Here is a 288,358-nt window from a genome sequence, read left to right as displayed (position 1 = left end):
GGGGAAATTCAACTTTTTTCCAATGTCCCATACACTTGTTGTAGCAAAACTAATTACATACAATACTTAACTCAGTAAAAAAATATGATATGCATCTAAATCACCGTCTCAAAAAGCATTAATAATAGCTTTTAAAAAGTTCTTAAGTCCTGGCGGTAGAATTGTAAAGCCTAATGGCATTGGGGAGTATTGACCTCTTCATCCTGTCTGAGGAGCATTGCATCGATAGTAACCTGTCACTGAAACTGCTTCTCTGTCTCTGGATGGTGCTATGTAGAGGATGTTCAGAGTTATCCATAATTGACCGTAGCCTACTCAGCGCCCTTCGCTCAGCTACCGATGTTAAACTCTCCAGTACTTTGCCCACGACAGAGCCCGCCTTCCTTACCAGCTTATTAAGACATGAGGCGTTCCTCTTCTTAATGCTTCCTCCCCAACACGCCACCACAAAGAAGAGGGCGCTCTCCACAACTGACCTATAGAACATCTTCAGCATCTCACTACAGACATTGAATGACGCCAACCTTCTTAGGAAGTACATTCGACTCTGTGCCTTCCTGCACAAGGCATCTGTGTTGGCAGTCCAGTCAAGCTTCTCGTCTAACTGTACTCCCAGATACTTGTAGGTCTTAACCTGCTCCACACGTTCTCCATTAATGATCACTGGCTCCATATGGGGCCTAGATCTCCTAAAGTCCACCACCATCTCCTTGGTCTTGGTGATATTGAGACGCAGGTAGTTTGAGTTGCACCATATCACAAAGTCCTGTATCAGTTTCCTATACTCCTCCTCCTGTCCATTCCTGACACACCCCACTATGGCCGTGTCATCAGCGAACTTCTGCACATGGCAGGACTCTGAGTTATATTGGAAGTCTGATGTGTACAGGGTGAACAGGACCGGAGAGAGTACGGTTCCCTGCGGCGCCCCTGTGCTGCTGACCACCGTGTCAGACCTACAGTCTCCCAACCGCACATACTGAGGTCTATCTGTCAAGTAGTCCACTATCCAATCCACCATGTGAGAGTCTACTCCCATCTCCGTTAGTTTGTGCCTTAAGATCTTGGGCTGGATGGTGTTAAAGGCACTAGAGAAGTCAAGGAATGTAATCCTCACAGCACACCTGACCCCCTCTAGGTGAGAGAGTGATTTGTGCAGCAAATACGTGATAGCATCCTCCACTCCCACCTTCTCCTTATATGCAAACTGAAGAGGATCCTACAGAGAAACCATTACCTCAGCAGTGGAACATTACAGAGAAGCCATTACATTAGCAGTGAAATTTTACAGCGTGTTACACTCTCCCCCCCCCCCCCCAAATTTAGTCATCTCCTCGTGACATTGAGATAATTCGCCAACCCTTCCTGCAAAACACAAAGTTACAAGGCAGTGACATAAAGAGTAGGGGTCACACTCTGTTCCCCTGGTGCTATGCAGGCCAGCCTATCCAGTGGTCTCCTAATTCTCTGAGACCTCCGCACCCCCTTACCTAACTCTTCAGGTTCAGACACGACTGGGGATACTTACAAACTACCTGGTGAGTCCTCCCTTGACCTATCACTCATGCCCCCCCTGCAACTCAGACCCCTCTGTCCCGTGCCCAAGCCCCACTTCCTCCCCTGCAGAGTCCCACTGCAACGCAGGCTGTTCACAAGTAGCAACCCCCTGCAACTTCACCCGACACAGCAGTAGAAGGGCTGGGAATCTCTTCCTCAATCAATGGGGAGTTAGCGAAAGGCAGCATATACCACACATTCAGGTCCTCATCCTCCGAATCAGTATCCATCTCAAGGGTGGAGGCCATCCTAACCTCTCCTGCTGTGGGTCCTGCAGTCGCCCCATGTTTCCGAAGAGTCTGCTTACGAGGTGAAGGCTCCAGGTCAGTCTCTGGATCTACCTGAACCTCTTGTCCTGGGGCAGTAGGTGGTTCTGATGGAGAACCTTGACAAGCCCATTCCCATCCTCTGGTTTCACCTGGAAAACTGGTAGGTTTGGCATTTGACTCTCCACCACTTGGGGCGTAGCCGCCCAGTGATCAGCCAATTTATGCGTCCCAGGTAGTCCCGAATTCCTTATGAGGATTCGGTCTCCTAGCGGGAGTTGGGGAAACCTCACCTTTTGATCTTACCTCATCTTATTTCCTTGATTCTGCTTGGCAGCCGCGACCACAGCTATTTCATAAATCCTTTTCAGCTCTCTTCTCATGTCAGACACATAATTCAGATAGGTCTTTCGTGGCAAGTCACCCTCATCAGTCCCAAAACAAAGGTCAATGGGCAACCTTGCCTCGCACCCAAACATCAGATAATATGGCGAGTACCCAGTCGCTTAATTTCGTGTACAGTTGTAACTGTGGACCAGATGTCCAATATGTTGACTCCACTTACTCTTCTTGATGATCTCCAGAGTCCTGAGCATGTCTAGCAAGGCCTGATTAAACCTCTCTGGCTGGGGATCACCCTACGGGTGATAGGGCATAGTCCTCGACTTCTTGACTCCAAGCATGCCCTGTAACTCATAGGTGAGTCTGCTTTGGAATTCCCATCCCTGGTCACTATGTATCTGCCTGGGAAAGTCATAATAGATGAAATACCTCTCCCATAACACTTTTGCTACCATAGATGCCCTCTGGTCATTGGTAGGAAAAGCCTGAGCATATCCGGTGTAGTGGTCTGTGATGACTAAGACATTCGCCGTGTTGCTGGCATCGGGTTCTATTGACAGGAAATCCATACACACCAGGTCCAGAGGCCCCGCACTCTGCAAGTGGGACAAGAGAGCTGCCCGTGTAGGCAGCGTCTTCCACCGTATGCATTGAATGCACGATTTGCAGTATTCTTCGACCTCCAACTTTATCCCGGGCCAGTAAAACCAGTCTCTGAGAAATCCATTGGTCTTTTCCACCCCCAAATGTCCAGAATCATCATGCAGTGACTTCAAAGCAATCCTCCGATACTTCTCAGGCAGAACCAGCTGGCAACGCCAACGTCGGTCTGGGGGTGACGTGACCCCCATCTGGTTCCACATCTCCAACCTAGGTCATTCTCGCAGTAATGGAGACACTGAGGCATGTTTCGTCTTCTCCGTTTGGACCATGTCCCCCTTTTCCACTGCTGCCCAAATGGCACCAATGTCCGGATCGTCTCACTGAGCAGCAGCCACTTCCCCAAAACGCAATTCCGGCAGCTGATTTGTCTTCAGAGCAGACAGGTTACAGTAAACTTGGGGAATGGCATCATCAGAAGCTTTCAAATGATCCACTGCTTGCTCCTGCCCCTCCTTTCCCTCTGCCTTCACGATGATGGCAAACTGACACAGGGCCTTCACCCCCAGGGGCAGGAACACTCTCCCACTCCTCGTCCCGGACCAGTCCCTCATGCGCCAGTCGGGACAAAGCATCAACATCAACGTTCCTGCTTCCCAGCCAGTACTTCGGGCTGAAATCACAGGCAGACAACGTCACCAACTACCGATGGCCTGTGGCATCCAGTTTTGCCGAGGTCAGGATATAAGTTAGGGGGTTGTTGTCCTTCCTCACCTCAAACTTGGCCCCCAAGAGGTAGTTACTCAGCTTATCCACCACTGCCCATTTCAACACCAGAAATACCAACTTGTGCGTGGGATAGTTTTTCTCAGAGGGTGACAGACTGGCTGACAAACGCAATGGGTCTCAACCCTGTGCCCTGATCCTGATACAGGACATCCCCTAAACCCTCTCGGCTGGCATCCGTGTGCAGTACCTACGGCAATCGGAGTCTGCAAAAGCCAGCACCAGCGCCTGGGTCAGCAACTGAAAGGCCTCCTCACAGTTTGCATCCCACCTCGGTCCAAAGGGCTCCGACGGGCTAATACACTCTCCACCCTCCTGCCCTTTTCTCCCACTCCCTTTCTTCCCCAAGGAAGGCGAACTGCACAGAAGCTGATTCAACGGGTGACTCACTTTTGCATAGCCCTTCACGAACCTCCAATACTAACCACAGAACCCGAGGAACAAGAGCTGAGCGCTCACAGTCTGGGGTTTTGGCCAAGTGGTAACCGCCTCTATCTTAGCCAGATCTGTAGCTACTCCACCCCGTGAGACTATATGCCAAACTTTGCTAACAGGCGTTTGGGAAAAATGGCACTTGTCCAGGGAAAGTTTTAACCCTTCAGCTTTCAGGCGACCCAGCACCTTCAGCAGCCTCGCTTCATGTTCCTCCAAGGCGGAGTCAAATATTATGAGGTCATCCAGATATACCAATACCTAAAGCAAGTTTATATTTCCCATCGTCTTCTCCATGACCCGCTGGAAGGTTGCAGGAGCTCCCGAGATGCCCTTGGGCATCCTTTCGAACTGGAAAATCCCAGAGGACATATAAATGCCGTTTTCTCTTTGTCAGCCTCACTCATGGGGATCTGGTAATATCCACTCCTCAAGTCCAGCACACTGAACCACTTTGCACCACTCAGACAGGCCAGTGTGTCTTCAATCCTCGGGACAGTATACTGGTCAGGGATGGTGTGCCTGTTCAGAGTCCTATAGTCCACACACATCCGTACCTTCCCATTCATCTTTCGGGTCACTACTATTGGGGCCACATAGGGGCTTCGGGACTCGGTGATGATTCCAGCTTCCTTCAACTTACGCAAATGCTGCCGCACATCTTCCACTTCTGAAGGGGTCAGACGCCACGACCTTTCTCTGAATCAAGTGTCCTCGGTCACCCAGACAGTGTGGCAAGAGCTCTTGGAACAACCCACATCAAACTCGTCAGTGGAAAATACACCTTCTAGTTTCAACATCTTCTCTACCAACCCACTCTTCCAACCTGCAGGAACCGGGGAGTCCCCAAAGTTGAATGACTCAGTGGTCAACTTTCCCCCTTTTTCCAATAGTTTCTCCCCGGCTTGTCTCACAGGGACACTAGACATTACCGTCACCAGGGAACAAATGTGCCAGAGACATGCCCCGCTTGAAGGTGACTTCCCTCTTCGTAGTGTTCCTGATAATCACTGACATCCTGCTCGCCTGTACAACTGAGGGCTTCTGCAATTCGGGCCTCACCAGTACCCCAGCAGGAAATCCCAACTCCCCCTCGTGGTCTTCCAGAGAGAGTGTCCACTAAGAGGGCCTCACCCTCAAGCACTCCGGAAAATTTGGGGGTCCCTATCACTCTCGTTACTTCTCCGGGCTGTACCACCATTGGCTTCAACTGGGTGAACAACACAGTCCCTCGTCTAAGTTTGGTATCCGGCCTGATGCAGCCACACACTTCCTTAAAAGCAGCTCGAAACACCAGGTGCACGGACAATGTTCCCAGAAAGCTCTTGCCAACCTTCTCCTTGCAGGCCCCCATGAGCCTCCTCACAAGAGGGGTGTTGGTCCCCACCAGAACTGAAACACCGCCCTTCTCAACAGGGCCCGGACAAACCAGCACTGATGCATCTAGGACATCAGACACTCCCACATCGGCCTCTGAGAACTCCAGTTTCACTGACAAATAACAGTCGTATGGATAATCACCAGCACTAAGCCCCCAGATCTCCAGTGCCCTGAAAGGGGTTAAGGCTAAATGCTTCAGATACCAGTTGTAAAAAGAACAGTACAACAACCGTGACCCGTGACCTGGCATCAAGTATGGCTTTGGCATAAATACCCTCTATCCGTAGCGACACACTGGAGCATGGTCCCACTAAGCCTTCAGGAATTGGGAGTTTTGCCTTCGGGGGTTCCTTGGCACATTGCTGGGAACGTGTTCCCCCCGAGACAACAGGTCATTCCCTCACTGGGTCTCCTCTACGTTTTCCCAACGACTCTCCCCGCTGAGGGACCCGGGGGCTCACTCTCCTTCTGGCGTGACACTTGCTGCCAGCAGCCCTCCGCATTGTTCGTCCCCTTGGGGAATCTGCCCCCCCATCAGCTCCATCATATGGGGGGGGGGGTCACACCCACTGATAACAGTCGACATATCTCCTTTCTCAGCTCTGCCACAATCTCCTCTACCGCTCCCTGGGATAGGCTGTCTGAGGTCACTTCACTGCAGGGGACCACTACCGAGGACTGTACCCTGCTGATGGAGTCCTCCGATGCCTCCATCGCATTCTCCTCTTCCTGTACGTCTCTGATCAGCTCATCAAAAGATGGAGGGGGGGCACTTCTTACGAGACTGTTAGAGACCCCAAGCAATCAGGTCCTGGGACTGGGCACCCTTGGCTAACTGGTCCATTCTTAACTGATCCACCTCAGCCGCCTCAAAGACCCCTCTGCACAGTAAGCAATTTAGTTGCCTCTCTAACCGAAAAATAAAAGTGGAAAGCTTCTCCCCCTTCTCTTGACGCATGTTCTGAAACCCCACCATGAGCTCCATTGGGCTCCCAGTTGGGCCAAAAGAACCTGCCACTGCTCACAGGTAATCGCTCACGGTTGCTAAGAGATACTTCAACCTGATGGCTCTCACAATGTCAGCGGCCCGCCCATTCAAACTTTCAACCAATCTCTGTTGCTTTACGTCATCAGAGCACTGCCACTCATCTAATAACTAAGAGGTCCATTCCGCCCAAGTCTCATACTCCTCTTCCCCTTTAGGGGTGGATGTAATTCCAGAGAATAGGCAGAGCCTACCATAGCAGGGACTATGAACCCAATTTTTCCATTTATTCACCAGAGAGGTAAGGGCAGATACTAACTCAGAATTCTCACTCTTCACTGGAGGACAGGGACTAATTAGATATTCCAAATCCGACCACTCCTTCCCCTCACTCCCCAGAAACAATAGAACCCTCTCTTTGAAATCTCTGCCCCCAGCTACCGCTACCTCAGTGCTTGTCTGCATTAAAATGAGAGCTGCGCCTGCCATTTTATCAAACCTTTGCCCACAATCACATCTTTAACAGTACATAACAGGCGAATTAACAATTCACCCAGAGTACGGATATCCACACCACTCAGGATAATCACGCAGCATCCAATGGAATCAGTCCCAGACGTAGCCTCCACAATTGTAACTCTCACTTCAGCTAGCGGCTTAATATAGGGGATGATAGCCCCCAGCCCGGCCAAACTTAAGAAATCTCGTTTGGGTGGATGCTGTGTGATGTGTCCCCTGTTGCAAATCAATGAATTTGATACCTCAAAATAACGAACAGTACACAATATGCGATTCAACAATTGAGCTTTATAATTCTTAATTTGATTATGGTTAGCAAAGAAACAAAAAAAAGGGCCCATTCTCATGAAACAGTCTATTGCACAAGGTTGTAGCTCACTGATAAGGCTGTTCATCCACCATCGACCTCCTCCAATTGTCACTGACCTTCAGACTCTTGCACCAAGTCCACTCCATCCAGCGGTCTACCAACTCTCTCCATTTGTGTCTTCTCTCCTCATCTCTCCCTGGCAAAAGACCGCAAATTCCCAGCTCCCAGACCCACGCGAAAGAACAACATCCCGCTCATTGGCTAACATGCCCCCATTATCTCTAGTCATAACCCAAACATTGCTGCTACAGAGAAACCATTACCTCAGCAGTGGAACATTACAGAGAAGCCATTACATTGGCAGTGAAACCTTACAGCGTGTTACACAGCTAAAAGGGATTATTCATTATCTGTGCTCAGGATGTGGTATTGGTGTGTAGAACTATCATAATTCATCTGCAGTTTGGCGGGGTATCCAGGTTTCTGTATCTGAGTCAGTGCGGTCTACATGTTGGAGGTGATGTTTTTCCCATGACATTTCTATTCTTGTTCTCCTTGGTAAGGGAGGTGCTTTCGTGACCGGCTGAGTCGATTGATGTAGTGAATCTGTCCATGCAAAGCCACGGTTCACCAGTGGAGCTGGAAACAGAATTCGCTTTCTTTTTATCATTTGATACTTCGGTAAGAACTTCCACAACTCTAAATTCAGTATTATGTTCACCTGATCAGATTAGCCTGTCAAGACAGAAGGCATCGCCCTTGCTGAGTGAAATCCGGACGCCCTGGGGGGAGTCGAAGTTGCAACAGAAAGCTGGATGCCAGAGAGAGCTGCCAGTCAAGCCCGTCACGACTGATGGGAAGTTTGGCCCTTGTTATGCTCTCATAACCTCAGTGGAACAGCTCAAAGCCGTTGCCTTGCTGCCCGGCTTTGCATCAAAGATTCAGCGTTGTAGGAGGGAATGAGAAGGGCCGGCCTCGAGACTCATTCCCAGTCATCCGCTCCCACCGTGAGACTTCCCCCGACAAAAAAGATCCGGAGAGACAAGCTGAACGTAGGAACAAAACTCAGCTTCCTGGACTCCAGCTTGTACGTTGTCAGCAGCTCAACACACAGAACTGACAGAGGTGAAACAGAAGGCTGCGGTCTCGGCTCATCCAGTCTGTCAAACGGTTTCTGTCCCAAAGCAGGGCTGGTCTTGGGATTGCGCCAGCTGTCAGATATCACTGGGACACATGCCTGTCAGGTATCTGGCACAAGAACTCTCGATCTTGTCATTCCATACCTACCACTAAGCAGCTTTGTACTTACCTATCCAGCAAAATGTAGGTGCCCCGCTGTGGTGAACTACATATACCTGTCTGGACACGCCCCCTGCTGACTGCTCCTGTGGCTCTTCCCACAGACCCCGGTATAAAGGCGATTGAGGTCTGAGCCCGGCCTCTCTGTCTCCAGGATGTAGTATGGTGGTCAATCACTGCTTGTTCCTTCTTCCAGTCAATAAAAGCTGATACCTCGCCTTTACGTCTCAGAGAGAGTTATTGATGGTGCATCACCCACACTAAACTGTGCATTACCAAAGCAAACACCAAAAGATAGTACAAATTGCTCTTTTATAGGACCTTTGTGGTAATTAAACATCGCTTCTGATTATAAGGGTCAGCTTGAAAAACAGAAGGGAGGCATGATCGAAATACAGAGCTTAAAGACACAGGCATTTAAGGGCATCAGAACAATAAAAGCCCAGAAAACTGGAACTGGGTAACTACCGAGTCTGGGCAAACTTGTAGGAGTGGGAGAGGAAGCCGAGATGGTGGGTTGTGGGTTAGAAGAAGAGCAGGTCGTGTGGTTGGTGGAAACTGAGAAGAGAATTAAAGGTAGTGACAAGGCCAGAGACTGAGAGAGTCCAATACATGCAAGAGAGTTATAAAATCAAAGCTGCATAAAAATAGAAGACATCTATAGAGAGGAATAAACAGTCGACCCTTCGTCAGGACTAATGAGTCTATCCCTCCCCACGGATGCTGCCTGACCTGCAGGGTCCCTCCAGCAGTGTGTGTGTTACTCTGGACTTCCATGGATAGCTGGGTGGAGTTACGTCTCTACTAAAGGAGTTATAAGGCACTCCTTCCCTCTGCTAGCCTGCAGGTCACCCTTGGGCAAGGTGTAGCACCTGCTTACCCCCTGATCAGGGTCACGTGAAGCCATGAGAGCAGTGGTTGGTGTCTTACAAGCAGCTGGTGCACATCACAAGTCCTGGTCATGTCACCACTGATGCCAGGCAGACAATCTCTGAAGAGTATTGATCATGGCTGGGGTCACCCATCTTGTAAAGACACTGCCCAGAAGAAGGCAATGGCAAACCACTTCTGTAGAAAAACTTCCCAAGAAGAATCATGGTCAAAGACCATGATTGCCCATGTCGTATGACACAGCACATAACAAGGATGATGATTTTTCGTGACTTCCAATATCTGCAGAATCTCCTGTGTTTATAACAGCAGAGCAGATAGATAGATAGATAGATACTTTATTCATCCCCATGGGGAAATTCAACTTTTTTCCAATGTCCCATACACTTGTTGTAGCAAAACTAATAGGAGCAGGACTGGGATATGTACCCCCTCCAGGCACTCTGCCATTCAGTCAGATTGTGCTTTCTCTGCAGACACATGCTGCTGCACATACTGGAACCTGGAGAAGCAAACATCTCAAAGGAGGACTGCTGATGCAGGTTTTGACCCAAAATATCGAAAATCCTCTTCCTCACACACATGATGGTTTGTTTACTCTGAACTTGGCCTCATCTCCATTTCCCTATCTGTTCCTTATAACACCTACATCCACTGTGTGTCCAGTAGGACTTACAAAAGGTAACGGATACAGCCCAGTCCACCACAGGGAATCCCTCAACCCTATTGAGCACATCTACACAGATCGCTGTCACAGGAAAGCAGATCCATCATTCACAGACCCTCACCGCCCAGGCCATGCTCCCTTCTCACTGCTGCCATCAGGCAGAAGGTACAGGAGCCTCAGGACTCACACCACCAGGTTCAGGAACAGTTATTACCCCTCAACCACCAGGCTCTTGGACCAGAGGGGATAACTTCTCTTGCCCCATCACTGAAATGTTTGCACAACCAATGGACTCACTTTCAAGGATTTGTCATCTCATGTTCTTGATATTTATTGCTTATTCATTTTTTATTATTATTATTGTATTGTCCATTCTGTTAGGTGTGGACTTTAAATGATTCTGTTGTGTTTCTTGGATTTATTGATTATGCCCACAAAAAATGAATCTCAGTGTTACTGTATATGTATTTTGATAATAAATTTACTTTGAACTTTAATCCTTTAGCACAAAATGCCATCTATCTTGGCCTTGAGTTCAAAGACTCAGTTCATCGCCTCCCTGGTGTAGAGAGCTGCAGGGATTCACAACTCCCTGAGAGAAGACATACCTCCTCATAAGACCATAAGGCATAGGAGCAAAATTAAGCCATTCAGCCCATCGAGTCTGCTCCACCATTCTATCATAGCTGATCCCAGATCCTACTTAATCCCATACATCTGCCTTCTCACCATTTGCTTTGATGCCCTGACCAATCAGAAAATGATCAACTTCCACCTTATATATACCCACAGACTTGGCCTCCACTGCAGTCTGTGGCAGAGCATTCCACAGATTCACCACTTCTCTGGCTAAATAAATGCTCATTACCTCTGTTCTAAAGGGTCACCCCTCAACTTTAAGGCTGTGCCCTCTAGTTCTGGATACCACCCACCACAGGAAACATCCTCTCAACATCCACCCTGTCTAGTCCTTTTAACATTCGGTAGGTTTCAATGAGATCCCCCGCATTCTTCTAAATTCCAGTGAGTACAGGCCCAAAGCTGCCAAGTGCTCCTCGTATGTTAACCCCTTCTTTCCTGGAATCATCATTGTGAACCTCCTCTGAACTCTTTCCAATGACAACACATTCTTTTGTGATATGGGGCCAAAAACTATTGACAGTACTCCAAATGTGGCCTGACTAGTGTCTTATAAAGGTTTAGCAGTATCCCCTTGTTTTTACATTCTATTCCCCTTGAAATAAATGCCAACAATGCATTTGCCTTCTTTACCACAGACTCAACCTGTAAATTAACCTTCTGGGACTCTTGCATGAGGACTCCCAAGCCCCTCTGCAGCTCTGATGTTTGAACCTTCTCCCCATTTAGATAATAGCCAGCTCCATCTTAAATGGGACAGCCTTTTCATTCTGAAAGTAGCCCCTCCCACCCCGATACTAAATTCCTCGGGAAAGTGAGACATCCCATCCTCGTAACATCTAAAACCCTAGCGTTTTCAGGTGCCATCCATTTGTTCCCATCCAGTGAGAGGTAGTTAGGAGAGGGATGGAGGGGAGACGTCAAATACAGTAGGTCACTGTACAATGATAAGGAACAGAATAGTTGTTCCCCTCTGACACATTTCCTCATGAAATGACACGCAGCAGCTAGTGTATATTCCATCATGGGCACCAGCCTCCCCAGCATTGTATGTGTGTGTGTGTATGTGTGTGTGTGTGTGTGTGTGTGTGTGTGTGTGTGGAGTTGGCGGGGCGCCGTCATGACAAGCTTTTTGCCCCGATCTTTTTGGTGATTGATCACACAGTGTGTCTTGGGCATCTGAAACCTGGCAGAGCCCATCCCTCTCCGGGTTTTTTGGAGCCGGCTGGATTCGAACTCGGGAGCCTTTGCTTCAAAGACCGGCGCTGATGCCACTACGCCATCAGCCGGCCATCTTCAAAAGGTGATACCTGAAAAAGGTGGCATCCAACGTTAAGGTCCCCCGTCACCCAGGACATGCTCTCATCTCATTGCTACCATCAGAGAGGAGGTACAGGAATCTGAAGACACATACTCAATGTTTTAGGAGCAGTTTCTTCACCTCTGCCATCAGATTTTGGAATGGATGATGAAGCAACCGTGAACACAACCTCTCTATTTTTGCTCTTTTTTAGTACTACTTAGTTAATGTACTGAAATATGCAGTGGCTTCCAGTTAATTAAGCTATCAGTTAATTGGGGCAGCCACTTATTTGTGACAACTCATAAAGGACAAAAACTAATCAAGAAAATAGCCAGGATTCCTTTCATTTATTTGACATTCTATACCACTTAATAGGGGCAGGAGACTGTTGCTGAACATCTTCTAACTTGAGTCTCTCACGTGTATGCCTTGTGGCTGTTAGACACTACACCGCGCTTTAGCGAACAGTTTTTAAATAGTGCCTCTACATGTTTGAGTTTAAAAAGCAGTGATATTGTCACTGATAATTTGCTAGCAATAAACAGCAAAACAATTGTCTTTTTAACTATTTCCATGAAACTTTGGATAATTGGGTCAGCCACCTAATTGGGACAAAATGTATTGATCCTGATGTGTCTCAATTAACAGGAATCCACTGTGTATGTATTCCATCCTCTGAGCTCATCTGAAGGTTGCTAAGACCTTTTAATAAAAAATTATTGTTATTTTATTGATGTAATTTTCTCATGAAAAGGTGTAGAATCATGCTGGCTACCAGTCCCTTATCAGATTCTCAAATAGACCTCTCATACACTAAAAGATAAACACTTTATCTGCTAGTCTACCTTATTGAGACCATTGGACCTAATGCATGGCACTTCCACTTTAAGTGTAACAGTATATTATACATTCTGTTTTCCGATAGGTACCAAACAAGTACTGAAGACCTGTGCTGATCAACAGGCTGAAGTGTTCTCTGAGATCTTCGGCAGTCTGAGGCACCCACCTCATATAATAGACTTCAGTTATACCTACTGGTGCCAAAGAAGAATGCGGTAACCTGCCTCAGTGACTTTCGTCCAGCATCACTTGCATCCACAGTGATGAAGTGTTTTGAGAGGCTGGTGATGATGTGTATCAACTCCTGCCTCAGAAGCAACTTGGATCAGCTCCAATTTGCTTATTGGCATAACAGGTCCACAGAGGATGCCATTTCATTGGCTCTTCACTCAGCCCTGGAACATCTGGATAGCAACGATACATACATCAGGATGCTCTTTATCAAGTACAGCTCGGCATTTAAAAGTATCATTCCCTCAACACCAATCAATAAGCTTCAAGACTTTGGCCTCAATACCCTCTTGTGCAATTGGATTCTCGATTTCCTCACTTAAAGACCCCAGTCATTTTGGATTGGCAACAATATCTCCTCCACGATCTCCATCAGCACAGGTGCAAAATAGACTGTGTGTTTAGCCCCTGCTCAACTCACTTTACAATTATGATTGTGTGGCTAAGCACAGCTCGAATGCCATATTCAAGTTTGCTGACAACAGCAGTATTGTAGGCCAAGTCAAAGGTGGTGAAGAATCAGCATTTGGGGGGGGCGATTGAAAATCTGGCTAAGCGGTGCAACAACAAATTCTTGCTCAATGTCAGCAAGACCCAGGAGCTGATTGTTGACTTCAGGAGGAGGAATTGGAGGTCCATGAGCCAGTCCTCATCGGGGGATCAGAGGTGAAGAGGGTCAGCAACTTTAAATTCCTCACTGTTATTATTTCAGAGGATCTGTCCTGAGCCCAGAATGTAAGTGCAATTACGAAGAAAGCACAGCAGTGCCTCTACTTCCTTTGAAGTTTCGGCATGATATCTAAAACTTTGACAAACTATTATGGAAGTGTGGTAGAGAGTATTTTGGCTGGCTGCATCACAGCCTGGTATGGAAACACCCATGCCCTTGAATGAAAAAAAATCTTTCAAAAAGTGGTGAATCCAGACCAGTCCATCATGGGTAAAGCCCACCCAATCATTGAGCATATTGACACAGTGTAGTGTCACAGGAAAGCTGAATCCATCATCAGGGAACTCCACCACCAGGTCGTGCTCTCTTCCTTGCTACTATCATCAGGAAAAGGGTAGAGGAGCCTCAGGACTCACACCACCAGGTTCAGGAACAGTTATTACCTCTCAACCATCAGACTCTTGAACCACAGGGATAACTTCACTCGTCCCATCACTGAAATGTTCCCAAAACCTATGGACTCACTTTCAGTGACTGTTCATCTCATGTTCTCAATATTAATTACTTATTTATCTGATATTATTATAATTATAACTTTTTTTCTCTTTCTTTTTGTATTAGCATAGTCTGTTGTCTTTTGCACACTAGTTGTCTGCTATCTTTAATTGATTCTATTATGGTTATTGGATACATTGAGTATGCCTGTACGAAAATGAATCCCGGGATTGTATATGCTGAGATATTTTCGATAATGAATTTACTTCAAACTTCTGAACTTGAATAAACCTTTCATATGCTAAAAGATGAACTCTTGACCTCCCAGTCTACTTCACCATGGCCATTGTACCTAAACTGTCAACCCTCTCTGCACATCCTCCATAACTGTAACACTATATTAGGCATTCTGTTTTTCTTTCTGCTATGTACCTCTATATGCATTATCTGTCTTGATGAGCATGTAGAACAAAAGATTTTCAGTGTATTTTGGAACGTGTGACAAATAATAAACCAATATCAATACCTTTCTCAGTTGTCTCCCCAAGTCACTCTTCCTGTTGACCATGTGCGCACTGAGATGTCACTGTTGAAATGCAGTTGAAATCAGGGGAAACAGATGAAACATTGGGAAAAGAATCCCACCCAACTGTGCTGGCTGAAATCAGCTAACTCAGCAGATGGAATCGTAGAGTCATAGAGCACTATACCACAAGCACAGGCTCTTTGGCCCATCTAGTCCGTGCTGAACTATTGCTTTGCCTCGTCCCATCGACCTGCACCTGGACAATAGGCCTCCATACCTGTCTCATCCACGTATTTACCCAAACTTCTCTCAAATGTTGCAACTGAACCTGCATTCACCATTTCCACTGGCAATTTGTTCCACACTTGCACCACCCTCTGAGTGAAGAACTAGCCCAAAAGATTCCCCCTAATTATTTCACCTCTCACCCTTAAAGGTAGTCATAGCCGAAGGGTGGTAGTGGGGACGAGCTCCCACTGCTAAACAAATGTTCTTCATGGCGTGCATCTCAAACAGCCTCTGACAACCAAGTCCAACTCCCGGCCTTCACGTGTGGCATAGTTCTGATGCCCAGCGGAGCTGTTCTCACTGACAGGAGAAGGGGCAAAGGCGAGCCTCTGGCGCCTTAAAACCAGTTGCACTGGGCAGATGGGGCTCATTGACCATGGATCATCTAGGAGAAGGAAAACTCCGATTTCAAACCTCCACTGCCTTGCGGCTATACCCGCTCACGGGAAAGGCTTTGAGAGTAAACCCCAAGGAAAAATCCGGAGTCGGAGTCCTGAAGACGGTTGACTGTTGTACCCAGCACCGGCACGGCAACTCCTGCGATGCTGCTGGCACCAAACTGTATCGACTCCCGTCGTTCCTTTGGACCTGTCATCAGCATGGAGAGGGGGGTCCCACTGCATGGGCGACAGATGGATCTCATTATCAACTCTGCCCTGGCTTGCGCCCTGGAGAGGCCACTCCCAGTGACTACCAGAGGCGCAGTACCCATGGTTGACTACGACCGATGGAGGCCACACACACCCTTAACTCATGACCTCAAGTTCTAAATTCACCCAACCTCAGTGGAAAAAGCCTGCTTGTGTTTACCTAATCTACACCCTTTATAATTTTGTACTGTATTCATAGAACATAGAAACATAGAAAACCTACAGCAAAATCTGTGCCGAACATGTCCTTTCCTTAGAAATTACTTTGGGTTACCCATAACCCTCTATTTTTCTAAGCTCCATGTACTTATCCAGGAGTCTCTTAAAAGACTGCCTTTTTCACCTCCACCACTGTCGCCGGCAGCCCGTTCCACGCACTCACCACTCTCTTCGTAAAAAAACTTACCCCGACATCTCCTCTGTAGCTATTTCCAAGCACCTTAAAACTGTGCCCTCTCATGGTAGCCATTTCAGCCCTGGGAAAAAGCCTCTGACTAACCACACGATCAATGCCTCTCATTACTTTGTACACCTGTATCAAGTCATCTCTCATCCTCCGTCGCTCCAAGGAGAAAAGGCCAAGTTCACTCAACCTATTCTGATAAGGCATGCTCCCTAATCCAGGCAACATCCTTGTAAATCTCCTCTGCGCACTTTGTATTCCTCAATCAAATCTCCCCTCATTTTTCCTATGCACCAGGGAATAAAGTTCTAACATATTCAATCTTTCCCCAAAATTCAAGACCTCAAGTTCTGGTAACATCCTTGTAAATTTTCTCCGTTCTCTTTCAATCTGATTGATATCTGTCCTGTAGGTAGATGAGCAGAACTGCACACAATACTCCAAATGTGGCCTCACCAATGTTTTGCACAACTTTGACATAACATCCCAATTCCTGTGCACAAATGAATGCTGAAGGAACTCACTGCATTTTGTGTGTGTTGCTTGGACTTCCAGCATCTACAGATTTTCTCCTGTTTGTGATTCGACCTCAATTCCTGTACTCAATACTCTGATTTGTGAAGGCTAATGTGCCAAAAGTGCTCTTTATGACCCCATCTACCTGGGACACCACTGTCAAGCAATTATTAATCTGTATACACAGCTTCATTTGTTCTACTGCTCTCTTCAGTGTCTTAACCTGGTTTATCCACCCAAAGTGTAACGACTCACACTTATCTGCAATAAATTCCAGCTGCTATTTTCAGCCAGTTTTTGCAGCTGGTCCAGCACCTGCTGCAAGCCTTGATAGCCTTCCTCGCTGTCCACTACTACCCCCTCCCCCCAATCTTGGTGCCATCTACAAATTTGCTGATCCAGTTTACCACCTTTCCATCCAGATTGTTGATATCGATGATAAGTAACAATGGATTCCTGCAACACACCACTACTCACCAGACTCTCAGAGAGACAACCATCTACTACCACTCTCTGGTTCCTCCTGTGGTCAATGTCTAATCCAATTTACTACTTCATCCTGAATGCTAAGCAACTGAACCTTCTGGACCAGCTTCCCAGGTCAGCCCTTGCTGAAGTCCTTGTAGACAACATCCTTTCTTTCATCAACTTTCCTGGTAACCTCCTAAAAAAACTCTATAAGGTTGATTAGACCTGACCTACTCCAGAGAAAGCCATACTGACTATCCCTAACCAGGCCCTGTCTATTCAAATCCTGTCTCTAAGAATACCTTCCAATGAGTTACCCACCACTGATGTCAGTCTCACCAGCCTATAATTTTTTGGCTTATTGTTAGAGTCTTTCTTAAACATTAGCTATCCTCCTTGTTTATTCAAAGATTCAAAGTATTCAAAGTACATCTATTATCATATCATGTGTGCGGTATACATCTCTGAGATTCGTCTGCCCACTGACAGCCACGAAAGAAAGAAATACAATGGAACCTATTCAAGGAAAACATCACACCCCAATGCGAAAAAAAAAGCGAATTGTGCAAACGGCAAAAAAAGAGCAAAGAAACACAGAATATAAAACACAAAATGGAAGAAGTCCAGGCATATTCATTTCAACTCAGTCAATCAGTTCAATCTAGCACTGTGTCATTTGCTATCTGCGGGCCGCCCCAATCAAAACAGCAACAAAGAAAGGGGGAGACCAGAAGCCAGAAACATAATGTGAACTAGGGAGTCCAATCCATGTCGATTAAGCCTTGCCCAAAATCCAGGACTCTGGCACCATCCTCCGGCAGCACATGTGCTCAAGATCAATAAATAAGGAATTCAGCAGGTCAAGCAGCACCTATGGGAGGAGATGGTCCTTCTGTGGGGTTTAGACCTGACACATTAACGATTTCTCTCCTACAGATGCTGCTCGAACCACTAAGTTCCTCCAGCAGAATGCTAGTCCTCCAGGTTATGCAATCTCTTGTATCTCACTTGCAGGAACAACCCTTGTCCTCCAGTGGGAGGAAAGCAACTGTCTACATTTCAGATCGAACCCTTGCGTCAGGACTAAAGCCTCCCACATCTGCGGCCTAGTCTGCTGAATTCCTCCAGTAGATCATTCGTCGCTTTGGGCAGCCTCACTTCTTTACCAACTTACTTCAGTAGCCCCTCTTGCCTGTAAATTTCCCATCCCTGCCACAAGCACAGGATATTCTATAGTGACATAGGAGGCCATTTGGCCCATTAAGGCAACACCAGCTCTTTGAAAAATGCCATCAGCTCCATTTCAAACTTCTTTTAACCTATACTCTTTCACATGTCCTTCAACTCCCCGATTCCTTCTGCCACCCATTTCCACTGGGGGTAATTTACACCAGCCAATGAACCTGCAAGAAGGAGGAGGAAATCAGGGCACCCAAGAAAAAACCATGCAGCAGTGTGAAGAACATGCAGACAGTATGAATTCTTCCTTTTCTGACTTCCATTAGCAGCTGGCAGTCCAACTTAAAGGAGCATTACTGCCACCAACTGGACTGGAGTAAGGTGTAGAGAGTTGGGAAATAAAATCCCTACTAGTTCTTCATCAAATGAAAATTAAAATACCCCTAAAAGCCCTATAGATTGTAAATAATGAAAGACAATGTTGGGAATTAAATTTAAGTCACTTCCATAACTTGGTAAATTTTTCAAATGAAAACTGTCAACTCCCAAAGCTAGTAGTCCAGCCTGCATTTCCTTTCTTTCAACCTTATATGCTTCACATTGTAAAATAATGTGTTCAACTGTTTCAAAGTTAATACAAAATCTACACACCCCAGAGTGATGTTTTCAACAAGATATGAGGAATAATTAAGCATAGTATGCCCAATTTTAAGTCGAGTCAATAAAGAAAGAAGCTGCAGATGGTTGTAAATCTCTGCTAGATTATGCACTGCATTGAACTGCTGCTGCTAAATTCACAAATTTCCCGTCACATGCCGGTGATAATAAACCCAATTCTGATTCTGATCCAAGAGAGGACCGTTCATTTGGCTTATAACAGAAGGAAAAGAGCTGTCCTTGAGCCTGGGTGCACATAAATGACTGAGATAGGTGGGAATTTTTGATTATACTGTAATAACTTTGATTAAGCAATGCATGCCATCAGCATTAATTAGATTTGTCCCTACACGTTTAGTTCTGGATTGTGCTGTGGAAGGAGCTGAGCGAATGGGTCAGCTTACTGTGTGGCTCCTACAGTGATCAGATCGGTGGGCAGTGAAAGGAACAACAGAAGGACTGGGAAGCAAATGTAGACCAGAGTGAGTCCTCTGAATCTGCTGAGGTACTCCTACAGGCCGGGAGTCAGCTTGCTTCCACTACAGCTCTGAATCTGCTGAGGTACTCCTACAGGCCGGGAGTCAGCTTGCTTCCACTACAGCTCTGAATCTGCTGAGGTACTCCTACAGGCCGGGAGTCAGCTTGCTTCCACTACAGCTCTGAATCTGCTGAGATACTCCTACAGGCCGGGAGTCAGCTTGCTTCCACAACAGCTCTGAATCTGCTGAGGCACTCCTACAGGCCGGGAGTCAGCTTGCTTCCACTACAGCTCTGAATCTGCTGAGGCCCTCGGGAGTCAGCTTGCTTCCACTACAGCTCTGAATCTGCTGAGATACTCCTACAGGCCGGGAGTCAGCTTGCTTCCACTACAGCTCTGAATCTGCTGAGGCACTCCTACAGGCCGGGAGTCAGCTTGCCTCCAGTACAGCTCTGAATCTGCTGAGGCCCTCGGGAGTCAGCTTGCTTCCACTACAGCTCTGAATCTGCAGAGGTACTCCTACAGGCCGGGAGTCAGCTTGCTTCCACTACAGCTCTGAATCTGCTGAGGTACTCCTACAGGCCGGCAGTCAGCTTGCTTCCACTACAGCTCTGAATCTGCTGAGGTACTCCATCAGGCCGGGAGTCAGCTTGCTTCCACTACTGCTCTGAATCTGCTGAGATACTCCTACAGACCGGGAGTCAGCTTGCTTCCACTACAGCTCTGAATCTGCTGAGGCACTCCTACAGGCCGGGAGTCAGCTTGCTTCCACTACAGCTCTGAATCTGCTGAGGTACTCCTACAGGCCGGGAGTCAGCTTGCTTCCACTACAGCTCTGAATCTGCTGAGGTACTCCTACAGGCCGGGAGTCAGCTTGCTTCCACTACCGCTCTGAATCTGCTGAGGTACTCCTACAGGCCAGGAGTCAGCTTGCTTCCACTACCGCTCTGAATCTGCTGAGGTACTCCTACAGGCCAGGAGTCAGCTTGCTTCCACTACAGCTCTGAATCTGCTGAGGCCCTCGGGAGTCAGCTTGCTTCCACTACAGCTCTGAATCTGCTGAGGTACTCCTACAGGCCGGGAGTCAGCTTGCTTCCACTACAGCTCTGAATCTGCTGAGGCACTCCTACAGGCCGGGAGTCAGCTTGCTTCCACTACAGCTCTGAATCTGCTGAGGCACTCCTACAGGCTGGGAGTCAGCTTGCTTCCACTACAGCTCTGAATCTGCTGAGGCACTCCTACAGGCCAGGAGTCAGCTTGCTTCCACTACAGCTCTGAATCTGCTGAGATACTCCTACAGGCCGGGAGTCAGCTTGCTTCCACTACAGCTCTGAATCTGCTGAGGTACTCGGGAGTCAGCTTGCTTCCACTACAGCTCTGAATCTGCTGAGGCACTCCTACAGGCCAGGAGTCAGCTTGCTTCCACTACAGCTCTGAATCTGCTGAGATACTCCTACAGGCCGGGAGTCAGCTTGCTTCCACTACAGCTCTGAATCTGCTGAGGTACTCCTACAGGCCGGGAGTCAGCTTGCTTCCACTACAGCTCTGAATCTGCTGAGGCACTCCTACAGGCCGGGAGTCAGCTTGCTTCCACTGCAGCTCTGAATCTGCTGAGGTACTCCTACAGGCCGGGAGTCAGCTTGCTTCCACTACAGCTCTGAATCTGCTGAGGCACTCCTACAGGCCGGGAGTCAGCTTGCTTCCACTGCAGCTTTGAATCTGCTGAGGCACTCCTACAGGCCGGGAGTCAGCTTGCTTCCACTACAGCTCTGAATCTGCTGAGGTACTCCTACAGGCCAGGAGTCAGCTTGCTTCCACTACAGCTCTGAATCTGCTGAGGCACTCCATCAGGCCAGGAGTCAGCTTGCTACCACTACAGCTCTGAATCTGCTGAGGTACTCCTACAGGCCGGGAGTCAGCTTGATTCCACTACAGCTCTGAATCTGCTGAGGCCCTCGGGAGTCAGCTTGCTTCCACTACAGCTCTGAATCTGCTGAGGTACTCCTACAGGCCGGGAGTCAGCTTGCTTCCACTACAGCTCTGAATCTGCTGAGGTACTCCTACAGGCCGGGAGTCAGCTTGATTCCACTACAGCTCTGAATCTGCTGAGGCCCTCGGGAGTCAGCTTGCTTCCACTACAGCTCTGAATCTGCTGAGGTACTCCTACAGGCCGGGAGTCAGCTTGCTTCCACTACAGCTCTGAATCTGCTGAGGCACTCCTACAGGCCAGGAGTCAGCTTGCTTCCACTACAGCTCTGAATCTGCTGAGGCACTCCTACAGGCCGGGAGTCAGCTTGCTTCCACTACAGCTCTGAATCTGCTGAGGCCCTCGGGAGTCAGCTTGCTTCCACTACAGCTCTGAATCTGCTGAGGTACTCCTACAGGCCGGGAGTCAGCTTGCGTCCACTACATCTCTGAATCTGCTGAGGTACTCCTACAGGCCAGGAGTCAGCTTGCTTCCACTACAGCTCTGAATCTGCTGAGGCACTCCTACAGGCCGGGAGTCAGCTTGCTTCCACTACATCTCTGAATCTGCTGAGGTACTCCTACAGGCCGGTAGTCAGCTTGCTTCCACTACAGCTCTGAATCTGCTGAGGTACTCCTACAGGCCAGGAGTCAGCTTGCTTCCACTACAGCTCTGAATCTGCTGAGGCACTCCTACAGGCCGGGAGTCAGCTTGCTTCCACTACAGCTCTGAATCTGCTGAGGCCCTCGGGAGTCAGCTTGCTTCCACTACAGCTCTGAATCTGCTGAGATACTCCTACAGGCCGGGAGTCAGCTTGCTTCCACTACAGCTCTGAATCTGCTGAGGTACTCCTACAGGCCAGGAGTCAGCTTGCTTCCACTACAGCTCTGAATCTGCTGAGGTACTCCTACAGGCCGGGAGTCAGCTTGCTTCCACTACAGCTCTGAATCTGCTGAGGCACTCCTACAGGCCGGGAGTCAGCTTGCTTCCACTACAGCTCTGAATCTGCAGAGGTACTCCTACAGGCCAGGAGTCAGCTTGCTTCCACTACAGCTCTGAATCTGCTGAGGTACTCCTACAGGCCGGGAGTCAGCTTGCTTCCACTACAGCTCTGAATCTGCTGAGGCCCTCCATCAGGCCAGGAGTCAGCTTGCTTCCACTACAGCTCTGAATCTGCTGAGGCCCTCGGGAGTCAGCTTGCTTCCACTACCGCTCTGAATCTGCTGAGGCACTCCTAAAGGTAGGGAGTCAGCTTGCTTCCACTACAGCTCTGAATCTGCTGAGGCCCTCGCGAGTCAGCTTGCTTCCACTACAGCTCTGAATCTGCTGAGGCACTCCTACAGGCCGGGAGTCAGCTTGCTTCCACTACAGCTCTGAATCTGCTGAGGCCCTCGGGAGTCAGCTTGCTTCCACTACAGCTCTGAATCTGCTGAGGCCCTCGGGAGTCAGCTTGCTTCCACTACAGCTCTGAATCTGCTGAGGCACTCCTACAGGCCGGGAGTCAGCTTGCTTCCACTACAGCTCTGAATCTGCTGAGGTACTCCTACAGGCCGGGAGTCAGCTGGCTTCCACTACAGCTCTGAATCTGCTGAGGCACTCCTACAGGCCGGGAGTCAGCTTGCTTCCACTACAGCTCTGAATCTGCTGAGGCACTCCTACAGGCCGGGAGTCAGCTTGCTTCCACTACCGCTCTGAATCTGCTGAGGTACTCCTACAGGCCAGGAGTCAGCTTGCTTCCACTACAGCTCTGAATCTGCTGAGGCCCTCGGGAGTCAGTTTGCTTCCACTACAGCTCTGAATCTGCTGAGGTACTCCTACAGGCCGGGAGTCAGCTTGCTTCCACTACAGCTCTGAATCTGCTGAGGTACTCCTACAGGCCGGGAGTCAGCTTGCTTCCACTACAGCTCTGAATCTGCTGAGGTACTCCTACAGGCCGGGAGTCAGCTTGCTTCCACTACAGCTCTGAATCTGCTGAGGTACTCCTACAGGCCGGGAGTCAGCTTGCTTCCACTACAGCTCTGAATCTGCTGAGGCCCTCGGGAGTCAGCTTGCTTCCACTACAGATCTGAATCTGCTGAGGTACTCCTACAGGCCGGGAGTCAGCTTGCTTCCACTACAGCTCTGAATCTGCTGAGGTACTCCTACAGGCCGGGAGTCAGCTTGCTTCCACTACAGCTCTGAATCTGCTGAGGTACTCCTACAGGCCGGGAGTCAGCTTGCTTCCACTACAGCTCTGAATCTGCTGAGGTACTCCTACAGGCCGGGAGTCAGCTTGCTTCCACTACAGCTCTGAATCTGCTGAGGCCCTCGGGAGTCAGCTTGCTTCCACTACAGCTCTGAATCTGCTGAGGTACTCCTACAGGCCAGGAGTCAGCTTGCTTCCACTACAGCTCTGAATCTGCTGAGGTACTCCATCAGGCCGGGAGTCAGCTTGCTTCCACTACAGCTCTGAATCTGCTGAGGTACTCCTACAGGCCGGGAGTCAGCTTGCTTCCACTACAGCTCTGAATCTGCTGAGGTACTCCTACAGGCCGGGAGTTAGCTTGCTTCCACTACAGCTCTGAATCTGCTGAGGCACTCCTACAGGCCGGGAGTCAGCTTGCTTCCACTACAGCTCTGAATCTGCTGAGGTACTCCTACAGGCTGGGAGTCAGCTTGCTTCCACTACAGCTCTGAATCTGCTGAGGCACTCCTACAGGCCAGGAGTCAGCTTGCTTCCACTACAGCTCTGAATCTGCAGAGGTACTCCTACAGGCCGGGAGTCAGCTTGCTTCCAATACAGCTCTGAATCTGCTGAGGTACTCCTACAGGCCGGGAGTCAGTTTGCTTCCACTACAGCTCTGAATCTGCTGAGGTACTCCTACAGGCCGGGAGTCAGCTTGATTCCACCACAGCTCTGAATCTGCTGAGGTACTCCTACAGGCCGGGAGTCAGCTTGCTTCCACTACATCTCTGAATCTGCTGAGGCACTCCTACAGGCCGGGAGTCAGCTTGCTTCCACTACAGCTCTGAATCTGCTATGGCACTCCTACAGGCCGGGAGTCAGCTTGCTTCCACTACAGCTCTGAATCTGCTGAGGCACTCCTACAGGCCGGGAGTCAGCTTGCTTCCACTACAGCTCTGAATCTGCTGAGGCACTCCTACAGGCCAGGAGTCAGCTTGCTTCCACTACAGCTCTGAATCTGCTGAGATACTCCTACAGGCCGGGAGTCAGCTTGCTTCCACTACAGCTCTGAATCTGCTGAGGTACTCCTACAGGCCGGGAGTCAGCTTGCTTCCACTACAGCTCTGAATCTGCTGAGGCACTCCTACAGGCCGGGAGTCAGCTTGCTTCCACTGCAGCTCTGAATCTGCTGAGGTACTCCTACAGGCCGGGAGTCAGCTTGCTTCCACTACAGCTCTGAATCTGCTGAGGCACTCCTACAGGCCGGGAGTCAGCTTGCTTCCACTGCAGCTCTGAATCTGCTGAGGCACTCCTACAGGCCGGGAGTCAGCTTGCTTCCACTACAGCTCTGAATCTGCTGAGGTACTCCTACAGGCCAGGAGTCAGCTTGCTTCCACTACAGCTCTGAATCTGCTGAGGCACTCCATCAGGCCAGGAGTCAGCTTGCTACCACTACAGCTCTGAATCTGCTGAGGCGCTCCATCAGGCCGGGAGTCAGCTTGCTTCCACTACAGCTCTGAATCTGCTGAGGCACTCCATCAGGCCAGGAGTCAGCTTGCTTCCACTACAGCTCTGAATCTGCTGAGGCCCTCCATCAGGCCAGGAGTCAGCTTGCTTCCACTACAGCTCTGAATCTGCTGAGGCCCTCGGGAGTCAGCTTGCTTCCACTACCGCTCTGAATCTGCTGAGGCACTCCTAAAGGTAGGGAGTCAGCTTGCTTCCACTACAGCTCTGAATCTGCTGAGGCCCTCGCGAGTCAGCTTGCTTCCACTACAGCTCTGAATCTGCTGAGGCACTCCTACAGGCCGGGAGTCAGCTTGCTTCCACTACAGATCTGAATCTGCTGAGGCCCTCGGGAGTCAGCTTGCTTCCACTACAGCTCTGAATCTGCTGAGGCCCTCGGGAGTCAGCTTGCTTCCACTACAGCTCTGAATCTGCTGAGGCACTCCTACAGGCCGGGAGTCAGCTTGCTTCCACTACAGCTCTGAATCTGCTGAGGTACTCCTACAGGCCGGGAGTCAGCTTGCTTCCACTACAGCTCTGAATCTGCTGAGGTACTCCTACAGGCCGGGAGTCAGCTTGCTTCCACTACAGCTCTGAATCTGCTGAGGTACTCCTACAGGCCGGGAGTCAGCTTGCTTCCACTACAGCTCTGAATCTGCTGAGGTACTCCTACAGGCCGGGAGTCAGCTTGCTTCCACTACAGCTCTGAATCTGCTGAGGCCCTCGGGAGTCAGCTTGCTTCCACTACAGCTCTGAATCTGCAGAGGTACTCCTACAGGCCGGGAGTCAGCTTGCTTCCAATACAGCTCTGAATCTGCTGAGGTACTCCTACAGGCCGGGAGTCAGTTTGCTTCCACTACAGCTCTGAATCTGCTGAGGTACTCCTACAGGCCGGGAGTCAGCTTGATTCCACCACAGCTCTGAATCTGCTGAGGTACTCCTACAGGCCGGGAGTCAGCTTGCTTCCACTACATCTCTGAATCTGCTGAGGCACTCCTACAGGCCGGGAGTCAGCTTGCTTCCACTACAGCTCTGAATCTGCTATGGCACTCCTACAGGCCGGGAGTCAGCTTGCTTCCACTACAGCTCTGAATCTGCTGAGGCACTCCTACAGGCCGGGAGTCAGCTTGCTTCCACTACAGCTCTGAATCTGCTGAGGCACTCCTACAGGCCAGGAGTCAGCTTGCTTCCACTACAGCTCTGAATCTGCTGAGATACTCCTACAGGCCGGGAGTCAGCTTGCTTCCACTACAGCTCTGAATCTGCTGAGGTACTCCTACAGGCCGGGAGTCAGCTTGCTTCCACTACAGCTCTGAATCTGCTGAGGCACTCCTACAGGCCGGGAGTCAGCTTGCTTCCACTGCAGCTCTGAATCTGCTGAGGTACTCCTACAGGCCGGGAGTCAGCTTGCTTCCACTACAGCTCTGAATCTGCTGAGGCACTCCTACAGGCCGGGAGTCAGCTTGCTTCCACTGCAGCTCTGAATCTGCTGAGGCACTCCTACAGGCCGGGAGTCAGCTTGCTTCCACTACAGCTCTGAATCTGCTGAGGTACTCCTACAGGCCAGGAGTCAGCTTGCTTCCACTACAGCTCTGAATCTGCTGAGGCACTCCATCAGGCCAGGAGTCAGCTTGCTACCACTACAGCTCTGAATCTGCTGAGGCGCTCCATCAGGCCGGGAGTCAGCTTGCTTCCACTACAGCTCTGAATCTGCTGAGGCACTCCATCAGGCCAGGAGTCAGCTTGCTTCCACTACAGCTCTGAATCTGCTGAGGCCCTCCATCAGGCCAGGAGTCAGCTTGCTTCCACTACAGCTCTGAATCTGCTGAGGCCCTCGGGAGTCAGCTTGCTTCCACTACCGCTCTGAATCTGCTGAGGCACTCCTAAAGGTAGGGAGTCAGCTTGCTTCCACTACAGCTCTGAATCTGCTGAGGCCCTCGCGAGTCAGCTTGCTTCCACTACAGCTCTGAATCTGCTGAGGCACTCCTACAGGCCGGGAGTCAGCTTGCTTCCACTACAGATCTGAATCTGCTGAGGCCCTCGGGAGTCAGCTTGCTTCCACTACAGCTCTGAATCTGCTGAGGCCCTCGGGAGTCAGCTTGCTTCCACTACAGCTCTGAATCTGCTGAGGCACTCCTACAGGCCGGGAGTCAGCTTGCTTCCACTACAGCTCTGAATCTGCTGAGGTACTCCTACAGGCCGGGAGTCAGCTGGCTTCCACTACAGCTCTGAATCTGCTGAGGCACTCCTACAGGCCGGGAGTCAGCTTGCTTCCACTACAGCTCTGAATCTGCTGAGGCACTCCTACAGGCCGGGAGTCAGCTTGCTTCCACTACCGCTCTGAATCTGCTGAGGTACTCCTACAGGCCAGGAGTCAGCTTGCTTCCACTACAGCTCTGAATCTGCTGAGGCCCTCGGGAGTCAGCTTGCTTCCACTACAGCTCTGAATCTGCTGAGGTACTCCTACAGGCCGGGAGTCAGCTTGCTTCCACTACAGCTCTGAATCTGCTGAGGTACTCCTACAGGCCGGGAGTCAGCTTGCTTCCACTACAGCTCTGAATCTGCTGAGGTACTCCTACAGGCCGGGAGTCAGCTTGCTTCCACTACAGCTCTGAATCTGCTGAGGTACTCCTACAGGCCGGGAGTCAGCTTGCTTCCACTACAGCTCTGAATCTGCTGAGGCCCTCGGGAGTCAGCTTGCTTCCACTACAGATCTGAATCTGCTGAGGTACTCCTACAGGCCGGGAGTCAGCTTGCTTCCACTACAGCTCTGAATCTGCTGAGGTACTCCTACAGGCCGGGAGTCAGCTTGCTTCCACTACAGCTCTGAATCTGCTGAGGTACTCCTACAGGCCGGGAGTCAGCTTGCTTCCACTACAGCTCTGAATCTGCTGAGGTACTCCTACAGGCCGGGAGTCAGCTTGCTTCCACTACAGCTCTGAATCTGCTGAGGCCCTCGGGAGTCAGCTTGCTTCCACTACAGCTCTGAATCTGCTGAGGTACTCCTACAGGCCAGGAGTCAGCTTGCTTCCACTACAGCTCTGAATCTGCTGAGGTACTCCATCAGGCCGGGAGTCAGCTTGCTTCCACTACAGCTCTGAATCTGCTGAGGTACTCCTACAGGCCGGGAGTCAGCTTGCTTCCACTACAGCTCTGAATCTGCTGAGGTACTCCTACAGGCCGGGAGTTAGCTTGCTTCCACTACAGCTCTGAATCTGCTGAGGCACTCCTACAGGCCGGGAGTCAGCTTGCTTCCACTACAGCTCTGAATCTGCTGAGGTACTCCTACAGGCTGGGAGTCAGCTTGCTTCCACTACAGCTCTGAATCTGCTGAGGCACTCCTACAGGCCAGGAGTCAGCTTGCTTCCACTACAGCTCTGAATCTGCAGAGGTACTCCTACAGGCCGGGAGTCAGCTTGCTTCCAATACAGCTCTGAATCTGCTGAGGTACTCCTACAGGCCGGGAGTCAGTTTGCTTCCACTACAGCTCTGAATCTGCTGAGGTACTCCTACAGGCCGGGAGTCAGCTTGATTCCACCACAGCTCTGAATCTGCTGAGGTACTCCTACAGGCCGGGAGTCAGCTTGCTTCCACTACAGCTCTGAATCTGCTGAGGTACTCCTACAGGCCGGGAGTCAGCTTGCTTCCACTACAGCTCTGAATCTGCTGAGGCACTCCTACAGGCCGGGAGTCAGCTTGCTTCCACTACATCTCTGAATCTGCTGAGGCACTCCTACAGGCCGGGAGTCAGCTTGCTTCCACTACAGCTCTGAATCTGCTATGGCACTCCTACAGGCCGGGAGTCAGCTTGCTTCCACTACAGCTCTGAATCTGCTGAGGCACTCCTACAGGCCGGGAGTCAGCTTGCTTCCACTACAGCTCTGAATCTGCTGAGGCACTCCTACAGGCCAGGAGTCAGCTTGCTTCCACTACAGCTCTGAATCTGCTGAGATACTCCTACAGGCCGGGAGTCAGCTTGCTTCCACTACAGCTCTGAATCTGCTGAGGTACTCCTACAGGCCGGGAGTCAGCTTGCTTCCACTACAGCTCTGAATCTGCTGAGGCACTCCTACAGGCCGGGAGTCAGCTTGCTTCCACTGCAGCTCTGAATCTGCTGAGGTACTCCTACAGGCCGGGAGTCAGCTTGCTTCCACTACAGCTCTGAATCTGCTGAGGCACTCCTACAGGCCGGGAGTCAGCTTGCTTCCACTGCAGCTCTGAATCTGCTGAGGCACTCCTACAGGCCGGGAGTCAGCTTGCTTCCACTACAGCTCTGAATCTGCTGAGGTACTCCTACAGGCCAGGAGTCAGCTTGCTTCCACTACAGCTCTGAATCTGCTGAGGCACTCCATCAGGCCAGGAGTCTGCTTGCTACCACTACAGCTCTGAATCTGCTGAGGCGCTCCATCAGGCCGGGAGTCAGCTTGCTTCCACTACAGCTCTGAATCTGCTGAGGCACTCCATCAGGCCAGGAGTCAGCTTGCTTCCACTACAGCTCTGAATCTGCTGAGGTACTCCTACAGGCCAGGAGTCAGCTTGCTTCCACTACAGCTCTGAATCTGCTGAGGCACTCCTACAGGCCGGGAGTCAGCTTGCTACCACTACAGCTCTGAATCTGCTGAGGTACTCCTACAGGCCGGGAGTCAGCTTGATTCCACTACAGCTCTGAATCTGCTGAGGCCCTCGGGAGTCAGCTTGCTTCCACTACAGCTCTGAATCTGCTGAGGTACTCCTACAGGCCGGGAGTCAGCTTGCTTCCACTACAGCTCTGAATCTGCTGAGGTACTCCTACAGGCCGGGAGTCAGCTTGATTCCACTACAGCTCTGAATCTGCTGAGGCCCTCGGGAGTCAGCTTGCTTCCACTACAGCTCTGAATCTGCTGAGGTACTCCTACAGGCCGGGAGTCAGCTTGCTTCCACTACAGCTCTGAATCTGCTGAGGCACTCCTACAGGCCAGGAGTCAGCTTGCTTCCACTACAGCTCTGAATCTGCTGAGGCACTCCTACAGGCCGGGAGTCAGCTTGCTTCCACTACAGCTCTGAATCTGCTGAGGCCCTCGGGAGTCAGCTTGCTTCCACTACAGCTCTGAATCTGCTGAGGTACTCCTACAGGCCGGGAGTCAGCTTGCTTCCACTACATCTCTGAATCTGCTGAGGCACTCCTACAGGCCGGGAGTCAGCTTGCTTCCACTACAGCTCTGAATCTGCTGAGGCACTCCTACAGGCCGGGAGTCAGCTTGCTTCCACTACATCTCTGAATCTGCTGAGGTACTCCTACAGGCCGGTAGTCAGCTTGCTTCCACTACAGCTCTGAATCTGCTGAGGTACTCCTACAGGCCAGGAGTCAGCTTGCTTCCACTACAGCTCTGAATCTGCTGAGGCACTCCTACAGGCCGGGAGTCAGCTTGCTTCCACTACAGCTCTGAATCTGCTGAGGCCCTCGGGAGTCAGCTTGCTTCCACTACAGCTCTGAATCTGCTGAGATACTCCTACAGGCCGGGAGTCAGCTTGCTTCCACTACAGCTCTGAATCTGCTGAGGTACTCCTACAGGCCAGGAGTCAGCTTGCTTCCACTACAGCTCTGAATCTGCTGAGGTACTCCTACAGGCCGGGAGTCAGCTTGCTTCCACTACAGCTCTGAATCTGCTGAGGCACTCCTACAGGCCGGGAGTCAGCTTGCTTCCACTACAGCTCTGAATCTGCAGAGGTACTCCTACAGGCCAGGAGTCAGCTTGCTTCCACTACAGCTCTGAATCTGCTGAGGTACTCCTACAGGCCGGGAGTCAGCTTGCTTCCACTACAGCTCTGAATCTGCTGAGGCCCTCCATCAGGCCAGGAGTCAGCTTGCTTCCACTACAGCTCTGAATCTGCTGAGGCCCTCGGGAGTCAGCTTGCTTCCACTACCGCTCTGAATCTGCTGAGGCACTCCTACAGGTAGGGAGTCAGCTTGCTTCCACTACAGCTCTGAATCTGCTGAGGCACTCCTACAGGCCGGGAGTCAGCTTGCTTCCACTACAGCTCTGGATCTGCTGAGGCCCTCGGGAGTCAGCTTGCTTCCACTACAGCTCTGAATCTGCTGAGGCCCTCGGGAGTCAGCTTGCTTCCACTACAGCTCTGAATCTGCTGAGGCACTCCTACAGGCCGGGAGTCAGCTTGCTTCCACTACAGCTCTGAATCTGCTGAGGCCCTCGGGAGTCAGCTTGCTTCCACTACAGCTCTGAATCTGCTATGGCACTCCTACAGGCCGGGAGTCAGCTTGATTCCACTACAGCTCTGAATCTGCTGAGGCCCTCGGGAGTCAGCTTGCTTCCACTACCGCTCTGAATCTGCTGAGGCCCTCGGGAGTCAGCTTGCTTCCACTACAGCTCTGAATCTGCTATGGCACTCCTACAGGCCGGGAGTCAGCTTGCTTCCACTACAGCTCTGAATCTGCTGAGATACTCCTACAGGCCGGGAGTCAGCTTGCTTCCACTACAGCTCTGAATCTGCTGAGGCACTCCTACAGGCCGGGAGTCAGCTTGCTTCCACTACAGCTCTGAATCTGCTGAGGCCCTCGGGAGTCAGCTTGCTTCCACTACAGCTCTGAATCTGCTATGGCACTCCTACAGGCCGGGAGTCAGCTTGCTTCCACTACAGCTCTGAATCTGCTGAGGCCCTCGGGAGTCAGCTTGCTTCCACTACCGCTCTGAATCTGCTGAGGTACTCCATCAGGCCGGGAGTCAGCTTGCTTCCACTACAGCTCTGAATCTGCTGAGGCACTCCTACAGGCCGGGAGTCGGCTTGCTTCCACTACAGCTCTGAATCTGCTGAGATACTCCTACAGGCCGGGAGTCAGCTTGCTTCCACTACAGCTCTGAATCTGCTGAGGTACTCCTACAGGCCGGGAGTCAGCTTGCTTCCACTACAGCTCTGAATCTGCTGAGGCACTCCTACAGGCCAGGAGTCAGCTTGCTTCCACTACAGCTCTGAATCTGCTGAGATACTCCTACAGGCCAGGAGTCAGCTTGCTTCCACTACAGCTCTGAATCTGCTGAGGTACTCCATCAGGCCGGGAGTCAGCTTGCTTCCACAACAGCTCTGAATCTGCTGAGGCCCTCCTACAGGCCAGGAGTCAGCTTGCTTCCACTACAGCTCTGAATCTGCTGAGGCACTCCTACAGGCCGGGATTCAGCTTGCTTCCACTACCGCTCTGAATCTGCTGAGGTACTCCTACAGGCCAGGAGTCAGCTTGCTTCCACTACAGCTCTGAATCTGCTGAGGCCCTCGGGAGTCAGCTTGCTTCCACTACAGCTCTGAATCTGCTGAGGTACTCCTACAGGCCGGGAGTCAGCTTGCTTCCACTACAGCTCTGAATCTGCTGAGGTACTCCTACAGGCCGGGAGTCAGCTGGCTTCCACTACAGCTCTGAATCTGCTGAGGCACTCCTACAGGCCGGGAGTCAGCTTGCTTCCACTACAGCTCTGAATCTGCTGAGGCACTCCTACAGGCCGGGAGTCAGCTTGCTTCCACTACCGCTCTGAATCTGCTGAGGTACTCCTACAGGCCAGGAGTCAGCTTGCTTCCACTACAGCTCTGAATCTGCTGAGGCCCTCGGGAGTCAGCTTGCTTCCACTACAGCTCTGAATCTGCTGAGGTACTCCTACAGGCCGGGAGTCAGCTTGCTTCCACTACAGCTCTGAATCTGCTGAGGTACTCCTACAGGCCGGGAGTCAGCTTGCTTCCACTACAGCTCTGAATCTGCTGAGGTACTCCTACAGGCCGGGAGTCAGCTTGCTTCCACTACAGCTCTGAATCTGCTGAGGCCCTCGGGAGTCAGCTTGCTTCCACTACAGATCTGAATCTGCTGAGGTACTCCTACAGGCCGGGAGTCAGCTTGCTTCCACTACAGCTCTGAATCTGCTGAGGTACTCCTACAGGCCGGGAGTCAGCTTGCTTCCACTACAGCTCTGAATCTGCTGAGGTACTCCTACAGGCCGGGAGTCAGCTTGCTTCCACTACAGCTCTGAATCTGCTGAGGTACTCCTACAGGCCGGGAGTCAGCTTGCTTCCACTGCAGCTCTGAATCTGCTGAGGCACTCCTACAGGCCGGTAGTCAGCTTGTTTCCACTACAGCTCTGAATCTGCTGAGGTACTCCTACAGGCTGGGAGTCAGCTTGCTTCCACTACAGCTCTGAATCTGCTGAGGCACTCCTACAGGCCAGGAGTCAGCTTGCTTCCACTACAGCTCTGAATCTGCAGAGGTACTCCTACAGGCCGGGAGTCAGCTTGCTTCCACTACAGCTCTGAATCTGCTGAGGTACTCCTACAGGCCGGGAGTCAGTTTGCTTCCACTACAGCTCTGAATCTGCTGAGTTACTCCTACAGGCCGGGAGTCAGCTTGATTCCACCACAGCTCTGAATCTGCTGAGGTACTCCTACAGGCTGGGAGTCAGCTTGCTTCCACTACAGCTCTGAATCTGCTGAGGTACTCCTACAGGCCGGGAGTCAGCTTGCTTCCACTACAGCTCTGAATCTGCTGAGGCACTCCTACAGGCCGGGAGTCAGCTTGCTTCCACTACATCTCTGAATCTGCTGAGGCACTCCTACAGGCCGGGAGTCAGCTTGCTTCCACTACAGCTCTGAATCTGCTATGGCACTCCTACAGGCCGGGAGTCAGCTTGCTTCCACTACAGCTCTGAATCTGCTGAGGCACTCCTACAGGCCGGGAGTCAGCTTGCTTCCACTACAGCTCTGAATCTGCTGAGGCACTCCTACAGGCCAGGAGTCAGCTTGCTTCCACTACAGCTCTGAATCTGCTGAGATACTCCTACAGGCCGGGAGTCAGCTTGCTTCCACTACAGCTCTGAATTTGCTGAGGCACTCCTACAGGCCAGGAGTCAGCTTGCTTCCACTACAGCTCTGAATCTGCTGAGGCACTCCTACAGGCCGGGAGTCAGCTTGCTTCCACTACAGCTCTGAATCTGCTGAGATACTCCTACAGGCCGGGAGTCAGCTTGCTTCCACTACAGCTCTGAATTTGCTGAGGCACTCCTACAGGCCAGGAGTCAGCTTGCTTCCACTACAGCTCTGAATCTGCTGAGGCACTCCTACAGGCCGGGAGTCAGCTTGCTTCCACTACAGCTCTGAATCTGCTGAGGCACTCCTACAGGCCGGGAGTCAGCTTGCTTCCACTACAGCTCTGAATCTGCTGAGGTACTCCATCAGGCCGGGAGTCAGCTTGCTTCCACTACAGCTCTGAATCTGCTGAGGTACTCCATCAGGCCGGGAGTCAGCTTGCTTCCACTACAGCTCTGAATCTGCTGAGGCACTCCTACAGGCCGGGAGTCAGCTTGCTTCCACTACAGCTCTGAATCTGCTGAGATACTCCTACAGGCCGGGAGTCAGCTTGCTTCCACTACAGCTCTGAATCTGCTGAGGCACTCCTACAGGCCAGGAGTCAGCTTGCTTCCACTACAGCTCTGAATCTGCTGAGATACTCCTACAGGCCGGGAGTCAGCTTGCTTCCACTACAGCTCTGAATCTGCTGAGGCACTCCTACAGGCCGGGATTCAGCTTGCTTCCACTACCGCTCTGAATCTGCTGAGGTACTCCTACAGGCCAGGAGTCAGCTTGCTTCCACTACAGCTCTGAATCTGCTGAGGCCCTCGGGAGTCAGCTTGCTTCCACTACAGCTCTGAATCTGCTGAGGTACTCCTACAGGCCGGGAGTCAGCTTGCTTCCACTACAGCTCTGAATCTGCTGAGGTACTCCTACAGGCCGGGAGTCAGCTGGCTTCCACTACAGCTCTGAATCTGCTGAGGCACTCCTACAGGCCGGGAGTCAGCTTGCTTCCACTACAGCTCTGAATCTGCTGAGGCACTCCTACAGGCCGGGAGTCAGCTTGCTTCCACTACCGCTCTGAATCTGCTGAGGTACTCCTACAGGCCAGGAGTCAGCTTGCTTCCACTACAGCTCTGAATCTGCTGAGGCCCTCGGGAGTCAGCTTGCTTCCACTACAGCTCTGAATCTGCTGAGGTACTCCTACAGGCCGGGAGTCAGCTTGCTTCCACTACAGCTCTGAATCTGCTGAGGTACTCCTACAGGCCGGGAGTCAGCTTGCTTCCACTACAGCTCTGAATCTGCTGAGGTACTCCTACAGGCCGGGAGTCAGCTTGCTTCCACTACAGCTCTGAATCTGCTGAGGCCCTCGGGAGTCAGCTTGCTTCCACTACAGATCTGAATCTGCTGAGGTACTCCTACAGGCCGGGAGTCAGCTTGCTTCCACTACAGCTCTGAATCTGCTGAGGTACTCCTACAGGCCGGGAGTCAGCTTGCTTCCACTACAGCTCTGAATCTGCTGAGGTACTCCTACAGGCCGGGAGTCAGCTTGCTTCCACTACAGCTCTGAATCTGCTGAGGTACTCCTACAGGCCGGGAGTCAGCTTGCTTCCACTGCAGCTCTGAATCTGCTGAGGCACTCCTACAGGCCGGTAGTCAGCTTGTTTCCACTACAGCTCTGAATCTGCTGAGGTACTCCTACAGGCTGGGAGTCAGCTTGCTTCCACTACAGCTCTGAATCTGCTGAGGCACTCCTACAGGCCAGGAGTCAGCTTGCTTCCACTACAGCTCTGAATCTGCAGAGGTACTCCTACAGGCCGGGAGTCAGCTTGCTTCCACTACAGCTCTGAATCTGCTGAGGTACTCCTACAGGCCGGGAGTCAGTTTGCTTCCACTACAGCTCTGAATCTGCTGAGTTACTCCTACAGGCCGGGAGTCAGCTTGATTCCACCACAGCTCTGAATCTGCTGAGGTACTCCTACAGGCTGGGAGTCAGCTTGCTTCCACTACAGCTCTGAATCTGCTGAGGTACTCCTACAGGCCGGGAGTCAGCTTGCTTCCACTACAGCTCTGAATCTGCTGAGGCACTCCTACAGGCCGGGAGTCAGCTTGCTTCCACTACATCTCTGAATCTGCTGAGGCACTCCTACAGGCCGGGAGTCAGCTTGCTTCCACTACAGCTCTGAATCTGCTATGGCACTCCTACAGGCCGGGAGTCAGCTTGCTTCCACTACAGCTCTGAATCTGCTGAGGCACTCCTACAGGCCGGGAGTCAGCTTGCTTCCACTACAGCTCTGAATCTGCTGAGGCACTCCTACAGGCCAGGAGTCAGCTTGCTTCCACTACAGCTCTGAATCTGCTGAGATACTCCTACAGGCCGGGAGTCAGCTTGCTTCCACTACAGCTCTGAATTTGCTGAGGCACTCCTACAGGCCAGGAGTCAGCTTGCTTCCACTACAGCTCTGAATCTGCTGAGGCACTCCTACAGGCCGGGAGTCAGCTTGCTTCCACTACAGCTCTGAATCTGCTGAGATACTCCTACAGGCCGGGAGTCAGCTTGCTTCCACTACAGCTCTGAATTTGCTGAGGCACTCCTACAGGCCAGGAGTCAGCTTGCTTCCACTACAGCTCTGAATCTGCTGAGGCACTCCTACAGGCCGGGAGTCAGCTTGCTTCCACTACAGCTCTGAATCTGCTGAGGCACTCCTACAGGCCGGGAGTCAGCTTGCTTCCACTACAGCTCTGAATCTGCTGAGGTACTCCATCAGGCCGGGAGTCAGCTTGCTTCCACTACAGCTCTGAATCTGCTGAGGTACTCCATCAGGCCGGGAGTCAGCTTGCTTCCACTACAGCTCTGAATCTGCTGAGGCACTCCTACAGGCCGGGAGTCAGCTTGCTTCCACTACAGCTCTGAATCTGCTGAGATACTCCTACAGGCCGGGAGTCAGCTTGCTTCCACTACAGCTCTGAATCTGCTGAGGCACTCCTACAGGCCAGGAGTCAGCTTGCTTCCACTACAGCTCTGAATCTGCTGAGATACTCCTACAGGCCGGGAGTCAGCTTGCTTCCACTACAGCTCTGAATCTGCTGAGGTACTCCATCAGGCCGGGAGTCAGCTTGCTTCCACTACAGCTCTGAATCTGCTGAGGTACTCCTACAGGCCGGGAGTCAGCTTGCTTCCACTACAGCTCTGAATCTGCTGAGGCACTCCTACAGGCCGGGAGTCAGCTTGCTTCCACTACAGCTCTGAATCTGCTGAGGCACTCCTACAGGCCAGGAGTCAGCTTGATTCCACTACAGCTCTGAATCTGCTGAGGCACTCCTACAGGCCGGGAGTCAGCTTGCTTCCACTACAGCTCTGAATCTGCTGAGGCACTCCTACAGGCCGGGAGTCAGCTTGCTTCCACTACAGCTCTGAATCTGCTGAGGCACTCCTACAGGCCGGGAGTCAGCTTGCTTCCACTGCAGCTCTGAATCTGCTGAGGCACTCCTACAGGCCGGGAGTCAGCTTGCTTCCACTACAGCTCTGAATCTGCTGAGGTACTCCTACAGGCCAGGAGTCAGCTTGCTTCCACTACAGCTCTGAATCTGCTGAGGCACTCCATCAGGCCAGGAGTCAGCTTGCTACCACTACAGCTCTGAATCTGCTGAGGCACTCCATCAGGCCAGGAGTCAGCTTGCTTCCGCTACAGCTCTGAATCTGCTGAGGTACTCCTACAGGCCAGGAGTCAGCTTGCTTCCACTACAGCTCTGAATCTGCTGAGGCACTCCTACAGGCCGGGAGTCAGCTTGCTTCCACTACAGCTCTGAATCTGCTGAGGTACTCCTACAGGCCGGGAGTCAGCTTGATTCCACTACAGCTCTGAATCTGCTGAGGCCCTCGGGAGTCAGCTTGCTTCCACTACAGCTCTGAATCTGCTGAGGTACTCCTACAGGCCGGGAGTCAGCTTGCTTCCACTACAGCTCTGAATCTGCTGAGGTACTCCTACAGGCCGGGAGTCAGCTTGATTCCACTACAGCTCTGAATCTGCTGAGGCCCTCGGGAGTCAGCTTGCTTCCACTACAGCTCTGAATCTGCTGAGGTACTCCTACAGGCCGGGAGTCAGCTTGCTTCCACTACAGCTCTGAATCTGCTGAGGCACTCCTACAGGCCAGGAGTCAGCTTGCTTCCACTACAGCTCTGAATCTGCTGAGGCACTCCTACAGGCCGGGAGTCAGCTTGCTTCCACTACAGCTCTGAATCTGCTGAGGCCCTCGGGAGTCAGCTTGCTTCCAGTACAGCTCTGAATCTGCTGAGGTACTCCTACAGGCCGGGAGAAAGCTTGCTTCCACTACATCTCTGAATCTGCTGAGGTACTCCTACAGGCCAGGAGTCAGCTTGCTTCCACTACAGCTCTGAATCTGCTGAGGCACTCCTACAGGCCGGGAGTCAGCTTGCTTCCACTACATCTCTGAATCTGCTGAGGTACTCCTACAGGCCGGTAGTCAGCTTGCTTCCACTACAGCTCTGAATCTGCTGAGGTACTCCTACAGGCCAGGAGTCAGCTTGCTTCCACTACAGCTCTGAATCTGCTGAGGCACTCCTACAGGCCGGGAGTCAGCTTGCTTCCACTACAGCTCTGAATCTGCTGAGGCACTCCTACAGGCCGGGAGTCAGCTTGCTTCCACTACAGCTCTGAATCTGCTGAGGCCCTCGGGAGTCAGCTTGCTTCCACTACAGCTCTGAATCTGCTGAGATACTCCTACAGGCCGGGAGTCAGCTTGCTTCCACTACAGCTCTGAATCTGCTGAGGTACTCCTACAGGCCAGGAGTCAGCTTGCTTCCACTACAGCTCTGAATCTGCTGAGATACTCCTACAGGCCGGGAGTCAGCTTGCTTCCACTACAGCTCTGAATTTGCTGAGGCACTCCTACAGGCCAGGAGTCAGCTTGCTTCCACTACAGCTCTGAATCTGCTGAGGCACTCCTACAGGCCGGGAGTCAGCTTGCTTCCACTACAGCTCTGAATCTGCTGAGATACTCCTACAGGCCGGGAGTCAGCTTGCTTCCACTACAGCTCTGAATTTGCTGAGGCACTCCTACAGGCCAGGAGTCAGCTTGCTTCCACTACAGCTCTGAATCTGCTGAGGCACTCCTACAGGCCGGGAGTCAGCTTGCTTCCACTACAGCTCTGAATCTGCTGAGATACTCCTACAGGCCAGGAGTCAGCTTGCTTCCACTACAGCTCTGAATCTGCTGAGGCACTCCTACAGGCCGGGAGTCAGCTTGCTTCCACTACAGCTCTGAATCTGCTGAGGCACTCCTACAGGCCGGGAGTCAGCTTGCTTCCACTACAGCTCTGAATCTGCTGAGGCACTCCTACAGGCCGGGAGTCAGCTTGCTTCCACTACAGCTCTGAATCTGCTGAGGTACTCCATCAGGCCGGGAGTCAGCTTGCTTCCACTACAGCTCTGAATCTGCTGAGGTACTCCATCAGGCCGGGAGTCAGCTTGCTTCCACTACAGCTCTGAATCTGCTGAGGCACTCCTACAGGCCGGGAGTCGGCTTGCTTCCACTACAGCTCTGAATCTGCTGAGATACTCCTACAGGCCGGGAGTCAGCTTGCTTCCACTACAGCTCTGAATCTGCTGAGGTACTCCTACAGGCCGGGAGTCAGCTTGCTTCCACTACAGCTCTGAATCTGCTGAGGCACTCCTACAGGCCAGGAGTCAGCTTGCTTCCACTACAGCTCTGAATCTGCTGAGATACTCCTACAGGCCAGGAGTCAGCTTGCTTCCACTACAGCTCTGAATCTGCTGAGGTACTCCATCAGGCCGGGAGTCAGCTTGCTTCCACTACAGCTCTGAATCTGCTGAGGCCCTCCTACAGGCCAGGAGTCAGCTTGCTTCCACTACAGCTCTGAATCTGCTGAGGCACTCCTACAGGCCGGGAGTCAGCTTGCTTCCACTACCGCTCTGAATCTGCTGAGGTACTCCTACAGGCCAGGAGTCAGCTTGCTTCCACTACAGCTCTGAATCTGCTGAGGCCCTCGGGAGTCAGCTTGCTTCCACTACAGCTCTGAATCTGCTGAGGTACTCCTACAGGCCGGGAGTCAGCTTGCTTCCACTACAGCTCTGAATCTGCTGAGGTACTCCTACAGGCCGGGAGTCAGCTGGCTTCCACTACAGCTCTGAATCTGCTGAGGCACTCCTACAGGCCGGGAGTCAGCTTGCTTCCACTACAGCTCTGAATCTGCTGAGGCACTCCTACAGGCCGGGAGTCAGCTTGCTTCCACTACCGCTCTGAATCTGCTGAGGTACTCCTACAGGCCAGGAGTCAGCTTGCTTCCACTACAGCTCTGAATCTGCTGAGGCCCTCGGGAGTCAGCTTGCTTCCACTACAGCTCTGAATCTGCTGAGGTACTCCTACAGGCCGGGAGTCAGCTTGCTTCCTCTACAGCTCTGAATCTGCTGAGGTACTCCTACAGGCCGGGAGTCAGCTTGCTTCCACTACAGCTCTGAATCTGCTGAGGTACTCCTACAGGCCGGGAGTCAGCTTGCTTCCACTACAGCTCTGAATCTGCTGAGGTACTCCTACAGGCCGGGAGTCAGCTTGCTTCCACTACAGCTCTGAATCTGCTGAGGCCCTCGGGAGTCAGCTTGCTTCCACTACAGATCTGAATCTGCTGAGGTACTCCTACAGGCCGGGAGTCAGCTTGCTTCCACTACAGCTCTGAATCTGCTGAGGCCCTCGGGAGTCAGCTTGCTTCCACTACAGCTCTGAATCTGCTGAGGTACTCCTACAGGCCGGGAGTCAGCTTGCTTCCACTACAGCTCTGAATCTGCTGAGGCCCTCGGGAGTCAGCTTGCTTCCACTACAGCTCTGAATCTGCTGAGGTACTCCTACAGGCCGGGAGTCAGCTTGCTTCCACTACAGCTCTGAATCTGCTGAGGCCCTCGGGAGTCAGCTTGCTTCCACTACAGATCTGAATCTGCTGAGGTACTCCTACAGGCCGGGAGTCAGCTTGCTTCCACTACAGCTCTGAATCTGCTGAGGCCCTCGGGAGTCAGCTTGCTTCCACTACAGCTCTGAATCTGCTGAGGTACTCCATCAGGCCGGGAGTCAGCTTGCTTCCACTACAGCTCTGAATCTGCTGAGGTACTCCTACAGGCCGGGAGTCAGCTTGCTTCCACTACAGCTCTGAATCTGCTGAGGTACTCCTACAGGCCGGGAGTCAGCTTGCTTCCACTACAGCTCTGAATCTGCTGAGGCACTCCTACAGGCCGGGAGTCAGCTTGCTTCCACTACAGCTCTGAATCTGCTGAGGTACTCCTACAGGCTGGGAGTCAGCTTGCTTCCACTACAGCTCTGAATCTGCTGAGGCACTCCTACAGGCCAGGAGTCAGCTTGCTTCCACTACAGCTCTGAATCTGCAGAGGTACTCCTACAGGCCGGGAGTCAGCTTGCTTCCACTACAGCTCTGAATCTGCTGAGGTACTCCTACAGGCCGGGAGTCAGTTTGCTTCCACTACAGCTCTGAATCTGCTGAGGTACTCCTACAGGCCGGGAGTCAGCTTGATTCCACCACAGCTCTGAATCTGCTGAGGTACTCCTACAGGCCGGGAGTCAGCTTGCTTCCACTACAGCTCTGAATCTGCTGAGGTACTCCTACAGGCCGGGAGTCAGCTTGCTTCCACTACAGCTCTGAATCTGCTGAGGCACTCCTACAGGCCGGGAGTCAGCTTGCTTCCACTACATCTCTGAATCTGCTGAGGCACTCCTACAGGCCGGGAGTCAGCTTGCTTCCACTACAGCTCTGAATCTGCTATGGCACTCCTACAGGCCGGGAGTCAGCTTGCTTCCACTACAGCTCTGAATCTGCTGAGGCACTCCTACAGGCCGGGAGTCAGCTTGCTTCCACTACAGCTCTGAATCTGCTGAGGCACTCCTACAGGCCAGGAGTCAGCTTGCTTCCACTACAGCTCTGAATATGCTGAGATACTCCTACAGGCCGGGAGTCAGCTTGCTTCCACTACAGCTCTGAATTTGCTGAGGCACTCCTACAGGCCAGGAGTCAGCTTGCTTCCACTACAGCTCTGAATCTGCTGAGGCACTCCTACAGGCCGGGAGTCAGCTTGCTTCCACTACAGCTCTGAATCTGCTGAGATACTCCTACAGGCCGGGAGTCAGCTTGCTTCCACTACAGCTCTGAATTTGCTGAGGCACTCCTACAGGCCAGGAGTCAGCTTGCTTCCACTACAGCTCTGAATCTGCTGAGGCACTCCTACAGGCCGGGAGTCAGCTTGCTTCCACTACAGCTCTGAATCTGCTGAGGCACTCCTACAGGCCGGGAGTCAGCTTGCTTCCACTACAGCTCTGAATCTGCTGAGGTACTCCATCAGGCCGGGAGTCAGCTTGCTTCCACTACAGCTCTGAATCTGCTGAGGTACTCCAACAGGCCGGGAGTCAGCTTGCTTCCACTACAGCTCTGAATCTGCTGAGGCACTCCTACAGGCCGGGAGTCAGCTTGCTTCCACTACAGCTCTGAATCTGCTGAGATACTCCTACAGGCCGGGAGTCAGCTTGCTTCCACTACAGCTCTGAATCTGCTGAGGCACTCCTACAGGCCAGGAGTCAGCTTGCTTCCACTACAGCTCTGAATCTGCTGAGATACTCCTACAGGCCGGGAGTCAGCTTGCTTCCACTACAGCTCTGAATCTGCTGAGGTACTCCATCAGGCCGGGAGTCAGCTTGCTTCCACTACAGCTCTGAATCTGCTGAGGTACTCCTACAGGCCGGAGTCAGCTTGCTTCCACTACAGCTCTGAATCTGCTGAGGCACTCCTACAGGCCGGGAGTCAGCTTGCTTCCACTACAGCTCTGAATCTGCTGAGGCACTCCTACAGGCCAGGAGTCAGCTTGATTCCACTACAGCTCTGAATCTGCTGAGGCACTCCTACAGGCCGGGAGTCAGCTTGCTTCCACTACAGCTCTGAATCTGCTGAGGCACTCCTACAGGCCGGGAGTCAGCTTGCTTCCACTACAGCTCTGAATCTGCTGAGGCACTCCTACAGGCCGGGAGTCAGCTTGCTTCCACTGCAGCTCTGAATCTGCTGAGGCACTCCTACAGGCCGGGAGTCAGCTTGCTTCCACTACAGCTCTGAATCTGCTGAGGTACTCCTACAGGCCAGGAGTCAGCTTGCTTCCACTACAGCTCTGAATCTGCTGAGGCACTCCATCAGGCCAGGAGTCAGCTTGCTACCACTACAGCTCTGAATCTGCTGAGGCACTCCATCAGGCCAGGAGTCATCTTGCTTCCACTACAGCTCTGAATCTGCTGAGGCACTCCTACAGGCCGGGAGTCAGCTTGCTTCCACTACAGCTCTGAATCTGCTGAGGTACTCCTACAGGCCGGGAGTCAGCTTGATTCCACTACAGCTCTGAATCTGCTGAGGCCCTCGGGAGTCAGCTTGCTTCCACTACAGCTCTGAATCTGCTGAGGTACTCCTACAGGCCGGGAGTCAGCTTGCTTCCACTACAGCTCTGAATCTGCTGAGGTACTCCTACAGGCCGGGAGTCAGCTTGATTCCACTACAGCTCTGAATCTGCTGAGGCCCTCGGGAGTCAGCTTGCTTCCACTACAGCTCTGAATCTGCTGAGGTACTCCTACAGGCCGGGAGTCAGCTTGCTTCCACTACAGCTCTGAATCTGCTGAGGCACTCCTACAGGCCAGGAGTCAGCTTGCTTCCACTACAGCTCTGAATCTGCTGAGGCACTCCTACAGGCCGGGAGTCAGCTTGCTTCCACTACAGCTCTGAATCTGCTGAGGCCCTCGGGAGTCAGCTTGCTTCCACTACAGCTCTGAATCTGCTGAGGTACTCCTACAGGCCAGGAGTCAGCTTGCTTCCACTACAGCTCTGAATCTGCTGAGGCACTCCTACAGGCCGGGAGTCAGCTTGCTTCCACTACATCTCTGAATCTGCTGAGGTACTCCTACAGGCCGGTAGTCAGCTTGCTTCCACTACAGCTCTGAATCTGCTGAGGTACTCCTACAGGCCAGGAGTCAGCTTGCTTCCACTACAGCTCTGAATCTGCTGAGGCACTCCTACAGGCCGGGAGTCAGCTTGCTTCCACTACAGCTCTGAATCTGCTGAGGCACTCCTACAGGCCGGGAGTCAGCTTGCTTCCACTACAGCTCTGAATCTGCTGAGGCCCTCGGGAGTCAGCTTGCTTCCACTACAGCTCTGAATCTGCTGAGATACTCCTACAGGCCGGGAGTCAGCTTGCTTCCACTACAGCTCTGAATCTGCTGAGGTACTCCTACAGGCCAGGAGTCAGCTTGCTTCCACTACAGCTCTGAATCTGCTGAGGTACTCCTACAGGCCGGGAGTCAGCTTGCTTCCACTACAGCTCTGAATCTGCTGAGGCACTCCTACAGGCCGGGAGTCAGCTTGCTTCCACTACAGCTCTGAATCTGCAGAGGTACTCCTACAGGCCAGGAGTCAGCTTGCTTCCACTACAGCTCTGAATCTGCTGAGGTACTCCTACAGGCCGGGAGTCAGCTTGCTTCCACTACAGCTCTGAATCTGCTGAGGCCCTCCATCAGGCCAGGAGTCAGCTTGCTTCCACTACAGCTCTGAATCTGCTGAGGCCCTCGGGAGTCAGCTTGCTTCCACTACCGCTCTGAATCTGCTGAGGCACTCCTACAGGTCGGGAGTCAGCTTGCTTCCACTACAGCTCTGAATCTGCTGAGGCCCTCGGGAGTCAGCTTGCTTCCACTACAGCTCTGAATCTGCTGAGGCACTCCTACAGGCCGGGAGTCAGCTTGCTTCCACTACAGCTCTGAATCTGCTGAGGCCCTCGGGAGTCAGCTTGCTTCCACTACAGCTCTGAATCTGCTGAGGCCCTCGGGAGTCAGCTTGCTTCCACTACAGCTCTGAATCTGCTGAGGCACTCCTACAGGCCGGGAGTCAGCTTGCTTCCACTACAGCTCTGAATCTGCTGAGGCACTCCTACAGGCCGGGAGTCAGCTTGCTTCCACTACAGCTCTGAATCTGCTGAGGCCCTCGGGAGTCAGCTTGCTTCCACTACAGCTCTGAATCTGCTATGGCACTCCTACAGGCCGGGAGTCAGCTTGCTTCCACTACAGCTCTGAATCTGCTGAGGCCCTCGGGAGTCAGCTTGCTTCCACTACAGCTCTGAATCTGCTGAGGCCCTCGGGAGTCAGCTTGCTTCCACTACAGCTCTGAATCTGCTATGGCACTCCTACAGGCCGGGAGTCAGCTTGCTTCCACTACAGCTCTGAATCTGCTGAGGCACTCCTACGGGCCGGGAGTCAGCTTGCTTCCACTACAGCTCTGAATCTGCTGAGGCCCTCGGGAGTCAGCTTGCTTCCACTACAGCTCTGAATCTGCTATGGCACTCCTACAGGCCGGGAGTCAGCTTGCTTCCACTACAGCTCTGAATCTGCTGAGGCCCTCGGGAGTCAGCTTGCTTCCACTACCGCTCTGAATCTGCTGAGGCCCTCGGGAGTCAGCTTGCTTCCACTACAGCTCTGAATCTGCTATGGCACTCCTACAGGCCGGGAGTCAGCTTGCTTCCACTACAGCTCTGAATCTGCTGAGGCCCTCCATCAGGCCAGGAGTCAGCTTGCTTCCACTACAGCTCTGAATCTGCTGAGGCCCTCCTACAGGCCAGGAGTCAGCTTGCTTCCACTACAGCTCTGAATCTGCTGAGGCCCTCGGGAGTCAGCTTGCTTCCACTACAGCTCTGAATCTGCTGAGGTACTCCTACAGGCCGGGAGTCAGCTTGCTTCCACTACAGCTCTGAATCTGCTGAGGCCCTCGGGAGTCAGCTTGCTTCCACTACAGCTCTGAATCTGCTGAGGCCCTCCATCAGGCCAGGAGTCAGCTTGCTTCCACTACAGCTCTGAATCTGCTGAGGCCCTCCTACAGGCCAGGAGTCAGCTTGCTTCCACTACAGCTCTGAATCTGCTATGGCACTCCTACAGGCCGGGAGTCAGCTTGCTTCCACTACAGCTCTGAATCTGCTGAGGCCCTCGGGAGTCAGCTTGCTTCCACTACCGCTCTGAATCTGCTGAGGCCCTCGGGAGTCAGCTTGCTTCCACTACAGCTCTGAATCTGCTATGGCACTCCTACAGGCCGGGAGTCAGCTTGCTTCCACTACAGCTCTGAATCTGCTGAGGCCCTCCATCAGGCCAGGAGTCAGCTTGCTTCCACTACAGCTCTGAATCTGCTGAGGCCCTCCTACAGGCCAGGAGTCAGCTTGCTTCCACTACAGCTCTGAATCTGCTGAGGCCCTCGGGAGTCAGCTTGCTTCCACTACAGCTCTGAATCTGCTGAGGTACTCCTACAGGCCGGGAGTCAGCTTGCTTCCACTACAGCTCTGAATCTGCTGAGGCCCTCGGGAGTCAGCTTGCTTCCACTACAGCTCTGAATCTGCTGAGGCCCTCCATCAGGCCAGGAGTCAGCTTGCTTCCACTACAGCTCTGAATCTGCTGAGGCCCTCCTACAGGCCGGGAGTCAGCTTGCTTCCACTACAGCTCTGAATCTGCTGAGGTACTCCTACAGGCCGGGAGTCAGCTTGCTTCCACTACAGCTCTGAATCTGCTGAGGCACTCCTACAGGCCGGGAGTCAGCTTGCTTCCACTACAGCTCTGAATCTGCTGAGGCACTCCTACAGGCCGGGAGTCAGCTTGCTTCCACTGCAGCTCTGAATCTGCTGAGGCACTCCTACAGGCCGGGAGTCAGCTTGCTTCCACTACAGCTCTGAATCTGCTGAGGTACTCCTACAGGCCAGGAGTCAGCTTGCTTCCACTACAGCTCTGAATCTGCTGAGGCACTCCATCAGGCCAGGAGTCAGCTTGCTACCACTACAGCTCTGAATCTGCTGAGGCACTCCATCAGGCCGGGAGTCAGCTTGCTTCCACTACAGCTCTGAATCTGCTGAGGCACTCCATCAGGCCAGGAGTCAGCTTGCTTCCACTACAGCTCTGAATCTGCTGAGGTACTCCTACAGGCCAGGAGTCAGCTTGCTTCCACTACAGCTCTGAATCTGCTGAGGCACTCCTACAGGCCGGGAGTCAGCTTGCTTCCACTACAGCTCTGAATCTGCTGAGGTACTCCTACAGGCCGGGAGTCAGCTTGATTCCACTACAGCTCTGAATCTGCTGAGGCCCTCGGGAGTCAGCTTGCTTCCACTACAGCTCTGAATCTGCTGAGGTACTCCTACAGGCCGGGAGTCAGCTTGCTTCCACTACAGCTCTGAATCTGCTGAGGTACTCCTACAGGCCGGGAGTCAGCTTGATTCCACTACAGCTCTGAATCTGCTGAGGCCCTCGGGAGTCAGCTTGCTTCCACTACAGCTCTGAATCTGCTGAGGTACTCCTACAGGCCGGGAGTCAGCTTGCTTCCACTACAGCTCTGAATCTGCTGAGGCACTCCTACAGGCCAGGAGTCAGCTTGCTTCCACTACAGCTCTGAATCTGCTGAGGCACTCCTACAGGCCGGGAGTCAGCTTGCTTCCACTACAGCTCTGAATCTGCTGAGGCCCTCGGGAGTCAGCTTGCTTCCACTACAGCTCTGAATCTGCTGAGGTACTCCTACAGGCCGGGAGTCAGCTTGCTTCCACTACATCTCTGAATCTGCTGAGGTACTCCTACAGGCCAGGAGTCAGCTTGCTTCCACTACAGCTCTGAATCTGCTGAGGCACTCCTACAGGCCGGGAGTCAGCTTGCTTCCACTACATCTCTGAATCTGCTGAGGTACTCCTACAGGCCGGTAGTCAGCTTGCTTCCACTACAGCTCTGAATCTGCTGAGGTACTCCTACAGGCCAGGAGTCAGCTTGCTTCCACTACAGCTCTGAATCTGCTGAGGCACTCCTACAGGCCGGGAGTCAGCTTGCTTCCACTACAGCTCTGAATCTGCTGAGGCACTCCTACAGGCCGGGAGTCAGCTTGCTTCCACTACAGCTCTGAATCTGCTGAGGCCCTCGGGAGTCAGCTTGCTTCCACTACAGCTCTGAATCTGCTGAGATACTCCTACAGGCCGGGAGTCAGCTTGCTTCCACTACAGCTCTGAATCTGCTGAGGTACTCCTACAGGCCAGGAGTCAGCTTGCTTCCACTACAGCTCTGAATCTGCTGAGGTACTCCTACAGGCCGGGAGTCAGCTTGCTTCCACTACAGCTCTGAATCTGCTGAGGCACTCCTACAGGCCGGGAGTCAGCTTGCTTCCACTACAGCTCTGAATCTGCAGAGGTACTCCTACAGGCCAGGAGTCAGCTTGCTTCCACTACAGCTCTGAATCTGCTGAGGTACTCCTACAGGCCGGGAGTCAGCTTGCTTCCACTACAGCTCTGAATCTGCTGAGGCCCTCCATCAGGCCAGGAGTCAGCTTGCTTCCACTACAGCTCTGAATCTGCTGAGGCCCTCGGGAGTCAGCTTGCTTCCACTACCGCTCTGAATCTGCTGAGGCACTCCTACAGGCCGGGAGTCAGCTTGCTTCCACTACAGCTCTGAATCTGCTGAGGCCCTCGGGAGTCAGCTTGCTTCCACTACAGCTCTGAATCTGCTGAGGCACTCCTACAGGCCGGGAGTCAGCTTGCTTCCACTACAGCTCTGAATCTGCTGAGGCCCTCGGGAGTCAGCTTGCTTCCACTACAGCTCTGAATCTGCTGAGGCCCTCGGGAGTCAGCTTGCTTCCACTACAGCTCTGAATCTGCTGAGGCACTCCTACAGGCCGGGAGTCAGCTTGCTTCCACTACAGCTCTGAATCTGCTGAGGCACTCCTACAGGCCGGGAGTCAGCTTGCTTCCACTACAGCTCTGAATCTGCTGAGGCCCTCGGGAGTCAGCTTGCTTCCACTACAGCTCTGAATCTGCTATGGCACTCCTACAGGCCGGGAGTCAGCTTGCTTCCACTACAGCTCTGAATCTGCTGAGGCCCTCGGGAGTCAGCTTGCTTCCACTACCGCTCTGAATCTGCTGAGGCCCTCGGGAGTCAGCTTGCTTCCACTACAGCTCTGAATCTGCTATGGCACTCCTACAGGCCGGGAGTCAGCTTGCTTCCACTACAGCTCTGAATCTGCTGAGGCCCTCGGGAGTCAGCTTGCTTCCACTACCGCTCTGAATCTGCTGAGGCCCTCGGGAGTCAGCTTGCTTCCACTACAGCTCTGAATCTGCTGAGGCACTCCTACGGGCCGGGAGTCAGCTTGCTTCCACTACAGCTCTGAATCTGCTGAGGCCCTCGGGAGTCAGCTTGCTTCCACTACAGCTCTGAATCTGCTATGGCACTCCTACAGGCCGGGAGTCAGCTTGCTTCCACTACAGCTCTGAATCTGCTGAGGCCCTCGGGAGTCAGCTTGCTTCCACTACCGCTCTGAATCTGCTGAGGCCCTCGGGAGTCAGCTTGCTTCCACTACAGCTCTGAATCTGCTATGGCACTCCTACAGGCCGGGAGTCAGCTTGCTTCCACTACAGCTCTGAATCTGCTGAGGCCCTCCATCAGGCCAGGAGTCAGCTTGCTTCCACTACAGCTCTGAATCTGCTGACGTCCTCCTACAGGCCAGGAGTCAGCTTGCTTCCACTACAGCTCTGAATCTGCTGAGGCCCTCGGGAGTCAGCTTGCTTCCACTACAGCTCTGAATCTGCTGAGGTACTCCTACAGGCCGGGAGTCAGCTTGCTTCCACTACAGCTCTGAATCTGCTGAGGCCCTCGGGAGTCAGCTTGCTTCCACTACAGCTCTGAATCTGCTGAGGCCCTCCATCAGGCCAGGAGTCAGCTTGCTTCCACTACAGCTCTGAATCTGCTGAGGCCCTCCATCAGGCCAGTAGTCAGCTTGCTTCCACTACAGCTCTGAATCTGCTATGGCACTCCTACAGGCCGGGAGTCAGCTTGCTTCCACTACAGCTCTGAATCTGCTGAGGCCCTCGGGAGTCAGCTTGCTTCCACTACCGCTCTGAATCTGCTGAGGCCCTCGGGAGTCAGCTTGCTTCCACTACAGCTCTGAATCTGCTATGGCACTCCTACAGGCCGGGAGTCAGCTTGCTTCCACTACAGCTCTGAATCTGCTGAGGCCCTCCATCAGGCCAGGAGTCAGCTTGCTTCCACTACAGCTCTGAATCTGCTGAGGCCCTCCTACAGGCCAGGAGTCAGCTTGCTTCCACTACAGCTCTGAATCTGCTGAGGCCCTCGGGAGTCAGCTTGCTTCCACTACAGCTCTGAATCTGCTGAGGTACTCCTACAGGCCGGGAGTCAGCTTGCTTCCACTACAGCTCTGAATCTGCTGAGGCCCTCGGGAGTCAGCTTGCTTCCACTACAGCTCTGAATCTGCTGAGGCCCTCCATCAGGCCAGGAGTCAGCTTGCTTCCACTACAGCTCTGAATCTGCTGAGGCCCTCCTACAGGCCGGGAGTCAGCTTGCTTCCACTACAGCTCTGAATCTGCTGAGGTACTCCTACAGGCCGGGAGTCAGCTTGCTTCCACTACAGCTCTGAATCTGCTGAGGCACTCCTACAGGCCGGGAGTCAGCTTGCTTCCACTACAGCTCTGAATCTGCTGAGGCCCTCGGGAGTCAGCTTGCTTCCACTACAGCTCTGAATCTGCTGAGGCACTCCTACAGGCCGGGAGTCAGCTTGCTTCCACTACAGCTCTGAATCTGCTGAGGCCCTCGGGAGTCAGCTTGCTTCCACTACAGCTCTGAATCTGCTGAGGCACTCCTACAGGCCGGGAGTCAGCTTGCTTCCACTACAGCTCTGAATCTGCTGAGGTACTCCTACAGGCCAGGAGTCAGCTTGCTTCCACTACAGCTCTGAATCTGCTGAGGTACTCCTACAGGCCAGGAGTCAGCTTGCTTCCACTACAGCTCTGAATCTGCTGAGGTACTCCTACAGGCCGGGAGTCAGCTTGCTTCCACTACAGCTCTGAATCTGCTGAGGCCCTCCATCAGGCCAGGAGTCAGCTTGCTTCCACTACAGCTCTGAATCTGCTGAGGCCCTCGGGAGTCAGCTTGCTTCCACTACCGCTCTGAATCTGCTGAGGCACTCCTACAGGCCGGGAGTCAGCTTGCTTCCACTACAGCTCTGAATCTGCTGAGGTACTCCATCAGGCCGGGAGTCAGCTTGCTTCCACTACAGCTCTGAATCTGCTGAGGCACTCCTACAGGCCGGGAGTCAGCTTGCTTCCACTACAGCTCTGAATCTGCTGAGGTACTCCTACAGGCCAGGAGTCAGCTTGCTTCCACTACAGCTCTGTGGGCCATGTTGCTGATGGGCTAAGTACTTCTGGGGTTTTCTGTCCCCGTGTTCTTGATGTAGAGATTTGATCTGCTCGATTCCCCTCCAGTCTGAGTCCGCAGGGAACAAGAATTTTGATGGGCCAGTCAGGAGTCACTTTTCCAGGCAGTCTCCCTGCCCTGCTTATTAAGGAGGAAAGAGAAACCTTTGTCTAATGGATGTTTAGTGTGGACTCCATCCTCTAGTACTCTTCAGTGATGAATGGTAGCTGACTTTTTGAATGTACATACACACAAACACTGTCTGCTTGCTCTAATGACTGTGTCAGACTTATACAACACAAAAATAGGCCCTTCAGCCCAAGTAGTCCCTGCTGACTGAGGATCCATCCCAAGGGAGTCCTAGTTCTCTGCATTTGGCCCATAATATTTCCTACCCATGAACCAGTCCAAATGCCCTTACAAATTGTAATGGGATCCACCTCAACCACTTATACTGGCAGCTTGTTTCATGCACCCACCACCCTCAGTGTCCCCTCACCTTTCCCCTCACATTAAGCCATTGTCTTCTAAATCAGAATCAGGTTTAATATGTTGTGAAATTTGTTGTTACGTGGAAGCAGTGCATTGCAGTACACAATAATAAAACTGTAAATTACAGTAGTTATACAATATTTATATTAAGTGAGTAGTGTAAAAATATAAATAAAAAAGTAATGAGGTACTGGTCATGGGTTCAGCGTCCATTAAGAAATCCTGTTCCTCCTACCTGATGGTAGCAATGAGTAGAGAGCATGTCCTGGGTAAAAGAAGTCTTCAATGATGGATGCCACCTTTGTGAGGATTCTCTCCTTGAAGATGTCCTGGATGATGAGAAGGCTAGTGCCCATGATGAAGCTACTGAGTTCACAACTTGCTTCAGCTTGTACAGTTCAGTCTTGTACAGTAGTGCCCCCCCCCCACCCATATCTGATGGTGGTGCAGCCAGTTACAACGCTCTCCATGGTGCACCTGTAGAAATTTGCCAGTGTCCTTGGTAACAAACTAAATCTTCTCAAGCTCCAAATGAAATATAGCCACTGTCACGCCGCCTTTGTAACTGTAATGATGTGCTGGGCCCAGGATAGATCCTCAGAGATGTTGACATCTCACTCTTTCTGCTTCTGATCCCTCTCTGAGTACTGGTGTGTGTTCCCTCATCTTACCGTTACTGAAGTCCACGATCAATTCTTTGGTCTTACTGACATTGAGTGCGAGGTTGTTGCTGCGACACCACTCAACCAGCTGGTATATCTCACTCCTGTACACCATCTGAAATTCTGCCAACAATAGCTGTGTCATCAGCAAATTTATAGATGGCATTTGTGCTGCGCCTAGCCACACAGTCATGGGTGTAGAGAGAGTAGAGCACTGGGCTAAGCACATGTCCCTGGGGTGTACCAGTGTTGATTGTCAATGAGGTGGAGATGTTACTTTCCGTCCACACAGACTGTGGTCTTTCAGTGAGGAAGTGGAAGATAAAGTTGCAGAGGAAGGTAGAAAGACCTAGGTTTTTGAACTTTTCTGTCAGAACTGTAGGAATAATTGTGTTAAACGCTGAGCTGTAGTCAATAAAACAGCATCCTGACAGAGGTGTTTATATTGTCCAGGTGAACCCAGGCTGCATAAAGAGCCATTCAGATTGCATCCGCAATAGACATTTTGTGGCTTTAGGCAAATTGCAGTGGGTCCAGGTCTTTGCTGAGACAGGAGTTGATTCTAGCCATAACCAACCTCTCAAAGCACTTCATCACCATAGAAGTCAATGCTAATGGATGGTAGTTGATAAGGCAGCTCACCCTGCTCATGTGGGAACTTCTGACTGTAGCAATAAGAGATTGAAAATGTCTTTGAACACACCCACCAGTTGGTTGGCACAGGTTTTCAAAGCCCTACCAGGTACTCCATCGGGGCCCGTTGCCTTGCAAAGGTTCACCCTCTTGAAAGACAATCTGATGTCGGCCTCCAAGTCAGAGTTCACAGGGTCATCAGATGCTGCAGGGATCCTCATACCTGTGGTTTTATTTTCCATTTCAAAGTGTGCATAAAAGGCGTTGAGCTCGTCTGAGAGTGAAGTATCACAGACATGTTAGATTTCGCTTTACCCTTGGAAAATGACTGCAGGAAATCACCTTATCGATGCCCCTCATAATGTTATAAACTTTTGTGAGTTCAGACCTCAGCCTCCTTTCTTCCAGGTAAACAGCCCGAGCCTGTACAAGCACAAGAACCTCTGCAGATACTGGAAATTTTGAGCAACACACACAAAAAGCTGGCCCAAAACATCGACTGTTTATTCCCCTCCATAAGTACTTTATAATTGGGGCAAGACCTTTCTCCGGCATCTTGTATGTATTGCCCAGCCTGTAGAGTCTCTCATAACTCAATCCCACCCGTCTGCTTGTGCATCTTAACCACATCCTTCCTATCGGAATTGCACACAATACCCCATGAGCAATCTCACCCTTGTCCCATACAGCTGTAACATTATGTCCCAGCCTTTGTACTCAGTACCCCTTTCATCCCCCCTTCATCCCCCGCCCCACCTTCTGATGAAAGCCAGGCATGCCATATCCCTCCTTCAACACTTCAACCTGTGTCACCACTCTCAGGGAATTATGTCCCGAATTTAGGTGGTCGTGGTTCCAGAGGAGAGGCGATGAAGGTCGTTCAATTTCAATTTCCCTTTCATCCTGTAGATTAACCCGGTTCCACTGGGAAGCCTGCTGAAATGACGTGACTGTCAAATCAGGTGTCAAGGGGAAAATCAAAAGGGAATAAAAGGCAGGGTTGTGAAAGGGAAAATAAGGCCAGCTGCAAGCATTTAAAATCTCAGTGGCACTTAAAACTGAAGGAATAAGATCTACATTTCCCGCAGTTAATTGATACAGAGTTTCGACCCGAAACGTCAACAATTTCTTTCCTTCCAGATTGTTTGCTGCTGCAGATAACTTTCAGTGTGAGATATTATTTTGGCAATTAATAATATTCGCCATGTCATCTAAATAGCACAGAGTTGCAAAAGTAGGCCCTACCCTGTGGCAATGTGTTGACTTTGCACTTAAACACACAAACATTATGTCAGTTAATGCATTTCTGCACTGGGTCAATCAGCCAGATGCCTCTTTCACCAATGTAACAAATGTCAATAACAATTGCAAATGCCCTCTGGAGACATTGCACTGTTATAAACACACTGGTGAGCTCCGTTAGTCTTATCATCGTTCCCACTATTCATTGTCTAACTTGTTGCTATTTGTGGATCAACAAACTTACGTTTGTTTACTTGGCAAAAGATATTTTGTGTCAGTGTAATTAGTTCTGTAGTTCTATTTGAAGTGCGTTGGGAGGTTTCTAATAGGAGGCAGAGGCTTTTTTCAGGCAGGTAATTAAAGTCTAAAGCTTCAGCGTATGTTATAGTTGAATGGCAATGTATTTCTGGTGACTGAAAGTTCTATGGTGTTCTGTAAAAACTCTTCATAAACAGTATCAATAAATTGGAGTTTCAGTTTGAACGACCTGGACAAGTTGCCCTGTTTGATTATTGGTGACGGGAGCCGTTTGGTGAGTGGCTCACTGCAGAAATGCATTCACTGATGTGGTTTGTGTGTTTAATACACAGAAGACTCACCGCCAGAGAGTCAGATTTCCCTTTTTTAATTCGGTGCCCTCTGAATGATGTGGTGAACGTGAACCGCTGCCGGATACATCCTCTGATTTTGACAGCAGCAATCCCAGTCCCATTTTCTCCACACCTACCCCATGGGGAGAAGGAAGAATGATGGACTGAGCAGGGGTCCCCAGAGTGGGGTGTGTGGACTTTTCGGTTAATAGTAGGGGTCCAAGGCATAATAAAAGGTTGGGCACCCCTGGAATAGGGCAAGCAATATAGACAAGTTTTCACAAAACTCGCATTATTTCCCTGAAAAGCTAGTCTTAGTAAAGACATGATAGTATAACTCTAACAACTGGATAGTGAGTGGCTGTGCTTCCCTTAACCATACCACTTGCAATTTTCACTGCTTCCTTTAAACTCATCCAGTGCACTGCTAAACGTATTATACTACAGTGTAACAGCTGATAGACAGTGAGTTAAAAGTGTGCTGGGGTATGAATAGCAGGAATATCCTATGGTCCAGAAAGTGTCCAGTCCAGCTCCACCAAAGTCCCGAGGATGTCAGATTATTGTTGTTTTATTGCAGTCAGAGCCCATGTCTCACATGCTGATTTCTGCTGAATTATGGATCTCTGTTCTGAATATTAGTGAATTACGGCCCCTGTCCATTAGCATGGGTTAGAAAGAGGCAGAATATAAAAACAAGATGGTTAGGACGTGCTTGTTTAAATCATTAGATAATATCAGCTTCTGTGCACTATTCTTGGCACCAGACTTTAGAAAAAATGTCACAACCTTAAAAAATGGTGCAAACGTGATTACACAATTATTAGAATGGGGACCAGGTAATGGTTACAGAGTCAGAGAGACATAGAAAAGTACAGCACAGTAACAGGCCTTTCGGCCCACCTAGTCCATGCTGAGCCATTTAAACTGTCTAGTCCCATTGACCTGCAGCCAGACTATAGACCTCCTGATGCACCATCAATAAGTCTCACTGAGACGTAAAGGCGAGGTATCGGCTTTTATTAACTGGAAGAAGGAACAAGCAGTGGTTGACCACCATACTACATCCTGGAGACTGAGAGGCCGGGCTCAGACCTCAATCACCTTTATACCAGGGTCTGTGGGAGGAGCCACAGGAGCAGTCAGCAGGGGGCGTGTCCAGACAGGTATATGTAGTTCACCACACCTCCCTACCCTTCCCATACAGCAGAAGATGAGGAAAGATGTGATAGAGGGAGTGAGAAAATTCTTTTCTGGCAGAAAGATTGATATCAAAGCCTTTGAGCTAATTGCCCAAAGAACCAAGGAGGGATGAGAAAGTTTTAGCATTAGTTCTTATGATCCATTGTACACCATTGGAAAAATTGGCAAAAACAGGTAAGACTACAGAATGGAAAAGAAAATCATTGCAAGGCTCAGCAGAGATTTCTGTCAAAGAGTTAGGATATGTGCAATGGTCAGAATTGTGTCTTTGTGAGCTGTAAGTTCTACAGGGACTCCCTGGATTCAGTAATGAAAAAGCATCTGGATTTGAACTTTAACACAGTGAAAACTCAGCCAACCATACAGTTAACTGGCATTTTCTGTTTTCATGTCCGATTTGCAGTATCTCCAGTTTTGTTTTGTTTCCATCAACAGCTGGAAGCCACAGCTCTCAATTCAGTGAGCGTTCGTCAGTGCAGCCATGGTATTCAAAACATACGATAGCACAGTGGCAGAGTTAGTTTATAAAGTGAAGCCCAGCATCACTGGAAGGGAATTCAGCAATTTAACTCCGGGGCAGATATTAGATTGGTCACTCAGAGAGTGCTCAAGATTTGGAATAAAAGTGACAGAAGAGTTCTGAAAAGTTCTGATAGATTTGGAAAATTAATCAGAATATGCAGATGATCCAAAATTACAGGGGGTTTGCATTCCCAGAAACCGCCTTAAAACAGAAAGCTACATTGTTCACCAAGGAATGCAAGATTAAACCTAAATGAGAAATAAACATTGGAACACAATCTGCGAGACCAAGCTTTATTCTGTATCTCGCGTTTAGGGCAGTGCTATGTGAATTCCGTAAAGTTGAATTTCCACTATCCAAATGGCTGATATACTCTATTTGGTTATTACAGGAGTGGGTCATGTGGGACATTCAAGTGAAACGGAAGTAATAAAATTAACTAGTATGAGGCTGGTTGAATTCCTCTTTCATCTCCACCCTGTAACCTCACTGACCTTGTACAGTACTTATGAACTGAGTCAGACTGGTCAGTCAGCGTGCTGAAGATTTGGAATAAACTTCGGTCAATGAGGTGTCAGAAGGGAGTCTGAGGGCTGTTTTGTAAAATTTGGATAGATTGGGGAAATTAAGTGTCTTCACTTACTGCACTTTGGGTGATTGTTGCCATTGTTGACATTTGTCAAAAGGGACTGCAAAAACTGGTATGTTTCCTTCAGAGGGGAGAATGGAACAGAATCAATGGAGTGTTCTTTCCATTGTAAATTACTTCTTAAAGCTTAATGAGCATCAGTTTATTTTTCTTGAGTGGGCGAGGGGGGGAACTTGGTCTCTTATCAGTGGGGACTGGGTTCAGAAGTTGTTGGCCTCTTTACCACAGCTTTTCACATCACAGAGATCAGTAGTCCCTCTAGCCAACACGGAATTTCAGATAATTAGCACTAATGTCTGACTTCCTACATTCGGGCAATAATATATCCTGTTTGCGTTCCACCCTGAGATCAGTCAGAATTCTATCTGATGGACGGGATGAGTTATATTCCAGTTGTTTATGCCATTGCCCTGTTTAATTTGAACAGTGTCTCTAAGGTTTGAGTCACGCAGAACAACCGGTTTTCCAGTGTTGGTCCCTATCTAAAATCAATTGTTGAATGAGGAGTCAGAGCATCAAAACTGACATGCCTGGCTTTGGAATCTGCAATTGAGGGATTTCCAGAGCAAACACAAAGGGGCTAAAAACTGCTCTACTCACTTAACAGCAGTAAAATAGAAAATTTAGCAAAATCATTTCCCTCCTGTGATGTTGCCTGACTTGTTCCTCCAGCATTCTGTTTCTAGCTCCATCTCCAAGTTTCTTGTGTCTCTTCTGATTTCTGCACCTTGGCTTTAAAATGCTTATTCAAGCGCTTACTGAATACTGTGTGAGTACCGGCCTCTGTCGAACCCCATATTCCTCCTCAGGTGCCTCGATCTGCCCGCTCTCTGATCTTAAACTGTCGCCATCTGATTACAGACACCTCTGCTCAGGGGAAAAGGTTTATCACCATCTTTCTTATCTAAATCCTTCACAAACTTGAAGACTTTAATTCTTTAATTTAATTAAGACTCCTGATGAAGGGTTTGATGCACCATCAATAACTCACTCTGAGACGTAAGAAACGAGGTATCGGCTTTTATTGACTGGAAGAATGAACAACACTACATCCTGGGGAATGAGGCCGGGCATCAGGCCTCAATCGCCTTTATACAGGGGTCTGTGGGAGGAGCCACAGGAGCAGCCCAGACAGGTATATGTAGTTCACCACAGGGTTTCAGCCCGAAACGTTGTCACTACCTCCTCCCATAGATGCTGTCTGGCCTGCTGAGTTCTGCCAGCATTTTGTGTTTTTATTTATTTCCAGCATCTGCAGATTCACTCGTGTTGACTTTAATTTGGTCAGCTTCTGTGCAGCAACATGCAGGAGGAGGTGCCTGGTCTAGCTGGAGCTTAAAAATGGAACAATACAGCACTGGAAGAGACCTTTTGGCCTACAAAGTCTGCGCCAACCATGATGCTAAGTTAACTGAACATATCTGTCTGCATGTGATCGATATCCCTCCATTCCCTGCACGTTCACGGGCCTGCCTAAGTATCTCTGCTGTATCAGTTTCCACCAGCATTCCCGGCAGAATGTTCCAGTTACAAACCACCCTCTGTGTAAAAACCTTACCCTGCACGTCTCCTTTAAGCTGTTCCCTTTCATCTTAAAAAACTTTATCTCCCTCACTTCACCAGAAAACTTGTGGGACCACTTTATAAAATTCCCAGATGCACTTTCTGTACCATTTGGTTTATTGACTTATTTGGGTGGTGGGGTAGAGATACGTCTCTACCAAAAGAAGTGTAAGGTGCTCCTTCCCTCTGCTAGCCTGAAGCTCACCCTTGGGCAAGGTGTAGCACCTGCTTAGACCCACGATCAGGGTCACGTGAAGCCATGGGAGCAGGCGGTGAATGGCCGTATGAGTGGCTGGTGCAGATCACAAATCCTGGTTATGTGACCACTGATGCCAGGCAGACAATCTCTGAAGAGTATTGGTAATGGCTAGGGTCACCCGTCTTGTAAAGACACTGCCCAGATGAAGGCAATGGCAAACCACTTCCGCAGAAAAATTTGCTAAGAACAATCATGGTGATGTAAAGACCATAATCACCCACATCATACGAGAAGATACATAACAGTCATGATGAGTACAGACTTAAGATACAGAGCTCTTTTCGCTTTACATGGCCCTAATTAGGGGGCTAAGCAGGTGCTGCACCTTGCCCGAGGGTGAACTGCAGGCTAGCGGAGGTAAGGAGCACCTTACACCTCCTTTGGTAGTGATGCATCTCCACTCTACTGCCCAGATATATCTGCACCCCGCCACCCAGAATTTGAGCTACAGTCCACATTCAGTCAGTGTATCCTTTGAAGTAGTTGGTCACTGACTCACACACCAGTAGAGTGGGCCTCAGTCAAGACAGTGTAACAACTATCCTCCCACTGATGTTTTGAAATCTAATGGGAACAGAGATCAAACAAAGGCGCCATTCCCATAACCAGATTAGCTGACATATGCTGTTCAGTTGGAAGATGTGCAGTAAAGCAGCTGACAATGGCGCTTTGGTCTAAACAGCTTGACAACACTCAACTGGGGACTTCTTCAATTCACAACAATGTCAAATTACAGTCATTAATTTTCATTCATTACCTCAAGAAAGACATTAATCGTTGTTCAAGTCACTCCTTAATGACTAATTACAAGGCAAGTGCCATTTTTGTTCAGCATGAGTAATGATTGGCAAATGAACACAGCTCTGTGTGGGAAACTTTCTCACATTAATCACCAGTTTGTCACAGTGTTTTCTTAAATAAGCATTCTGACTGTCAACATTGCAATAAATTATCTCTAATTTAGTTTTCCAAGCTGTTAGTGTATTTTCAGTTTAAAAGATGGCAAAAGGCTAATTATAGCATAATTATTTCTCTTTATTAAAAGAAAATTGCAGATCAGATTTACTTCCTGCATTTTGAATGAAAGAATAACACGGTGTAACAAATCAATGTATGATGTGAACTTCAGTTATTTGCTTGTTTTTGTTATTTGCAAAATTTGGTTTTTTTCTCACATCAGGTCTTTTTTAATCAGTTCTATTGGGTTTCTTTGTTTTGTGGCTGCCTGTAAGGAGATGAATCTGAAGGTTCTACGTAATGTACATCCTTTGATAATAAATGTACTTTGATTTTGGCTTTGATTATTTGTTGGAAGCGGGCAGAACAGGAAGAAACCCAGTCTCATCCATTATGTACTTTACATAAATGGTCTTTCATCTACTTCTCTCAGCTTAGAGTGTTGATAACTGTGGTAAGCAGAAACACTCACTTCACTCAACCACAATAACTGTCTATCAGAATTTATCAGTTTCTGACCAAGGAAGAGGCACTGAACCTTGCTAGAAATTGAGAACATCATAATGCTGAAAATGAAACTATCAAGTTCGCACACAACCTACCTGCACAACAATCATGAGGAAATCTGCAGACTGTCCTGTCTCCGTTTCTGTTCACAGTGCACACATCAGACTTTCCGTACAAATCTGAGTCTTGTCACTTGCAGGCGTTCTTTGATTACTCAGCGATGGGCAGGAGTCAGAGTACAGAGGAGTGATGGACAAGTTTCTGGAGTGCAACAGGAGGACGCCCATCATAGTTCAATAGTCTCTGTTTTATTAGTACATTATTGCAAATTTTTGTACATTGATACATTATTATTGTGTATATTATTATGCTGTACTTTATTATTAGTTAAATCTGCACATGTTGCAGTAACAAAAGAAATTGCCATTTGAAATCAATAAAGTATTTTTTTATTATTAGATGCTAGAAATCCAAAGCAACAGGCACAAAATGCTAGAGGAACTTAGCAGGCCAGGCAGCATCTATTGCAAAGAGTAAACAGTCGATGTTTAGGACTGCGTCCTTTCTTCTCCTGGTCCCACCTTATTAGAGATAAGGGTCTGATGAAGTGTTTCAGTCTGAAGTCCACTGGACTGTAAGACCATAAGCAACAGGAACAGAGTTAGCCATCTGTTCCATTGCATCTGTTCTGCCAAATTGACTGTTTATTCCTCTCTACAGGTGCTGCCTGTCTTGCTGCAGAGTCCTCCAGCAGTCTTGTGTGTTAGTCAAGATCTGCAGAATCTCTTATGTTAGAGATCATTCCTCCCTCCCCACCCTCTCTACCATTTAAAGTAAATTGTCTTCTCCAATTCCCATTCTGAAAAACATCCCTTTTTCTCCTGACCTGTTGGGTGTTTCCAACATTTTCTGCTCTTATTAAACCATAATTCTGCATAGACTAGGTGAGGTAAGTAAGAAATTTATGGTAATAGTCTAAATTTTGATGGCACAATTCAACAGTGCGTGTACTTCTGCTAAACGTTATTGGTTATAACAAATTTATACATCATTGTGGGTGGCAGGATTTCTCTACCAAAGGAGGTATAAGGTCATCCTTGGGCAAGCTGTAGTACCTGATTAGTCACCTCCCCCCTACCTCCGATCAGGGTCACGTGAAGCCATGGGATGAGGTGGGGGATGGTCATATGAGCAGCTGGTGCATATCGCAAGTCCAGGTTATGTGACCAGTGACGTCAGGCAGACAATCACTGAAGAGTATTGATAATGGCTGGGGTCATTTGTCTTGTAAAGACACTGTCCAGAAGAAGGCAATGGCAAACAGCTTCTGTAGCAAAACTAGCTCAGAACAACTATGGTTAGGGAAAGACCGTGATCACCCACGTCATACGGCACAGCACATGTGAATAAATGATACATTCATAGTCAAGATAAAATATTCAGTCCAAAAATAAAGCTGGGTGAGAGGAGTTAACCTCTGAAATTATCTTTCATTCCTTAATAAAAACAGACAATGCTTGAAATACTCAGCAGGTCAGGCAGCATCCATGGACATGAACAAACAGATGTTGTTTTGGGCCGAGACCCTTCATCAGGACAGAGTCGATGGAGGGAGGCTGGTTTCATATTGGACAGAACTGGACCTAACACATGAACTCTGTTCTTCTCTCCACAAATGCTGCCTAACCTGCTGAGCATTTCAACCATTGTCTGTTTTTAGAGACACGAGAGACTCCAGAATCTGGAGCAACAAATTAGAAGCTGGAAGAACTCAGTAAGCACCTATGGAAGGAAATGAACAGCTGGTGTTTTGGGACAAGACCCTTCATCCGGACAGTTTATACTTCACATTTCGAACATCTGCTGCGTTTTCCATATGTTGGTGTCCCTTGCCTTCTCCACACCCCAAGGCTGCATTAAACTGGAACTATACACTCAGTGGTCAGTTTGGTCAGTTTATGAGGTACCTCCAGTCCATGGTCTCCTGCCACCGTATGCCATCCACTTCAAGGTTTCATCTGTTGTGCGTTCGGAGATGATCATCTGCACACCACTGTTGTAATGCATGGTATTTGAGTTGTTGTTGCCTTCCTGTCGGTTTGAATCAATCTGGCCATTCTCATTAACAAGACATTTTCACCCATAGAACTGCCGCTCACTGGATGTTTATTGTTCTTCACATCAATCTCAGTAAACTCCAGAGACTATTGTGCATGAAAATCCCAGGAGATCAGTAGTTTCTGAGATACTCAAACCACCCCGTCTGGCTTGTGGGGGGATCTCACTGAAACCTACCAAATGTCGAAAGGACTAGACAGGGTGGACGTAGACAGGATGTTTCCTCTGGTGGGGGTATCCAGAACTAGAGGGCACAGCCTCAAAATTGAAGGGTGACCTTTTAGAACAGAGGAAAGGAGGAATTTTTTTTGCGCCACACACTGGAGTAGAGGCCAAGTCCATGGGTATATTTAAAGCGGAAGTTGATAGTTTCCTGATCGGTCAGGAGGTTAAAGATATGGCAAGAAGGCAGGTGTATGGGATTGGGTGTGATCTGGAATCAGCCATGGTGGAATGGTGAAGCAGCCACTGGGTGTATCTGCCACACTGTAAATGGATCAAGGTGCTGGCTGTAAGGAATGAAGCAGAAATCCACACTAACTTCTGGAGGAACTCAGTAGGTCAGGCAGTATCCATGGAAATGAATGAGCAGTCGACGGCTCGGGCTGAGACCCTTCACCAGGTCTGGAAAGGAAGGAGGAAAGGAGCAGAAATCCATCCGGGAATTGCTAGAAGGAAGGACATCAATGAAGAAATGAAGGAGGAAGAGTCCGTCCGGCCTACAGGAGGCCCAGTGAGCAGTACTGACAGCTCCTATTGCCATTGTCACAGCAGTACTCATACCTCCGGAGGGCAAAGCAACATTTGAAGTGATTAGCTCCCTCTCCCTCACCTAAACCCTCGCACCCTGACAGCCTAACCCATCCACCCAGATGTTACAACCAGGGGCAGGAACAGACCAGTCTGACTCAGGACGGTAGTAGTTTTATAACTAGAGATTTCTGCTAATACTTTCCTAACCACACACCCCTCCACCCCCACCACCCTCTTTCCCTTCTCCCTGAGTGCTCACGTAACCTGAGAGAGCAGTGAAAGAAAACTATGAAAATGACATCCATCATTAAGGATCCACGTTACCCCGGACAAGCCCTCTCCTCATTGTTACCATCAGGAATGAGGTACAGGAGCCTGAAGGCACCTTCCCCACAGCTTCTTCTCCACTGCCATCCGATTTCTGAATGAACATCGAACCCCGCAGTAGTTTTTCTCTATTTGCACTATTTACTTAATTTAAATATATATACTTCTCACTGTAATTTACAGTTCATGTATTGCAATGTACTGCTACTACATAACAACAATTTTCATCACATATACCAACGATATTAAATCTGATTCAGATTCTAAATCTGACCCTGTGCTGAGGAGGATCAAAGGTTCCTCGCCAACTCCCTCGGTCGTCAGAACTAATCCAGGAGATTACATTTACTGCATGCACTTTAGCCATTAATCCATCGCCCTTGTACACTAAGTGATCACTGGTGCAGCCAAACACTGCGCCAGCTGCCCTTTGTAAGCAGGCAATGTGTCACCACCCACGTCCACACGGGCTGACTCACAGCTGCTACCAAAGCCCCACTATCCCCTGGAAGAAAACTCCCTATTATCTAAATTATTTCTAATCATGCATCGTCTAATTCCCTGGAACTCTTCCAGTCGGTTAACCTGAATTAACCCAAACCAGCAGGCAATTCAGTCCTACGAGTATCCTTCCTACTGTTTCTGATTACCTCCAAGTCCAGAGAACGTGGAGGAATAAGATACAATTAATAAGATGGATGTGGAAGTTTAGAGAGGGTACAGAGGAGATTTACTAGGATGCTACCTGCAATCGGGAGCATCTCTCATGAGGAAAGGTTGAATGAGCTAGGGCTTTTTCTCTTTGGAGTGAATGAAGATGAGAGGTGACTTGATAGAGACGTGCAGAATGATAAGAGGCATAGACCAAGTGAATAGCCAGAGACTTTTTCCCAGGGCGATAATCCAAGGGGCATAATTTTAAAGTGATTAGAGGAAAGTATAGAAGGGATGTCAGAGCTAAGGTTTTCACACAGAGAGTGGTGGTAAAGGCCGATACATTAGGGACATTTAAGAGATTCTTAGATGGGCACATGGGTGATAGAAAAATGGAGGGCTGAGTATGAGTTAAGGATTAGATTGATCTTAGAGTAGGTAAGACATGGCAGACATCATGGGTCGAAGGGCTCATACTGTGCCATAATGTTCTATGTTCATTTAAGAGAAATTTAGACAGAAAATTAAGTAGGTAAGGTATAGAAGGATACTGTGCCAATGTGGGCAAATGAGATGGGTTTAGATGGACAAGAAAATTGGAATGGTTCTGGAGATCAAAGTGCCTCTTTCGGAGCAATACTGCTCTATGACTTTATGATGTCATGACAATGCTGAAAGGCACCCAGAATCAATATGAAAGACAAAGATAATAATTCTTTGCTGAATTGTTGGATAGAGTAATGGCACAGATGTGACCTGCCAAAGGGAAAAGAGCAAAGATAAAAGGGGCGAGAGGATCAAGTGAGTCATCGAATCTTACAGCAGGGAAGCAGACCATTCAGCCTAGTGAGTCCACACTGACGAGCAAGCATCATTATTCCAACACAGGGCACCGAGCATAGGAGACAAGATAGGTAGAACAGTTCAAAGTTCCAAGTAAATTTATTATCAAAGTACATATATACAACCCTGAGATTCATTTTCTTGTGGGCATACTCAATAAATCCATCATAGAATTAGAACCATAATAGAATCAAAGGCAGACTGCACCAACCTGGACATTCAACCAGTGTGCAAAAGACAATAAACTGTGCAAATACAAAAAGAAATAAATAATGATCAATAAATAAGCAATAAGTATTGAGAACATGAGACTATGCATTGTGGGAATATTTCAATGCTGGGGCAAGTGAAGTTGAGTGAAGTTCTCCAATCCAATCCTGATGACTGAGGGATAATAACTGTTCCTGAAGCTAGAAGTGTGAGTACTAAGGCTCTTGTACCTTCTCCCAGCACAGAGAAGAACCCAAAAGAACCCTCTGATCCTCTGATGAGGACTGTCTCATGGACCTCTGGTCTCATCCTCCTGAAGTCAATAATCAGCTCCTCGGTCGTGCTGACATTGAGTGAGAGGTTGTCATGGCGCCAGGCAGTTCCTATATTGGGCACAGAGTACAGCAGTTATGATACAGTTGTACAAGACATTGATGAGGTTGTACTTGGAGTATTGTGTACAGTTTTGTTCAGCGTGTTTTAGGAAGGATTTACCTGGATGCTTTCTGGTCTTAGGGGGTCTGAGTTACAAAAAGGGGTTGTGTAGACTAATGTTTTATTCCTTGGAATGTAAAAGATTTAGGGGTGACATGATCGAGATATCTAACATCATGAAGCACATACACAGGCTGAAAGCACATAGTCTTTTTCCCAGGGAAGGGGTGCTAAAACAAAAGGGCAAGATTTAAAATCAGACATTGGGGAAAGCTTCCTCATGCCAAGTGGGGGACGGATTTGGAAAGAGCTGCCAGAAATAGTGGTCGAGGCACATTAGCAGAAACATTTAAAAGTCATCTAGATAAATACTTGAACAACACACACAAAATGCTGGTGGAACACAGCAGGCCAGGCAGCATCTATAAGGAGAAGCACTGTCGACGTTTCGGGCCGAGACCCTTCGTCCTGACCCTTGTTGGCAACTCGAGAATATCAGTAATTTGACATGTTTTACATGTGGATGCTTTAGATTTTCACGAGTAAAGAACTCGACGCTGGATAGCGTGGCTTGCAAAGTTCCTCACCGGCCAAGTAGGTCAGTCTTCCTGTAATTTATCTACCAGGCAATATCTTGTAAATGTTGTGCTGAAATGTACCTTTTGTCTAACTTTATTGTATCATGACTGATTGTGCACGTAACCGCGTAATGTGAATGTTCAGTCTCCGTTCGGGGGTTCAGCACGTGTGTACTAAAGAAGTAGTAGACATCTTAGATGAGATATATTCGCATTACATTTTTCGCTGCTATGTATAAGATACAGGGTTGGGGGGATTCTAATGTTGTTTGTATAGTGTTGCTTCAGAATTGCCACTACCGTATTAGTACTGTATTAGTTCTGTGCGGTTTTCTTTGTATTTTTATACTGCATACGCAATTGGTCGAGACACAAGTATTTGTATTTTCAGGAGTATCTGCAACAGCAAAATGTCTTGCCAATGTTGCAACAGCCACAATTCTTTCTGTTATATTTGTGGCAAGTTTGTGCTTAAATCTCAAAGACAGAGCATGACTCCTCTTAAAAAATGATCCAGTGCTTTCCTGGCGTATATGACAAATACATTTTTCTCAGGCTTCCAGCCAGGTACAGGTATCGATTTTAACCAACATTTCGATAACAAACTCTGCATCTTCATCAGGGATGATGCCTGCACACGTCTAGTCTGGCGGTATTTATGCACCTATTGTCATTCTCTCCTGATTGGTTTAGTCCTCAACCAATCAGGTTTCTGCTGTCCCACCTTTTTTACAATTGAATTCCAGTTCTTACTTAGAGCAAAACCTTTGTCTTTGATAAAAAAAATTTCCTCTAGTTTTATTTCAATATGAAGTCTTAAAAGAGTTTATTCATGACACCTTGTATAAAGAAAGATAATAAGTTCTAATTTGGGTGTTAAATTGGTGACCAAGACGAAGGCCTGGCTCCTCATATTTGTAGTGCAACATGCACTGTCGATCTTAGAGCTTGGCTCAGAGGTACTTGGAAGTCAATGCTGCTCACTGTCCCAATTATATGGCAAGTGATACGTGACAGGCTGTTACTTGCCATGATGCACGAGCCATAAATGGAAAATGACACTAATGCTGATATAGTTTTGACCCCTTTATGTTGAGTGAGCCTCATCTGATAACTCACTCTGAATTAACTGACCTGGTCAGAGACTTGGATTTGCCAAAGGCAAAAACAGAATTATTGGGTTCGAGACAGCAAGGATGGAATCTGCTGTCACCAGCCACAAACATTGCCATGAGGAATTTCAATATTCTATGAAAGATGTTTCCCAGAATAACTGATGCCAAGGTCAAGGAAGGCATTTTTGTTGGTCCACAAATCAATCAGGTCATCAATACCAGGCAATTTGAAGAACTTCTAGTGGGACTGAAGAAAATCGCATGGAAGGTATTCAAGGATGTTGAAAATTTTACAGAACACCAAACCACGTGCAGCTGGTTGACAACATGCTTCAAGCATACAAAACCATGAAGTGTAACGTGTCACTTCGGCATCTTCTGCATTCCCATTTAGACTTCCTGGTGCTGTCAGTGAGGAGCATGGTGAAAGGTTTCACCAGGACATTGCAGTCGAGGAGGAATGGTGCCAGGGCAACAGGATTCTATCAATGCTGGCTGATTATTGTTGGACATTTAAGCGAGAAGCCTCTGACACTGAGTACAAATGAAAATCATCAACAAAACATTTTTAGCACTGTTGAATGCTTAGATGCAAAGCATCATTATGCAATTAAACACATTATATGCAATAAAAGTTACCTTATTGTTTCTCCAAATTCCTACATGATACAGGTAATCTGAAATTATATTTGTGTCCAGCTTCAAGTGGTCTATCATTAACAAAAAAAATTCTGAGGAAGCAACTTTTAACGTGGAACAAGCTTCCAGTAGAAGTGGTAGAGGCAGGTTCGATTTTGTCATTTAAAGTAAAATTGGATAGGTATATGGACAGGAAAGGAATGGAGGGTTATGGGCTGAGTACGGGCCAGTGGGACTAGGTGAGAGTAAGCGTTCGGCACAGACTAGAAGGGCCGCGATGGCCTGTTTCCGTGCTGTAGTTGTTATATGGTTATACGGTCTTTAAGAGACTTTCGGATAGGTACATGGAGCTTAGAAAAAAATAGAGGGCTATGGGTAACCCTAGTAATTTCTAAGGTAGGGCCATGTTCAGCACAACTTTGTGGGCTGAAGGGCCTGTATTGTGCTGTAGGTTTTCTATGTTTCTATGTAACACTTTCGAACAAAATTGTTGTCCAGTGTTATTAGACACTTGGCAGGGGCCAATAAAAGGAAACGATATGTAAGTGGAGTGGTCATTGTGTGACTGGACAGTGTTAGATTGGTGAGGCTTTCATTTAACAGGCTTAGGTGAGAACAGGTGGAGGTGTAAATATTTAGTAAGTTTTTTTTCTGTTAGCACATAGTTAGTGTGCTGACAATGGGTCCAGAGTTAGTGGTGTGCTCCTTGTGTAAGATGTGGGGACTGTGAGAGGCCTACAGTCTCCCTGGTAACTACACCTGTATGCAGTGTACTGAGCTCCTTAGAGACCATGTTAAAGAACTAAAGTTGCAACTCAATAACCTTTGGCTCATATGGAAAAATCAGGAGGTGAAAGGTCAGAGCCACAGGGAGGTAGTCATCCCTAAGTAGCAAAAGGCAGCTAGTTACCTGGGTGACTGTCCGGACAGGGAAAGGGAATAGACAGCCAGCGCAGAGTACCCCGAGGCCATTTATACGAGTCGACTATACTTCCTTAGAAGGTTGGCGTCATTCAATGTCTGTAGTGAGATGCTGAAGATGTTCTATAGGTCAGTTGTGGAGAGCGCCCTCTTCTTTGTGGTGGCGTGTTGGGGAGGAAGCATTAAGAAGAGGGACGCCTCACGTCTTAATAAGCTGGTAAGGAGGGCGGGCTCTGTCGTGGGCAAAGTGCTGGAGAGTTTAACATCGGTAGCTGAGCGAAGGGCGCTGAGTAGGCTACGGTCAATTATGGAAAACTCTGAACATCCTCTACATAGCACCATCCAGAGACAGAGAAGCAGTTTCAGCGACAGGTTACTATCGATGCAATGCTCCTCAGACAGGATGAAGAGGTCAATACTCCCCAATGCCATTAGGCTTTACAATTCAACCGCCAGGACTTAAGAACTTTTTAAAAGCTATTATTAATGCTTTTTGAGATAGTGATTGCGATGCATATCATATTTTTACTGAGTTAAGTATTGTATGTAATTAGTTTTGCTACAACAAGTGTATGGGACATTGGAAAAAAAGTTGAATTTCCCTATGGGGATGAATAAAGTATCTATCTATCTATCTATCTATCTATTTTCCTTGATAGTAAGTATACCACTTTGGAGACGGTTGGGTGGGTGCGGGGGTCAACCTACCAGGGAAGTCTCCAGCACTGAGTGTGTGGCGCAGAAGGGAAGAGGCATGGAGAAGATGAGTGCAATAGTGATAGGGGTTTCATAATTAGAGGAGCAGACAGCTGATTCTGTAGATGTGAAAGAGACGTCCAGATGGTATGTTGGCTCCCAGGTGTCAGGATCAAGGTTGTCTCAGATCAGATCAACACCATTCTAAAGGATGAAAGCTGGAAGTCATAGTATCTACAGTGTTGATACTGTTACGTATCCCGTAACTGGATCACTTACCAGCAAAGATAGAGAGGTCTGCTGAAGTCTGATGGTACCATTTTCAAACGTTTTTATTTATAAAGGGGCACAAACGTAAGGTTAATACAAACATTCAGATAACATACGTCGTCAATACTCAATCTAAAGCGCAGGGGTAGTACTACTCAATAAGAACTAAGCTCTATCGTTGTCTAGGGAGTAAACGATTTGTCCAATTGAAATATAAAAGTCTCACCAGTTCATGGAGGCTTTTTGCCGCTTGAGGGACCGCTGGGTGTTCACGGGTTGGAGAGAGAAAATAAACTTGCCAGCCTTCTGGACTCAAAGCTTGAGATCGAGAACAGGAGTTCCTCGTTGTCAGTCCAAAATCCTTTTCGGGGTTATTAGCCACTCGATTCCCTAGCTAGGGGATCCAAGTCACACGTGGCTTCCGAGCAGCTTCCCGTTATTACGAGAGGAATGAGCGATGGTGTCCGTCTAGTGCGTCGCTGGAGTACCGCCTCCAGCAGTCTCCTTTTTATCATGGCTGGCAGATTTGTAAATGTCAATCAAGGTAGGGTGAGGCCATCCCCACACCACATTGCCCGAGGGTGTCCATGTCCCTGATAGCTGGCACGTCCTATAGAGTTGCAATTCACACAGGTGCCTCTAAGAACAATGGTCAACTCCGTTGCATTGTCTCTCATTTCCTGGGTCCAAGACCCGAATTAATAGCGATCTTGCGATTCTCCGGAAGGAGGGGGCTGGTCCCGCACCCTTCAGCCCCTCAGAGCTGTGGTACTTTCATAACACCCCCTTTCTTCAGAGCGTTTTCACCAGTGGTGGAAACAAAGTGATACAGAGTCCTACTGGATTTTTGGAAGCTAACACAATACACAAGCTTTTCATTTCACTACAGAGCTACTCAGTTATACATTCAAGTCAGTACCTAAACAGTTAACGATTACAGTGTCCCTTTCTTTAATATCTTAACATCGCGTACCGTACTGAAAATCTTGTAGCATCAGACTTCAATTAACCGTCGCCTCTTTTCCGGGGAGTCCCCCCGTGGGGAACTTGAGTAATTTGGCGTGGTGAACTCCCGCCTGTCTCGTTCATCGGGGTCATCTTATCAACACCACTTAGACCATTTCCACCCAATTCTGTAATGTTACCCAGGCGGCTAGCCCTTTTGTCAGGACCATGCAGGCTGATGGGTTTCCGTTCGAACCTTTCCCTCAGGCCGCATTTAAATTTCGGCTCTTTCACAGCGCGCTCTTGAATAACAACAGCGTGTGGGGCACCTTTATATTCCAAATTAGCCTGTAACCGATGCGCAGGCATCGCGTTCTCAAGCCCTCATTTCTGTAGCTTGGTTGCTTCTTCTGACACCAATCTAACCTTTAAATTTTCTTCATTCGATTTGGGAACTACAAACTTCCCGTTTCCTTCAATAATAATGTTTATTCCCCCATGGTTGAGTTCCACTTTAAGGTTCACCACCCCTTCGTGTACCAACACCTGGGAACCCTCCCTTCCCCCAATTACCAGGGTTAACCCTGTCTTCACTAAACCCAGTCCATCTGACCCACAGGGACTGCATTCCTTTTCAACTGAATCAAATACCTCAGACTTGTTCTGAGCTCCATTACTAGGTTCAGTACCACGTGCATCCACATCTTGGACACACTCAAACGGGACATCTGCCTCTCCCAGGCTTTCAATACCCGTACCCTTTTCAGATTCTAAATTCCCCTGATCCTCCCAGTTTCTCTCTGGGCAACTCCCTTCCGGAGTAAACTCAACCCCACGGGCTGAAACAACCTCGTCTGCCAACCCAGCGGACCTCTCCAGGGTAATGGCATCCTTTTCATCTAGGACTGACTTCATCTCATTATCGGGAACACCTTGATAACTCTCAACTTCTTCAAACAGGGCTGCCACCCCCGACAGATCATCCATGTCCAACTCTGGACCTTTTAACAGCTGTTTCCATTTCTCCTCTTTATTTCCTACCTCTAGGACCTTTCTCTTCGCTAAGGGAAGATCTCGCTCCTCTCCCTTAACCCCTTTCACTTTACTACTCTTTGGTTTACCACCCTCAGAACCCCCGTGGTACAGGGTCGTTAGGACCGTCTCGGCCAAATCAATATTGGCCAGATTTAAACTGCTCGCTTTCTCAGCTGCCTTTCTCGACAGGCTGTGAATGCTCGCGCCTGTGGTACAGACTGGAGATGCGAGGGGCGGGGCTGCAATCCTCACAGGCTGTTTGAGCCGCTTCCAGACTTGCCCCCCGGCTAAATCATTTCCGAGGAGGACGTCCGCGTCAGTTCTCGGGAATTCTGCTGGCACCTCTATTTCGACTGGTCCAGATACCAGCTCACAATCCATAATTACCTGATGTAGGGGCACCATTTCTATTCTTGTACCTATCCCCTTCACGGCGACCATTCCCCTTCTCCGACCGAAATCTAGTATCTCACGGTGGATCAACGACAGCTCCGCCCCGGTGTCTCGCCAGATTCGGACTGGAATCGGTGGGTCTCCCCCCTTCACGGACACGGTTCCGGGTGACAGCCAGGACTCTGACCCTTCTCGTACTCTACCCGGGGCTCTCTCGTCGATTGACTGATTACCACGGCACACCCGATAGGGACCGTTGCTCTCCCTGTTTCTGGCTCCTTTCTCGGAGCAAAGCACCTAGAGGCAATATGTCCTCCCTTCCCACAATTGAAACAGGTCAAGCCCGGAAATCTCGAGCCGCCTGGCCTTTCCCCCTCGACCTTACCACTAGCTCCCGGCGGGACCTCTGCCTCAGCCGGCGGACTTTCCCTACCGTTCCGACGGTCTCTCGGGTAATTTTTTGGCGAGGAAAACTTTATCCTGTGGGTTAGGGCATATTCATCTGCGAACCTAGCAATTTCTGAGATGGACTTATTCGCCTTCTCATTCAAATACATCCGGATCTCCTCCGGAACACACCCTTTTAATTCCTCGATCAGAAATAACTCCCTGATACGCCCATAATCCCCGTCCACCTGTTCCGCAGTGCACCAACGGTCCAAGAGCACACCCTTTTCATAGGCTAGCTCGGTATACGTTTGATTCCACCCTTTCCGTAAATTTCTGAACCTTTGTCTATACGCTTCAGGTAGTAGCTCGTAACTCCAGAGAATGGCCTCTTTTACTTTGGCATAATTCTCCGCTTCCCCTTCCTCGACGGCCAAGGCCGCATATGCTCGTTGTGCCTTCCCCTTTAACACACTTTGTAACAATGCCACCCACTGCTCTTTGGGCCACTTTTGATTTACTGCCACCTTTTCAAAAAGCAAGAAATAACTATCAACATCCGACTCTTCGAATGGAGGTACTACCCTCAACTCACGACTAACATTAAACCTTTCCTCTCGATCTAACCTGAGATCTCTTCACTCTTTCTTTAACTTCTCCATCTCCAAGTCATTTTCCCTCTGTTCTCGTCTCTCCTCATACTCTCTTTGCTTTTTGGCTCGCTCTCTCTCGTTCTCGGCTCGTTCCCTCTCGTTCTCGGCTCGTTCCCTCTCGTTCTCGGCTACTTCTAGCTCTTTTAGCTGAATTTCATGCTGTCTTTGCTTTTCAGCTTGGTCCCGCTCTTTTTCCACCTCTAACGCCTTTATGTGGAACGCCTGCTCCCTTTCTTTCTCCTTCTCAGCCGCTTCCAGCTGCTTCATTTTAAATTCATGTTCCAACCTTAATCTCTCCAACACTAGCTGATCCATTCCACTCGCTGGTACTTTTTCAGGGATATTTTCCAAGACCCCAGCTTCGAACACTTTCTTCCCAATGTAATACCGAATTATGGCCCCTCACACCTCCCGCTTTTTCATGGACGACCTCACTTCTGTGAGGTCCAATCCCTTCGCCAAATTTAACAAGTCTGATTTGGTGGACAGTCGGGTTTTTCATAAATTCATCCACGTCCATCTTTGCTGGTTTCCCGTCTGACTACCCGCGTACCAGATCCAAATTTTTAAAAAAAAATTTTTTTTGACTTACAAACCCAATTCACTGCCTTCCCAATTTTGGTTTCAAATCTCGAGACCCCACGTTGTTACGTATCCCGTAACTGGATCACATACCAGCAAAGATAGAGAGGTCCGCTGAAGTCTGATGGTACCATTTTCAAACGTTTTTATTTATAAAGGGGCACAAACGTAAGGTTAATACAAACATTCAGATAACATACGTCGTCAATACTCAATCTAAAGCGCAGGGGTAGTACTACTCAATAAGAACTAAGCTCTATCGTTGTCTAGGGAGTAAACGATTTGTCCAATTGAAATGTAAAAGTCTCGCCAGTTCATGGAGGCTTTTTGCTGCTTGAGGGACCGCTGGGTGTTCACGGGTTGGAGAGAGAAAATAAACTTGCCAGCCTTCTGGATTCAAAGCGTGAGATCAAGAACCGGAGTTCCTCGTTGTCAGTCCGAAATCCTTTTCGGGGTTATTAGCCACTCGATTCCCTAGCTAGGGGATCCAAATCACACGAGGCTTCCGAGCAGCTTCCCGTTATTACGAGAGCAATGAGCGATGGTGTCCGTCTAGTGCGTCGCTGGAGTACTGCCTCCAGCAGTCTCCTTTTTATCCTGGCTGGCAGATTTGTAAATGTCAATCAAGGTAGGGTGAGGCCATCCCCACACCACATTGCCCGAGGGTGTCCATGTCCCTGATAGCTGGCACGTACTATAGAGTTGCAATTCACACAGGTGCCTCTAAGAACAATGGTCAACTCCGTGGCATTGTCTCTCATTTCCTGGGTCCAAGACCCGAATTAATAGCGATCTTGCGATTCTCTTGAAGGAGGGGGCTGGTCCCGCACCCTTCAGCCCCTCAGAGCTGTGGTACTTTCATAACAATATACCAACAACGCAGGTAGAAAAAGGGAGGAGGTTCTGAAGAGAAAAGATAGAGAGTCAGATAGAAAGCTGAAAAGCAGGAGCTCCAGGGAAGTGATCTCTGGGTTGTTGCCTGTGCCATGCGCCACAGAGGGCAAGAATAGGGTGATTTAGCAGATGAATGTGTGGCTGAGGAATTGGTACAGGGGGGCAGGTCTTCAGATTTCTTCAGATGCGGAAGGTGTGACCTGTACAAAAAGGACGTGTTACACCTGAACCCAACGGGGACCAATATCTTTGTGGGCCAAAAGAAGCTGCAGAAGGCTGTAAATCTAGTCAGCTCCATCCTGGGCACTAGCCTACAAAGTACCCAGGACGTCTTCAGGGAGCGGTGTCTCAGAAAGGCAGCGTCCATTATTAAAGACTTCCAGAACCCAGGGTATACCCTTTTCTCACTGCTACCATCAGGTAGTAGATAAAGAAGCCTGAAGGCACATACTCAGTGATTCAGGAACAGCTTCTTCCCCTCTGCTATCCGATTCCTAAATGGACATTGAAGCTTTGGACACTACCTCACTTTTTTAAATATACAGTATTTCTGTTTTTGCACATTTTTAAATAATCTATTAAATATACTTAATTGATTTACTTGTTTATTTATTATTATATTATATTTTATTTATTATTATTATTACTTTTCTGTCTCTCTCTGCTAGATTATGTATTGCTTGAATTGCTGCTGCTAAGTTAACAAATTTCACGTCACATGCCGGGGATGAGAACCGGAGTGATAGGGTTGAGGATGGGGACCGGAGTGATAGGGCAGAGGATGTGTCCGGAGTGATAGGGTTGAGGATGTGTCCGGAGTGATAGGGTTGAGGATGGGGACCGGAGTGATAGGGCAGAGGATGTGTCCGGAGTGATAGGGCAGAGGATGTGTCCGGAGTGATAGGGTTGAGGATAGGGACTGGAGTGATAGGGTTGAGGATGTGTCCGGAGTGATAGGGCAGAGGATGTGTCCGGAGTGATAGGGCAGAGGATGTGTCCGGAGTGATAGGGTTGAGGATGGGGGAGTGATAGGGCAGAGGATGTGTCCGGAGTGATAGGGTTGAGGATGGGGACCGAGTGATAGGGTTGAGGATGTGTCCGGAGTGATAGGGTTGAGGATGGGCAGTTGGTGTATAACTGGATGCCATGTGTAGTGAGACTGTGAGGAAGGACAGGCAGATGATAGGGCAAAATTTCAGTCAGTGGGATGAGTTAAAGTGTAACGGAGGTGGGGAATCAAAAGGGTGATCAATACAGGACTGAAAGTGTTACGTTTGAGTGCATGCAGTTTACGGAATAAGGTAGATGATCCTGTTGCGCAGTTACTGATTGGCAAGGTATGATGTTGTGGGCTTCGCTGAATTGTGGCCGAAAGAAGATCACAGTTGGGAGCGTAACATCCAAGGATACACACTGTAATGAAAGGACAGGCAGGTAGGCAGAGGAGGTGGGGTGCTCTACTGGAAAAAAATGAAATCAAATCCTTAGAAAGAGGTGACATGGGATTGGAAGATGTAGGTTGAGGTAAGACACTGCAAGGTTGTGGGTTGAGGTAAGAGACTGCAAGTGTAAGAAGACTTATATGTAGGCCTCTGAATAGTAGCCAGGATGTGGGTTAGAAATTACAATGGGAGATAGAAAAGGCAAGTCAAAAGAGCAATGTTGTTGATAATCATGGGGGATTTCAATATGCAGTTAGATTGGGCCTACTTTTTGTGCTGAGTATGACCCTGTGAATCTCGCAAGGACATCAGAACCAGGCTGTGAATTGTCATGTGTTTAATAGTTCTGACTCAAAGAGACCAGATATCTGCAAGCACCCACAACCTTCCACCTCACCACAATGAGATACCGGAAGCTGTGCAAGAAGGTTAATTGCATCATTTACACCTATTCAGATGCAAATTCATGATTCATATTAAAGAAGGTCGTTGAAATATTTAGCATTTCAATAGCTGTGGTTTACATCCCCCATTCCAGTCCATGGAAAATATTTCTATGGGTGTTAATGTTTGTTGAGCTTTTTTTCCTCATACAGCAATAGTGATCTTCCACTGACGTTAATGCCAAATTGAAGAAATATCAATCTGTGCTTAAACAGATCGAAGACAGCACAGAACAGACCATATTGTTATCGTTAACGCAGGAGATGTTGGTGATCTTGAGTAACGCATGCAATGTGCTGGAAAAATTCAGCAGGTCAGGCAGTGTCTAAGGGGAGGAATAAACAGTCAAAATTTTGCCAGGTTGGAGACCACCCAGACAGAATAAGATCTCTTTTTCCATGAGTACTCTGGAACTTGACTGCATGAACATCGATTTCTCCCACGTCTCTGGCAATCTCCCCCTCCTTTTGGTTCTCTCCTTTTCCATTCCACATTCTGCACCTCTCATGATTTTATATACCTCAACCATAGCCTGTTCTTCTCTTCTTTATGTCCAGGGAAATCAGACCCGTGATTTCCAATCTCTCCTCATTACTGAAACACCAGGCAAAATCCTGATGAATCTTCACTGTACCCTCTCCAGCGTTGCCCGGTCCTTCCTGAAGGAAGCATTGACCAGAACAGCAGACCCATAACCATTCAGAGTGGAGAAGAAGATAGATAGATAAATACTTTATTGATCCCAAAGAGAAATTACAGTGTCACAGTAACATTACAAGTTCACAGATATAAATATTAGATGAGAAGTAAGAAGAATAAACAAAAAATAAGTTATCTTAACCAGTCTAACAGCTATAGGTTGACTCATTATAGAGCCTAATGCCCGAGTGTAAGAGTGACCTCATGTAGCACTCTTCAGAGCAGCGCAGTCTATTACTGAAGGTAGCTGTGATGATCGTAGACCTTGAGGTCATGTGTTGGGGGCACACAGACGCAACAGAAGAAACGAAACACATCACAAACCAGCCAACCAACTGTCCCATTAAGGACCTCCTGCTCCAACTGTGGAAGAGTCATCACTTTCATTAGAACCCCCAAAACAGGAGAGGAAATAAAATAGAAAAACAAGGGAAACAGCAGATGCAGACTGCATCCTCAATTCTGAGGGACTTCCTATGAAGTAAATGCAGTAGCTGATTTCCCCACGGCGAGTTCCGAGAAACAGTAATGAAATAATGACCAGTCTATTTCAATGGTACTGGCCAGGATAATAGCTGAAGTCTTTGGGCTGTACTGGACTGCCAGTCTACATTTTGTGCTTCAATCTTTGGAGTGTGCCTTGAGCTCCTGGATCAGATGTGAATTTTTTATTACCTACAAAGTGCGGCATAATAAACCAGCTATCTCGTGAAATAGGTGGATCGGGTTCTATTAAAATTAATTGTAAGCTTTTCCAATGCGCATAAGTTTAGGATTCAAGAAAATTTACTATCAAAGTACATGCAGGTCACCACATACTACCCCCAGATTCATCTTCTTGCAGGCATTCACAGTAAGTACAAAGAAACACAATAGAATTAATGAAAAACCACATTCAACGACAGACTAACAACCAGTGTGCAAAAACAACAAAGTGAAAATGCAAAAAGAAAAAGCAAAGTAATAACAAAATAAGCAATAAATATTGAGAATATGAAATGAATAGGCCTTGAGAGTGAGTCCATAGGTTGTGGAATCAGTTCAGTCTTGGGGTGAGTGAAGTTATCCATGCTGGTTCAGGAGCTTGATGGTTGAGGGATAATAACTGTACCTGAACCTGGTGGTGTGGGACCTGAGGTTCCTATATCTCCTTCCTGATGGTAGCAGCGAGAAGCGAGCATGGCCTGAATGGGGGGTCCCTGATGATGGATGCTGCCTTCCTGCAGCCACACTGGATGATGTGCTCAATGGTGGGGAAGCTTTACCCGTGATGGACTGGGCTGTTTCCATGTTCAAGGGCATTGGTATTTCCATACCAGACTGTGATTCAACCAGTCTCCGCTGCGCATCTACAGAAGTTTGTCAAAGTTCTATGTGACATGCCAAACCTTCACTAACAGCTGAGAAAGTAGAGGTGTGGCTGTAGCACTTTGCAATGGCAGTTGTGTGCTGGACCCAGAATAGATCCCCCTGAAATGATAATGCTGAGGATTTTTAAGTTGCTTCTCTATTCCACCTCTGAACCCCCGATGAGGACTGGCTCACGGACTTCTGGTTTCCTCCACCTGTAGTCAACAAGCAGCTCCTTAATCTTGCTGACGCTGAGTAAGAGGCTGTTGTGGCACCACTCAGCCAGATTTTTAATCTCCCTCCTATATGCTGATTCATCACCACCTTTGATTCTGTTAGCAACAGTGCTGTCATCTGCAAACTTAAATACGGCATTGGAACTGTACATAGCCTGACAGTCGTAAGTGTAAAGTGAGCAGAGCAGGGGGCCAAGCACACAGCCCTGTGGTGCACCCGTGCTGACGGAGATCATGGAGGAGACATTGTTGCCATTCTGAGCTGACTGGAGTCTGCAAATGAGGAAATTGACCATCCAAAAGCAGGTACTGAGGCCTAGATCTTAGATAGATAGATAGATAGATACTTTATTCATCCCCATGGGGATCTTGGAGCTTATCGATCAGTTTCGAGGTTACGATAGTGCTGAATGCCGAGCTGTAGTCATTGAAGAGCATCCTGATGTGTGCATCTTCACTATCCAGGTGTTCCAGGGCTGAGCGAAGAGCCAATAAAATGGCATCTGCTGTCGACCTGTTGGGACAGTAGGCAAATTGGAGTGGATCTAAGTTGGTCCTTAGGTAGGCGTTGATATGCTTCATGACCAACCTCTCAGAACTTACATCATCGCTGATGTAAGTGCTGCTGGATGATAGTCATTGAGGCAGGTTACCACGTTGTTTTGGGGCACCGGTACAATTGAAGCCTGCTTGAAGCAGGTGGATACCTCAGGCTACCACAGCGAGGGGTTAAAGACATCAATAAACACTCCAGCAGTCGATTAGCACAGGTCTTCAATATTCGGCAGGTACCCCGTCTGGGCCAGATGCTCTCCGTGGGTTCACCATCCTAAAAGATGCTCTCATGTCAGCCACAGAGACTGCAATCATAGGGTCGCTGGGGGTTGGGCTGTCGGAGTTTGTGAAGGCGCCTCCGTGTTTTGATGGTTAAGCAAGCATAAAAGGTATTGAGCTGAAACCAGGTTGTCACAATGTCACTTGGTATCACTGTAGGAGATATTAGATTTTAAACTCTGCCACAGCTTTGGTGATTCAAGCTTGATCCGGAATTGCCACTTCATATGTGAGATGGCTTTCTGGCGATCGTACCTGGACCTCTCGTATTTTACTTGGTTGCCAGAGCTGGACACCACTGATCTGGCCCTCTTTCTTCATCCAGGGCTTCTCGTTGAGGAACACTGAATGATATAAAGTCCGTAACATCATGGCGTACTCGTTCAGATCTTCTGACAAGTCCCTGAACATGTCCTTGACCGACTCAAAGCAATCCCGTGGCCACTCCTCGGTTCACATAACTTAAGACACAGAAGCAGGAGTAATTCATCTGGCCCTACAAACCTGCTTTGCTATTTAGCAAGATGGGGGCTGATCTCTGTCAATATCACACTCCCTTGCAATGAAATCCATAAGTGCTGGAAACACTCAGCACGACAGTGTTCATCTGTGGAAGAGAAACAGAGTCAATGGATGCTTCCGGTTGAAAAGCCTCCACCAGCACTTCAGATAGATAGATAGATAGATAGATAGATAGATAGATAGATAGATACTTTATTCATCCCCATGGGGAAATTCAACTTTTTTCCAATGTCCCATACACTTGTTGTAGCAAAACTAATTACATACAATACTTAACTCAGTAAAAAAATATGATATTGTGGCGACCCAATTACTAGCACACTCGAACCGGCTGACAATTAGCCAGAGCCAGAGACAAAGATACATAGCCTCAGGGAGTTTCAGTTACGTGCCTCTCCAAGTTTCGAGTGGGGGGAGACAGGCTTTTAAGCAAGACTGTGTTTGTGAAATAAACTTTTTCCGTGGTTGCAGTTTACCGACTCCGTGTCGTAATTTCAGCGCTGCGCGTAGCACACCGCTACATTGGTGACCCCGACGGTCCAACCGTTTTTTTGGACCGGAGATGGCAGACGCTGCGTTTGTTAACGCGGTTTCCTTGAAGCTGCCAAGCTTCTGGACGCTACAACCTCACCTATGGTTTCAGCAAGCAGAAGCCCAATTCCATGTTCGGCAAATAACCTCAGAGGACACCCGTTACTACTACGTGGTGAGCTCCCTCGACCAGGACACAGCGGCCCAGGTCGCAGAGTTTGTACAGTCTCCCCCGGCAGACGGCAAGTACACGGAATTCAAAGCCCTGCTCATAAGGACTTTCGGGCTCTCCCGCCGCGAGCGAGCTGCCCGCTTACTGCACCTGGATGGCTTGGGAGACAGGCCTCCATCAGCTTTGATGAATGAGATGTTGTCTCTGGCCGACGGACACACGCCCTGCCTCATGTTTGAGCAGGCATTCCTGGAGCAGCTGCCCAAGGACATACGCCTGCTGCTGTCCGACGCGGATTTCAGCGACCCCCGGAAGGTGGCAGCCCGGGCGGACGCGCTGTGGAACGCCAAGAAGGTGAGTGGGATGTCCATCGCACAGATCACCAGGCCATCCCAGCAGCAAACCAGTCCAGGCCCGGCCGCAGAGCCCGTTAAACCCAGAGGCCGGGTTGTGGAGCCCAATGAACACTGGTGTTTCTACCACCAGCGGTGGGGCGCAGATGCCCGCCGCTGTCGCCCGCCCTGCCAATTCCACGGGAAACGCCAGGGCCAGCCGTCGCTGATGGCTACGGCGGCTGGCCATCGGGATAGCCTCCTGTATGTGTGGGACAGCAGGTCAGGACGTCAGTTTTTGGTCGACACCGGTGCCGAGATCAGCGTCTTACCTCCGACAAGTTACGACACCCGCAGCAGGGCGCCGGGTCCCCCCCTACGGGCCGCGAACGGCAGCACAATAAGGACTTATGGCACCCGTCCGGTGCAGCTACGGCTCGACTCCAGCAAGTTTACGTGGGACTTCACACTGGCCGCCGTAGCCCAACCGCTTCTGGGTGCGGATTTCTTGCGGGCTCACAGCCTACTGGTCGACCTGCCCAGGAAGAGACTGGTTCACGCCGAGACCTTTCAGACATTCCCCCTGGGTGCAGCCCAGTTGCCAGCCCCTCACCTCGGCTCCATCACGCTGTCCGGCAACGACTTCACCAGGGTCCTGGCGGATTTCCCATCGGTTCTGGCACCACAGTTCACGGCAGCCATGCCCCGACACGGTGTACAGCACCACATCCTGACCCAGGGACCACCCCTCCATGCCCGTGCTCGGCGGCTTCCCCCGGACAAGCTCCGACTGGCGAAGGAGGAGTTTACACGGATGGAGGAATTGGGGATCATACGGCGGTCTGACAGCCCATGGGCCTCTCCCCTGCACATGGTGCCCAAGGCGACAGGGGGCTGGAGACCGTGCGGCGACTACCGCAGGCTGAACGAGGCTACAACACCGGACCGCTACCCTGTGCCGCACATTCAGGACTTTGCAGCCAACCTGCACGGCGCGCGGATCTTCTCCAAGGTAGACCTAATCCGCGGATACCATCAAATCCCGATGCATCCAGACGACATCCCCAAAACGGCTCTCATCACCCCGTTCGGCCTTTTCGAGTTCCTCCGCATGCCGTTCGGCCTGAAGAATGCCGCACAGACGTTCCAGCGGTTGATGGACGCGGTGGGACGCGACCTGGACTTCGCATTCATCTATTTGGACGACATCCTCATAGCCAGCAGCAGTCGTCAGGAGCATCTGTCCCACCTCCGACAGCTCTTTGCCCGGCTGAGTGACTACGGTCTAACGATCAACCTGGCCAAATGCCAGTTCGGGCTCGACACCATTGACTTCCTGGGCCACAGGATTACTAAAGACGGGGCAACCCCTCTGCCCGCTAAGGTGGATGCGGTCCGTCATTTCCCCCGGCCCACCACGGTCAAAGGCCTGCAGGAATTCGTAGGTATGGTCAATTTCTACCACCGCTTCCTCCCTTCAGCTGCCCGGATCATGCGACCCTGTTCGCCTTGCTGTCCGGTCCGGGCAAGGACATCACCTGGGACGAGGTGTCCGCCGCCGCTTTCATTCAAACGAAGGATGCCTTGGCGAATGCCACGATGCTAGTGCACCCCAGAATGGACGTCCCTACCGCCCTCACGGTGGACGCCTCTAACACGGCAGTCGGTGGGGTACTGGAGCAGCTCATCGCGGGCCGCTGGCAACCCCTGGCGTTTTTCAGCAAACACCTGCGGCCACCCGAGCTCAAGTACAGTGCTTTCGACCGGGAGCTGTTGGCGCTATACCTGGCAATCCGGCATTTCAGGTACTTCTTAGAAGGTAGGCCCTTCACCGCGTTCACGGACCACAAACCGCTTACCTTTACATTCACAAAGGTGTCCGATCCCTGGTCGTCCCGCCAGCAGCGCCATCTGTCCTACATCTCTGAATACACGACGGACGTCCGGCACGTCTCGGGTAAGGACAATGTCGTGGCGGATGCGCTCTCTCGTCCTAACATTCACGCCCTTTCCCAAGGGGTAGACTTTGAGGCGCTGGCAGAGGCACAGCTGGCAGATGAGGAGATCCCGAGTTACCGGACCGCAGTCTCCGGTTTGCAGCTCCAGGACCTCCCCGTAGGCCCAGGTGAGAGGACCCTACTCTGTGACGTCGCCACCGGCCAGCCCCGTCCCGTCGTCCCGGCACCTTGGCGACGACGCGTGTTCGACTCCATTCATAACTTGGCCCACCCCTCCATCCGCACTACCGTCCGGATGGTCTCCAGCAGGTTCGTTTGGCACGGACTCCGCAAGCAGGTCCGTGACTGGGCCAGAACGTGCCTGCACTGCCAGACGGCCAAGGTGCAGCGACACACCAAGGCCCCGCCGCAGCAGTTCCACCCCACCCACCGGCGTTTCGACCACATTCATGTGGATATCGTGGGCCCCCTGCCTGTGTCACGCGGGGCGCGGCACCTCCTGACTATCGTGGACAGGTTCACAAGATGGCCAGAGGCGGTCCCGCTCACCGACACCACCTCCGAATCTTGCGCCCGGGCGCTGATCGCCACCTGGGTGTCCCGCTTTGGTGTCCCGGCCCACATTACCTCCGACAGAGGCGCCCAGTTCACCTCCAGCCTCTGGTCAGCGATGGCCAACCTGTTGGGGACTCAGCTGCACCACACCACTGCCTACCACCCACAGTCGAACGGACTGGTGGAGCGTTTCCACCGCCACCTGAAGTCGGCTCTCATGGCCCGCCTGCGAGGAGCTAACTGGGCGGACGAGCTTCCCTGGGTCCTGCTCGGCGTCCGCACGGCGCCCAAAGACGATCTGCACGCTTCGTCGGCCGAGTTGGTGTACGGCGCGCCCCTGGTCGTTCCTGGGGAGTTCATACCAACCCCAAGGGGGTGAGAGGAAGAACCCGCAGCGGTCCTGGGCAGACTACGCGAGAGACTCGGTGCCCTGGCCCCCATGCCCACTTCGCAGCATGGGCAGCACCCGACCTGCGTACCCAAAGATCTGCAGAACTGTAAGTTTGTGTTTGTACGCCGGGGCGGGCATCGGCCACCGCTGCAACGGCCCTACGAGGGGCCGTTTACGGTGATCAGAAACGACGGGTCCACGTTCGTGCTGGACGTTGGGGGGAGAGAGGAGGTTTTCACGGTGGACCGACTCAAACCGGCCCACGTGGACTTGGCGCAACCGGTCGAGTTTCCGGCACCGCGGCGCAGAGGCCGACCTCCCAAACAGGGCCCGGCCCAGACTGTGGACATTGGGGGGTGTACCGCCGGTTCTGGGGGGGGTTATGTGGCGACCCAATTACTAGCACACTCGAACCGGCTGACAATTAGCCAGAGCCAGAGACAAAGATACATAGCCTCAGGGAGTTTCAGTTACGTGCCTCTCCAAGTTTCGAGTGGGGGGAGACAGGCTTTTAAGCAAGACTGTGTTTGTAAAATAAACTTTTTCCGTGGTTGCAGTTTACCGACTCCGTGTCGTAATTTCAGCGCTGCGCGTAGCACACCGCTACAATATGCATCTAAATCACTATCTCAAAAAGCATTAATAATAGCTTTTTAAAAGTTCTTAAGTCCTGGCGGTAGAATTGTAAAGCCTAATGGCATTGGGGAGTATTCATGCATGTTCTGTTTGTTTTTTGATATTCAACGTCTCCATTTTTAATTTTGATTTTTACCATTTTTGTTGTTCTCCACACATCCGTTCAGCGGAATGGCGCTGGAGCCTGGTGACTCGTTGCAGGATGCTCTCGCCAGATCTACTCCTTCTTTCTATAATAATTCCAATTTCTGGTTCCCCTAATTTCCAGAAGCTTATCGAACTGTAGAACTGATACAACAAGTGAGCTCATGGAGGCTTCCAAAGATTCACCACCTTCAACATGAAGAAATTGCTCATGTCAGTCCTGAAGAGCTCTACCCCTTATTCTCCTTGGTCCCAGGCCCCTAAATCAGGCTCACATCTATCCCGAGAAGGCATCTTTAATCTTCCTACAGTGTGGGCGAATGGTTCAGCATAGAAAGGGTTAATGAATGCAATTAGATTGTCCACCTCATTTTACTGATAAAGCACAGTCAGAGTACTTAATGGGTTAAGGCCGTTTATTCCTGTTTAGGCTGCAGAAGGAAGTGCTCTCAATCTGTAATTTCTGCTAATTACTCTCGCGGGCCAACCCACTACTGTCACTGGATTGTATGCGTGCAATTGGCTTTGAGCCAGCAAACCAACCTCAGCCCCAGTCGCAGACACAACAGGCATTTAGTTCAGATAGTTCTCTCTTCGCTAAATGTCAGCTCCATAGGAGCCACATTGCTGCACAGAGCAGGGAGAGCTGAGGCGATAGTGGTCGCTCTTAAATGAATGAGGAGGCTGCTCATGACTGCAGCCTAGGATTCTCTCTGCTGCATCAAGGGTACATGGTAGCAGTCAGTGTGGAACAGTTCTGCCACGCTGCAGTCACACAGAGAAGGACCTTCAAGTGGAGCCCTGTCAGTTCACTGGCTGGATAGCCTAACACAGTGAAGAGGACTCTCCTGGGACTCCCAGCACGCCGGGTAAGTACAGACAGCATGTCATTCTAACAAATCTGTTCTTGCTAAAAAACATCCCATTGATTTACAAGGTTCGGGCCGAATGGGATTTCAGACTCCCGACTGGAAAGGCACTTATCATTGTACATCTGAAAATATTGCCAATATTTGGATCACTGCAAAATGTTTAAGATTTAATTTTCTTGTAAAGTGCTTAACAAGGTTGTAAAGGAGCTGTTGGAGTTGCAGCGACATGTATGATAAACATGAGAAATTCTGCAGATGCTGCAAACCCGAAGTTAACACACAGATAAAGCTGGAGGAACTCAGGTCAGATAGCATCTATGCAAATGAAAAAATAGTCAACTTTTCAGGACTGGGAGAAGGTCTCGGCCTGAAGTGTCAACTGTTTATTCATTTTCATAGATACCGCCTGACCTATTGAGTTCCTCCAGTATTTTACGTGTGACACGTGATCTTGCTGACTGGACTGTCGACGTGAACTGCAACAAGAACACGGTGAGACACAAGCTGAACGCAACGTAGGTTTAATGGGAAGCACAGGCTGAGTGAGAAGTGGGAGGAGGCAGAGTGAATGCTGCACATAGTCGGGAGGTAGAGGAGCACAGACTGAATCACACACTGCTCCATTGGGATGCAGGGTGAAGAATGGTTCACCTCAAACAGAGGAAAAGGGGTTGGTGCTTGTGGGATTGTCTATTTAAGAATAAAGTGAATATCAGATGATTGGTTTAAGTGGGAAGGTCCATCTGAACTTTATTTATGTGCCCTCCTTAACAAACAATAAAGGGGAAAACCAAATGAAGCAATTTCTCTGCCTTTAGGCTGTGGGCATAGGGGTATCTCTCTATTCTGTGTGTGTGTTTACACAGGAGTAACTCTCTGTTCTGTGTGTGTTTACACAGGGGACTCACTGTATGTGTGTGTTTACACAGGGGTATCTCTGTATTGTGTGTGTTTAAACAGGGGTATCTCTCTGTTCTGTGTGTGTTTACACAGGGGTCTCTCACTGTTCTGTGTGTGTTTACACAGGGGTATCTCTGTACTGTGTGTGTATACACAGGGGTATCTCTGTACTGTGTGTGTTTACACAGGGGTATCTCACTACTGTGCGTGTATACACAGGGGTCTCTCACTGTACTGTGTGTGTTTACACAGGGGTATCTCTCTGTTCTGTGTGTGTTTACACAGGGGTCTCTCACTGTAGTGTGTGTGTTTACACAGGGGTATCTCACTACTGTGCGTGTATACACAGGGGTCTCTCACTGTACTGTGTGTGTTTACACAGGGGTATCTCTCTGTTCTGTGTGTGTTTACACAGGGGTCTCTCACTGTAGTGTGTGTGTTTACACAGGGGTATCTCTCTGTTCTGTGTGTGTTTACACAGGGGTCTCTCTGTACTGTGTGTGTTTACACAGGGGTACTCACTACTGTGTGTATACACAGGGGTCTCTCACTGTACTGTGTGTGTATACACAGGGGTCTCTGTTCTGTGTGTGTTTACACAGGGGTCTCTCACTGTACTGTGTGTGTTTACATAGGGGTATCTCACTGTACTGTGTGTGTTTACACAGGGGTATCTCTCTGTTCTGTGTGTGTATACACAGGGGTATCTCACTGTACTGTGTGTGTATACACAGGGGTCTCTGTTCTGTGTGTGTTTACACAGGGGTCTCTCACTGTACTGTGTGTGTTTACACAGGGGTCTCTCACTGTACTGTGTGTGTTTACACAGGGGTATCTCTCTGTTCTGTGTGTGTATACACAGGGGTATCTCACTGTACTGTGTGTGTTTACACAGGGGTATCTCTCTGTACTGTGTGTGTTTACACAGGGGTCTCTCTCTGTACTGTGTGTGTTTACACAGGGTTCTCTCACTGTACTGTGAGTGTTTACACAGGGATATCTCTCTGTTCTGTGTGTGTTTACACAGGGGTATCTCACTGTACTGTGAGTGTTTACACAGGGGTATCTCTCTGTACTGTGTGTGTTTACACAGGGGTATCTCTCTGTTCTGTGTGTGTATACACAGGGGTATCTCTGTACTGTGTGTGTTTACACAGGGGTCTCTCTCTGTTCTGTGTGTGTTTACACAGGGGTATCTCACTGTACAGTGTGTGTTTACACAGGGGTCTCTCTGTTCTGTGTGTTTACACAGTGGTCTCTCACTGTTCTGTGTGTGTTTACACAGGGGTCTCTCACTGTACTGTGTGTGTTTACACAGGGATATCTCTCTTTACTGTGTGTGTTTACACAGGGGTATCTCTCTGTACTGTGTGTGTTTACACAGGGTTCTCTCACTGTATTGTGAGTGTTTACACAGGGTTCTCTCACTGTACTGTGTGTGTTTACACAGGGGTATCTCTGTACTATGTGTGTTTACACAGGGGTATCTCTCTGTTCTGTGTGTGTTTACACAGGGGTCTCTCACTGTACTGTGCGTGTTTACACAGGGGTCTCTCTCTGTACTGTGTGTGTTTACACAGGGGTATCTCTTTGTACTGTGTGTGTATACACAGGGGTATCTCTCTACTGTGTGTGTTTACACAGGGGTATCTCTGTTCTGTGTGTGTTTACACAGAGGTCTCTCACTGTACTGTGTGTGCTTACACAGGGGTATCTCACTGTACAGTGTGTGTTTACACAGGGGTCTCTGTTCTGTGTGTTTACACAGGGGTCTCTCTCTGTTCTGTGTGTTTACACAGTGGTCTCTCACTGTACTGTGTGTGTTTACACAGGGGTCTCTCACTGTACTGTGTGTGTTTACATAGGGATCTCTCACTGTACTGTGTGTGTTTACACAGGGGTATCTCTCTGTTCTGTATTTGTTTACACAGTGGTCTCTCACTGTTCTGTGTGTGTTTACACAGGGGTCTCTCACTGTACTGTGTGTGTTTACATAGGGATCTCTCACTGTACTGTGTGTGTTTACACAGGGGTATCTCTCTGTTCTGTATTTGTTTACACAGTGGTCTCTCACTGTTCTGTGTGTGTTTACACAGGGGTCTCTCTCTGTACTGTGTGTGTTTACACAGGGTTCTCTCACTGTACTGTGTGTGTTTACACAGGAGGATCTCTCTGTACTGTGTGTGTTTACACAGGGATCTCTCACTGTACTGTGTGTGTTTACACAGGGGTATCTCTCTGTTCTGTATTTGTTTACACAGTGGTCTCTCACTGTTCTGTGTGTGTTTACACAGGGGTCTCTCTCTGTACTGTGTGTGTTTACACAGGGTTCTCTCACTACTGTGTGTGTTTACACAGGGGTATCTCACTGTACTGTGTGTGTTTACACAGGGGTCTCTCACAGTACTGTGTGTGTTTACACAGGGGTATCTCTCTGTACTGTGTGTGTTTACACAGGGGTACCTCTCTGTATTGTGTGGGTTTATGTCAAGTTTGCCTCCGCCCTCTATTTTAATTCAGTTTTGGGGATCAGGATATTACCCTGTGGCTCAAGATATATTGTCCATCTGTAAATCCTGTACAGAAGCTGGCAGTGAGCCATATTCCTGAAATGTTGCATTTCTTCTGCAGTGTTGATGTGTAGAAAATCTCGGGATTTAGTCACAGCCATAAGAATGGTAATTTTACCCTGAGACAGTGAATTTTCCTGGAAAAATTGCCTATATCTGTTGGAAGAAGTGTCACAGTAGGCTTCAAGGCTGAAACAATGAAGGTCATCTAAATCCAGAGGAGGGAGTTAAAATTTAGTTACATGAGGAAGCATAATGGAGGTTGGGCCTGGTTGTCTGAAAATAATGGATTGGCTACTCAGACTGAGATGAGGAGAAATTTCTTTACCCAGAGGATAGTCAATCTCTTCCCAAGGGGAATGTGAAGGCTCAGAGATTGAGTTCATCCAGAGGAAAGGTTGATTGGCTTTTTCTTTCAGATATTGAGGGAAAGGAAAGATTCGAGGTTACTGCAGGGAAGTGGTGCGGAGGTCAGAGACCAGCCGTGAATGTCGGACAGGAATAAGGGAGTGAGCAGCTTCCTTTGCTTTGCTTACGTTCTGATAAAACCAGTCAATATCGTGTTTGGGTCAGCCCCTCTTTGCTCTCCAAAGAGCCTTTCAGGAGAGATGGGCTCACATTTCCAGGTTTACACACCAGCCATGCCTGCTTGTCATCATTTGCAGTGTCCTCCAACTGGATTTCTTGCCGCTTTCCAAATCACATCTCACTCTGCTGGGAGGTCCTCCCTGAAGCAGCTCATCCTGTACTGTAGCTTAACCAATGGTGGGGTCAGATTAAAGTTTAAGCCCTTCAGACCATGACCATCTGCTCCAGATGAACTTGGAGCCAGGGAGAAGATACCCATATTTGATTGGGCCGAAGGAAGGGACGTTTGGAGGGAATGAAATGTCCTTGGGGTCAGACAGCTCCAGAAAACAATTATTTGTTCCCAGCCAATATACTGTTCCTGCCGAAATGACACAACAATCAAATGAAAATGATGCAAACTTTGTATATGTGAAATAAAAACAGAAAGTGCTAGAAACACTTAGCATGCTAGGCAGTATCTGTTAATGTTTCGCGTCAAGGACACTTAATTAAACAAATCTAAAGTTGAATGGCCAGCAGACATTGCAGTAAAGGTCAGACAGGTGAAGGACCAGGAATCGTGGCAGAACATCTTTCTCCTTATTGACTGCTGTGTTTGGCGAGAAATGGCCGCACTTTGAGTACAAAACAAACGCGGCTTCAGGAACTTGAGCGAGCACACAGGATTATGCCCTGAATTTGTGGGGAGTGGCAGAGGCAGGGCTACTCTTTGAACAGAGATCTTTTCACTCCCGTGAGGCAGCTCTGAACCGTTGCCCATGTGCTGAATGACCGGGGTAAGGGAGGACATTTGGGGTGGTAGAAGTGTTAGCTTGAGGGTGGGATCAAAGGGAGATAAGTCATGAGGAACCAAGCCTAACTCTTGATAGAAAAGTAAGGGAGGGGGGAATCATGGTTGGGGGGAAAAGGGGAAAGGAGAGGGGAGGGAGTGGGAAGTACCAGAGAGACATTCTGTAATGATCAATAAACCAATTGTTTGGAATCAAATGACCTTGCCTGACAACTCAGGGCTGGATGTGTCTGCACCCACATCAATTTCTGCCCCTGGCAGTCCTTCTTTGCCACCTGTCCCAAATCCACCCCACCCTCCCACAGTGCTCCACCCTCACCATTCCCAACATTCAAATTTACATACTTGCTCTGCACCCTATGTTGACAAATACAGTACTTTGCAAAGGTCTTAGTTATATGTGTGTGCTTAAGTCTTTTTGCACAGTACCGTGTTAGTGATCTACCAGTCAGAGCTACAAGCAGGCGAAACTCAGAAATAAGCCTTTTGGTATACTGTCTCCAATGAAGAGTTTCACAGGACATTGGGAAGAGGGTCAAAGTGATTGTTAGTTCACAGGCCAGGTCCATATTTACCCTAACTGCTTCCCCCATCCGCTAATTAATGTCATTAATTTGGCAAACTCAAACATATTATGTTGCCTGTAAAAAAAGGAGTCAACATCTCACAGCTGTTCCAGTAAGTGATCACAGGCTTGTTTCTCCGGAAATACCCACCCTGTACAATTAATGAACAATTTGTCTTCTCCGCTCAACAAAATTCAGGCTCTGTAGCGTTTAGAAAGATAAAGATTACAGAGGAACCTCATACGCAAGGTTCTCATATTGATGAGGTTCTCATTCTGAGAACCTCAGAATATCCCAAGTTTATTACAACTAATGTGAAGTCTTAGAAAAGTTGTAATGTAAGAAATTCACCATATTCACATGCAGGATTAGCCAGTGAGTGGTGAGTCTGTGGAGTACGTTGTCACTGGCAGCTGCAGGGGCCAAGTCATTGGGTATATTTAAGGTCGAGGTAGGTTATTGATTATTCAGGACATGAAGGGATACGGGGAGAAGGCAGGAGAGCGGGGCATGATGAAATGACGGAGCAGACTCGATGGGCCAGATGGACCAATTCTGCTCCTATATCTTTTGGACTTATGGTTAAATGGCAGATGTTGTGTTCCTTGTAAAGAATTGTAGGCTATGCGTACTTTTAGTGATTTTTCCTATTGAAACCTATTAATTTCAGTAGCAGGTGAAAAGTGGTGGAACTTTGAAGACTATTGATAAGTCTGCAATCTTTCTTTTGAGCTCTCAGTTTATCTAATGTGAATAGAGATGGTGGAGCAGTGATGTGAACAATGGCTTCCCACCAGCAAGTAATCCACACCTAGCCATCTTGCCTGGGATCTCCATCCCCACGGGTCATCCACCCCTTTGCAGACTGTGGACGCGGAGACAGGTGTGAGGGCCCTTGTCTCAGTTTACCTCCAGCAGCTGCATAATAAAAGACTGATTTACGGGCTGCTTCAAGGGACACACACCAAGGCAGACATCGAATGTTGCTGGAAGGTCGTTCGCTCGATGAAAGACGCCCGTTGGTCTGCCTGAAACTTTCTGGTCTTCAAGCACAGTGACATGTCCTGAAGGAAATTCGGCCGACTAACACAGTCTCGGCTGCAGGAGTGCGTGCTGAGGGACACACTGAAGCTAAAGCTCTGTAGGAAAGGACCACAGTGTCAGCTCCTCTGTTTCCACACAGGGAGGGGTTGAGTCAGATGGGAATGCCACTCAAACTTTGAAATGTTTTGTCATTCCAGTGGGCCGCATGAGTGCCTATGGTACTATGGTTTCAAAAGAAAATAAGTGTGTTATGCTTTGTAGATTCAAAACATTAAACTAATTCAAAGGAAATCAAGAGAGCTGGGAATGTGAGTCTTCACTTTAAATGAGGTGCGTGTGTATCACATGGTAGTGTGATGACATATGAAATTCGCATACTTATACATATAAGGTGTAATGAGTTACTTAAATGAACAAGAATGCTGACTCAAACAATATATTTACAATATCACTCAGATACTACTAAAATATTGAACATGCAACAAAGTAAACAGTACTGAATACATCGACTGGGAATGCAAAGGTTTTCACTGTTTCGTTTTTTGTATATATATTTTTTATTCTGAATAGTTTGATTTTTGATAAACAAAATTTCATTCACACATGTTGGAGCACAAGTGCAAAAAGACCTTCAGAGTGTGTGTGAGGCTGTTTTCTGAGGACACGACGGGACCCTGCCTGACAAGGATCTAGCTCACTTCTGGGGGCTTGTTTAACCTTCCTTTAATTTCTACACCCCTACCCACACGCCCGGTGCCAGCCCTTATCACACCCTGGAAATGCAAAACCATTCCTTGACCCTTTAAGTACCACCCACTTTCCAATGGTCCATCCCCTAAATTTTGGGCAGCACAGCAGAGTACTTGTTAGCACAACACTTTACAGTACCAGCGACCCTGGTTCAATTCCCCCCACTGCCTGTAAAGAGCTTGTACGTCCTGCCCGTGACTAAGTGGGTTTCCTCTGGGTGCTCCAGTTTCCTCCCACAGTCCAAAGGTTGGTAGGTTAATTGATCATTGTAAATTGTCCTATTCTGCACTGTATCCAATAAAATACATAAATAAAGGTATCTCCATCCTCAGAGAGCAGCACCTACCTACCTGCCCAGCCTCCCAAAAATTGCCGGGTACACCTTTGACTTATGTGTGGACCTATTCAGTAATACTTTTCTCACATTACATAACTACATAACTTCCCTTTGATATTAAGAGTCTATTCAGCCCATCAAGTCTGTGCCAGCCCCCAGGAGAACTCCCATTCATACTATAGCCTGCTATCTCCCTGTAACCTATTCTCTTCTCACTTGTCCTTAGCTCTCCACCCACCTACGATGGAAACCTAGAGTGGGCAGTTAACTTTCTAATGCGCAGGTTTTTGGGAAGGTCATGGGAACCCCACCCAGTTACAGGAAGAGTGAGCAATCTCTACACAGACAGGACACAAGGTCAGGATAAGATCGCCAAGGCAACGAGGCAGCCACAATTAGAGCTGTGCCTCTGTGACACAACTCTCCCCTCTCCCCCGCAGTCCATGCGTACTATACACCCTTGATAACAACATTTAAAGGAATATTTTGTCTTGTATGTTTTACCCTCTATGTAGCATGATTATCTCTAAGTGTCCTTCATATGATAATAGCTATCGGAGTTAAACATGTTGAGCCCAGTGTGTTATCAACATTCTCCTGGGTTGTTAGAAAGCATCAAAACAGACAGGTTGAACAGATTTTGACATAGCATTCATTTTCCCCTAATAAATTCCATGAGTCATGTAGAAGTGTAAATTTATTCCTTAATCATTACTTTTTTTTGCTGACTTTACTCAGTCATGCCCTGTAGTTTTTACAATTGCTTCAGAAATTACCATACAACTTTTGCATCAAAATGTCATCACTAAAGACTTGCAAATAATTATCAAGCAAGAGAAAACCTGCAGGTGCTGGAATCCAAGCAACACAAAATGTTGGAGGAACTCAGCAGGCCAGGCAGCGTTTATGGAAAAGGGTGAACAGTCAAGGTTTTTGGCCGAAGCCCTTCATCAGGACAGATTATGATAACTTTAATCTCCTGCTGTGAATTGGGCAATTGAATTCTTGAGGCCCCTGATAAGGGCCTCCTCAAGGTTTTTGGTAATTTATCCCCTTCCTCTCCAGCCCTTTATCTTTTTTACCCTCACCTTCTAGCTATTCACCTTCCTCCTCCTCCCACCTCTTTATTCTGGCATCTTCTGCTTCCTTTTCCAGTCCTGTTAAGGGGTCTCGGCTCAAAACATTGACTGTGTTCATTTCAACACATGCTGCCTGATCTGCTGACTTTATGTGTGTGTGTTGCTCTGGATTTCTTGCAGACTAGCAGACTTTCTAGTGTTTAAGATAAAATCATTCCATTTAATGATCATCACCAATCGTTTGCGGAATGTGATTGGCATTTCAATTAATTTGCTTTTCACTAAATTGCTTTGACTACCTGGACCAATCAACATTGTAATAAAAATAGAAGCTAGGGGAATCGTTCAGCAGATCAGGCAACACCAGGGCAAAGTGAAACATGGATAATGCAGACGTAGGGGCTTTGAGCCGATCATTAACGGGTTGATCGTAGATCTTGTTCCTGCACTATGTTAGGTCTCTGGCTTTATGACGCTGAGTGTGTCCTGAAATTCCTGTTCTATCTACACTTCTCATTGCCTCAATAAAACAGTCAGTATAATCAAAGACCCCACCCACCCCCAGATATTCTCTCTTCTCCCTTCTTCCACGGGGCAGGAGATACACTGGACCGAAAACACACATCACCAGGATCAACCCTGCCATTATAAGAATTTAAAATTGATAAGATGAAATCTTAATTTCACAAGATACCTCGATTTGATCTTGCATCATATTGTTTACCTGCACTGCCCTCTCTCTTTAGCTGTATTTTGCATTCCATACATTTTTACATTGTTATGCCTCAATGGGGTGGATATACATCTCTACCAAAGTGGGTGTAAGGTGCTCCTTCCCTCTGTAGCCTGCAGATCACCCTTGGGCAAGGTGTAGCACCTGCTTATCCCCCTGATCAGGGTCACATGAAGCCATGGGACCAGATGGTGGATGGTCATATGAGTAGCTGGTGCAGATCACAAGTTCTGGTTATGTGACCACTGATGCCAGGCGGACAATCTCTGAAGCGTATTGACTACGGGGCTGGGGTCACCCATCTTGTAAAGACACTGCCCAGAAGAAGGCAATGGCAAACCACTTCTGCAGAAAAATTTGCCAACAACAATTATGGTGAAAGACCATAATTGCTTACATCATATGACAGCTTGCCTTTCCTCCATGTGCTCCAGATACCCCCACCTTCCAAAAATCTATGGTTAGGTGAGTGAGTTGTGGGTAAGCTATGTTGGCAACAGAAGTGTAGTGACATTTGCAGGCTGCCCAGCACAATCCTCACTGATTTGACTTGATGCAAAGCAATGCATTTCACTCTGTTTCAATATACAGGTGATCTTTAAAGACCTTTTAATCTTTTTTCAGTAGCTAGCATTGTACTGCTTTTAGCACAAGAGATTCTGCAGATGCTGGAAATCCAAAGCAAAACACACAAAATGCTGGAGGAACTTGTCAGGCCAGGCAACACCTATGGAAGAGAGTAAACAGTTGGCGTTTCAGGCTGAGAACCTTCTTCAGGACTGAAAAGGAAGGGCGAAGATTCCAGAATGAAAAGGTGGGGAGAGAGGAAGGATGATAGCTAGAAGATGATAGGTGGAGCCAGGAGAAGAAAGGTAAAGGGATGAAGAAGAAATCTGATAGGAGTGGACCATGGGAGAAAGGGAAGGAGGAGGGGCACCAGGGGGAGGTGAAGAGGTAGGAGGCCAGAGTGGAGAATAGAACAAGAAGGAAGGGGAAGGGTTTTTTTTAACCAGAAGGAGAATTTAAGGTTCATGCCATCATTATACTGCTTCTTAAACAGATCCTCAGTTCTGGTCCCCAGCAAGTTATGGGAGGAGAGAGACAACAGGGATGGATAAATGAGCCACAGGGAGTTGGAAACATGTTCTTTTTGTCCATCAAGGCCATACAGACCATCAACACTGATCCTACACTCATCCCATATTTTATTCTCCCCAGAATATACTGGAGGATATCTTCAGCCAATTAACTTACCAACTTGAGCATCTTTCGAAAAAGTGTGAAAACGGAACCCAAGGAAACCTGTGTGGTGAAAGGGTCACCCAGAATATTAACCTGCAGGTTACCTAGAGCAAGCTTTGCATACAGAATGCTGGAGGGACTCAGCAGGTCAGGCTACATCTATGGAAATGAATAAACAGTCAATATTTTGGACTAGAGAGTCTCAGCCCAAAACGTTGACTGTTTATTCATTTCCATTGATGCTGCCTGACCTGCTGAGTTCCTCCAGCATTGTGTTGCTTTGTATTTCCAGCACTTACAGAATTTCTCATTTTTAGAATGAGTAAATGCAGCTCTAGACCATTAAAACAATAATTGTTTATGTCTGAAGGAAGTGCTTTACTCCAGGAGTGATTTTACACATGGCAACTGAAGATCGTCGGCGAAGTCAAAAAGCCTGCAATTGATTATCTGTAGCAATGGAAGGTCAACAGGGTCAGTTCTGAATGGATCAATTAAGACGTGTTGATTGACCTTCCTCACCTTATCAGTAGTTCTAATCTGTCTTGTGGTTTTAACATTACAACAGCCCATACAGTTCACATTGCAAGTGAACTGTCCAAATGCAAATTCACCCTTGATGAAATGCAGACCCCAGGAACTCCGATGACAATGAAACCCTACATTGCACAGGAGATCAAGTCCTTTAATCTGATCGCACCTCAAGTATGCCTGCACTGCTTGCTTTGGATTGCAGGCTGCTGATAATCTTTACAACTGCTATGTATGTGCCCTTTAAAGTTTAAAAACTCAGCTCACCATGACTCTTGAGCCATTAGAAAATGCAATGGTCCATATATTCTGCCCTGTGGAGGTGTGTGTGAGTGGCGTGGGGGAGGTGGTGGTGTTCAGGAGAGCAGCAGCTGGCCATTAGCTGGAATCAGAGGCCCTGTTCACATGGTGGAAGGGGAGGGCAGAGAGGAAACCTGGTCCCGTTTCAGAAACCGTTCCACAGTTCACATGCGGTGAACACCTGCCTGTCGGTACTTGCAGGCTGGCCCGTCATTTTAACATGCAGCAGACACACAGAAATACAACTCAGGACGGACTGAGGGAGAATGTTCTCCCAGGTGCTACAGCACAATCTCACCAAGGCCATCACATCTGACGGGCAGAGTCTGTACCCAATATTGAACCTTAGATTTGTACTGTCTACTAAAGGGAGAGTGTGTTGTGCTGGCAGAGGTCGCCATTCATTTGCATTCCAAATTTTTCTTCAAAGGTAATAAAGCTTCCACAATCCTTCCATATGATACATTCCAGATTATAATACCTCTCGGAGTAATTTCAATAATCGTTCTCTGGTCACTCATCCTCTTACTACTGAAACTAGTTTCTCCTCAGATATTCTTTCACAGGCTTTTCTTGACATACACTACAAAAGGATTAAGTTGAACACTGCATCCAGTTTTCTCACCATCGTCACGTGCTGTGCCGTCTGACGTGGACGATCATGGCCCCATGGCCATGATTGTTCTTGGCAAATTTTTCTACAGAAGTGGTTTGCCATTGCCTTCTTCTGGGCAGTGTCTTTACAAGATGGGTGACCTCCAGCCATTAGCAATACTCTTCAGAGATTGTCAACCAGGACTTGTGATATGCACCAGCTGCTCATATGACCATCCACCACCAGCTTCCATGGTTTCATAATGACCCTGATCGGGGGATAAGCAGGTGCTACACTTTGCCCAAGGGTGACCTGCAGGCTAGTGGAGGGAAGGAGTGCCTTACACCTCCTTTGGTGGAGACGTAACTCCACCCCACCACCCAGTTTTCTAGTCAAAGTCAAAAGCTGAGTTTATTGTCATGTATGCACAGGGGCTGTGGTACAGCCTGCCTCACTCTACCTCACACACCTCTGACATCAAACAAATGAGTTAACTTCAGCTGTGTGTGGCCTCTGTCAGTCGTGGTCGACCATGGGTACAGCGGCTCTGGTAGTCACTGGTTTGTCGAGGAGCGTCGACTGTGGCTATTGCGGCCGATCCTGGAACGGCAGGCTCTGCCACAGTTGCTGCATGTGTAGGGCGTCGTGGAATTGTTGTCCACTGTCCGCTGTGCTCTCCGTTTAGCTCTCCGCTCCTCAGACTGACTCAGGATCACTCTTTCGCCTTGCTCTAGGTGTTGCTGAAGAGTACCACGCCATTTGTTGTAGTCATCTGCTGTATCCTCCCAGCACTCTGTGTTGATTTTTAAGGCTTTCATGTCGCGCTTGCAGAAGTCCTTGAAGCGAAGCTGGGGTCTATCAACGTTCCTCTTGCCTGTTGCTAGTTCTCCGTAGAGGATGTCCTTTGGCAGTCTACCATCCTTCATACGACGGACTTGGCCCAGCCGGCGCAGTCTGCATTGTCTTAAAGGCGTGAGCATTGTGGAAAGTCCAGCGCAGGACAGGACCTCAGAGTTTGGAACTTTGTCTCTCCAGGTGATGCTGAGGATGTGACAAAGTTTGCGCAGGTGAAAACTGTAGAGCTTCCTCTCCTGCTTGGAGTAGATGGTCCAAGTCTCACTACCATACAGGAGGGTGCAGATAACACATGCATTGTACACAGCATGTACTTGGTCTTCGTAGCGAGTTTCAGATTCTCCCAGACCCGCAAGGAGAGTCAAACAAGGATTGATGTTGCTTTGCCGAAACACCTATTGACTTCAGCATTGAGGGAGAGAGTGTCGCTAATGGTCGACCCCAAGTACGTGAACTTGTGGACCACTTGTAGATCGTAATTGTCGATGGTAATGATTGGTGTCTCCACTACGTTTTGGGCAAGGACATTTGTTTTCTTTAGGCTGATGGTAAGCCCAAAGTCCTTGCATGCCTTAGAGAAGCGGTCCATGAGAGTTTGTAGATGTTGTTTGGTGTGCAAGGTTATAGCAGTGTCATCGGCAAACAGCATGTCACGTATTAAGATCTTTCACACCTTTGTTCTTGCTCTCAGGCGCGCAGGGTTGAAAAGCCGCCCATCAGACCTGGTGTGCACGTAGATGCCTTCAGTCGATGTCCCAAACACGTGCTTCAACAGCAGAGAGAAGAACATGCCGAATAATGTTGGGACCAACACGCATCCTTGTTTGACGCCACTACGAATAGCGAAGGGTTCTGATGAGCTGCCATCTTACTGAACAGTAGCCCTCATGTCGTCATAGAATGACTTGATGATACTTTGGAGTTTCGGGGGACAGCCGATCTTGAGGAGAATCTGAAAGAGCCCATCCCTGCTGACAAGGTCGAATGCCTTGGTCAAGTCAATGAAAGCGACGTAGAGGGGTTTCTGTTGTTCCCTGCACTTCTCCTGGAGTTGACGGAGTGAGAAAATCATGTCGACAGTTGACCTCCTTGTGCGAAAACCATATTGGGACTCAGGGTAGACTCGTTCTGCCAGAGTTTGTAGACAGGCCGGAGTTACACGAGCAAAGACTTTGCCAACAATACTCAGGAGGGAGATACCCCTGTAGTTGGTGCAGTTGCTCCTATCACCCTTGCTCTTGAACAAAGTGATGACTTCCTTCCAGCACTGACAGAGGACCTTGTGTAAAGTTTGGAGGAGTGAGCTGTTGTATTGTTTGATCAGGTCTGGAGGAATCCCATCATTGCCAGGTGCTTTCCCTGGGTCCAGACTGTCAATTGCCTTGCTGAGGTCCTCAGTGTTTGGTACAGAGTCAATTTCATCCATGACTGGTAGACAATCGATGGCATCAATGGCTGAGCTAACAACAACATTTTCCCTCGAGTAGAGCTCAGAGAAGTGTTCTACCCAGCGTTCCGTCTGCTTGCTTTTATCAGTGATTATTTCACCACTGGATGACTTCAGGGGTGCTGTCTTTCTCTGCGATGGGCCAAGGGCCTTTTTGATACCATCATACATCAATCTGATGTTGCCTGTCACAGCTGCTGTCTGAATGTATTCACTGAGCTGGAGCTAGTACTCATTTGTGCACTGCCTTGCAGTCTGCTGCACTTTGCTTCTAGCAGCTCAAAGTACCTAGCGTGTTTGGTCGGATGGTGAGCGCTTGTACTCTGAGAGCTGCACACTTGGCTTTGATGACAGGAGTCCTGATATTGGACTTTGCCTCAAACCAGTCACTGCTCTTTGTGGTCTTCCTTCCAAAGATAGAGAGTGCTGATTTGCTGATGATGTCGTGAGGGTATGGCCATTGTTCTGTTGCAGTATCTCCTTGTGAGGAGGTAGTCATAGCACCCTGTAGTGACTTGGCAAACTGATCAACCTCTTATTACTGTTTCATCTCTGTTGTGTTGATGTGAAGTTTTCCAGTTTGTTTGGAGTGGTGGATTTTCTTCGGACGTAGTTTAATCTTGCAGCATACTAAAGCATGATCCGTATAGCAGTCTGCACTGTGGTATGAGTGAGTGATTAGTACAGAGTTGATGAAAGAGCATCTGGTGATGATGACATCTAGCTGGTGCCAGTGTTTAGACTGTGGGTGTCACCATGAGACCTTGTACTGCGACTTCGTCTGAAAGTAGGAGTTAGTTACACACAGGCCATGATAGGAGCAGAACTCCAGGAGACGTTGTCCATTGTCATTTATTTTGCCAATTCCAAAGTGGCCAAGACAAGACGACCAGGAATTGTTATTGGCTCCCACTCTGGCTTTGAAGTCACCAAGGAGAACGAGGTGCTCATCATTGGGAATATTCCTGACAACAGCTTCTAATTTGTCGTAGAACATGTCTTTTGCCTCAGAGGTGGAGTTCAAGGTAGGGGCATACACACTGATGAGAGATACTGGGCCATGACTGGTGTGTAGGTGGAGAATCATAAGTCATTCTGATCCATTTTCTGGTGGTTCCACCATTTGCTACAAGGAATTCCTAACGGCAAAACCCACTCCATGCTCACAGGGCTCGACTTGGTTCTTTCCCTGCCAGAAAAATGTGTAGTCTCTTTCCTTCAGTGTACCTGAATCTGCCAAACGTGTTTCTTGTAGGGTAGCTATATCTACCTTGAGCCTTAGTAGCTCATTGTTAATGACCGCTGTTTCTTATACATCTTCGATATCCTTGAGGTTTTGGTCAAGTCCAGTCATCATTGTGCGGATGACTTGAGGGGTGTTGTCTTATTCGATTTGTTTTCTTTCTTGTCTGGTGCAGTAGTTGCAGTCAGCTCTTTGTGGAATAATCCATTATCCCTATGCACCCAATGAGGAAGACTGACTGTAGTGGGACAGCACCTTATTGGCTGGGGGCTGCCCAGCTTGAGGCGGGCAGTAGCTGTCCAGTGAAACACGATGGTCTCTCCCACCGTCGGAAGCAACCTCTGGCACCATGTTCTACGCCAATCAAGCATCATGACTTATAACCGGTAACTGCTGCTTCCCGTGTTTGTCCGACGCTATAAAGCGAAGCTGGAGTGGCCTCTCCAGGGGGGCGCAAGCTAGGGCGGAATTGATAAGGAGATCCGTCTGTTGCCCATGCAGTGGGACCCCCCCCTCTCCATGCTGATGACAGGTCCAAAGGAACGACGGGAGTCGATACAGTTTGGTGCCAGCAGCGTCGCAGGAGTTGCCGTGCCGGTGCTGGGTACAGCAGTCAGCCACCTTCGGGACTCCGACTCCGGATCTTTCCTCGGGGTTTACTCCCAAAGCCTTTCCTGTGAGCGGGTATAGCCGCAAGGCAGCGATGGTTTGAAATCGGAGTTTTCCTTCTCCTAGATGAGCTACCATCCGTGGTTAACAAACCCCATCTGCCCGGAGCAACTGGTTTTAAGGTGTCAGTGGTCCGCCTTTGCCCCTTCTCCTGTCAGTGAGAACAGCTCCACCGGGCATCAGAACTATGCCACACGTGAAGGCCAGGAGTTGGACTTGGCTGTCAGAGGCTGTTTGAGATTCACACCATGAAGAGCATTTGTTTAGCAGTGGGAGCTCGTCCTTTGGCTATGACTACCTTTGGAACGTAACTTCAGCTACCAATGCAAATATCCTTTGCTGTCCATATCCTGTCTCACAAGTCACAATCAGAGTCCTTTATCTCATACTGCATTGGCTTTCTGTTCAGAAAAACTTCAGGTCTAAAATTCGTGGACATGCACTCCCTAATTCAGAATCCTCCTCTTATGGGCGCTGGGCTTTGAGATTCCCTCCTCTATCTCTCTTTCCTTCTGGAAGGCCCATCTATAGCCCAATTGTTCATCAATTTCCCTAATCTTTCCAAAAATAGCTCAATGGCAACTTGTATTTGAATCACTCCCCAGGTCTATTTTACCATAGTAAGTGAATTTGTATAACCACGAGGTGTTGTATGGATTTTAACACGCAGATTCATTCCAGCAGCTTTTCCTTCCGGTTTGTCTGACACTGTTTAGTTATTTTCACATGCAGACTTGACAAACCATCAAATAGAACATAGAACAGCAGTTCCCAACCTTTTGTTATGCCATGGACCTCTACCATTAACCAAGGGGGTCCATGAACCCCAGGGGGGGAACCCCTGACACAGAACAGTACAGCACAGGAGCAGGACTTTGACCCACAACGTTGTGCCATCAGTTAAATTAGTAATCAAATGGCTAACTAATCTTTTTTGTGCACACTATTGCCTTATCCCTCCATTGGCCTCACATTCATATGCCTCTCTACACGTCTCTTAAAGGTCCCTCATGTATCTGCTAATCCAGGCAGCATCCTGGTAAACCTCTTCTGCACCCACTCCAAAGCCTTGGCACCCTTCCTATAATGGGGTGACCAGAACTGCATGTAATACTCCAGATGCAGGCAAACTAGAGTTCTATAAAGCTGCAACATAACTTCCTGACTTTTGAACTAATAAACTAATAATAAATTAACTCAACTAATAAAGGCAAGCATGTCATCTGCCTTCTTAACCAGCCTATAACCTGTGTAGCTACTTTCAGGGAGCTATAAACTTGGATCCCAAGATCTCTCTGCTCAGCAACTTTGCTAAGAGGCTTGCCCTTAACAATGTACCACCTCTTTAAAGAACTCTTTCTGCAATTTCTCTGCCCATATCTGCAACCGATCAATATCCTGTTGTATTCTTTGCCAATCTTCTCTGCTATCCAGAACACACCAATAGTTGTATCATCTGCAAACTTATTAACCAACCCACCTATAATTTCATCCAGATCATTCATAGAAATCACTAAGAGCAGAGGTTCTAGTTCAGATACCCGAGGGACGCCATTAATTGCATACTTCCAGCTAGAATAAGTCCCTTCAACCACCACCCCCTGTCTTCTGTGGACAAGCTAATTCTGAATCCAAACAGCCAATTCATTATTGATCCCATGCATCTTAATTTTCTGGACGAGCCTCCCAAGAGGGACTTTGTCAGATGTCTTACTAAAATCCATGTAAGCATCATCCGCAGCTTTACCTTCATCAATCACCCTTGTCATCTTATCAAAAAAACTCAGGTCAAGTTCGTAAGACACAACCTATCTGCACAAAGCCATGCTGGCTCTCCTATCCAATTCCTAAGAATTATTTCCAGTAACTTCCCGACCACTGACTTGAGACTCACCAGTCTATAGTTTCCACAATTCACCTTAATCCCATTTGCCAAGGACTTTTCATGGCCCCTCCTGGCTTTTCTAATTCTCTTTCATTTTTTTCTGGGTTTTTTACAATCATCAAGAGTTTTGTTCGGTTCTAACTTCCCAAGTTTTATACAGTTTTCCTTTTTCTTGACTAAATCCATCACCTCCCTTGAAATCCAAGGTTCTCTTACTTGGCCATCTTTGTCTTTACTTCTGACTGGAGCATGCCTGTTATGTTGGTCTTAAAGAAATGTTGGACTTAAAGACCAGTTGGTCTTAAACACCCTCTGCATGTCAGATGTGGACTTGCTCAAAAACAGCTACTCCCAATTAACTCCCTCTAGTTCCTGATAATACTCTTTTAATTTGCCCTGCTCTCCTGCAAGGTCCATCCTTAGCCTTATCTATATCTATCTTAAAACTTAAGGAGATGTGGTCACTGTTCACTCACTGAAAGGTCAGTCACTTGGCCAGACTCAATACCCAACACCAAGTCCAGTACAGCCCCTCCTCTCATTGAACCATCCACAGAATGATTTAATAAACCTTCCTGGATACATGGAGCAATTTTTTCCCCATCTAAACCCCTTACAATAAGAAGGTCTCAATCTAGAAACATAGAACATAGAAACATAGAAAGCCTACAGCACAATGCAGGCCCTTCGGCCCACAATGCTGTGCCGAACATGTCCTTACCTGAGAAATTACCTAGGGTTACCAATAGCCCTCTATTTTTCTGAGCTCCATGTACCTGTCTAGGAGTCTCTTAAAAGACCCTATCATATCTGCCTCCACCACCATTGCTGGCAGCCCATTCCACGCATTCACCACTCCCTGCATAAAAAAAACTTACTCCTGACATCTCCTCTGTACCTACTTCCAAGCACCTTAGAACTGTGCCCTCTCATGCTAGCCATTTCAGCCCTGGGGAAAAAGCCTCTGACTATCCACATGATCAAAGCCTCTCACCATCTTATACACCTCTATCAGGTCACCTCTCATCCTCCGTCGCTCCAAGGAGAAAAGTCCAAGTTCACTCAACCTATTCTCATAAGGCATTCTCCCCAATCCAGGCAACATCCTCTGCACCCTTTCTGAAGTCGCCCATGTCAATAACCCTAGTATTTTTACATATTTTCTTACCCTGCTTGCATATTTGTTCCTCGATGTCCTGGTGCCTTTTGGGCGTCTGTAGTACAACCCAATCAGAGTGATTGCCGTCTTCCGCTTTTTGAGTTCTACCCTTAAAGACTCAGTGAACAAGCCCTCTATTATGTCCCCTCTGAGAGAAGCTGATTAGTAATTGTCCCTGATTAGTAACTCAACCTCACTCTTCTTTTACCTCCCTCTCTTTTATCCCCCTAAAATATTGAAACCCTGAAACATTAGGCAGCCATTCCTGACCCTCTCTCAACCAAGTCTCTGTAATGGCCGCAATATCGCAATTCCATGTACTGATCCATGCTCAAAGTTCGTCACCTTTACCCATAATCCTCCTAGCATTAAAATACACACACTTCGAACGACTGTATCTTAAGATCCTTTATTTTGCTCCCGCCTGTTTTTACTGGCCCTAACATCTACCTTCCTCTCCATCTCTCCCCTTTCTGAATGGGTTATCTGGTTCCCATTCCCCTGCCAAACTAGTTTAAACCCTCCCGAGTAACACCAGCCAACCTCCTGGCCAGGGTATTGGTTCCCCTCCAGTTTAGGTGCAACCCATTCTTTTTGTACAGGTCATCCCTGCCCTAGAAGAGGTTCCAGTGATCCACAAATCTGAAATCCTGCCCCCTTCACCAGTTCCGCAGTCGCCCATTCATCTGCACCGGGAGTCATCCAGGGATTACTACACTGGAGGTCTTGCTCTTCAGTGTCTTTCCTGAGCTCCTAGAGTCCCTGCACAGGACCTCTTCATGTTTCTCATCTAGCTCATCAGTGCCAATCCGCACCATGACCGTTGGCTGATCACCCTTCCCAGGCGTCACTTACTTGGCCATAGAATCTCCCATCTGTCCCCTATCACTACCACACTGCCTGTCTTTGCACTTCCCTGCTAAGTCTAAGAGCTGGACACAGTGTCACTGGTCTGGCTGCAGCTGCTGTGCCCTGATGTCATTCCCCCCAGCGTATCCAAAGGGGTATATCTGTTGCTGAGGGGAATGGCTACAGGGGAACCCTACTCTGACTGCTTACTCCCCTTAGATCTCCTAGTGGTCGCCCATCTACTATCTGAAGCCTGTACTCTGAGTGTGACCACCTCAGTAAAAGCTTCACCCATGAGGTCTTCAGCCTCCCAGACGGTTCTGAATACATCTATCTCCAGTTCCTTGACCCTGAAGTTGGGTGCACTTCCTGCAGATGCAGTCATCGGGAAGACTGTCAGATACCTTGAAGTCCCACATCTTACAGGAAGAGCATTCCACTGCTTTAACCATCCTGCCTACACTGAACTAAGGACTAAGGATTTACAGACAATTAAAAAAAGCTTGCCTTTAGCATTTTGTGTGTGTTGCATTGGATTTCCAGGATCTGCGGACTTTCTCATGTTTATAAAAGTTTACCTGTTCCTTTTGTCTCAAACCTTTGTACTCTGCCAAAATTTTTTGTCATTTTATCAGATGCTCCCCATTAATTGTCCTTTTCTCTTTAAATTTCACCTATATTTCACTCTTCACTTTCAGTGTACCTGATCTTACTGCCTCAGGCATTTAGCTACAATCCATCTGAGATTGTCTAGGACAGGGCGTCCCAACCTTTTTATGCTATGGACCCCTGCCATTAACTGAGGGGTCTGTGGACCCCAGGTTGGGCACCCCTGCTCTAGGAACATGGCAGGTCCCTTTTAAGTAACTCAGAAACAAACCTCACAAGTATTGTTAATCTGTTCCTGCAGCATGTTTGAAATAATAGCTCAGAAGGGCTTTGGGCCTTCCAGCTTCTTAAAGCCTGGAGATAGATGAGAGAAAATCTTTACAAACCAAATGGTCAGTTTAAGTTAGTCTTACTACAGCACAATAAGTGGCCTTGCAGCCCATCAGGTCCATGCTAGCTCCCATGGGATCCATCCCAGTACTGCCATTCCCCCCTCTTCATTATCTTGTTCCCCCGGTTGCACGTGGCCCTCAACTCCCCTATTGCTTCTTTTGCTGTGAACTTACGCTATGTAGCAAGTAACCCTCCAGCACCTTTTTAGGATGTGTGAGGAAACCGGAGCAATCAGCAAAAACCACTGTATTCATAGGGAGAACACGCAAGCTCCACACAGTCAGTACCCACATGCACGATTGGACCGGGGTTACTGGAACGGAGAGTCCACAGCTAGACGAGGCATTACCGTGTGAGGTGTAGTATTTACAGTACCCTGTTAACAAGGGGGTGGGGGAAGGGAGAGAGCCGGTAATTATTCAACGTATTTCAAATGAGTCATGGTAAGCATGGTGTACAATGTGTGTATATTTTACCGATCTCCAAAAGCAGGCACTTCTAATTAATTTCCTGCACATGCTCAGAATGCAGGCTCCTGCCAAATACTGTCTAGTTAGTTACCAGTTAATGGACACGAGGACACCATGGTAACACCGACCACTTTCTCAGTGTTCACTTGTAAGGGAGTGATCCAGATTAAAAACCAGGATGAAGCCAAAAACAAGACTAATAAACAGATGCAAGGTCTCAACAGTCCGTTTCACTCCACAGATGCTGCCCAACCCTGTGAGTTCTTCCAGCAGTTTGTTTTTGGTTCAGATTCTAGCATTTTCAGTCTTTTGTGTCTCCATAGCAAACAGTTTAGTAAGTTTCAATCCACACTGGGGTTTGAGGGCCTGCTAAATTGATTGGGGCTTTCAATTAGGAGGTGCTGGACATTTGATAAGAGGGCATACCTAATTTTTAAAATCAAAATATATTTTATTCATAACAAAATTATATATGCAAAAAGAAGAAAAAATCATTTATATTTGTGGCTGGTACGTTCAGCCGTGTAAAGTTTGAAAAGATTTTAATAATCACAAATTGATACAGCACCATTGCCCTTCACAGGGCTTCCTGAGGTGATTACCCTTCCAATGCTGGAGGGATTTCTCCCACCCTACTCTGCCCCTCCATGTGTGATGGTGGAAGGAGCCCAGACTGAGGTCTTCCCCCACAGAATTCAGTGTGGAATTCGTTGATTGCAGTGTTGGAGCCACCATCTCCCACTGTGTGAGGCTGACTCGTCTTTCTCCTAGGTATTCATCCGACTCCGCTCACACCGTTTCACGCTGACTGTCTCTCTCCCATTACAATGAGAGAAAATCCTGGGGACGCTCAGTTCTCCAGAAAGGTCATCTCAGTGGATGCCATTGTCATCTTAACAATTTCCTCGCACTGAGCCCGCTGCTGATATATAAGCCTCTGTGTGCCCATTGGGCGATAAGCAGTATGTCAAATTGAACAAAAGGCTTTGAACATTCTGAATCAATGCCTCAGCATCCATTAGCTCGGGAAATTCAGTGTAATCTATTCCTCTGAGGGATATTATAAAGGATCTTCCCAAAGAGCAGTATCACTCACACAGAACAAGGGGACATCAGAGCATAACTTGACTTTAATAGTGTGGCTGGGACTCCACAGGGAATGTCCATATTTTGGAAACTTTGCAGAGAAGGCCAAGAAATGCTGGTTCAGACCTTTAAACCAAATATTGTATCTCTTGCCTCTGTTGTTGCCGGCAATATATTACACATCTTCCTGTAAAAAATCACAGTACATTCAGTGTTGCAGTTTATTAAACAGTTGCTTTGATATGTACATCCTCTTGCTGCCATTTCAGTGCCAGGATAATGATGTCTTCTGAAGGCACTGATTTATACCAATGATTCCCAAAAGATATCACAGCTGAATCACTTGTGAAGTACCTGCTCATTAAACTGGAAATTCCTAAAACCCTTTGGAGAAAGAACGGATTTCCTAAAGTTCAAACGGTCTTTCTTTATCACTGTGCTCGGGTCAGACTGGCGTACTGTAGTATCTCGGCCCCTGTTCATTCTGGTATGTGTCACCTTTTAAATTCATGAGCTTCTGCGTCAGTCCACATGGGAAACTTTCAGACCTGTTCAACAATAAGATACCAATCTGTATAGGGTTTTGTAAGAGAGTAAAACATAGTAGGCATGGTTGTTGCAAGAATCTTCCCTAGCTACCTCCTCCCAGTGTCCAAAGAGCTGAGGATTCTGTCCAGACAGTTGAGTGAGAGGTATAATTTATTTTCACTATGTGTCAAATCCAAGGAAAATGTAGAGGACAGAAAGGACCACGGTACATGCTTTCTATGACCTGACAAAAATCTTCAACTCTACTATTCATTCTCAAATTTGGCTGCCTTAGAAATCGGCTTGGACTCCTCCATTGCCTCAATTCTCCATCTAATACTCTTCCCCATCCCTCAATATCGATATTCATTACTCTCTCCCATCAGGTCCGTCTACCCGTCAACCACACATCTATTTGCCTATGTTTCTTATCCCTTTGCCTGCCTACATCTGCCCATTATCCTTCGTTTATCTGGTTCCACGTTTGTTTCTGCCTCCAGCCTTTGCCTCCACCTGCTCCCCTCTCCCTAACCTCCCCCACCTCATTGTCCTCCACCTCATTTGGTTCGGTTTCTCACCTACCAGCCCCTGCTTCACTCCGCCCTCTCATCTCTTTATACTGCCTATCCTCATCTATCAGCAGGGAGCCCCAGCACCCAGGACATGCTCTCTTCTTGCTGCTGCCATCAGAAAGAAGGTGCAGAAGCCTCAGGACTCACACCACCAGGAGCAGTTATTATCCCTCAGCCATCAGGCTCTTGAACCAGAGGGGATAACTTTGCTTGCCCCATCATTGAAATGTTCCCACAACCTTTGGACTCAGTTTCAAGGACTTTTCGCCTCATGTTCTCAATAGTTATTGCTTATTTATTTACTGTTATTTATTTCTTTTCTTTTTTGCACAGCTTGTTGTCTTTTGCACACTGGTTGAATGCCCAGGTTGGGGCAGTCTTTCATTTAATTCTATTATGGTTATTGGATTTACTGAGTATGCCCAAAAGAAAATGAATCTCAGGGTTGTATACTGTGACAGAAATGTACGTTGATAATAAATTTCCTTTGGCTTTAAAGCTCTACAGTTGATTTTGTGTACACTCCATGAATTCTTTCTTCATAATATTACCTAGAATTTATGTAAATTAAAGTCTTTCTTCCTTTATCTTAATCGGAGCTACTGCACCTTGTTTTCTATTCTACTGGTCTGCTCTAAAGCTTAAGTATTCTGGAACATATAATTCCCAACTGTGGTTTCTCTGCAACTACATTGCTGTAACAGCTGTTAGATTGTACCATTTATTTCAAATTATGTTATTAATTTACCTATCTTGTTCAGAAAACTATACACATCTAGATAAAGAACCATCAGTCTTATCATTTCACTACTTTCTGTTCTGTGTTTGTTTGGAGATGCTCCCTTATGCATTCTCGATCATTTCCTGTTCTGAGTCTGGTTGGAGATGTTCCCTTATATCATATATGTCAAACTCAAGGCCCGCGGGCCAAATCCGGCCCATGGTGGAATTATCTTTGGCCCGCGAGATAATATCTAATTACTATTAAAGCTGGCCCCAGTAATCGAAGCGCCTATGGCGTATGATGTGGCTAATGCTGAGTTTATTCAGGTACCAGGTTTTCAGGGTTTTTAGTGTTTATTCGGCAGTCTTCTTCATAAGAAACAGAATTTGTAAAGTGAAACACTTTGTAGTTATAGCAGAGACTGAGACACATGAGAGCAGGCTGAAAAAACGGAGGCAACGAAAGCTGCGTTCGCACGCGTCCGACTGATCCGGCCCGCATGAAGCTGCATTTTGCTCAATCCGGCCCGTGACCTAAAATGAGTTTGACACCCCTGCCTTATATTGTTCCATCACTTCCTGACAGATTCTGATTAATAGTACCTACTGTATTTCCCATCCCTGCTCTGTGGCCTCCACCTTTCACTTTAATGTGGGACTGTAGCGATGTGCTACACACAGCGCTGAAATAACGACACGCAGTCGGTAAGTCGTTTCGAGACTAGTTTATTCAAACTTCGCGGCGCTGGCATTTAATCCCTAGCGTCCGCCCTCTCCGGGCGGAAATGACGTCAGAGGTGCATTACCAAAGTCTCCCCCAGTGCGCTAGCTATTTGTGAGCTGGTTTGCCCACGCAGAAAGTGAGTCGCCACATAACGCCCCCCCCCCCAACAGAACCGGCAATACACCCCCCAATGTCCACAGTCTGGATCAGCCTCTGTTTGGGAGGTCTGCCTCTGCGCCGCGGTGCCTGAACCTCGACCGGCTACGCCAAGTCCACATGGGCTGGTTTGAGTCGGTCCACCGTGAAAACCTCCTCTTTCCCCCCAACGTTCAGAACGTATGTGGACCTGTTGTTGTTGATCACCTTGAACGGCCCCTCATACGGCCGCTGTAGCGGTGCCCGGTGTCCGCCCCTTCGTACAAACACAAACTTACAGTTCTGCAGGTTTTTGGGTATGTGGGTCGGGGTCTGTCCGTGCTGTGAAGTTGGTCCGGGGGCCAGGTTGCCGAGCCTCTCTGTCCGAGCATAGTCTGTCCAGGACTGCTGCGGGTTCTTCCTCTTGCCCTCTTGGGGCTGGTATGAACTCTCCCGGGACGGCCAGGGGTGCGCCGTACACCAACTCGGCCGACGAGGCGTGCAGATCCTCTTTGGGCGCCGTGCGGATGCCGAGTAGGACCCAGGGAAGCTCGTCCACCCAGTTAGATCCTTTCAGGCGGGCCATGAGAGCCGACTTCAAGTGACGGTGGAAGCGTTCCACTAGTCCCTTCGACTATGGGTAGTAGGCAGTTGTGTGGTGTAGCTGCGTTCCCAACAGGCTGGCCACAGCCGACCACAGGCTGGAGGTGAACTGGGCGCCTCTGTCGGAGGTAATGTGGGCCGGTACCCCGAAGCGTGCTACCCAGGTTGCGATCTGTGCTCGGGCGCAGGAATCGGCAGATGTGTCGGTGAGCAGGACCGCCTCTGGCCACCTCGTGAACCGGTCTACCATAGTTAGAAGGTACCGCGCTCCTCGGGACACTGGTAGGGGACCCACGATATCCACATGAATGTGGTCGAACCTCCGGTGGGTGGGTTCGAACTGCTGCGATGGGGCTTTAGTGTGCCGCTGCACCTTGGCTGTTTGGCACTGCGCGCATGTTCTGGCCCATTCACTGACCTGCTTGCGAAGACCGTGCCACGCGAATTTGTTGGAGACCAGCCGGATGGTTGTCCTGATAGATGGGTGCGCCAAACCGTGTATGGAGTCAAAAACTTGCCACCTCCAGGCTGCCGGGACGATGGGGCGAGGTTGGCCGGTAGCCACGTCGCACAGGAGGGTCCTCTCACCTGAGCCTACGAGAAAGTCCTACAGCTGCAAACCCGAGACTGCAGTCCTGTAGCTGGGCATCTCGTCGTCTGCCTGCTGCGTCTCAGCCAGTGCTGCGTAGTCCACCCCCAGGGACAGGGCCTGGACAGCTGGTCTGGAGAGTGCGTCCGCCATGACATTGTCCTTTCCCGAGACATGCTGGATGTCCGTCGTGTACTCGGAGATGTAGGACAGATGTTGCTGCTGGCGAGCCGACCAGGGATCGGACACCTTCGTGAACGCGAAGGTCAACGGTTTGTGGTCTGTGAACGTGGTGAACGGCCTGCCTTCTAAGAAGTACCTGAAATGCCGGATTGCCAGATACGGTGCCAACAGCTCCCGGTCGAAAACACCATACTTGAGTTCGGGTGGTCGTAGGTGCTTGCTGAAGAATGCCAGGGGTTGCCAGCGCCCCTCGATGAGTTGCTCCAGCACCCCACCGACTGCTGTGTCGGATGCGTCCACCGTGAGGGCGGTCGAAACGTCCGTTCTGGGGTGCACCAGCATCGCGGCATCTGCCAAGGCTTCCTTGGCTTTAACAAAAGCGGCCGCAGCCTCCTCGTCTCAAGTAATGTCCTTGCCTTTACCCGACATCAGGGTTTACAAAGGGCGCATGATACGGGCTGCTGAGGGGAGGAAACGGTGGTAGAAGTTCACCATACCAACGAACTCCTTTAGGCCTTTGACCGTGTTGGGCCGGGCAAAGTGGCGGATCGCGTCTACCTTGGCGGGCAGAGGTGTTGCCTCGTCTTTGGTAATCCTGTGGCCCAGGAAGTCGATGGTATCGAGACCGAACTGGCATTTGGCCGGGTTGATCGTGAGGCCGAAATCACTCAGGCGGGAGTAGAGCTGGCGGAGGTGGGACAGATGCTCCTGACGACTACTGCTGGCTATAAGGATGTCGTCCAAATAGATGAACGCAAAGTCCAGGTCGCGTCCCACCGCATCCATTAGCCGCTGGAACGCCTGTGCGGCATTCTTCAGGCCGAACGGCATCCAGAGGAACTCGAACAGGCCAAACGGGGTGATGAGTGCCGTTTTGGGGATGACTTCAGGGTGCACCGGGATTTGATGATATCCCCGGACGAGGTCTACTTTGGAAAATATTCTTGCCCCGTGCAGGTTTGCTGCAAAGTCCTGTATGTGCAGCACGGGGGTAGCAGTCTGGAGTGGTAGCCTCGTTCAGTCTGTGGTAGTCGCCGCATGGTCTCCAACCCCCGGCTGCTTTGGGCACCATGTGCAGGGGGGAGGCCCATGGGCTGTCGGACCTCCGTACGATCCCCAATTCCTCCATCCTCTTGAACTCCTCCTTCGCCAGGCGGAGCTTTTCCGGGGGGAGCCTTCGTGCGTGGGCGTGGAGGGGTGGTCCCTTGGTCGGGATGTGGTGCTGAACCCCGTGTCTGGGCATGGCTGCCGTGAACTGCGGTGTCAGAATCGATGGAAAGTCCGCCAGGATTCTGGTGAATTCGTTGTCCGACAGTGTGATGGAGTCCAGGTGTGGGACCAGCAACTTGGCTTCACCCAGGGAGAATGTCTGGAAAGTCTTGGCATGTACCAGTCTTTTCCCTTGCAAGTCGACCAGCAGGCTGTGAGATCGCTAGAAGTCCGCCCCCAGGAGTGGTTGGGCCACGGCGGCCAGTGTGAAGTCCCACGTGAACCGGCTGGCGCCGAACTGCAGCTGCACTGTGCGGGTGCCGTAGGTCCGTATCGTGCTGCCGTTTGTGGCCCTCAGGGTGGGTCCTGGCTTCCTGTTGCGGGTGTCGTACCCTGTTGGGGGCAAGACGCTGATTTCTGCTCCGGTGTTAATCAAGAAGCGGCGTCCCGACTGTTTGTCCCAGATGTACAAGAGGCTGTCCTGGTGGCCAGCCGCCATAGTCATTAGCGGCAGCTGGCCCTGGCCCTGGCCCTTGCAGGGCGGGCGACAACGGCGGGCTTCTGTGCCCCACCGCTGGTGGTAGAAACACCACTGTTCACTGGCCTCCTCACTCCTACCTCTGTGTTGTGTGTGCCCCCCTGCCGGGCCTGGTCTGGTCCGCTGTTGGGCGCGTGGCCTGGTAATCTGACCGACGGATGCCACGCTCTCCCTCTTGGCTTTCCACAGCACGTCTGCCCGGGCCACCACCTTCCGGGGGTCGCTGAAATCTGCGTCGGCAGCAGCAGATGTATGTCCTCGGGCAGTCGCTCTAGGAACGCTTGCTCGAACATGAGGCAGGGCTTGTGTCCGTCAGCCAGGGCCAGCATCTCGTTCATCAATGCTGATGGCAGTCTGTCTTCCAAACTGTCCAGGTGAAGCAGGCGGGCACCCCGCTCACGCTGTGAGAGGCCAAAGGTCCCAATGAGCAGCGCTTTGAATGCTTCATATTTGCCTTCTTCTGGGGGTGACTGTATGAAATCTGCAACCTGGGTGGCCGTCTCCTGGTCAAGAGCACTCACCACGTGGTAGTAACGCGTGGAATCAGAAGTTATCTGCTGAATCTGGAACTGGGCTTCTGCTTGGCTAAACCACACGCGTAGTCGCAGCGTCCAGAAAGTCGGCAGTTTTAGCAAAACTGCGTGAACAGTTGAAGAGTCTTTGGTCCAAATCCCGTTTGGACCGTCGGGGTCACCAATGTAGCGATGTGCTACACACAGCGCTGAAATAACGACACGCAGTGGGTAAGTCGTTTCGAGACTAGTTTATTCAAACTTCGCGGCGCTGGCGTTTAATCCCTAGCGCCCACCCTCTCCGGGCAGAAATGACGTCAGAGGTGCATTACCAAAGTCTCCCCCCCCCGCGCACTGGTTATTTGTGAGCCAGTTCACCTGCGCAGAAAGTGGGTCGCCACAGGACCTCATTTGGCTTTGTGTGATAGTTTTCAAGGCAGCTTATAGTTCAGAAATTAGAAGAGGCAGAGGACAGTCTTCTAGATGGTCACCAGTGATAACTGTGAAGGAAAGGGAAGGGATTCCCTAGCTATGCTGAACAGTTAGTATGGACACAGGGATATGACAGTCCCTCTTAGCTAGCCAATGGAGGAGCATCATTGAGTTCAATCTCAAAGACCACCGACAGTTGAGAGAAGTGAAAAGAATGTCCTGTTTGACACTCTCCACCATTTTATGTTCAGCCAGTTTGTTCCAGTTTATATCACACTCTTCACATGGTCTGTCCCAGTTTACATCACACTCTTCACCCGGTCTATTCCAGTTTATAATGGCACCCCTCACCCAATCTGTCCTACTTCATATTGGCACACTTCACTGGTCTGTTGCAGTTTATATTGGTACTGATTACCCGGTCTGTCCCAGTTTATATTGGTACTGATTACCCGGTCTGTTCCAGTTTATATTGGTACTGATTACCCAGTCTGTTCCAGTTTATGTTGGTATTCTTTACCCAGTCTGTCCCAGTTTATATTGGTACTGATTACCCGGTCTGTCCCAGTTTATATTGGTACTGATTACCCAGTCTGTTCCAGTTTATATTGGTACTGATTACCCGGTCTGTTCCAGTTTATATTGGTACTGATTACCCAGTCTGTTCCAGTTTATATTGGTACTGATTACCCAGTCTGTTCCAGTTTATATTGGTACTCTTTGTACCTTTGCTGAGCTTATACCAGAACTTCATCTTGTTTCTCGAGCTGCTTAGTTCTTTGCTGACATTCTACTCTCATTTCTTTTGTCCTTTCAGCCACATACTGATTTCTTGAATCTATCATGATACTCCAGCAAACTGTCAATCCTGCCGAAATAGCAGGATGGAGCAGCGAAGGCTCCAGATACTCATATCTAAATGAAAACTCTATGGGTAAAATTTCCACGGTCTGCATTCTTTGTGTGTGTGTGTGTGTGTGTGTGTGTGTGTGTGTGTGTGTGTGTGTGTGTGTGTGTGTGTGTGTGTGTGTGTGTGTGTGTGTGTGTGTGTGTGTGTGTGTGTGTGTGTGTGTGTGTGTGTGTGTGTGTGTGTGTGTGTGTGTGTAGTTTACCCCAGAGTTTGGATAAAACAATGGATGATTCCAGTCTCTGGTCCTGCAGCCTGTTTAAAATTTTAAAGCCTTTGGATAACCATTGTATTACCTTTGTAGTTTTTCTTTCACACTTGTAATCCCAGCTATTTACAATTTATACCACAAAGAGACAGAGAGCTTTGAGAGTCAAAGGTCAGTCAGCAGAAAACAAATCTGCTTTTTCTTTGTTAATCTCTTGACAGCTGGGTTTAAAAAAAGATTTAAATCCTGGATGGTTTTGTCTCCGAGACTGGGCAGTGAAAAAAGGGTTTAAATATTGGAGAGTCCCAGAATCCACAATTGGACAAGCCTCAATTAGACAATGCATGCCTGTGACAAGTTAAGCCCCGGCTTTGATACAAACCCAGTCAAAAGCTAAGGATGCATTTGTATTATTCCATTGCTCTCACTGTGACATCCTGTCCAACTGATGCTTTCATTATTTTGTACAATACAAGGTGGATCCAAGGGCTCTAAAAGGCTGCAAATGCTGGGACCCATTGACATTGTCATGAGTTCTTGAGACCTGATTCCAAACTAAGCAAACTGAAGGAAATGGGTCAGGGGCTGATACAAAACATTGGATAGATTAGCAATGATCTGATCGGTGGAACAGACTCTGAATCAGGTTTAATATCACGGGCATATGCCGTGAAGCTTGTCGTTATGCCGCAGCAGCACAGTGCATGACACAATAATAGAAACCTGTATATTACAGTGAAAAGTATTATATTTTAAAAAAGTTAAATGAATTAAGCAGTGCAAAAAGAGAAAACAAAAGTAATGAGGTACTGTTCAGTGTCCATTTAGAAATCGGATGGCAGAGGGGAAGAAGCTCTTCCTGAATCACTGAGTGTGTGCCTTCAGGCTCCCGATAGTAGCAATGAGAAAGGGCATGTCCTGGTGATAGTGGTCCTTAGTGATAGATGTCAAGCGGCTGAATGGCCTCTCCCCCTTCTATGATTTCTTGATCATACATCAGTTCTGATCTACTGGTGTAATCAGCTTTTCTATTTAAGCTCTCGTAGGCGAGTGATGTGCATCTCCAAAAGCGGATCTGCATGGCTGATGAAATTTCAGATTAGAGAGAGGGCACCTTTTTGTAATTAATGAGATGTCTGCCCAGGGAATGTGGGGGAGGCAGACTGTGTTGTATGGACCTCCACCTCATTAATTCCCCGACGAGGGAGGAAAGCTGATGCAGAGTTGAAGAATAATGACTTTCTTTGGAGATAGGCAGTAACCTCAAGGTCTGTTCAGTCCTCTGGACAGCTCTGCAGGGGTCTGCCACCTGACACCATGCTGAAGTTAACTCACATTCTACAGAACAAACCTGAACCGTACTGTTACTTCATGAGTAATTCTTGCTTTGCTGAATAATTAACTATTCTGCAACTACAGAGGGAATAAGCACATTTTTCCCTCACTGACTCAAACAGAAAATTTGCACAGCAAAACTCATGCACATTCAGAAATCCCAGTGGTTTGGCAGCCAGCTCCCCAGCTTTGGATTCAACGTTCTCTCTTACATTTCACTGGGATCTATGGTTCACATTTCTGCTCACAAACTCAGCTCCCACACTCCCTTTAAACTCACCTGGGTCTGTTTCCCATGAAAACTACCCAGCTCTTAATTCCCACGCTCTCTTCAAATTTACTGGTTAACTGGACAATTTATTATTCCAGCAGGGAACATATGAAAGAGAGAAAAGAAAGAAAGGTGTGTTGGATAATTAACAGGAAATAACATCCAATAGCTTGTAAAATCTACTAGACTACCAGATTAATAGAGCTTTACTGTACTCCGTATATTGAGTAAAAAGAAGATCAGCTTTATTTTTCACATATACATTAAAACTAGCAGTCAAGTGAGTCATTTGGTGTCAAATTAAATCAGTGAGGATTGTGCTGGGGGAGCCCGCAAGTGTACCCATGCTTCAGGTGCCAGTGTAACATTCTCACAACTTACTAACTTGCTTAGCCCACTGCTCTACTCCCTCTGCACCGCTCAAATGCCGTCTATGAATTTGCTGACTATACACCCATTGTTGGCAGAATCTCAGATGGTGACGAGAGGACGTACAGGAGTGAGGTATACCAGCTAATTGAGTTGTGTCGCAGCAACAACCTTGAACTCAATGTCAAGACCAAAGAGCTGAATGCGGACTTGAGAAAGGGGAAGATGAGGGAATACACAGCAGTCCTCGTAGAGGGATCAGAGGTGGAGAAGGTGAACAATTTCAAGTTCCTAGGTGTCAATATCTCTGAGGATCTAACCTGGTCCCAACATATTGATGCAGCTACGGAGAAGGCACAACAGTGGCTATATTTCATTAGGAGTTTGAGGAGATTTGGCAGGTCACTAAAAACACTCAAGTTTCAACATGGACAGTATTCTAACTGGCTGCATCGCTGTTTGGTATGGGGGGGGCGGGGGTTTTTGTACTGCACAGGACTGAAGTAAGCTGCAGAGTTGTAAATTAGTCAGCTGCAGCATGGGCACTTGCTTCCATCACATCCAGGGCATCTTCAAGGAGCGATGTTTCAAAAAGGCGGCATCCATCACCCAGGACATGCCCTCTTCTCAATGCTACTATCAGGAAGGAGGTGCAGGAGCCTGAAGACACTCACTCAATGATTCAGGAATAGCTTCTTCCCCTTTGCCATCAGATTTCTGAATGGACATTAAACCCATGAACACTACCCCATTACTTTTTTGTTTCTATTTTTTGCACTACTTATTTAATTGAACTAGTTAATATATACATATTGTATTTACTGTAATTCAGTTTTGTCTCTAATATGTATTGCATTGTACTGCTATTGCAAAGTTAACAAATTTCATGACATATGCCAGTGATGTTAAATTTGATTCTGACAACTCAAACCGTACATTTTTGGACTGTGGGAGGAAACTGGAGCACCTGTAAGTAACCCACGTGGTCACAGGCATTCAAATTCCTTACAGACAGTGAGCAACAGGAATTCAACCTCAATCTTACAGCCAGTGCTGTGAAGTGTTGCACTAATTGCTACCCTACCATGCCACCCATTAATAATTGGTCTTCTGAGTAAACAGCTAGCTAACAATAATGAGGAAAGTCGGTACAGTTGCAATGAATAGTTGTGTAGAATTAATAGCTCTTCAGCAGTAAGTATTATTGAGCATGGAAACAGAACCTTGTGCCCAACTCATCCTTATCATCCCAATTGTCTTCATAAGCTAGTCTTACTTGCAAGAGTAAGTCTGTGGATGCTGGAACACAGACAAATAAACCCAGCAGGTCAGGCAGCGTCAATGGAAATGAATAAACAGTCGTCATTTTGGGCCACGACCCTTCTTCAGGACTGAGAAGGAAGGGGGAGGAAGTCAGAATAAAAAGGAGGAGGGAGGGGAAGGAGAATCATTAGAAGGTGATAGGTGAAGTCAGGTGAAGGGTTAAGGGCTGGAGAGGAAGGAATCTGAGAGTGGACCATAGAGAAAGGGAAGGAGGTCCATTTTGCCTGTTTGGCCCATATCCCTCTCAACATTTTCTATCCACGTACTTGATTCAATACCTTTCAAACATTGTAATTGTACCTCAGAATCAGAATCAGGTTTATTATCAGGTATGTGACGTGAAATTTGTTACCTTAGCAGCAGCAGTTCAATGCAATACATAATATAGAAGAGAAAAATATAACAAAAATAATAATAAATAAATAAATCAGTTACAGTATATGTATATTGAATAGATTAAAATACGTTAAATATGTTATCACCAATCCGCACAGATTGTGGTCTTCCAGTTAGGAAGTCAAGGATCCAATTGTAGACGGAGGTACAGAGGCCCAGGTTATATAACTTCTCAATCAGGATTGTGGGAATGATGGTATTAAATGCTGAGCTATAGTCAAAGAACATAAGTGTTTGTGTTGTCCAGGTGGTCTAAAGTCATGTAGAGAGCCATTGAGATTGTGTCTGCCATTGACCTATTGTGGCGATAGGCAAATTGCAATGGGTCCAGGTCCTTGCTGAGGCAGGAGTTCAGTCTAGTCATGACCAACCACTCAAAACATTTCATCACTGTAGATGTGAGTGCTACCAGGCGATAGTCCTTAAGGCAGCTCATATTATTCTTCTTAGGCACTGGTATAATTGTTGCCTTTTTGAAGCAAGTGAGAACTTCCGCCCATAGCAGTGAGAGGTTGAAAATGTCCTTGAATACTCCTGCTAGTTGGTTGACACAGGTTTCCAGAGCCTTACCAGATATTCCATCAGGACCTTCTGCCTGTGAGGGTTCACTCTCTTTAACGACAGCCTAACATTGGCCTCAAGAATGTCCCCTGGAAGCTTGCTCCATATATGTCCCTTTTAAATCCTTCCCCCACTCTCTTTAAATCCATGTTCTTCATTATGGAAGCAACACACACAAAATGCTGGAGGAACTCAGCAGGCCAGGCAGTATCTATGGAAAAAAAATACAGTCAAAGTTTCAGGCTGAGACCCTTTGGCAGAACTGGAGAAAAAAAGATGAGTAGATTTAGAAGGTGGGGGGAGGGGACAGACAGACAGACAGGCATACTTTATTGATCCCGAGGGAAATTGAGTTTCGTTACAGTCGCACCAACCAAGAATAGTGTAGAAATATAGCAATATAAAACCATAAATAATTAAATAATAATGTAAATTATTCCAAGTGGAAATAAGTCCAGGACCAGCCTATTGGCTCAGGGTGTCTGACACTCCGAGGGAGGAGTTGTAAAGTTTGATTGCCACAGGCAGGAATGACTTCCTATGATGCCCAGTGTTGCATCTCGGTGGAATGAGTCTCTGGCTGAATGTATTCCTGTGCTTAACCAGTACATTATGGAGTGGATGGAAGTCATTGTCCAAGATGGCATGCAACTTGGACAGCATCCTCTTTTCAGACACCACCGTCAGAGAGTCCAGTTCAACCCACAACATCACTGGCCTTGCGAATGAGTTTGCTGATTATGTTGGTGTCTGCTACCCTCAGCCTGCTGCCCCAGCACACAACAGCAAACATGATAGCACTGGCCACCACAGCCTCGTAGAACATCCTCAGCATTGTCCGACAGATGTTAAAGGACCTCAGTCTCCTCAGGAAGTAGAGACGGCTCTGACCCTTCTTGTAGACAGCCTCAGTGTTCTTTGACCAGTCCAGTTTATTGTCAATTCGTATCCCCAGGTATTTGTAATCCACCATGTCCACACTGACCCCTTGGATGGAAACAGGGGTCACCGGTGCCTTAGCCCTCCTCAGGTCCACCACCAGCTCCTTAGTCTTTTTCACATTAAGCTGCAGATGATTCTGCTCCACCATGTGACAAAGTTTCCTACCGTAGCCCTGTACTCCACCTCATCTCCCTTGCTGATGCATCCAACTATGGCAGAGTCATCAGAAAACTTCTGAAGATGGCAAGACTCTGTGTTGTAGTTGAAGTCTGAGGTGTAGATGGTGAAGAGAAAGGGAGACAGGACAGTCCCCTGTGGAGCCCCAGTGCTGCTGACCACTCTGTCTGACACACAGTGTTGCAAGCGCACGTACTGTGGTCTGCCAGTCAGGTAATCAATAATCCATGACACCAGGGAAGCATCCACCTGCATCACTGTCAGCTTCTCACCCGGCAGAGCAGGGCGGATGGTGTTGAACGCACTGGAGAAGTCAAAAAACATGACCATCACAGTGCTTGCCGGCTTGTCCAGGTGGGTGTAGACACGGTTCAGCAGGTAGACGATGGCATCCTCAACTTCTAGTCGGGTCTGGTAGGCGAACTGGAGGGGGTCTAAGTGTGGCCTAACCATAGGCCGGAGCTGCTCTAGAACAAGTCTCTCCATGATGTGGGAGGTCAATGTCACCAGTCTGTAGTCATTGGAGCCACTGGGGCTTTGGTACAGGAATGAGGCAGGACATCTTCCACAGCACAGAAACCCTCTGGAGACTCAGGCTCAGGTTGAAGACATGGTGAAGTACTCCACATAGCTGGGGGCACAGGCTTTGAGCACCCTGGGGCTGACACCATCCAGGCCTGCAGCCTTGCTTGGGTGGAGACGTTTCAGCTGTCTTCTCACCTGTTCAGCTGTGAAGCCCACCGTGGTGGTTTCAGGTGGGGAAGGGGTGTAGTCATGAGAGCAGGGTGGGGGGCTGTGAGGAGGAGTAGGAGGGGAGAGTGGAGTATGTGTTGGTTGGGGGCCGACAACAGATGAATCATGTGGGGGATGGGCAGGGACCACAGTGTCAAATCTGTGACGGAAGGTATCAGTTTACTGAGTCAGGAGGGCTCCCAGTTTTGTTTTCTGCTTGTAAAACAGATGGTTCTTCACTAGTAACACAGACAAAATGCTGGAGTAACTCAGCAAGTCAGGCAGCTTCTATGGAAATGAATAGAGTCATTGTTTCGGGCTGAGACCCTTCATCGTGAGTCCTGATGAAGGGTCTCAGCTCAAAGCACTGACTCTTTATTCATTTCCACAGATGCTGCCTGACTTGCTGAGTTCCTCCAGCATTTTGTCTGTGTTGCTCTGGATGTGCAGCACCTGCACAATCTCTTGTGTTCACGTTGTTCACTGGAAGGTGATTGGACTCCTTCACAGAATAAGGATGGGCTTGTGTTGATGGGACAACAGATAATTGCTAGTCAACAATATCATTATGTGCTGTGTTGTATGATGTTGGCAATCATGGTCTCCATTACCATGATTGTTCTTGGCAATTTTTGCTACAGAAGCGGTTTCTTCTGGGCAGTGTCTTTACAAGATGGATGAACCCAGCCATTATCAATAGTCTTCAGAGGCTGTCTGCCTGGTAACAGTGGTCACATAACCAGGACTTGTGATCTGCACCAGCTGCTCATCCAACCATCCACTGCCTGCTCCCATGGCTTCATGTCACTCTGATTGTGGTGGGGGGCAAGCCGGTGCTACACTTTGCATAAGGGTGACCTGTAGGCTGACGGAGGACAATTAAAAGCTTGGACCAGGATGATGATCTGATTTAACATGAAAACAACCCCATCTTCGTTCTTCTGCAAACCCAGCATCACCAAATGTCATCAGTGATACCTGTTGACAGGGGTGAGGTGTTATCCTCAAGCATGAGACCTTAGTGGTCAGATTATACATACATAGCTATGGTGGCAGAGGAGGTGGTGAAATCAAACTTTGCAATGTATTTAGACAGACATTTTAACAAGCATGGAATAGAATGATATGGTCTTTGGGCCAATGGGATTAGTGTACATGGGTAAAAAGGTTGTCATGTATGTGGTGGGCTGAGGGGCCCATTTCTGTATTGTATGACTGTGTGTATGAAGATCACTTCTTTGGAGGGTGAAGAGCTCAGAGTAGTCAGTCCATGCAACAAGAACATTTCTCTCTGGATTCAGCTCGAAAGAAATGGCCTTCACTTATTTGAGACGTGTTTCTAATTTACTCCAACACTTGCCAATTTGATGAGGGGGCCTAGTAGGACAGTGGACTATCTCATTCAAAACGTTTGTTTTAACATGAAGTATTGGTGTGGGCAAATGTAAGCAATTTGTTGAAGCAGTTACTAAGGCAATGAGAATGTGTTAAAATGATTAACATGGGTCTGGTGCACAAACTATGGTTAATCTCCTGGATACTGCTCAGAAAAATTAGTGAGGCATTTAAAAAATATTATTCTGAAAGTTATAAAGCACTTTTGTAGAACTGTACTGCTCAGGAGTAGGCAGTTCGGCCCACAATATGTGTGTTGAACATGAATTAAACTGAAGCAACACACACAAAACACTGGAGGAATGCAGCATCTATGGAATGAATGAACAGTCGACGTTTTGGGCCGAGACCCTTCATCAGGACTGGACAGAAGGGGGAAGATGCTGGAGTAATAAAAGTGGGGAGAGGAGGAGGAGGATAGCTGGAGGCTGATAGGTGGGAAAGGTAAAGGGCTGGGAAGGAAGGAATCCGATAGGAGAGGAGAGTGGACCACAATTCCCGGATTTACAAAGTTATTACAGGAGACCACAGCTGGTGCAGTCTGAAAAACAAACTGCTGGAGGAACTCAGCCGGTCAAGCAGCATCTGTCAGGGAAAGAACTTTGGTGGAAAGCCTTTCATTAGGACTGAAAGTGGAGAGGGAGATGACCAGTACAAAGAGGAGATGGGGGTGGTGAGACAGGAGCCTGGTGTGGAGGAGTGATGGACAAGTTACAATGGGTGGGGGACAGGGGGGAGGGGGGAGGCACGGAGCTGAGAGAGAGAAGCAGATCAGTGATGGGTGGAGCTGACAAAAAAAAAAGAAATAGAGGCAAATTGAAAACACAGCAATCTGTAACTTCAGAAAATGCCCAGAGAGAACTAATTCCTTCCAGTTCTCCATGGGAATCTTTGCTTCAGGTAACCCCACCAGAACTGGGTAACCAGAGACAATTCCCTGAGTTTGGCACGGGAGATGTGCTAGTAATTATAAGTTACCCCTCATTACAATGCACCTGGGAAAGTCTGAGGAAGTTGGTGGGCAATTTGAGAGAGAATGGGTGACAGAGTGATGTGGGAGAATGGGAAACAAGGCCATGCTCTGAGAGCTAGCTTAGGCTTGAAAAGCTGAACCTTTCCTTCCATATGAACTGAAAGAATACGAGTGTCACAGCCATTCTCATTCACCAGCCGCCAGTAGATCCTGGCTCGTTATTTTTCTTAACAGCTTGGTTTTTATTTTGCCATCAGCCCTGACCACTGAAGAGGCAGGATAGCAAGAACCAAGAACCAGATAGTTTACCTGTGGTCGGCGCTGTAGTCCACATCAGTGGGTGGGACGTTGTGTTCATTCGGGGGTGGAAAGCTGCTGGTGGTAGTGGAACTGGTTCTCAACGTGATTGAGGTCATGAGAAGAAGTGGAGAAAAACTCTTTAAGAATTGGAGGGTAGGAGTGCTTTGGAAATCGACCCCTAACCAGCACAATAGGGCCAGCAGTTGGATATCCTGCCTCTTCAGTCTATTACTCTAATCCATGGTTGGGTGGTATCTCAGTCCTTCCCGCCTCTACACTAAACACTTTGTTATGTTCATCGAACTGCAGTACATTGATCGCAGAAAATGTTGGTTGTCACAGACTTTTGGGGCAGAATGTCTGGTGACCCAGCAGACCACAGACTAGACACTGGTGCTATATTATGGAAAATCAGCTTCTCCCAGAGTGCAGCAAGTTTGTGCCCAGCAGATAATTTGCCCCCTGACTTTCCAATGGGATTTATGTTTCCACATGTAGAATTCCCTCTAATGACGTCAACAGTGACACAAAGTTTAACGCTAGAGAGATTTTCAACCACGGTGACCTGGTCTGATAGGTGACCAATGTATATCTGCAGAACCATCACATTTTACCTGCCCCTTCTGCTATGGGCCAACAAGATTTTTATCCGCATTGTTTGATTGCGAAATGTGGTAAAAAAACAATCTGTCCCATCTCTATCAATTCAAACTTTAACCTCACATTTCTTCTCTTTTCCCAGGTTCAGTCTTCACACAACAAGAGTGACCTCAACATCCGGACTGATGATCTTCATGAAGGCCTGACATCGGATCTTCCCTTCCTCCCTCCCCGCTCCCCACTGCTGGTGGGAGCTTCAGATCATGGAATTGAAGGTGTGGGTGGACGGGGTTCAGCGAGTGGTCTGTGGCGTCAGTGAGAAGACAACATGCCAGGAGGTGGTCATTGCTTTGGCTCAGGCCATGGGTAAGGACAAGGCCTTTCCAGCCGGTTGTGAAAAATTTCTGGAAGGAGCCAACATAATCATGAGTACCAAATGTACAGGTTCACCCTCTCAAAAGGCATGTGGAGTGGGGGGCTTTTTGTACCTCAGAAAAGAATGTTGCACTGGATTGCTGTGGATTTTATTCCAGCCTGCAAAGAGTTTTGTCAGGGGTGGGATAGGGTGGAGAGAGTGTGAATTTCAAGCTGAGTGGGCACCAACACATAATCATCCATTTACACTATCAATTCCATTTTAAGATTCCCAAGTTCCCGTAACTCTCCCTCCCCACCCCCCACCATTTTCTACCTTTTTTGAGAAATTTACCATGGCCAATTAACTTATGGGCCTCCACCCACATGGTCACAAGAAACAGCCAAGGTCAGGATTGAACTAGGATAATCAGATCCCCGAAGCAGCTGCCTCTCTCCATTACCTGTAACTTGGAACCCCTTTGGAAAGACAGCCGAAGAAACAAAAATCAGTCACGTGGCACAGGAGAGGCCATTTAGCCCACTCTAGCTAGTTAATTATTTCAAAGTTCCTTCCAGTTTATCCCATTTCCTTACTATCCCCACAGTAACTCAAGCATAATAACCAGCCTGAACTGCAGTGCCTTAGCTTGAACTCAATTTGCTAAGTGAAGCGCAGAGCGTTTACGAGTCTGGTGACAAGCTAAGGAGCGAGTGGAGAATGGGATTAGACTAGATGGGTATTGAAAGGGAAGAAAATGAGGACAAAGTGAAATTAAACAAGACAGGGCTGCAGTCAAACTGGGAATATCTCCATAGAGAGTGAAGTGCAAGAAAAATGCTCGTAGAAGTGACAGAGCAGCCTGAATGAAGGTATACTCTCACTGTTTGGTCCAAATGCCCATCAGATGATGTGTAGGGCTATAGGGAGACAGAGAGATAGCTGACTCCCTATCCTCACACAGAATCCAAACCAGCTTCATTACTACTGACATGGGTCGTGAAATTCATTGTTTTGTGGCAGCAATACATTAAAATATTACTGTAAGCTACAATAAAAATAAACAAAATCAGTAAATAGTGAGAAGATGAATGGAGAGGTGATGTACATGGGTTCACAGCCCACTCAGAAATCTGATGGCAGAGGGGAAGAAGCTGTTCCTAAAATATTGAGTTTGGGTCTTCAGGCTCCTGTACCTTCTTCCCCTCTGATGGTAGCAATGAGAAGAGATCATGTCCTAGATGGTGGGGGTCTTTAACGATGGATGCTGCCTTTTTTGGGGCACCACCTTTTGAAGCTGTCCTTAATTACAGGGCATGATAATGACCTTTCTACACGTACTCCCTCATGAATAAGTCCGGGGATTTTATTACAGTTTGCAGCCTCACTGTGCCATGGCAAGAGGCCTAAATTGTGGTCTTTCTCCTTAAAGCCTGTGTAATGGCAGCAACAAGCCGCAGTGTATCCCTCAGCACCTAGGCCTGGTGCGTGCCAATAACAATCAGTCCAGTGAGCTTCAGACAAACCACAGTGGCTCCATCGTGTAGTACTGATGTTTGTTCAGTGTGGGTCCCTAGGAAGAGCTTACAGAACAGACTCCTGTGTCACACAGCTCCACGGGATGAACCTCGATGAGACCGCCGTGTGTCTCTCACCCAAAGTTTTGGCAAATGCATATTCCAGTAAAAGAAGATTGATAGTCCTCGGTGCTGACAACCAGACTGAGGCTTGTAGTGATACCGAGAAGATGGCTGTGCATAAACATACTAATGGGGGAGGGCCTTCCTCACAACCGGTAGGTATGTCAAGGTCGAGAGAAGATAAAATCGTTAATTATCACGATCGGTTGCTACTACAGGCACCACAGAGAAACAGTAGTGAGATCATGGACCATGTATGATTACAGAGCATGAGCTGTGTGCTATTAGGGTGGATAAAGCACAGGGGCCTGACAAAGTGTTCCACTGGACCCTGTGGGCGGTTAGTGCAGAAGTTGCAGGGGCCCGAGCTGAGATAGTTAAAATGTCCTTAGCCACAAGTGAGGTGCTGGAGGATTGGAGGGCAGCTGATGTTGATCCGTTGTTTAAGAAAGGCTCTGGTATAAGTCAAGAAACTACAGACGGCTGAGCCTGATATCAGTAGTAGTAAAGCTATTGGAAGATATTCTAAGGGACTGGATTTGGACTAACAGGGCTTTGATTAGGGATCATCAACCTGGCCTTGTGGTTGATTAGGTCACATCCAACCAATTTTATAAGTTTTTTTGAAGAGGTTACCAGGAAAGTTGATGAAGGAAAGGCAGTGGATGTTGTCTACATGGACTTACTCCTTCCTCTCCCCATACCTTTTTGTTCTGGCTTCTTCCCACTTCCTTTCCAGCCCTGAGGACAGGTCTCAGTCTGAAAGGTCAACTGTCTCCTCAGGCCCCTGTGCCCCCTCCCTGATGGATGAAATGAGAAGAGGACATGTCCCAGAAGGTGATGTATGCCGTCTTGCTGAGAGGCCAACTTTGGAAAATATCCTCAAAGGTGGGGAGACGTGCCCATGATGGAGGGGGATGAGTCCACAACCTTCTGCAGACTCTTTCAACCAGTAGGGATAGACCATATCTGTGAAGGTCTAGTTCCAGACTGGCACAATGACTCTGGGATAATACTCAGCAAGGGAAGTTAGAGTGGGGACAGAGGCAACATTGTGGTCAGGTGATTCATCATTGAGCCAACCTCAACCCTCACTCAGATGACTCTTTAATAAGTACCCCACCTGGTTTGATTCACATCAATACCAGACACAAGGACCATGCCTTGCATGGTGTAACCATCGGAAGGGTGGACACTAAGAGATCTGTGCAATTCTGGACCACAATGTAATCAGCAAAATGCTTTTGATGGTGTAACCACTAAAATGCTGGCCATGATGTAACCATTACAATGCAGGACATCAAACATAGAAGAGTACAGCCCAGAAACAGGTCCTTCAGGCCAGCATGTCTGCCCCACCTGGATGCCCATTTAAACTAACCCCATCATGGTTAATGTCCATCCAATCCCTGTTTTTCCTTGTGCCGCACTTAAATGCCTCTTAAGTTTAGTATCTGTTTCCCCCACTTCCCCTAGCGGTGCAGTCTAGGCACCTGGCACTCTCCGTGTAAATCTCCTTAAAATCCCCCTCCCTCTCGCGTTAAACCTATGCCCTCGAATATTTGACGTTTCCACTCTGGACAAAAGACCAGGCTAACTTCGAAGATTCAAAATATATTTATTATCGAAGTATGTACGCAGCTTACAAATCTGAGATTTGTCCTCCCACAGGCAGCCACAAAACAAAGAAACACCACGTAACCTGTCAAGAAAACATCAATCACCCAACGCGCCAAAAAACAAACAATTGCGCAAACAGCAAGAAGGGAGTGGAAAACCAGGGGTGCAGTAGTGTTCAGTTCAGCACAACCAGCCCGCTGCGGGCTGCAGAGCAAAGCATTTTTCGCTGAAACCCCCCCCAGACTGCATCGATCCCCCTGATCAAACCACTCAAAAACAGCTAATAACGGAGTAACTAGAACCCAGGAACACATGCACCATGAACCACAAAGATCCCCAAAACGGGTCAGAGCCTTTCCGATCAATCCATGTGTCATGGATTGCCAGACTCCTACACTTCCCTCCGACAGCAGCTAGTGAGAGGGAGAGGGAGACCGATCGAATGCAGGCAGCCTGCTCGTTGTCGACTTCAACCTCGCTTGCCGCCTCAATCGGAGAAAAGCAATGGAGTCAATCATTTTGAACCCAGAATAGAGGCAGTTCATTCCAAGTACACATCACACAACTGGTGATGCATATTTAGAATAAGCTGCCAGAAGCAGTGGATAGGAACGGCTTGGAGGCCTGCGGGCCATATGTGGGTAGATGGGACTAGTTCACTGGACAAGATATGGCTGGTGAACCAAAGGGCCTTGTTCCATTCTGTATGACCCCATGACTCTGTCAAGTACCTGTGGATCCCATGTGGCCTAATATTCTAGGTTAGCCTACTATGAGGGACCTTGTCAGATGCTTTACTGAAATCCTTGTACACCACAGTCACTGTTGTGCAATCATCAATGACCTTTGTCTCCTCTTAAAAAGACCCAGTCAATTTCAACCTCCCCTGCACAAAGCCATGCTGATGGCAGATTTTCCTCAGGTTAGAGTAGGGTTCCTTCCAATCCTGACAAGAACGGCAAATTGAAATTTGCCATTCTTAATGACAAAGCTGACGTTGACAAATTTAGGCAAAAGCTATGTTCATTAATAATGATATTTCTTAAAAAATGTTTTCATTGTAGATAAGGTTTTAACTACTATTGATGGTCTTAAATAAACACAGCTGCTGCAGGATTCACAAAACTAGAATTAACTAGAGTGTGAGTGTGATTTGGCAAAATTCTAGCTGGTGAAAGGTTACAGTGAGAAGGCCGGAGAATAGGGTTTGAGAGGGATAGTAAATCAGTCTTGATCAAATGGCAGAGAAGACTAGATGGGCTGAATGGCTTAATTCTGCTCTTATGCCTATGGTCAATGGATAAGAACAATTGTCTGCAGCTGGTAAATCCATTTTGCCAGTCTCCCAAGCACTTGTTCATCTGTGCGGACAGTTCCTAAGGTAGGGAGAACCTGTATCGCTGCTGTAACCAGCTCATTGGTGGACACTGTTTAACCAGTAATACATTGGACACAGTGTACCAATTGCAGTTTGTTCATTCATTTGTTATCTGTCATGTCGTATGACATGGGTGATCATGGTCTTTCTGTGACCACGGTTATTCTTGGCAAATTTTTCTATGCAAGTGGCCTTCTTCTGGGCAGTGTCTTTACAAGACAGGTGATCCCAGCCATTACCAATACTCTTCAGAGATTGTCTGCTTGATGTCAGTAGTCACATAACCGGGACTTGTGATTTGCACCAGCTACTCATACCACCGTCCACCACCTGCTCCCAAGCCTCCAGGTTACCCCGATCGGGTGGGGGCTAAGCAGGTACTACACCTTGCCCAAGGGTGACGTATCTCCACACTGCCACCCAAATTGCAGTAGTGAATGCTATGAAACCAGGTCAATGCTGGACACGGATTGTTCAATGCGATCGTATACACAGTTCAATGCTGGACACGGATTGTTCAATGCGATCGTATACACAGGTCAATGCTGGACACGGATTGTTTAATGCGATCGTATACACAGGTCAATGCTGGACACGGATTGTTCAATGCGATCGTATACACAGGTCAATGCTGGACACGGATTGTTCAATGCGATCGTATACACAGGTCAATGCTGGACACGGATTGTTCAATGCGATCGTATACACAGGTCAATGCTGGACACGGATTGTTCAATGCGATCGTATACACAGGTCAATGCTGGACACGGATTGTTCAATGCGATCGTATACACAGGTCAATGCTGGACACGGATTGTACAATGCAATCATATACACAGGGCTCAGAGTAACCAAAACCTTCCAACCTCTTCCTTCTACAGGAACCTGATTTCTAGCAGCAGCACCAGGTCCCTCACCCTCATGCACAGTAAATGTCTGTTCCCCTCTTGCCAAGTTACACACAACTTTTAGACCGTTTGAATGGCAAAGTACTTTAAATGGCCATTCACCTCAGCTTCTTATTTGGGGTCTGCTAGATCCTTTTTAGTGAAGCCTCTAGGGCCCTGTGCGCCCAAGCACACTCAGGCCAGGTCATCTCTGAAATTGCACATACCCCACAATGTACTTACTTGTCCACTCATCTCAGAAACAAAATAAACAAGAAAAAGCTAGAATCTCTCAGGTGGACATGCAGCATCTGTGCTGAAAAAGCAGAGGTAACATTTCAAATTGAGGAAAGTGCTGACAAAGGGTCTTCTGTATGAAGTATTATCTCCGTTTCTCGTCTCACAGACGCTGCCTAAACTGGGGTATTGGCAGCAATTTCTGTTTTTGTTTCAGATTTCCAACATCTGCATTTGTTTTGGGTTTGATCTGGGCAGATATGTGGCTGCAGGGTTTGTTCATAGGGAAGGAACCTTAATGCAGAACTTCAATACGGAGCATCTAGGCCATTAATGAGGGACATCTAACATTTAAATACTTCCTTCTGGAGGACTGTCTAATCTACTTCTGACTACCTCCCTGAAACTAGGCATTTCTTTTCTTATTCTTCAGATTCAGATTCAGCTTATTGTCATTTAGAAACTACAAATGCAATGCAGTTAAAAAATGAGACAACGTTCCTCCAGAATGATATCACAAAAGCACATGACAAAACAGACTACACCAGAAAATCCACATAACATTTGGCAAGCCCCAATCCAGAGACCGGAGAGGCTGCTGCATATTAATATCACGCTACCGTCTTAGCACGTTCCCCGGAAAGGAGCTCCAAATCCACCAGACAAAACAAGACCAAAAACTAAAGCTACAAGACCTGCACAAAACCACATAGTTACAACAGTGCAAACAATAGCATAATTGATAAAAAACAGACCATGGGCACAGTAAAAATAGTCCAAAGATGTTAAAGGACTATAAGTTCAAAAGAAATCACCACAGTTTCCACAAGTCCCCAGGGCCCTGACAGACTCGCCATCCCACGCCAGCGGCAGAAGGGAGTACCCCCGCTATGGACTTCCACGGCGCCGCTCGACTCAGCCTTGCAGACGCAGCACACACTGAAAGCTCCGTCGAACCCAGCCTCGCAGTCGCAGCACACATTGAAAGGGACCTGACCACAGCGGACTCTGAGTCCGTCGAACCTCCGAGCCGACGACCATCCCCTCCGGCATAGCTTCTCCGAGCACCATCCCCTGCCGTATTAAGACGGCCCCGCCAACGGCCATCGGCAACGCGACCCCGAGGACTGGGGGCCTGTTCTTCCCAGCAAAGTCCCGGACCTCACAGCAGCAGCAGCAACGAAGAAGGTCTTCCTGGAGATTTCCCGATTTTCCTCCGTGCTCCCACGTCCATTTTCAATCGATTATGATTGCGCACAGCACCCCACTTCACAAATAACAGATAATCAGCTCCGGAGAGTGGCCACTGCAAGCACTCTGACAACTGGGCTACAGTCACTCACAAAGCAACCCAGTTCTGTTATGTTAAGGAAGTATCCGATGAGAAAAGTACCTCTGTTGTCACAGCGGGGGGGGGGGGGGTGGAAAACGATGAATAAAAGAGTTCTGTAATGTCCCTGCCTCCCAAGTCGCACAAATGAATCTAACCTCATATTTCATACTGTCTGTGTGTTTGGAATGGAATTGGACTTGGCTTATCATTGTCACACGTAACAAGATAGAGTGAAAAGCTTGTCATGTTCACACAGATCAATCATTATACAGTACATTGAGGCAGAACAAAGTAAAATGATAACTGAATGCAGAATAAAGTGTAACAGAAAGTGCAGAGCAGGTAAACAAGGTGCAAGATCATAATGAGGTAGACCGAGAGGTCAACAATCCATCTTTTTGTACTAGGGAACTATCTAATATTTTGATAACAATTGGGTAAGAGCTGTCTGGTGGTACGTGCTGTCAGGACTTCTGCCCAATGGAAGGGAAAATGTCCGGGGTGGGTGGGACCAGTAAACATGCTGGCTCTTTTACTGAGGCAGTGAGAAGCATAGACAGAAATCGCGGAAGGTAGGCTGGTCTCGATGGTGTTCTGAGCTGAGTCCTCAACTCTCTACAATTTATTACAGTCACAAGCAGAGCAGTTCCCAGACCAAACTGTACTGCACCCAGATAGGATGCCTTCTATGGTGCATCTATAAAAAATGGGTTGTTGGGGATTTGCTAGGTTCCTTGAGCTTCCTGAGGAAGCTGGTGTAAAGTGTAGATCTATTTTTTTAGAGCAATGACCCCCCCCACAAACCTTATTCCTGTGCAGGCGCATTGTTCTTTCCTTAATCTCTCTCTCTCTCCTCTCTCCCCCCTCCTCTCTCCCCTCTCCCCCTCCCCCCCCTCTCTCCCCTCCTCTCTCCCCTCCTCTCTCCCCTCCTCTCTTCCCCTCTCTCCCCCTCCCCCTCTTCTCTCCCCTCCTCTCGCCCCCTCCTCTCTCCCCTCTCCCCCTCTCCCCCTCCTCTCTCCCCTCTCCCCCTCTCCTCTCTCCCCCCTCTATGTGAATACACCAGTTAAAGCCATCTCCTGAGTGCATGCTTTTATTTAATCAATACAACAAATTGGCAACGAGTACGAACCTAAATGTCAGAAAATATCATGAACCGCACTGACAGTTGATGAATTTGATTTGATAGTGCCTATGAAGGCTGGGAGTCATATATCAAGAGTGTTATAACGTAAACAATGTGGAGGAACAAAAGAAAGCCCCTACATTTCTCGGTTTAATGGGTGCAAGAACGTACAGTCTCTTATGCAACCTAATAATCCATGAAAAGCGAGCAAGCAAGATGTTCGATGAAATTGTTACAATTTTACAAAATCACTTGAGCCTTAAACCACTGGTAATAGCTGAGAGATTTAAATTTTACAAAAGGAACCAGTTGAAAGATGAAAGCATTTCTGAATACATTGCAGAACTGCGCAAACTTTCCCAGTACTGTGACTTTAGAGATGGACTTTCTGATGCATTAAGGGACAGGCTTGTATGTAGCATGCAAAGTCAGAGCACTCAAACGAGGCTACTGGCAGAAAGAGACCTAACCTTAGAAAGGGCATTACAATATCGTTAGAGACTGCAGCAAAGGATGCAGCAGAACTACAGAAAAGGAAGTTGGAATGTGAAATGCACAAAATGTCCCTGAACGGTGCAAAAAGTGAAAGATGTTATCGATGTAACAAACTCCCCATGATGCAACTGACTGCAGAAAGTGTCACAGACAAGGTCATATAGAGAGAGTATGCAAGGCAGACAAAAAGCACAACTGAGTGAAAAGTCTCAAACACAAAACTAAGCAAATGCATAAAGTTACTGAATGTAAAACAGAATCGGACAACATAGAGGTGAACTGTCATGCCCAGAACTACATAGTATAACTGAAGCAGATCACAAAATCATCTGGCTCACAATAAATATATCCGGTGTAAAACTGAAAATGGAGCGGGATACAGGTCAGCTTTGTCTATAATTTCAGAGGCTGACTACAACAGACTGTTTTCTAAGATACCATTAGAGAAGACCTCAGTAATGCTAAAAATTTACACAGACAAGAAAAAGTCTCCCAAAGGCAAACTGAAAGTAAATATGACATATGGAGGCCAAACACAACAGTTAAAGGTTTATGTATTGGATTTTTTTGGACATGAATGGTTGAGAAAAATCCAACTAGACTGGCACTCAATCAAAGCTCTCAGTGTGGCATCAACAGGCAACTGCAGCCCAAATGGTAGCACTAACCAGAGACTGGCACAGCTGCTTAATGCTATTCCGAAGGTATTTTAGAAGGCAATAGATAAACAGATCGAAGACTTGGCCAAAAACTGTTCGGGATGCCAAAAAGGTCAAAATGCACCCCCACAGGCAGTGTTACACCCATGGGAGTGGCCGTCTTCACCATGGCAAAGAGTACATATTGATTTTGCAGGGCCATTCATAGACTCCATGTTTCTGATCGCTGTGGATGCTCATTCAAAGTGGCTGGAGTCTATACCAATGAAGTCAACCACCTCAGCAAAGACTGTCTTTGAGGACTTTCTTTGCCAGAAATGGCTTACCGGAACAAATTGTGAGTGACAACGGACTACAATACATGTCAGAAGAACTCCGACTATGCATGAAGAAAAATTGCATCAGTCATCTCAAGTCAGCCCCAAATGGAACAACAAATTGGGTGGCTGAAAAGCATATCCAAACCTTCAAGGAGTCCATTAAAGCGATGGACAAGGAGGGCATTTCTCTACAGTATAAGATGGACAACTTCCATTTTGTGTATCAGAGCTCTGTTTTGGGCACAACAAATCAAACACCTGCAACGCTGATCATGAGCAGGAATCTGAGATCTTGCATAGACCTCCTGAAACAAGATCTGCAGAGGGAAGTGCAGAATAAACAGTTCAGCCAATTGCCAAGTGAAGCAACAAGGAGTTTCAAGTTTGGAGAGGAACTCCCAAGTGTGTGATTACCGAGCAGACAAGTGGACACCTGGTAAGATGTCTACAAGAACTGGGCAAATGAAGTATACAGTGGATGTTGGAGATCAGACATTGAGACAGATACTGGATGCTCAACCGAAGAACACACCTGAGTCGATTGAATCTAACAAGACAGACACGTTAAAGTCTGGACTCACCTCTCAGTCAGGAAACCAAGAACATTGTCTTAGACCGGACACCTACCAAACCTGATGCCACTCCACAGGTCCAGAGGCGCTATCCTAAAAGAAACAGACAGACAGACGTACTTTATTGATCCCGAGGGAAATTGGGGTTCGTTACAGTCGCACCAACCAAGAATAGTGTAGAAATATAGCAATATAAAACCATAAATAATTAAATAATAATAAGTAAAATTATGCCAAGTGGAAATTAGTCCAGGACCAGCCTATTGGTTCAGGGTGTCTGATACTCCGAGGGAGGAGTTGTAAAGCTTGATGGCCACAGGCAGGAATGACTTCCTATGACGCTCAGAGTTATATCTCGGTGGAATGAGTCTCTGGCTGAATGTATTCCTGTGCCTAACCAGTACATTATGGAGTGGATGGGAGACATTGTTGGGAAACAGAGCGTCACCCAAAAGACTAAACCTTTAGAACTGTGAAGATAATTATGGACTGCCATTGTGCAAGTGTGTTTAATTGGAATATGCATTTATGAAAGGGAAATTGAATGTTTTGCACATATACAGTTTAATGTTGCATTAATATGAAGGGAAGGAAGTGTAATGCATGGGTCTATTTCTCTTAGAGCAATGAACCCCCCCCCCCCTTAGCATTACATTTCATTACATTTTGATCTGTTGTCTGTACATGCACATTATTTTCTTCTCTCTCTCTCTCTCTCTCTCTCTCTGCAATGTGAATACACCAGCTAAAGCCATCTTCCACATGTTTGCTTTTATGTAATTGATATGTAGTTGTGCACAGACACAACAGTTGCCATGACGTAAGTATGGTTGGACCAGGTCAGGCTGTTGGTGATGTTCGGCAAAGGACTGTCCATACTGGGTGGTGTCCCGCTGCTTCACTACTCCAGGGAGGGGCACTGGCTCAATCTAGACCAGTGTGGAATTTACACATTCTCATTGGCTCTTCCTTTTCATAGAGATATAAAGTTAAAAAAATTATTATCAATATACGTAAACAGTACGGCACCATATACTACCCTGAGATTCATTTACCTGCAGACATTCATGGTAGAATGAAGAAGTACAATAGAATCAATGAAAAACTGGACACAAAGACTGACAAACAGCCAAGGTACAACAGAAGATAAACTGCAAATACAAAAAACTAATTAATAGCAATAAATAAATAATATTGAGAACATAAGCTGTAGAGTCCTTGAAAGTGAGTCCACAGGTTGCGAAATCATTTCAGTGCTGAGGTGAGTGAAGTAATCCTGATGGCTGAAGGGTAATAACTGTTCCTGAACCTGGTGGTGTGCGTCCTGAGGCTCCTGTACCTCCTTCCCAATGGCAGCAGAAGGAAAAGAGCATAGCTTAGGGGAGGGGAGGGTACTTGATGATGGTGATGGATGCTGCTCTCTTGTGGAAGTAGATGTGTTCAATGGTGGAGAGAGCTTTTCCTGTGATGGACTGGGCTTTGCCCACCACTTGTTATAACAAGTGGCTTTTTCATTCTTGGGCATTGGTGTTTCCATAGTAGGCTGTGATGTCATTAGTCAGCAGCTAACCCAAGCTGTTTCCTGGCGAGTTAAGTTAAAATGACCCTCTTGAAACCTCAAGCCTCATAAAGGAGCCTCTGTCCCCTGTTGTAGAGGTGGAATGGTGAGCAACAGTACGGTAACGGGAACTCAAGGCAGTGGTGATGGGCAAGGTGGCATGTGCTCCCTCTGCTGGAACCAAGAGTTACTGCAAGTTCCATCACCCAGGAGAAAGTGGACAGGAACTAGGTAGGGAAGAATTGTTGATAACTATGGGCTGGAATCACCAGCAGTGTTAATAGCCAAGAGGACATATAACATTCATTTAACCATCATTCTACTGCTAGTATTGAGACATTTATTTTGAATGCATCTGTACATCAGCTGAATTTAAGGACAATCCATTGCCAAGAGTTACTCCTGAAATATTGTGTGGCAGAGCTGTAAATTCATAAAGAAAAAGTTTGTTCGTAGTAATCAGAATAACAATCAAATCGATTACTCCCCAAAGTCTCTGTACTCGCATAATGACAGAGCTAGAAAAGGCAGGGAAATTCACCCATTCAGACCACATCACCTGTTGTGAAGCAACTGCTGAATATGAATACTTGGTAGTGTCATGGAGTCATAGAGTAATCTAGCACTGAAACCCAGTGCTTCAGCCCAGCTTCATCTTTGCTTGTCCCCGTTGCCTGTGTTCACATTAATAATAGACTGGATTTTCTTTCTAATTTAATTAAACTAGGATAGCTTTACCTGTGTTTTCTTTGAGACGTAAAAGATCCCATGCTATGTACATGAAGTGCTCCAAAAGTCACAAGCAACCTTTTTATTAAACTGGCTAACCTGGACACTTATTTCACTTCCCGTTTCATGAGATCACGTAGGGACACATTTGTACAAGATTTTATGCATGGGGTGTGGGGACTGTGAACAATTAAAACCATGTAGTGCCCAACAAATTGTCACATCACCCCAATATCAGAAGGTTTTGGCTAAGGGCTTGTGCGAAAGAGGGATATTATCTTCCCAGTGGGTTCAGTGATGGTGCAGGTTGAAAATGAGTCAGTCGTTACTCTTTAAGTGTAAAGGTTGTAAAGTGTAAAGAAATAAAAACATAAAGCCATAAGACATAGGAGCAGAATTAGGCCATTCAGTCCATTGAGTTTGCTCTGCCATTCCATCATGGCTGATCCTGGATCCCACTCAACCCCATACACCTGCCTCACCATATCTTTTGATGCCCTGACCAATCAGGAATCTATCAAGTTCCGCTTTAAATATACCCATGGACTTGGCCTCCACCGCAGTCTGTGGCAGAGCATTCCACAGATTCACCACTCTCTGGAGAAAAAAAGGCCCTCCTTACTTCTATTCTAAAAGATCGTACTTAGTTTTGGGACTGTAGCCTCTGGTTCCAGATACCCCTACAACTATTTAGTCCTTCCAACATTTGATAGGTATTAGTGAGATCCCCCCACCCCCTCATTCTTCTAAATTCCAGTGAGTACAGGCCCAAAGCTTCCAAATGCTCCTCATTTGTTAACCCCTTCATTCCAGGAGTCTCCTCGTGAACTTCCTCTGGACTCTCTCCAGTGACAACACATTCTTTCTGAGATATGTGGCCCAAAACTATGGACAGTACTCTAAGTGCAGTCTGACTAGTGTCTTATAAAACCTCAGCATTATCTCCTTGCTTTTATATTCTATTCCCCTTAAAATAAATGCCAACATTGCATTTGCCTTCTTTACCACAGACTCAACCTGTAAATTAACCTTCTGGGAGTTTTGTACAAGGATTCCCAAGTCCTTCTGCACCTCCAATGTTTGAATTTCTCCCCATTCAGATAGTAATTAACCCTATTGTTCCTTTTACAAATATGCATTATCATACATTTCCCAATACTGTATTCCATCTACCTTGCCCTTTCTCCTATTTGTCTAAGTCCTGCTGCAAATACATTGCTTCCTCAGCACTACCTCCCCTCCACCTATCTTCGTATCATCCATACTTTGCCACAAAGCCATCAATTCCATTATCCAAATCATTGCCAAACAATGGGAAAAGTAACGGTCCTGATACTGACCCTGAGGAACACCACTAGTCACTGACAGCCAACCAGAAAAGGGCCTCTTTATTCCCACTTGCTGCCTCCTGCCTGTCACCAGTATCTTTCCTGTAATGCCATGGGATGTTATATTGTTAAGCAGCCTCATGTGTGGCACCTTAGCAAATGCCTCTCAAAAATCCAAGTAAATGACATCGACTACCTCTCCTTTGTCCACCCTGCTGGTTACTTCCTCAAAGGACTCTAACAGATTTGTCAGGAAAGATTTCCATTTACAAGAACCATGCTGACTTTGACTTATTTTATTATTAATGTCCAAGTACCCCAAAACCTTGTCCTTAATAATCGACTCCAACACTTTCCCAACCACTGAGGTTAGGTTAACTGGCCTATAATTTTCTTTCTTTTGCCTTCTTCCCTTTTTAAAGAGTGGAGTGACATTTGCAATCTTCTAGTCCTGTGGAACAATACCAGAATCAAGTGATTTTTGAAAGATCATGACCAATGCATCCATTATCTCTTCAGCAGTCTCTCTCAGGACTCTGGGATGCAGTTCATCTGGTTCAGGTGACTTACCCATCTTAAGACCTTTGTGTTTGCCTAGCACTTTTTCCTTTGTAATAACAATGGCAATCACTCTGCTCCCTGACACTCACAGACCTCTGGATCACTGCTAGCGCCTTCCACAGTGAAGCCTGATGCAAAGTACCCATTAAGTTCATCTGCCATTTCTTTGGCCCCTATTACTACCTCACCAGTATCATTTTCCAGTGGTCAAAAATCAACCCTCACCTCTCTTTTACTCTTTATATAACTGAAAAACTTTTAGTATCCAGCTTTATATTATCAGCTAGTTTGCCCTCATATTTCATTGTTTCCCTTCTTATAGCTTTTTTAGTTGCATTTTGTTGGATTTTAAAAGCTTCCCAATCATCCAACTTCCCACTCACTTTTGCTACCTTATATGCCCTTTCCTTGGCCTTTATGCAGTCCTTAACTTCCCTTGTCAGCCACAGTTCACTACCCCTGACATTTGAGAACTTCTTCCTCTGTGGGACATATCTATCCTACGCCTTGTGAACTACCGTAGATTTCGCACTACAGAGCGCACCTGATTAAAAGCCGCTGGCTCTAATTTTAGAAATAAAATCAATTTTGTACTTGTACAAGCCGCACCGGATTTTCGGCCGCAGGTGTCCCACGTTGTAATATGAGATATTTACACAGAAAGATATTACACGTCAGGATTTTTTAACTTTTAATTAAATCCATATGGTAACATAAACAAATACATATTGCAAATGCTTTTTTTCGAACCGTGCCTGTAACGCGGCTACTTTTAAATATACGTTGCGTATACTTTTTTACTGAACAACATTCCAATATCTCCTAACGACTGGTAAAAAATATATATACTGCAGCCTACCAGGAAAAGTTATTGATCGCCTTTAACTTAAAAGCAGCGTTTTGGCTCCGCCGCTCCGCCGCTCGCCCCCCACCTTCCCGTTTATCGCAAACCGATATTTCCCACAAGATGCGGCGAAACCGGGTGTGACGTCATAGCATCCCGGGATGTAGTACAGAAAACAAATATACTTAAAACACTTCTAACTTTAACTAACAAATGAATTACTAAGCGAAAATATTATAAACTAAATAACTGCCATAAAGGCAGCACAATGCTTTTCTTTGAGTGTTTTCCATGTTGATGAGGGTGAGTACAAATGACTGATTTACAATAATTTAATTGTGAAAGTGCGCTTGATTTATCGTACAATTTCATTGGACCTCTGTGAACTACTCATCAATTTTATTGGTCTACTGTTACGAGGCAAAATGTTTTTGGCGGCATGAAAAAAAATCATGCATTAGCCGCACCGTAGTAAAGGCCGCAGTGTTCAAAGCTGTTCAAAATGTGGGAAAAAAGTAGCGGCTTATAATCCGACATCTACGGTAGTTCCAGAAACTTCAGCCTCCTCTGCTCTGCCGTCATCCTCACCGGTCACTCCCCCCAATCCACCTGGGCAAGCTCTCATGTGCCTCTGTATTTCCCTTTATTCCATTACGACACTGATACATATGACTTAAGCTTCTCCCTCTTAAATTGTAAATACTAGAAATATAAAATAAAATTGGAAAATGCTGGAAACACTCAGCAGGTCAGGCACATTGTTCGGAAGAGAAACAGAATTAATGCTTTAGGGCAAAGACACTTCTTCATCAGAACAGTTCAAAGTAAATGTATTATCAAATTACATGTATATGTCACCAAATACAACCCTAAGATTTGTTTTCTTGTGGGCATACGCAGTAAATCCATTGAATAAAAACTATAACAAAATCAATGAAAGACCACACCAACTTGGACATTCAACCAGTGTGCAAAAGACAATAAACTGTGTAAATACAAAAATAAAGAAATAATCAATCAATCAATCAATCAATTAATTAATAAGCAATAGATACCGAGAACATGAGATGAAGAGTCCTTGAAAATGAGTCCATAGGCTGTGGCAACATTTCAAGGATGGGGCAAGTGAAGTTATCCCTTTTAGTTCAGGAGCCTGAAGGCTGAAGGTTAATAACTGCTCCTGAACCTGGTGGTGTGAGTCCTGAGACTCCTGTACCTTCTTATTGATGGAAACAGCAAGAAGACAGCATGTTCTGGGTGATGGGAGCTCGATGATGGTTGCTGCTTTCCCATGACAGTGGTCCATGTGCTCAATGGAGGGTTGGGGCGGGTATTGACCCATGATGGACTATTCTGCCTGATGAGAACGTTGAATTCTGCTGAAGAATCTTTGACCTGAAACATTAGCTCTGTTTGTGTTCTTACAGGTGTGGCCTGACCTGCTCAGCGTTTCCGGTTTTCCCTGTATTTATTCACCTCAGAGACCTGATAGATGCTGACGGTTGCAGTAGAGTACTGACGAAAAGCTGTACTCTGAAATTTGAACAAGATCCCAGCCACCTTTAATCACTCCCATGGCATCTTTCTGAGGAAGGGCAGCATAGGTTTCTATTTCATCTTGGTCAACGTTCACCCCCCGCCCCCCGCCAAAATCATATCAACAGATGAATGGACATTTATCGCATCGCAGTTTCTGTGGCCTTGCATTACAAGAAAATGTAATGTTAAAAGTAAAGCATACTTGAAAAATACTTCCCTTTCCATAAACCACATTGGGTCATCACAAAAGATGCAGTAAAATTCCAAAAATTCACAATTCAATTGTTCAAAAATTCTGATAATTCAGCGACTGGCTTACTGGGGTTCAGTTCCCGCTCTCTCCTGAAAATCACCTGGATATGTTCACTGCGCTCTACTGACACTTCCCAGATTTGCCGGAAAAATTATTATTCTACTATTTAACACCTAAAAAAAGTAAGGTGGGTTGGAATGTGAATTGGAATTACACCCAACAGCTCAAAAAAATCCGTTAGACCAGCACAATCAGAGTCCTGAGTGTGCGGATTAATGAAGTTTTTGTGTGTGTAACAGTGCACTTCCCTTCTTCTCTTTTGGAAGGGTCAGCCTTTGGGAGGGACATGCCACCAGTCTCAGGAGAGGGTCATCCCGCCATCCTTTTGTGGGGGACATTTCACCATCCATTGCTGAGGGGGCATCCCACCGTCCTCAGTTGAGGGACATCCCAATGTACCCTTGTGGGGGCAATCCCACTGCCTTCTGCTGGGTGACATCCCTCTATCCTGGTGAAGACATCTTGCATGGCAAAACATCTCACTGACCTTTGGTAGGGATAACCAGCTGGCTTCTAGGGGTGTCCCACTATGATCTGATAGAGATATCCCACTATCGTCTTGTAGCAACACTTTCCCACTCTTCTTTTCAGGTCGCACTGGGCGCTACATATTGAAGGAGAAGTGGAAAGATGTTGAAAGGCATTTGACCCCGGATGAAAAGCTCTTGCTGTCCCTGAGCAAGTGGGGCCAGCAAGCCAAGGATGTCCAGCTGATTCTCAACCGCACTGGCCCCTCCCTTGGCCTCCAGCCTGATCCAGAGAAGATCCAACGGCCTGAGAGGAACGTCCGTCGCCAGAGTCTCCCACCACTGGCAAAGCTGAGGAATAAAGGTGACCGAAGCAGCCACTTGAAAGAGGCCAAGAGGAAGTCCCTGAACTTTGCCGAAGGAGCTCGAGAGTGGCTGGAGTCCTTTGGAAAGAGCAAGGAAGCCAAAGCCAAGGTCAAAGAGACAGACACTGAGAAAGGAGCCTCCGGTATCACTCAGTCCGCGGGAGAAGACTTGAATGATCTGCTCCACCATCAAGAGGAGAAGCTGCAGAGCCTCCAAGCTGACCTTGAGGCTACTGAGATGGAGATCAGACATCTGGTGGAGGACAGCCAGCCCGAGGTCAGCAAGGAGATTCACAGGCTCCAGGAAGTGGTAGAGCAGAGGAGTGCAGAGGCTGAGGAGGTGGAGTACTGGGAGAATGAACTGAAAGCTGAGGAGCTTCATGGGGAAGAGCTGAAGGAGCAGCTGGAGGAAATGAAGAAGAAGCTGGCAGAGTGTGAGGAGAAACTCAGGGACTTCCTGCTGAAAGCCCAGAGCCTGGAGGCCAGTGCTGAGGTGGCCCAGCGCCAGAGGGAACAGCAGCGGGCTAAATCCTGCCCTGACCTCAGGGACAAGGTTCAGAAACTGAAAGAGGAGATAACCGCAAAGTCCCATGAGGCTGAACAGCTGGAGGAGGACATGAGGCTGGTGGAGACGGCCATTGGGAAGGTGGAAGATGAAATTCAGGTCAGTCTGTGGAAGGCTGTGGGGCAGTGCCAGTGACTTTCTGTGTTTGTAGCAAAACACTAAAGAGCTCTGTCAGGGATTTCTTCTGGTTGGACTTTCATATCAGTGTTGTATCCAGGCAGTGTTCTCCCTATAATGCTGCACACTGTCGTATGCTAAAAGTGCCTGTATCTCCTAAAGATGTGTACACGCTCATAGTTGTCAAGTCCTTGTTATCTCTAAGGCATGGAATTCCTGCAGATAATAAACATTACCAATATGGTCCTCTCCTTTGCACACAGTATCATCCCTAAGTCAGCAGAAATATGCCCTACAATATTCTAATGTTTTTAGCAATCAGTAATAAACACAATAAAAAGTTTAAGAATGAAAAGATAATTATGTTAGTTACCAAACTACGTTCACCGAATGTATTGAAACTGACAAGCAGTTGGCTCTGGAAACACAAGGTGAAGATGTGTAGATATCAGCTGACCTCTATTGGAACAGCACAGAGCAAGGAGACACTTGACACAAGTGGTTTGGAAACTGATCATGATATTTATGCAGTCAGTGACTGGATCGTCATGTACCGAGATACAACTGTCAGGGAAATTTGGGATGGGTCAGTCTTGTGAAGGCTTGGATCCACGGGTTTCCTTCGGTTAGAGACATAGAGTACAGCACAAGAGCAGGTCCCTTGGCCCACCTCGTCCATGCCGATCCATCTAAACTGCAAGGTCCCAGTTTAACTGTACCTGGATCATAGCCTCACAGACCCATCCTCATCCATGTACCTATCTGAACTTCCCTTAAACGTTGAAATCAAAATTACATCCGTCACTTGCACTGGCAGCTCGTTTCACACTCTCACCACCTTAAGGGTAATATGAAAAGTTTCCTCTCATGTTCCCCTTAAATATTTCACCTTTCATCCTTAACGCATGACCTCTGATTGTAGTCCAATCCAACCTCAGTGGAAAAAGCCTGCTTGCATTTACCTTGTCTATACCCCTCATAATTTTGTATTCCTCTATCAAATCTCTTCTCAACCTTCTACATTCTAGGAATAAAGTTCCAACCTTATTCAATCTTTCCTTAAAACTCATGTCCTCCAGTCCCAGCAACATCATTGTAAATTTTCTCTGCACTCTTTCAATCTTACATCTTTCCTGTAGGTAGGAGACCAAAACTACACACAATACTTGAACATCTTATAAAACTTCAACATAACATCACAGCTCCTGTACTCAATACTTACATCTAGGAAGGCCAATGTGCCAAAAGCTTTCTTTATAACCCTGTCTACCTGTGACACTACTGTCAATGAATTATGGACTTGTATTCCGTGATTCCTTTGTTCCACTACACTCCTACATGCACTACTGCTCACTGTGTAAGACTTACCCTGGTTGGTCCTCCCAAAGTGCAAAAAACCTCGCAACTATCTGCATTAAATTCAATCTGCCATTTTTCCATCTGGTCCAGATCCCGCTGCAAGCTCTGATAGTCTTCCTCGCTGTCCACTATACCCCCAATCTTGCTGTCAACTGCAAATTTGCCGATCCAGTTAACCATGTTATCACCCAGATTGTTGATAGAGATAACAAACAACAATGGACCCAGCACCGATCTCTGCAGCACTCTGTTGGGTGCTCCAGTTCCCTCCCAGATCCTAAGATGTTCAGGTTGATAGACTGCCACTGCAAATTGCCCCTAGTTTGTAAGTGAGGGGCAGAATCTGGGGCGAAGATGGGAATGTGGGGAGAATAAAATGGGATTAGTGTAGACTTGGTCAAAATGAGAATGGACTTTGTGGGCCAAAGGCCTGTTTCCATGGTGTATGACTTTAAAACCCTCAGGACCCGTGATTGTGCAGCAAATTCAAACCAATTCAGTCCTGATGCCTACAAGTGTTTTTGGGACGGAACCAGTTATTGTTTGATTCCCATCCACTCCTCCTTGGCCCAGGAATGGCCACAACTCTCCCCCAGTTTAGAACAAACAACACAGGGTTATTGGCGACTGAGGCTACAGCCATGCTGCTCCTTCTGGGCAATTAGACCTTGCTACACTTCTACAGGCAAAGTCCAATGAGAATAGGCTCCACAGTTATCCTTCTGTAGTCTAACTATCTAATGCAATAACAGACAGATGATTTTGATAGCATTGTTAGCATCTTGCAAATAAGTTTGATTGTTCTGGATACGTTCCCTCAATGAATGAATAGCCCAGACTTGAGCATTGTAATGAACTTTCTTCTGAGCTCTGGATAAGGTGCTTTGGAAGTTGTAGGTTGGTTGAGGGTTAAATGTAAGCACTGGGCCTTTTCATTTCATACCCTAGACACAATAATTAATGCCCATTCGGGTGGGGGGTGGTTCACAGCTGAATCTATGTACTTCAGATCGATGCACAATTATTCCATAGTAATTATGAGTTTGTATAATGTCAACCAATGATTTTTCAGCAGTCTGTATTGCTTTTAAAGTTTGTTTATGACAACAGTTTTGTAAAGTTCCCTTTATGTGCTAATAAAGCAGTGTTTCTTTATTTTTTAAGTCATCAAATCATCAGTTCTTTTCCATTCACAATTTAAAAGTTCATGAAACTTTTTTGCTTAGATTGGATCCTCCAGCGATGTAAGAAAAATTGGGAGGTGGGTTCTGTACACAGGTGATCTAAAGGTGGTGCCACCATCCCCACAGCCTTCACTGCTGTTATGGAAACTGCTCCAGTCTAGGCATGTGCAGGCCATTCCACAGGTTGCTTGTTCTTTCTGTAGCAGTCTCCTGATTGTGTATGGTGGGGTAGTGACACCAAGCACTGAACACACCTTGCATCTTACAAGATCATTTCCCAAAGTGGAAGCCTTTACATAGAAACATAGAAAATAGGTGCAGGAGTAGGCCATTCGGCCCTTCGAGGCTGCACCGCCATTCAGTATGATCATGCCTGATCATCCAACTCCGAACCCTGTACCTGCTTTCTCTCTATACCCCCTGATCCCTTTAGCTACAAGGGCCATATCTAACTTCCTCTTAAATATAGCCAATGAACTGGCCTCAACTGTTTCCTGTGGCAGAGAATTCCACAGATTCACCACTCTCTGTGTGAAGAAGTTTTTCCTCATCTCGGTCCTAAAAGGCTTCCCCTTTATCCTTAAACTGTGACCCCTCGTTCTGGGCTTCCCCAACATTGGAAACAATCTTCCTACATCTAGCCTGTCCAATCCCTTTAGAATTTTATACATTTCAATAAGATCCCTCCTCAGTCTTCTAAATTCCAGTGAGTATAAGCCTAGTCGATCCAGTCTTTCTTCATATGAAAGTCCTGCCATCCCAAGAATCAATCTGGTGAACCTTCTTTGTACTTCCTCTATGGCAAGAATGTCTTTCCTCAGATTAGGGACCAAAACTGCACACAAGACTCTAGGTGCCGTCTCACCAAGGCCTTGTACAACTGCAGTAGAACCTCCCTGCTCCTGTACTCAAATCCTTTTGCTATGAATGCCGACATACCATTTGCCTTTTTCACCGCCTGCTGTACCTGCATGCCCACCTTCAATGACTGGTGTACAATGACACCCAGGTCTCATTGCACCTCCCCTTTTCCTAATCGGCTACCGTTCAGATAATAATCTGTTTTCCTGTTCTTGCAACCAAAGTGGATAACCTCATATTTATCCACATTAAATTGCATCTGCCATGAATTTGCCCACTCACCTAACCTATCCAAGTCACCCTGCATCCTCTTAGCATCCTCCTCACAGTTAACACCACCTCCCAGCTTCGTGTCATCCGCAAACTTGGAGATGCTGCATTTAATTCCCTCGTCTAAATCATTAATATATATTGTAAACAACTGGGGTCCCAGCACTGAGCCTTGCGGTACCCCACTTGTCACTGCCTGCCATTCTGAAAAGGTCCCGTTTACTCCCACTCTTTGCTTCCTGTCTGCCAACCAATTCTCCATCCACATCAATACCATACCCCCAATACCGCATGCTTTAAGTTTGCACATTAATCTCCTGTGTGGGACCTTGTCAAAAGCCTTTTGAAAATCTAAATATATCACATCCACTGGCTCTCCCCTATCCACTCTAGTTACATCTTCAAAAAATTCTATAAGATTCGTCAGACATGATTTTCCTTTCACAAATTCATGCTGACTTTGTCCGATGATTTCACCTCTTTCCAAAAGTGCTGTTATCACATCTTTGATAACCGACTCGAGCATTTTCCCCACCACCGATGTCAGACTAACCTGTCTATAATTCCCCGGTTTTTCTCTCCATCCTTTTTTAAAAAGTGGGGTTACATTAGTCACCCTCCAATCCTCAGGAACTAATCCAGAATCTGAGGAGTTTTGAAAAATTATCACTAATGCATCCACTATTTCTTGGGCTACTTCCTTAAGCACTCTGGGATGCAGACCATCTGTCCCTGGGGATTTATCTGCCTTTAATCCCTTCAATTTACCTAACACCACTTCCCTACTAACATGTATTTCCCTCAGTTCCTCCATCTCACTAGACCCTCGGTCCCCTACTATTTCAAGAAGATTATTTATGTCCTCCTTAGTGAAGACAGAACCAAAGTAGTTATTCAATTGGTCTGCCATGTCTTTGTTCCCTATGATCAATTCACCTGTTTCTGACTGTAAAGGACCTACATTTGTCTTGACCAATCTTTTTCTTTTCACGTATCTATAAAAGCTTTTACAGTCAGTTTTTATGTTCCCTGCTAGCTTTCTCTCATAATCTTTTTTCCCTTTCCTAATTAAGCCCTTTCTCCTCCTCTGCTGGTCTCTGAATTTCTCCCAGTCCTCAGGTGTGCCGCTTTTTTTTTGCTAATTTATATGTTTCTTCTTTGGACTTGATACTATCCCTAATTTCCCTTGTCAGCCACGGGTGCACTACCTTCCCTGATTTACCTTCTCCCTTTCTGCCTTCCTCTCTTTCACGCCTTCGATGCAAATGACACATTTCACAGTATGTTTTGATGTACTTGTGACAAATGAAGTTAATCTTTAAAATCTTTAAAGCAAGATTTCATTTCTCAACTGGGCTATCGGGGGAGATGGGAATGCAGAAATGAAATTATAATCAGATAGGCCGATTATCTTTTTAAATAGTGGGAGTCAGTTTGCGAGAACATAGCTAATTTTTGTCCCTTTGTATACCATGTACCTAAAACACATTGAATTTAGTTTATGGAAATGTCTGCCATATTATTACTATATTGGATACTTTATCATAAAGCAGAAGAATCAGAAATATCACTAGTTCTGTTATTTATGGAGATCAGATTTGGTTATTTAACCCGTTGACACTTGCCTGCACCAATCTTATATCCCCTGATTCCCCCAATATTTTAATCATCAGAGCATAAGTGAGCCTACCTGGTTTCCAGGAGTGATGTCCTGAGTTTGCTGAGCCAAGCCAGCGTGCTAGAAGTGACCTTGGCTCAGGGAAAAGAATGTTGGCTGGTATTCCCACTCAAGTGGGAATGATCTGTGTGGATGTTGGAGGAGACGGGATGGGCAAATATACCGCGACACACTGGTGCCAAGCTTTTCCGTCCCTGCACTCAAATATGTGTGCATCCAGATTCCTGGACCTCATTTTCTTGAATGGAACATTATCCCAAGGCCACATCTGCCATTTCAGGAGATTCCAATGACAATTCTCTTTCCTGAAAGGCACGATATTCTCCCATTGTCACAGGCAGCATCCATTGTTCAGTTGGCCACTGTAAGCTGCCCCTGGTATGTGGATGAGTGATAGATTCGGGGTGGGGGGGGGCGGTGTAGAGAAGTGCTGAACCATGGAGTGGGACAGTTCACTCAGTGAAGAGTGTTTGAAGACTGGGGATAGCTCAACACCACAAGTAGCTGAAGATCTACAATCTGGCTGGAAAATATTTATGGATGAGGGTTAGTGAGAAGATGGGGTGATGGGGTGAAAATAGTAACTGAGAGGGGCTACACTTGGGGACAAAGATGGGTGAAAAATTAGTGGTGTCTTGCATTCCTCTAATGTGAAGTTAAATGAATATCCAGGTAAGTATATTTCAAAATGTAAATCAAAATTGCTATAAAATCTCAGCAAGCCACGAAAGAAAACAAACTGTAAGACTGTCAGAATAAAGATCCTTCATCAGAATTGGGGAAAATGAGTTTTAAAAAAGAGTATCCTTAAGTAGATATGAATGGTAGTTTTAAGTCCATAATTTAAAATGTACTAAAACTTTTAGTTACACCTGGCAACGGCCTTCAAAATCGGCTTGGCTTTCCACCAATTGCATTGATTAGCCTTAACGGTTTCTCAGCCGTCTACAGCTACTGTGTGGGCCTGTTTTGCAGATTTGTATTCGTCATTTGCCTTCATAGTGGGCAACATAACACTGACATTTACCCTCAGAAAATGCAGCCAAGCTTCTAGGCCTCTGCCACTAAGCTTGTTTCACAGTACTACACAGGACAGACATCCTGAAACACCCAGGAGTCTTGGAGCAGGATGAAAAAAACCCACTTCTTTTCACCGCAGAAGTGAAACTGAGCTAAGTTGACACTTAAGCAATGTCCAGGGAATGTCAGCCCCTGCCATTTAACACAGTCCAGTTCTTGTGCTTTAGTAATACTTAACTGATTTAAAACTCTCCTGAAAATCTAAACATTGTTTTGGTTTAAAGCAGGGGTTCCCAACCTTTTTTGTCCAATGGACCAATACCTTTAAGCAAGGGATCTGTAAGCCAGGGGTTGGGAGCATCTGGCTTAAAGTGATGCTTTCATATAATATGGCACATACATCAATTTCCCATAATGCCCACTTTAACACGGATTGTAAAAACAGAACCTGGTTTACTTGCTAAAAATACAATAGACCCATCTTATTCAGCACCAATATGTTCTATGATCTTTTGTCATCATCGTGTTGTGTCTTCATTGATTACTTGCCAAGATCCTCATGTTTCTTACAATGTTGTAGGAAGACAATTGTTCCATCGAGTTTATGCCAAAGCTTGACCAACCTCGTTGCACAGGGTCATAGGAAAGTTATGAGTGGTGGGTGGAGATACGTCTCTACCAGAGGAGGTGTAAGGTACTTCTTCCTTCCGCTAGCCTGCAGGTCACCCTTGGGCAAGGTGTAACACCTGCTTAGCCCCCTGATCAGGGTCATGTGAAGCTATGGGAGCAGGTGGTGGATGGTCGTATGAGCAGCTGGTGTTTCTCAGAAGTCCTGGTTATGCAACCATTGACGTCAGGCAGACAGTTTCTGAAGAGTATTGATAATGACTGGGGTCACCCATCTTGTAAAGACACTGCCCAGAAGAAGGGAATGGCAAACCACTTCCATAGAAAAGTTTGCCCAGAACAATCATAGTCATGATTGCATGATTGCAAACATCATATGACACAGCATATAATGATGATGATGAATAGGAAAGATAAAAGAAAGGGCCTCAAGCAATCTCAGAAGATTGTGCCACTAAGAAACTACTAGATTGCTATCATTGCTACATTGTAAGAAATCTGATAGTCAATGTTTGCACAGCAAATTCTCATCAATGGCATTAAAGCAATGACTTGATCACCTGCTTTCAGTGATTTTGAACTAGGAAGAGCCATTACCACTTTTCATCAGCATGTGTTATTTTTACTCAACTTACTAACGGCGTTGAGAAAAAATGGGGCCCTTGATTAATTTTCTCTCAGTGCTGCCTTTCTGGAATAAGTGCATGTGGGCCACAGATGGAACCACAATCTGTCCTGTCAGAAAGCTGTAAGTTAGCGATTATCTTACTGACTACCATTTAGATGATGGTACTCCACTGCAGCACCAAGGGGAATTGCAATATACGTGATCCCCTTGTTATAGCTGTCTGGATTACAAAAATCACTACCAAAAGTTTGTGATACAGGATAAAATTCACTTTGTGTATTCATGTGTAGAGAAATGTAAATAAATAATCACAGTCTCATTTTAATTCATGCTTTTTGAAGAATGCACAGTTGATGTGGCTTTGCATTACAGAAAGTCATATTAAAGACTGTTTTCTAGAAAGACCATCTCTCTGTAACACAAGGGTATGGTCAGACAGCCTTGTTCCAAAGAAATGTGCACAGTTGTCCATCTGTTTATTGAGGCGAATTAAAAATCTAAATTTGGCTTCTCTGAGCAGGAGCTGAGAGAATAGTGTGGAGCTGTGTCCAAACTTCTTTCAAAAACAAATTAACCAGTCACTTTCATAGTCGGTGACCTGCTGTGTGCAAACTGGTTGCGCTTGCTAATGTTAGGACAGATTCTACTCCTCAAGTGTGAATCGTTGGCTGTGAGCTTTGTGATGTCTTGTTATCCTCAGAGGAGAGTACACAAACATATAATTACTTCTTTTCAAGAGTAACACACACAAAATACTGAAGAAACGCAGCAGGTCAGGCGGCCTCCAAGGAAAGGAATAAAGAGTTGATGTTTTGGACCGAGACTCTTCATCAGGACTCTAATTCAGTGGAAACAAATGTGATAAACAATCTCACTCAGCTTTCTCAGTGTCTCCAGCCAGTTCTGCCGACACACAGCCATTCCGAAATCTTGGTCTGCCTTCCCCATCTGGGGATTAAATGGACTCACTATCCAGTAGATCCCAGTACCCTTTTCCCTTCTGCAATAATGTCAATTATCTGCCACTCCAAGACAGAATAAATCAAACAGCAGCACTGGTCGCTCACTGCACACTGCCTTTCAGATTAAAGGGTGCCATTGAAAGGTTTCTCCCATTTTATGAGGAGCCCTGTAACAGGCCCGTGATTACCCCATGATATCAGATGCTTTAGTACGATGTATTTATATATTGTAATGGGTAGAAGTTTTAAATCCAATGTGCGATTTTAAAAGGCGATTAAAGTACTCAGCTGATTAGGTCTGAGATGTTGTGCTTAGGTTCTCATTAGGCTAATGGCCCTATTCACAGATGTGAAGATTGCATTCAGGGCCATTTTCACAGTCAGTTAAATGATAATGTAATCAGACCCTTATTATATACATAATGAACAATTTCTGTGCAACACTCAGGCTGCGTCCACACTACACCGGATAAATCCGTAACCAAAGCCTTTTCTCTTCGTTTTTACCCTCTGTCCACACTAAAACAGTGTTTCTGTCCCCCGAAACTGGATTTTTTCAGAAACGCTCTCCAAAGTGTGTAATTTTGAAAACGCTGGATTGGCCGGATCAGTATGGATGGGGTAACTGGGGAAATCTGAAAACGCTGTCAGACGGCAGCGCACCATTTCATTGTTTTCTTGAACGCAACCTAACAATTTCAGAACAGATGGCAACGAGACTGATGCCAGAAGAGTTAGAAATGTACTCACCAAATACTTTGACTCATAACTTACGGAATAAATAAGTATACTCACTTTGCCCTGTTTTCTGTCCTTGCTCGTATGAAGGTGGTTTACCTATTTATGCAAGTACTTCTCTGACAATAGATGTGTAACAGCCTAATGTAACATTGTATGGAAATACAAGATAACACTGATGCAGACATGTTCTATACATTTAACAAGGCACTTTATTAATGCAACAGTTAGTCAGTTTTTCAATGTTCGTCGTCAGCCGGGTCAATCTGTCCATGAACTCCCTGTCGGTTGCTTCCATACACTCCAATATTTGTGTTTTTTTAACTTTTAAGTTCTCCTGCATGAGAGCCAACAATTGTCCGTCGTTTAAAGTTTTTCTAGTCTGTAACTACACAAATACACACTTTCACAGTGAGATTCAACACCAAACATGTCGCTTGTTTTCGGTAGATGTGTCCTGCGCATGCTCAGTAGGAGGAGATTCGCCGAACTCTCTGTTTCAATGTGGACAGAGGTATTTTTAAAAGCGCAGTGTGGACACCTATTGTTTTTACGCGAAACCCGTGTTTTCAAAATTATCCGGTCTAAGGCTACATCCACACTAGACCGGATAATTTTGAAAACGCCAGTTTCGCGTAAAAATGATAGGCGTCCACACCAAGTGTTTTTGAAAATACCTCCATCCACATTAAAACGGGTATTTGGGTGAAGCTCCTCCTACTGGGCATGCAGAGGACACATCTACAGAAAACAAGCGACATGTTTGGTGTCCAATCTCGCTGTGAAAGTGCGCGTTTGTGCAGTTACAGACCAGAGAAACTTAAAAGGAAATTGCCAAACGATGGACAGCTGTTGACTCTCATGCAGGAGGACTTAAAACTAAAATAAATAAATACTGGAGCGTGTGGAGGCAACCGACTGGGAGTTCACGGCCAGATTGACCCGGCTGACGACAAGCATTGAAAAACTGACTAACTCTGTTGCATAAATAAAGCCCCTTGTTAAATGTATAAAACATGTCTGCATCAGTGTTATCTTGTATTTCCAAACAATGTTACATTAGGCTGTTACACATCTATTGTCAGAGAAGTACTTGCATAAATAGGTAAACCACCTTCATACGAGCAAGGGCAGAAAACGGCAAAGTGAGTATACTTATTTATTTGGTAAGTTAAGGGTCAAAGTATTTGGCGAGTACTTTTCTAACTCTTCTGGCTTCAGTCTCATTGCTGTCTGTTCTGAAATTGTTAGGTTGCGTTCAAGAAAACAATGAAATAGCGCGCTGCCGTCTGACAGCGTTTTCAGATTTCCCCAGTTACCCCGTCCACACTGATCCGGTTTCAAAATTACACACTTTGGAGAGCGTTTCTGTAAAGTTCCAGTTTCAGGGGATGAAAAGGCCATTTTAGTGTGGACGGAGGGTAAAAACGATGAGAAAAAGCTTTGGTTACGGATTTATCCAGTATAGTGTGGACTTAGCCTAAGATTAAATGCAATCATTCCGAATTCAGATAAGGTCCGTGTACATTTTCTAGTCCCTCTCTGTTCTACCATCAGTACTCCTCTAAACTCTCTTATTTTGACACTCTAGATTGTCTGCTCCATTGAAGTGACTGTATTGGCTACTGCAATGACTGTTAGCCCAGAATGATTACAGATGGCCAAACAAGTGGCCACTAAAGTCTTCCTGTGGCATCAAGGGGGCTCCCAACAGCAAGTAAGCCTTCAATGGCACTTCTTCATAGGCTGCCCCAAGGTGCCCTGAAAACCTCTGACAGCTTACATGAAAGTAAAGTAAGACGGGATAAAATTATTTTCACCCAGAGTGCAGAGAACCAGGTAGGAATTTGTGGCATTACTGTCCATAAACCAGCCCTGGTGGTTTCTGACACTGAATAGCACAACGACATACTTAGCCTCAGAGATCCAGCAGTCCATCCTCAACCCTGACCAGCACAGTCTTCTGGTGCTCCCTCTGATAATGTGAGTTTCCTCCAGGGCCTCCAATTTTCCGACACATCCCAAAGGTGTACGGGTTAACTGTCTCGTACAACTCGTGTGTAAGTGAATAGTGATGAGAATATAGGGAGAATAAAATGGGGTTAGTGCAGGATTGGAGGTAGTTAGAGTCTGTCAAACTCAACGAGCTGAAGAGCCATTTCCTACACTATACAACTCTGACTCAATGAATTGTAGCTTGTGTCCCTCCTCAGAGTGCCTTTGCTCTGCTGCTGAGCTCAGCAGTAAGTCCAGCACCAGTGGGCAGTGCCGAAACCCTGTGCATCTCAGACACTTCCATCTGCCTGGGAGGAGGTGGAAAGCGAAGATGAGCTGCATTGAATACCTCCCACTATTGCTGAGGTCAGACCTGCACCATGGTCTTGCTTCTCTCTGCATCCTCACTGTGTTCAAATAATACAGACAATTGCCGTTTAATATAACTCATTTAATACTGTAGGATAACTAGAAAAGGAGCCTCAGTCCTTGAGACACTTCCACCATTCAGTGAATAAATGCAGCTGCTTTCTTGTCTGATCTCCGTTACCCATTATCCCTGAGGCGCTTCACATGACGATAATCAGAAGTTGACCAATCAAGTCAAGGAAGGGGATATTAAGCCAGAGAACAAAGTCTGAGGAACGGTGGTTTTAAAAAGTGCCTGAAAAGAATAACATGAGATAGATCAGAAAGAGAATTCGGGGAGAGGATGCTTAAGCTGATGATGGTATGACTGAGTCATCGTAATATGAGGCTAGGCCCAAGAAAGTCGACTACTCTAAGATCAATCCAATCCTCCCTTCCTGCATTGCCCTTCATTTTTCTATCATCCACGTGCCTAAAAATCACCCCTAATGTAGCTGTATCTACCACCAACCCCAGCAGGGTGTTCCTTGCACCCACCACTCTCCGTGTAAAAAAAAGACTTCTGACACCACCACCCCCCACCTGCTTGTTTACAGGGTCCAAGACATCACCTCTTCAGGAATGAGGATCGATCTCCTAGATACTGCTAACTGCAACTCAAAAAATAAAACTCAAGTGGACAAATTATTTTTCAAAGTTTATATGTTTGGATCCTTTTGCTTTATATTTGTGAAAATATTGAAACTGGGAGAACTGTCATTTGACTGAGAGTAGCTGGAGGCAGAAGGTCATTGCAATGACGACCCATTGGAGGATTCTATCATTGAGTCTGAATTATAGTACTGTGCAATAATCTTAGGCATGTGTTTATACAGCTAGAGTGCCTAAGATTTTTTGCACAGTACTACATATAATGCCAACTCAGTAAAACAAATATGCCAATACTAAATAAATTACTACCTTTAAAAGCTCTGTGGTGACATCATCACCCATGTGCTAATGATTATAAATATTTCACAGTATGAGTTCAGCCAGTTGTATGTGCTGTGGTGGTGCTGCTCAACGTCAAAAGGCTAGGCACCTGGCTGGTGTTATACAACTCAGAGAATGCTTGAATAATAGAATGCCAGTTCACAATTCTCCCATAGTAGCTGACAGCCACTAGACCAGGGGCTCCCAATCCTTTTTATGCCACAGACCCCTACCATTCACTGGAGGGTCTGTGGACGCAAGGTTGGGAACCCCTACCCCAGAGTAAACTCTCCAGACTCACTTGAAGTGCCCTTTTAGGGAGACAGGATTCTGATACCTATGGGAAAGAAAATCATCTAGTGTGAAGTAACCTATTGTTTGGTTTAGTCTGCTGGAAAAGCTGACTGTATTCCCACCGACTTTGGAAATACTTGGCAAATCATGATTGACTCCAGGGGCTTTCAGCATAAGAAAGATTCCAAAGCCAGTGAAAAGTCTGAATTTTGTTGTAAAATCTAATCCAGTGAGGCCAGTATTGACATAGGGACTGGAGTTTACCATTCAGCCTCTTGAGCAGATTCCATCATTGAAAGAGATTCCATTTGATCTTACACAATTTACCCTCTCTGTTCTATACCTCTTGAGGTTATCATTCTTTTTCAGTCTGAAATTTCCAAGTTTCCCTTCCATTCACAGCCCCATGGAGAGAGTCCCACATTTCCATGACCCTCAGTGGGAGCACTGTCATTCCTGTCACAACCTTGTCAATACAAACCCCACCATGAGACAAGAAATGAAGTGTTGCCCTCCTGAGGGTGTAAAAAGAAAGTCTGTGTTCTAAATTAGATTCAGCATCACTATTATATGCCGCGTCATATGACATATGACATAGGCGATCGCGGTCTTTCCATCACCATGATAGTTTTCAGCATTTTTTGCCATTGCCTTCTTCTGGGCAGTATCTTTACAAGATGGGTGACCCCAGCCATTGTCTGCGCAGTGTGGTGGTCACATAACCAAGACTGTGATATGCACCAGCTGCTCATTTGACCATCCACCATCAAGAAGGTAGCTCATCACTACCTTCTCAAGGGCAACTAGGGATGGGCAGTAAATGCTGGCTTAGCTGGCGACGTCCACATCCCATAAGTGATGAAATAAGAAAAACAAAAAAAAATCTCCCATGGCCTCACATGGCCCTCAATGGGGCTAAACAGATGCTGCACCTTGCCCAAGGGTGACCTGCAGGCTACTGGAGGGAAGGAACACCTTACACCTCCTTTTAGTAGAAATGTATCTCCGCCCCTCCACTTTGATCAGGGGTCCAAGGACCTCTTGGTTAATAGTAGTGGGCCATGCTGTTAAAAAGGTTGGGAACTCCTGACCTAGATTAAGGCAACCAATCCTATGTATCTCCAGGAAGAGCAGGGAATGTGGTTGCTATGCTGATCAACATTTATACTTTGTTAATCATTTGTGAGAGCTTGCTGTGTGCTAACCGAATGCTTTGTTCCTTATGTTACCGAAATACATATATTTTGGCTATTACACATTTTGCGAAAGCCCAGAGGTTGTGTCATAGCAATTCCCATAAACGGAACAATTTCCCCACATCTGCTCCTAGTGAATCCTTCTAAAACTTACACACTTCAATAACAATTCTCTTAAATTTCTAAATTTCTAACTGTCTGCTCCTTTAGTAGTCCTTTATTTTATTTATTTAGAGATACAGTACGTTAACAGGTCCTCCTGGCCCAGTGAGCCTACACTGCCCAATTATACCCATGTGGCTGTTTAATCTATCAACCCATACCTCTTTGGAAGGTGGGAAGAAACCAGAGCAGCCCGAGGAAACCTATGTGGCATTGGGAGCCTTGAACTTAAGTCATTGAGGCTGTAAACAATGTTGCACTAACTGCCAGGCTACCATCCTGCACCAATCATCTAGAATATTTCTGATGCAACATTTTACCTACCCCACCTGCTATCCTGCTTTCATTCTGGTGATGAGAGGCTTTGCCCACCCCAGCAGATGATACCACCTTAGCAGGCTGCATCTCAAATAACAAAGAGTTGGGGTACAGGAAGAAGATAGGCAGCTTAGTGACATGGTGTCATGACAACAACCTTTCCCTCAATGTCAACCAAACAAACAAGCTGATCATTGACTTCAGAAAGGGAGGGCATTGCCCAGGCTCCCGTTTACATCATCAGTGCTGGGGTTGAGAGTTGAGAGCTTTAAGAGATGTGAACTTAGTCAAAAACCTGTCCTGGTCCCATCACATTGATGTCACACCCAAGAAAGCTCGCCAGTTTCTTCAGGAGGCTAAACAAATTGGCATATTCTCATCAAACCTTACCAATTCTCATTGATGCATCATAGAAACACTTCTGTCTTTGTGCATGGCTGCTTGGTATGGCAACTGCTCTGCACAAGAAACTGCAGAAGGTTATTGATGCAGTTCTGTACATCACAGCAATCAGCCTCCCCTCTGTGAAGCAACACTCACAAAATGCTGGAGGATCTCACCAGATCAGGCAGCAACATGGATAAACAGTCAACATTTTGACCAAGACGCTTCATCAGAACTGGAAAGGAAGAGGGGAAGAAACCAGAATACAAATCTTAAGGGTCTTGGCCCGAAATGCTGACTATTTATTCATTTCCGTAGATGCTGCCTGACCTGTTCTTCCAGCATTTTGTGTGTGTTGCTCTGGATTTCCAGCATCTGCAGAATCTCTTGTGTTCCCCTGTATGGAATCTGTCTATACAAATCAGTGCCTCAGTAAAGCAGCTAACGTAATTGAAGACCCCACCCATCGGAGTCTCTCCCTTTTCCCATCGGGTAGAAGATACAGAAACCTGAAATGCACACCAGCAAGCTGAAGACCAGCTTCTATCCCATTGATATCAGACAGTTGAATGGACCTGTTACACGATAAGGTGGAACCTTGACTTCTCAGCCTACCTCGTCATGATCTTGCACTTTATCAAGTACCTGCACTATACTTTACCAGTAGCTTTTACTCTTTATTCTACATTGCTATTATTTTACCTTATTCGAGGCCTGGCACCGAACCACTGTGTGATTTGAGATCAAGGTACTGTTGTAATGATCTGATCTGTATGAACAGTAAGCGAGACAAGCTTTTCACTGTATCTCAGTACACGTGACAATAACAAACCAACACCAAATACTCTCTTTCCCTCCTGCAGAGGAAACAATGTGAAGTGGAAGATCTGACCAAGGAGCTGCGTCAGGCAAACCTCCTCCAGTTCATTCAAAGGACTGGCAGTAAGGTCAGCATCGTCCCTGCGCAGGAGTGCTCAGCTGAGGTCACAGGTGAGTGAGAAGTATCCCTTCCACGTCTTAGTGCTTGCTCTACTATTTTATATTGCTAGATAAAACTCTCCACACTAGTTTTATACCCCTCAATTTCTGAGTGTCTGAAATCTAACATCTCAGTCTTCAGCTGAACATCCATCGTCCTGGGCATACAGAATTCCACAGATTTACAAACATCTTCACAGAGAAATTTCTCCTCATCTAAGTGCTAAGTGCCAGGTTTTTTGAATTATTCTGCCCCCCACCCCTGTTCTGAATTCCTCAGCTGGAGGGGACAACATTCATTATCTACCCTGACAGTCACTCTCAGAAGCTCATAAACCTCAGTATGACATGAGTTTACTGCAATGTCTTTGTAACCTGGGCTCAGGCCAGGCACCGAACCACTGTGTACACCAACACTGAGGTCAGTACATCCCTTCACAGGAATGGAGATCTAAATTGCACACGGTTCTCCAGTAGAAGTGCTGTCCAATCATTGAAATCGAAATGCTGTACAATCCCAGCAGGACTTTCCCACTAAATATCTGAAACCCCCTTGCAATAAAAGCCTTTCTCTCCCAACCAGTTTCATGTTGCCTTCTCAACTACTTGCTGACTCTGCAAGTCCATATCCTGTAAACCAGACCACCAAGATCCCCCTGCAGGACGGCATTAATCAGTTTCTCACAACTTAAGAAATATTTTCCTGTTTATTCTTAACAGAGTACTTTCTGTTTCTCACGCTGTGCCTGATCTACCCTTTCTCACTCTTCCACAAAATCCTTGCTCGTGCAGACTCTTTGTGTCCTCCTCACAGCTCAGTTTCTTTCTTAGCTTTATGTCATCTGAACCTTGGAAATATTATATTTTATTGTTTCCAAAGTAAATTGTGAATAAGCGTCCGGAATAATCCTTGTGGTGCTCCACTAATCAAAGGCTGAAACCAACACACTTGTGTCCACAAGGAAATCTGCAGATGCTGGAAATTCAAGCAACACACACAAAATGCTGGTGGAACGCAGCAGGCCAGGCAGCATCTATAGGGAGAAGCGCTGTTGACGTTTCGGTCCGAGGCCCTTCGTCAGGACAGACATTTGTGTCTTCTTCTTTTCCTAGTACTTTATCTAGGCTCAGGGCTTACCCCATCCCAACCCTGGTAAGCACTTATTTAAGATAACAACCTGTCTGTGGGGCTTGCATCTTCTCCCAGGATCAGGCGGGTTTCCTCTGGACGCTCTGCTGTCCAATGACATGTGGATTAGCAGGTTAGATGGCCACTGTAATTTACCCTAGTGTGTTGCTGAGTGTGAGAGGTGCTGGCGAGCCGTTGAGTGTGAGTGTGGCAAAAGTCGATGAGAATGTGGAGAGAGTGAAATTGGAGTAATATGGGATTTGTTTTGATGGGTGGTGGATAATCAGTGCAGACTGATGATGAAAATCTGCGGATGCTGGAAATTCAAGCAACACGCACAAAATGCTGGAGGAACTCAGTAGGCCAGGCAGCATCTATGGAAAAGAGTACAGTCGACATTTCAGCAGGACTTGGCCCGAAATGTCAACTGGACTTTTTACCATAGATGGTGCCCGGTCTGATGAGATCCTCCAGCATTTTGTGTGTGTTTGATGGGTTGATGGGCCTCTTTCTGTTTTGTGACTCTCTGTGACTCTACGGTACCATTTGAAAATCCAAACATACTATATCCTCTGGTTCCCTTGAACCATTCTCCTCATTCCTTCATAAAAACATTTTATCCCTCCATTAATGTGTCCTTAAAACAGAACTCCAGCATTTTAATGCAATGGATGTGAGGAGAATCTCATTAGTTCTTTTCTTTCTTCCTTTATATTAACTATAGACTGTGCCTATCTGTAGGACCTACTGTACTTTGACTACAATCCAGCCCCTTTAATGGGTGTTCTTGTGATTCATTTGCACATATTTGGGCTCTGACTAACTGTTGTATCTCAAGAAATACAAGAGCATGCACAAGGAGGTAAAGAGCAGCGCAGTGGTTATTTGAAAACAAAGTGAAACCACTGAGCGGTTAAGCCAAGGTACTCAACACAGTATGCTGTGCTTCCAAATAGGAAAAAGGTACGTTCGATCCTTTATGAAACCAGCAAAGATGAAAGATCTTATAACAGTAAACAACCTAACAAAACTAAATTAGTGATATAACGAACTTAGTGTTCTAATCACCGAAACTAAGCATTCTTCTTTTCCATCTTTTTATTATCATTGTTAATAACAACAAAATAAAATTGATACATAGATAATGAGATTACACGCATACATATTTCAACTAACTATAAAAGATTACAAGGGCAATGATTACAGTATCAATGTATTCCCACATCGTAAATGATACAATATACAAATAGACAAGGCAAACCTAAGTGTATCATAATATAAAATGAAAAAAGAAAAAGAAAAAAAGAAAAAAAAATTATTATGCAAAAAACTAATCTAAAAATCTAATAATAGAAGAGAAAAAAAACAAAAAAGAGAAAGAAAAGAGGAAAGAAAAGAAAAGGGCTGCTTATAATATCTCACAAAAATACAAAATCATCAGTGTCGTCTACTCCGATCCTCTTGACATATATGCAATCAAAACTGGAAAATCAAATAGGCCTGGAACAGGGTCCTATTACATCATATGAAAATATTGAATGAATGGTCTCCATATCTTTTCAAATTTAGTAGAAGTGTCAAATACACCACTTCTAATTTTTTCTAAATTTAAACATAATATAGTTTGAGAAAGCCAATGAACTACAGTGGGAGGATTAATTTCCTTTCAATTCAACAAAATAGATCTTCTAGCCATCAAAGTGAGAAATGCAATCATTCGACAGGCGGAAGAAGATAAATGAAGTGAGTCCATCATTGGTAAACCAAAAATTGCGGTAATAGGATGGGGTTGTAAATCGATGTTCAATACCGCAGAGATAATATCAAAAATATCTTTCCAATATTTTTTCAAAAGCGGACACAACCAGAACATATGAGTTAGAGACGCTATTTCAGATTGACATCTATCACAAATGGGATTTATATAGGAATAAAAATGAGCCAATTTATCCTTGGACATATGAGCCCTGTGTACAACCTTAAACTGTATTAATGAATGTTTAGCACATATAGATGATGTATTAACTAATTGAAGAATTTTATCCCAATTCTCAATAGGAATAATAATGTTGAGCTCTCTTTCCCAATCATTTTTTGTCTTATAAAGGGGCTCCGAACGTATCTTCATAATTATATTATAAAGTTTTGATATAAGCCCTTTCTGAAAGGGGTTTAATTCAAACAAATTCTCCAAAATGCCTGAAGACACAAAGTTTGAAAAAGTTGGAAGTACAGTATTTAAAAAATTCCTAATCTGTAAATATCTAAAAAAATGAAATCTAGGCAAATTATATTTATTAGATAACTGCTCAAAAGACATAAAACAATTATCCAAAAATAAGTCAGAAAACCGTAGTAATCCTTTAGTCTTCCAAGCCAAATAAGCTTGGTCTATAATTGAAGGGTGAAAAAAACAATTGGATACAATAGGAATATTTAAAACAAACTGAGTCAACCCAAAAAATTTCCGAAATTGAAACCATATACGTAAAGTATGTTTAACTATCGGGTTGTCAATTCGTTTCGGCAATTTAGAAAGAGCAAAAGGGAGAGAAGTCCCCAAAATAGAACCCAGTGCAAAACCTGGTACCGATTTAATTTCCAGGCTCACCCAATGAGGGCTAAAAGATCCATCCCAATCTTTCAACCAACATATCAAATATCTGATATTAACTGCCCAATGATAAAATCTAAAATTAGGCAATGCTAATCCACCTTCCTTCTTTGCCTTCTGTAAGTATATTTTACCTAACCTAGGATTTTTATTCTGCCAAATATATGAGGAAATTTTTGAATCAACATTAGAAAAAAAAGCTTTCGGAATAAAAATTGGTACCGCTTGAAAAATATATAAGAACTTAAGGTAAAATAACCATCTTAATAGTGTTAATTCGACCTATCAGAGATAGAGATAATGGTGACCACTTAGTAAACAAGCATTTAATCTGATCAATTAAGGGTACAAAATTAACCTTAAATAAGTCTTTGTGGTTTTTTGTGATTTTAATCCCTAAGTAAATAAAAGAATCATTAACTAATTTAAAAGGTAAGTTACCATAAATTGGGACCTGTCTATTTAAAGGAAACAATTCACTCTTATTAAGATTTAACTTATACCCAGAAAAATCACTAAATTGAGCCAACAATGATAAAACTACAGGAATAGATTTCTCAGGATTGGAAATAAATAACAATAAATCATCTGCATACAAAGATAACTTATGAATATCTGTCCCACGATTAATACCAAGAATATCCTGTGATTCTCTGATAGCAATTGCCAAGGGTTCTAAATCAATATCAAATAATAGTGGAGTAAGAGGACAGCCTTGTCTAGTGCCCCGAAATAAACGAAAAAAGGGAGATCTTTGATTATTAGTAAACACCGAGGCTACTGGGGTATGATAAATCAGTTTAATCCAGGAAATGAATGTCGGACTAAAATTAAACTTCTCCAACTCATTAAATAAGTATGGCCATTCAACTCTATCAAATGCTTTCTCCGCATCTAATGAAATACACATTCTGAAATATTATGTGAAGGAGTATACACAATATTCAATAACCTCCTAACATTAAAAAAAGAATAACGATTTTTGATAAAACCGGTTTGATCCTCCAAAATAATTTGGGGTAATACCTTCTCCAATCTGGATGCAAGTAACTTGGAAAAAATCTTGGAATCTACATTCAGTAAGGATATTCGTCTATAGGATGCACAATCAGTAGGGTCTTTATCTTTCTTCAATATTAAAGAAATAGAAACTCTATAAAAAGATTGTGGCAAATTGCCCAATCTAATTGCTTCTTCAAAAACCTTATATAACCAAGGAGAGAGAGTAGCGGAAAAATATTTTAAAAATTCTGCTGTATACCCATCCGGACCAGGTGCTTTCCCAGAATTCATGGAAGAAATAACCCCTTTGATTTCTGCATCAGTCATAGGAGTTTCCAATATTGAAAGATCATCTGGTGATAATCTTGGGAAATTCAATTTCCCAAGAAAATCACACATGGCACTGCAATCCTGAGGAAATTCAGAATGATACAGGGACGTATAAAAATCCTGAAATGATTTATTTATCTCATCATGGTTAATTGTCAAATCCCCATTTTGCTGACGGATCTTAGTAATTTGACGTTTAACCAAAGCATTCTTCAATTGACTAGCTAATAGTTTACCCGATTTATCACTATGTACCGTAGATGTCGGATTATAAGCCGCTACTTTTTTCCCACATTTTGAACAGCTTTGAACACTGCGGCCTTTACTACGGTGCAGCTAATGCATGTTTTTTTTTCATGCCGCCAAAAACATTTTGCCTCGTAACAGTAGACCAATAAAATTGATGAGTAGTTCACAGAGGTCCAATGAAATTGTACGATAAATCAAGCGCACTTTCACAATTAAATTATTGTAAATCAGTCATTTGTACTCACCCTCATCAACATGGAAAACACTCGAAGAAAAGCATTGTGCTGCCTTTATGGCAGTTATTTAGTTTATAATATTTTCGCTTAGTAATTCATTTGTTAGTATTTTCTAGTTAAAGTTAGAAGTACTACATCCCGGGATACTATGACGTCACATCCGGTTTCGCCGTGTCTTGTGGGAAATACCGGTTTGCGATAAACGGGAAGGTGGGGGCATTAGGCGAGCGCGAAACGCTGCTTTTAAGTTAAAGGCGATCAATAACTTTTCCTGGTAGGCTGCAGTATATATTTTTTTACCAGTCGTTAGGAGATATTGGAATGTTGTTCGTGCACTGTTCAGTAAAAAAGTATACGCAATGTAATTTGTGTGTTACCGATACGTATGTATATTTAAAAGTAGCCGTGTTACAGGCACGGTTCGAAAAAAAGCATTTGCAATATATATTTGTTTATGTTACCATATGGATTTAATTAAAAGTTAAAAAATCCTCACGTGTAATATCTTTCTGTGTAAATATCTCATATTACAACGTGGGACACCTGCGGCCTAAAATCCGGTGTGGCTTGTACAAGTACAAAATTGATTTTCTTTCTAAAATTAGAGCCAGCGGCTTTTAATCAGGTGCGCTCTGTAGTGCGAAATCTACGGTATATAAAAATCAGATCTGGACTTCATCAGTTGATTTTCAATCGAAGATGTAAGTAATAAACTATATTCTGTTTGATGTTCAACCCTTTGTTTGTAAAGCTCCTTACTAGGAGTAATCAGATATTTCTTGTCAATCTCTTTAATTTTATCAACCAATAAAAGGGTTTCCTTCTTTATGCGTTTTCTCAGACCAACAGAGTAAGAGATAATCTGTCCACGTATATATGCTTTAAAAGTGTCCCAGAGTGTTCCATAAGAAATATCTTCCATGGAGTTGGTTGAGAAGAAGAAATCGATCTGTTCATTCATAAATTTAATAAAGTCCGGATCTTGCAATAAGGTAGAATCAAACTGCCATTGTCTAGCATTATGAACTGTGTCCGTAAATTTAATAGAAAGTTTTAATGGAGCATGGTCAGAAATAGCTATACTATCATAATAACAACCATTTACCGAAGGAATCAAACAAGAGTCAATACAAAAATAATCAATTCTCGAATAAGAATGATAAACATGTGAGAAAAAAGAAAACTCTTTGTCCTTAGGATGCCGAAATCTCCAAATATCAAAAATTCCATTATCAGTCAAAAAAGAGTTGATACAAGTGGCCGACTTATTGGGTACAGTCTGAGTAGATATAGATTTGTCCATCAAAGGATTTAAACAACAATTAAAATCACCACTCATTATTAACTTATATTCATTTAGATTAGGTAAAGAAGTAAATAAGGACTTAAAAAAATCAGGACAATCCACATTTGGAGCATAAACATTAACCATAGCAACCTTTTTATTACAGAGTAAACCCGTAATTAACAAAAATCTACCATTCGGATCTGAAAAGATATCATGTTGGACAAATGTAATAGAGGAGTCAATAAAAACTGAAACTCCCTTTACTTTGGCATTCGAATTGGAATGATATTGTTGACCCCGCCAAAACCTAAAAAAGCGATAATTGTCCTCCTTCCTCACATGAGTTTCTTGTACAAAAATGATATGAGCATTAAGTCTTTGGAATACTTTGAAAATCTTCTTTCGTTTAATCGGATGGTTTAAACCATTAGTATTCCAAGAAACAAAATTAATGGTCTGAGCCATAGTTCTAAAATCAACCCTTTGGTATAAAAAGGGTTAACCAAATTACAAACTCATGCCCCCGGAAGAAGAACAAAAATAAAAAGCGGACCCAGAAGTGACGACATCGCGGACATATTTGTAGTTCAAAATCAGCCCAAATGAATTAACTAAAAAAAACTGATAGAAAAGATATAGAATTAGAAAAAAGACCACACCCCTCCCAGTCAAGAAAGAGACAAAAAACCAAGGCCAAAAAAAGGCCGGGAAAAAGCAAAAATGAAACTAACCCTACCCCCACATCAGCGGAAGACCACTCCATATATAAAGGATATATATTAAAAAAACACCCAAACTTTAAAAATTATAATCACTATACTAGAACCAAACTTCTTAATATAATTGGTAGTAGAAAAAAAACCGAAGAAAATATAATCAGTAAAAACTTATAAATTGGGTTAAGACCCAAACAAACCAAAAAAAAATTTAAACTATGATAAGCGATGCATTGTAGGAAGAAGACAAGAGAAAAAAAAAGCACCATCTTAAAAAACACCAAAAATGTTTTATCAAAAAACCACCATCTTAGTAAAAAAGTATTCACCTTCGAAGGATTAAAAATACACCTTCGAAGGAACAGAAAATAGTCAGCGATACAGTATAATGGTTAAAGTGTGTAAAACAAAACGATTAATATGTCGAAAGAACGCTTTAACTTGAGTATAAAGTGTAGAGTAAACCTACACCAACAACCAGAAACAAAATCTGGTTTGGAGGATCAAAAACCATCTTACACGATCAAAATCAATCATTCATTCGGCCTGAGAGCCCGTAGCAGTAGGGAAGTTCTCATTCAGAAAACTTCTCGCTTCAAATGTAGAAAGAAAAACCCGGCGAGAAGCGTTCGGTGGAGAGATTCTGAGCTTCGCAGGGTATAAGAGCGCTGGTTTTAAATTTTTCTCATAACATTCAGACATCAGCGGTTTAAAAAGAAGCCGTGCCCTCATTACCTCAGGTCTAAAATCTTCCACTAAGCAGAAATTGTGATCTTTAAATTTTATCATTCCTACACGTCGAGCCACACGAATAAGCTGCTCTTTAACATGTACATAATGGAACCGGACAATTACAACCGAAGGTTTAGCTGAAGCACTCGATGATCGACGCATAATTCTATGCGCGCGATCAAGTAACGGCGGGCTGTCTGGAAAAACGGACGGGAACGCATCCTTTAAAAGTTGAGCAAAATACTCCCTGGGGTCGTCTTTTTCGATACCTTCTGGGAGACCAAGTATACGTAGGTTCTGTCTTCTGGACCGATTCTGAAAGTCGACACTCTTGGCTTTAAGTGTTTCCACCAGTTTAGTAGTCGAAAGTAAGTCCTGTTGCAATTTTTCAATTATCAAATCTCGTTTCCGAGCATCTTCTTGCAGAGACGCGATAAGAACTTGCTGCTGGTTAATTACTGAATCCGTCTTATCCATATAATCTCGGAAAGCCTTTATATCTTGTTTAAAAATTTGTTGTTGTTCATCAAATTTTTTATCCAAAACCGCCAATAACAATTCATAAGTGAATTCAGTGCATTGCGGATGAGCTTGCTTCTTTCCATTACCGTTCGGGTTACGCCCAGGTTCTCGTCCTTTAGATCTAAGAGACATTTCCGAGTACATATCTTCAAAAATTCACAATAAACTCTTAACGATAAGTCCAAAAAAATAGCAAAAATCTTTTGGTGTAGGTAAAAATAAGTTGAATAAGGGTGATCAAAGGTTAAAAAAAGTAAAGGTTATGGAGCGAGTCTAAAACAGTACTCACTCCATGAGCGCCTCCCGCTGAGACTCCCTAAGCATTCTAATTAGCAATGCTAAGCATAATTAGCGGTGGAACTAAGTTCGTGTAACTAATTTAGTTCGACTGTTGTCAACAAGAGAATATCGTTCCCCGTGGCTCACTCTCTCCACTAACTAACTCAGGTAAATACGTATCTATAGTCATTTGCTTCCACCACACCCCAAACACATGGTAAGTTACCATAATAAATGCACCACAAAATACAATACAGACAGAAAATGGATATATGGCTCCTACAAGCAACAGTAGGTCTTAGGAGACAGGCATCCTCACAGAGTCTCCACTAAGAGCAGATCAGGAACCTTTGCCACAGTTGGGGAAAGAAAGGAAGGCAATTCAAGTAAAGGAACACCTGTACTCGTTCAATGTTGGGGTCATAGTACAATGTGACCTGTGGCATATTCTGAAAAGTCCGTGTGAATGCCTCACTGTCTTCCTCCAATCTCCAATGCCAACACCAATTTCACTGTCTACACTCTGATCAAAGGAAGCAAATCCACTCCTGTTACTTGTTCTATTTGAGCTTGAACCTTTGAATATGTGATCAGTGCTTCTGAATGTAAAGAGCTGAAATCCAGGGTGCGCGTTCTGGTAAGTCACTTAGCCAGAGATTGGAGTTACTCAATCTTGTAGCGGTGGTGTTGAGTTTGCCTTTACTTTCTCACTCTGTGAGTTGTAATAACTTGGGTGTTTTGAACCATCGTTGAAGTGTCTATGATCTCTAAGTGCTAAATCTGACTAAGGTCATCTAACAGACACCAGGTCTATGTAGAAAATTACTATCCTGGCTGCCTGCAGGTGCATTTCATTTCATTTTTCAATCTTTTTATTGATTTTCCAGTAAAAAAAAATACAAATCAGAGGAGAAGTTTGGCAAACAGATAATACAAAAGACATATAAACAGCAGTAAAAAAAGTATATATTGTCAAAATCAAATAGGTAAAATGTTACACTGTTATATATACAATATAATCAAGAAACCACAACTCCTCTTAACAAATCATAAAAAAAGAGATTGGAAGTTTTATTTAATAAAAGGAAAAAAACCCACTGAACTAAACTGGAACAAATAAAAGAAAAAGAAAAGAAAAGAAAGATTGGGCAGTCCATTTGAGGATAAAATTTGAAGAAAAAGAAAGAGAGAAAACATTCTTCCAGTCACCTCTGAACCTTCATGGATAACGATTTTCCCTAAAGAGAATAAAGAAAAATAAATGAAGAAAAAATAAATTAAATCATATGAAAATATCGAATAAAGACTTGTTCAAAATTAAAAGATGTATCAGACGTCCGGCTACTAATTTTCTCCAAGCTTAGACATGACATAATGGAGGAGAGCCATTAAAAAACCGCAGGCAGATTAGAGTCTTCCCAGTATAACAAGATAGCTCTCCTAAGCAGTAAAGTTGAAAAGGCTATCACATGTTGAGTGGAAGCAGATACTCTGCCTGTTTCCTCTGGAATGATCCCAAAAATTGCTGTAAGTGGATTAGGTTGAACATCCACATCTATAACTTTAGATAATATTCCAAACAGATTCCTCCAAAAATTATTTAAGCTTACACATGACCCAAACATATGAGTTAGAGTAGCAACCTCTGCGTTACATCTGTCACAAATAGGACTTAAATTAGGAAAAATATGTGCCAATTTATCTTTGGACATATGGGCCCTGTGTACTATCTTAAACTGAATTAAGAAATGGCGTGCACAGATAGATGAATTATTGACTAGATAATAAATTTTACTCCATTGATCATCTGAAAGTGAATGTTGAAGTTCTATTTCCCAAGTGCGTTGAACCTTATCATTAGGCAACATGCGAGCATTCATTAACTGTTTATAAATGATAGCTATTAATTGTTTTTGAAATGGTTTATGCTGAAAAATAGCATAAGCCAAATTTGAATAGTAGGCGAAGGGATAATTCAGTAAAAAATCACGTAAAAAATTCCTAACCTGTAAGTATCTAAAAATTGTGTATTAGAGATGTCATATTTATCCATTAACTGTGAAAAGGACCCAATTACTAGCACACTCGAACTGGCTGACAATTAGCCAGAGCGCAGGCACAAAGGAAGATAGCCTCAAGGGGTTTCAGTACGTGCCTCTCGAGGTATCGGGTGGGGGAGACAGGCTTTAAAGCAAGACTGTGAATTTGAAATAAACTTATTCTTTGGCTGCAGTTTACCGACTCTGTGTCGTTATTTCAGCGCTGCGTGTAGCACACCGCTACAATTGGTGACCCCGACGGTCCAAACGTTTTTGGACCGGAGATGGCAGACGCTGCATTTGTTAATGCGGTTTCCTTGAAGCTGCCAAGCTTCTGGACGCTACAACCTCACCTATGGTTTCAGCAAGCAGAAGCCCAATTCCATGTTCGGCAAATAACCTCAGAGGACACCCGTTACTAATACGTGGTGAGCTCCTTCGACCAGGACACAGCGGCCCAGGTCGCGGAGTTCGTACAGTCTCCCCCGGCGGACGGCAAGTACACGGCATTCAAAGCCCTGCTCATAGAGACTTTCGGGCTCTCCCGCCGCGAGCGAGCTGCCCGTTTATTGCACCTGGATGGCTTGGGAGACAGGCCCCCATCAGCTTTAATGAATGAGATGTTGTCTCTGGCCGACGGACACACACCCTGCCTCATGTTTGAGCAGGCATTCCTGGAGCAACTGCCCGAGGACATATGCCTGCTGCTGTCCGACGCGGATTTCAGCGACCCCCGGAAGGTGGCAACCCGGGCGGACATGCTGTGGAACGCCAAGAAGGTGAGTGGGGCGTCCATCGCACAGATCACCCGGCCATGCTCCCAGCAGCAAACCAGTCCAGGCCCGGCCGCAGAGCCCGCTAACCCCAGAGGCAGGGGTGGGGAGCCCAACGAACAATGGTGTTTCTACCACCAGCGGTGGGGCGCAGAAGCCCGCCGTTGTCGCCCGCCCTGCCAGTCCCCGGGAAACGCCAGGGCCAGCCGTCGCTGATGGCTACAGCGGCTGGCCATCGGGATAGCCTCCTGTATGTGTGGGACAAGAGGTCGGGACGCCGGTTTTTGGTCGACACCGGTGCCAAGATCAGCGTCTTACCTCCGACGAGTTACGACACCCGCAGCAGGGCGCCGGGTCCCCCCCTGTGGGCCGCAAACGGCAGCACTATAAGGACTTATGGCACCCGTCCGGTGCAGCTACGGCTCGACTCCAGCCAGTTTACGTGGGACTTCACACTGGCCGACGTAGCCCAACCGCTTCTGGGTGCGGATTTCTTGCGGGCTCACAGCCTACTGGTCGACCTGCCCAGGAAGAGACTGGTTCACGCCGAGACCTTTCAGACGTTCTCCCTGGGTGAAGCCCAGTTGCCAGCCCCTCACCTCGGCTCCATCACGCTGTCCGACAATGACTTCACCAGGGTCCTGGTGGATTTCCCATCGGTTCTGGCACCGCAGTTCGTGGCAGCCATGCCCCGACACGGCGTACAGCACCACATCCTGACCCAGGGACCACCCCTCCACGCCCGTGCTCGGCAGCTTCCCCCGGACAAGCTCCGACTGGCGAAGGAGGAGTTCAAGAGGATGGAGGAATTGGGGATCATTCGGCGGTCCGACAGCCCATGGGCCTCCCCCCTGCACATGGTGCCTAAAGCGACAGGGGGCTGGAGACCGTGCGGCGACTACCGCAGGCTGAACGAGGCTACAACACCGGACCGCTACCCTGTGCCGCACATTCAGGACTTTGCAGCCAACCTGCACGGCGCACGGATCTTCTCCAAGGTAGACCTCATCCGCGGATACCATCAAATCCCGATGCATCCGGACGACGTCCCCAAAACGGCTCTCATCACCCCGTTCGGTCTTTTTGAGTTCCTCCGCATGCCATTCGGCCTGAAGAATGCCGCACAGACGTTCCAGCGGTTGATGGACGCGGTGGGACGCGACCTGGACTTCGCATTCATCTATTTGGACGACATCCTCATAGCCAGCAGCAGTCGTCAGGAGCATCTGTCCCACCTCCGACAACTCTATGCCCGGCTGAGTGACTACGGTCTAACGATCAACCTGGCCAAATGCCAGTTCGGGCTCGACACCATTGACTTCCTGGGCCACAGGATTACCACAGACGGGGCAACCCCTCTGCCCGCTAAGGTAGATGCAGTCCGCCATTTCCCCCGACCCACCACGATCAAAGGCCTCCAGGAATTCGTGGGTATGGTCAATTTCTACCACCGCTTCCTCCCTTCAGCTGCCCGGATCATACGCCCCCTGTTCTCCTTGCTGTCCGGTCCGGGCAAGGACATTACCTGGGACGAGGTGTCCGCCGCCGCTTTCATTCAAACGAAGGATGCCTTGGCAAACGCCGCGATGCTAGTGCACCCCAGAACGGACGTCCCTACCGCCCTCACAGTGGACGCATCTAATATGGCAGTCGGTGGGGTACTGGAGCAGCTCATCGCGGGCCGCTGGCAACCCCTGGCGTTTTTCAGCAAACACCTGCGGCCACCCGAGCTCAAATACAGTGCTTTCGACCGGGAGCTGTTGGCGCTGTACCTGGCAATCCGGCATTTCAGGTACTTCTTAGAAGGTAGGCCCTTCACCGCGTTCATGGAGCACAAACCGCTTACCTTTACATTCACAAAGGTGTCCGATCCCTGGTCGTCCCACCAGCAGCGACATCTGTCCTATATCTCTGAATACACGACGGACGTCCAGCACGTCTCGGGTAAGGACAATGTCGTGGCGGATGCGCTCTCTCGCCCTAACATTCACACCCTTTCCCAAGGGGTAGACTTTGAGGCACTGGCTGAGGCACAGCTGGCAGATGAGGAGATCCCGAGTTACAGGACCGCAGTCTCCGGTTTGCAGCTCCAGGACCTCCCCGTAGGCCCAGGTGAGAGGACCCTACTCTGTGACGTTGCCACCGGCCAGCCCCGTCCCGTCGTCCCGGCATCTTGGCGACGACGTGTTTTCGACTCCATTCATAACTTGGCGCACCCCTCCATCCGCACTACCGTCCGGATGGTCTCCAGCAGGTTCGTTTGGCACGGACTCCGCAAGCAGGTCCGTGACTGGGCCAGAACGTGCTTGCACTGCCAGACGGCCAAGGTGCAGCGACACACCAAGGCCCCGCCGCAGCAGTTCCACCCCACCCACCGGCGTTTCGACCACATTCATGTGGATATAGTGGGCCCCCTGCCAGTGTCGTGCAGGGCGCGGCACCTCCTCACTATCATGGACCGGTTCACAAGATGGCCAGAGGCGGTCCCACTCACCGACACCACCTTCGAATCTTGCGCCCGGGCACTGATCGCCACCTGGGTGTCCCGCTTTGGTGTACTGGCCCACATTACCTCCGACAGAGGCGCCCAGTTCACCTCCAGCCTGTGGTCAGCGATGGCCAGCCTGCTGGGGACTCAGCTGCACCACACCACTGCCTACCACCCACAGTCGAACGGACTGGTGGAGCGTTTCCACCGTCACTTGAAGTCGGCTCTCATGGCCCGCCTGCGAGGAGCTAACTGGGCGGACGAGCTTCCCTGGGTCCTACTCAGCATCCGCACGGCGCCCAAAAACGATCTGCAAGCTTCATCGGCCGAGTTGGTGTACGGCGCACCCCTGGTCATCCCCGGGGAGTTCATACCAGCCCCAAGGGAGCAAGAGGAAGAACCCGCAGCAGTCCTGGGCAGACTACGCGAGAGGCTCAGTGACCTGGCCCCCATACCCACTTCGCAGCATGGGCAGCACCCGACCTGCGTACCCAAAGATCTGCAGAACTGTAAGTTTGTGTTTGTACGCCGGGGCGGGCATCGGCCACCGCTGCAACGGCCCTATGAGGGGCCGTTTACGGTGATCAGAAACGACGGGTCCAGGTTCGTGCTGGACGTTGGGGGGAGAGAGGAGGTTTTCACGGTGGACCGACTCAAACCGGCCCACGTGGACTTGGCGCAACCGGTCGAGTTTCCGGCACCGCGGCGCAGAGGCCGACCTCCTAAACAGGGCCCGGCCCAGACTGTGGACATTGGGGGGTGTACCGCCGGTTCTGGGGGGGGGGGGGTTATGTGGCGACCCAATTACTAGCACACTCGAACCGGCTGACAATTAGCCAGAGCGCAGGCACAAAGGAAGATAGCCTCAAGGGGTTTCAGTACGTGCCTCTCGAGGTATCGGGTGGGGGAGACAGACTTTAAAGCAAGACTGTGAATTTGAAATAAACTTATTCTTTGGCTGCAGTTTATCGACTCCGTGTCGTTATTTCAGCGCTGCGTGTAGCACACCGCTACAATGTCATATTTATCCATTTACTGTGAAAAGGACATTAAACAATCCTCTGAAAACAAATCTAAAAATTTTTTTATTCCCTTAATTTTCCACGTTAAAAAAGCCTTATCCAGAGTTGCTGGTTTAAAAAAATTAGAATAAATATTACTGGAGAGTAGGAAATTATTTAATTCAAAAAATCTACGAAACTGAAACCAGATTTTTGAAGTATGTTTAACAATAGGGTTGAGAGCTTGTTTGCCTATTCTGGAGAACGAAAACAGAAGAGGAGCTCCTAATAAAGAAGATAAAGAAAACCCCATACTGAATTTTCCTCTAAATGTAACCATGAAGGGCAATCCTGGTTACCTGTATCATAAATCCAAAAAGTAATATAATGAATATTAATTGCCCAATAATAAAATCTAAAGTTTGGTAAGGCCAGTCCTCCATCTTTTTTTCATTTTTGCAATAAAAGTTTATTCACTCTAGAGCTTTTATTATTCCAAACATAAGACGAAATCATAGAATCTATTTTATCAAAAAATGTTTTTGGAACAAAAGAGGGAACAGCTTGAAATATATATAAAAATTTCAGTTAAAAAAACCATTTTCATAGCATTTATTCGACCTATCAATGACATCGACATAGGCGACCATTTAGAAGGTGCTTGTTGAGTATATTCAATTAGAGGGGAGAAATTATACTTATATAGGTCTTTAAAATTTTTATTAATTTTGATACCAAGGTAAGTGAAATGGTTTTTAGCAATATTAAATGTATTTGATCATAATAATCAGAATAATTATTAACAGGAAATAATTCATTTTTATGTAAATTAAGTTTATATCCAGAGAAAATACTAAATTCCATAAATATAGATAGCATAAAAGGAATAGATTTCCTAGGGTTTGAAATGTAAACTAATAAATCATCCGCATATATTGAAACCTTATGTAATTTATCCCCTCGCTTAATAACCTGCACAGAATTAGAATCCCTAAGAGCAATAGCAAGTGGTTCTAAAACCAAATTAAATAATAAAGAACTAAGGGGACAACCATGATGGGTACTTCTATATAATCTAAAATAAGGAGACTTTTGATTATTAGTTATAACCGCCATGGTAAGTCAATTTAATCCAGGAAATAAATCCCGGGCCAAAATTAAACCTCTTCAAAACCTGAAATAAATAAGGCCACTCCACCCTGTCAAAGGCTTTCCCTGTATCCAGAGATACAATACATTCGGAATCTGACTGAGGGGGAATAAATAATATTTAACAATCTTTGAATATTAAAATGTGAGTACCTATTTTTAATAAATCCTGTTTGATCATTTGAGATAACATTAGGCAAAATATTCTCGTCTATTAGCTAGAATCTTAGAGATAAATTGTAAATCTACATTCAGTAAATAAATAGGTCTATAGGATGCACATTCCAGTGGGTCTTTTCCTTTTTTAGGAATCAATGAAATTAGTGCTTCATGAAAAGTTTTTGGAAGGTTCCCAGAGGATATAGAATTGGTAAACGTTTGATGAAGATGTGGTATAAGCATTTCATAAAAAGTCCTGTAAAATTCTACCGTATAACCATCAGGTCCCGGAGCTTTCCCTAATTGCTTAGAGGATATAGCCTTGGCTATCTCCTCTTGTTTAATAGGTGCATCTAATATATCAACATCTTGAGTCGAAATTTGAGGTATATTTAACCTTTGCAAAAATCTATTCATAATAATAATATTATCAGAGAACTCAGATTTATAAAGATCAGAATAAAAATCCATAAATATCTTATTAATTTCATAAGGATCTAAAGTTTCAGTTCTATCTGGTGTACGAATTTTTAAAATCTGTCTTCTGACCATCCCAGCCTTCAATTGACCCGCTAAAAGCTTAGCAGATTTTTCCCCATGTTTATAAAATAAACTTTTAGATTTAAAAATTTGCTGTTCAATGGGAAAGGTCAGAAGCAAATCATACTGTGATTGAAGTTCGACCCTTTCTTTATATAGGTCTTCAGTAGGTTTAACTGAAAACGCTTTGTCTATCTGTTTAATTTTATTAATAAACACTGACAATTCCACTTTAATTTTCTTTCTCAAAGCTGCTAAATATGACATTATCTATCCCCTAAGAAAAGATTTCAACATGTCCCATATAACCAGATTTGACATTCCTTCAGTTGTATTAAATTCAAAAAATATAGAAATTTGCTCCTTAATAAAATTAACAAAAGCTGGATCAGGTAACAATACAGGATTCAGTCTCCACTGTGACATTTTCAAAAAGTTATCCAAAAGCTTCAGGGTTAACTTTAAAGGCACGTGATCCGACAACGCAATGATGTCATATGCACACTCAACAACGGAATATAGCAAACGTGTGTCTATTCGAGAATATTTATGATGAACTTTATCGTTGGGGTGTTTATATCTCCAGATATTGACCAGGCCATATTCTAATAAAAAAGAATTAATACAGGCCAACATATTAGGAAGCGACGGATTGGTTGATGACCTGTCAATCGCTGGATTTAAACAACAATTAAAGTCACCACCCATGATCAACTTATATTCATTCAGATTCAGTAACTCAGAAAAAAGTTTTAAAAAATCAGAATTATCTACATTAGGTGTGTATATACACACCAGAGCTACCTTTTGCTCATATAATAAACCAGGAACAATTAAGCATCTTCCAATCGAATCAGTAATAGTATTAAAGTGTACAAAAGGGATTTTGGGGCTAAGAAAGATAGATACGCCTCTTATTTTATTACTCAACAGCGAATGGTACAAAGATCCTTTCCAAAATTGGAAAAATCTGTCCTCACGAGGAAATCTGCAGATGGTGGAAATTCAAACAACACACACAAAATGCTGGTGGAACACAGCAGGCCAGGCATCATCTATAAGGAGAAGCACTGTCGACTTTTCGGGCCGAGACCCTTCATCAGGACTAGGACAAAGTTAGGACTAATCTGTCCTCATCCTGTTTCCGTATATGATTTTCTTGCGCAAAAATATCTGTGTTGTGTTTTTAATTTCTTAAAAATCTTTTTACGCTTAATGGGGTGATTCACACCATTCCAGTTCCAAGATATTATATTAATTTTATTAACATCCATGTTCAAAATTGGATTTAATATTATATAAAAGAAATGTCACGCAAGCACAGATTAAACCAAAAGGCACGGATGCAACCAGAAGGAGTGACGTATTTACGAGAAAAAAAATCCATCAAAGGAACTGTCCAATCAAGAAAAAAACCTACTCTAATAGAACTCTCCCCATTCCTGAAAGGTGAGAAATCCAACAACCAATAGGCTAGCCACATGCTAAACTAATAACCCTTGACCCTAATCTCCATTTTGCAGCCACGTATAATAAATTAAAGCAAAAATCCCACGCAAAATAGCCATAATAAAAGGCACAAACAGAATTCAGCTACTACAATGTCATATCTAACAGTAATAAAAACATAATCGGCAACGGCTATCTTAAATTCACCTGAAGTATCTTAATCACATATTCAAAAAAAAGAAAATAAATCCGAGCAAATAATATTACAAACAAAATTCTTTCTCTCGAGAAAGAAGAATAAATGAGTATATATATATATATATAACAGACCTAAAACTATATTAGTATTGAAACAAATAAAAGAAATAAAAAGAGTAATACACGACAGGTCCTGTGCGGACCATTAGAGTATAATACTATAAAAATTCCCTACAAAACAGTTATGTATATAATAATTATTAATAAGTAAAAAAATATATAATCAGCCACGTCCCATACCAAAGACTAAAAAAGTATAAAATAAACTTAACTCAGAAGATCCATAAACAACTCATACAACAAAATACTTAAGAATTACCTATTGAGTAATTGGGTTAACGTTAAGATTTTATTCAGTAGGCTTAACTTTAAGATTTTTAATGAACTCCCATCCCTCCTTGGGAGAATAGATTCTCAATGACTGAGACTTTTCAGGAAAAATTATCAGCTTTGCTGGGAAGCGAAAGGAGGGGTATAAATCTAATTTATCGATTTCACTCATAACTTCTCGGTATTTTCTTCTTTCGGCAAAGATTTCAAGGGGATAGTCTTCCACTATACGAATTTCTGCTGATTTAAAGATTAACTTTCACTTCTTTCTGGCTTCTCAAAGTATGGCTTCTTTAGTTGTATAATAATGCAGAGAAAGTACAATTGGTCGAGGATGTAATTCGGATGAATGCCGAGAAAATGGAATTCTATGGGCTCTGTCAATTAAGGGGCTAGCTTCGAGGGTCTCACTAAAAAGTGAGTACAACATATCTGAGAAGAATTTTAACAGATCGCCAGCTTCAGTATTTTCAGGCAGTCCCAGAGTACGCAAATTCCTTCAACGCCCTCTACTATCTAAATCAACCATTTTTTTCTTCGTTTTAGATAGTTCCGAGGTAATTTCATTGATTTTCTTTTCCATCGGAGATAGCTTCGTTCCCTGATCTTTAATAGTTTGCTTGAATAGATCATGTTCATTCTCAATTCGGGATGTAGTCTGCTGAAGTGTTTGAAGCTGAAAGTCCAGGTTTTTCAGAGAGTCTTGAACCGTAGAGATGGCTTTTTCAAGCTTCCCATTTGAACCCGTCAGCTTACCAATCTTAGTGTTAAGCGACCCGCATTCCAACTTCATGTCTTGTATTGAAGAAAATATTCCTGCTAAAGTAACAGGTTCCTCTGTTTTCTTGGTTTGTTCCGTTTGCTCCGTTTCAGGAAACGTCTTGCCGCTTTTCAGTTCAATACCAGAACGACTTTTATCAGCCATTGTAATTAAGTCGTAAATCCTTCAGTAGAAGTAATAAATCATCAAAGCTAAAAAGGATCTGTCAGTGGGATATAAAATATATAAAAAAGGAGCCGCTGGGAATGCGACTTACTCCATGCGCTGCAAAATGGCGAATCCGCATATGCAATTAGTTAGGATTTTCATTTACGTGAATGGGATGGAAATGCAACTGGACACTTATACTAATAGTGAATCAGTGCACACCTAATGGCAATACCAGGTTTGTTTTATTGTGCAGCAGAATAACAGTCCATTTACAAGGGCCTGGCTTTAGCTGTGTTGTGGCTGCTCTCGGTCTAATTTACATAAAGATGACCACTATTTTAAGGTGTCATTTAGCAAGCATATCACATATGGATGGTGTGCAAAAGCTCTGGTAAGAAAATCCTTCGTTACCTGCTATAGGTTTGCTGTGTATATTTTGTGAGCATGCAGATGAATGAGGGCAAAAATGATCAAACTTAGAGGAGATCAAAGTTCATATTGACAGTGTTTTTCTAGTTGTTAAGATGAATACCTCTATATATAAAATTCAGTGTGCAAACGTTGTTGTCACTGGGCAAAAAATTGCAGAACACAAGTTTCGCGCACACTAGTTATTATAAATTAGAGGTAACATTGATGGTGACGTCAGAGACTGTACTCAAAACTTTTGATCCATATCGTCCAGTGAAGCTTGCCTATAATGCCGTGCCTTATGGTCTAGGTGCAGTCACGTCACATGTTATGAGGATGGAAGTGAACGCCCCAGAGCCTTTGCATCAATTCCCTTACCGCTGTAGAGAAAAATTATGCTCAGATTGACAGAGAGGCCTTGAGTCTGGTTTGGGGTGTAAGATGTTTCAACCAGTACTTCTATGGGACAGAGTTTATCCTCATCAACCACTTGTGTCCATTTTCAATCAACAGAAGGGTGTCCCACTAACAGCAGCAGCACAAGTACCGAAATAGCTCTGTTTCTTGGATGGCACAATTACAAGATAAAGTCAAGAGGACAATTGATCATGGAAATGCTGTTGGATTTGTCCCTTTACCCTTGGAAAAGGAATTGCCTGAAAAATTTACAGAAGAGGACACTCCTCTTACTGTGTTATCCCTGATGCAAATTAAAAACCTCTCTGTTACAGCAGAGATGATTGAAGGGAAACTAGTAAAGACCTCACACTGTCTCAGGTCTACATGGCAACCCAAAATGGCTGGAATGTGCAGCAGAAATCCCTTCCCCCCCCCCCTTATTACAGCTCCAAGATGAACTTGCCATTGACGGGGGTGTTGTTTATGTGGGGATTGAGAATTGTTTAGAGCAACCGTGTTGGAGGAGCTACATGCTGGTCTCCAACACTTTATCAAAATGTAAGTGCTGGCTCGAAGCTTTGACTGGTGGCCTGAGATTGAGCAACTTGCCATGCACCGTTCGCAATCCCGATTTGTCCCCTTACTGCTGCAGAGGAAAGTTATGCACAGATTGACAGAGAAGCCTTGAGTCTGGTTTTGGGTGTAAAACTTTTCAACCAGTACCTGTGTAGGAGAGAGCTTACCCTCATTACTGACCATCAACCACTAGCGCCCATTTTCAATCTGCAGAAGAGTGTTCCACTAACAGCAGCAGCACAAATAAAGGGATGAGCTCTGTTCCTTAGAGGGCACAACCACAACATTGGATTCAAGAGGACAACCAATCAAGGAAATGCTGATAGATTGTCCCATTTACCCTTGGAAAAGGAAATACCTGGAACATTTACAAAAGAGGACAATCTTCTTGACATATTCTCCCTAATGCAAATCAAAAGCCTCCCTATTAAGCCAGAGATGTTCCAAAGGGAAATCAGTAAAGACCCCACACTGTATCAGGACTACATGGCAACCCAAAATGGCTGGAATGTGGAGCAGAAATTTAAATTCCCTCATTTTTACCAGTGCCTTATGTGGTTGCTTTCTGGCTAGTAGCCAGATGGACAACAGGAGACAGTAAAGCCAATGAAAGAAGGCTGGGGTTATGGCTGTCTGAGAGCAAATAACTTTTAAACAGGTATCCCGAATACAGCAATGGCTTTCCTACATACAGGGCTGAAGACAGCATTGCACCCTTTTAATACCAATACAGTTCATAGAAGTTGCATAATGAAAATGGTGTCCATTGGGAGATTCTTGGAATTGCACAGAGATTTCCCTGTGTAATTCTGCATTGAGAGAGACTGTTATATAGATGGTTTCAATGTGGTGCTCTCAATTCTCAGCGTTTCGCCTAGCAAGTGTCAACTTTGCAGCCAGCCCAGTAAAAATGACACTCTTCCAGTCTTGAGAGGGCATTGGCACTGAATGTGTAACCCCCACAATGATGAGGGGGAGTAATGAGAGAATGAAATTCGGTGATGTGATGGACACGGACTGGCTGAAGGTAACATGTTCTTTTTGTATTGTGGTCACAACACTCCCAGATCTACAGTCGGGCACTCCTAGGACAAGCAGTACGGACTCCACAAGAACATGAATGCACTCTCTGAATTCCTGCTGCACAGCCGAGCACCTTCACCAGCTCTGCCGCTTCCTGGGGCTGAAAGAAAAGCAGGTGAAGGGAGTTAGGGTCAGGGCAGAGTGAGCTGTAGCTTTGAGAGTGTGAGCTAAATAAATCTAGTGGCAATCAACATTTTATTATTTATTTACTGATACAACAATAAACAGGCCTTTCTGGCCCTTCCGTCCATGCCACTCAGCAACCCCCTGCTTTAATCCTAGCCTAATCACGGGACAGTTTACAATGACCACTTAACCTACCAACCGCTACGTCTTTGGACATTGGGAGGGAGCCCACACAATCATGGGGAAAACATACTAACTTGTTACAGGCAGCGTCGGGACTTGAACCTGGGTTGCTGGTACTGTAAAGCACCGTACTAACCTGTACGCTACCGTGCTGCCCCGCGAGCCAGTGAAGCTCCCAGTGGGCACTAAGGTACCAGAAGCCGTTGCAAATGAGCCCTTCTCTAACCCTGATTCCAACTGGGTCTGTCAGTGTGTTGCATAAATAAAGCATTATTCCTGTAATCCTGGAAGCTCCATGGAGCGTAATGAGGTATCTTCCATGTGAATCCACAGCAATCCAACAAATAATCAAAAGTCCCTCTAAACATCAGGCCAGTTTTAGACTAGATTCATTGTGCGTAGCCGACGCAAGACGCTAGGTGTTCATATGTGATCCAGAATGGCAGGGCAGGAATCAAATGAGCAATGCCAGAAGTCTGATGTTAACACTGGTTGTTCTATGAACTTTGGGGCATGCATGTGACAAGTGTGTAGACTCACACAATTCAATGATAAGTTGATAAGTTGATATGATAAGTTTTTATCTGCACTTTGAGAAGGATAAGGGCAGCTCGGAGGTGTCAGTGTTGCAGATGAACAGGGGAAACTATGGAGCCATGAGGGAGGAGCTGGCCAAAGTTGACTGGACGGATAGCCTAGCAGAAAAGACAGTGGAACAGCAATGGCAGGTATACTTGGGAATAATGCACAAGGTGCAAAATCAGTTTATCCCCCAGAGAAGGAAGAATTCAAAGGGGGGAAAGGGGCCACAGTGGTTGACAAAGGAAGTCAGAGATTGCATAGCATTAAAAAAAAGGAAGTATGACAGAGCTAAGGTGAGTGGGAGGACAGATGATTGGGAAGTTTTTAAGGAACAACAGAACTTAACTAAAAAGACAATACGGGGAGAAAAAATGAGGTACGAACGCAAGCTAGCCAGGAATATAAAGGAGGATAGCAAAAGCTTTTTTAGGTATGTGAAGAGAAAGAAGATAGTTAAGAACAATGTTGGGCCCTTGAAGAATGAATTGGGTGAAATTGTTATGGGAAACAGAGAAATGGCAGAAGAATTTAATGAGTACTTTAGATCTGTTTTCACTAAGGAAGACACAAGCAAGCTCCCAGATGTATGGATGGGCCAAGGACATAGGGTAACAGAGGAAATGAAACAGATTGACATTAGGAAGGAAACGGTGATGAGAAGACTGATGGGACTGAAGGCTGACAAATCCCCAGGTCCAGATGGTCTGCATCCTAGGGTACTAAAGGAGGTGGCCCTGGAAATTGCAGATGCATTGGTAATCATTTTCCAATGTTCCTTAGATTCAGGATCAGTTCCTGAGGATTGGAGAATGGCTAATGTTATCCCACTTTTTAAGAAAGGAGGGAGGGAGAAAACAGAGAACTATCGACCTGTCAGCCTGACATCGTTGGTGGGGAAGATGCTAGAGTCCATTATTAAGGATGAAATAGTGGCATATCTAGATAGCAGTGATAGGATTGGGCCGAGCCAGCATGGATTTACCAAGGGTAAATCATGCTTGACTAATCTGTTGGAGTTTTTCGAGGATGTAACCAGGAAGTTAGACGGGGGAGATCCAGTGGATGTAGTGTACCTTGATTTTCAGAAGGCATTTGATAAGGTCCCACATAGGAGATTGGTGGGTAAAATCAAAGCTCAGGGAATCGGGGGGAAGACATTGACATGGATAGAAAACTGGTTGGCAGATAGAAAGCAAGGGGTAGCGGTGAATGGGTGTTTCTCGGAATGGCAGGTGGTGACTAGTGGGGTGCCACAGGGCTCGGTATTGGGACCACAGCTGTTTACAATTTACGTCAACGATTTGGATGAAGGCATTGAAAATAACATCAGCAAATTTGCTGATGATACTAAGCTGGGTGGCAGTGTGACATGTGATGAGGATGTTAGGAGAATTCAGGGTGACTTGGATAGGCTGGGTGAGTGGGCAGATACTTGGCAGATGACGTTTAATGTGAATAAGTGTGAGGTTATCCACTTTGGGAGTAAGAACAGGAAGGCAGATTATTATCTGAACGGTGTAGAGTTAGGTAAGGGAGAAATACAAAGGGATCTAGGAGTCCTTGTTCATCAGTCACTGAAGGTGAATGAGCAAGTGCAGCAGGCAGTGAAGAAGGCTAATGGAATGTTGGCCTTTATTACAAAGGGAATTGAGTACAAGAGCAAGGAAATCCTCTTGCATTTGTACAGAGCCCTGGTGAGACCACACCTGGAGTATTGTGTTCAGTTTTGGTCTCCAGGACATCCTGGCTGTCGAGGAAGTGCAGCGTAGATTCACGAGGTTAATTCCTGAGATGTCTGGACTGTCTTACGCAGAGAGGTTAGAGAGACTGGGCTTGTACACGCTGGAATTAAGGAGATTGAGAGGGGACCTGATTGCAACATATAAGATTATTAAGGGATTGGACAAGATAGAGGCAGGAAATATGTTCCAGATGCTGGGAGAGTCCAGTACCAGAGGGCATGGTTTGAGAATAAGGGGTGGATCATTTAGGACAGAGTTAAGGAAAAACTTCTTCTCCCAGAGAGTTGTGGGGGTCTGGAATGCACTGCCTCGGAAGGTAGTGGAGGCCAATTCTCTGGATGCTTTCAAGAAGGAGCTAGATAGGTATCTTATGGGTAGGGGAATCAAGGGATATGGGGACAAGGCAGGAACTGGGTATTGATAGTAGTTGATCAGCCATGATCTCAAAATGGCGGTGCAGGCTCGAAGGGCCGAATGGTCTACTTCTGCACCTATTGTCTATTGTCAATGCAATCAGAAAATCAAGGAATTCCATGATGAAAATCACAGTAAAAGTCACTCACATGTGAGGACCCATAGGGAATGTGTTTGAATTTCTGTCTCTTGGTGCTAGTGGTCCATTAATAACTGGAGGTTTCTGGCAACGGGCTCTGAAATTATACCTTTATGTTTCTATGACTAACTTCTTTGTCTCCCTGAGCACTATAAATGCATTCTGAACTTTTAAGTTTGCTAACGTTTGGTTGCAAGTTCTGAGAAACATGGCCTGAAAGGCAACTTGTTTTGATTAAATAGACTTGGGCAGAAATGAAAATCCTAGGGAGCCTGTGAGTGGGTTGGGACTGTACTGACATTCTCTATGTTCCTTAACCATGCCATTCTTCAAAGAGCAATGTCTTTCACATATACCATTTCCTATACGGGGTCCACATTGACGTCCAGGAGGGTGAGCAGTGCGGAAGGGTGTGGGAGTGGAGGGCCATCTACTCTGGGGACACTTGAAAGGCAAAGCTCTCACCCATTTTCAGTTTTTAACAGTCACGTGTTACAGATTAGTGATGAAATTGCAATCTTCTCTTATGTGGTTCAACACTGTAAGAAGGATGCATGTTATACTTTAACCAGACTTTTACACATCAGTGTGAACTAGCATTCAATTACCTAGGAATTCCAGCAAAACGTTACCGGTGCTAAATTCATAAATTATCTACTTTTGTACTGCTTGTAGACTCGAAGGAGCAGGAGGATTTATTCAGCCACAGCAAGCTTCTCTTTCAATCTCTGCAATCTGATGATTCCCCCATACCTTTAGCAATGGCCCATCGTCCCTTTGTATGATGTCCCATCCTCCCCATCGCACCAGAAATGGATCAAGTGAATGGTGGAGAGGAGGGGAAAGAGCAAGGAAAAATGACCAGGGGAGAAACACAGTGGTGGGGCTGATAGAGATGCTGCCTTGCGGTGCCAGTAATTTTGAATCAACTATAACCTCTGTTATTTTCTGCATGTCTCCTCCTGATGCTCCAGTTCCCATTCACATCCTAAAGACATGTTGTAACGTGCCCCCTGTGCAGGGGTTCCCAACCTTTTTAATGCCTTGGAGCCTTACCATTAACTGAGAAGGTTCATGGACCCCGGGATGGGAACCCCTTCTCTAGTACGTGGGTGAGTGGTTGTATCTGGGAGGAATTGGTGGAAATGTAGGGCAAATAAAATGGGATTTGTGTAAATGGGTGATTCTTGGTTAGAACAGGCTTGTGGGCTGAAGGGCCTAGGTCTGTGCTGCATCTCTCTACAGCTCTGTGAAATATAAAATCTGACTGTTCTTTCAACCATTCAACAATAAAGAGAAATCAAATGAAAATGAAAATCACTAAAGATTTAAGTGGTATTGAAAGAAAATGGGCAGATTCTATCATTTTCTAACCGATTAGGACAGGACAGTGGCGTAGTGGTTATCACACCACTTTACAGTACAGTTGACTGAGATTCATTTCCCGCCACTGTCTATAAGGAGTTTATATGTTCTCCCCGTTTCCCTGTGGGTTTCCTCTGAGTGCTCCAGTTTCCTCTCACAGTCCAAAGGGAGGAAATGAGGATGGGAAATCTGAAATGACTCAAAATGAAACTTGGGTGTTATATCAGGCAGTTCTACTCCAGCAAACAGTGGTCAGTTTGTGGAATGGTGTGCTGGAGGTGATGAGGATTGTGGAATGGGGCGGGGAAGAGATTCCTTTACAGTGGTATGCCTGGAGTTTAGGGCCTGGATGGTAACCATACCCTTGCAGTGAAGTAAATGCAAGGTGTGCAAAAGATCTAAGCATAGCTAAGACTATGTCTTTGTCTTTAGTGTTTTACTCTATCTGTACTGCATTGAAACCAAACAGTCTCCTAACACAACAGACACAAAATTCTGGAGGAACTCAGCTGGTCAGGCAGCATCCTTGGAAATGAATTAACAGTCAACGTTTTGAGCCGAGACCCTTCTTCAGGAAGGGAGAAGACGTCAGAATGAGAAGCTGCAGGGAGGGGAAGGAGGATAGCTAGAAGGTGATAGGCAAAGCCAGGTGGGTGAGAAAGGTAAAGGGCTGGAGAGGTAGGAATCTGATAGGAGAGGAGAGTGGACACGGGAGAAAGGGAAGAAGGAGGGGACCTAGGGGGAGTTGATAGGCAGTTGAGAAGAGATAAGAGGCCAGAGTGGGGAAAAGAAGAAGTGAGAGGAGGAAGAGGGATATTTTTACCAGAAGGAGAAGTCTATATTTATGCCAACAGGTAGGAGGCTACCAGGATGGAATATAAACTGTTGGTCCTCCGCCATGAGGGAGACTTCATCATGCCACAAGAGGAGGGCATGGACTGACATGTCAGAATGGGGTTAAATCTCCAGGTCCTGACAGGATATTCCCTTGGACCTTGAGGGAAGTTAGTATAGAAATAGCAGGGGCTCTGACAGAAATATTTCAAATGTCATTAGAAACAGGGATGGTGCCGGAGGATTGGCGTATTGCTCATGTGATTCCATTGTTTAAAAAGGGTTCTAAGAGTAAACCTAGCAATTATCGGCCTGTCAGTTTGACATCAGTGGTGGGTAAATTAATGGAAAGTATTCTTAGAGATGGTATATATAATTATCTGGATAGACAGGGTCTGATTAGGAATAGTCAGCATGGATTTGTTCATGGAAGGTCATGTTTGACAAATCTTATTGAATTTTTTGAAGAGATTACGAGGAAAGTTGACGAGGGTAAAGCAGTGGATGTTGTCTATATAGACTTCAGTATGGCCTTTGACAAGGTTCCACACAGAAGGTTAATTAGGAAGTTTCAATCATTAGGTATTAATATTGAAGTAGTAAAATGGATTTAACAGTGGCTGGATGGGAGATATCAGAGAGTAGAGGTGGATAACTGTTTGTCAGGTTGGAGGCCGGTGACTAGTGGTGTGCCTCAGGGATCTGTATTGGGTCCAATGTTGTTTGTCATATACATTAATGATCTAGATGATGGGGTGGTAAATTGGATTAGTAAGTATGCAGATGATACTAAGGTAGGTGGCGTTCTGGATAATGAAGTAGGTTTTCAAAGTTTGCAGAGAGATTTACGTCAGTTAGAAGAGTGGGCTGAACGATGGCAGATGGAGTTTAATGCTGATAAGTGTGAAGTGCTACATTTTGGTAGGAATAATCCAAATAGGACATACATGGTAAATGGTAGGGCATTGAAGAATGCAGTGGAAAAGAGTGATCTAGGAATAATGGTACATAGTTCCCTGAAGGTGGAATCTCATGTGGATAGAGTGGTGAGGAATGCTTTTGGTATGCTGGCTTTTATAAATCAGAGCATTGAGTATAGGAGTTGGGATGTAATGTTAAAATTATACAAGGCATTGGTAAGGCTGAATTTGGAGCATTGTGTACAGTTCTGGTCACCGAATTATAGGAAAGATGTCAACAAAATAGAGAGAGTACAGGGAAGATTTACTAGAATGTTACCTGGGTTTCAGCACCTAAGTTACAGGGAAAGGCTGAACAAGTTAGGTCTTTATTCTTTGGAGTGTAGAAGGTTGAGGGGGGACTTGACAGAGGTATTTAAAATAATGAGGGGGATAGATCGAGTTGACGTGGATAGGCTTTTTCCATTGAGAGTAGGGGAGATTCAAACAAGAGGACATGATTTGAGAGTTAGGGGGCAAAAGTTTAAGGGTAACACAAGGGGGAATTTCTCTACTCAGAGAATGGTAGCTGGGTGGAATGAGCTTCCATTAGAAGTGGTAGAGGCAGGTTCGGTATTGTCATTTAAAGTAAAATTGGATAGGTATATGGACAGGAAAGGAATGGAGGGTTATGGGCTGAGTGTGGGCCAGTGGGACTAGGTGAGTGTAAGCGTTCATCATGGACTAGAAGGGTCAAGATGGCCTGTTTCCGTGCTGTAATTGTTATATGGTTAACATGAATGGAGACACCTCTTTCTCCCTTATTAGGGAGACAGAGAGCATGTCGAATATTGGGTGAATGAGCAGTCTTTGGGTGCTGCAAGTCTGTGACCTTTGCTGCACGCTTGATTGCTCGATGGTAGGTACTGATGCTTTTATTTTTGCTGGTGGGGGAGGGGCATCATTGTTTGCTGCCACTTACGTGAGGGAGGGAGGGGGGCTGGGGGAGACTTTGGGGTTCTAACATTTAATTGTCATTCATTCTTTGGGGGCGCGCCTCTCTTTCATGGATGGTTGCAAAGAAAAAGCATTTCAGGATGTATATTGTATACATTTCTCTGATATTAAATGTACCTTTGAATAGTCTTCGTGATCGTCACCACTTTTCTGATAATACAGCATATCTTTCTTATATATACCTTAACGTGCACTCTTTGATGTTTCTTGCCTTTTTCATAATGTGCAGAAGATTTTAAAGGTCGTGCTTACATTTGCATAGCACCCAGCAATACTGTCAGGACACCCCAAAGTACTTCACAATCAACATGCTATCTTTGAAATGCAATCATTATTTTTTGAATATGCAAAGCAGCAAAACACTTACAAAGGTGAAGATTACACAGGCCATCAGAAGTGATAACTGATAAACTAACTTGATAGCAGATTTTCATCACATCAGCACTGCACAAGTTCTCTCTTCCTCATTATCACTTTAAGATCAAATACATCTATCTAAAAAGGTAGACAGATTAGTATACCTCCACTAATGAGGTGGTGAGGGTGTGAGCCCATGATCAACTCCATTACTTTTCTCCGAATGAGGCGTTATACAAGGTTGAGGTCAACAAGGATGAGAGTGGAGATTGAGCGGGCATTCGGCACCACCTGCCTGCGTCTTCCTCTCCCTGTCGGAGGAAAGTGCAGGAGTCTTGGAATCGGTATTGCGAGGATTGTTCAGAGAGGCGTGGGCTCATTTTGGGGTCTTTGGGATTCACATTGCATGTGTTACTGTTTTTTTGCTGCTTTGAGTGGTTTGATCAAAGTGGTCTGGGGCACTTTGGCAAAGAATGCTTTGCTCTGTGGCCTGCAGTGGGCTAGCAGCATGATGCTGAACTGAACTAAACTGAATAGACCTTAAGACATAGGAGCAGAATTAGGCCATCTAGCCCATCTACTCCACCATTCAATTATGGCTGATCCTTATTGTCCCTCCTTAGCCCCACTCCCCGGTCTTCTCCCCATAATCTTTGATTGTGTGGCCAATCAAGAACCCTTATCAAACTCCGTCTTAAATACACCCAACAACTTGGTCTCCACAGCTGCTTGTGGTAACAAATTCCACAAATTCACTACCCTCTGGCAAAAGACATTTCTTCTCACCTCTGTTTTAAATGGACACCCCTCTATCCTGAGGCTGTGCCCACTTGTCCTAGACTCACCACGATGGGAAACATGCTTTCCACATCTACTCTGTCTAGGCCTTTCAACATTCGAAAGGTTTCAATGAGATCCCCCCCCCCCCATCCTTCTGAAGTCCAGCAAATACAGACCCAGAGCATCAAAAAAGCATTCCTCATATAATAACCCTTTCATTCCCAGAATTAGCCTTATGAACCTCCACTGAACCCTCACCAAATGAGCCAAAAACTGTTCACAATACTCAAGGTGAGACCTCACCAATGCCTCATAAAGCCTCAGCATCACATCCCAACTTATATATTCTGGATCTCTTGTAATGAATGCTAACATTGCATTTGCCTTCTTCACCACTGACTCAACCTGCAAGTTAACCTCTAGTATGTTCTGCACAAGGACTCCCAAATCCTTTTGCATCTCAGATATTTGGATTTCTCCCCATTTAGAAAACAGTCTGCACATTTATGTCTTCTACCAAAGTGCACGACCATGCATTTTCCAACATTGCATTTCATTTGCCACTTTCTTGCCCATTCTGCTACTCTGTCTAATTCCTTCTGCAGCCAACCAGTTTCCACAAACTATCTGCCCCTCCACCAATCTTCGTATCATCTTGGCAGCAAAACATCTATACCTTCATCTAAAGCATAAAAAGAAGTAGTCTCAACACTGACCCCTGTGGAACACCACTAGTCATTGGCAACCATCTAGAAAAGGATACTTTTATTCCCTCTCGCTGTCTCTTACCAATCAGCCAATGCTCGAACCATGCTACTAACTTTCCTGTAACAACATGGGCTTTTAAATTGGTAAGCAGCTACATGTGTGACACCTTGTCAAATGCCTTCTGAAAATCCAAATATACAGCATCTACTGAATCTCCTTTATCTATCATACTTGTAATTTCCCCAAAGAATTCCAAAAAGTTCATCAGGCAAGATTTTCCCTTGAGGAAACCATACTGACTTTGTCCTATCTTGTCCTGTGTCACCGAGTACTCCATAATCTCATCCTTAACAATTGACTCTAACATCTTCCCAACCACTGAGGTCAGACTAACTGGTCTATAATTTCCTTTCTGCTGCCTCCCTCCTTTCTTAAAGAGTGACATTTGCAATTTTCCAGTCCTCCAGAACCATACCAGAGTCCAATGATTATTTAAAGATCATTACAAATACCTCCACAATCTCTACCACTACCTCTTTCAGAAGTTTAGGGTGCAGTTCATCTGGTCTGGGTAACTTATGTACCCTTAGGTCTTTCAGCTTCTTGAGCACCTTCTCCCTTGTAATATTAAATGCACTTACTTCTCTTCCCTCATACCCTTCAACACCTGGCACACTGCTAGTGTCTTCCACAGTGAAGACTGATGCAAAATACTCATTTAGTTTATCTGCCATCTCCTTGTCCCTCATTATTATTTCTCTGGCCTAATTTTCTACTGGCCCCATACCCACTCTCATCTCTTTTAATTTTTATATACTTGAAAAAGCTTTTTCTGTCCACCTTGATATTGTTTGTTAAATTTCTTTCATATTTCATCTTTTCCCTTCTAGTGATTCTTTTAGCTGTTTTCTGTAGATTTTTAAAATCTTCCCAGTCCTCTATCTTCACACGAATTTTTGCTTTGTTGTATGTCCTCCCTTTTGCTGTTGCATTAGCTTTGACTTCCCTTTTCAGCCGTGCTTGTACTATTTTGCCATTTGAGTATTTCTTTGTTTTTGGAAAACATCCATCCTCCACCTTCCTCATTTTTCCCAGAAACTCAAGCCATTGCTGCTCTGCTGTCATCCCTGCTAGCATCTCCTTCCAATTTACTTTGGCCGACTCTTCTCTCATCCCACTGTAATTTCCTTTACTCCATTGAAATACTGCTATGTCAGATTTTACTTTCTCCCTATCAAATTTCAAGTTGAACTCAATCATATTGTGATCACTGCCTCCTAAGCATCCCTTTTCATTAAGCTCCCTAACTGCCTCCAGTTCATTACATAACACCCAATCCGGTATAGTTGATCCCCTAGGACTCAACTACAAACTGCTCAAAAAAGCCATCTCTCAGGCATTCAACAAATTCACTCTCTTGAGGTCCGTTACTGATGCACCATCAATAACTCACTCTGAGACGTAAGAAGCGAGATATCGGCTTTTATTGACTGGAAGAATGAACAACACTACATCCTGGAGAATGAGGCCGGGCTCAGGCCTCAATCGCCTTTATACCGGGGTCTGTGGGAGGAGCCACAGGAGCAGTCAGCAGGGGTCTGTGGGAGGAGCCACAGGAGCAGTCCAGACAGGTATATGTAGTTCACCACAGTTACGAACCTAATTTTCCCAATCTACCTGCATGTTAAAATCTCCCATGACTAGCCTTTGGACATGCATTTTCTATTTCTCATTGTAGTCCACATCCCAGCGACTGTTTGGAGCCTGTATATAACTGCCATAAGGGTAATTTTACCCTTGCAGTTTCTTAACTCAACCCACAAGGGTTCAGTATCTTCTGATCCTATTTCCCATCTTTCTAATAATTTGATGCTATTCTTTACCAGCAGAGCCACGCCACCCACCTCTGCCCACCTTCCTATCCCTCCAAAACAAAAAAGTGTAACCTTGGACATTCAGCTCCCAACTACAACCATCTTTCAGCCACAATTCAGTGATGGCCACAACATTGCACCCGACAATCTGTAAAAGTGCAACTGAAATACTACTGGACTCCTAGTTTGATATTTGATATTCTATGTGTTGTTTGCTCACTTTCTGCTGTTTGCTGTTCATTCATTTTTCACATGTTAGGTGTTTGATGTTTTCTTTGAACTGGTTTCATGGTGTTTCTTTATTTCGTGACTACCTGTGGGAGGATAAATCTTAGGGTTGTAGTGTAACAAACTTGCAGGTTTCGGTTACTGTGGACTGTCACTTTAAAAGAGCGCTGAACTCAGTGAGGCAGGACTATGATGTTGTTCACTGATTGACTGACTCGCAGCATGTTTACCTTTAGAACAAGGACACAGACAGTCACAGTCCGGAGTCAGAGAGGAGCGAACCTGGTAAAAGGTAGCAGCTCCAGCTTGTCGAAGCTGGAATTTGGAACTCTGCTATACCCACCCACAAGGGTGGGTTGATTATCGATCCAGTGTGCACCGAATGTGTGGTTGTCACTCCGTATAATCCATAGGAGTGGATTTAGGAATGTCCTGTGGGACCACTTGAAGTTAACCCTTGCCTGGGTATGTTATGTGGTGACCCCTTGAAGATGACATCCCTGTGACAGATCACGTGGGTGGTAATTCGCGTGTGGATTTGGAACGGCTCCACGGAGGATCTTCGATAACTGATATTTATTAATTACCATTGTGGAATCTGTGGAATTCAATGTAATTGCCTTCTCTCTACATTTTACCTTGGGTTACAAATATCTCTCTCCCATCATTTATTCCTTGGATTACCGAACTTTCCTACTTTACCATCTCAAGACTCTAAGCCTTGTTCCCCCAGGCTCGATAGTTTGGGAGTTATATTTACACACATTTATACACATAACACTGTTAACTTTTGTTTATCTTGTTTAAGTGACAATATTATAAGTAGTCACGAATAAGGATAATGGTTTTAACATCAAAACCAGACTCCAAGTGTAAACTCTATTGCTGCTGGTTCATTTCTAAATTGTTACAGGTTCGTAACAGTATTCTGTATACATACTTCAAAAATACTTTGAATCTTTTAATGAAGTACTAAGCAAAAGTGTCTGCAATGGGGCAGTGTTAGAGAACACAATGTTGTATGACAGTAAGAGCCATATCAGCTGGTGCTCATAAGAAAGTGGTACAGGTGGTCAATATGGGTGAAGGAAATATTACACCAGAATGGGAGAATTTCATTCCTTATGTAATGCCCTGGGAAGAGAATGTAATGCCCAGGTTAAGAACATACTTTATTGTATTTCTACTGCTATGCTGTGAGGTATTTGTATTTTAGCAGTTTTTGTGCGAATGCAGTGAATGTTTCCTGATAGATGAGCTTCATAGACTAGTGTTTTGGCTTCAGCTAAAGTTAAGGGTCCATTTGCAGAATTTAGGAATGTGGTGTCAGCCAGTCGGATTTGTTCTGGTAACGTGTTGTAACATTCTGCCCTGTGGGATACTACGGAAGATACAGAGTGCTGGGCGGGATCAGATTTCTGAAGTATAGTAGTCTGGTTTGGGGCCTTTTGTTAAGAGGTGCGAAGAGAAGCACAAGGGAAAATATTTGGAGGAACCCACTCAGAGGGGAGTTCCTATTACAAGGAGTGCTTTCTGTAAATGGTTTCAAGGAAGAAGCGCTAATGCTTCTGAGTTAGCCGGTGTGTTTGTGACATTTTTCAAGGGAAGTTCAACCTGTGTCTGGTAATGGGAGTTCAGTGCCATGAATAAAGTGATATTCCCAACTACCAGAAAAACGAGCTCCAATGTTTATGTGCACATTCAAACTGATTTAACTTTAATGGCCCCTTTCTGTTAACTGTTTGTTAAAGTTGAAATACTGGTCAATATATTTCTCCTGTAATTGTATGCTGCTGCATGACCTGTTATTTCCTGGTAAATTTTAACTTTGCATAGGGCAGTACTTATACAGCATTCACCACAATTTTCATTCTCTCATCAGAACATTCTAACTTTCCTGTTTGGTTGAACCTGAATCATACCATCCCTAGATGTGTGCTTCTTACTGAAGGTAGCCTTTTCACCGCTGAGTTATGTGGCTGTTAGCAGAGTTGTCTAATGAGCCTTGTTTGTTATGTGAGAGGGTTACACTTATGTAGCTGAGCTGGATCTGCTAGGAAAATAGAGGGTAGCTAATACTCATCATCATAATTCATGTATAAATCAAATAGCAACCTCTGGCATATACACAGTTAACTATTTAAAAAAACTCAAAGATTACTGCTTGGGATCAAGAGTAGTACTCAAAGATTACTACTCTTCCTAAAGCTGCACTGAAAGGACATAATTCAAATTCTGGCTCCCCATTCAGGTGTGTTGAGCTGCATGTACTGATTTGGTGTCCTTTAGCTTTCTCTCATCCAATCTTTTATTTGCTCTCTTTACTTGACAATCCAGATTTGACATTGAATTATTATCTTAATTTCCACGTGCTGCTCATTAATTTTCATCCTAGTTGGTTTGGGATACATACACTTGGGTCCCCAATGTCCTGGTGATGACAGTGTACAATTTGGAAATCTAACATAAACTGAGCTTCCACACAAATCCCAATATAAGTTAATGGAAAAGTCAAAGTCCAAACTTTGGTGATTATCTGATTGCCATTCACAGCAAAAACTGGTCTGTTGTGAATGTACCTTCTGTACATAATAAAATGGCCGCTGAGTGCACGTTCATGATCTTCTGCTGTTGTAGTCCATCTGCTTCTAGGCTCAAGGTGTTGTGCATCCAGAGATGTTCTTCTGCACAACACTATTGTAACGTATGGTTATTTGAGTTAATGTGGCCTTCCTGTCAGCTTGAAGTTGCTCGGCTGTTCTCCTCCGACCCCTCTCATAACAAGGCATTTTCTCCTACAGGACTGCCACTCAGTGGATGTTTTTAAATTTTTTTTCGCACCATTCTCTGTAAACTCTGGAGACTGTTGTGTATGTTGGTTCCCCTCTTGCTGTGCGACACCTCTCTGCCCCATTACTAAGGAGGGAGAGCGCCTGTGGTGTGTCAAATTGGTTAGGTAAATGATTGGTTTTTCTGTACTGTTGATCATACTCTCTCTTGAGGGCTTTGCTTTTGCTTGCTTGATGGGTGGTGGGTGCTGATGCTGTTATTTTGCTCAAATACGTTGGGGAGAAGAGTGTTGATACTTTGCTGCTGCTTGTATGTGGGGGAAGGAGTAGGGAAGCTTTGGGGTTCTAATGTTTTTACTGTCATTCATTCTTGGATACTCCTGTTTTTGTGGATGCCTGCGAAGAGTAAGAATTTCAGGTTGTATATTGTATACATTCTCTGATATTAAATGGAGCTGTGGAACTATTGAAAATCCCAGGAGCTCAGCAGTTTCTGAGATACTCAAACCACCCTGTCTGGCACCAACAATCATTCCATGGTCAAAGTCACTTAGATCACATTTCTTCCCCCATTCTGATGTTTGCTCTGAACAACAACTGAACCTCTTGACCATGTCTGCATGCGTTTATGCATTGAATTGCTGCCACATGATTGGTTGATTAGATAGTTGCAATAAGGAGCAGGTGTCCAGGTGTACCTAATAAGGTGGCCACTGAATGTATTTCATTGCTGATCAGAGGAGGATTTGGGGTGCCATAGTGATCCAATCAGTAAGCAGTGTTTACAATTAGCTGTTTACAATTTACTTCCAATCAAATTTTAATTACTGATCAAGGAAGTTATTGACATTTTCTTTTTTGATTCTTTGACGCATCTTACACTAAAGTAACTTGTATTTTCATCCATCTTTCTTCTCTTCTTCCTCAGATCCTCTGCTCTATCTAGACTCGCTGAACCGTGGAATATTTCGAGCCAAAACAAAAGATCTTCCAAGCACATTGATTTCTGTCTTCAACCAAGAAGGCATTTATGTATAACTCCTTCATCTTACAATGACTTGGATTCTCTTAAGTTCAACTGGTTACTTCAATGTGCATGCCTTGCTCTAACAGATTTAGCTCTGGTGATGTTGATCAGTATTAGATAAGAAAAAAAAATCACTGAAGCACTGGAGGTATTACAAAGGGGCTTGCTATTCTCTGAGTATGAATCTCACTTTAACACTCCCACCACAAGAAGGCAACCTGCATCCAGTTGTTTCATGGATTTTGATCTGGGTCTTAGATTGGAACTGAAAGTCTTACATTTACTGTATTTACAGTGTCTTAAAATGGTTTTATCACACTTATATGGATATGATGCTGAAAATTATATTGCATATAACATGTGTATATTGAAAATGTCCAATGCCAAATGCCAACAAGAGTATATGGATCTGTTCCTATATCTTATGGTCTTGTGCACTGAACCCAACAGTATGTGTACACCATGCCTAATAATTAATTTAATTATTTTATAAAGATGTGGAATTGCATGTGGTAAGATACACATCATACGAACAAAATTTTACAATTTGTAAAATGCTGGATTTGGCAGTGTACTTGGCTAATTCAATTGGTACTTGAATATATACTTGGAAACAAAAAGAACATTTATGTCAATGTGGTAGCAATCTATCTAGTAGCTAGTTGTTATATATAGACCTGATATGAAGATTGTGATTAATAGGATGCATACTATACTTGAATGCCCATAGGTCTGACACTGTCATTAACCGGCAAATTGTCTGTTGCCCTGCAGTGGAATGAAATCTCTTTTATATATATGGTTCAATAGTTGCATTTAATATCAGAGAATGTATAGAGTATACAACCTGAAATTCTTACTCTGTGCAGACATCTACAAAAGCAGAAAAGAATCCCAAAGAATGAATGACAGAAAAAAAACATAGAACCCCAAAGCCCCCTCTCCCCGCCTCCCATGCAAAGCATCTACCTCCCCCCTCCCCGTCCCCACCCATTCCAGCAGGAAGCATCAGCACCCACCACCCAGCAAGCAAGCAACAGCAAAGCCCCCAAGGAGAGACCATGATCTGCAGTCCAACAAAGACCATTGTTTACCCACCAATTCAACAGCCACAGGCTCTCTCTCTCTCATTAACAGGGGTTTGAGAAGTATCATCCATCCCACAGTAAGAGGGGAGACCAACAAACAGTCGCTGTTACGATGTTACAGACTACCATTTTGCTTTTTTATTCTGAAATTCTCCAACTCGAGAATTGGCAGCAAACTCACCCCACCATCAAGAGAAAGGGAGAGCGCTCGAGTACAGAGGCCTCTGACAGCCACATCTGCCATCACGGTGTTCCATTTCTCCCAAGATGTCTCAGGTGGCAACACCGGCATGGAATCGGTTGCCCACATGGCCACATCCCAAAGGTGTGTGTCTTCCAGGCTGCTCTTGGATATGTTGAAAATGGCCTGTCTGTGAGCTCTGGGAACAGGAATTCATCCATCGTGAAAAAATGCAGTCTGAGTACAGGTGCAGATTGCGAACTCTGACAGAACCCCAGCCACCCTGAAAAGAGACATTAAAGAGAAGAATTTAATGTCTCTTGGATCAGTGCTTGCAGCCAATATTTTGTTCAGCACCAAGAAAGGCAACACTGGTGATACATTCAGTAAATTTAGAAAACATTGCAAATACTTAAGTGTTGGTTAATTAGAGTTAAAGCATTTATTTTTTCATAAATAAACTCCAAAGTTTTCCAACAGCATGTGCTTAATGTTTTTGGCTCAGAAAGAACACAAACAATCTTGCAAACAGAAAGGTAGAAGATTTTTAATCACCTCTTTATATTCAGCATTTTAGAATTAACTCATTACTATAGTGCAAGGAGGTTTAGGAAAATTATTCCAGGGTTGAGTGTTTGATGGCTCTAGGCCTGTACTCACTGCAGTTTAGAAGAAAGAGGGTGACCTCATTGAAAACTATTGAATGTTGAAAGGCCTCAATAGAGTGGATGTGGAGAAGATGTTTCCTATAGTGGAGAAGCCCAAGACCAGAGGACACAGCCTCAGAATAGAAGGGAGTCTTTTTAGAATGGAGTTGAGTAATTTCTTTAACCAGAGTGTGGTGAATCTGTGGAGTTTGTTGCCACAGGCAGAGGTTGATAGGTTCTTGATTAGTCAGGGCATGAAGGGGTACAGGGAAAAGGCAGGAGATTAGGGTTGAGAGGGAAAATGAATCAACCATGATGAAATAATGGAGCAGCCTCGATGGGCCAAATGGCCTAATCCTGCTCCCACATATTATGGACTAATGAACAGGACCAGAAAGCACAGCCTTGGGTCATGTAAGTGGTGGAGCAGTTCACAACCATCCTTTCAACTGATTGTCCAATTGATTGTCAGACTCCTTCTTAAAATCACTTTATTATTAACCCTGTCTACTTCATAGAGCACCAGGATTGTCTAAATTGCTAGCTTTGTCAGGATTGTCCTGATGTCTTCAGGATTTAAAGATTGCAAAACTGGGCACTGGCACATGCAGATGAAAAAATCATAGGGGAATCAATAGAAATTGCATATTTTGAACATTGCCATTTTAGCCATAAAAATATTGAATGTAGGAAGAGGAAAGTCTTTTTGACCAGATGGGATGGTTATTGGGCTGAACCATTCAGATTTTCATGGAGTACTCTTCACCATCACCCACAAGAACATAAACCACATTAATTCACCTAATTAACACACACAAAATGCTGAAGGAACTCAGTAAAGCAGGCAGCATCTATTAAGATGAATAAGCAGTCGATGTTTCAAGTCGAGACATTTCTTCAGGACTGGAAAGGAAGGGGGAAGATGCTCAAATAAAAGGGTAGGGGGAGGGGGAGGAGGATAGCTAGAAGTTGATAGGTGAAGCCAGGAAGGTCAAGGGCTGGAGAGGAAGGAATCTGATAGGAGAGGAAATAAGTGAGATAGAGTAGTCACATTCATAGTGTCCTCCTGAACATCCTGTGTGTCCCACAAGTACTCTGGGCATTTGCAATGAACCCCATGTGTTGCCCACATTATTTTGACTCAACAATACAAAACACTGGGATGAACATTATATAGAGCATTCTCAGCCGTTCACATACACAACAGGTATCCAGGTCTCAACACACACACAGAGACATTTCTAAGCACCATTTAAAAATCAGCAGTGTCCTAGGATCTTCGCTTGAGTGGCAGCCCGCTGCTGTTCTGCTCAGTGAAAGGCATTCAGCTCCCCTCATTAGCAGTTCATCAAAGGCCTGCACTCATTTGGGACAAGGCTGATTGACAGATTGCCGCATGATCGCTGGAGCCTGCTGAAACCTAGTAGGGTTGACAACTGTGACAGTGGTGTCATTCAATGACAGCAGAAAAGCAGAACGATTCAGCCATGCTGCTGTCTGAGCCCAAAATCTTACAGTGATGATCAAAAGGAAAAGAAGGCACCTATTATCTGGAGAAAGAATCTGTTTCTCAGCATGACAGTCAGGAAGGATATGTTTACTTTGGAGAACTGCAGTACTTGTTCATCAGGGCTAGAACAGTTAAATTACTAGGTCAGGCTGCACAGACAAGGCTTTTTTTTTATTTTGGTCTAGAAAGGACGATCTATTTGAGTGTTCTGCTGATCCCGTTTGACGAAGTAAATAAACAGAAAACAAAACTGTGATTCATAAATGTTTTGCTTGGCTTGGGCATTAATGTTTATGGAGCCATCACAAATAAATGGAGTTGAAACAAATCAATCCATGATTTAATGTTGGAAGAGACTAAAAGGTCTCAAAGCTTACTCCTGTTTCATCTATGCTTCCTTTGTTCCACTCTTTATCTCGCAAACCTTATTGTTCTGTGCGGTTCAGCTCACATTTGTTATGCACACTAGAGATAAGAACTATAGTCCAGTACATCATTTAAATTGTTCACTGCCACATCTGTGTCAGTGTTCAACTGCAGTACCATTCCAACCTGTTTAAAAATAAACCTGTAGGTTGTGCCATACGGGGTTAGCACGTTGCCAAAGCATAAAAATTATTTTGACTACGGTAAATAAGATTGATATGTAGTCAAGCCATGTCATGCATATATGCAATCCAGAGCAACACACACAAAATGCTGGAGGAACTCGGCAGGCCGGGCAGCGTCTATGAAAAGAGTAAACAGTCAATGTTTCCGGCTGAGACGCATTGCTTGGAGACCGAAAAACACTCCTGAAAGCAAACAGTCCAGGTTGAGCTGAACACTTTCTCTTAAGCTTCAGCTTCCAGAATGCCTGCTAATGACATGGGCAAATCCTTGCTGTGAGCCACAGTGAGGACAATAGCCTCCTACTCCAGGCAGCTAATTAAAGATGGCAAAGGACCTAAAAGGTCCCAAAATCTGACAATGCACTTGATGCAAATCTATTGGGATCAATTTGAAGCAATCCAATGTAAACTGACGGTCAAATTTTGCCTGAATTATGTGCCCTGAATCACCATGGTTCACAGACACTCTTATCCCTGCAGTACACAATGTCATTGAATCCACAATAAAAGCTCCCCTGGGCTCTGGTATGCCTTTTACTAGAGATAGCTGTGCAAATGAGGTGCTGAATTGTGGATTTGAATGCAGGAAACAATATGAGGCATGATGTATCTACTTTGAATAGCGAATGGACTTGTGACTGAACTAAAATGGAGTGCCATTGAAGCTGTAACTGAGAAATATTAAAGTGTTTGTTCACACAGTGAACGGTCAGGAGAAAGAATCCAAGAAAATATCACTCTCATTCTTCAACACAAAGATAACAATAAATTATTAACTTATAATTCCTCTAATCACCTACTTAAATTTATCATATAGAACAGTCAGATAAATATACAAAACTACAATGGTAGCACATCCCAACAAGCAGAACCACTTTGACTATTCAATACTGGTGTCTGTTCCAAAACAAAACAGGCACCCAAAACATACCCCTTTCTGTTATGGAGCTGAGGGGTTGCTCAATGAATAATCACCTAACCAGAAGGTTAAGAGACAAAGGGGATCTGTCCTGCACTGTGCATTAAGTGACAGGGTTTTCTTTCTTGAAGACTTCTTCTTATTTTAGTTCATCCATAATTATCCTATCCTATACTGCTGGCAGAATTTCAGATGGTGACAAGAGGACATACTGAAGCGAGATAGATCAGCTAGTTGGTGTCAAAAGAAAAACAGTCTTGCACTCATCATTGGTAAAACCAAGGATTGATTGTGGACTTCAGAAAGATTAAGACAAGGGCACACATAGCAGTCCTCATCAAGGGATCAGCAGTGGAAAGGGTGAGCAGATTCAAGTTCCTGGATGTCAACATCTTTGAAGATCTATCCTGGACCCAACATATTGATGCAGCTACTTAGAAGGCACAACAGCATCTATATTTCATAAGGAGTTTGAGGAGATTTGGTATGCCATCAAAGACACTTGCAACTTTCAACAGATGTGCCGTGGAGAGCATTCTAACTGGCTGCATCACCATCCAGTATGGGGGAGGTGGGTCTACTGCACATGATTGAAATAAACTATGGAAAATTGTGAATACTCAGCTCCATCATGGGCACTAGACTCCCCAGCATCCAGGACATCTTCAAGGAGCGATGCCTCAAAAAGGTGGCATCCATCTTTTAAGGACCCCCACCACCTAGGACATGCCCTCTTCTCATTGCTACCATGAAGGAGGAGGTACAGGAGCCTGAAGACACACATGCAATGATTCAGGAACAGCATCTTCCCCTCTGCCATCAGATTTCTGAATGGACACTGAATCCATGAACACTACCTCACCACTCTGTTTTTTATTTCTCTTTTTGTACTATTTATTTAATTTAACATTTCATATACATATACTTACACCTATTTAGTTTTTATTATAATGTATTGCAATGTACTGCTGCAGCCTAACAACAAATTTCATGACATATGCCAGTGATATTAAACCTGATTCTGATTCTGATTCATAATGTCAGGAGCTGGTTGTGGACCACAGAAGGAATGGAGACAGGCTAACCCCTGTTGCCATCAATGGATCTGGGGTTGAGAGGGTAAACAGCTTTAAATTCCTTGGCATACACATCACCAAGGATCTCACATGGTCTGTACATACCAGCTGTGTAGTGTAAAAAGCACAACAGCGCCTCTTTCACCTCAGATGGTTGAAGAAGTTTGGTATGGGCCCTCAAATCCTAAGAACTTCCTACAGGGGCACAACTGAGAGCATCCTGACTGGCTGTATCACAGCTTGGTATGGGAACTGTACTTCCCTCAATCGCAGGACTCTGCAGAGAGTGGTGCGGACAGCCCAGTGCATCTGTAGATGTGAACTTTCCACTATTCAGGGCATTTACAGATACAGGTGTGTAAAAAGGGCCCAAAGGATCATTGAGAGCCCGAGTCACCCCAACCACAAATTGTTCCAGCTGCTACCATCTGGGAAGCGGTACTGCAGCATAAAAGCCAGGACCAACCGAATCCAAGACAGCATCTTCCACCAGACCATCAGACTGATTAACTCACGCTGATAAATTGTATTTCTATGTTGTTGTGCATGCTATTTATTACAAATTACTATAAATTGCAAATTGCACATTGGGGCGGAGACGTAACGTAAAGATTTTTACTCCGCATGTCCATCAAGGATGTAAGCAATAAAGAAAATTCAATTCAACCCTAGAATGATCCCTAACAAATCCACTCAGTACTGGACCAACACTAGGTTAATCTATGAACCTATAATATTCCAGCACCTCATACCTGCCTTTCATCATTTTATCATCTATAATTGACTCAATTTAATGATTATCCACACCTTCTGCTTCCATCTACATGCATTAAATGGGCAAGGTTCAACATAACCTGTGCACTTTTACCCATGATGCTGTTCAGTTGTTAACTAACCAGTGTGGGGGAGAAGGACGACTCCTCACACAAGGCTACTCCTAGAGTATGGAAGAAGGTTAGAATCTTGGCTAGTTATCTTGTTACCTAGCCCAGCTATCCTCTAACTACTGATTTAGAGGATTCTCGCCTCAAGTTTGATTCCATAAATATACTTCATTCATAAAATTTTCAAATCTATAATATGATGGGGTGGCAAACTTATGATACACACAAATATTTTGTTGGCACACACATGCAGTGTCGCCCATTCATTCTTTAAACCTCATCGATGATAAAAAAAAGATGCATGTTGATTATTACCAAATGAAGCAGCAGATGATTTTTTTACAACCAGAGAGCAGGGGGATGCTTTCACAGGAAACATCTTTCGCCGGTTGGTGCCAGCCAGACAATTGGAAGAACATATGACTTTGGATGATATGTTTTGAAGTCCTTGCAGACCTGGTGTACACATCAGTATTTGGATAATAAATGGTTACAATAACAATACTATTTAAAAATATCCCAACTCCCAATGAAATCCCACCACCAAGCACCTTTCCTTCCCCTCACTTTCTGCTTTCTACAAGGATCACTCCCTACGCGACTCCCTTGTCAATTCATCCCTCCCCGCTGATCTCCTTCTGGCACTTATCCTTGCAAGCAGAACAAGTGCTACACCTGCCCCTACACCTCTTCCCTCACTACCATTCAGCACCCCAAACAGTCCTTCTAGGTGAGGCGACACTTCACCTGTGAGTCTGTTAGGGTCATCTACTGTACCTGGTGCTCCCGGAGTGGCCCTCTGTATATCCGTGAGACCTGACATTGAGAGACAGCTTCGCCGAGCACCTACACTCCATCCACTAGAAAATGCAGGATCTCCTAGCAGCCACCCATTTTAACTTTACTTCCCATTCTGATATGTCTATCTATGGTCTCCTCTATTGCCGCAATGAGGCCACACTCAGGTTAGAGGAACAACACCTTGTATTCCGCCTGGGTAGCTTCCTATATAAAAGCCTCTTATATCCATCAAACTACTTATTTCCTCTACCTGCCCTGGCAACCCATTCCAGACAGCTAACACTCTGCATAAAAAAACTTCAAAATTCAAAGAAAAGTTATTATCAAAGTACAAATATGTCACCATATACAACCCTGAGATTCAATTTCTTGTGGACATAGTCAATAAATCCAATGACTATAACAGAATCAATGAAAGACCACACCAACTGGGCATTCAACCCATGTGTAAAAGACAATATACTATGCAAATACAAAAAGAAAGATGGAATAATAATAATAATAAATAAGCAATAAACATCGAGAACATGAGATGAAGAGTCCTTGAAAGTGAGTCCATACATTGTGGGAACATTTCAGTGATGGGGCAAGTGAAGTTGAGTGAGGTTATCCTCTTTTATTCAAGTGCCTGATGGCTGAGGGGTAATATCTGTTCCTGAACCTTGCCCCCATTTCACCTTTAAACTTCCTTTAATATTAAAAACACATTCTCTGCCATTTAAAGTTTCTACCCTGGGGCAAAGATCCTGATCGTCTACTGTATGCCTCTCTGAATATTTAAAACCTCTAGCAGGTCGTCCTTCACCTCCAGAGCCTTGGGAGAATAACCTAACTGTTGCAATTGTACGAGTCCAGGTTTTTTCGTGTTTGTGCCAGTTCACATCCATTCTGTTTGCATTACATCAGCACGACAAACACTTCATTTCACATGCATTCCTTGAGCAATTAGCTGCCAGGGAATTTTACATGGGTTTCTGCCCCTCAGTATGCACTGGCGTCAGGATCTTCAATTATGCCTTTGAAGGGGCTACACCAAGCTTCTGTCCCTCAACACATTGCCAGGAGATTGGAATGTGGTCACCTCCTCACGATCAGAGGCCACCTTTCAATGAGCTGAATATTTCCAGAAGCTTGTGATGTTTGTCCTGGTATTTGTCCCTGGGAACAACCCATATAAACCAGTGCCCCATGTTTCACACCTGTTCAGTATGAACCTCAACATGAAAGTCAAAAAGAAACTGCAGTCACAGGAGATCTGAAATAGGAAAATTAAAAATGATGGACACACTCAGCAGGGCAGAATGCATCTGTGGAATGAGAAAGCATTAATGTTTTAGCTCACAAACACTCTGTTAGACCAGAGTCAATCTTCCGCAGCATGTGGTGTTCGCCACAATGTTTGAAAGGTTTCTGGCAAAGGCTTGAAATATCAACTCTGCTTCATTTTCCACAGCTGCTGACTAACCTGCTGAATGCTCCCAAGATTTTTTTTCCAGGCTTCTTGTCACAGGCGGTCAGAAAATGATGGATGACAATCTCATCTTCACTGCAAGAAGCCTGGGATCTCAGTAGGACTCTGGCTACACATGAAAGATCTGAGATGTGGGATAAAGAGGAAGAGGTTACCTTTTTCATCACCAGCCTAGCAAGATCTCAGTGGTTTCTCTACAGCTGTGATGATGGGGCATTCTGCCAGGTGATTTTTAGTCTTCCTTGTTCCCCAAAGCTTCAAGCCATTCCATGAAAACTTCTGCCCAAATGACTTTAATCAAAGATGCTTTTCCCATGTGGGAAAGGCGGCCGCACATGATTCAGATGAAAGAAATGTTCCGTGGCAACATACCCAGACCCATGATCAACTGGGGCTCAAGCACTAATTGCCACCATCTACATGAAGTTCTCTTGGTCGCACACACCAGAGATTCAGTATAAAGAGACTGTTACACTATCTCAACTGTCACCTGCTGTATGAACATGAAATATTCTGTGACAAATATTTTTAAAAGGATCAAGGCAAGTATCTTGGTGTGTGTGTACACACACACACACACACACACACACACACACACACACACACACACACACACACACACACACACACACACACACACACACACACACACACACACACACACACACACACACACACACACACCCCTCCCCCCGCAAATGTTTCAAATGTTATTGAAGCAGTTTATCAGGTAATTGTAACCCGTTGTGTGCTACATTGTGTGCTGTTTGCTATGTCCGCCACATTATAAAACTGATTATATTTCAGAAGTACATTATTTGTAATACCCAGCAGATAACAGGTGGATCCAGCTGGGGGTTTGATGGGTCAATGGGGGCAGAATGATGTCAGGAGCTGGGAAATGAAAGATGGAAGTGACAAAGGCCGAAGATGATGAAATATGAGGTCAGTAGATGTTGAATGTAAGTAGTACCACCTACTGTGGTGGGAAAAGTAAAGGTTTTCTCTGTGGGGGGGGGAGGAAATTTGCATAGCATTCATTCAATTGCACAATATCTCTGTTTAACCGTCGAAGATGGAATGCGATAACTGGGCAAATGTTCTTAGGGAATTGCAGTTAAAGCTGTCATTATCTTGCTGAATGAAACAATCATTTGTTTATTGTATTCAACTTGTGCTTGTAGAGGCAAATACAAAGGTGGAATCTTCTACTCAGAGCAGTGTTCATGGAGTCCAGTACAGAATGTACTTTTTAAAGGTTGTCAAGATGTTTCCCACATTTGAATACTAGACCAATGATACAAAAATATTAAGATTAGTAGTGGTTCCTCTTCCAGTCCTGATGAAGTGTTTCAGCCCGAAATGTCAACTGTTTATTCCCCTCTGTAGATGCTGCCTGACCTACTGAGTACCTCCAGCACTTGTGTGTTGCTCAAGATTTCTACCATTTGCGGAGTCTCCTGTATTTAAGATGTCATTCACAGCCTGTTTTATACCCTTTCAGTTCAGAAATTATCTACAAAATATTTTCCAGTGCAAAATAAACACTGGTCATAACCGCTAAGTGGCAGCATCTCTTTCACTTGAATGAGATGATTATTGCTAGAGATTAGTCTATCACCATAGCAACTTGTCAGATTAAGCTCTTTGGTGATACAATCAGGCAGCATTGGATGAGAAAATGCCTCTCTGGTTGCAGAACCAGTGAATGAGGTCCTCAAGGATATCCCTGATGTAAGAAGTGCACCCTGATTATATATCTAGAGATGGCATCTCCTAAATTGCCATCTGCCAACATCCTCTTCCTCTTACCCCCAAGAAGCCGGAAAGGACTTGTGCTCTCATAATAACCAAGTTTTGGAGCATTCAGTAGACAATGACGTTCATTAATGCAAGCACAACCTTGGCACTGGAATCACATCTTGAGGATAGCAGTGGGATTGCGCAGAAGTATAACTCAAAGTTTAAAGTAAATTTATTATCAAAGTACATACAGTATATGTCACTATACACAACTCTGAGATTTATTTTCTTGCAGGCATACTCAATAAATCCATAATAGAATAATAAACATAAAGGAATCAATTAAAGACCATGCCAACTTGGATGTCCAACTACTGTGCAAGTACAAAAAGAAAGAAAGAAAGAAAGAATAAATAAATAAATAAATAGATAGATGGATAAATAAATAAGCAAGCAAGCAATAAATATTGAGAATATAAAATGAAGAGTCCTTGAAATAGAGTGCATATGTTTTGGGAACATTTCAACGATGGGGCAAGTGAAGCTGAGCGAAGTTATCCCCTTTGGCTCAAGAGCCTGATGGTTGAAGGGTAAGAACTGTTGCTGATCCTGGTGGTATGAGTCCTGAGGCTCCTGTACCTTGTCTTCCAGAGAGAAGAGAGCATTGCATGGTTGATGGGGGTCCCTGATGATGGATGCTGCTTTTCTGCGACAACACCTCATGTACTTGCGCTCAACGGTAGGGACAGTTTTATCCACGATGCACAGGGCCATATGCACTATTTTTTGAAGGATTTTCCATTCAAGGGCATTAGTGTTTCCATACCAAGCTATGATGCAGTCAGTCAATATACCTGCACCGCACATCGAAAGAAGTTTGTCAGAGTTTTAGGAGTCATGCTGAATCTTTGCGAACTCCTAAGGCAGTAGAAGTGCTGCCGTGTTTTCTCCATGTGCTGGGCCCATCAGGAGACATCCAAAATGCACTCGACATTTTGTAAATGAGGTCTGGATTTGTAACCTACATATCTCACCATATGCTTAAAGAACTTGTTGCTTCCTATTGGGCCTTTTTCTGTGACTTTAAGTTTACTTGCAGCATGACTGAGACTGTAGATAAAGGTGAAAAGCCATATTGAAAAGTGAAATGCCTTGTTCCCCAAAATATAAAGTTCTGCTCAGTACAATGGGTAAGGTATGGCAGACACCAAATACTGCCTGGGAATAATGGAATCATAGAATCATCACAGCATGAATGCAGTTTGTGGAAGAATAGAGTACAAACCTCACAATGAACACAAATTGAACAGCATGTGAAATTCTGAAAATGAAAGTTGAAATGAGTGATTCTCTTCCTGAAATTTAATGCAGTTTTATATTTATACACTTCAATGTGGAACCTTCACCCCTGGTTGCAGGTTTTCCCCAGTAACTAAAGATGGTCCACAGAAAGTACATGGGAAAAAAGTACATGGTTGGTGGTGAACTCATGTTTAACCCACCAAAGATCAGAAATTAGGGAAGTGGGCATTTCCAGGAGTATTTAAGTATTTGCCTAAGGCATACTGCTCAGTAATATTGTTTGACATTGTGGTCACACAGAGGAACCTTCTCAAAGAACTAACACAAGACACCTTTCAGAATGCAGGCCACAGTTCCAGTTTATATGAGCACAAGAATATTGTGTGGTTTACTATCCCCACACAAACCTACTCCACTATTCCATTTCATTTTTAGAATCTTTTTATTGGTACATAATCTACAGCTATAAAATGATACAAAACTTCAACAAATTAATATATACATATACAATTAATAAAGCTGAAGAAATTAAAAACTGATCATAATATATAAAAATGGAAAAAAAATTTGTATGTAAGGAAAAGAAGGGAAAAAAAAGAACCCCATCTAACTAAGAAAAAAAACCCACTGACTACAAAAAAAAGGGAAGGGGAAAACCATTAGGAATCAACCCCCGGAGCAATACGTCTAAACATCATCTATACATATAAAGACAAAGAATCATCAGCTGCCAATTCATATTTACATAGAGTAAGATTGGAAGGAAACCATATAAAATAATTCAAATTAAATGGTAATATTTGGCAAAAGATCCCCATCTTCTCTCAAAATCGAATCAGGGATCAAAAGTTCTACTTCTAATTTTTTCCAAACTGAGACATAACATTACTTGAGAGAACCATTCAATTAATGTAGGGACAGAGATATCTTTCCACTTTAATAAAATAGCCCTTCTTGCCAACAATATAACAAATGCAACTACATGTTGATCTTAAGATGAAATACCCTGAATATGATGCGGAACTATTCCAAATAGCACAATCAACCTATTAGGTTGTAAATTAATTTTCAGAGCTTTAGAAATTGTAGAAAATAAAGATTTCCAAAAAGATTTTAATGAAGAACATGACCAGAACATATGTGACAAAGTAGCTACTTCAGTTTTACACTTATCGCAGTAGTTGTCTATACTAGGAAATATCTTAGATAGTCTCTCCTTTGTTAAATAATAATGGTGAACAATTGTAACCTGAATTAAACAGTGATTGGCATATATAGAAGAAGAATTTACGTTTTCAAAACTCGCAACCAATCTTCATCAACGAAGGTCATATTAAGTTCTCTCTCCCAATCTTAAATTCCAAATTTAAATCTTTACCCTGTTATTAAACAGTCCTTACGGATTTGGTTTCAGTTTCACAATTTTAAAAATTTTAAACAACTTAAGTTGTCCAGTTTTTTATATCGAAACTTTTTATTTAAACCTTCAATAACCGATCCCATTTTTGTCCTATTGAGAAATAAAGGGATCCGTTCTTTTACAGATTTGTTTTGTGATGGTCGATTGATGACTTTTGAAGAGTTAATAAACAAATATTCTCTCGCTCATACACATTTTCTGCAATATCTTCAGGTTAGACATTTTTTACAACAATATTTATCTAAGTTTCCATATTTGCAAGAATCTGATTTGTTGGATACCATTTTGAAGTTGAATCCTTTAGTTAGAGGTTCCATTAGCAGAATTTATAATTCACTTTTGTTACAAAAAGAGAACCTCTCACTATTTTCTTTGCACTCTTTCAAGCTTATTAATATCTTTCCTGCAGGTAAGTGACTAGAACTCCACACAATACTCTAAATTTGGCCTCACTAACATTTTACAAAGTGTATAAAACTTCAGCATAGCATCCAAATTCCAGTACTCAATGCTCTGATTTATGAAGACCAATGCATCAAAGGCTCTCTTTAACCTATCTATCTGTGATACCATTTTCAGTGTATTATGAATCTGAATTCCCAGACCCATTTGTTCTATTACACACCTCAGTGCTCACTTTACTGTATGTCTTACCCTGGTTTTTCCTCCTGATACAAGGATTTACTCCCTTAGTAATAGTGATCAGGGAGGCATAGAGAGAATCTGTAATTACTGGCAAGTACCTTTATTATCTCAATGGAAGAACATGTGATTTTACGCTAGCAAACACATCATTGTAACACCTACTAAGTTTTCCTGCCCCTCCACGAACAGTCAAAATATAGAAAAGGTAATTCCAGTAACAGGAGTCAAAGCTGGCTACGGTCCTGTTCTGTATTGCTGCTTGTCCATGGGGTACTCCACATCCGTGATGGTGGGTCTCTGGTGACTGGAGAATTGTCACTGCTAGTACACTCAAAGCGTCTGCTTTTATATTCCTTACCAGATCAAATATTGCATTTAGGTGTTATTGGCCACAGGTCATCTGACTGACCTTTAACAGCTTCTTATTGGCTCCGGTTCAAGCCAGCATTCATTTACTGCCCTACTTCCATAAGTAACAACTGGTAATTCATGGCTCTTTGTTCCCTTCTACACTGACTGGTTCAAAGCAGTCAAACCAAGTGACCCGGACCCTGAGTCCAATGAGATTACTTCTGCAAATCTGCCATTGTATACAATACACAGTTTATCTGAGAATGATCTCAGGTTTAGCAGATTACCTGGAGTATCATTGTGTCTACTTAGCAAGCCAAGCAACTTCAGTTCACAAAATAGGGGATGTAGAGCTGCTTCACAAAATGGCAGCCTCCATCTACTTTAAGCACATGACAAGATCAAAGATAATTGGTCCGTCTGCTTTCACTGTTCTTGATTCATTCAAATTCACTGATTTGTAGACTGTAGCTCTTTCTGGCCAACACTCCCAAAGTGCAACACTTCTTGCACTTGTCTGCATTAAATTCTATCTGCAATGTTCAATGTATTTTTCCAGTTGGCCCAGATCACTTTACAAACTTTGATGGCCTTCTCCACTGTTCACTAAGCCTCCTACCTGGTTGTAATCTACAAAATTGGAAATTGGTGATCTAATTTACCACACTATCATCTAAGTCATTAATAAAGACTAAGCCAACACTAAGCAGATTTCTAGAAATGCTGTCATGATGTGCCGGAACAAATGGCAACATTTCATTGTCTTCTTTTCTGCAACCCCCACACAACCTAACAATTTCAGAACAGAAGGCAATGAGACTGAAGCCAGAAATGTTAGAAATGTACTCACCAAATACCGTGTCCCATAACTTACTGAATAAATAAGTATACTCACTTTGCCCTGTTTTCTGTCCTTGCTCGTATGAAGGTGGTTTACCTACATATGCAAGTACTTCTCTGACAATAGATGTGTAACAGCCTAATGTAACATTGTTTGGAAATACAAGATAACACTGATGCAGACATGTTTTATACATTTAACAAGGGGCTTTATTAATGCAACAGAGTCCGTCAGTTTTTCAATGTTCATCGTCAGCCAGGTCATACTGTCCGTGAACTCCCTGTCGGTTGCCTCCATCTGCCCCAGTATCTGTTTTTTTTAGTTTTATGTCCTCCTGTGCGAGAGCCAACAGCTGTCTGTCGTTTAGCAATTTCATTTTAAGTTTTTCTAGTCTGTAACTGCACAAATGTGGACTTTCACAGCGAGATTCAACACCAGAAATGTTGTTTGTTTTCTGTAGGTGTGTTCTGTTTTCTTACACATACCCAGTAGGAGGAGATTCGCCCAAATACCCATTTTAATGTGGACGGAAGTATTTTCAAAAGCGCTTGGTGTGGACGCCTATCGTTTTTACGCAAAACCGGCGTTTTCAAAATTATCCAGTCTAGTGTGGACGTAGCCCAAATAGTTACATATTGTGTACCTCAGAATACCTTCCAATAATTTACTCACAACTGATGTCAGGTTCACCAGACTATTTTCTATCTTATTTTAGATCGTTTCTTGAACAGCTGAACAACATTAGTTATCCTCCAGTCCACTGACACCTCACCTGTGGCTCAGAACAATTTAAATATTTCAGTCTGGGCTCCTGCAGTTTATACACTAACCTCCCACAATGTCAGTGTGGAAGTCTAGTGCAGAAATTGCAGGGTGTCTGGCAGGCCTGTGGATTTGTCCACCCTAATTTGCCTCAAGACAGCAAACACCTTCTCCTCTGTAATCCGTATACAGTCTATGGCCTCACTACTCCTTTGCCTCAGTTCCAGTTGTCTCTGGAGTAAATATAGGCACAAAAATCTATTTAAGAACTCCCCCATCTCTTTCAGTCCATGCATAGATGACCACACTGATCTCTAAGAGCACTAATTTTATCCTTTGCTACCTTTGGTTCTTATCATACTGTAGTCTCAGAAGCCCTTGAGATTCTCTTTCACCTTGACTACCATAGCAACCTCATGTCCTCTTTTAGCCCTACTGACTTCTTTTTAAAGTTTTCTCTTGCATTTTATATACTCCTCAAGCACTTCACTTGATTCTAATATGCACCTCCTTCTTTTATTTAACAGGGTCTCAATATACATCAATGATCAGTTAGCCTTACCTTTTATTCTAGTAAAACAACTAGAACTAGGGGACAAAGCCTCAAGATTTGGGGGAGTAGATTTAGGATAGAGATGAGGAGGAACTGCTTTTCCCCGAGAGAGGCAAATCTGTGGAATTCTTGGCCCAATGAAGTAGTGGAGGGTACCTCAGTAAATATATTTAACACAGGGTTGGATAGATGTTTGCATAGTTGGGAAATTAAAGGTGAGGGGAAAAGGCAGATAGGTGGAGATGAGTCCATGACCAGATCACTCATGACCTTATTGAATGGCAGAGCAGGCTTGATGGGGCAAGTGGCCTACTCCTGCTCCCATTTCCTATGTTCTTTACTCTCAATATTTCACTTTTGAAAGCCTCCCACCTACCAAGGATTCCTTTGCCAAAAACCAACGCCTCAATCAACACTTGCCAGATTCCTTCTGATGCTATCAAAAATGGCTTTTATTCAGTTTAGAATCATAAACTGAGGACCATTATCTTGAAACTAATGGTCTAATGATCACTAGATCTAAAGTGTCCCACTGCTCTTATCTCTTACACTTACCTTGTCTCATTTCCTCAGGGGAGATCCAGTATCACATTTTCCCTGCTACATATTGGTCATAGTAAATTATCCTGTGATTAGACTAGGGTTAAATGTGTGGCTTGCTGAGGCAGTGAGGCTCAAAAACCCAAAGGGCCTGTTCCATGCTCGATCCCTCAATTTAAAAAAGCTTGCTGAGATCCTCTAGCATCGTATCTGTTGTTCCAGATTCCAGCACCTGCAGTCCATTCTCTTTCATGTTTTACACTTGAATGAGCTTTTTGAAAATGAATATCTGTATTTAGTTCCAGCCACAATGTACTCGGTGACACTTTAATCTGACTTACTGTCAGTTTGCACTGTCACATTCCTCAAAAGATACACCCAAAATCTAACAACATGCTGCAGGAACTCAGCAGGTCAGATAGCATTCATGGAAAGAAATAAATAGTGAACATTTCAGGTGAAGACCCTTTATCTGGTTGCTTTAGTTTCATCATTCCGTATAAAGGATCTTGACCTGAATTTCCTGCACTATTAGCTTCCCTCCACAGATGCTGCCTGACGCACTAAGTTCCTTCAGCTTCTTGATTGTTGTTTTGGGTTCCAGGGTCTATAGTCTCTTGTTTCTGCTCAGAATCAGAATTATTATCACTGACAAATGTCATGAAATTTATGGTTTTGCAGCAGCAGTACAGTCAATACATAAAAATTACTATAAGTTACAATAAGAAATAAATATATGTAGTGCAAAAAGATAGCAAAATAGTGGGACACTGTACTGTACAAAAATCTTAGGCACCCTATATATAGTGGTGCTAGAAAGTTTGTGAAGCCTGCAGAATTTTCTCTATTTCTGCATAAATATAACCTAAACTGTGATCATCTTCACTTAAGTCCTAAAACTAGATAAAGAGAACCCAATTGAATAAATAACACAAAAACATTATACTTCTCATTTATACATCCAGTATTACATGTATTTGTTGGAAAAGTATGTTGAAAATGATCCAATATTACATCTATTTGTTGGAAAGGTCTAGGTTAATGCCTTCTACAAAAGCTATTTGGAGTCAGATGTCCCAATCAATGGGACGAGATTGGAGGTGTGGGTTGTAGAGGCGTCCTGCCCTATAAAAAAAGCCATCCAAAGTCAGGTGACTGACAGAGCCTGTTCTTCTCAAGAATGATCTTGTTTATGTGTACCGTGTCTTGATCAAAACAACTTTCAGGGGATCTTAGAAGAAGAATTGTATAGATGCGTGAAGCTGGAAAAGGCTACAAACGCATTTCTAAAGACTTGAGTGTTCATCAGTCCACAGTAAGAGAAATTGTCTACAAATGGAGGAAACTCAGTACTGTTGCTACTCTCCCTAGGAGTGGGCATCCTGCAAAGATCACACCAAGAGCACAATGTGCAATGCTGAAGGAGGTGAAAAAGAACTCAAGTGTAACAACAAAAGACCTGCAGAAGTCTCTAGAACTTACTATATTCATGTGCTCACTATATGAAAAACACTGAACAAGAATGGTGTTCATGGAAGAACACCACAGAGGAAATCACTGCTCTCCAAAAAAAACATTGCTGCATGTTTCAAGTTTGCAAAAGACCAACTGGATGTTCTACATCGCGTCTGGGACAATGTTCCATGGACAGATGAGACAAAAGTTGAACTATTTGACAGAAATGCACATTGCTATGTTTGGAGGAAAAAAGGGGACTACACACCAACACCAAGACTTCATCCCATCTGTGAAGCATGGTGGAAGGAGCATCATAGTTTGGGGCTGTTTTGCCGCCTAAGGGCCTGGATAGCTTGCAAACGTCAAGGGAACAATGAATTCAAAATTGTACCAAGACATTTTACAGGAGGATGTAGCAGTCCATTACCTGAAGCTTAACAGAAGTTGGATAATGCAACAAGACAATGATCCAAAAGACAAGAGTAAATCAACAACAGGATGGTTTAAAAAGAAGAAAGTTTATGTTTTGGAATGGCTGAGTCAAAGTCCTGACCTTAATCCTATAGAAATGTTGTGGAAGAACCTGAAGCAGGTAGTTCAAGTAAGGAAGCCCATCAACATCCCAGACGTGAAACTGTTTTGTAAGGAGGAATGGCCTAAAATTCCTCCATGCCAATGTGCAGGATTGATCAACAGTTACCGGAAATGGTTGGTTGAAGTTATTGCTGTACAAGGGGGTCACACCATTTATGTTAAACAACAGTTCACATACTTTTCCCAACGAATACATGTAATATTGGATAATTTTTCTCAATAAATAAATGAACATGTATAATGTTTTTGTGTTATTTATTTAATCAGGTTTTCTTTAATTTTGAACTTGCATAAATAGCTGAATATATTTTAGGTAGTATTTATGCGGAAAGAGAAAATTCTACAGGATTCACTAACTTTCTAGCAGCACCGTATATGTGCCTAAGACTTTTGCACAGTACCATAGTAATCTTATAATTTGCACTGTACTGCAGTCACAAAAAGAAACAAACTTCAAGATATAAGTGATGATAAATCTGATTCTGATATGGGTCACTACTGTGGACTGAGAGTGGGAAGAGGGCAGGGAAAGGGGAATCATGGTTGGGAAAAGGGGAAGGGAGAAGGGAAGGAGAGGGAAGCACCAGAGAGATATTCTATAATGATCAATAAAATAATTGTTTGGAATCAAGTGACCTTGCCTGGTGTCTCAGGGCTGGGTTGAAACAAATTGAATTGACTTTATTCTTACATTCTTCACATACATGAGTAGTAAAAACCTTTACGTTACATCTCCATCTAAATGTGCAATGTGCATTCATAGTAATTTATAGTACATAGAACAGTCAATGTAGAGTACACTCAAGTCAGCATGAATTCATCAGTCTGATGGCCTGGGGGAAGAAGCTGTCCTGGAACCTGTTGGTCCTGGATCTTATGCTGCGGTACCACTTCCCGGATGGTAGCAGCTGGAATAGATTGTGGTTGGGATGGCTTGGGTCCCCAATGATCCTACGGGTCCTTTTTATACACCTGTCCATGTCCTGAATCATGGGAGGTTCACAACTATAGATATGTACCTAGAGAAGTGTGTCTTCACTTGCACCTGCACCCACCCTGGCACCCCTTCACCTTCACCTGTCCCATACCCCTCCTGTGGCTCTCCATTCTCACCATTCCCAATATCGCTCTCCTCTCCGTGTTGACAAATACAGTACTTTGCAAAAGTCTTAGGCATATATGTGTGTGTAAGATTTTTGCACAGTATTGTAAATAGAGTTCATGGGCTCACAGACTGTTTATAAAACTGGCAGCAAAGGGAAAGAAACTGTTCCCAAAATACTGTGTGTGTGTGTTGTCAAGCTCCTGTACCTCTTCCTGATGGTAATAAAGAGAAGAGGGTATGTCTTGGATGGTGAGGATCCTTAATGTCATTTGAAGTGTCCTCGATGATGGGAAGGCTAGTGTCCATGATGGAGCAACTGAGTTTACAACTCTCTGCAACTTTTTCCGATCCCGTGTATTGGTGCCTCCATATTAGATGGTGATGCAACCAGTCAGCATGCTCTTCACTATACATCTAGGCAAACTCAAAAGATCTTCCAGATTACAGGTTTCAGCTTTATAAGGACACAGAACACTGTGTGATTTATAGCCACAGTTAATGCAGAGACCTTAAATAGCATTGAAGCACAGAGAGATCTTGAGGTCCAAGTCCGTAGTTTCCTGAAAGTGGCCGCAGAAGTTAATTGGGTAGTAAAGAATGCATAAGGCATGCTTGCCTTTAATTGTCAAGTCATCAAGGTCAAGAATCAGGAAGTTATGTTGAAGAGTATTGCTTCAATTATGGTCATTCCACTGTCGAAAGAGAAATGGAAGCTTTCAGGATTCACAATTTAAGATTCAAGATTATTTCATGTCATTTTCAGTACACAAGTGTAAAAGAGGGTAAAATAATAACTACTGCAGATGTGATGCAGCACAATAAGATAAAGAACACAATAATAATAACAAAACCCAATAAAGATATAACTTAGACATAAATATAAGGACTAAGATATACATAACTTAATTATATGTCCATAAAGTGTCGCTAGGCACAGGAAATGATAAAGTAGTGGTGGAGGGGTGGGTTAGTGGGTGGAGGTGTTGATCATTCTTATTGTTTGGAGAAAGTAACTGTTTTTGAGTCTGGTGGTCCTGGTGTGGATGATCTCTAGCTTTGTCCCTGATGGAAGTAGGACAAACAGTCCATGAACAAGATGGGTGGGATCCTTCATGATGTTACTGGCCCTTTTTCAGCACCTTTCTGTACATGCAGGGTAGGTCCTTGATGGTGGGTAGGCTGGTGCCGGTGATGAATTGGGCAGTTTTGACTACCCGTTGTGCAGCCTTCCTGTCTGCTGCAGTGCAAGCAGTTTGTTTGGATGCTCTCTACTGCGCTACTGTAGAATTATAGATAGGTTCTGTCCGGATTTGAGCACACATGCTATAAAGAGGCTAGACAAACTTTGGTTTTCTCTGGAGTGGCAGGGCTGAGGAGAGATCTGATAGAAATTTATTGTATTATAAAAAGTGTTTTTTTCACCAGGGCCAAATTGTCTAGAGAGCATGCATTTAAGGTGAGAAGAGGTAAATTCCAGTAAGATATATATATATATATGCCTGGAATGTTCTGCCAGGTAGTGGGGGCAAACAGAATAGAGACATTCAAGGAGGCATATGAATACGCAGAGAACAGAGGGATATGCATTTGTAAATACAGAAAGGACTTGTTTCCTTAGGTATTAACAACTCCTTTGTATAGTCTGGCATATTATCGTGGGCCGAGGGTCCTGTTCCTCTTCTGCGTTTTTGCTCATATTGTGCCGTTTACAACAGTGTACAGTACTAAAAGAGTGACACACTGTCATAGGGAGAGTATTTTAAGTGGGATATCACACAGACTGCTCTGGACGCAGCAGAGGTCTTCTTGCTATCCTGGTTTATCTCTCCACTGGTTCTTTCTATACTTCTCCCTACCTCAGGAAAGCATCGAGCATAATCAAAGACGCTGAACATTCTCTCTACATTCTGCCTCCATCGCGGTACGGTCGAATCCTGTTGCTTATCGTTGCCGTAGTACCCAAGAGCATTACGTCATCCGCCGTGCGTCCTTCGCGATTTTTTTTTTAAGGTTCGCGCAGGCGCAGTGGTCCAGTCGCTAAAACGAGCGCAGGCGCGGTGAGTTGAGCGCTGTTCAAGATGGCGGGTCCTCTGGCTGTGGCCGGTGATGTGGTTGTGGATGCGCTGCCGTATTTTGATCAGGGTTATGATGCGCCGGGCGTCCGAGAGGCGGTGAGTGCCAGAGAGGATGTAAAGACGGGAGTTTGGTGGGATCTATGAGGCAAACTAACTCGTTGGGTGTTTGTTACGAGGGTGGGGGGAAGGTGTGGAAGGCTGGCCAAAAGAGTCATCTATGAGGAGCCTTTGGTTGTCAGTGGCGGCGGTACTGGCTACAGCTTGTGTATGAGGCCGGAGGAGAGGGCCATGAGTACACGATGCTCACTAAAGTAATTAAAATATTGGCCTTTAACCGGGTTGTTTTTTTCCATTGTCTGTTTACGACTGAATTATCACCCAGAGGGTGAATGTCTTGACTAGGAGCTGTTAGATGAATAACAATAAAGTCCTTTATTCTGTACTGTTAACACATTTACTCGAGGTTGAGAGAGAACAGGATTTTAATGTTACAGCTGACACTAAAATACAGTACTCCTTCATTGGCTGAGCCATGTGTGCACGTGATCACCTCTAGGGTCTGTCTGCCCAATGGTTTATTGGAGTGTGTTGTGATTTCTAGTGACAGACCGGCCGTTTCCCTTGCCTTTGTAGTTGGAGAGATCATTTAAGGTAAAATCCCACGACCATAAACAATGGAAGTAGCATCTTATCCTTATGATTTGTGGCTGCTTTGTATTTCTTATCTGCCTGTCAGAGTAAGTAGTACTTTACAACTGTCATTTCAGTACAGCGTCTGTGTCAGATGTCTGATGAAATTCTAATGTTGCAAAGTTATAATTTTGAATTGTATTTCAGGTGATTAAACAGAATTTAGGTAGTTTTAGTGAAATACTTCATCAGTGGACTTCCCCATATGCATTTTGGGGGTGGAAAATAAAAAAAGTCAAAGTTTAAGACTTGCCAGTACCTGCTCTCTGTTACTGAACCAAGCTAGAACTGTTCGACAGGAAATGCCGTGTTGACAAGTACAGTTAGCCACTCTTCCTTCAGACATTGCTACAGCTCCAAGAATTCCAGGCTTCTGCCCTGAGGATCAGCTGCACTATCGTATTTTAAATGATGCAGTGCTGATTTGGGGAAATGATGGTTGAGTTTGCAGAGTTAAATTACGACAAGTAGTATTGACTCATTTCCTTAGATATGGAGTATTCAGAAATTCGTTAAAAGGCTTAAGTAAGATAGAGTCCAGTTTTCTGTTCCATTTGGATGGGAAGCTGAATGGGAGTTTTGTAAATTAAGATGCAGGGAAATGGACCAGTAACAGTGAAATGAAGATGAGCACAACAATGATCTATCTCATTGAATGGTGGAATTGAGATGAGAAGGTAAATAATCTAGGAACCTGGAAATTCGAGTAGTCTATTTTCATCCCTTTGAATCTCTTCTGCAGTTCTTAGATTGGCCATGATTTTCGTTGATCTGACTTGCTACACAGGCCATTTCCTGGTATTCTGAGCATAACACCCTATCCATAATCTCAATGGATTACATCCATGCATTTTAAAAGATCTCAGGAAGAGATGACAGAGGCAAAGCTTTAAGCATTTAATAATTTCTTGCAGAACGTGAAAGGGTTTGGAAAGGTGATTATAAAATTAATTTAAGTAAGTGGAAAGCACTTTTTTTTTTAACAGACTTGCATTGCGGGTAGGCAAAATAGTGAAATTCTTTTCTAAAAGAGAGTAGACAATATTTTAGTAATGCAAATTCTAATGAGAAATAACACACAATTCAAAATAGTTTTGACAATTATGTTGGTTGAACCACATCTATCAATTATTTGTCCATTTTGAAGTCTGTCAATGTTTCTGCAGCTCCCACTCCCTAACAATTGTCACTTTAGGGTCTAGAGATTTTCGTAGAATAGTGTTAGCACGATACTATTGTAGCTCAGAGTGTCGGCGTTTCGAGTTCAGTGCCAGAGTCTCTGTACCTCCTCCCTGTGGAATGCATGGGCTTTCTTTTGGTGCTCTGGTTTCTCTCATAGTGCAAAACTGTACCAGATAGGCTAATTAGTCATTGGAAATTGTCCAGTGATCAAATTATGGTTAAATCCTGATTGTCGGGCTGCTGGGTGGCATGGCTTGAAGGGCCTATTCCATACTGTATCTCTCTTTTAAAAAAAAATAGAATATTTTCTTGTGTGGAAGAACAAGGTTCAAAGGTTCATTTTATTATCTAAGTATGTATGCAGAACACAACTCTGAAATTAGTCTTCTCCAGATAGCCGTAAAATACAGAAAAACAATGGAACTTGTTGAGGCCCTCCCCCCACAAGTAAAGGAAACAAAATTCTCAAACCCCAAGCCCCTCCAGCCTCTCCATCGCATGAAAACTAACATCACCCACGCGGATACAGCATCTAAAACATCAGACTCCGAACCCTAATCCCCCACCTCTCCCTCACACAAAAACTAATAGATTGCACACCCAGACAGGGACACAGCAGCTAAAACATCAAACCCCAAAACCTCCCCCACCTCTCCCTCACACAAAAACTAACAGATCACCCTCCCGGACACGACAGCTAAAATGTCAAACCCCTAACACCCCCGATCTCTCCCTCACACAAAAACAAACAGATTGCCCTCCTGGACATGGACACAGCAGCTAAAACCCCTAATCCTCTTAACCTCTCCCTCACATGAAAACTAGCAGATCGCCCAGTTGGACATGGAAGTGGCAGCTAAAACATCAAGCCCCAAGCTCTCCCATGCAAAAAAAGCAGCAATAACATTAAACACCCAACCCCTCCCTCACCCAAAAAAAGTAACACATACATATTGCCCATCCGCCAATCGGCAACAAGAAAGAACACAAAAACTGAAGGAAACCAATATAAGCTACAGTCCACACCAATAGTAATCGCATATGTCTCAGAATTTCAAAAACATCCTCCATCACCATCAAGGTGAGCCAACAGCTCGAACTCAGTCCTTCCATGGGGCCCTCATCTGCCGAGGAGTGACATCTGGCCTGGCGCAGCCTCCCATGCAGAGCAACCTCCGGCCTGATCTGTTAAGAGTGACTGCCGACCCGGTCTCCTCCGCATTCACCTTGATGTTTCTTCCTCGATCAGCAAGAAATGTCGATCATTACCCCGTGCCCCATCTCTGGTCTCCTGTTCAGAACAGCTCGTGCTTGTGGTCCTGTTCTGGAATTTTTATTGGGGACAGCAAAGCACTAGATCACTCGACTGAATGCCAAAATGTAAGTGACAGGCTTTAACAGTTTTCAAAACATAATTAAGATAAAAAGAATAAACAAAAGGCATAGGAAAAGAGTGAAATAATTGACTATCTTGAAGATGTCACCTGAGGAATTGTTGCTCACTGGCACCATCTTGAATAATTAGTTGCTGCTAGTATAAGAAGTTTGCTAACAAGCTGAATAGAGAATTCAGAATAAACTACTTTTTGCAGGGAATATGGAAATTGCTACAAACATTTGAAAGATCAATGGATTAGCAATTATGGTGATATGGCACAAATAAAGAGTTGAGGCTTAGGCCATGATCCTATTGAAAAGCAGGTCACACTTGAATGGCCTACTCCTATTCATGTTCTTTGTGTTCTTGTCTTATGATGACATGTGAGACTCGGTTCTGACCTATGGGTCCACTGCAGACCTAGTCCAAGAGCCTGGGTCAGGTAAGACTGGCATTGTTTCAGTACTTCCATAGCTTCACTTGCCACAATATGGTATCTAGAATACTACAAGTTTCCCACCTCTATAGAGCTAATCAACCAAATGAATGAGGCATCTTTCGAACAGCATTACATTCAGTCCAGGACCATGGTCATGCCGACTGCTGCCATCAATGGCATTACCGCTGCTTTCATATTTAATGATATATATTTAAATAATGAATCAATATATTTGAGGAAAAAAGCAAAAAGTTACTTTCAAAATCAAATGGTAGGTAATACCATAGTATATTCATCTGGATACAATTTTGTAAATATTATCCAGAAAATATGGTAAAATATGTTCATGAGATCACTTTTTTAAAAGTTGTTGCCATATTTTAAGAAAATGCAGTTGGAATTGTGTGTATTCAGTCTCATAATATTTTGCCAAATAACAGGCACAAAAAGAACTGTCTAATTCCGAGTATAGTAACTTCAGTATAAAATTCAGTAACTATCAACATAATAAATCTAATCTATAAGTGTAATAATGTTCAGTCAAGTTCAAGTTTAATTGTCATTCAACCATTCATGTATACAGCCAAACGAAACAACATTAGTCTGGGACAAACGTGCAGAACACAGTAGCAACAATCATACAGAGCACAAGGCTCATATAAGATTGCAGTAAAATATATCACACTAAAAAATATAGTTCAAGACCCTGAGTCCATGAATGTTGCAGCAGTCTCCAGTCGAGTAGACCACAATATGGCTTGTCTTCTGCCGAGCAAACACTTGGGGCAGCATTGACCCAGCTTGGATGCTGTGCTACACTGCTTCCGGGAGAGCACACCAGCTCCAACGCCTCTGCCCTGGACGGCTGTAAACAGGTGTCACTGTTGCTTGACCGTGGCCACCCTGCTCTTCTGCCATCCGCCAATAAACCTGACTTTAAGCATTTCACATTAACAATGTCCAGCAGGGTCTTGCAATCACAAGAAAGGCAACTAAGGCAATCAATCATTGTTAGACTGCCCATCACCTTCACGCAGCAGCACGATCTGCACCAAGTCCAGCTCCTTCAGTGTCTCTGCCAATGAGCAGCTCACTGATGTCGTACTTTAAATTCTTAACATCTAGCAGGGTCTTGCGATTGTTTAAAAAGGATAGTTACGCCTTTGGTTGATGAAGCCATTGTGGTCAAACATGCAGCAATCTTACTGGAATGTTATCAGATGTAACTACAATTGTGATTTTTAAAAATTATATAGTGAATTGTGGTTAATTAGGTCATCAGATAATTGGAACATCCACTTACTTGGGACAACACAACGATAACTAGTATCCCTTTGTTTATTTGGGACATTATGCTGCTTAATTGGGACAGGAGATTGTTGCTGAACAGTCTAACAAGGATCAGTTGTGTGCATTTGTGAAGGTGTTAGATACTACACTCTGCTTACAGCAAACAGTTTTTAAATAGCATCAGTTATGTGTGTTTGTGTTCAAAAAGCGGTGATTTTGTGAGAAGTAAGTAGTAAGCCAATTCAGATCTGTTTTGCTCACTGCCATTTCAAGCATTAAGGCTTGGAGATACCAGAAACGATCAGGTGTGAAAGTAAAACTGCTTCATGCCTTCAACAAGTTAGGAACTATGAAGATTTGGAGGATGCAGTTGTTGACAGCATTGTATAAAGACAGTCCATTATCTGCACTAGGTATCTGTCCATTTACAATCAATCAAAAGAACACGACAACACATACTGGATGAATTCCCTTGTCGATAATCATTAGGAATGAATGCACTGTTTTATAGTATTGGTAGTGTTGTAATTTGTTTTCTGTTTCATTTAAATGTATAATTTTTTTTACTCAGTTAAACAATAGTTTGTCCTTTTTTTAATACCTTTTTTAACTCTTTCCATGAAACTTGAGCTAATTGGGAGTTGCTTAATTGGGCCAAAGATGTACTTGTCCTGATGAGTCCCCATTAACCAGAATCCACTGTAGTACTGTACATTCTATATACCGTAGATTCCGGACTACAGAGCACACCTGATTAAAAGCCGCTGGCTCTAATTTTAGAAAGAAAATCAATTTTTTACTTGTACAGGCCGCACCGGATTTTCGGCCGCAGGTGTCCCACATTGTAATATGAGATATTTACACAGAAAGATATTACACGTGAGGATTTTTTAACTTTTAATTAAATCCATATGGTAACATAAACAAATACATATTGCAAATGCTTTTTTTCGAACCGTGCCTGTAACGCGGCTACTTTTAAATATACGTTGCGTATACTTTTTTACTGAACAACATTCCAATATCTCCTAACGACTGGTAAAAAATATATATACTGCAGCCTACCAGGAAAAGTTATTGATCGCCTTTAACTTAAAAGCAGCGTTCGCTCAGATCCAATGCCGCTCGCGTAATGCGCTCGCCCCCCTCCTTCCCGTTTATCGCAAATTGGCATTTTTCCCACAAGACGCGGCGAAACCGGGTGTGACGTCATAGCATCCCGCGATGTAGTACAGAAAACAAATATAGTTAAAACACTTCTAACTTTAACTAGAAAATGAATTACTAAGCGAAAATATTATAAACTAAATAACTGCCATAAAGGCAGCACAATGCTTTTCTTCGAGTGTTTTCCATGTTGATGAGGGTGAGTACAAATGACTGATTTACAATAATTTAATTGTGAAAGTGCGCTTGATTTATCGTACAATTTCATTGGACCTCTGTGAACTACTCATCAATTTTATTGGTCTACTGTTACGAGGCAAAATGTTTTTGGCGGCATGAAAAAAATCATGCATTAGCCGCACCGTATTAAAGGCCGCAGAGTTCAAAGCTGTTCAAAATGTGGGGAAAAAGTAGCGGCTTATAATCCGACATCTACGGTAAATAAAACACTTCATTTTTTTGTTGTGGTTTTTTTTAAGGATTTGAATTGTGTATTAATTATTGCAGAAGTTTTTACTCTCCAGAAAAGCACATTGACTTTGTGCTTGAAATTGTCTTTATTTACTGGTTTTGGCCAATGTAAATTTTAATAAAGTGCAGAATTCTTCATGAAGCATATTTACAGCATAAAACTTGGTAAATGTTCATTACCATCAGTCTTAAGAATAAAATTGGTCAGAGTTAAATAAAAGATTACTCTTAGTGCACTGAACAACCAAGAAAGCTACATCTGATCTTCAGTAGTAGCAAAAGTATATTTCATTGATACAAATGAGAAAATGTGCTATAACTTCAATAATCTCTAATAATGTAATCACATGTTACTGAAAATACGTCACAGGTCCATTAATATTTTTAAAGAGAATAGGATGGTTTGTCCCTTGAGTATAGGTCATTCCTTTGTAATAATTTTACCTTTTTAAATCCTATTTCCTTTTCTCTGGTAACTCCTAAACTGAGTAGAGAAGTGGTCTCTAAAAAATCTTGGGCAGAGCTGCACTTCTGTTGTCTAACTTGGCACAGGCAAGGGATCTGCAGACTTCCTCATCTATTGGGCTCCATGGCATTGAGCAAATAAGTGGTTTGGACTGCACACATTTGGCTCCAGTTTCACTCTGTATCAACAATCAAAACAATTTACTGTACCATTATACTGTTGTATTCCTGTATTATTGGGGAACATCAATAATGTTTAGATTCTCAACACTTTACTTTTAGGCAGCTGCACTAGTGGAAGAAGAGACGAGACGTTACAGACCAACAAAGAATTATTTAAGTTATTTGCCGACACCTGATTATTCAGCATTTGAAGTGAGTATGCATAGCTTTTTAACTAGCTGGAACCTGTGACTCTGCTTCATTTAACGTATGAAAAAATACAGAGAAACTGCATGTTCTAGACAATGTTTTGCTGATGTTGTATAGAAAAATAAGAATACAACTGAAATCTTTCAACAATTTGTCAGATTTTTTTCTAATGTGTAGATTTAGCAGAAAATGATGCAATTCATGAAGGCATTCTAGGGTCAAAATAGTTGTCCTAAAGTGCTTTCTAGGTAATGCCCTACTCAAAACAGTATTGATTAGGGCTTTTTGGTGAAAATAAATGAAATTTAGACTGATTTAGCCCAAATATTTTAATTTTCCATTCCACTATGCTTTTGAAAAGCAAGGTATGTATTGAGAGTAATGGAGACCAAAGGAAGGTTTAGAACTTCACATCAGGTAGCTACATTTTAACAAAATATAAACAATTGCTTGCCTTAAGCTGCTGCTTTGGTAAACTCGTAGATTAATGTCTGAGGTTAGTGTGATGGGGGTGAGTGCGGAGGAAGTGAAGACTGTTAAAACAATAATAGATAAAGGTTGGCTGGAGAATGAGCCAAAAAGTGTCATGATAGCATAGTGTATGTTACAAGATTTCTAGATGGAACGGTAATTTTCTTGCACATCTTCCAATTTAATATAGTGTATTTGGTGTTCAGAATGTGCTCTATTGGAAAACCCAAATGAAGGTTGGCTGAGTACCCATATTCAGCCCACCAATCTTGCCACTTTATTTCTGTATCAAATTCCCACAAATGATTTGCACCATGTATTAGTTCACAGATAACCTGTGAGTTGCTGCCACATGATTGGCTGATTAGATATTTACATTAACGAGCAGGTATACCTAATATAGTGACCACTGAATGTATGTAGTTTCCCTCCCCTTCCCATTGAAGATTTGATTAAGTTTTACACTTACTGTTCTAATAAGTACATCACAAGCTTCCTGCCGATGATCATGTAGTAATTCTGTGGTGGATATCTTTGTATGGTCTTTGAGAAGTGCAGTGAAGTTGGTACTGTCCATTAAACACTATTATACTGTAGAACGAGCCAGCTCTTCAATCAATGCTACTTTACTGCCTCAAGCAAATATACATTTCTACTTTCAGCATTTAGCTCAATTATCAAAAGTAGGAAGAAATAATAACAGAGCAGATTCCAATTGTTTGGCTACACATAATTAGACTAGGTTAACCAAATGAAGACATGACTTAAAAGTATTACTGATAAATGGATGTTGAAAGATGCACTGTACCAAACAAGGTTGAAGATTGTAACTAAGATGGGGTGGGAGTGTGGAAAAGGAGCTGAGATAACTGGTTGATAATTTTGTGCAACAAACCCTACACTATTCCCTTGCTCTTTGCACAGCTCTTTGGTACACAGTACTGCTGTGGTCTTAATTATGCATTTTCCCTAAGGTCCAAAATTGTAGTGTTTATTTTACTGGAATATTTTGAATTAATTTCAAAAGGTGTTTTGCTTTATTTTTGTTTTTACAGTCATTACTAACTGCTGAAGTTTTGGACAAAATGTTTTGCATACTTTGCAACCACAGAGCTCCTACAATCTTCCTAGTACACTGGAACTATATCTGTACCTTTCCTAAATGAGAGATCTGTCTCTTTATTGCAGCTCTGATTGTGCTATTTAGAAAATAATCATTCCTTCATCTCCATTCCTCCACATTCTTTCCCTACTTTTGGATCCTTTTTTTTCTGGCTAAAAATTTCTATGATGTAATCTTGCCTACTAGTAATGGGATGTCACGTTTTCCTTTAATGCAAATGTATGCATGTAGGCTGGAGGTTGACAGCATAGAAATAGAGTGTAGTAATTGGTAATATTCAAATATTTGAAATGTGTGTAGAAAATTGACCCAGTTAAGAAGAGGTTGTGTGGATCTCGCAGTGCTTGCCTGTGGGTTAGGATGTACCCATAAATGTTAGTCAGTAAAGTTGCTTTAAAAAAGCAATCATTTGATCATTAGTCTAACAAATGTAACTAGAGTAATTATATTCACATCCATGGGACACCGGATGCCTCACCTTTTCCCCTGAATTGAGCATGTATTGGGGAAAATATAAATGTTGATGATTTTAAAAGTAATATTTCTGATTCTTATTTCCTTGTTCTTGATTTACTGGACGTATCGTTTTTTTGAACATAACATCCCATATCCTGTACTCAGTACTTTGATTTATGAAGGCCAATGTGCCAAATGCTCTCTTTAAGACCCTATCTACCTGTGACACCACTCTCAAAGAATTATTGATCTGTATTTTCAGATCCCTCTGTTCTGCCATTCTCCTTGGTACCCAACCATTCATTGTGCAAGTCCTACCCTGGTTTGTCACCCAAAGTACAACACCTCACTTGTCTGCCATTTTTTTCACCCACGTTTCCAGCGGGTACAGATTACACTGCAAGCTGCGATAGCTATCCTCATTGTCCTCCATACCCATAACCTTTGTATCATCTACAAATCTGTTGATCTGGTTTACCACATTATCCAGATCATTAATATAGTTGACAAACAACAATGGACTCAGCACCGAGAGTCACAGGTCTCCAGTCAGAATTACTAAATGGCTTTTATTTAACTTCCTTTCTAGACTGAGATCATGAGGAATGAATTTGAGCGACTTGCAGCCCGTCAGCCAATGGAACTGCTCAGCATGAAAAGGTGAGTTCACAGGCTTGGAGAGGAAATGCAAAAACGGAAGTATGTGTGCTACGTCGCGAAAAGGACCATTTTATATCAAAATATAATTTGTAACATCAAGAACTCGATAATTGAGAATGGTTTGAAGAAGTTCAGTCTCTTGGGATTGAATTCTGATTGGAAGAATCTGTGAGGCATGTAGTTCACCATATGATCCCAAAAGTGATTGATTTGATAAAGCAGATAAAATATTGTAGCACAAAGTGAGGCAGTTTTATCCAGTGCCAGCTCTGAGAAAGATCTTCTAGTGAGTCCCATTTTCCAACTACTTTGGCAAAGTCTAGCAAAGCTTTCATTTTTGAGTATTTATCCAAATTTGCTTTTTAAAATTATTTCCAGTGAATTCCAGACCTTAATTAATGAAAGTATTGTAGTGGTGTGCTACACGCAATTGTAGCGGTGTGCTACATGCAGCGCTGAAATAACGACACAGAGTCAATGAACTGTAGTTACAAAAAGATTTTATTCGAACTTCGCGGCCTCACTTTAAAGCCTTCCTGATCCCGCCCTCCCTGGGCGCGGATGCTGTAGGGAGCACGTATTCACAGTCCTGTCCCGCGGGTGGGCTTTTTCCCTTGCTGGTGAAGCAGACTTGGCGCCCTTTTGGGATTGGCCTTTATGCCGGCGCGCTAGCTGTTTGTGAGCCGGTTCGAGTGCGCTAGGAAGTGGGTCGCCACAGTATTCTATTTTTACTATGCCTGTCTTTACAGTTATTTGAAAACCGTGGCTCTTAGTTACTGAGCCATCTGTCAGGAAAAACTGTTATGTTATTTATTTTTTAAAACCCTTTCCATGCTTTTGACACCCTCAGCTACATGCTGTCATCATCTTGGTCTCAAGATCAATCCCATCTACTCATTATGTAACAAAAGTCAACATCCTTAATGCCATTTCAATAGGCCTTCACTGTATCCTTTCCAAGGCTTTGATATCTTTCCTAAAGTGTGCCCAGAATTGGATTTGTACTTGAGCTGATCAGTAATTTTTATATGTTTGATATCTGGGCATATAACCAGAATGAGTTTAAACTGACACTTAATTTTGTCCAGTCAAAACGTAGGGGTATTTAGTATAAAGTATTCAATCTTTGGTTTTTAAAAAAAAAGTTGGCTCATTAAGTTAAAGTTAATAGGAGCAGTGACGTGTAGAGCCAACTTCAGATAGGTACTTCAGATACTTATAGTCTTGAAGTTTTTTCTAATGCTGTCTGGTTTTCTGTTGTCTAGATTTGGTATCATGTTATGCTCCAAATTATAATAATCCACCGTGGTTCTTGTTCCGAAATGCTGTTTCATGATCTCTGTTGAAGTTTCTGTGGAGGTTGGGTGCTGCCCTTTTGGGATTGAAAGATGCCCTCCAAGATTTGAATAAACTAAGCTCACACTTGCCTTTATGCTTGAACACTCATTCAACATCACCTTTGTAGTTATAATCTGGCATCTAAGTTTTATTATACACTGAGTAAAGAGTGTGTCCCTGAGGAGGAAGACTCTTTGCTTCAAAACTCGAAGCATTCAATAGATCAAATAACATCAGTAGTGAGAACAAATTATAAACATGATTTCTCTTCTTCCTATCACCGGCAAGCTTGTACTCCTTCCCCTCTCCCACCATCTTGTTTCAGTTTCTGTCCCTTCCTTTCCAGTCCTGATGAAGGGCCTTAGCCACAAGCTTGACTGTTTATTTAGGTGGTGCCTGACTTGAGTCTCTCCAGCATTTAGTGTGTTGCTCAGTAGAGAGAGAGAGTGAAAAGCATTAGGCAAGGGCCTTATAATAGAACTGGAAATCAAACGTGTTTGAAGTCACAGAGAGGAGGAGGAGTGCTGAGAACAGTGTAAGTCAAGTCAGTTTTTATTGTCATTTCGACCATAACTGCTGGTACAGTACACAGTAAAAATGAGACAACATTTTTCAGAACCATGGTGCTATATGAAACAGTACAAAAACTACACTGAACTACGTAAACACAGCACAGAAAAAAAACTACACTAGACTACAGACCTACCCTGGACTGCATAAAGTGCACAGAACAGTGCAAGCATTACAGTAAATAATAAACAAGACAATAGGCACAGTAGAGGGCAGTAAGTTGGTGTCAGTCTAGGCTCTGGGTATTGAGTCTGATAGCTTGGGGGAAGAAACTGTCACATAGTCTGGTTCTGACAGCCCGAATGCTTCAGTGCCTTTTCCCAGATGGCAGGAGGGAGAAGAGTTTGTATGAGGGGTGCGTGGGGTCCTTCATAATGCTGTTTGCTTTGCGGATGCAGCGTGTAGTGTAAATGTCTGTAATGGCGGGAAGAGAGACCCTGATGATCTTCTCAGCTGACCTCACTATCCGCTGCAAGGTCTCGCGATCTGAGATGATTCAATTTCCAAACCAGGCAGTGATGCAGCTGCTCAGGATGCTCTCAAAGCAACCCCTGTAGAATGTGATGAGGATGGTGGGTGGGAGATGGACTTCCCTCAGCCTTCACAGAAAGTAGAGACGCTGCTGGGCTTCCTTTGTTATGGAGCTGGTGTTGAGGGACCAGATGAGATTCTCCGCCAGGTGAACACCAAGAAATTTGGTGCTCTTAACGATCTCTACCGAGGAGCCGTCGATGTTCAGCAGAGAGTGGTTGCTCCATGCCCTCCTGAAGTCAACAACCATCTCTTTTATTTTGTTCACATTCAGAGACAGGTTGTTGGCTTTGCACCAGTCCATTAGCCACTGCACCTCTTCTCTGTAAGCTGACTCGTCATTCTTGCTGATGAGACCCAAAACGGTCGTGTCATCGGTGAACTTGATGATGTGGTTTGAGCTGTGTGTTGCAGCACAGTCGTGGGTTAGTAGAGTGAACAGCAGTGGAGTGAGCATGCAGCCCTGGGGGGCCCCATGCTCAGTGTGATGGTGTTGGAGATGCTACCTCTGATCCGGACTGACTGAGGTCTCCCAGTCAGGAAGTCTAGGATCCAGTTGCAAAGGGAGGTGTTCAAGCCCAGTAGGCTTAGCTTTCCAATCAGTTTCTGTGGGATAATTGTGTTGAATGCTGAACTGAAGTCTATGAACAGCATTCGAATGTACGTGGCTTTTTTGTCCAGATGGGTTAGGGCCAGGTGGAGGGTGATGGCAACGGCGTCGTCTGTTGAACGGTTGGGACGGTACGCAAACTGCAAGGGGTCCAGTGAGGGGGGCAGCAGGGTCTCGATGTGCCTCATGACGAACCTCTCGAAACACTTCATGATGATGGATGTGAGTGCAACGGGATGGTAGTCATTGAGGCAGGACACTGATGACTTCTTCGGCATGGGGACAATGGTGGCAGCCTTGAAGCATGTTGGAACGGTAGTGCTGCTCAGGGAGATGTTGAGGATGTCAGTGAGAACATCTGTTAGCTGGTCTGCACATCCTCTGAGCGCTCTACCAGGAATATTGTCTGGTCCAGCAGCCTTCTGTGGGTTGACCCTGCACAGGGTTCTTCTCACATCGGCCACAGTGAGACACAGCACCTGGTCATTTGGAGGGGGGTGGACTTACTCGCCGCCACGTCATTTTCCACCTCAAACTGGGCGTAGAAGTTATTCAGCGCATCTGAGACGGAGGCATCACCCGCACGGTCAGGTGATGTTGTCCTGTAGTTAATGTCCTGAATGCCCTTCCACATGCTGTTCTGAAAGTGGCTGTGTAAGCGATTATAGTGTATAGGCCAAAGTTGTAAAGGTAAAACTCTGTAAAACTAGCAGACTGGGACAGAAGAGGAAAAAGATATTAAAACACAAAAGTATAGCCAAATCTCTGGAGAGAATAAGGGTGGTACCTGAAATTACAGTCCTGAAAACTTGATGTAAATTTATTAATGTGTCCAGATGGAAGATGAGATGCTGTTCCTTGAGTATAAGCTGTGCATGTTTAGAGCAAAGTATAAGTTGAAGATGGAGGTTGGGGGTGGGGGGGGGGTGGGTAAATGCAGTTGGAATAGAGAATTAAAATGAGAAGTGTCTGGAAGCTCAGGATCATGAAATCCAAGATGGCGGTGCGACGCAGCTTGCAGCGGCCACTCCGGAGCTGATTATCTGTTATTTGTGAAGCGGGGTGCCGTGCACAATCATAATCGGATGAAAAACGGATGTGGGAGCACGGAGGAACATCTAGAAATCTCCAGGAAGACCTTCTTCATTGCTGCTGCTGCTGTGAGGTCCGGGTCTCTGCTGGGAAGAACGGGCCCCCAGTCCTCGGGGTCGCGTTGCCGATGGGCGTTGGCGGTGGCGTCTTAATATGCTCGGCAGAGGATGGTCGGAGGCTCGGAGGTTCGATGGACTCGGAGTCCGCTGCAGTCAGGTCGCTTTCAGTGTGTGCTGTGTCTGCGAGGCTGAGTTCGACGGAGCTTTCATTGTGTGCTGCATCTGCGAGGCTGAGTCGGGCAGCGCCGTGGAAGTCCATAGCGGGGGTATTCCCTTCTGCCGCCTGCGTGGGATGGCGAGTCTGTCAGGACCCTGGGGACTTGTGGAAACTGTGTGGTGGTTTCTTTTGAACTTATAGTCTTTTAACATCTTTGGACTATTTTTACTGTGCCCATGGTCTGTTTTTTAATCAATTATGCTATTGTTTGCACTGTTGTAACTGTATGTTGTGACTATGTGGTTTTGTGCAGTTCTTGTAGCTTTAGTTTTTGGTCTTGTTTTGTCTGGTGGACTTGGAGCTCCTTTCCAGGGGAACGCGCTAAGATGGGAGCACAATATTAATATGCAGCAGCCTCTCCGGACTCTGGATTGGGGCTTGCCAAACGTTATGTGGATTTTCTGGTGTAGTCTGTTTTGTCATGTGCTTTTATGATATCATTCTGGAGGAACATTGTCTCATTTTTTTAACTGCATTGCATTTGTGGTTTCTAAATGACGATAAACTGAATCTGAATCTCTAGACTGAACAGAGGTGTTTTGGAAAGTGGTCAGTCAACCTATGCATCATGTTTTGCCAATGAAGAGGAGAAGATATCGAGTACAGGTAGTCCCCGAGTTACGAACATCCGACTTATGAACAACTCGTACTTACAAACCGAGGAAGGAGAACACTGCCTGCCATTTTAAGTTGGATCGCAACGCCTTCCGCCATTTTAAGCCGTTGCCATTGACACTGTGTTAAGTGTGTAACTTTGTATTTGGCTTAAATTTTTCTTAGCAAGATTCACCCTGACACACCCCTCCCCCCCCTTTTCCGGTCGGTTGGTGGTGCCGTGAGATCAGCGCCGGACTCAAGAACGGAGGTTCCTGAGTTGGATCCAGTGACAGACAGCTCCCGAGCGCGCCAGGTTGATGTCGAGCTCACAACTCGTTCTCATAAAAAAAAACACTGCCACCTCCAGTTTTAAGTTCCCACACGGAATATTGAGGAGGATCAAATACCCAAACCCAGCACAGCCCTCACTTGTCCCATTTAACCTGTCTGAGTGTGGTGGACTTTAGGACCTGGGGAATTCAGTGCGGTGATCCTTAGGACCCAGTGGAGATCGGGACCCGCAGCCCGCAGTGTTTCTGTTCTGTTGACAGGAAACGATCACGATTGAAAATAAAGTGGAAATAATAAAGCATTTGGAAAGAAGTGAAACATCATCGGTCATTGGAAAAGCGTTAGGCTACAGTCGGTCAATGATCAAAACAGTTTTAAAGGATAAAATGAGAATAATGGAGCATATGAAAGGCCCTGCCCCAATGAAAGCTACAATTATTACGTAGCAACGTAGTGGTTTAGTTATTGGAATACATACGTTTCTTAAGTGTTTTGTATGCATAGAAAGGTAAAATATATACTATATACTAAGACAAACGTTTGACTAACTGATGCTAAATAATACCGGATGTACCCTAGATGTCGGATTATAAGCCGCTACTTTTTTCCCATGCTTTGAACAGCATTGAACACTGCGGCTTTTAATATGGTGCGGCTAATAAATGGGTTTTTTTCATGCCGCCAAAACATTTTACCTCGTAACAGTAGACCAATAAAATTGATGAGTAGTTCACAGAGGTCCAATGAAATTGTACGATAAATCAAGCGCACTTCACAAATTATTGTAAATCAGCCATTTGTACTCACCCTCATCAACATGGAAAACACTCGAAGAAAAGCATATGATGCAGCTTTTAAGTTAAAGGCAATCAATCTGGCGGTTGAAGAAGGAAATCAAGCTGCTGCACGTAATCTTGGCATAAATGAATCGATGGTGAGAAGGTGGAGACGCCAGCGTGAAGAACTGAATCAATGCAAAAAGACGACAAAAGCTTTCAGAGGTAATCACAGCAGATGGCCCGAACTTGAAAACTTTCTTGAAGACTGGGTTAACACACAGAGAGCAGGCGGCCGTGGTGTTTCCACCGTGCAGATCAGACTGAAGGCTAAAGCAATCGCCACCAAAATGAAAATCGAAGATTTTAGAGGTGGGCCATCGTGGTGTTTTAGATTTATGAGACGAAAAGGCCTGTCCATCAGGGTACGCACGACTCTCTGTCAGCAGCTCCCTCCCGACCATGAGGAAAAACTTGCTAACTTCCGCACATTCACTCAAACAAAGATAGCGGAGAATTCCATCGGGCCAGATGAAATCATAAATATGGATGAAGTACCTTTGACGTTTGACCTGCCTCTCACTCGGACTGTTAATAAAAAAGGTGACTCGTCCATCATACTGAAAACAAGTGGCCATGAGAGAACGCATTTTACTTGTGTTCTGAGCGGCACAGCATCCGGACTAAAGCTTCCACCGATGGTGATTTTTAAGCGGCTGACAATGCCAAAGGAAAAATTCCCAAAAGAAATCATGGTGAAAGTCAATAAGAAAGGTTGGATGATGGAGAGTCTAATGAAGGATTGGCTCAGAGAGTGCTGCGCCAAGCGACCGGGGGGATTTTTTCACATAAAAAAAGCGTTGCTCGTTATGGACAGCATGAGGGCTCATATAACAGATTCAGTGAAAGCTGCCATCAAGAGTACAAACTCAATTCCAGCTGTGATTCCTGGGGGCACCACGAAGTATTTGCAGCCACTGGACATCAGCGTGAACCGGGCATTTAAAGTGGCACTACGCATTGAGTGGGAGACTTGGATGACGAGCGGCGAGAAATCCTTTACCAAAACAGGCCACATGCGAAGAGCATCTTTAACTCAAGTCTGCCAGTGGATCCCAAATGCTTGGAGCCATGTCACAACATCCACCATCATCAACGGGTTTCGAAAGGCTGGACTGCTGCGTGATGAAGAGGATCGCGTGCGCTCAAGTGAGAGCGACAACGAAGAGACTGAAGTGAGTGATGAGATCCTGAGGTTGTTCAATTCGGACACTGAAGAAGAGGACTTTGATGGTTTTAGTGCGCAGGAGGAAGATGAAGAAGGCGATCAATAACTTTTCCTGGTAGGCTGCAGTATATATTTTTTTTAACCAGTCGTTAGGAGATGTTGGAATGTTGTTCATGCACTGTTCAGTAAAAAAGTATACCCAACGTAATTTGTGTGTTACCGAAAGGTATGTATTTTAAAAGTAGCCGTGTTACAGGCACGGTTCGAAAAAAAGCATTTGCAATATGTATTTGTTTATGTTACCATACGGATTTAATTAAAAGTTTAAAAAATCCTCACGTGTGTTAGGATTAATTTGGGACTGCCGCTTCAGGTCAGGAGTGGCTCACGTGATATTAGACAGCAGTACAAGGGAGGGAGGGAGCGAAACTGAGGATTCCGCTGCACCGAAACTGCTAGCGATTCAGTAAACAAAAAAACAGGAAAACTCGTGAGTGAATGGTATCGGGCCAATAAGGACACAAGTGTCCGATGTTACCAAATAGGTATAACAAAGTTTAGCCTTACCAAATATGTGTAGCGAGGGTTTGGTTTGGGGGAAAAAGGGGTATAAATAAGAGCAGAATGTAAGGGGAAGGCAGAACGCGTTCTGCAATAAAGCCACGCTGCACTATAATCCGGTGTTGGTTGTCTCTCTTCCAAAACGAACACAGGGCAGAATTTGAAGCCCAACACGTGTAATATCTTTCTGTGTAAATATCTCATATTACAACGTGGGACACCTGCGGCCGAAAATCCGGTGCGGCCGGAAATCCGGTGCGGCCTGTACAATTAAAAAATTGATTTTATTTCTAAAATTAGAGCCAGCGGCTTTTAATCAGGTGCGCTCTGTAGTCCGGAATCTAGGGTACTTGTTCTGACTTACGTACAAATCTGACTTAAAGACGGACTCAGGAACAGAACTCGTTCGTAACCCGGGGACTGCCTGTACACTAAATACAATGCACTAGGTTGAAACAAGTGCATATGGATTAGTGCTTTGCCTGTATGGACTAACTGGATAGTGAGGAAAACAGAATAGAAAGGAATGTATAACATCTCTAGCAGATGAATGGGTAAGTAGATTGAGAAGGGGAATGATTGGAGAGAAGGAAGTGTGGACCAAGGAGTTGGAGAATGTATAGCTCTATTCAACATTGCGGAAAGTCTGCTGATGGTATGACTAAATTCCAAAAGATAACAGTCGAGCACAGTCTTAGTGCACAATCAGAGGAATTTGCACTTGTGAAATATTATGTTAGTGGCAACTTATGGAATTGAGGATACTCTGCATTTTCAGTTGATGAGGAAGAGGAGAAAATTCCTTAAGTAATTGTCAATTCATTCTTTATTTTTCTTTCTGTTTTATAGGTATGAACTGCCTGCTCCATCTTCAGGACAGAAGAATGATATCACTGCATGGCAGGAGTCAGTGAACAACTCCATGGCACAACTTGAACACCAGGCAGTGAGAATTGAGAATCTGGAGCTGATGTCGCAGCATGGGTCAAATGCGTGGAAAGTCTATAATGAGTACGTATGTCAAAGTCGCGTTTATTGTAACCTGCATGGGTACTGCTTGCATGCAGATGCATCACAGGTATGTGGCGTCACACAAGCAGCATTCACCTGATTGTAAAGTACACAATTTTTACATGAAAGAATACAACCAGAACAAAAAGAATACATGTAAAATGATACATATCATCAAATCCTAAAGCATAAAAGAAAATCGTTTAGCCAATCATGCCAGTAATGGAATTAAGGGTGTGATTAGTTTTATTCACCTGCTCTTTCTAAGTAGTCTTGCAATTATTTCTTTAACATCCTGTCTAGTTATGACAATTTTTTTCCTTTCTAAAACATATTGCTTTCCCCTCCCCCCCTTCCCCTCTTCTATTCCCCACTTTGGTCTCTTGCCTCTTCCCACCTGTCTATCACCTTCCTCTGGGTCCCCTCCTCCTTCTGTTTTTTCTATGGTTAATCTCCTCTCACATTAGATTCCCTCATCTCCAGCCCTTTCTTTCCTACCCACTTAGCTTCACCTATCACCTTCTAGCTATCCTCCATTCCCTCTTCCCTGCCACCATTTTTTTTTTCTGGCATCTTCTCAACTTCCTTTCCAGTTCTGAAGAAGAGTCTAGGCCCAAAACATCGACTGTTTACCCATTTCCATGGTTGCAGCCTGGCCTTCTGAGTCCTCCAGCAATTTCTGTATGTTGCTTTTGACTTGCAAGTGTCCAATTCCATTTGTAACTCTAAGGGTTCTGAACTGACTACTGTACTTTCCCATAATTAGGAGGTTATCTGATAGTTGAAGATACTGTGTCTGTACCAAATTGCTTACCCCCCCAACCTCACACCCCACCTAATTTAGTGATCAGAACTCTCAACTCCCATTGCTGATCAGAGATAATAACTATTGTCAAATTTGAAATTCCCAACTGTCAGTCAGCTTGTTCTGGTTCACTGAATATCATCGGGAATGATTAGACACTGTCTTAGTGATAATTATTGCCTGGTCATCTGAGGTGCATATGTGACTTGATGTACATAAGACCAAGCTTGATTTTCAGTTCAGGTCAAAGTCTATTCATTAACAAATCTCTCCATTATCCGAGGAACCGTGAAAGTGAAATTACTGCAATTATTAATAAACATCCTCACTTTTCAACTTGTGATGCAGGGAAGCTAAAAGTTCAGGAACTCTTCTATAATTCCAGTTTTTGTAAAGAATTATAGCACCAATAATTAATACTCATTTGAGGATGAGGTAGGGTTTTCTTGCTAGCTCAGTTGTTAAAACTGCTGGCTTGCACACATTAACAAGGAAGGACTAGAAAGTGAATCGCTGTGCTTGTGGAGTTGGCCTGCTCATGGATAATAGCAGTGGTAATAGGATTGGTGGCTGCAGCACATCTTTTTAAAGATAAAAATGGTCAGTCAGAATTTTACATAGGATTGAGCTACCTTCTATGGTCTGTACTTGAAAAATAACACGTTTGATTATTGGAGGGGAATTTTGGTGAAGCTATAGTGTCTTGAAAAAGTATTCAGCCCCCACAACTACTTTAACATTTTTACTGTCTCATTTTCTAAATATAAAATATATTGAAAAAGGATTTTTGAGAGAATCTACAAAATGTGCATCATGTCAAATCAAAGGAAAATTACAGAACCTGTCAACAATTTATGAAAAATTAAAAACCAGAATTGTGAGGCTGAAAGGCATTCATCCCCTCTGTAATTACTACACTTCAGGAGCAATACTGTATATTACCATACCAATTCACCCAATTTGTTGATGTAGAAAATTGGTGGATGATCTGTTCTCAATGAATTTGCTTATGTTTCATGGAAATAGTTAGAAAGGTATATTAAAAAAAAAACTACCATTTAACTGAGTAACAAGTTATGTATTTAAATGAAATACAGAACAAATTAGAACACTACTACAGTACTATAAAACTATTAATTCCGGATAGTTATCGACAGGAGAATTCATCCAGTGTACGTTACTGTGTTCTTTTGATTGCTTATAAATTGACAATATCGGTGCAGATAATGGACTTCCTTCATTGTCCTCCTGCATGAAGTAGTGTCATAAACCACCAATAAATTTCCTGGCATCCTGTGTAGTCAGTAGGTCAAGTTCAGATGTGTCATCTTCATCACTTCCCCGTCTTCATATTTACTGCCTCGGTGTTTTGATGCAATGCTTTGGTCGATTGCATCCTCCAAATCTTAATTTTCATTGTAACACTCGATGATTATTGACACCTTCTAATTCTTCCTAGTTCCTAATTTGGTGAAGTAGTGAAATTGCTACATTTCTACTCCTGGCTGTTTCTGGCATCTCAAAGCCTGAATGCTTCAAACCACAGTGAACAAAACAGTTCTAAATTGTCTTATTTTAAATTTATTTATTAAATTTTTAGAAAATTACAAAGAATAAATGTGATAATAAAATAATAAGAAAAAGAAAAATAATATTAATCTCCCCCCCCCCCTTAACCCTTATCTAAAGAAAGAAGAAAAAGATTGCCTGGATATTGGAGGATCCCCACATGCTCCATGGAGTTCAAAATAATTTTAATATTTATTTTTACTTTCCCCAATTACTATATAATTTTATCTTCAAAGTACCTATGTATTTAATCCTATCTTTTGTAGGTATGGGAGCCAAATTTTCAAAAATATGTCATATTCATTTCTTAGATTATATGTAATTTTTTCAAGTGGAATACAACTATGTATTTCATTATTCCAATGATCCATAGTTAAATATAAATCAGATTTCCAAGTAACTGCAATAACTTTTTTGGCTACTGCTAATGCACTTTTTATAAATTTTTTCTGATACTTATTCAATTTAAGTTTCGGTATTGTCCCTTCAATATCTCCTAATAAAAATAATATTGGACTATGTGGGAGTTGTACTCCAGTAATTTGTTCCAATAAAAGTCTTAGATTTATCCAAAGTGGTTGAATTTTAAAACAAGACCAAGTAGAATGTAAAAAAGTACCAATTTCTTGATTATATCGAAAACATTGGTCAGACATATTTGAATTTAATCTATTTATTTTCTGTGGTGTTATATATAATTGATGTAAAAAATTATATTGTATTAATCTAAGTCGAACATTTATTATATTTATCATACTATCAGAACATAATCTTGGCCAACTTTTTCCATCAATTTTAACATTCAGATCAGATTCCCATTTTTGTCTTGATTTGTGAATTCCAGATTCAATTGTCTGTTTTTGAATCAAATTGTACATACAAGATGTAATTTTTTTAATTTTTCCTTTTTGAATTAATATTTCTATTTCACTAGGTTTTGGCATCAACATTGTTTGACCCAGCATTTCTCTTAAATAAGCCTTTAATTGAAAATAACAGAAAAGAGTGTTGTTTGATATTTTATATTTATTTTTTAATTGATCAAACGACATCAATATACCTCCTTCAAAACAATCACCTATATATTTAATCCCCTTTTGGAACCAATTATGTAAAAGTTTATTATCCATTGTAAAAGGAATAAGCCTATTTTGAATTAAAGTTCTTTTTGCTAATAAAGATTTCTTTATCTCATCGTCCATATTTACCTTATTCCATAAATCAATCAAGTGTCTTAATATAGGAGATTCTTTTTTTCCCTGTATCCATTTGGATTCCCATTTATATATAAAATCTTCTGGTATGTTTTCTCCTATCTTATCTAATTCTATTCTAATCCATGCCGGTTTTTTTTTCATCAAAAAAAGACGCAATAAACCTAAGTTGATTTGCTTTATAATAATTCTTAAAATTTGGAAGTTGTAACCCTCCTAAATCAAATTTACATGTCAATTTTTCCAATGATATTCTTGACATCTTTCCTTTCCAAAGAAATTTCCTTACATATTTATTCAGTTCTTGAAAAAACTTCTGAGGTAATTGTATTGGTAAAGTTTGGAATAAATATTGCAATCTAGGAAATATATTCATTTTTACAGCATTAACTCTACCTATTAATGTTATTGGTAACATCATCCATTTATCAAGATCCTCTTTTATTTTTTTTAATAATGGCAAATAATTTTGTTTATATAAATTTTTTACATCATTATCAACTCTAATAAATTTTATTCCATTTATTGACCATCGAAATTGAGTTACTAATCGACATTGATTATAATTTCCTTTGGTAAGGGGTAAAATTTCACTTTTATCCCAATTTACTTTATACCCTGATACTTTCCCATATTCTTCCAATCTAAAAGATGATCTTTGCAAAGATTGCAATGGGTTTGTTAAATAAATCAAAACATCATCAGCAAATAAATTAATCTTATATTCTTCTTGATGAACTCTAAAGCCCCCAATGTCTGAATCTGTTCTAATTAATTCAGCTAATGGTTCTATTGCCAATACAAATAAAGCAGGTGATAATGGGCAGCCTTGTCTAGTTGACCTCGTTAAGCAAAATGGTGTTGAAATCTGACCATTTGTAACTATTTTAGCTTCAGGATTAGTATTTAAGGTTTTAATCCATTGTATGAAAGATTTTCCTAACTCGTATTTTTCCAATACCTTAAATAAAAAATCCCATTCCAATCTATCAAATGCTTTTTCTGCATCCAAAGCAACTGCCACACTCATTTCCTCTCTTTTTTGTGCCAAATGAATTATACTAAGTAACCGGGTTATATTATCCATTGATTGTCTGTTTTTAATAAAGCCTGTTTGATCCATATGTATTAATTTTGGTAAATATTCAGATATTCTATTAGATAAAATTTTTGCTATTATTTTATAATCTGTATTCAACAAAGAAATAGGCCTATATGATGTTGGTTTTAAGGGATCTCTATCTTTTTTTGGCAATACAGTTATGATCGCTGTTAAAAAAGATTGTGGGAGTTTATGCATTCTTTCCACTTGATATATTAATTCCATAAAAGGAGGAATTAATAAATCTTTCAATTTTTTATAAAATTCAGGAGGAAAACCATCTTCTCCTGAGGATTTATTACTCTGAAGTGATCCTAAAGCTTCTTCAACCTCTTTTAATGTAAAGGGCATATCTAATCCTTTCTGTTCTTCCAAATTTAATTTTGGAAGGGTTATTTGTGATAAAAATTTATCTATCTCAGCAATCTTATTTTGTGATTCTGATTGATATAGTTCAGTATAAATTTTTTTTTAAGTTTCATTAATTTCTAAAGGTTTATAAGTAACGTTATTTACACTTGTTCTAATTGCATTTATTGTTTTAGAAGCCTGTTCTGTTTTCAACTGCCAAGCAAGAATCTTATGTGATCTTTCACCTAATTCATAATATTTCTGTTTAGTTCTCACAATTACTTTTTCTGTACGATATGTCTGGAGTGTATTATATTGTGGTTTTTTATTAACAAGTTGTCTTCGTTTTTCTTCTGTCATATATCTTTGAGATTCTTTTTCTAACTTTATGATGTCTTTTTCCAATTGATCTATTTCTGCCATGTATTCCTTCTTAATTTTAGATGTATAACATAATCTGACCCCTTAAATATGCTTTCATTGCTTCCCATAATACAATTTTATCCTCAACTGAATGTAAATTTGTATCAAAAAAAAATTGAATCTGTTTTTTCATAAAATCACAAAAATCTTGATGTTTTTATAAAATTGAATTAAATCTCCATCTATAGATCGATTCCTCCTTATCCATCATTATCATTGTCATTATCAAGGGGGAATGATCTGACAGTATTCTTGCTTTATATTCCACACTTTTCACTCTATCCTGAATATTTTTTGATAATAAAAAAAATCAATCCTTGAGTAAGTTTTATGTCTATTTGAATAAAATGAATAATCTCTTTCTCTTGGATTAATTTTTCTCCATATATCAATCAGGTTTAAATCTTTCATTAATGATAAAGTTAGTTTTATTACTTTTGATTTTGTAGCAACTTTAGTTGACCTATCCAAAACTGGATCTAAACAAAAATTAAAGTCTCCACCTATTAATATTTTATCATGTGCATCAGCCAAGTTCAAAAAAACTTCTGGTATGAATTTTGCATCATTTTCATTTGGTGCATAAATGTTCATAAAAGTCCATAATTCTGAAAAAATTTGACAATGTATAATCACATATCTCCCCACAGAATCAATTACTACATTTTGTATTTTAATTGGTAAAGTTTTATTAACCAAAATTGCAACTCCTCTCGATTTTGAATTAAATGAAGCTGCAATGACATTTCCAACCCAATCCCTCTTTAATTTCTTATGTTCTGTTTCTGTTAAATGTGTTTCTTGTAAAAAAGCTATATCTCCTTTCATTTTCTTAATGTATGTTAAAACTCTTTTTCTTTTCACAGGTCCATTAAGTCCATTAACATTAAAACTTTAAAAAATTAAGTAAATTAATCATTCATAATACCTTGGGAACTCTTTGAAATTCTCCATGTTGCTATGAGTCTCTCCCCAACCATCCAGGCAAAAAAGAAGAAAAATAGAAAAAAGGTAACTAATATATAAGAAAAAAAAAACAAAATACCCCCCCAATAATGTTGCGAATAAAAAGAACACAACATTACCCCCCCCACCCCCATTTTACGGGTCATGGCAATCGCCATGATTGTACACGTGAAACTCGCAGCCATCGATCAGGAGCTCCTCCAGCTCCCCCGCTAAAAAAAAAGAAAATATATTAGTGAAGAAAAAAAATGAAAATAATTAATGTCTCTACTCCCAATTAATACTCTTCAACTATTTTTGTTTTCCTTATAAATGTCCATCAAGTCCAACCTTATTTCAATTTTCATCATTAGTCCACTTCATTTCTATAATTCTTTACTCCTCTTCGTGGACATCAGGTAATTCTTGTACAAATTTCTCCGCTTTCCGGTAGTCAACGAAAAATCTTCTTTCTTCGTTATCCAGGAAAATTATCAATTTTGTTGGGTAGCTCAATAAAACTTTATAGCCCTTTTCCCATAAAGATTTTTTCACTGGATTAAATTCCTTCCGCCTCTTCAGAAGATCGTAACTTATGTCTGGATAAAAAAAAAACTCTTTTCCCTTCTATTATCAATGGCCCATTTCTCTTTTTAGCATCTTGAGTAGCTGCCTTCAAGATCATTTCTTTATCTTGGTACCTTAAGCATTATATCAAAATTGATCTTAGATTTTGATCTTGTTGAGGTCTTGGTCTTAAAGCTCTGTGTGCTCTTTCAATTTCAATTACTTGGCTTCCTTCTTTCATTTCCAAAATTTTCGGAATCCATTCTTGAAAGAATTTTATTGGATTTTCTCCCACTGTACCTTCCATAAGACCAACAATTTTAATATTATTTTGTCTACTAGAGTTTTCAAGCGCATCTATTTTTTCCAACATCCGTTTTCTTTCTATTGTCCAAGCAAGATTATTGTCTTCTATCTTATCTATTCTTTCAGTGTTTTCTTCCATTTTTACTTCCATCTCTTTAACTTTATTATCCATCTTCTTTTGTTTTTCCACCACATTATCGAGTGTATTCTGCATCCTTCTTATATCTGTTCTTATAGCTTTTAATTCATTCATCATATATATCAGGATATCTCTTATGTCTCCTTTAATCTCTTGCTTCTTTTCCTCTTCTTCATCCTCTGTATTTCCCAAAGAGTCTGATTCCACTTCCGATTCACTTCCAATTTCACTTCCAGCCGTAGTTGGGATTTGTAGTTTTGTTAATATCTGTTCATGCATACTTGTTTCTTCGCGCATGCGTTGTTCTTGCCGTTTCTTCTTAGAGACCGCCGACATTGCTGCAACTTCCTGTCCCGCATCATCAGAAGTGCCATGCACTTCGCTGGGTGGAGATCCAACTTAAGTCTGAGGCTTCGTCAAGCCGATTAGTCCTTTTTCCCTGCCGACTTGCACGGTCTTCAAAGTAGTAGCTTTCTTCTGTTTCAGTTTAGGAGCCATATCCAAAAATAATCCTGAGTTGCTTATAAATAGTTTCTAGTAAGTATTTATTAACTCTTCTTCATTTAAACCCTATTTCATTACCTTTTACGAGGGAGCTGGATTCCCAACGTCTCGACCCTACGTCATCACACGACGCCCCCCCCTAAATTGTCGTCTTGCTTATTTCACACCAACTATCAGTGAAAAACTCACTGCTTTTGAACACAAACACGTGCAACTGTCATTATTTAAAAACTTAGCTCTAAGCACACTGGTAGTGCCTAATGGCCGCACAAGTGCACATGACTGACGCTAGTTAGAAGCTATTTGGCAACAGTCTCCTGTTCTAGTTAAGCAGCAAGCATAGTGTCCCAATTAAACAAAGGAAATCCCGGCTATTTTCTCAATTCGTTTTTGTTCTTTAAGACTTGTCCCAAATAAGTGGCTGCTCTGATTAACTGATGCCCCAATTAACAGGAATCCACTGTGGCTGTGATTTTTATTTCCTTTCTTCCCACCTCCAGAAGCACTTGTTTCACTTAATGCAACAGTTTACTTGCACTTCTTTGAACTTGGTGTATACTATTCACCAGTTGTGATGTGGTTTACTCCACACTGGAGACCAAGCAGATTGTGTGACCACTTTCCAGAATGTTACTGTCCCTTCAGTCAGTAAGCATGCTAGGCTTCCAGTCAGCAAGCATTTTAATTCTCCATTTCATGCCTGTTCTCATTTTCCTCCTGTCTCTTGCATGGTTTTAAAGGAAGCTTAGTACAGAGGACCAGATGTAATTGTTTTAGGCTGAATAATTGACCTCCACCATTATGGACAATAAGCATTTCCATTATTTTTATTGCAGATTCCTTCCATATTCTTTTGGTAATTTTGTCATTTTTCTACATTTGTGTTTTTTCTTCTTGTACAATTATTTCCTTTTTGTATAAAACATTGTCTTTTCACATTCTGTCACAGATCTTTTCCTTTGTTTTCTCAGTCCCATCTCTTTCTCTGTATCTGTTTATCAGAATCGGGTTTAATATCAGCACCAGTTAGTTAGCTGCAGCAGCACATAGCAGTATACAATATTTTTTAAAGCTATAAATTGCAATAAGAAATATATAATATAAAATTAAATTAAGTGAGTAAAATTAAGTAAAAAGAGAACAAAAATACTGAGGTATAGTGTTCATGGTTTCATTGTCCATTCAGAAATTTGATGTCAGAGGGGAAAGAAGCCGTACCTGAAACGTTGAGTGTGTGTCTCAAGGCTCCTGTACCGCCTCCTTGATGTAGCAATGGGAAGAGGGTATTTTTTGGATCCAGGCAAGAAGGGAGGCATGCGAGCTAAGTTGTGAAGGAAGGCAGTTTTTTTAAAAAGCTTCTTTGAGTACAAGAACGGCGAGACTGCGCAGGCACTTGATGTAGACAGGACAGCGCGGAGAGTTTAAAAAGAAGACCACCCTATACAGTGGGCAGCAGGGTATAGGGCCTTGGCTCAACAGGTGTAGGCGGGTAACGGGAAGAGGCGAGGCACCAACTCTTTTTTTTTCCCCTTGACGAATCGGCCCAGACAGACGGAGGAACAGCAGGACTCACACAGTTAATGGTACGAGCTAACAGTTTAAAAAGTTAATGTGTTTGGCAAGGTAAGTGGGTGTGTAGACCTATTTTTCCTTGTTTCATTCCTGTAGAATTAGGAAGCTTTGTTCAGGGTGTCAGATGTGGGAATCCTGGGAGACCTCCAGCCTCCTTGGTGGCCACTTCTGCGCCAGGTGCACAGAGATGCAGCTCCTCAGAGACCGTGTTAGGGATCTGGAGCTGCAGCTTGATGACCTACTGCTTATTAGGGAAAGTGAAGAGGTGATAGACAGGAGCTACAGGGAGGTAGTCATCCCTAGGCTACAGGGGTCAGAAAACTGGGTGACTGTCAGGAGAGAGAAGGGAAATGCCCGGATAGTGGAGAGCACCCCCTGTGGCTGCCCCCCCCCCCCCCCCCCTCAGCAACAAGTACATTGATTTGGAAACTGTTGAGGGGGATGACCTGACAGGGGACGTCCACGGTGACCGGGTCTCTGGCACTGAGCCTGGTGCTGTTGTGCAGGAGAGAAGGAGGGAGAAGAGGAATGCAGTAGTCATAGGGGATTCCATAGTCAGGGGAACAGACAGGAGATTCTGTGAGCCTGATAGAGATACCCGCATGGTGTGTTGCCTCCCAGGTGCCAGGATACGGGATGTCTCGGATTGGGTCCAGAATATTCTGAAGGGAGGGTGTGAGCAGCCGGCTGTCTTGGTACATGTTGGTACCAATGACATAGATAGGAAAAGGGAGGAGGTCCTGAAGAGAGATTTCCAGGAGTTAGGAAGGAAGCTGAGAAGCAGGACCTCCAGGGTAGTAATCTCAGGATTGCTACCTGTGTCACGTGCTAGCGAGGGCAAGAATAGTAGGATCAGGCAGATGAATGCGTAGCTGAGAGACTGGTGCAGGGGGCAGGGCTTCAGATTCTTGGATCATTGGGATCTCTTCTGGGGGAAGTATGACCTGTTCAAAAAGGACGGGTTACAACTGAACCCAAAGGGGACCAATACCGTGGCGGGAAGGTTTAATCGAGCTGTTGGGGGGGGGGGGGGGGTTTAAACTAATTTGGCAGGGGGATGGGAACTGGAATGATAGAGCGGAGGAGGGGGAAAACAGAAGTAAATCTAAGATAGTGAGCAGTAAAGATGTCAGGAAGGATAGGCAGGTGATGGGGCAAATTTTCAGCCATTGGGATGAGTTGCAGTGCAATCAAAGCAAGAAGTACCAAATACTGGTCTTAAGGTGTTATACTTAAATGCACGCAGCATAAGGAATAAGGTGGATGATCTTGTTGTACAACTACAGATTGGCAGGTATGATGTTGTGGTGAACGTCCAAGGATACACAGTGTATCAGAAGGATAGGTAGGTAGGCAGAGGGGGTGGTGTGGCTTTATTGGTAAGAAATGATATTAAATCAGTCGGAAGAGTTGACATAGGATCGGAAGGTACAGAATCTTTATGGGTTGAGCTAAGAAATCGCAGGGGTAGAAGGACCCTGATGGCAGTTACCTACAGGCCTCCAAACAGCTGCAGTGATGTGGACTACAAATTACAAGAGGAATTTGAAAAGGCTTGCCAGAAGGGCAGTGTTATGATAATTATTGGTGATTTTAACATGCGAGTGGATTGGGAAAATCAGGTCGACACTAGATCTCAAGAGAGAGAATCTGTAGAATGTCTATGAGATGGCTTTTTAGAGCAGCTTGTTGTTGAGCCTACTAGGGGATCGGCTGTACTGGATTGGGTATCGTTTAATGAACCAGAGGTGATTAGAGAGATAGAGATGAAGGAACCCTTAGGAGGCAGTGATCGTAACATGATTGAGCTCACTGTGAAATTTGAGAAAGAGAAGCCAAAATCCAATGTGTCGGTATTTCAGTGGAGTAATGGAAATTACAGTGGCATGAGAGAGGAACTGGCCAAAGTTGACTGGAAAGGGACACTAGCGGGAAGGACGGTAGAGCAGCAGTGGCTGGAGTTTATGCGAGAAGTGAGGGAGGTGCAAGACAGATATATTCCAAAAAATGAAGAAACTTTCGAATGGAAAAAAGATGCAACCATGGCTGACAAGAGAAGTCAAAGCCAAAGTAAAAGCAAAGGAGAGGGCATGCAAGGAAGCAAAAATTAGTGGGAAGACAGAGGATTGGGAAGTTTTTAAAAGTCTACAAAAGGAAAGTAAGAAGGTCATTAAGAAGGAAAAGATGAACTATGAAAGGAAGCTAGCAAATAATACCAAAAAGGGTACTAAAAGCTTTTTCAAGTATATAAAGAGTAAAGGACAGTTGAGAGTAGATATAGGACCAATAGAAAATGATGCTGGAGAAATTGTAATGGGAGATAAGGAGATGGCGGAGGAACTGAACAAGTATTTTGCATATGCTCACTGAGGAAGACAGCAGTATACCGGACACTCAAGGGTGCGCAGTCACAATTACGACAGAGAAAGTACTCAGGAAGCTGAATGGTCTAAGGGTAGATAAATCTCCCGGACCAGATGTAATGCACCCTCGTGTTCTGAAGGAAGTAGCTGTGGAGATTGCAGAGGCATTAGCAATGATCTTTCAAAAGTCAATAGATTCTGGCATCGTTCCAGAGGACTGGAAGATTGCAAATGTCACTCTGCTATTTAAGAAGGGGGCAAGGAAACAAAAAGGAAATTATAGACCTGTTAGCTTGACATCAGCGGTTGGGAAGTTGTTGGAGTCAATTGTCAAGGATGAGGTTACAGAGTACTTGGAGGCATATGACAAGATAGGCTGAACTCAGCATGGTTTCCTTAAAGGAAAATCCTGCCTGGCAAACCTGTTGCAATTTTTTGAGGAAATTACAAGTAGGCTAGACAAGGGAGATGAGGTGGATGTTGTGTATTTGGATTTTCAGAAGGTCTTTGACAAGGTGCTGCACATGAGGCTGCTAAACAAGATGAGAGCCCATGGAATTATGGGAAAGTTACATACATGCATTGAGCATTGGCTGATTGCCAGGAAACAGAGTGGGAATAAGGGGATCCCATTCTGCTTGGCTGCTGGTTACCAGTGGTGTTCCACAGGGGTCCGTATTGGGGCCGCTTCTTTTTACGTTGTATATCAACAATTTGGATTATGGAATAGATAGCTTTGTGGCTAAGTTTGCTGATGATACAAAGATAGGTGGAGGGGCCGGTAGTGCTGAGGAAACAGGGAGTCTGCAGGGAGACTTGGATAGATTGGGAGAATGGGCAAAGAAGTGGCAAACGAAATACAATGTTGGAAAGTGTATGGTCATGCACTTTGGTAGAAGAAATAAACGGGCAGACTATTATTTAAGTGGGGAGAGAATTCAAAGTTCTGAGATGCAGCGGGACTTGGGAGTCCTCGTGCAGGATACTTTTAAGGTTGAGTTGGTGGTGAAGAAGGCGAATGCAATGTTGGCATTCATTTCTAGAGGAATAAAATATAAAAGCTCTATAAGGCACTGGTAGGACCTCACTTGGAATACTGTGTGCAGTTTTGGGCTCCTTATTTAAGAAAGGATGTGCTGATGTTGGAGAGGGTTCAGAGAAGATTCACTAGAATGATTCCGGGAATGAGAGGGTTAACATATGAGGAACGTTTGACCACTCTTGGACTGTACTCCTTGGAGTTTAGAAGAATGTGGGGGACCTCATAGAAACATTTCAAATGTTAAAAGGCATGGATAGAGTGGATGTGGCAAATTTGTTTCCCATGGTGGGGGAATCTAGTACGAGAGGACATGAATTAAGGATTGAAGGGCGCCCTTTCAGAACAGAGATGCGAAGAAGTTTTTTTAGCCTGAGGGTGGTGAATCGATGGAATTTGTTGCCATGGGCGGCAGTGGAGTCCAAGTCATTGGGTGTATTTAAGGCAGAGATTGATGGGTATCTGAATAGCCAGGGCATCAAAGGTTATGGTGAGAAGGCGGGGGATTGGGACTAAATGGGAGAATGGATCAGCTCATGATAAAATGGCGGAGCAGACTCAATGGGCTGAATGGCTGACTTCTGCTCCTATGTCTTATGGCCTTATGGTCCTGGGTGATTGTGGGGGGGGGGGGGGGGTACCCTTAATGATGGATGCTGCCACCTTGAGACATCACCTATTGAAGGTGTCCTGGATGCTGAGGTGGCTAGTGCCCATGATGGAGCTGGCAGTGTTTATGTTTTCCGATCCTGTGCAGCGGCCCCCAATAACAGATGGTGATGCAACCAGAGTGCTCTCCACGGTACATCTGTAGAAATTTGAAAGAGTTTTTGGTGACATATCAAGTTTCTTCAGACTCCTAATAAAATGTAGTCAGTCTTGTGCCTTCTTTGCAATTGCATCAATGTGTTGGACCCAGGAACTTTAAACTGCTTGCCCTTCCACTGCTGATCCCTTGAACTTCTCCTTTCTGAAGTCCACAGTAAATTACTTGTTCCTGCTAACACTGAGTGCAAGGTTGTTGTTGCGACAGCTCTCAATTAGATGAACCAGTTTATCCTCCAACTTTTCCCAGTTCTCATGACAGGATACTGACCTGAAACATTTTTTTTGTTTGATTCTCCATGAGTGCTTTCTGACCTGCTGAGCACTTCCTGTTTTAGCTTCAGCCCAAAAAAAGTTGTTCACAGACAAAATTAGGAATATTTATTTTCTGTTGTAATAGGTTCTGTTTCAAGTTGGAGCTAAGGATATTCTTGGATGAGAGAGGAGCTATCTGGCGTTGAGTGGTATTCAGTTTTGAAGTAAAATAATCACATTTTCATGTGATTAATAACCCTTATGCTTTTTCTCGTCTCTCAAATGTTATTTAAGATTATTAGTTGTACATTTTTTTTTAGCTATTCAGTGAACTGAATTTTAGACACAAGATTCCCATTCAGTGATGGGATTGCTGCAATTTAATCTACATTTATTTAGAGATACAGCTTGGAGTAGGTCCTTCTGGCACAATGTGCCACACCACCCAGCAACCCACATTTCATCCTAGCTTAATCACAAGACACTTGAAAATGACCGGTTAACCTACTAACTAGCACATCTTTTGACTGGGGGGGGGGGGGGGGTGTTGGTGACCAGAGCACCTGGAGGAAACCCACACAGTCACAGGGAGAACACAGACTGCTTACAGACAGCGTTGGAGTTGACATTCGAATTTCCATGCCGCAAACTGTAATAGTGATGCACAAACCACTACACAAAATTAAATGATCCCATTCCATTTCTTGTTGCACTATTGTGTTCAGAGGTTTTATTGCCCTCGGGTAACCATTGTAATTCATTGTGTGAACCAGATGGACTTTTTGCAGACTCACTCAGAGACGTAACCAAACGTGATCCAATCTCTATATTGAATTTCCAAAATTCGATACCTAAGCTACAAAATGAGATATCTGATCTGTTGCAACGAAGATTCTGAAGAATGTCTTATAAAAGAAAGGCAAATATGTTTAGGGAAGGAGATTCAAACCTTGGGAATGTGCCACTTAAGGGATGGCTTCATTCTGGGCTGATAAAAAAAATTGGGAGCCAACAAAGAAATAGAAACATAGAAAACCAACTGCACAATATAGGCCCTTTGGCCCACGAAGTTGTGCCGAACATGTCCCTACCTCAGAAATTACTAGGCTTAGCCATAGCCCTCTATTTTTCTCAGCTCCATGTACCTATCCAAAAGTCTCTTAAAAGACCCTATCGTATCTGCCTCCACCACCGTTGCCGGCAGCCCATTCCACTCACTCACTACTCTCTGAGTAAAACAACTTACCCCGACATCTCCTCTGTACCTACTCCCCAGCACCTTAAACCTGTGTCCTCTTGTGGCAACCATTTCAGCCCTGGGAAAAAGCCTCTGACTGAATCAATGCCTCTCATTATCTTATACATCTCTATCAGGTCACCTGTCATCATCCGTCGTTCCAAGGGAAAAAGGCCAAGTTCACTCAACCTATTCTCATAAGGCATGCTCCCCAATCCAGGCAACATCCTTGTAAATCTCCTCTGCACCCTTTCTATGGCTTCCACGTCCTTCCTGTAGTGAGGTGACCAGAACTGAGCAATCTTTGAGTGGAAACAGCTGAAGGGCTTGAAGTTTTCAGAATTAGTTCATTGTCTGGGTGTTTGATTAAGACTATGAAGTGGTTTCAAAGACTATGCGAGAATATTAGTGTTGCTCGACTGGGAGCCACGATATAGGTTAGTGAGCAAAGGGATAATTGAGCAGGATGGTACAAATTAGAATACGTGCAGCAGAACTTTTATTGAGCTCAAGTAAGATGTACCATAAAATTCAGAAAACCTGGAAGGCTGAGAATTTCTATGCTAGGCTAGCATATTTTCCAGACTATTGCATCAGAATCAGGTTTAATATGACCAGCATATGTCATGAAATTTGTCAATTTTGCAGCAGCAATACAATGCAATACATGATAATATAGGGAAGAAAACTGAATTACAGTAAGTGTATGGATATCAAGTAATGCAAAAACATAAATAATAAAAAGTAGTGAGGTAGTGTTCATGGTTTCAATGTTCATTCAGAAATTGAAGGGCAGAGGGAAAGACGTTGTTCCTGAGTTGCTGATGGTAACAGTGAGAAGAGGGCATGTCCTGGGTAGTGGGGTTCCTTAATGATGGACATCATCTTTTTGAGGCACTGCTCCTTGAAGATATCTTGAATGCTACACAGGCTCCTACCCATGATGCAAGCATGGAAACTGGTCCAGTATGTGAAAAGGTGTATAGCAGTTACTGCCTGGTCAGCTGGCTTACAAACACTCGGGATTTCAGAAAGGTAATTTTCCTATGAGGCCAGACACAAAAATGTAGGAATACCCGAGGCTAGTGGTACCTATGACTAAGATGAAAGTTCAACAGTAGATAAGCAGAAACAGTGCCAAAAATGGAGATGAGTGGTACACAAGCTGGCAAAGCATTAAGTCAATGAAGTTGGAGGAAATTTGTTCATCCAATTCATAACAGATTAGTTGGTAACCAAATAATAATTTTACAAGCGTTTTAAAATTTCTTTTTCACCTTTCCTTTTTCCCTTGTCATTAGCAATCTGGTACAGATGATTGAAAGTGCTCAGAAGGAGCTGCAGAGACTAAGGTTAGTATTTTGGAGTTTTGCTGTTGTGCCAATTTTTACATGTGGTTTTTGTCTGTCTGGTGATTGTTACTCCTGTGTAAATTGTTGGTCCAGTTGAAGGAGATGCTGAATGGCTGTTTACCCTTGGGTTTATGGATAGAAGATATCTACTCTTGAGACAGTAGATCTATCCACAACAATTCTTAGCATGTACAAATTTTTAGAACTTCTGGCTTCAGCCATCTGATTGTAGCGTTAGTGAGACAGATCACTATCATAAAAGTTTAAATTTTTCAATGGTTTAACTAGAGACATGAGATTCTGCAGTTGCTGGAGATCTTGAGCAATGCACTCATTGCTGGAGGAACTCAGCAGGTCGGGTAGCATCTGTGGAGGGAAATGAACAGTTAACATTTTGGGCTGAGACTTTATGAAGGGTCTTGGCCCAAATTGTCAACTGTACATTCCCTTCCATAGATGCTCCCCGACCTGAGTTCATCCAGCATTTTCTGTGTGCTGCTGTTTGTAGTGCACATTTAATCTGAATGATCTTATCAAAAACCGTCATGTTATGATAGTTAAATGCTCCAGAATGTTTTACTGCTTCTGCTTCTCGGGTGTGTTGCATGAAATATTGCCATGTGTTCCTTGGAAAAATGATTGGGAGAATGCTTAGCTTTAGGAGTGTTAAACATATTATTGTGTTCTATATGCAGTTTTTTGCTTATTATTTTTCTGTAACTAAGCACCGAATTATGTATGTTGTTCATTGCTGATAAAGTTGCTTGGAGAATTGGGATCATAATTCAGAATGGGGCTGGACGATATCAAGCAGAATAATACATTTTTAAAACCTTTGCAAAGCTGAAATGTTTGGTTTTGAATGTGAACTCTGAAATATATTTCAATACAAAGTTGCGTTTTTGTATTGAATTTCCTTTATATATGTGCACAGTAAATTCTTAAATTCAGCATGGCAAATAAACAATTAGTGGACTAGAAGGAAGTGTTTGAAACTTGCTTAAGTTGTGAAATTTAAACTATTGAGTGTACTGCCAGTCCTCTATGAGATTCCTTCTTTAGTGCTTTAGTTTCTCCACCTATCATCTCCCAGCTTCCTACTTCATCCCACCCTTCCCCTCATCTGGTTTCATCTATCACCTGCCAGCCTGTCCTCCTTCCTCTCTCCCTACCATCTTATTCTAGCTTCTGCCCCCTTCCTATCCAATCCTGATGAAAGTTCCTGGCCCACAACGTCGACTGGTTATTTCTCTACACAGATGGTGCCTGACTTGCTGAGCTCGTCCAGTGTTTGCTATGTCTATTGCACTCCTGTAGTGGTTTGGCAGAGATTGATCTGACTTGTTTCAGCAGTGAGGAAGTACTTTCTCCTGATTTATTTTTGTGTTGTTTTCTGTACTGGTTGGATGTCTAGTCTGCAAACTGCATGCATTTTTTGGCAGATTTTCTAAAGCACCTTGTGGCCCCAGTATCTGGGAAAAAGAATTTATTTATAATTTTTTTGTGAAGTTAATAATTTATGGGAGTAATATCTTAAAGTGTTGGATTTTTTCCTTCCAACTTGTACATTTATTTTTCCCCCTCTTCTATACTGAAGGTGCAGGTCAGCAGGTGATCTCCAGTGTCTCATCACCTTGCCTATTGATTCCATCTGAGCATAAATGCTGAGTGTCACCTCAATGTATTATGTGGAAGGGATTATAGGCCAGTGTCATGTCAAGCACTTTTTCCTAATGTCATTAAATGGTAATCAAAAATTAAAATCCTCTGTTTCTCAGTTCCATTTTTGAGGAACAATTTTTTTAATCAACATTATCAATTTCCTAATTTTGTGTACACAATTTTGTTTGATTCAGAAAACAAATTCAAGACCTAAACTGGCTGAGGAAAAACGACCAGCTTGCTGCTGGCAGTAAACTTCGAGAAATGGAATCCAAGTGAGTGAAATGATGTTGGATTGTAGAATTTGCTGTACTTATTGAAAGGCTGAGGGGTACATTTACCAACTTGTACATCTTGACATAGTTTTGCAAGTTTGCTTATTTCTCAGTTCAAAATAGTGCCAGTGTGAATATAAATCTGATTCCACTGTCAAGATTTGTGCATGATCAACTGACTCGAGGGAAAAAAAAGTAACACTGCGTGCATATCCCTTTCATACAGCAAACATACTGTGCCCCTGATGGAGCTGATGAATGAATTCCTCCAACATGGCTGTCTGTTAAATGTAAACGTGCAAAACAATACTAATAGCACCCTGGATTTATCTGAAGATGAATTCAGTTCCCATCGTGGCATCTGGAGAACATAAATGTGGTTATAATCTGGAACAAAATGTTAGTCTCAGCAGTGGTGAGGACAGAACAACCAAGTGCCTTTTTTAAAAGAAAAAAACATGTTTGCTTCACATTGGGGAAGAAAATCAACTGTTCTTGTTTGGAATGTTCTATTTCTTCCTTCAGACCCACAGCAGTTAGAAAGATGCTTATAGTTTGTATTTGCTTGAAAAGCCATTCATTTGTAGAAAACCTAAAACAAAACCTGACTGCAACGCTGAGTGGTTCATCCAGTGTGAGAAAATATAAAGCCAACTCAGCCAGCATGACTTTTATATAATTTAAAGTGCCGTTCCACAAACGCTGAAAGAAACTCTGACAATTACAGTAACAACATCGTGACTTTCAGCCTATAACCCACACTGGTCCATCAAAGGACAGACTTCCAGAAGTGGGGGTACAATGGTACACTGTTGGGAAGAGATGGCCCTCAAGTCTTCTCAAAATTGACTGGCTCCTACAAAACCTCATGGCATCAGATCAAACCAAGGCAAGGAAATCTGACTGTGGTCCTCAGCTGAGTTATGTAATTTACCATATTTGCAGATCAATTTGAAGTTTGTGATTCTTAGATAACCATCACATGTAATCATGAAGAAAAATGGACATATAAATGAATAAATGGAGGGTGAGGCACCATGAAAGAACCATCCAATTGCAGAAAAACAGGAGCTGAGGCTTACTAATTTGCAATTATTTCCCAGGCAATTTGTTGTTGAAGGCCATGCATCTGTGTCCTAATTGAGTTTGCACATTTTATTTCCTGAATTTTGTGAGTCTGAGGTTTAGGAGGGGGCGGTTGTCGTGCTGGATGTGTGCTGCTGGACAGAATAGCAGTTAACAAACAAGAAAATATGCAGATGCTGGAAATCTGAGCAACACACAAAATGCTGGAGGAACTCAGCAGTATCCATAGAAAAAATTAGTCAACGTTTTGAGCCAAAACCCTTTGGCAGAACTGATGAAAAAAAGTTGAGGAGTAGATTTGAAAGGTAGGGGGAAGGAAGAGAGAAACACCAGGCGATAGGTAAAACTTTGAGGGGGTAGGGGTGAATCAAAGACTAAGTTTATTGGTGAAAGAGACAGAAGGCCATGGAAGAAAGAAAAAGGGGGAAGTAGCACCCGAGGGAGGTGATGGACGGGCAAGAAGGTAACATGAGAGAGGGAAAAGAGGATGGGAAATGGTGAAGCAGGATGGGGTCGTGGGGGAGGCATTACTGGAAGTTTGATAAATCGATGTTCATGCCATCAGGTTGAAGGCTACCCAGATGGAATATAAGGTGTTGTTCCTCCAACCTAGGTGTTTCCTTATCACAACAGTGAAAGAGGCCGTGGGTGGACATAGGGGAATGGGAAGTGGAATTAGAATGGGTGGCCACTGAGATATCCACCTTTGTTCTGCAGACTGACATAGATGCTCGGCAGCGAAGCAGTCTCCCAGTGTACACTGGTCTCACCAGTGTACAGGAGGCCACGCTAGGAGCACCAAACACAGTATATAACCCCAACAGACTAACAGGTGAACTGTTGCCTCACCTGGAGTGAAGAGGTGTAGGGACAGGTGTAGCACTTGTTCTGCTTGCAAGAGTAAGTGCTGGGAGGGAGATCAGTGGGGAGAGACGAATGGACAAGGGTGTCGCATAGGGAGCGATCTTTGTGGAAAGCAGGAATTATAGGATAGAGGGAAAGATGTGCTTGGTGGTGGGATCCAGTTGGAGGTGGCGAAAAATTTGGAGAATTATGTGCTGGATGTGAAGGCTAGTGGGGTGGTGGGAGTCTTCACCTACCACCCCACCCGTCTCCGCGTCCAGCACGTAATTCTCCGAAATTTCTGCCACCTCCAGTAGTATTAAATTTGGAATGCTTCAGTAAACGTAAATTGAAAACTTGATTTCCTTGAGGATGAATACTTGTATAATTGTAGAGAAGTGTAAGTAATATATTTAGTAGTGGAACAAAAAAAAATCTGTCTTTGTATTGTAAAGTAGCCTTTCTTCTGCTCAAAGTATCTTTTATTTACTTTGGAAATGAATGCAGAAATCTAACCCATAAAGATCACATATATGAAAAGCAAATCAATTAGCTTGTCACTGAATTACCAGTTTGGAAAGACTGGCTCATGGGCCATGTGTGCTGTGCACCAGCACGGAATGTGCTGACCAACTGCAGTAAGGTGGCAGATTCTAACACACAGAAATGGAATAATGTGATTGTCTGAACGGTCAGGACAAGTGGAGTGGTTCCAGAGCGGAAAGGAAGGGAGCGGTACGACAGATTAAAACAAACTGTGAAGCTGCTGATTTAAAAGAAAGTAGGAGAAGGAAAAAGAAAAGATCAAAAGAAATGAGGCAGTAATTAAATTATTGGGAACTGGGACAAGATGGTTAGATCAAAGAATGAGGACAGGGTGGTTAAAATGAGAGGAACTGATGATAGCAAGATAAATGGAAAAAGTGGGGAGGAAGAGGCGAATTGAATTAAAGAACTAAAGAATATGGTCAGAGAATTGGGAGGAAACGAAATATCAAAAGGAGAGCAGATGGTTAGTTCAAAGGGGAAAGGGAACAAACAGAGAGGGGAGTTGGATTGATGAACTCGGAGCCAGGACGGTGATAGTCAAGCCAAAAAGCCACTTAAAAGATCAGATCAATATAATGGGAAAATAGAGCCAAAGGTTAAATCATTAGAATGTATGGGAAGGAGGAGGATAGGCAAAATCATAATTGATCAAAGATGGCGCCAGTGAACCATGGCAACATGCTGCAGGCTGCTTGCAAAACTTCTAAATATATCTCTTTTGAATTAGTCTCATTGAAATCTGCAGCATATAATTTCCCTTTAAGCAATGTATTTTTGAACCATCTTAATGAATTACCAATTTTGTGATCTTCTGGAATACTCAGTGGACATAACTCTCAAGCATGCAGGTATGGCACCTTTAAACAGACAAAGGTACATCGCCACAGTCAAAAGTGAGAGAAGAATGGTTAATTCCAAACCAGGTTGAAAAACAGAGGAATGAGGTACCCCTCTACCCAGCATCTTGTTAGCAAATGTTCATTTACTGGAGAACAGAATTGAGGACCCAAGGGCAAGATTGCTGTATCAGAGGGAAATGAGAAATTGCTGCATTGTGTTCCACGGAGACATGGCTCACTCTAGACATTACTGATGCATCAGTAAGACCCCAGGGTTTTTTCAATACTCAGATTGGACTGAACTGATTTGGAGAAAGCAAAATGTTGTGGGGGGGGGGGGGGGTGTTTCATGATAAACTTTCTGGTGCTCCAATGTGGTGGTTTTGTCGTACTCTTGTTCCCCCTATCTAGAGCATCTAACGATTAAGTTCCGACTTAACAAAAGAGTCCTTCTCAGTGATCCTGACTGCAGTTTACATATCACCAAAAGCTGACACTCGAGTAACCAGGCACTCAAAAGATATTGAATGCTGTCATCATCAAACAAGAAACTGTCAACCCCAGTGTGTTTCAAATTATAGTCGGGACTTTATTCAGTCTTGTTAGAAGAAATCTCTGCCGAATTAAAGATGAGGAATACCTGTTGTTCCATGCCCACATCACATTTCAAGAAATCAGACCAGTTTTACCTGCGTAGAGGCAGGGGCTAAGGAGCAAAGCTCCAGAGATTAGGACAACAAAAAGGTGATCGCAGGAGGTAGAGGAGCAGCTACTGGATTGCTTCGAGCTGTTTGACTGGGCCGTGTTCAAGGACTCATCAGAAGATCTGAATGAATACACCATGGTTGTCACGGACTTCATAAAAATAGTCATAGATGAGTGTGTCCCCACAAAATCATTTAGAGAATTCCCCAACCAGAAGCCCTGGATGAACTATGAGATCTGCAATCTGCTGAGGGCCAGATCAGTGGCATTCAAGTCTGGCAACCAAGTAAGAAACAAAAGGTCCAGGTATGATAAACAGAAAACCATCTTGCAGATGAAGTGGCAATTCTGGATTAAACTTGAACCACTGAAGGATGCTCGCTAGCTGTGACAGGGCTTAAATCCTGTTACATTTTACAAATCGAATCAAGTGATGTGAGTGACAACAAGGCTTTACTTCCAGATGAACTCAATGCCTTCTGTGCTTTTGACTATCAAAGCATGGAGGAACCTTCAGGAGGGTAAGCCCACAGAAAATACATGGCTTAGATAGGGTACCTGTGCTGATCAGTTGGCTGGAGTATTCAACGATATGTTTAACCTCCCTATCAGCAGTCTAACGTATCCACCAGCTTTAAGCAGGCTGCAGTTATATCAGTGCCTAAGAAGAAGGTAGAAACCTGCCTAAATTACTATTGTCCAGCGTCATTTACGTCCACTGTGAAGAAGTATTTTGAGAAGTTGATGATAAAACATCAATTCCTACCTGAGGTACAATTTAAATCCACTCCAATTTACCTACTGGCACAACAGGTCCACAGCAGATGGCATTTCATTGGCTTTCACTCAATCCTGGAACATCTGGATAGCAAAGATGTAGTCTTTATTGACAACAGCTCAGCATTTAAAACTATCGTACCCTCACAACTAACCGTAAACTTCAATACCTAGGCCTTAATACCTCCTTGAACAATTGGATCCTCAATTTCTTCACATGCATACTCAGAACGTATGGCAACAACATCTCCATAATCTCCAGAGCATAGATGTACCACCAGGCCATGTGTTTAACCACCTGCTCTACTTGCTTATACTTACGACATGAGGTGAAGCACTGCTCCAGTGCCAACTTAAGTTTGCTGACAACATCCATGTTGTTGGCCTAATCAAAGGTAGTGACGAATTAGCATATAGTGGGAGATTGAAAATCTAGCTGAGTGGTGCCAGGACAAAAGCCTCTCATTCAATGTCAGCAAGACCAAGGAGCTGATTATTGACTTCAGGAGGGGGTACTGGAGGTCCATGAGCCAGTCCTCATTGGGGAATTAGAGCTGGAGAGGGTCAGCAACTTTAAATTCCTCGGTGTTATCATTTCAGAAGATCTATCATGGGCCCAGAACGGAAGTTCAATTACAAAGAAAGTACAGCAGCGCCACTGCTTCATAGGAGTTTGTGAGGATTCATTATGACATATAAAATGTTGACGAACTTGTATAGATGTGTAGTAGAGTATATTGCCTGGCTGCATCACAGCCTAGTATGGAAACACCAATGCCCTTGAATGGAAAAGTAATGGGTAAAGCCTTCCCCACCATTGAGCACATCCACATGGAGTAGTGTTACAGGAAAGCAGCATCCATCACCAAGGACCTTCACCACACAAGACATGCAACAACTTCTTGATGGCAACTGTGAGAAACGTGCAAGAGCCTCAGGACTCACACCACCAGGTTCAGGAACAGTTATTACCCCTCAACCATCAGACTCTTGAACCAATGAGATAACTTCACTTGACCTATCATTGAACTGTTCCCACAACCGATGGACTCACTTTCAATGACTCTTCATGTCAGCTTCTTGATATTTATTGTTTATTAATTTTTGTTTTTGTATGTGCATAGTTTGTTGTCTTTTGCACATTGGTGCTTTCTTTTGGGTGCAGTCTTTCATTGATTCTATTATGGTTCTTGGATTTACTGAGTATGCCTGCAAGAAAACCAATCTCAGGGTTGTATATAGTGACATACAGTACTGTGCTAAAGTCTTGGGCACCCTAGGTTTTTATATAAGCTTTGTTTTCAGGTGTTTATTTTTTCTTTGTTTTCAGCATTAGTGTATCAGTAGAAAAGAACAAATTGCAAATTTCCAAACATTCATTTTCCAAAAAATTAAATGTTATGGAGAAATTTTTCTGTTTCATTAAATGATATTAATAGAGCACTGTAGTACCTAAACAGGGCTCATGTGCAGACTTGACCCGTTAGTCGGCTCTCCTAACAGCCACGTGACTCGGCGGTGAGAAGGCCATGTTTTATCAACAATATACGTCTAGGGTCAGTATGATTTGGGGTTCAACCAAACAGGAAAGTTGGGGTGTTTTGATTAACGGAACCCTAATTTTAGTGAATCTTGTGTAAATACTGCTCATACACAATCATCAGTTGGCAAGAAATACAGTAACAGATCATACACAGCATACAATTATAAAGAAAATGTACTTACTAACTTCAGCTTTATCACAGTTATTAAGAGAAAGAAAATAAGAAATAAATAGAAGGACCCATTACAGTTAAACCAGTCTAATATGTACATGGCATCATTCGTGATCCTGTCTTTGTATCTCCCACCAAAAAGACCACGACCCCCCCCCCCTCCCCCAGTGTCCATCACGAATCTCCCACCGCTTTCTCCCAATTCCATCATCTTGATTGGCTGACACAACATTCCGAAGTTGAACATCATAGCCCCTTATCTTTAGCCGAAACCAAAACATTCTACCAACAGGGCACACTGCTCTTACAGAAAGCTACTAAATGAAGTACCCCACAGCATTAGCAGTAGAAATCTTAACCATGTCATTACCCCACTTTTCAAATAAAAACTTGATTACTTTTAAGTGTATAACCCAAATAAAAAGAAGTGCCAATGATCAATGACAATGAACTGAACTGATTAATTGAAATAGAAATGGGTGTAGAAGGAATCAAACTGGGTGAAGGACAACAACACTAAAAGGTGAGGGTGTACCAGATGTGCCAGTTTAACCTTCAAGTCATCAATTCTTACACCATGGCAAGAGTGAGCATAGTAACAAGCCATGAGGTGGTCATCGTGCCTCAGCAAGGTCTCTGCTAAACAGAGATCTTGCGGCAGACAGATGTGCTGTCTGAGCTCTACTGGAGAATCTCAAAGAAACGGGCAAGGCTGAGGAGCAGAAATGCAGTGGTCAGCCACGGAAACTGGTGCAGCAACCAAGAAATTCATTGAACTGATATCCCTTCTAAATCAGGAGAAGCCCAGCACTACCATCGGGTCTGAACTCTCAGAAATCATTGGAATCCAGGTACGCACCTCTATAGTTAGGAAAGGTCTCGTCAGAAGTGGTCTTCATGGAAGAGTTGTTGCCAAAAAGCCATTCCTCCGAAATGGAAACAAAGTCAAGAGACTCACCTACACACAAAAACCCAGGAAGTGGGGATGCTGAAAAATTGCAGCAAGAGCTCTTGAACTGACAGTTCAAAATTTGAAATATTTGGCTCAAACATGAGACAGCTGGTCAGTCCATAGAAGAGCTGAAGAGTGCTGCATGGATGAGTGTCTGCAGACAACAGTGAAGTACAGTAGAGCTTCCCTGCATGTTTGGGGCTGCATTTCTGCACGTGGAGCTGGTGATCTGGCCAAAATTAATGGAATCCTCAATGCTGAGAAGTATAAGCAGATTCTCATCTCACAATACCATCTTAACTGTCTTAAGTGAAAAGAAGAACAAGGAGTTCTGCAACAGGTGGTATGGCCTCCACAGAGCCCTGATCTCAACATCTTCCAGACTGTCTGGCATTACCTGGAGAGACAGAAACAAGCGAGACAGCCAAAGTCTGCAAAAGAACTGTGGCAAGTTCTTCAAGATGCTTGGAATAACCTACCTGCTGATTTTCTTATAAAACTGCACGAAAGTTGATGCAGTTTTAAAGGCAAAGGGTGGTTACAGTAAATATTGATTTGATTTAGCTTTTTCCGGTTAATGCTCTTTTTAATATTTAGAAGCTTTTCATTATTTTTGAAAGCATCTTCACTTTACAGGACTTTTGCACGGTACTGTAAATGTACTTAATTTACTTGGAACTTGAACTTTGAACATATGGAGAAAGGGTGGTTGGGTTGTGAGAAACTGGGAGAGGAGTACCAGTAGTTAGACTCCCAAGTAGTAGCAGTTGAGATGGTACTGTTGAAATGCTGAGGGTAATCCAAAAGTAGAACACTGCAAATGAAGATAATCTAAAATAATAGGAAGCTGGAAATAATCAAGTTTGAGTTTAATTATCATGGATATGCCCAAATGAAATAATATTCCTCTGGGGCCAAGTTACAAAACACATTATCAACAGCACACTGCAGTAGGACATACCACAAATAGAATATATGGGTACGATTTCAGAAAAACATATAGTCACAAAGGAAAAAAATATATAGCCCAAGACCCCGAGTGCCATGACTGTCCTGGTCCAGCTTGTTCTTGCACTGAACACCAAAGTGCAGCACTGTCAGGAGGGTCCAGTTCCCAACCCAGCAGGCCCGGCAGAGGCCCCTACTCTCTCCCCTGAGCAGCTGCAACAGGCCACTGCGTCCAAGGTGACACTGTGGCTAGGGCCTAGTGGTCGCCATAACCTAGGCAAAGCAACTCCCCTGAAATGTTCTGCAGATTCAAGCTCCTATTTGAAGAGAGGACCTGTTGAGATTTGGGGTTAATGTCTTTTAATGGAACTAGATGGAGAACAGATTTCAAATAGCAAATATGTTGAGGATGGAGGTAATGAGTGGAGGGTGAGAGTAAAATTTGTAACTGGGTGGAGAATGAGTAGTGAAGCCCAGGCTGAGACAGGATGGTTGCATTGAATGGAACTAACATAGCTGAATATAAGAAAGGATACAAGGATGGTGGTTGGATCATAAGCAGTTGGGGAAAGGATAAGGATGGCTGGACTACTGGAAGATAAAGAAAGTGGGAAGGGAAAGTAGAATTACAGGCAGCCGGGGAAAGGAGATGGAAGGTACTGAGGGAGGACTGTCTAGGAAACTTCTTGCACTTTGTTTAAAAAAAAAGGAAGATGGCTGCAGGAGTAAGTCAGGCAATGCCTTAATTTTTTTTCTACATTCAGTGAGGCCACAGCTGATCTATGTTCAGCCCAAATCCACTTTCCTGTCTGATTGCTTTCATTCTTCTCATTCTTATATTTCTACCCATCTCAGCCTGGATTCTTGGCATTGATGCGGTTGTTAATTGTGCAATTGGAAAGGATTACAACTGGATTATCTGCATCTGTACAGAACGTATAGCATCTTTCTTGTACCATAGTAGTCTAGTATTCATTGAGGAAAACTTGATGTTCAAACTGCTGAAAGGGGAAGGGCAGCTGTCTTAGTGGACCTTGTTCAAGTTGGCAGAAACAGTGAAAGATGATCCACTGAATGCAGAGGCTGGTGGGGAGGAAGGCAAGGATCAAAGTGGCTCTCCCTGCTACTTGCACTGCCTGGGATGAGAAGGGGTGAGAGCAGAGCATGGCAAGGATTCGTAGGCCCCCTTCTGGTTGTTTGCATTTGGGAACTGTAAGAGGTACTGGCTTGGACAGAAGTAGAACAGAACAGCTCTGGCTTTAATAATCTTAGTCTATTTATTGAGTAAACACAAAGTCTCTTTGAGGGCTTTTGCTGTTGCTTGGGGGGTGGGGGTTAGTGTTTCCACTGGCGCAATTTGGGGGGAAGGTGGGGATTGATGCTTTTGCTGTTGGGTGGGCGAGGGGGGGTTTTGGTGCTTCGATGTTTCTATCATTCATTCTGTGGAGTCTCTTGTGGATGTCTGAAGTGTACAAATTTCAGGTTGTATACTGTGTGCATTCTCTGACATTAAATGAATCTTTGAAAATTTTGGTAAAACAAGATACTGCAGGAAATCCAGAGGAACACACACAAAATGCTGGAGGAACTCAGCAGGTCAGATAGCATCTGCAGAAATGAATAAACAGTTGACATTTCAGGCTTTTGGCTCCTTCCTTTCCAGTCCTGATGAAGGGTCTTGGCCCACAACATCAACTGTTTGAGTATTTTGGTTAGAGAATGCAAATTTTTTTGTCCTGTACTGGGTGGTATCCATAAGCATAATTAAATGCAACATGCTAATTTCCAGCATTTCTCAGTGATAGGATTTGTTTTTGTGTAGCAGTGAAGCCTGAGCTTATAGAGTGGGAACATAGCTAATTGTATGGCTCTTAATTTTAAACCACCCTGTTATTATTGTTGCATCCTGTCTGCTATTGTGCTGTAGCAGAAATGCGTTTTGAATGATAAATCTTAGAATGTCCCCACAATTCAAAAAGACATGGTAGAACTTGGCACAGTGGTCTAGCTGAGCCAATGACTTGTTAGTTGGCACATCAAAGTAGCTGCAATTAAAGGAGTACTTTGGCAGACTCATTTCTCTGATACTCAATCCAGCACTGGGTAACATCGATCAGAATAACATCAGTCAGTTCACTCACATCCTGGTGGTACTACATGAGCTAATGTATTCAGAAGGGGAGGTATTAAAATATCAACAAAAAAGGGAAATAATGAAGGTAATAATGTTGAGCTGTAAATCTAACTGGAAAAGAAGCAGATATTTCTTGGAGAAGATGGAACTCATTACCAGAGGATGAAAAATAGCTTGGACTGAAACAAATTAGAGTACATGATAAAACTAAAGGTGGATGTTGATGGGATGGATGTCTAACCGTCACTGCACCCTGAGTTCCTGATAATTTCGACTAAGTAAAGGATCTCAGGACATTTTACAATGTTTAAAAAAAACGATTCACTGAATAACGGTGAGGGTTGTTATCTATTGTTGCTGGTACTTCAGTTTATCAGCTCCCTGTTTGCCAGGGGTCTGTTGGCAGTGTGTTGTGAAGGTCAGGTGTATTTCCCAGGTCCTAATTTTACACCCTGTTTTGTCCTGAATTAGCACTGGTTCTGTCTCGTTTAAGTCCCGTAGAGTAGGGAAGGACAGAACACAACCAGGAAAATGGGCACCATTGTATTGAGTACTGCTGTGGCCAAGTAATCTGTCTACTGTTAATCACTACCTTAATGTTTGTGTGGAAATACTGCAACCCATAAATGTTGGCATTCCTTGAGTATATGTATTGTTTTAAACAGTTAATTTGCTTCTGCGAGTACTGAGAATGTTGGATGCAGATACTAGGAAAATAATTCATCATGGCCAATGCTGTACCTTTATTGAGCAGATGCAGTGAATGCTGTAAGCAAATGAGTGGTCAGCCATATTCCCAACAGTAGCAATAAATCTCACTTTCAATAGTTGGGCAATTAACAGATGTTCACTCTGTTCTGTTTCAGCTGGGTTGCATTAGTCAGCAAGAACTACGAGATCGAGAGAGCAATTGTCCAGCTTGAAGGTGAAATAAACAAGATGAAACAACAGCAAGGGGATGAGAACAAAGAAAATATTCGACAGGACTTCTGATGACAGAGGGACTAGTCACCCTTTTTGTTCAGTGCTTGTTGTTTTCAACATGGACTTGTGTTCCTATTTATACACTAGTTGCAATAATGACACAGATGGGATTTTTTTTGCTTGTATTTCATGTGTGTTTTGAATTGAGTGGAACAATTTTCTATAATCTTAAATGTTAATGTGAACCCAAAACATTTCATTTTTGTCTCCTCCGCATGAATTAGGTAACTGCCTACTGTCCATTATAGCAGCTGGGGTTATTTATCCTTTTTGAACAACATACCAACTGAGGTTTCCAAAACAGTCACTGCTCAGGATTATCTGTAGTAAAATCTTAATAGAATTTGTATTACATTTTTATAGTTGAATATTTCGAATAAAATGCTGAACATTGCTCGTTTTTACTATCCTAATAGCTTAAATGCCTGGTTATTTATAAACAATATTTTTAGTACATGGCTATTGGCCTGGGAAAAGTCATACAGTGTCCTTTCGTTAAAATGCTTTCAGAGGCATCTTATCTACCATTGTGAGTTTTCATGAGTAAATATGTATTGGATTTAGGTGGAATCAGTTCAGGTCTTGTGTTCTGTCAAACCAAATGCACTGAACTCTGGTTCAATTGTGTTGTGCTGGAGGCTTTGTTATCTGGGTCAGTTTGACTCTGACAAGATGTGGGTCTCTGCCTTTCAGCAGGGATCTGATGAGCAATGTGATGTGGTTGGGAGTTATTTTTGGGTTTGACTGGGTGAGAGCTGTAGTCAGTGACACATAGCATGAGAGTAAATGGGGACCATTGTCTGCAATAGGCTCTACGCTGGCATTGCCTTCAATTTTGCCTCAGTACCATGGCAACATGGTGACATTTTGTCATGTTGTTGCTCTCTACATCTTGTGGCACATTGGGGGCAACCTTGCTGTTCCTTTAGCATTTGTCTTTTTTATGAGGCTGGATTACTAGCTCGATGTTCAACCCATCATGGATGGAAAGCAAACACGAGGAAATCTGCAGATGTTGGAAATTCAAGCAACACAGACAAAATGCTGGTGGAACACAGCAGGCCAGGCAGCATCTATAGGAAGAAGTACAGTCGACGTTTCGGGCCGAGACCCTTCGTCAGGACTAACTGAGAGAAGAGATAGTAAGAGATTTGAAAGCGGGAGGGGGAAATCCAAAATGATGGAAGACCGGAGGGGGAGGGATGAAGCTAAGAGCTGGAAAGTTGATTGGCAAAAGGGATACAGAACTGGAGAAGGAAGAGAATCATTGGATGGGAGGCCTAGGGAGAAAGAAAGAGGGAGGGGAGCACCAGAGGGAGATGGAGAACAGGCAAGGAGTGATTGTGAGAGGGACAGAGAGAGAAAAGAAAAGAGGGGGGAGTAAATAAATAAAGAAGGGGAGGGGGGCATTAACAGAAGTTAGAGAAATCAATGTTCATGCCATCAGGTTGGAGGCTACCCAGATGGAATATAAGGTGTTGTTCCTCCAACCTGAGTGTGGCTTCATCCTGACATTAGAGGAGGCCATGGATAGACATATCGGAATGAAAATGGGACGTGGAATTAAAATGTGTGGCCACTGGGAGATCCTGCTTTCTCTGGCGGGCAGAGCGTATGTGTTCTGTGAAATGGTCTCCCAGTCTGCGTCGGGTCTCACCAATATATAGAAGGCCGCACCGGACACAGTATATCACACTTGCTGACTCACAGGTGAAGTGTCGCCTCATCTGGAAGGATTGTCTGGGTCCCTGAGTGGTGGGGAGGGAGGAAGTGTAAGGGCAGGTGTAGCACTTGTTCCACTTACTAGGGTAAGTGCTGGGAGGGAGATCGGTGGGAAGGAATGGGGGGGAACAAATGGACAAGGGAGTTGCATAGGGAGCAATCCCTGCGGAAAGCGGGGGGGGGGGGAAGGGAAAGATGTGCTTGGTGGTGGGATCCCGTTGCAGATGGCAGAAGTTACAGACAATGATATGTTGGACCCAGAGGCATGCAAGGAACCAGCCAGATATGAACCCAGGACCACACACCTCGAAGTCTGGTGCGGATGCCACTACACCACCGGCCAGCAAATTTTGTCATGAGGGGAATGAATAAAAGACTTCATCCAGGATTGATTGCGGAGTTTAGTTTATTCATTATCAGTGTTGGGCATGATATTCTCCAAAATGTTCAAGCTGGGACAGACCAGATATGAGAGAGGTGGGGGAAATACAAGAGGTCAGACTGATTTTGGGTATGGTTTGAGTATGTGGATTGGCTTTTGAGTTTGGGTTTTAATCTTGCACTAAACCTTGGACTCCCGAATGGGAACCCCTGCACTTAATGGACGATCAAAGGGTTTAGATTATCAGTGTGCACCCTCCCCCTACCCAACCACCATGCAAAACAAAAATTTGTGGTCCACCAATCGAAGTGGCCACCCACTCAGAATGTGATGAGGAAAGACCCCCTAAGCTTCGAGAATCTTTGGAATTCCGTACCAGAGGGCTGGTGGCTGAGGTGGATTTTGAGGCAATAGGCAATTAAGAGTTGTTGAGATCATATACACAAATGGATTTGATGAAATGTACTTCATTGAACAGCTGCACATCTAGCCCACTTGTACTTCCATTGTCCTTGTGCATGAAAGTTGCATTTCGCAATAATTTCTAAATAGAAAAGTCAAAGTGACCTTTACAGATACAACTGAACCAAGGATAAAAAGAGTAATTTAGATTTGACACTTTAAGGTCCTGAAATGTAAAGAGAATAAAGCCCCACTTTTCTAAGCCTTGCTTGGAATCTCTGTTCTGATACTAGGCTAATAATTTTCTTTTGCATTTTCATCAGTTTCTCTTTATATTATGAAGACTACTGCCAAGAAGTTGAATGGTTACTGCATGGTAGGTTAACAGAACTGTTATTCAAGAACTTAATTCCTGGAAATCCAACTAAGCAAAAGGTTCAACTGTACTACTGGACTGGCCTTGCGCTAGATAAAAAAAGGAGTGTGCTAAGGAAATTGGGCTAGTCCGTACCATGCAGGGGTAAGTTAGGGAAGCAGAAGGCTAGGAATTGAGCTTGAAGGGAGGGGAGAAGAGAGAAGTTTGGTAGAGGTTGTGCAGGGTTTGAATGGATAAATAAGTGGAAAAATGACAGGGTTGAGACATACATTTGGTAGGGTCATAAGCTGGAAAAGTGCCATAAACCATGCAGGGGATGAGGTTGAGGCTTGAGGGGGAAGGTACATTTGCAGGAGTGAAGACAACCTAAGTTGGGGGACTCAATGCCAGACTCCATGGACTGGCACCTGTTCATTTTGGGTATTCTTTAAATAACACAAACACTCCTTGCAAACATGGTGAAAGGCTGCTGTTGTGTAAGCTACCCTTGGATGGAATGGACCAAGTGACAGGGATGAAACCCCAGTGTAACCGAATTAGGGTGCTGGGCACCGCTGTACATGGCCAATTTCTTTTCCAATAGTTTTATTAGTTTCTACGTAGGGGAATACAGAGTACAAGAAAGTGTATATAAAAGGCCAAAAAAGAAAAAAAACTACCAATTACATTATATCTGTTCATAATAGCAAACTCATTACCCCGTGTTCATATAAATTAATCAGTAGTTTAATATAGTTCAATATATTTATTACAAAAAAAGAGAATATAACCCCTATCAAGACAGAAGCTGATCATTAAGGAGAAAAGGTGGTAAAATACCTTCTCATATAATTAAAATTAATAATAGCCAACATCTGAGTTTAAATAACAAATTGAAGGTTTTGAAAATAATTCAGAAAAGGTCCCCACAATGTTTGAAAGTCTTGACGAGATTCAGAAATTGAACAACGAATCTTCTCTAAATCTAAACATGACATAACATCGCATAACCATTGATCATGAGCAGGAGGAAAAACATCTTTCCATTTAAACAGAAGTGTCCTAACTATAAGGGAGCTGAAGGCCAAAATATGTAAATCAGATGCCTTCAGCTTAATATCTTGTCCTACAACAATACCAAATAGGGCTGTCGGAGGGTTAGGCTTAAAATTGACTTTAAAAAGTAAGGAAAAAGTTTGAAAAACTTCCTTACAATATTTTTCAAGATTCGGACAAGTCCAAAACATATGAATTAATGAGGCTTCTCCATTATTACATCTGTCACAGTAGGGAGATATATCTGAATAAAAATGAGATAGCTTATCTTTAGTCATAGGAGCTCTATGTACCACCTTAAATTGTATGAGGGAATGACAAGCACATAGCGATGAAGTATTAACCAGTTTAAAAATTTCATTCCCGGTTTCCTCAGATATTGAAGTCTGTAAATCTTGTTCCCAGAGATTCTTAATTTTGTCTAAAGGAACATTCCTCATCTCCAGTAACATACCATAAATATTAGATATTGAACCATTATGAAAAGGTGTCAAACTAAAAATTATGTCTAGTAAGTTCTTATCTGTGAGATCTTAAAAAGTCTGATTTATAAATATCTAAAAAAGTGAGTTTTGGGTAAGCTATATTTAGCTGACAATTGCTCAAATGAAGAAAGGTTTCCTCCAACAAACAGATCCCAAAAACATTTAATACCCAACCTGTCCCATTCTTTAAAAACTAAATCAGTCATGGAGGGTTTAAAAAAAATTTGAATAAATGGGACTTGAAAGGGAAAATCTCAATAAACCAAAGTGTTTTCTAAATTGTATCCAGATCCTCAGAGTATGTTTAACTATTAAATTATCGGTTAGTTTACTTACAGATAAAGGAAGTGAGGATCCAAGAAGGGAAATAATAGAAAATTTATTAACAGAGTTATCTTCTGAAGAAACCCATACCAGACAATCTACACGATTAATATAAAGTAGCCAAAATGAAAGATATCGCATATTAACTGCCAGGTAATTAAACCTAAAATTAGGTAAGGCTAAACCTCCAGATTTTTTAGTTTTTTGAAGATGAACTTTATTTAAACGAGGACATTTATTTTTCCATATATAAGAGGATAAAATAGAATCAAGAGAGTCAAAATAGGATTTAGGAATAAAAATGGGTAAAGCCTGAAAAAGATATACATTTAGGTAGAATATTCATTTTAATAGAATTAATTCGTCCAATCAATGATATTGAAAGAGGTGACCAATTTAATGATATCCTTCTTACATGATTCAATAAAGTAAGAAAGTTTTCTTTAAACAGGTGTTTGTAATTCTTAGTGACTGTTACATCCAAATAAGTAAATTGATTCCTTATAACTTTAAAAGGGAGATTAGTATTAATTGATACCAAATTATTTAAAAGGAAATAATCCACTCTTATGTAGCTTCAATTTATATCCTGAAAACTGGCTAAAACGGAGAGTAAAGAAAGTACACAAGGTAACGAGGTCTCAACATTAGAGATAAACAGCAATATATCATCAGCGTAAAATGAAATTTTGTGGGTAATACCTCTCGTTAAAATACCACAGATATCATTAGATTCTCGAAAAGCAATGACGAGGTTCTAAAGCTAGATCAAAGAGCAAAGTGCTCAATGGACAGCCTTGTCTAGTTCTGCGATGAAAATGAAATGGTTTGGAATTTTGAAAATTACTTTGTAATAACAAAACGAGCGGAAGGAGATAGATATATTAATTTAATCCATTGAATAAAATCTGGTCCAAAATTAAATTTTTCTAAAGTTTTGAATAAATAATTCCATACAACCCAATCGAAGGCCTTCTCAGCATCTAAGGATATCACACATTCTGATATCTCCTGGGAGGGAGAGTAAGTAACATTTAATACATGGTGTATATTAAAATGGGAATGTCAGTTTATAAATAAATCCAGTCTGATCATCAGAAATAATAGAAGGTAGAATATTTTCAATCCTACGAGCCACAACATTAGAAAGGATTTTAGTATCACCATTGAGTAATGAATTTGGCCTATACAAAGAGCATTCAGTTGGGTCCTTATTCTTCTTTAGGATAAGTGAAATAGAGGCTTCATAGAAAGATTGAGGCCAGCTACCCAATTTGAAAGAATCCAAAAAGACCAAGTGTAACTGCGGTACAATTAATGAAGAAAAAGCTTTATAAAATTCTCCAGAAAACCCATCTGGACCCGGAGCCTTCCCCGAATGTAATGAACGTATAGCCTCGGCAATTTCCTCATAAGAAATGGGTTGATCCATCTGTTTACAATTATCTGCAGAAAGTGCAGGGATATTTAATAGATCTAGAAAATTATTCATTACAGTATTATCTTTAGGAGAATCAGAACTATAAAGTTTAGAATAGAATTCTCTAAAGGTATCATTTATTTCAGAGTGATCAGTTGTCCTATCACCATTAGTTTTGCAAATTTCTTTAATTTGTCATTTAACTACAGAGGTTTTTAATTGGTTGGCCAATCCTTGCCTGATTTATCTCCATGAATGTAAAATTGAGTTTTATCTTTAAGAAGTTGAGTTTCGATTGGATATGTTAACAGAAGATCGTATTTAGTTTAACTTCAACACATATTTTATATAAAACAGGATCTGGAGCTATAGCATATTTTTGATCTAATTGTTTCAATTGGATGGCTAATTCAATTCTTTCTTTATTAGCTTTATTCTTAACACTCGCAGTATAAGAAATAATTTGTCCTCTAATATAGGCCTTGATAGTATCCCATACAACAAGATTAGAAGTCTCTTCCTTTTTATTCTCTTCAAAAAACAAAATAATATGCCTCTCTAGAAATTTTTAAGATACCTTATCGGATAACAAAGTTGTATAAAAATGCCAAACTCTGTTTGTTTGAGGAAGACCAGGGAGATTTAAAGATAGAAATACAGGAGCATGATCTGAAACAGCAATCTCTTTATATTCACAGGAACAAACTGATGAAATCATTTGACTGTCAATAAAAAAATAATCAGTCCTGGAATATGTAGGATGAACATGAGAAAAAAAATGAGTACCCCCTGTCTAAAGGATGTAAGAAATGTCAAATATCAACAATACCACATTTCAATAAAAAAGATTGAATAAACAAAGCTGATTTATTAAGAGACGCTGGTTTAGAAGATGATTGGTCTAAAATTGGGTCTAGCCAGCAGTTAAAATCTCCTCCCATCACCAAAGAATACTCAGATCTGGTAAAAATGAAACAAAATGCTCAAAGAATCCTGGATCATCTACATTTGGGGTATACACATTGGCAAATACTATTAATTTATTATCTAGTTTCCCTGAAACTATCATGAAAAGTCTATTAGTATCAGACACTATTTTATGTTGGACAAAGGAAAATGTATTATCTATAAGAATTGAAACTCCTCTAGATTTGGCCTGAAAAGACAAATGAAAACAAAGTCCGTTCCACTGGCTAAAACAAAAGTAAATTATCACATTTGCATATGTGAGCTTCTTGTAAAAAAATAATAGGGACCTTAAATTTCTTAATCTAAGCAAAAATCTTATTATGTTTAACAGAGAGATTTAACCCTTTCATGTTAAAACTGAGTAAGTTAATAGTGTGGTCCATTTTTAGTATTATTTAAAGGGTTAAAATGTAAGTTAAAACCAATCCATAAACCTTGAGAAATGGTAACCAAGCAACAAGTTGGCTAACAAAAATTCGAAAACACCTGAGAGAAAAAACATCCCCGCCGCGCACCTCCCAAAGAAGGAAAACTGACCAATAGAAAGCCAGCATCTACAACTACAGACAACACCCCCCAAAAAACCTGGTGATTGCTCAAATTATTGTTTATATTCCAACCTAGACTAAACAATATCCAGACAAGAAATTTAATTCTCATATATCAAAAATACAGTATTAAAAATATAAAAGGAAATTAGTTACAAAGGTTTACCAAAAGTAAAAGATACCATTATTCATACAAAAAGACATTAAACACTTAATCTTACATCTAAATGAAAAGACAGGCTAAGCAGTTAGCTTTCAAATGTAAGAAAATCTTTATGCTTCAGCATTCAAACGAAACCATTCAAAGGGTCCATCTTTAATGAGATTCTCAGACAAGCTGGGTAGCCGAGGGATGGGTTAAAACCCTGGTTAAAAAATTCCAACAAAGCTTGTTTAAACTTAGCACATTCCTGCATAACCTCAAGCGAATAGTCTTTGAGAATCTAATATTCCACCCTATAACAAATCATACCCCTTCAACAGGATTTGTGAATTAAATGTTTCTCTTTTAACCTTGTGTTTTTATGTAAGGACAAACTAAACAGCCAGCCTTTGGATTTTAAAAACCTTTGTGCTTCAGTAGTCGAATGAAACCATTCAAAAGAATCGGTTTTAAGTGTGATTCTGAGATGAGCTGGATAGCGAAGGGAGGGTTTAAAACCCTTGTTAAAAAATTCGGACATAACTTCTTTGAACTTAGCACGTTCCTGCATAACCTCAGGCGAGTAATCTTCAACAATTCTAATCTTGCCGCCATGATAATCAATCATGCATCTTTGACAAGATTCGCGTATTAATAGTTCCTTTGTTTTAAATTCATGAAAATAAATTATTACCGATCTTGGTCTATCTCTGTTAGGAGGTCTAAACACGGGAGACCTATGAACTCGATCAATGATAGGCAAAGACGCCAAAATTTCCAGAAATAATTCTTGCAAAAAGTTTGCAAAGAATTCCATAGGATGATTATCTTTGATTAATTCTTTGAGACCCAGAACCCGTAGGTTGATCTTTCTACTTCTATTTTGATTATGTTGATAATCTTCTGTCTTATCTTTTCACTGGACTTCGATTGCTTTTCACAAAGCTTTTGCAGTTCATCCACTTCCGTTTCCAGAGACGACAACATTGCTTCATTATTTTTAATATGCTTACCATGTTCATTAAGAGTTTGCTGAAAAGAGTCCAATTTACCATCTATTTGTTTAAATTCAGAGCTGAATTGTTGAAACTTCTCAGAGGCTTCTCGTGTATGACTTTGCAGCAAATCCATAATAGAATCCAAAAAAGTAGGAGGATCATCCTTTTCAGTACCTCTGACACCCCTTGATGTAGCCATAATGAGAAAATATCACACTTAAAAAGGAAGTTTCAAGACAGGTTGGAAATAGTAAGATAATTAGAGTTGGAGCAACGGGAGATTGCTGCTACTCCATCAGCCACCACCAGGAAAATTGGCCAATTTCCTCCAGATGTGGGTATGTTGGGTATAGGGAAACAAGGAAAATTGTGAGCCAACAAATCAACATCATGTAGCACAGAAAGCTAGGTCTGCAATTTGATCCAACTCATAGGCATTGAACTTTCCAAAGTACTGCAACCATGATTTTTAGCACAATCCCTCTAGAAATGAACACTACTGCTTAGTGTTGCTAGTCCTTGTGATTGTTGTATCTCTTTCCTAATCCCCAATTCTCCCCTCCATTTAGGATTACTTGGCTTTCTTTGCATCAAAATATACCACATCGTGCTCATCTTTCATTCCTCTTCAGGCCTGTTCAACAAAGTTATTCATGTCTTCCTATATCTTGGATTTTGTTACCTTCAAATTTTGAAACTGTCCATCTGATTCCCAAGTTTGAATTGTTTATACAAATGTGAACAAAGCAGTGACATTGGATGTAGTTGATAAAAGGATGATTATAGTGTTACGAACCCCGTAACTGGGTCACTTACCAACAAAGATGGAGAGGTCCGTTGAAGTCTGATGGTACTATCTTTAACAGTATTTATTGGTAAAAATACACAAAAATAATATCAATGCAAACATACAGATAATATACGTTGTCAATACTAAATCTAAAAGTGCGGGTATAATAATAATCAATAAGAAATAGCTCTATCGTTATCTAGGGGATAATGTATTGTCCGATGGAAATATAAAAGTCACTCAGTTCATGCGGGCTGCAGCCTTTGGTTGGAGTCAAGAGAGAGTTTTTAGAAACTTGCCAGCTTTTCCTTTTTATGATGTCGATCCTTCGAAATTTCGTTGGTGGCCTCTTCTTTAGCTAAGCCATTCTTCCGTGGTAAGGCCCCAATCCCAGGCAACGAGAAAGGACGCACGCGAGCCCTCCACCGGCTGTCGCTATTAAACGCTGTCACAGGATTTCTAGCGTTTCTCCTGGTGCGTCTGAAGGGGTTGTTCCCCAGACCCTCTTTTATCCTTACTCACGGGGTCTCAGATGTCAATCAGGTTGGGATGATGCAATCCCTCAACCAGCCCACTCTGGTCACCCCCTGAGGGCTTCAATGAATAGTACAGTACTCAATACACAATTCCGTCTCCAAGAGACAATGGACATTATCTGTGGCTTTGTCTTGCCGAGGGGCCAGGACACATTCCAAAAAATCTTGAGGATTCTCTCTCATTTCCTGGGTCGCAGACCCGAATTAATAGCGATCTTGCGATTCTCACAAAGGAGGGGGCTACTTTGTACCCTTCGGCCCCTCAGAGTTGTGGCACATTCGTAACAATAGTAAAATACAAAAAGATGCTGCTAAGTGAGGGAGATGAGCTACAATAAAGCCTGAGGTGGTATATTTTGATGTGAAAAATAAGGAATCTACATACAGTACTGTGCAAAGGTCTTAGACATGTAAAAAAAACCTCTAAAGCAAAGATGCTTTCAAAAATAATGAATTGAGAAAATTCTAAATATCTAAAAATACTATAAAGAGAAGTAAATAGTAAAAAAGAACTAAATGAAATCAATATTTGCTGTGACCATCCATTGCCTTTAAAACTGCATCAATTCTGTTGGGTACACTGTTGTGCAGTTTTATAAGAAAATCAGCTGATAGGTTATTCGATGTTCAAAGAACATTTATTATTAAAGTATGTATTTATTATACAATGTTGAGATTGATCTCCTTACAGGCAGCCACAAAACAAAAGAACCCATTTTTTAAATAAAATAGACAAACACTCAATGTACAGAGAGGGAAAAACACACTAATCATGCAAACAATGAAAGCAAGTAAATAGAGTTCAGAACTGAAGTCCACAAAGGAGAGGCTGTCCACAGATCCTCAGTTCAGCATGGAGCTGTGCATGTTGAGATCAGGGTTCTGTGGAAGCCATACCATCTGTTGCAAAATCCTTGTTCTTCTTGCTGAAGACAGTTCTTTATGACCTCAGCCATGTGGTTGGGGTCGTTGTCCTGCTGCAGGATGAAGATCAGACACCTCCCTGATGGAATTGCATGGTGCATGAGAATCTGCTTGTACTTGTCAGCATTAAGGATTCCGTTCATTTTGACCAGATCGCCAGCTCCCATTTGCTGGAACACAGTCCCAAACCTGCAGGGATCCTCCGCTGTGCTTCACTGTTGGCTGCAGACATTCATCATGTAATGCTCTCCAGCTCTTCTATGGACAAACTGCCTCCTGCTTGAGCCAGGGATTTCAAATTTTGCCTTGTTAGTTCAGAACACTTGCTGCCATTGTTCAGCACCCCAATCCTTGTGTTTTTGTGAGTTTCTTGGCTTTGTTTCCACTTCGGAGGAATGGCCTTTTGGCAGGAACTCTTCAATGAGGACTATTTCTGACAAGACTTACCTGGATTGTAGATGGATGTGGTGGTGTCTATGAGTTCAGAGCTGACATCAGTGCTGGATGACTTCCAATTTCAAAGGGTTATCAATCTGATGTAACTTTCATCTACAGCACTTAGTTTCTGTGGCCAACCACTGCATTTCTGGTCCTCAACCTTGCCCGTTTCTTTGTGCTTCTTCAGAAGAGCTTGAACAGCATATCTTAAAACTCCTGTCTGGCGCAAAATTTCTGCTCAGGAGAGATCTTGCTGATGCAGGATGACCACCTGCTATGTTGCAATCTTGTTGCTATGCTGACTTGCCATGGTGTAAGAATCGATGATTTGAAGGTTCAACTGTTCGATCTGCCACACCCTCACCTTCTAGTTTGATTGTCCTTCTTTTGTGCTATTGGCAGCTCATATCTATCAGGAAAGTGTGTTACGCCACCGACTATAATGGAGTATGACAGGGATCAGATCCTGCCTCCCAAACCTGTTTTAATTAAGTTCACCAATATCCTTCATGACTTAATTGTCCCTGCTTCATTGCCAGGATTTTCCACAGGGTCCTTTGCTCTATCACAGCCTCCAGTACATCCAGTTTGACTGCTACAACAGGACCAGCCTTTCTAATCAGTCTATTGAGGCTGTCGGCATCACCCGTGTTGATTCCTTTGCTCCAGGACACCACTGCATAGAAGATTGTACTGGCGACAACAGACTGGTAGAACATGTGAAGGAGAGGCCTCACTCTCCTCAGGAAGTAGAGATGATTTTGGCCCTTCTAGTACACAGCCTCTGTGTTGGTGCTCCACTCAAGCCTGCGATCCAGGTTGCACCCCCAGCTTTAACCATTTTGAATATAATTTCCCAGTAGTACAAGAGCACTATATGTAGATCTTCCTTTACAAAACCCACATGGGTAGCACCTAAGTAATTCTCTTTTCTCCGTAACAAATATCAGTCTTTTTACCATAATTTCCTCCTTTATTTTACATAGTGACGAGGTGAGAGCAATAGGCCTGTAGCTACTTGGCAGAGTCGGATCCTTCCCAGGTTTAACAATTAGCAACACCACAGCTCTTTTCAGTCTCCTGGAAGCATTCCTTGCTCCCCAGATCTTATTATAAAACTCTCCTTTAGGGCTGCCTCAGGCAGATACTGGAGGATATGATAGCTAACTATAACTTGCCCTGGGGCTGTAGTATTCTTGCCATTGACAGCAAACTTCAGTTCAGCCAATGCAAAATCAGCATCCAAGGCACTCTCAAACAGCTGCCCATTGTCCATCAAAATACGCTGTCATCTCTTAATATACTTATCCCCCAAATTGTCTACTCTATGTATCTTTGCAAACGTGTTTCCCAGACATTCCACCTTTTCTTTGTCCATTGTAGCCAAATTTCCATTCTTTATTAACAGTGGAATCTGGTGATAACCTCTGGAAATATTCATTTTCTTCAGCATTCTGCACACCAGCGTCCTGCCAGTTTCTCTCCCAATTGATGAGCAAAATCCCCTCCAAGCTGCCCTTTTAGCAACCCCAATAACTCCCTTTACTATTGCTCTTCTGGAAGTTCAGCAAGGCTTCTTGCTTTAAGCTGTGCTTCAAAATGCAAAAAGCCCATCTCCAGTCTCTAATGGTCTCTATGCACTCTTGTGTCCACCAAGAAACACTTATCTTATCAGCTCTCCAAGACGCCAAAGGAATGGCCTGATGGACTGCCCCACACAAACTGGAAATTTACTCTAATAATCTTCTTCTATGGTATCACCTAGAGACAATTCTTTCTTTGTCAATCTTTTTTATTGAGTTTCAAATAGATAAACACAACAATGATTATGATACAAAGAGATCGGGATTACATTAATAATGGTTATCATATACATAAACAGACTCCGAGTAACATGTGTAATCTAAGCTTCCCAATCTCTTAGTAACTAAACATGAGAAAGATTTGAAGAAAAAAGAAAAAAAATCCCCCTAAACTGACAAAAAAAACAATAAAAAAACAAAACAAAAGCTGGGCTGCCATGTCTCATCAGTTAAAATCATTATTTGTCATTAACTCCACTCCTCTATACACAAACAAAAAGTTATTGAGAAGGATTCAGAAAAGGTCAGCTTACATCAAATGAAAATGTTGAATAAGTAGTCTCCAAGTTTCTTGAAATTTAACCGAAGGGTCAATAGTGCCACTCCTAATTTTTTCCAAATTTAAATATGTTATAGTTTGGGAAAACCATTGAAATGTAGTAGGGGGATTAGAATCTTTCCATTTAAATAAAATGGATCTTCTGGCTATTAATGTAACAAATGCAATCAAACAGCAAGCTGAAGGGGATAATTGACTAGAGTCCATCAATGGTAATCCAAAAATTGCAGTATTAGGATAAGGTTGTAAATCAATACACAAAACTGCTGAAATAATATCAAAAATAACAAGACCAGAACATATGTGTCAAGGAAGCTACCTCAGACTTACATCTGTCACAGACAGGATTTATATGACAATAAAAATGAGCTAACCTATCCTTGGACATATGGACCCTAAGAACCATCTTAAATTGTGTTAAAGCGTGTCTAGCACACATTGAAGAAGTGTTAACGAGTTGAAGAATTTTCTCCCATTTCTCTATAGGTAAAGATAACTGAAGTTCTCTTTCCCATTCATTCTTAATTTTATCAGATGTACCTTGATGTATTTTTGTACTCAGATCATAAATAATTGCTATTAAACTCTTCTGTTAGGGGTTTAAACCTAAAAAAATTTCTGTAATTTCAGTTTGATGTGATACCGGAAAAGTAGGTAAAATAATATTCAAGTTTCTAATCTGTAAATATCTGAAAAAAAGTGATCTAGGCAAACTATATTTATTAGACAACTGTTCAAAAGACATGAGACAGTTATCCATGGATAAGTCACAAAAACATATTATTCCCTTCGTTCTTCGTTCTCAAGCTTGATCAATTCTGAATGGTTGGAAGAAAACATTAGATATCATAGGATTTGATAGGATAAATTTATTCAATCCAAATATTTTACGAAATTGAAACCATGTTTGTATTGTATGTTTAGTTATTGGATTAGTCGTACTCGCAGGCAGTAACAGACGGAACTAATCGAGAGTCGATAAAAGGTAATCATTTCTAGAGTAATTATGGTATACATGAGAAAAGAATGAGAACTCTTTATCGTTAGGATATAAAACCCTCCAAATTTCTAAAATTCCAGAGTAAACTAAAAAGGAATTAATAAGATTAGGAGATTTGTTTGGAGGTACCTGATTGGACGCAGACCTGTCCATCGAAGGATTCAGGCAACAGTTAAAATCTCCACCCATTGTCAACATATTCATTTAAATTAGGAAGAGATGCAAATAGATGTTTAAAGAATTCAGGATAGATATTTAGAGAATTCAGGATAGTCGACATTTGGTGCATAGATATTAAGCATAACAACTTTTTGGTTATAAAGTAAACCAGTAATTAATAGAAATCTACCATTCGGGTCTGAGATTCTTTCATAGTGAACAAATGAAATCAAGGAGTCTATAAAAATAGATACACCTTTCACCTTAGCCTGTGAATTAGAGTGAAAATGTTGATTACCCTCCTTACTCACATGAGTTTCCTGGGCAAAGATAATCTGAGCATTCAATCTATGAAAAACTTTTAAAATCTTCTTCCGCTTAATCGGATGATTCAAACCATTTGTATTCCATGAGACGGAATTAGAAATATTATCCATTTTATTTGAATAAACCATATGATATGTAAAGTGTTAACCTTCCTGCATAGGAACCTCATGAATCAGGAAGAGGGTAAAAGGTTTAAAGAGGAACCGGAAGTTACGACAATTCAGACTTATTTGTAGTTTCAGGTCAGCCCAGATGAAAAAAACTAAACTAAGGATAGCCCCACCCCCCCACCCACAAAAAGCCTGAAAACTGGCCAATAGACAGCCAGAAAGCTAACTAGAAACTCCTTTAACCCCACTCTCTTGATGGCAAATTTCCAAAAATGAAAAAAAGTTGCAAAATACCACCCAGTCAAAACATTGAAAAAGGAATGCCATATTTGCAAAACATTTTGAGAAGCGAAATCTTAAAAAGTGAAACAGAATACATCTTATTAATGTTTCAGGAAAAAAAAACCAATCACCAGATCTGAAAGAAACTTCAAACTAACAGTCAGATCTATAAACTGGTTATTAATTTATAAACTAAATGAATACAGACAAAAAAATTGAGAAAAATATGAACTTCCACCTTAGTGAAAGCATTGAGAAAGGAATGCTATAAACAACACCAAACAAGTGGTAAAAAGATCAGCCATTTGCACAGCATTTTGAAAGGCGAGCTCCCAAAAAATGAACCAGAATACAATCTTATTATTATTATTTCAGAGGAAAAATAACAGTCAATCACCGAATCAATTTGTTAATTATTTTCAAAAAATGAACAACTGAAAATAATAAAGTAGCAAAGAAAAAGAAGAAACTTAAACGTAGAAGCATAATAAATATCCATACTTTGAAACAGAATATGAGTGTTATCAAACCAATGGCAAAAATCTCCAAACTTCAAAAGTCTAAATCTATGAACTGATTATTAACTTATAAACCAAATGAATACAGACACAAAGAGACAGTAAATTTATTAGACAGCTGGGATTGAATGTTGATTATCAAGGAATTGTTGAGCTTCTTCCATGGATTTAAACCATTTACGAGATTTGTCAGGCAGAACAACCCTTAAATGGGCTGGAAATAGCAGAGCTGGTTGAAACTTTCTTTGATAAAGCCCGGTTTAAAAAGCAATCTCTCTCGCATCACCTCGGGATTATAGTCTTCAATCAGTTGAAACTTGAGGTCCCTGTGTGCGACGGGCAATTGTAATTAAATGCTCCTTAGTTTGCACATAGTGGAATCGGAGTATAACAGGTCGGGGCTTCAGCTCTCTAGGGGGTTTGGCTCTTAGAGCGTGGTGGGCGCGATCAAGTATAGGGGTGGTAGAGAAAGCTTCAGAGCCAAACACGTCCATTAAAAATTGAGAAAAAAATTTAGTAAGCTCACCACTCTCAACCTTTTCACAAAGTCCTATTATTCACAGGTTCTGTCTATGACTGCAACTTTCCAGGTCAATAATCTTGTGTTTATACTGTTCCAGTGTCTAAGTAGTTGAAGTTAATATCTTTTCCAGCGCATCCAATCTGCAATCTCTCTGTCTTCCAGCTTCATCAAGTTCAGAGATTTGCAGCTGTCGTTTTTCACTCTCCCACTTAAGAGCTCCCAGTCTGCTTTCGATCTCCTTTAATAATACTTCCAAAGTAGAAAACTTTTCATCGAATTTATCATCCAGGAGCTTCGACATAGCTTCCAAAGTGAGTGGAGATCGTTTAAGTTGTTTAGAATCTCCATCTTTCCTTTCACTTCCATTACCAGCTTCCTTGCCTTTGATTGATGCCTTTTGCCCTCTGGTATTCATTTCCAGCGATTAAAAATCAAAGTTCAGGCATATAAAGTGTTATAAACACTTTAATGTAGATAGTGAAAGGGTGATAAAAAAATTGAAAAATGAATGGAGCAAAGCTAGAATATGACTTACTCCATCTCGTGCCCCAAGAGAATCCCCTCACCTAGAGACAATTGATCAAATGATTTCTCACACTCAACAGAAAATTTTACCCAATTTGCCCTCTTAAAACACCATTTAGTACCAGAACCCAAATTCTGACAGTGAACCTTGATCCCAACAACACACAGGACTGGGAATTGATCATTCCCCATAAAATTAGTCATTATATCCAACTAATAAGTCCAGCAAATGGAGCAAAGATAAGAGTCGAGTCTAAACAAGAGCCTCCACCTTTGGCAATATCTACCCTTGTCTTTCTTCTATTATTTAAACAAATTAATTTATATTCATCCAGTAACTCCTCCACTGTTGTCTCATTAGCATTTGTAGTCTAGCTGCTCCACAAACCACTATCTGCATTAAAGTCACACAAAAAATAATTTGACCGGAATAATATCCCACTATTCTCCCCAACCCTTCCACACAAAGTTCCAGACCTGGATTATAAAAGTTCACCATCTGGATATAACAATTCAATAATTACACTTTCGGTATGCTTTAGAGAAGGCAAAACTCTGTACAATAAACCCTCCTTCACAAAGGTGGGACAGTCTCCTCTCACAGCTGTATGTCTAGCATATCTCACAATCTCATAACACAGAATCTTAAACGATAAATGTGATCACAACCAAGTTTCTTCTACAAAAATAACACTCAAGGGAAAACCAAAACTTAAAACACGTTTTAAATTTGTGTCCATTGGCCAACAGACTTCGGGCATTTCAATGAAGAACTGTAAATTGATCAGAGAAGGTCAATGCATAGCGCCCTGTGTAAATCACCCTTGAACACCAGCCCATTCCCTCCGCTATCATCCCCCAAATCTTCTCTCCAAAGTATTGTATGTACCTGTTCCGCAGTAATTCCCACTAAACCCAAATACTTAGATGCTGCATCCACCGCTATTCCAAGTCTATCTGATTTTGTTCCTACCTGTACCATTCCATTAACCACAGAACAT

General features: G+C 44.4%; 2 protein-coding genes across 4 annotated transcripts; both read left to right on the top strand.

The window, feature by feature from the left end:
* The first annotated feature begins 85,575 nt into the window (after positions 1–85,575).
* On the top strand, positions 85,576–202,426 carry LOC140732008 (ras association domain-containing protein 8-like). Of its 2 annotated transcripts, XM_073054075.1 has the most exons (5): positions 85,576–85,941; positions 126,017–126,240; positions 143,957–144,861; positions 160,760–160,886; positions 198,523–202,426. In XM_073054075.1, the coding sequence occupies exons 2-5, from the start codon at positions 126,138–126,140 to the stop codon at positions 198,630–198,632; spliced, it is 1,245 nt and encodes a 414-aa protein (XP_072910176.1). In that variant the 5' UTR covers positions 85,576–85,941; positions 126,017–126,137; the 3' UTR covers positions 198,633–202,426. The 2 variants fall into 2 exon arrangements, with proteins under 2 accessions (XP_072910176.1, XP_072910177.1); XM_073054076.1 differs by lacking the exon at positions 160,760–160,886.
* An 18,739-nt stretch (positions 202,427–221,165) lies between these two features.
* bcas2 (BCAS2 pre-mRNA processing factor) lies at positions 221,166–270,689 on the top strand. Of its 2 annotated transcripts, XM_073054073.1 has the most exons (7): positions 221,166–221,294; positions 228,563–228,655; positions 231,292–231,362; positions 240,082–240,243; positions 256,761–256,811; positions 258,668–258,748; positions 270,163–270,689. In XM_073054073.1, exons 1-7 carry the CDS (start codon positions 221,202–221,204, stop codon positions 270,287–270,289), a joined length of 678 nt encoding a protein of 225 aa, XP_072910174.1. In that variant the 5' UTR covers positions 221,166–221,201; the 3' UTR covers positions 270,290–270,689. The 2 variants fall into 2 exon arrangements, with proteins under 2 accessions (XP_072910174.1, XP_072910175.1); XM_073054074.1 differs by lacking the exon at positions 258,668–258,748.
* The last annotated feature ends 17,669 nt before the right edge of the window (positions 270,690–288,358 follow it).

The sequence above is a fragment of the Hemitrygon akajei genome, chromosome 8, assembly GCF_048418815.1.
Source record: "Hemitrygon akajei chromosome 8, sHemAka1.3, whole genome shotgun sequence".
Classification (NCBI taxonomy): Eukaryota; Metazoa; Chordata; class Chondrichthyes; order Myliobatiformes; family Dasyatidae; genus Hemitrygon; species Hemitrygon akajei.
The sequence above is the reverse complement of the archived record's forward strand: the minus strand, read 5'-3'. Positions and strand labels throughout refer to the sequence as shown.

Excerpts from the sequence above, each read along its gene's own strand:
- bcas2 (XM_073054073.1), top strand. The coding sequence starts at position 221,202 with ATGGCGGGTCCTCTGGCTGTGGCCGGTGATGTGGTTGTGGATGCGCTG. Across the intron at positions 240,244-256,760 it reads GCGTGGAAAGTCTATAATGA|CAATCTGGTACAGATGATTG; the intron begins GTACGTATGTCA and ends CCTTGTCATTAG. Across the intron at positions 256,812-258,667 it reads AAGGAGCTGCAGAGACTAAG|AAAACAAATTCAAGACCTAA; the intron begins GTTAGTATTTTG and ends TGTTTGATTCAG.
- LOC140732008 (XM_073054075.1), top strand. The coding sequence starts at position 126,138 with ATGGAATTGAAGGTGTGGGTGGACGGGGTTCAGCGAGTGGTCTGTGGC. Across the intron at positions 126,241-143,956 it reads TGCTTTGGCTCAGGCCATGG|GTCGCACTGGGCGCTACATA; the intron begins GTAAGGACAAGG and ends TCTTCTTTTCAG. Across the intron at positions 160,887-198,522 it reads GTGCTCAGCTGAGGTCACAG|ATCCTCTGCTCTATCTAGAC; the intron begins GTGAGTGAGAAG and ends CTTCTTCCTCAG.